This window comes from Kogia breviceps, chromosome 12 (assembly GCF_026419965.1).
Source record: "Kogia breviceps isolate mKogBre1 chromosome 12, mKogBre1 haplotype 1, whole genome shotgun sequence".
NCBI lineage: Eukaryota > Metazoa > Chordata > Mammalia > Artiodactyla > Physeteridae > Kogia > Kogia breviceps.
The window spans coordinates 42,149,115-42,433,987 of NC_081321.1; the positions used below are offsets into that span (position 1 = coordinate 42,149,115).

The 284,873-nt window shown below is 43.6% G+C and overlaps 10 protein-coding genes, 1 non-coding gene and 4 pseudogenes across 76 annotated transcripts; 10 read left to right on the forward strand and 5 right to left on the reverse strand.

Annotated features, from left to right (window-relative positions):
- The first annotated feature begins 1,103 nt into the window (after nt 1–1,103).
- On the forward strand, nt 1,104–42,018 carry SP1 (Sp1 transcription factor). The gene is made up of 6 exons (XM_059080667.2): nt 1,104–1,405; nt 2,482–2,639; nt 2,950–4,468; nt 36,612–36,780; nt 39,996–40,195; nt 41,466–42,018. The coding sequence occupies exons 1-6, from the start codon at nt 1,399–1,401 to the stop codon at nt 41,777–41,779; spliced, it is 2,367 nt and encodes a 788-aa protein (XP_058936650.1). The 5' UTR covers nt 1,104–1,398; the 3' UTR covers nt 41,780–42,018.
- On the forward strand, nt 40,231–40,932 carry LOC131766409 (actin-related protein 2/3 complex subunit 3 pseudogene; annotated as a pseudogene).
- Nucleotides 42,019–53,598: 11,580 nt separating the features above from the next.
- AMHR2 (anti-Mullerian hormone receptor type 2) lies at nt 53,599–59,350 on the forward strand. Its single transcript, XM_059080671.2, has 10 exons — nt 53,599–53,866; nt 54,101–54,292; nt 54,564–54,638; nt 54,796–54,926; nt 55,042–55,272; nt 57,033–57,147; nt 57,290–57,462; nt 57,652–57,799; nt 57,968–58,104; nt 59,002–59,350. Exons 1-10 carry the CDS (start codon nt 53,599–53,601, stop codon nt 59,209–59,211), a joined length of 1,680 nt encoding a protein of 559 aa, XP_058936654.2. The 3' UTR covers nt 59,212–59,350.
- A 7,211-nt stretch (nt 59,351–66,561) lies between these two features.
- On the forward strand, nt 66,562–67,584 carry LOC131766446 (3-hydroxyisobutyrate dehydrogenase, mitochondrial pseudogene; annotated as a pseudogene).
- Nucleotides 67,585–72,871: 5,287 nt separating this feature from the next.
- Nucleotides 72,872–76,507, forward strand: PRR13 (proline rich 13). 2 transcript variants are annotated; one of them, XM_059081252.2, is made up of 4 exons: nt 72,872–72,941; nt 73,561–73,599; nt 73,971–74,335; nt 75,830–76,507. In XM_059081252.2, exons 2-4 carry the CDS (start codon nt 73,581–73,583, stop codon nt 75,869–75,871), a joined length of 426 nt encoding a protein of 141 aa, XP_058937235.1. In that variant the 5' UTR covers nt 72,872–72,941; nt 73,561–73,580; the 3' UTR covers nt 75,872–76,507. The 2 variants fall into 2 exon arrangements, with proteins under 2 accessions (XP_058937235.1, XP_058937236.1); XM_059081253.2 differs by having other exon boundaries at nt 72,877–72,989.
- Nucleotides 76,508–81,762: 5,255 nt separating this feature from the next.
- PCBP2 (poly(rC) binding protein 2) lies at nt 81,763–104,543 on the forward strand. Of its 50 annotated transcripts, none has more exons than XM_059081799.2 (15): nt 81,802–82,247; nt 84,584–84,726; nt 85,296–85,319; nt 85,408–85,440; nt 86,314–86,430; nt 88,801–88,932; nt 90,102–90,230; nt 91,275–91,349; nt 93,183–93,275; nt 94,368–94,409; nt 95,662–95,734; nt 96,240–96,278; nt 97,213–97,265; nt 98,176–98,345; nt 104,335–104,543. In XM_059081799.2, exons 2-15 carry the CDS (start codon nt 84,658–84,660, stop codon nt 104,369–104,371), a joined length of 1,086 nt encoding a protein of 361 aa, XP_058937782.1. In that variant the 5' UTR covers nt 81,802–82,247; nt 84,584–84,657; the 3' UTR covers nt 104,372–104,543. The 50 variants fall into 50 exon arrangements, with proteins under 50 accessions (XP_066865521.1, XP_058937782.1, XP_066865530.1 ...); XM_059081798.2 differs by having other exon boundaries at nt 81,887–82,247; nt 97,210–97,265; XM_059081796.2 differs by having other exon boundaries at nt 81,919–82,247; nt 90,102–90,229; nt 91,262–91,349; nt 97,210–97,265.
- Nucleotides 86,852–86,958, forward strand: LOC131767583 (U6 spliceosomal RNA). Its single transcript, XR_009338782.1, has one exon. It is a non-coding gene; the product is annotated as a U6 spliceosomal RNA (small nuclear RNA).
- An 883-nt stretch (nt 104,544–105,426) lies between the features above and the next one.
- MAP3K12 (mitogen-activated protein kinase kinase kinase 12) lies at nt 105,427–120,711 on the reverse strand. Of its 7 annotated transcripts, none has more exons than XM_067009398.1 (16): nt 120,255–120,711; nt 112,793–112,841; nt 111,943–112,116; nt 111,635–111,843; nt 110,854–111,037; nt 110,496–110,687; nt 110,057–110,215; nt 109,729–109,887; nt 108,888–108,996; nt 108,532–108,641; nt 108,291–108,407; nt 108,030–108,167; nt 107,213–107,834; nt 106,942–107,012; nt 106,577–106,850; nt 105,427–106,172 (listed from the first exon to the last, which is right to left on the reverse strand). In XM_067009398.1, exons 3-16 carry the CDS (start codon nt 112,077–112,079, stop codon nt 106,074–106,076), a joined length of 2,580 nt encoding a protein of 859 aa, XP_066865499.1. In that variant the 5' UTR covers nt 112,080–112,116; nt 112,793–112,841; nt 120,255–120,711; the 3' UTR covers nt 105,427–106,073. The 7 variants fall into 7 exon arrangements, with proteins under 7 accessions (XP_066865499.1, XP_066865497.1, XP_066865498.1 ...); XM_067009396.1 differs by adding an exon at nt 113,317–113,444 and having other exon boundaries at nt 111,635–112,116; nt 120,255–120,280; XM_067009397.1 differs by lacking the exon at nt 112,793–112,841.
- Nucleotides 120,712–121,907: 1,196 nt separating this feature from the next.
- TARBP2 (TARBP2 subunit of RISC loading complex) lies at nt 121,908–127,255 on the forward strand. 5 transcript variants are annotated; one of them, XM_059081810.2, is made up of 9 exons: nt 121,908–122,331; nt 122,879–123,048; nt 123,864–123,966; nt 124,564–124,659; nt 125,208–125,280; nt 125,500–125,617; nt 125,906–126,033; nt 126,464–126,665; nt 126,822–127,255. In XM_059081810.2, the coding sequence occupies exons 1-9, from the start codon at nt 122,279–122,281 to the stop codon at nt 126,977–126,979; spliced, it is 1,101 nt and encodes a 366-aa protein (XP_058937793.1). In that variant the 5' UTR covers nt 121,908–122,278; the 3' UTR covers nt 126,980–127,255. The 5 variants fall into 5 exon arrangements, with proteins under 5 accessions (XP_058937793.1, XP_066865491.1, XP_058937797.1 ...); XM_059081812.2 differs by lacking the exon at nt 121,908–122,331 and adding an exon at nt 122,457–122,579; XM_067009390.1 differs by lacking the exon at nt 125,208–125,280 and having other exon boundaries at nt 121,968–122,331; nt 124,617–124,659.
- A 260-nt stretch (nt 127,256–127,515) lies between these two features.
- On the reverse strand, nt 127,516–131,282 carry NPFF (neuropeptide FF-amide peptide precursor). Its single transcript, XM_059081843.2, has 3 exons — nt 128,157–131,282; nt 127,805–127,926; nt 127,516–127,691 (listed from the first exon to the last, which is right to left on the reverse strand). The coding sequence occupies exons 1-3, from the start codon at nt 128,376–128,378 to the stop codon at nt 127,598–127,600; spliced, it is 438 nt and encodes a 145-aa protein (XP_058937826.1). The 5' UTR covers nt 128,379–131,282; the 3' UTR covers nt 127,516–127,597.
- Nucleotides 131,283–136,100: 4,818 nt separating this feature from the next.
- LOC131766946 (cyclic AMP-dependent transcription factor ATF-7) lies at nt 136,101–221,415 on the reverse strand. Of its 4 annotated transcripts, XM_059081781.2 has the most exons (13): nt 220,951–220,965; nt 216,562–216,639; nt 204,100–204,168; nt 159,070–159,166; nt 153,065–153,183; nt 149,830–149,967; nt 147,730–147,887; nt 146,370–146,469; nt 145,725–145,838; nt 144,987–145,139; nt 141,700–141,897; nt 140,035–140,143; nt 136,101–136,607 (listed from the first exon to the last, which is right to left on the reverse strand). In XM_059081781.2, exons 3-13 carry the CDS (start codon nt 204,145–204,147, stop codon nt 136,390–136,392), a joined length of 1,452 nt encoding a protein of 483 aa, XP_058937764.1. In that variant the 5' UTR covers nt 204,148–204,168; nt 216,562–216,639; nt 220,951–220,965; the 3' UTR covers nt 136,101–136,389. The 4 variants fall into 4 exon arrangements, with proteins under 4 accessions (XP_058937764.1, XP_058937761.1, XP_058937762.1 ...); XM_059081778.2 differs by lacking the exons at nt 216,562–216,639; nt 220,951–220,965 and adding an exon at nt 221,281–221,415; XM_059081779.2 differs by lacking the exon at nt 216,562–216,639 and having other exon boundaries at nt 220,951–221,000.
- On the forward strand, nt 153,677–155,703 carry LOC131766756 (potassium voltage-gated channel subfamily E member 3-like). Its single transcript, XM_059081441.2, has 2 exons — nt 153,677–153,706; nt 155,410–155,703. Exons 1-2 carry the CDS (start codon nt 153,677–153,679, stop codon nt 155,701–155,703), a joined length of 324 nt encoding a protein of 107 aa, XP_058937424.2.
- A 5,614-nt stretch (nt 221,416–227,029) lies between the features above and the next one.
- On the forward strand, nt 227,030–234,175 carry LOC136792343 (uncharacterized; annotated as a pseudogene).
- A 15,443-nt stretch (nt 234,176–249,618) lies between these two features.
- ATP5MC2 (ATP synthase membrane subunit c locus 2) lies at nt 249,619–255,939 on the reverse strand. Of its 3 annotated transcripts, none has more exons than XM_067009392.1 (6): nt 255,851–255,911; nt 253,539–253,711; nt 253,357–253,426; nt 252,039–252,116; nt 251,352–251,548; nt 249,619–249,891 (listed from the first exon to the last, which is right to left on the reverse strand). In XM_067009392.1, the coding sequence occupies exons 3-6, from the start codon at nt 253,393–253,395 to the stop codon at nt 249,777–249,779; spliced, it is 429 nt and encodes a 142-aa protein (XP_066865493.1). In that variant the 5' UTR covers nt 253,396–253,426; nt 253,539–253,711; nt 255,851–255,911; the 3' UTR covers nt 249,619–249,776. The 3 variants fall into 3 exon arrangements, with proteins under 3 accessions (XP_066865493.1, XP_066865494.1, XP_058937828.1); XM_067009393.1 differs by lacking the exon at nt 255,851–255,911 and adding an exon at nt 255,345–255,438; XM_059081845.2 differs by lacking the exon at nt 253,539–253,711 and having other exon boundaries at nt 255,851–255,939.
- Nucleotides 255,940–279,330: 23,391 nt separating this feature from the next.
- LOC131766965 (nucleolar protein 56 pseudogene) lies at nt 279,331–280,284 on the reverse strand (annotated as a pseudogene).
- Nucleotides 280,285–284,873: the final 4,589 nt, after the last annotated feature.

Sequence of the window (284,873 nt, forward strand, 5' to 3'; positions counted from 1 at the left end):
CGGGGGGAATTTAATAAAATGGCGTTTGCTGCAGTCACAAAGACGGTTCAAATTGGTCAGCACATTATTAACTGAATGTGTGAACACCCTCGCCAGATCTCGTTGCGCTTGTATCTACAGGGCTTACACCACATTCAGAGGCATCCGCTTGCCTGTCCGCCCACCCGGATGAGAGTGAGACTTGAGAAGTACTTTTTTTTTTTTTTTTTTTTTTTTTTTTTGTGGTACGCGGGCCTCTCACTGTTGTGGCCTCTCCTGTTGCGGAGCGCAGACTCGCAGGCTCAGTGGCCATGGCTCACGGGCCTAGCTGCTCCGCGGCATGTGGGATCTTCCTGGACCGGGGCACGAACCCGTCTCCCCTGCATCGGCAGGCGGACTCTCAACCACTGCGCCACCAGGGAAGCCCGAGAAGTACTTTTAAGAGCGGTTACATCAAGACTCAAACGAGCCCTGGTGTCAAGGCAGACCTACGTGCCGAGTAGCTCGGCCCTGACACTTGTTGAGCTGCACGGTTCCGCTGAAGCGTTGCTTCCTAATCACGGTGAAGACGTTCCCTGAGGAGAGCCAAAATGGCGACGGACTCCTCCTGGCACAGCCCTGTTCCCTCCCGGCTCTAGTAACGCCCATTGGTTACATTGGAGGCGGTGCCAGGCTTCCCCCGCCGCCTCATTGGACTGAATGACTGAGGGAGACGCCACTTCTCCTCTGCCCACTCCAGGTTCCTGACCTCAGAGCTCACGCGGCGTTCAATTGGCTTTTATTCACGTCAACTTGCGTCCTATCGTGTCTCTTTTCAGTGTTAATCCAATCATAACTTTCCTGGCTGCCCGCCTGATTTCTGACTGGTTTTGATCAGTTTCATCCTATCCCATTCCTGTCTACTTCTTACCTCCTCCCACCAGGACTTTGCCCAGGCACGTCTAGGGTTCTGGTTGGTTGTTCTTCTGTCATTCCAATGAAAGCTCTTCCTATCCCTACCTCTCAGGGAGCCCGCCTGGCAGTTGACTGGCTCCTTTTCAAGCCTATCACCTCTAGTTCCCGCCCACCTTCACTTCCTGCGTCTTTCATTGGCCTTTAAAACTGAGAGGGCGCTCTTTTTGGGCGGACACCTCGCACGCAACTTTGTCTTGCACGCCTTAAGAGTGCAAGCGAGTCTTACCATTGGGCAATCTACCCGTCTTTCTTCTGCAACGCCCTCCTTTCTCCCTCCCTCATTGGGCGGGGCAGCAGTGAAGGGGCGGGGCCTAGGCCAGGCTTGTGGCGCGCTGCTCCCTCCTCCTTACCCCCCCCCTCCCTGTCCGGTCCGGGTTCGCTTGCCTCGTCAGCGTCCGCGTTTTTCCTGGCCCCCCCCAACCCCCCCGGACAGGACCCCCTTGAGCTCGTCCCTCGGCTGCCACCATGAGCGGTAAGGATGAGTCCACTCCAAGCTTAGGGGTGGGAGGGGAGTGAGGGGGCGCGCGCGAGGGCCGACCGGGCGGTCCCCGCCGTAGGGGGGACGGGCGGGAGGCGGCGGCGGCGGCCTTGGTCCCGCCCGGGGCGGAGGGAAGGGAGGGAGAAGGGGCAGTGGCGGGGCCTCCGCGGAGGAGGGGGATGGGCCACCCGCCCCGGGGGAGGGGGCAGCGTGGCCTCGCCCGCCCCCTGCCCGCCCCGGCCACGGGGGACGGGCCTTACCCCCCACTACTCGGCCGCCCGCCTGAGGCTCCTCCTGCCGGGGGCTGGAGCCGCGGGGGCGGCCCGAGCAGTGCAGGCCCCGCCCGGGCCAACCGCCTCCCTGGTCCGCCCTCTGGTCGCCGCCGGCCCCAAGGCCCTCCCCCACCCCCCGGCCGTAGATTACCCCTCCCCCCCGCGAATTACCCCTCCCCCCCTACCGTCCCGCCCTTTCCACGCCCCTCACCCCGAAACCGCCCTTTCGCTCTAGGGCCCGCCCTGTAGCCGCCCCGAAACGCCTGATTTCTAACCCCTGGACCTCTTTAGCCCCTTACTAGTATTCACAGATGTTTCCTCACTCAAACTTTGTATCTGTTCTTTTCCCCTTTCTCTTCCTTTCCTTTTGTTACTTTTTACACTTGAATTTTTCTTTTTCTCTGTCTCCTTTGACCCTACTTTTAGCAAGCTTTCCATCCACCCACATGTTGTTTTGTGCCTTACCTATCCTTTTTTTCCCCAGGATACTTTTAAATTCTTTCAACATGCCCACCGACCTTCACATTTCCTATATCAAAAGCGCCTTTTCAGTGTTTTCTGAATTTAATTTTGTGCAAGGGAGAGCTGAGGTCCAGTTTTGGCACCACCTAGCCTAGTTCACATCCTACTGGTCCTACAACTGTTCCTTCTCTCCCAATCTTTTTTTTTTTTTCTTCTTAGTACCGGCGCCTTTCACCTTCCTGTTAGTCATTTCTGTTTCATCACAGCCTCCTTTACCCTTCCTCACTTTACCCTTTTCCTTTCTCCAACTTTAAGTTATTTTTAAATTCTTTTTAGACCAAGATCACTCCATGGATGAAATGACAGCTGTGGTGAAGATTGAAAAAGGAGTTGGTGGCAATAATGGGGGCAATGGTAATGGTGGTGGTGCCTTTTCTCAGGCTCGAAGCAGCAGCACAGGCAGTAGCAGCAGCGGTGGAGGAGGAGGAGGGCAGGTAAGTGATGATCTGGACAGAGTGGGGAAGGTGTTGAGGGGATGTAAATATTCGTAGATGATTGTCTTACTTTTCATAGGAAGATTTTTAAGAAAGGGCTGAACTTTTATTTATAGATAGGGAAGTAAGCACAGAGAGACAAGTAGCTTGGAGATCCCCCCAAATGAGAATTTCAGCAATATAGATAAGTCAGCTTTTTTTTTTTTTCTTCTTTGCACTGTTTTGCTGTTTATATTTTGTGTACTACCCCCTGGGCTGGCAGATGGGTGTCACTAAAGTAACTCCTTTCCTCTCCTTTATTTCTGGCCAGGAATCCCAGCCATCCCCTTTGGCCCTGCTGGCAGCAACTTGCAGCAGAATTGAGTCACCCAATGAAAACAGCAACAACTCCCAGGGCCCAAACCAGTCAGGGGGCACAGGTGAGCTTGACCTCACAGCCACACAACTTTCCCAGGGTGCCAATGGCTGGCAGATCATCTCTTCCTCCTCTGGGGCTACCCCTACCTCGAAGGAACAGAGTGGCAGCAGTACCAATGGCAACAATGGCAGTGAGTCTTCCAAGAATCGCACGGTCTCTGGTGGGCAGTATGTTGTGGCTGCCACCTCCAACCTACAGAACCAGCAAGTCCTGACAGGACTGCCTGGAGTGATGCCTAACATTCAGTATCAAGTAATCCCACAGTTCCAGACCGTTGATGGGCAACAGCTGCAATTTGCTGCCACTGGCGCCCAAGTGCAGCAGGATGGTTCAGGTCAGATACAGATCATACCAGGTGCAAACCAACAGATCATCACAAATCGAGGAAGTGGAGGCAACATCATTGCTGCTATGCCAAACCTACTCCAGCAGGCTGTCCCCCTCCAAGGCCTGGCTAATAATGTACTCTCAGGACAGACTCAGTATGTGACCAATGTACCAGTGGCCCTGAATGGGAATATTACCTTGCTACCTGTCAACAGCGTTTCTGCAGCTACTTTGACTCCTAGCTCTCAGGCAGTCACGATCAGCAGCTCTGGATCCCAGGAGAGTGGCTCACAGCCTGTCACCTCAGGGACTGCCATCAGTTCTGCCAGTTTGGTATCATCACAAGCCAGTTCCAGCTCCTTTTTCACCAATGCCAATAGCTACTCAACAACTACTACCACCAGCAACATGGGAATTATGAACTTTACCACCAGCGGATCAGCAGGGACCAACTCTCAAAGCCAGACACCACAGAGGGTCAGTGGGCTGCAGGGATCTGATGCTCTGAACATCCAGCAGAACCAGACATCTGGAGGCTCACTGCAAGCAAGTCAACAAAAAGAGGGAGAGCAAAACCAGCAGACGCAGCAACAACAACAACAAATTCTCATCCAGCCTCAACTAGTTCAAGGGGGACAGGCCCTCCAGGCCCTCCAAACAGCCCCACTGTCAGGGCAGACCTTTACAACTCAAGCTATCTCCCAGGAAACCCTCCAGAACCTTCAGCTTCAGGCAGTTCCAAACTCTGGCCCTATCATCATCCGGACACCAACAGTGGGGCCCAATGGACAGGTCAGTTGGCAGACTCTTCAGCTGCAGAACCTCCAAGTTCAGAACCCACAGGCCCAGACAATCACCTTGGCCCCAATGCAGGGTGTTTCCTTGGGGCAGACCAGCAGCAGCAGTACCACCCTTACACCTATTGCCTCAGCTGCCTCCATCCCTGCCGGCACAGTCACTGTGAATGCTGCTCAACTCTCCTCCATGCCTGGCCTCCAGACCATTAACCTCAGTGCATTGGGTGCTTCAGGAATCCAGGTGCACCAGCTTCCAAGCCTGCCCTTGGCTATAGCAAATGCCTCAGGTAAGACTTGAAATCTTTTGTATTTATCTCCAGAGCTACCTAGCATCCCAGCTGAAACTTGAGTCTAAAGAAGGGAGTAGAACCTTTTGAGGGTAACACTTTCTTGAGGGCAAGTCAATTAGAGAAATAGCAATGATTCTAAGTCATTTGGAACTGATTTAATGGAACCTTTTTTTTTTTTTCCTTAGTTAATCTGATGAGAAAGGAGTCCTTCTGGGCAATGTCCCTGGGGTCTCTGTACTTTCAGTGCCTTTGGTGCTACGGAGCAAGGGTCGGCAAACTTTTTCTGTAAAGGGCCAGACAGTAAATATTTTAGGCCTTGTGGGCCACATGTGGTTTCAGTTACATGTACTTTTTTGTTTGGTTTTTGCAACACTTAAAAAATATAAAACCATTCTTACCTTGAGGGCTTTATTTGGCCTGAGGGCTCACCCCTGCGGGATAGGAATTGATTATAAACTTAACCTATTTGTAGGGCAGTTATTAAATCATCAGATACTTCTCGTGAACTGTAAGCAAGGGAAAAGTGATGGATTCCAAAGGACTTTTCAACAAAATAAGTTCCCTGGTTAATCTTTAGTTAACCAGAAGAGTGTACCCTCTGAGCAAGCAAGGTTTAATTTTTTCAACTCCTACTTACCTTGAAAGTACTTGTGTGTATTTTTAATAAGCTTCATAGGTGATTCTTTTTTTAAAAAATTAATTTATTTTTTGTTTCTTAGGCTTCCTAGGTGATTCTGATACTTCCTAGATTAGAGAGCCACTTCCTAGTCTGCTTTGAAAGTAGTGTGTGGTTGAGAAGGGAGGGGCGAGAAAGGGAGTGGGGCCCAGAATGGAATTGGGGAGGTGGAGCTTAGAGGAGTTGGGAATAAGGAGAACTTTGAAGGGGAAAGAGTCGTCAGGGAAGAGGTATATATTGGAATGTATGTTGAATCAGTTGATGCTACTATTCAGTCATTTATTTTGAACTATGTTCACTAGTATTGGTTAATTTGAAATTTAAAACATTTATTTAAAAAGGTGAAAGTTAGTTTATTTAGAATTTATCATTTTAAATTCCATGGTGATGGAGCTAATCTTTAATAAAGCACATTAGGATACATACACATTTTTATATTCTGGTATGGTATATACAAGTTATGATCGGAAATAGTTTAATGCCACCAAACTTCTACTTCTGTTGGAATATGTGTGGGTTTATTAACTATTTATTTTTATTATAGAGTTCTCATTCCGTTTAGACTGGTTCTTATGTAACAGAGGATAACAAATAGGCAACCATATTTCCTGCCTCTTGCAGTTTAGGAAAATCTGTGCTGGGGAGGTCTGCTCAAGTTTCCTACTTTCTTACAGTCTTGTAGTGTGTTTAAAATTAGTACATTTTGAGCCTTTAACAGACAGTAATTTTCTTAGTGAATTGGAGATCTTGGAATAGAAGGAGCTGGAAGGGACCTGAGAAAATCATCTCATACAACTGCCTTATTTTCTAGATGAGTACTTTGAGATACTGGGAAGCACTTAAGTGATGAGACTACTTGCTGTTAGTTCTAGTCTGGGGCATTCATTACCTGTTAGTTTTAACTTGGGACATGAGAAATCCTTTAGACTGTTTAAAATGTTTCGGAAAAGATATTTTTATTACTTTGAAATTTAAGGCTCTAGAGCTGGCAAGTGTTTTATAGGCTAAAAATTATGGGAGTAGAAATGGGAAAAGTTTAATAAAAACTGAACCCAACAGCCTGGAAAATTAGACACTTTCTGGATAATCTACATTTGTGTGTTTGTTTGCTCTTAGGTTGTTGTATTCAGTAGTTTTGCTCTTCAAAGGAAAGCAAAACTGAGATTGTTCTAGTTAGTAATAATTTAGATCCTTGCAATTTTTAAACGGTTTATAGCTTCAGCTCTAAGGAACAGTTCTGAGACACTTTCATTGCTAAATCATGCTCTGGGGAAGTCTGCCATTTATTATGGCGTAAGATAGGACTACCGACCTAGCTGTTATTGATGGTCTCTGAACTCTAGAAAATGCATGCCTTTTTGTAAGGTAGCAGCAGTTTGACATTCACTAAGGAGAGAATGAGGCTCTGAAAGGCCGTTTTGTGAGAGTTGAGATTGCTTTATTAATAGTGGTTTCTGAAGATACATGTTTCTTCCTTTCTGGTTAGTCATACTTGTGCAACAATTTTTTCCCCTTCAATTGATCTGACTTCAGCCTTAACGAAAGATAATAAAGTCATTTCCTGGAAGCTTAGTGCTCCTTAGCTGTTGTGTGGCTGCTACAAAGTGTCTCATATATAGTTATTTCTGATATATGGTTTTTCTGGTATATAGTTATTTTATTAGAAAAACTCAACCTCTTGGCAGTATGATGTAGTGGAAAGAGCTTTGGATATGAAATCATGTTGTAAGATACAGAGAGGTAGGTAGATAGCATTCTGCAAAATGAGACATTATTATTACATGGTTGTGGAAGACTGCAGCTTAGTATGTTTACTTTTCTTTCTCTTTTTTTTTTTTTTTTTTGGCCACACTGCACAGCTTGTGGGATCCTAGTTACCTAACCAGGGATCTAAGGAACCCATTCCCACCCCACCCCCGGCAGTGGAGGCCATGAATCCCAACTACTGGACTGCCAGGGAATTCCCACATTTATTAGTTTTAAAAAGTAACGTTTAAAAATCTTCTAAGCTCTCATTTTGACTTTCACTATGTTTGTTTGCTTGAATATACAGGCAAAGGCACAAACTTAGAACCAAATAAGCCCGCTGTCTCTGTATTCCTGTTTTTCACAGCTCTGCCCCTGGTGGGTGGTAGTGAAGAAGGGACCACCCAGTAAACTGAGTTTAGTTTCCAGGCAGTGAAATGATCTATGGGCTCTTATTTTTTGTTGTTTTTTAGGTTAAAAGCTTTTTTTTTTTTTTTAATCAACACCCTTTCCCCTTTATCAGCACCCTTTTCCCTTTCATTTTGTAGTCATACGCTCATAGATTTTTTTTTTTTTTTTTTAAGCTTAAAGCTTCAGATTTTTTTCTCAGCCACTGCTAAATCCAGAAAACTCTTCCCCCCAGGTTGAGGAGGGGCCTGGTTTTGAAAGACTTAGTTTGGATGACTTTGTGGGAGTCCTGCCTAATAAAGAGTGCAGGGATGGGCTTTGGCAAGAGAAAAGAGCACATTTCCTTGATGGCTATAATTCACTCAAGAAGCAAATTTCAGGCACTAAAAATAAAAATTTCACATCTGCTCAGTTTTATCGGGGTCAGGAAAATGTCTCCTCTTAGAAGTTAAGTTGAATGCGATACCAGAGTTGGTTTGCCAAGTGTCGCTAAACTAGGGGTCAGATTGCTGAGACCTAATTTGTTAAGAGAGTTGTATTTTAGACTAGTTCATTTGAACATTAGTGATAAGTAGGTTTAGATGATTTAAATGTGTTCAAAATTAACATTCTAGTGCAAAAGGTCATACAAGAGAATTTTCTATTTTAAAATAATATACTTTTATCAAATATAAAATGTTTCTGCATCATTTGTTGTATCTAATATTATATTTGATTCTTAGTGTGATTTTTTAAGTGCTTTTTAAACAAGTTCAGTTCAAGTAGAAAAGGTCTCCTTTAAAACCTAGGTGCCTTGATTGATTTGAAAAGACTGAGAAGGCAGTCTTGAGACCTTTTCAATTGCTCCTATTTATTCATTCCAGTGGCTTTCTGTCAATGACGTCATTGTTAAATCCTGTTGCATTGTGTAATGTGGCCATTTTAGTTCTTAATTAAATAACGAGCACAAGGGTGCCTAGTGTTTCAGAAAAATTTAGTATCTGTTCTCATATCTCCCTTTCCCTTTAATTGTTCTACTTTGTAAAGTAGCATATAAATGTTGGCACTAAAAATTTAGTTCTGCTCATTCCTTGCTTCTGATTGTTTTGTTTTCCCTCCTTGAAAATGTTTTCAATGTAAGATGAACACATCTGTAGAAAAGCTTTATTGCATAACGCTTTGTAAGTTACTGACTGGGTGTCTGTAAACATTAATAGATAATAATTAGTTGAAATTTTTCAATTTGCTGTTCAATTGAAAAACAGGCATATTATTCATATTTCATACAGAAGGGATATCACAATAGTACTATCCCTTTCTGTAACGTTTAGCATACAGGCCCTAGTGTTCTGAAGCATTATTTAAAAGGTATATGCCACACTATGACTACATTGTTAATACTATTCTAGGTTTTAAGAATTGGGCCCCTTAAAAGACCCTGAAAAAGTTTCTGAAGAAAGTTTTTTTCTTCAGAGTTGGTTGCAAATCTGGGCTGTAATTTGGATTTATACTTTTCCGTCCAGTGTTTTTAAATTTTATTTATTTATTTAAAAAATATTTGTGCATTTATTTGGCTGCTCCAGGTCTTAGTTGCGGCATGCGGGACCTCTGTTGTGGTGTGCAGGATCTTTAGTTGCGGCATGTATGCGGGATCTAGTTCCCTGACCAGAGATCGAACTTGGGCCCCCTGCACTGGGAGCATGGAGTCTTAACCACTGGACCACCAGGGAAGTCCCTCACTCCAGTGTTTTAAACTCTGAGTGGCTTATGGAAACTGCATAGTATAACTTGTTTGACACGTTGGGCGTGCCTGTCTAATTTACTATGAATCCTTCTCACCCTATATCTGTGTGCAAAATAAATAATAATTTAATGATTTCAAAGAAGGGGTTAAAATATTAAATACCCAGGTCAAGACAAAGACATGCCCTTTACAAGAGAGAACTCAGTTAAAAATCTACATCTCTGAAGGAATTCCCTGGTGGACCAGTGGTTAGGACTCGGCTCTTTTCACTGCTATGGGCCTGGGTTCAGTCTCTGGTCGGGGAACTGAGATCCTGCAAGCCACACGGTGAGGCCAAAACAAAAGAAACACAAAACAAAAAATCTACATCTCTGAAAAAAAATTCTTAAGCAGTTTTCACAGGAAATCAAATATTTGCTGCAAATAATCTAAGTAAGGTTAAATGCTATTGAGATGGATCATTTCAGATTATTCCATATGTTCTTCATTAACTTTACCCTGTTTGGATTGCTTAGAAGGGGGGTGAGGATCCCCTCCAATTCCCTCCTTTTTTTTTTTTTTTTTTTTTTTAAATATATTTATTTGGTTGTGCTGGGTCTTAGTTGCAGCAGGCGGGCTCCTTAGCTGCAGTTCGTGGGCTCCTTAGTTGCGGCATGCATGTGACATCTAGTTCCCCAACCAGGGATCGAGCCCAGGCCCCCTGCATTGGGAGCATGGAATCTTATCCACTGTGCTACCAAGGAAGTCCCTCCAATACCCTCCTTTTGGAAACCTAAGGTGTAGAAAGATTCAGTGACTTGCCAAAGGTCACTGACAAAATATACAGAATGATAGAGGTCTTCTGACTTCAGATCAGTATCCTTTCCACTACACTACTACTTTCTCTTTTTTTAAAATAAACTTATTTGTTTACTTTTGGCTGCGTTGGGTCTTTGTTGCTGTGGGCTTTCTCTGGTTATGGTGACTGGGGGCTACTCTTCGTTGTGGTGCATGTGCTTCTCATTGCAGTGGCTTCTTGTTGCAGAGCATGGGCTTCAGTAGTTGTGGCTCATGGGCTGTAGAGCACAGGCTCAGTAGTTGTGGCACACAGGCTTAGTTGCTCTGCGGCATGTGGGATCTTCGCGGATCGGGGCACGAACCCGTGTCCGCTGCATCGGCAGGCGGACTCTCAACCACTGCTCCACCAGGGAAGCCCAGGTTATTTATTTTTAATTAAAAATGCTGTCATGGACTTCCCTGGTGGCACAGTGGTTGAGAATCCTCCTGCTAGTGCAGGGGACACAGTTCAAGCCCTGGTCCTGGAAGATCCCACATGCCGCGCAGCAACTAAGCCTGTGCACCACAACTACTGAGCCTGCACTCTAGAGCCTGCGAGACACAACTACTGAGCCCGCATGCCCAGAGCCCGTGCTCCGCAACAAGAGAAGCCACCGCAATGAGAAGCCCATGCACCACAATGAAGAGTAGTCCCCGCTTACCGCAACTAGAGAAAAGCCCATGCACAGCAACAAAGACCCAACGCAGCCAAAAATAAAATAAATAAATTTATTTTTAAAATAAATAAATAAAAATGCTGTCATGTCCTTTAATACTTAATTGTTTTTACTTTTACTTATAATTTTGGCTCAAGTTTTTTTTTTTTTTTTTTTTTTTTTTTTTTTTTTTTTGCGGTATGCGGGCCTCTCACTGTTGTGGCCTCTCCCATTGCGGAGCACAGGCTCCGGACGCGCAGGCGCAGCGGCCATGGCTCACGGGCCCAGTTGCTCCGCGGCATGTGGGATCTTCCCGGACCAGGGCACGAACCCGTGTCTCCTGCATCGGCAGGCGGATTCTCAACCACTGCGCCACCAGGGAAGCCCCTTGGCTCAAGTTTTTAAAAGAAGATGCATGGAAAGAGGAAAGAGATTTGTATATATATTGTGATGTACTTAATGATATTCTTGCTTGGTTGCTGTTAAATCCCTAGCACTTATGTAGTTTTAGGAAAAATTGATTAAAACCAAAAAAAATGAAAAGTAATATAGATATTTTAAAATAATTATTTTAAATTGTGGTTAAAACCACATAACATAAAATGTACCATCTTAACCTTTTTTTTTTTTTTTTTTGTGGTACGCGAGCCTCTCACTGTTGTGGCCTCTCCCGTTGCGGAGCACAGGCTCCGGACGCACAGGCTCCGGACACACAGTCTCAGCGGCCGTGGTGTGGCTCACGGGCCTAGCCGCTCCGCGGCATGTGGGATCTTCCCAGACCAGGGCATGAACCCGTGTCCCCTGCATCGGCAGGCGGACTCTCAACCACTGCACCACCAGGGAAGCCCCATCTTAACCATTTTTAAGTGTACGGTTCAGTGATATTAAGTATATTCACATTGTTATGCCACAGATCTCCAAAACTTTTTCATCTTACAAAACTGAAACACTATCTATACCTATTAAAATCCTATTTCCCCCTCTTCCCAGCCCCTTACAGCCATTATTCTACTTTGTATTTCTATGAATTTGACTACTTTAGATATCTCATGTAAGTGGAATCATAGGGTATTTGTCTTTTTGCGACAAGCTTATTTCATCTAGCATAATGTCTTGTAAGCTCATCCATATTGTAGCATGTGACAGGATTTCCTTCCTTTTTAATGCCGAATAATATTCCATTGTATGTATATACTGCATTTTCTTTATCCCTTCATCTGTGATGGCCATTTGGCTTTCTTCGACCTCTTTTTTTTTTTTTTTTTGCGTTACGCGGGCCTCTCACTGTTGTGGCCTTTCCCGTTGCGGAGCGCAGGCTCCAGACGCGCAGGCTCAGCGGCCATGGCTCACGGGCCCAGCCGCTCCACGGCCTGTGGGATCTTCTCGGACCGGGGCACGAACCCGTGTCCCCTGCATTGGCTGGCGGACTCTCAACCACTGCACCACCAGGGAGGCCCCTCTTCGACCTCTTGGCAATTGTGAATAGTGTGGCTATGAACTTGGGTGTGCAAATATCTCTGAGATCCTGCTTTCAGTTCTTTTGGATATATACCCAGAAGTAGGATTGCTGGATCATATGGTAATTCTAATTTTTTTTAATTTTTAAGTTTATTTATTTCTGTCCGTGCCGTTTGGCTTGCGGGGATCTCAGTTCTGCGACCAGTGATTGAACCTGGGCCCCGGCAGTGAAAGCGCCAAGTCCTAACCAGTGGAACGTGAGGGAACTCCCAAGTAATTGTTTTTAATTTTTTGAGGAAGTATATTTTGTAGCTTTGCTTTTAGCTTTTATAAACAAAGATTTTTAAAAACTACGTTTCCATACTATGTCTTCAGTTAGAACTACATTTTAAGCTTTTTTTGTCTGATTATAAGATTATTTCCAGATAAGATTATTTCCAGATTTCTTGTAAGATTATTTCCAGATTTCCTAATCTAATGGAGCAAGATCATTAATATAATATAGCTGATATCCAGCTGCTTTTGCAAGATCATTAATATAATATAGCTGATATCCAGCTGCTTTTACATTATTTAAATATGGGTATTTATAATGTAAGATGCTTAAAATGGAGCTCAAGGATTGAGATTTGAGACAGGAATTATTACTGTTTAGGATTGCACATGAAAAATTGTCATGATAGGGAATTCCCTGGCAGTCCAGTGGTTAGGACTCCAAGCTTCCATTGCAGGGGGCCACAGGTTTGATTGCTGGTCGGGGAACTAATATCCCAAGAGCTGTGCGGCACAGCAAAAAAAAGGAAAAAAATTGTCATGATATATAATGTAGTTTTTTTTTACTTTAATTTTATTATTTTTATTTTAATTTAATAAGTTTATTTTATTTATTTATTTTTGGCTGCATGGGGTCTGTTGCTGTGCGCGGGCTTTCTCTAGTTGTGGCGAGCGGGGGCTACTCTTCATTGCAGTGCGCAAGCTTCTCATTGCAGTGGTTTCTTTTGTTGAGGAGCACAGGCTCTAGGTGTGCAGGCTTAGTAGTTGTGGCTCGCGGGCTCTAGAGCACAGGCTTAGTAGTTGTGGCGCACGGGTTTAGTTGTTCCGTGGCATGTGGGATCTTCCCAAACCAGGGATCGAACCCGTGTCCCCTGCATTGGCAGGTGGATTCTTAACCACTGTGCCGCCAGGGAAGTCTTAATTTTATTATTATTATTATTGTTGTGTGTGTGTGTGTGTGTGTGTGTGTGTGTGTGTCTGTCTGTCTGTCTGTCTGTCTGTCTGTGGTACACGGGCCTCTCACTGCTGTGGCCTCTCCCGTTGCGGAGCACAGGCTCCGGACACACAGGCTCAGCGGCCATGGCTCACGGGCCCAGCTCCTCCACGGCATGTGGGATCTTCCCAGACCAGGGATTGAACCCGTGTCCCCTGCATTGGCAGGCGGACTCTCAACTACTGCGCCACCAGGGAAGCCCAAATTTTTTTAATATAGCAGGTACAATGTTGGTTTTTTTTTTTTTAAAGGGAAATTGGGGCTGGATTGTGAAGGGTCTTTTATTATGCATTTCTTTTTCATATTTATTTAATTTATTTATTATTTTTGGCTGTGTTGGGTCTTTGCTGCTACATGCAAGCTTTCTCTAGTTGCCCGAGCGGGGGCTAGTCTTCGTTGCCATGTGCAGGCTTCTCTTGTTGCAGAGCACGGGCTTAGGCACATGAGCTTCAGTAGTTGTGGCACGCAGGCTCTAGAGCGCGGGCTCGGTAGTTGTAGCACATTGGCTTAGTTGCTCCGCAGCATGTGGGATCTTCCTGGACCAGGGCTTGAACCTGTGTCCCCTGCATTAGCAGGTGGATTCTCAACCACTGCACCACCAGGGAAGTCCCCACATTGTACTATTTTTAACTGAAATGTGAAATTCAGATGCATCCAGACTTAAATTACTGATGGTTCTTTGATTTATTCCTGAAAACATTCTGATGAATAACTGACTTAAGTCTTAAAATTTTATTGCAATAACCAGAATGGAGACATTATAAAATATTATCATGTTACGTTATCTAGATGGGTTTTACCATAAAAATTTAAGAAATAGGCATTTAAACTTTAAGAAATAGGCACGGGCTTCCCTGGTGGCGCAGTGGTTGAGAGTCCGCCTGCTGATGCAGGGAACACGGGTTCGTGCTCCGGTCCGGGAGGATCCCACATGCCGCGGAGCGGCTGGGCCTGTGAGCCATGGCCGCTGAGCCTGGGCATCCGGAGCCTGTGCTCCGCAACGGGAGAGGCCACAACAGTGAGACGCCTGCATACCAAAAAAAAAAAAAAAAAAGAAAGAAATAGGCACATGTAATAGGGGTTACATGAAATAGGCACTTTCATTTCCCGTACTTCTTTTTTAGTATTGAAAATTTTTACTCCATGGACTGTTTTTTTTTTTGCCTGTTTGGTTTTAATCATAGCTTTGCTTGCAAAGGAGTTTGATGCTGTTTAAAAGTGGTACCACCCAAGAAATTGGTCCCTTTCCAAAAAGCTAAGCATCAAACTTACAACAAACTTTTCATTTTGTTTAGCTCCATAAAGCCTCAGTATTATAGATAGTATTGTCCAGAATGGTTCTCTTAATGAGAATGTTACTGAAGGACTACTAATGTTGCATCATCTGAAGACCCCCTCATAAAAGCAAGGTATCCCTGGACCACTGTAGTGGATGGTTTGGAGATACCTGGCATTGTGCTCAGCATGCTCTACAATATTTGTACCTAGAGGAAACAAAAATATAAAGGTTATGTTTGGAAAACATGAGCTTCTGTTCAGAAGTCCAGTTCTGAGGCTTTTCTAGTTCTGGTTCAAAACCACCATCAGGCCCATGCAGCTGCCTTCTGAAACCTGAAATGGAGGCTGAAAATGAAAGCTACTGCTGCACATGAATGGTTCTGTTTATAAATGAGTCATATTGTGTCATGTCTCCTGTTTTCTTATACCACCTCCACACCACCCCCATTTCTATTCCCAACCTCCCGTGAGATGTTGGTACTATGAACAAACACAGGCACTTGCTAAAGAGTACTGTTTTTTTTTTTTTTTTTTTTTTTTTCCTGTTTGCTATGCTGCTGTTAGGAGGGAAAATGAAATGACTCTTTGAAAGTACAATATAAAAATCCACAAAATTGGGCTTCCCTGGTGGCGCAGTGGTTGAGAATCTGCCTGCTAATACACGGGACATGGGTTCGAGCACTGATCTGGGAGGATCCCACATGCTGTGGAGCAACTAGGCCCGTGAGCCACAATTACTGAGCCTGCGCATCTGGAGCCTGTGCTCTGCAACAAGAGAGGCCGCGATAGTGAGAGGCCCGCGCACAGTGATGAAGAGTGGCCCCCGCTTGCCACAACTAGAGAAAGCCCTCGCACAGAAACGAAGACCCAGCACAGCAAAAATAAATAAACAAATTAATAAACTCCTATCCCCCCCAAAAAAAAAAATCCACAAAATTGTTGGGAGATTGGGAACAGTTGTTGGGAAAAGTTTTTCTCCTTGGTTAGTACTCTTCTGGATGGGAAGTTATAGATGACTGACTGTAAGTGGGATCATAAGCCAAAATACTGCGGTTTGTTTTTTGTTTTAAATACTGTTTTTGCAGATGAACAGGTCTCACATCCTGTGTAGTATAAGATTGAACAGTTTAGCTGGACAAAATAACTCCAACTCTGAAACTAGCAGTAATTGAAAATCCTTTGTGAAAGAAAAAGAAAGTTTGTCCTGAATGAGATACTCAGTATGGACAGGGGAGTGATACACTAGGATCCAAATCATAACTTTGCTTCTTACTGGCTATGTGACTTAGGGGAAGTTCTTCATCCTCTATGAGCTGAGGTTTCTTTATCTGTAAAAGAGAGTTAGTTAGTATTAATATTTACCCCCATGGGATTATTAAGATTAAATGAGGTAGAGAACATGGGAGAGCACATAATAGTTGCTCAACACATATTAATGCCCACCTCTCAATAAAAGTTCTGTCTTCCCATCCATTTAAAAGTAGGATTTTAGGGCTTCCCTGGTGGCACAGTGGTTGGGAGTCCGCCTGCTGATGCAGGGGACACGGGTTCATGCCTCAGTCTGGGAAAATCCCACATGCCGCAGAGCGGCTGGGCCTGCGCGTCCGGAGCCTGTGCTCCGCAACGGGAGAGGCCACAACAGTGAGAGGCCCGTGTACCACAAAAAAAAAAAAAAAAAAGAAGAAGTAGGATTTTAATCATTTAGTTGAAGGCAGCTCTTTTCAAGTTGTTGTGTCTAGACCTTCATGTTCTTTCTCACCCATTATGTTTCTTGTCCATTGGTGTAGTCATTGAACTACCGCAACTGCCAAAGGAAGTAAATTCCAACCAGTATGCTTTGTTCTTTCATAAACCATTATAATAAAAACAGTAGTTGACAGTAGAGGATTTTAGGATTACCCGTGGATTTTCTGTTTCTTCATCTCTCGTTGGCCTGGTTATGAACTTGGTGCAGACTGTTTGCTAGAAAAACATTCTCCTTGATGAACACTTTGTTGACACTTCATATAATGATAATTAGGTTTCTCAATTTCTGTTTCAATGAATCATTTTTCTGTCTCTATTTTCTTGAGTTGTTTGGTTTTCTGTACATTAAAACAATTTTATTTTTTTGCTTTTACTTTTCTAGAACTTGGTTTTACTCAATCACTGTTTTACTTCCTTTTGTAATCTCAACTAATTCCTGTCTCACCTATCTCACCCCCACCCCCCGAGAAAAAACTCAACACTTCAAAAATGATTGTGAAATAATTTAAGACATCTAGGCAGGTGTAAAGAATAATACAATGGATATTCTTTTACCCATATCCCAGGTCACAAAATGGTACATTATAAATATTATTAAAGCTCACAAGATTTGTCTGCCCTCCTAAAACTTTTTAAAATTGCTGCTTAACTGTGTGTTTTATCTAGTAATGGTTGTTTTGGTTGTGTGTGTAAACTCACTTGTTTTAATCTTTTGCAAAAGGAAAGTAAAAAATTGAGAAACTGGTTAGGTCTGAACGGACTTAAGTTAGTGATTTTGGAATTTCTTTTTTTTTTTTTTAAACATCTTTATTGGAGTATAATTGCTTTACAATGGTGTGTTAGTTTCTGCTTTATAACAAAGAGAATCAGTTATACATATACATATGTTCCCATATCTCTTCCCTCTTGCGGCTCCCTCCCTCCCACCCTCCCTATCCCACCCCTCTAGGTGGTTGCAAAGCACCGAGCTGATCTCCCTGTGCTATGAGCTGATCTCCCTGTGCTATGCGGCTGCTTCCCACTAGCTATCTGTTTTACGTTTGGTAGTGTATATATGTCCATGCCACTCTCTTACTTTGTCACAGCTTACCCTTTGGAATTTCTTGACTTCTGTTCATCTAAGAACAAGGATAATTATAGCTGCTCAGTTCTTTCTGGTGATGTAAATTCATAGATGTACAAATACATACAAACAAATATCTAAGACATTTGTTAGCTGCTCTTTGTACAATTTTAGGTATGTCGGTGTTTTAGATCTTAAATGCCTGAAGGGCAGGAACCACCTCTGTTTTTCTTTATACAGAGAATGTTTGGTACCATAAACATATGGGTGCAGAATAAATTATCTAAAGGGAGAACACTGGTTACGCACACTGCTATGTAAATTACAGTTTCAGTGTGGGAAATGGGAAAATTCAAAGCATTCACTTTATAAAGATCTATAGAGCTAAAATTAGAAAACTTACCTCTGAGGATAGGAAAAAAATTTTTTTATTTTTTTGGTCATGCTGTGTGGCTTATGAGGTCTCAGTTCCTGAGGGACTGAACCCAGGCTAAGGCAGTGAAAGCCCAGAATCCTAACCATTTAGGCCACCAGGTAACTCCCTAAATATATTTTTAAGTAACCTGTTTAAATGATATTGGTAAAAACATTAAACAATGCAAATAATACTGAAAGTAAAGTAAAAATTTATTGAACATTAACTATCCAAAGAAAATTACTGTTGAAATTTTGGTGATCATCCTTCCAGACATCTTTTTGTACCTTTGTGTACAATTTACAAAGAAGTCTGCATATTTTTTGAAGAAGAATCATACTATTGAAAATTCTCGGGAGGGTGACGCAAGAGGGAAGAGATATGTAAACATATGTATATGTATAACTGATTCACTTTGTTGTAAAGGAGAAACTAACACACTATTGTAAAACAGTTATACTCAAATAAAGATGTTAAAAAAACCCCACAAAATTCTCCATAATCTTATATTTACTGAATAGAATATCATAAACATATTTTCCATAAATAATAATAAATATACATCTGTATCATCATTTTAAATGATTGCATGGGAATTCCATAGTGTGTTTGTACTAGGATATGCTTAACCCTACTAATATACTTTTTTTCTAAAATTTCACTGTTATAAGTAATGCTCTGATGAATATTGTTGTTTATACTTCTTAGATTAAAATTTTGTAAGTGAGCAATTCTACTTCTAGGTATATTTCTAGGAGAAATGAAAACATACATCCACACAGAAACTTGTACACATATGTTTATAGCAGCACTATTTATAATAGCCAAAAGGTGGAAACAACTTAAATGTCCAATGAATAAACAAAAGTAGTATAGCCATTTGATGAAATATTATTCAGCCATAAAAAGAAATGAAGTAGTGATACATGCTACAATGTGAGTGAACCTGGAAAACATTCTGCTAAGTGAAAGAAGCCAGACAAAAAAAGGTCACATATTATATGATTCCATTTATATGAAATATCTAGAATAGGAAAATCCATAGACAGTGGTTGCCAGAAGATGGGATGAGGGGAGAATGGGGAGTGATTCCTTAATGGACAGAGGGGCTTTTCTAGGGTGATAGAAATTTTGAAAATAGAGGGAGGTGGTAGTTGCACAACATCGTGAATGCACTAAATGCCACTGAATTGTACATTATTATTATTATTATTTTAAAATCTATTTATTTATTTATGGCTGTGTTGGGTCTTCGTTGCTGCGCACAGGCTTTCTCTAGTTGCAGCATGCTGGGGCTTCTCATTGCGGTGGCTTCTCTTGTTGTGGAGCACAGGCTCTAGGCACGTGAGCTTCAGTAGTTGTGGCACGTGGGCTTTAGAGTGCAGGCTCAGTAGTAGTGGCGCATAGGCTTAGTTGCTCCACAGTATGTGGAGTCTTCCCAGACCAGGGATCGAACCCGTGTCCCCTGCATTGGCAGGTGGACTCTCAACCACTGCACCACCAGGGAAGTCCCTGAATTGTACACTTTTAAATAGGTAATTGTATGTTATGTTAATTTGATCTCAAAAATTTTTTTAAGCATTAGTGGGTCAAAGGTTTTATACATTTAATGTTTTGATATTTACAGCTAAACTGAATTTCAGAAAACTAACAATTTATACTCCCATTGATATCAATCTTTGCCAGTATGATGTGGGAGAAAAAGATTCTTGCTTTAATTAGTGTTGTCTGATTATTAGGGAGTTAAATATATTTTCATTTATTATTTACATTTGTTTTCTCTTGTGAGTTGCCTGTTTTAATTTTATTATTTTTCTGACACTTTGTTTTAATAACTCTTCCTTTATGAAAATTTTAATATTTTCCCTTATTACTACTTAAATTTTTTTTCCTAATTAGTCTCTTATTCTTTCAGATGAATTGGACATATTTTGTCAGGTTCCCCTAATAAATTCTTTTGGAATTTTTATTTTGATTGACTCATACTATACTTTATTTTCTTATTGATCCTACAAATTTCTTGCTAAGTTTAAGCTTCGTATTGTATAGTTTTCGTTGCTATTGCAAATAGGATCTTTTCTTCCATTTTATTTCTAACTGGCTCTTATTTGTATATAGGAAACCTATTGACTTACTGTGTGTTAATTTTTAAATGGCTGTATTACAATCTTATTGCTTTCAATAATTTTTAGTGACTTTTAGCTATTTTCCAGGGATACTGTCATGTCATCTACAAATAATTTTACCTACTCCTTTTAAATATTTGTACCTCATTTCATTCTTGTCTTTTTTTTTTTTTTTTTGTGGTACGCGGGCCTCTCACTGTTGTGGCCTCTCCTGTTGCGGAGCACAGGCTCCAGACGCGCAGGCTCACCAGCCATGGCTCACGGGCCCAGCCGCTCCGCGGCATGTGGGATCTTCCCAGACCAGGGCACGAACCCGTGTCTCCTGCATCTGCAGGCGGACTCTCAACCACTGCGCCACCAGCGAAGCCCCCATTCTTGTCTTTTTAAAGAAGAGTCACAATAGTAGGGATCCTTGTTTTATATTTCACTTTCAGAGGGGTGATTTTAAATTACTGTGTAATATTATATCAAGTTCTCTTTTGTCAGATACTCAGGCAGTTTCAAGATTTCCTGTATTTTAAATATAGAATATAATAGGACATATAGTATTCTTTCTTTCTTTCTTTCTTTCTTTCTTTCTTTCTTTCTTTCTTTATGGCTGCGTTGGGTCTTCATTGCTGCGCGTTGGCTTTTCTCTAGTTGCAGCTAGTGGGGGCTACTCTTCATTGTGGTGCACGGGCTTCTCATTGCACTTCTCTTGTGCGGAGCACGCGCTCTAGGCGCACGGGCTTCAGTAGTTGTGGCACGCAGGCTCAGTTGCTCTGCGGCATGTGGGATCTTCCAGGACCAGGGCTCAAAGCCATGACCCCTGCATTGGCAGGTGGATTCTTAACCACTGCACCACCAGGGAAGTCCAGTTTTCTCATTTTAAATCATTTTCTTAGAATAAGTCCTCAAGAGTATGTTAGTGGATTCATTTATTACATAATCAGTATTAAAAAAACAGAACAGAAAACTCAGAATATGTGAAATAAAATGTATACATCCAAATTATTCATTGCCATATTAAGCAAAAGTTGAAGGAAACCAGTTTAGGAAAAGGAATTCACAAATGCATAGATGAACATCTGTATATTTTCATGGAGTAGTATTTCCATCTTTTATTCTTTTGTCATACTGTCATTGACAGTTTAAAGCTGTGATGTGTTTCTGTAACACTAGATATAAATTGAGTATCTGCTTTTAGTATTTATCTAGTAAACTGGACAAATTAAGACAAGGGTAAGTCTAGTTCTCATATTAAAAAGTTACCTTGGAGTTTATGCTTGGGAAGTTTAAAGTGTCAGCTGTACTGTATCAGATTATATAATTGCACTGTGGGCATAAACTTAAGAGAAACTTAAGTTTCTCTTAAACTTAGAGAACCCTATCATTAAAAGATACCCAATATGTAAGTGCCTATTTACATTGTCACTTCAGGGATCTCAGGATGGTATGGCTCTGAAGAGTTACTTCTTTTTTTTTTTTTGGCCCAGCCGAGTGGCATGTGGGATCTTAGTTCCCCAACCAGGGATTGAACCTGCACCCCCTGCATTGGAAGCACAGAGTCTTAACCACTGGACCTCCAGGGAAGTCCCCTGAAGAGTTACTTCTTAATATTAATTCAGATTTTTATGCTTAATGTTACTGTATTATGATTACAAATATGTAAAGTTTGTGCAAATAAATAGTAATTGAGGGGAAGATGAAAAGGATAGTAATAATTTGTTGTGATGGTAGAATTTGGGATATTTTCACCCCCTTTTTGGTTTCCATTACTGTTAATAGTACTGTAAATATTTTTTAGACTCTTATTCACAGAACATGATAGATGGCTACTATTACTCATTTTTCTTCAGGCCCTACTAGAGAAATTAATTTGGTCTTATTAGTGCAAGCCTCTAGAATACTTGAGTTTGAGTTACTTATCTTTACTATGTACATCTCTGCTTTGCTTCAGCATTCTTTCATGCTTTATCATCAAACAGCATCTCCTTGTTTATACTTTATCTAGGAAATTTTCTGAAAACATGAAATTTTATCCACAGTTTCTTTATACTTTCAGAAGTACACTGTGTATTCAGAACAGTTATTTCCTTTTTTTTTTTTTTTTTTTTTTTTTTTTTTGTGGTACGCGGGCCTCTCACTGCTGTGGCCTCTCCCATTGCTGAGCACAGGCTTCGGACGCGCAGGCCCAGCGGCCATGGCCCACGGGCCCAGCGCCTCCGCGGCATGTGGGATCTTCGTGGACTGGGGCAGGCGGACTCTCAACCACTGCGCCACCAGGGAAGCCCCCAGAACAGTTATTTCTGCATTACTAATCAACCCCAAGCTATTTTTAATGGGAATTATGTATAATTTGAAGACTTCGATATGATGATCCTTTTTCAGTGGTAAATCCAGTGGTTAGAAACAAAATGTTAGATTACTGTGCATTTTATTCTTTGTTTTACAGTATTTTATTGCTGCTGTTTTTAACACTAATGATAGAATTTGGTGTTACAACTCGCCTAGGTCAATTCAAAAGAACATACTGTGGGTAGTAAGGGTACATGTGTAGATGAGAGGAAAAAAACATTAAAAGTCACATTTAGCCTTTTTATTTTCTTAATATATGGTGATTTATTGAATACCTCCTAAGTGCCAGGAACAATGCTAGGTATGCTGTATATTAATTTTTATTAGTTATCCAAGTATCCTTTTTGCCATTGAGGAAAGTAAGGCTCAGAGAGGTTCCTTGGCTAATAAGTGGTGAAACCAGGATTCATACCTAAGTTTGTCCAACTGCACCATTATAGTGCATTACAGTGTATGTAATCATCAGAGGCTCTCAGTAATTTAAAATGTCAGTTGAATATGAACAGTTCGAAAGTCAGTCAAGGGAATTCCCTTGCAGTCCAGTGGTTAGGATTGTGTTAATCTCTCCTTTAATCAGGGAAGTGATAGAGGCATGAAATAAGTCCAAAATTAATTTTTACCATTCTCCTATTTATTGTCACTTTCCTGTTCTTACTAAACCAAACGACTGTATTCTTTTTTTTTTAAAGGGTGTCTTTAAAAAATTTTTAAATTATTATTATTATTATTTTTAATAAAGTATTTTATTTTATTTATTTTTGGCTGTGTTGGGTCTGTTGCTGCGCATGGGCTTTCTCTGGTTGCGGCGAGTGGGGGCTACTCTTTGTTGCAGTGCGCGGGCTTCTCGTTGCGCTGGCTTCTAAGTGCATGGGCTCAATAGTTGTGTCTCGCGGGCTCTAGAGTGCAGGCTCAGAAGTTGTGGCACATGGGCTTAGTTGCTCTGTGGCATGTGGGATCCTCCCAGACCAGGGATCGAACCCGTGTCCCCTGCATTGGCAGGTGGACTCTCAACCACTGTGCCACCAGGGAAGCCCCATTATTTTTTAAATTTTTATTAAAATTTTTTTTTGGCTGGGCCATGTGATTTGCAGTATCTTAGTTTCCTGACCGGGAATTGAACCTGGGCTCTCAGCAGTAAGAGCACAGAGTCCTAACCACTGTACCACCAGAGAATTCCCAACTATATTCTCTTAAGCTTTATGCTCCTTCTCCACAGCTTTCCTCTGGTGTATATTATATATTTAAATGAATTTAAAATCATAACAGTCTGAATAATAATAGGTAATTATAGCTAGTTTGTGAGGGATGTTAAAGTGAGTCCCTTTCCCAGGAAATTATCACTATGGTGAGAGCTGGGGGATTTCGTAAGACAATTTTAGTTCATTTCTCTGTCTTGAAAAACAGTTTTCACTGTGGAATGATGTTGACAGAGATGGGAAGTAGGTGAAAGTCTTGGAATTTATAAGAATTTTGGTATGTTACTAATGATGATCAAATTTTCAAATCCTTAGTTTTGTTGGACATGAAAAATAAGGAAATGTGTACCTTTGGATTCACGATGGATAATGTAAAACCAGAGTGTTTAGTTAAGGAAACATTACCAAAACTGGGGAAAAAATGTAGTTTTGATGGAGACACATCTGAATTATAGTTCTTCAAATGGTCCCATTTAAAATTTGTGCATACACGGCACACCTTTCCCCTCTTTTTTTCTTCCTCCTAAACACTCTTCCCTGGGAGGGTGGGCTTTTAAAACACCTATCACTTAGTTACAGTGACACCTACTGGTGAGAGCCTTTGCAATCATTGTGCTGATTGCCCTGTACTTAAGGAAAACTGCAGTTTCTGCAATGTGAAGAACCAGTTTTTAAAAAACGCTGTAATGGAGATGGACATATGTACACTATTGATACTATGTATAAAATAGATAACTAATGAGAACCTACTGTATGGCACAAGGCACTCTACTCAGTGCTCTGCAGTGACCTAAATGGGAAGGAAATCCAAAAAAGAGGGGATATATGTATACATATAGCTTATTCACTTTGCTGTACAGTAGAAACTAACACAATATTGTAAAGCAACTATACTCCAATTTAAAAAAAAATTTCTACATTGATAGTTTCAGGTCCACTTAAAAAATAAATTTTTTTTTAAAAATAGGGACTTCCCTGGTGGTCCAGTGGCTAAGACTCCATGCTCCCAAAGCAGGGGCCCTGGGTTCAGTGTCTGGTCAGGGAACTAGGTCCCACATGCTGAAACTAAGAGTTCACATGCCGCAACTAAAAGATCCCAAATGTGGCAATGAAGATCCTGAGTGCCGCAACTAAAGACCCGGCGCAGCCAAATATATTGAAAAAAAAGACAACACTGTAAAACACTGTTAATATACCAAAAAGTGGGGAGATGCATAGGCTGATTTTTGTTTTCACTGTGTAGGTGTTTTTAATGATAAAAGTTGTATAATTACACTATAGAAAATAGGAGAAAGGGGAAAAACAAAACTAATAGCACTTCCCATTACAGTCACCAATTTGGTGTTTGCTCTACTTTATATAAATTTTAGTGTATGTATTGGCTTGGCCGCAAAGTTTGTCCGGGTTTTTCTGTAACATCCTATGGAAAAACCCAAACGAACTTTGTGGCCAACCCAGTGTTTCTTTAGCATAGCTTTTTTTCTTAGTATGCATGTAATGTGTTTCTTGGTTTGTTCGGTAATATAGCATAAGCATTTTGCCTAAATTGTTATACTTTAATTCATCATAAATTTTACTGACTGTCTAGTAGTCCATCAGGTTACTTGAACAGTTTATTTACATTTTAATTCATTTCTTCTATTGCTGTTGTAAATAATTTGATGAGTGTCTGTTCAAATGACGTTTTCCATAGTTGGATTTTTTTCAATGATGAGCATTTTTATGGACTCTGACCTTTCCCCAAATAAGTTATGTTTTTGCTTATTAGTGAGGCTGAATATTTTTCCTTCTGCTTGTTTATTATTTTTTATTTTTTGTTGCATTGGATCTTTGTTGCTGTGCGCAGGCTTTCTGTACTTGCAGCGAGCGGGGGCAACTGTTTGTTGCGGTGCGCAGGCTTCTCATTGCGGTGGCTTATCTTGTTGTGGAGCACAGGCTCTAGGTGTGCAGGCTTCAGTACTTGTGGCACACGGGCTCGGTAGTTGTGGCGCACAGGCTTAGTTGCTCTGTGTCATGTGGGATCTTCCTGGACCAGGGCTTGAACCCGTGTCCCCTGCATTGGCAGGCGGGTTCTTTTTTTTAAACTAATTTATTTATTTATTTTTGGCTGCATTGGGTTTCGTTGCTGTGCTGGCTTTCTCTAGTTGTGGCGAGCGGGGGCTACTCTTTGCTGCGGTGCATGAGCCTCTCATTGCGGTGGCTTGTCTTATTGCAGAAAAGCAGCTCTAGGCGCACGGGCTCCATAGTTGTGGTTCACGGGCTCTAGAGCGCAGGCTCAGTAGATCTCACATACCGTGGGCTTATTTGCTCTGGGACATGTGGGATCTTCCTGGACCAGGGCTCGAACCCATGTGCCCTGCATTGGCAGATGGATTCTTAATCACTGTGCCACCAGGGAAGTCCTCCTTATGCTTGTTTACAGATTATACCAGTTGATTTGTCTACTGGCATGATAATATTTTTAGGAACTTGCCTGAGCTCTTTTTTCTCAATAAAGAAATTCATTTGCTGAAAATAACTTCCTCAAGTTCTTACTGGCTTTTTCTAATACAGAAGCGTTTCATTTTTGTATGTCAAATGAATTGATCTTTTCTTTTGTGATTTGTTTAATGAATTCAAAAAATCATAACATAGATCTCTACGGTCTATGCATTATAAAAGTTTTTTTAAAAATAATTTATTTTTGGCTGCATTGGGTCTTCATTGCTGCACGCGGGCTTTTCTCTAGTTGCAGCGAGTGGGGGCTACTCTTTGTTGCGGAGCATGGGCTCTAGAGTGCAGGCTCCGTAGTTGTGGCGCACGGGCCTAGTTGCTCCACGGCACGTGGAATCTTCCTGGACTAGGGCTTGAACCCGAGTCCCCTGCATTGGCTGGCGGATTCTTAACCACTGTGCCACCAGGGAAGTCCCTAAAAGTTTGATAATTGTTTTCTTTTCATATTTAAATATGTATATGTGTGTGTATTTAACTCCGCTCCCTCCCTTTATTTTTCATCCTGTTTAATACGAAAAATATAAAGAAGTCAACCCATCATTTAAAGAAACCAATATTAGTGTTTTTAAATTTTTTTCCAGTCTTTCTTTCCAGACAGTTTTGTAAACATTGAACTTTATCTGCCCAGAATTATTTTTGAAGTGTGACATGGGTGTGATATTGTAACTTCAATATCTAAAGTTACTTTGAACATACGGTTTGTCTCTCAGCTTCCTGACATCCAGAGCAAAAAAGGCAGCTAGAGATACCTTTTTCTGTCTTGTGTTTTATCTCACTAGAGTTTGGGTCCTTGACTGTAGAACCTAAATTTAGTGTGTGGCACACAACAGAGGTGAAATAAAGATTTGTTGTATTAAAATAAATAAAAAATAAATATTTTCTGTCTCGCTATTCCTGTGGTACCCCCCTCATCCCTGACAGTGTAGGTTTTTTCTTTTCACTTTTCCCCTTTGAACCTTTTCTTTTTTCCTTCCTTCCTTCCTTTTTTAAAAAAGAACTTTTTGAACTATAGTTTGCTTTTTAAAACAGCTTTATTGAGCTATAATTCATATACTCTATAATTCACCCATTTAAAACGTACAGTTCAGGGCTTACCTGGTGGCACAGTGGTTGAGAGTCCGCCTGCCGATGTAGGGGACACAGGTTCGTGCTCTGGTCCAGGAAGATCCCACATTCTGCGGAGCGGCTGGGCCCGTGAGCCATGGCTGCTGAGCCTGCGCGTCCGGAGCCTGTGCTCCGCAACGGGAGAGACCACAACAGTGAGAGGTCCGCGTACCGCCAAAAAAAAAAAAAAAAACAACGTACAGTTCAGTGGATTTTAGTATATTCACAGAATTGTGCAACTACCACCACAATTCGAATTTAAGAACATTTTCATCACCCCAAAAAAGAAACACCACTTGACCCATTAGCTATCATGCCCCATTCTCATTCCTCATCCCCAGTCCAAGACAGTTACTAATCTACTTTCCATCTCTATGTACTTGCCAGTTCTGAATGTTTCTTATAAATGAAATTATACAATATATGGTCTTTTGGGATTGGCTTCTTTCATTTAGCATAATGTTTTCAAGGTTCATTCATGTTGTAGCATGTATCAGTACTTCATTCTTTTTTATTGCCATATAATATTTCATTGTGTGGCTATACCAAATTTTGTTTATCCATTCATCAGTTGATACACATTTGGGTTGTCTCTACTTTTTGGCTATTATGACTAATGCTGCTTTGAGCATTTGTGTACAAGTTTTTGTGTGGACATGTTTTTATATCTCTTGATTATATACCTAGGAGTGGGTTTACTGGGTTATTCAGTTTTTGTTTTTGGTTTTGTTTTTCTGGCTGCACAGCACAGATTGCAGATCTTAGTTCCCTGACCAGGGATCAAACCCCAGTTCCCTGCAGTGGAAGCATGGAGTTGTAACCACTGGACTGCCAGGGAATTCCCTGGGTTATTTAGTTTTAATGAGTCCCTTAGTCGGTATCTTCAAAAAATCTTTAAAAATGCTTGTTGCCTGTCTTTTGTTCATATCCCTGGCAGTCTTGCTCTTTTCATTTATATCCCAGAAACTTTGAAGTTCCCTGTATTCAGCCACTTAAATCCTGCTTTCTTTTAAATCCTAAATACTTTTTTATCCATGCCTTTCTCTTTACTGGAACCACTGCCCTACTTTAGACCTTTATTATTTCTCACCATTATCTAATGAAATAGCCCAGAATATTCCACTTTTTTCCTTCTAATAGTCCCCCTCCCAACTCTAATACTTCTCTTATTAGAGTGTTTTATTAGTACTTTAATATACAAATTATAGGACAGATATTATACTTGTTGATTTCATTTTGTGTCTTCCCAGTGAGATAATGAAGCTGGGAAGCTTTATAATGGCCAGGATTACATCTATCTCCAGAGCTTGATACAATATCTGGCACGTGTCCTTATTCCTAGAGGTATACTTGCTGGGTTAAGTGTTAGTCACATCTTAAAGACTTGGTCTGTATTGCCAACATGCCCTACACACACCGTGCTGTTTCCCTGACATATGCTTTTGTGCAGTTATGTTACTAGCAGTTGTATGAAAGTGCTTATCTCTCCATACTCTATCTACCATCAGCTTTTTAAAAAATCAGTCATTTAAATATCTGTCTTGCATCTAATAATGTCATCTGTTTTGAAGTTCATCTCTCCACCTACATCTTCTCCCTCTACTCCACCATCATCCCACACTCCACTACATTCCTTTATGCTGCTCATAGTCTTCCCTCTGCCTGGGATGCCCTTCCCTTGCCAATATTTTTCACTTGGCTAACTCCTATGCATTCTTTGAAGTTTGGCCCTAATCTCAGTTCCTTTAGAAAGCAAGCCTTCTCTGAAATTCCAGACTGGAGAAATTACCCTTTTCAGTTCTGGAACATCTTTTGAATGGCTTTTACTGTAATATTTATATCATTATTTTGAAATTGTCTGTTTCTCTCTTTAGTGAACTACAAGCTTTTCAACAGTGAGAACTATTTCTTTGAATCTTCAGAGCTTTGTATAGTACCTGGAGCCATAGACAGTAAATAATTGATAAACATTTCTACAGATTGCCTTTAGGGAATCTGGTGGTATAAGGCACTATAGGGATAAGCTCTTGAGTAAGTTTATATGTAGTAAAGCCTATAAGTTATACATGCATGTGTGTGTATAAAATATGTTGTGGTAATTTTAAAACAGGAAAGGTTCAATGTGTAATAGATAAGTTTAGAAGCAAGGTATATATATATATATATATATATATATATATATATATATGGATTTCTATAGGGCACAAGTTACTGATGAATTAGCAAGGGCTTGCATTCTGGAGCAGAAGGAAATAAATTTCTGCTGCCCATTCTCTATTCTATGTGGTTTAGTTTAATACAAAATTATCATCAGAGTTTTTTGTTACATGCTTACCCACTTACGGCATAGTTCTGGGAGTTGGACAGAGAAAATTAAAGACTCTCATCAGTTTGAGTCACACAAAATAGTGACACAAAATACTGGTAGAACATACTGAGATACAGACCGCAGTCAAGAAAAATTTGTATGCCCAATGTAGTCATGACTCACGTTAAGAAAACATAATTCCCTTTTTTGTGTGTGTGTGTAGTTAGGAAATGCATTTAGCTGTATGTACTAGAAAACCTATTGCAGTGGCTTGACCAGATAGGGGTTTATTGTTCTCATATAATATGAAATCTGGAGGTAGTGAGTCCAAAGTTGGTGTGGCATCCCCAGGTAACAGTAGGAACCCCTGCCACATTTACTTTTGCCTTAGTGTGGGACAATTGCCATGCTTGCAACTACTCCACAGTTGGTCATTGTGACCTCTTTCCAGACAGGATAAAGGAGGAAACAAGCCTAGTTGTTCCCAATTAAAGAGCTTTCCTGGGGCTTCCCTGGTGGCGCAGTGGTTGAGAAGTCCGCCTGCCGATGCAGGGGACACGGGTTCGTGCCCCGGTCCGAGAGGATCCCACATGCCGCGGAGTGGGTGGGCCTGTGAGCCATGGCCACTAAGCCTGCGCCGCGTCTGGAGCCTGTGCTCTGCAACGGGAGAGGCCACAACAGTGAGAGGCCCACGTACCGCAAAAAAAAAAAAAAGAATCCACCTGCCAATGCAGGGGACACGGGTTCGAGCCCTGATCCAGGAAGATCCCACATGCTGCGGAGCAACTAAGCCCGCAAGCCACGGCTACTGAGCCTGTGCTGTCGGGCCCGCAAGCCACAACTATTGAAGCCTGTGTGCCTAGAGCCCATGCTTTGCAACAAGAGAAGCCACTGCAAAGAGAAGCCCACGCACCGCAACGAAGAGTAGCCCCTGCTTGCCACAAATAGAGAAAGCCGGCGCACAGCAACAAAGACCCAATGCAGGCAAAAAAAATTAAATAAATAAATTTATTTTAAAAATTTTAAAATGTGCCTGGGGAAATCGACCCAGAATGGCCAACACTGAGACATAGTCTGTTAAAACTGGTGGACTTTAAAGAAAAACGACATTTGGGCATCCTAACAAAAAAAGACCTAATCATTTACAAATGAAGGAAAATGGATTTTCACTAGACTTTTTGATAGCATGTTTAGTGTTAGAATGTGATGGATTAACATTTAAGAAAATCAAGGAAATAAAACAACAACCAAGAATTTTCTGTTCAGACAAATAGACCTCCAAGTATAAAGATCACTAACATGTAAGAATAAAGGAAATAGTGTTCACATGATCTCTTCCTGTGGAATCTACTAGAGCTTCAAATAACTAAAATGACTAGAGGACCAGATTACGGTACCTGAATACTAATTTCCCATAAAAAGAAACGAGGAATACTTGAAGAAATAGCTGATTCTAGATCTAGAGCAGAAAGTTAATATCAAACGTGAGACATCTTGTCAAAGAACAAAGGAGCCAACTTGATGTCTCTGTGGCCATGTGCAGGATAGCTTGAGCATCAGTTAAGATAATAACTGCAGTGGATTGAAGCATCAAATATGTTTAAATCCATGAGTTCATATCAGTGCAAAAGAGACTGACTACAGGGAGGGGCTTAAGGGAACTACTTGAGGTGGTGGAAATATTCTGTATCGTGCTTTATTAGTGGTTACATTACTTACTGTATACATTTGTCTAAAGCATAGTTTCTCAACCTCAGCACTATTGACATTTTGATCCAGGTAATTATTTGGGGGGGGTGGTGGAGCAAAGCTGTCCTATGCATTGTAGAATATTTAGCAGCACTAGATGCCAAACATGAAAATCAAAAATGCCTATATTGTCAGATGTCTCCTGGGGAGTATAATGGTGCCAGTTTGAGAACCCTGGTCTATGCTTACTAAAAAGGTGAATTTTTATTGTATGTCAAGAAACTTGATTTTTAAGAAAAGGAAAGCTCATTAGTCACTTTTTAAGGAGTCTAGGAAACCAACTCATTATTTTAAAAACTAATAATTGACAGAATCAAGCATTTATCCTATCTCTTCTACATTAGACTGTACTTCAAGAGTAACCAAATAGTCAATATAGGGATGGATTTGTGGGTCATTTATATATATCACTCCCAGTTGTCAGTTTTTGTGCCATTAAAGGTTTGATTCTTCTATTCCTTTTTCTCTAATTTGCTACCTCTAATATACTTTGTTTGGACTGGGAAACTAGATTAATAAAATTATTATTGTTTAGAAATATAAAGGGGAATTCCCTGACAGTCCAGAGGTTAGGAATTTCACTGCTGAGGGCTTGGGTTCAATCCCTGGATCCCTATGTTTTGTGAATCATCTATTTCTGTTACTAGAGACTTTTTTTTTTTTTTTTTTTAAATGCAGCACCTGGTCTTAGTGCAACATGTGGGGTCTTAGTTGCAGCATGTGGGCTCTTAGTTGTGGAATGCGGGATCTAGTTCCCCGACCAGGGATCGAACCCGGGCCCCCAGCATTGGGAGCACAGAGTCTTACCCACTGGACCACCAGGGAAGTCCTTAGAGACGTTTTTATTTCTTGATTTGGGGCCATATTCTGGATACCCTGTTCCTCATGCATAAGTGGTGTTACCAATATTCTGTTTCAACATGGCTGAAAAGACACAAACACTTTGTGGTCTGAGATATGCTTCTTTGAATTAAATCTGTTGTGTAAATTAAATTGAAACATATTCAGAAAACCCAGTGTGTGTTTAATATAGGTATAGTTTTGTTTGTTTGTTTGTTTGTTTTTGCGGTACGCGGACCTCTCACTGTTGTGGCCTCTCCCATTGTGGAGCACAGACTCCAGAGGCGCAGGCTCAGCAGCCATGTCTCACGGGCCCAGCCGCTCCATGGCATGTGGGATCTTCCCGGACCGGGGCATGAACATGTGTCCTCTGCATCGGCAGGCGGACTCTCAACCACTGCGCCACCAGGGAAGCCGGTATAGTTTTAAAGTTGTAGTCTTACTGTATTAATACTTACTGAATTAAAGTTAAAGAAAACGGTGTTCCCAAAATCATTTCAGAAAGCAGATAAATAGGGAAGTGTATGGGAACCACCCTTCTGAAAATTATTGAGGAGGTTCTTATTTCATCTTATTTTAGTATTACCCAAGTTTTTTATCAGAGAAGAATAGGGTGTTTGACTTACCATGTGGTGGTCTTGAAAGTTCATGACTTAGCACACTTCTTCACTTTGAGGAAACTAAAAAAGTGTGTAACTGCCATAGCTATTTCAGAAACTGATGCTAGAGGCAACCACTGGGTTGGGCAAGACTGTCATTAAACTGTGCCTTTGGTTTACTAGTTATTTTAATCATGGAAAGGAAAATCTTTAATTTATTTCATTGCTTAACCAGTGCCACATTTTAAGATAAAACTGTTCTTTTTCTAAAACTGTTATTAAAAGAGGCAGGAAACAGATTTTGGTCTGATGTTGATGCTTTGTTGACATTTTATCCCTTCTTTCTGTTAAATGAAATTCAAAATTGTTCATTTTATCTAAGCCCATTCTCAGTTTTCTTATTTAAAAAAAATTTGAAATCATTGTGGGGGTCCAGGAGGATGTTAATTTTTGACTGTCCATTTCGTAAGAATTTGAAAAGAGGGTTAGAGATTTAGTTTTAGTAGTCCTGATATCTGAGTATTTCTTTGTGTCCCTATTTAGTGTATTATGCCTATCTTGAATATTATTCTTATGTTTCAATAAAATGGAGAAAGTTTGCCTCTTTCCAGTTGATTGGGACAAGGGAGAACTTTGAGGATTAATGGATTGCTTCTCAAATTTTAATGGAGTTAGGTTAGCTTGGAAAATAGATCAAAGAAGATGATCTGCTGATATGCACCACAGTTTTGTCTTATTTCTAAAGACCTATTATAGATAGCTGGATCTACAGTTTTATAAATTTCTCTTCTGAAGGTAATTTTTGGTAGGTAACCACTGGCAATACTAACTAGCATCCTGTTTGTCTGCTGAGCTATTTGGCTTATTTTAAAGGATAAATTCTCCATCCCCACTAGGGGGAGTTTCCACTCAGTTCTAAGGTGGAATGATTAAATGAAATACTGGTGTATCTTATTCCATGATTTCTCATTATGTTTTTTCCACAGATACTTTCGTAATAGTAATAGCTACAATGTATTGACTGTTTGCTATGTGACAGATACTATGCTAAGCGCCTTACATGTATTATTTCATTTGTTTTTCACAATAACTTTATGAGATTGTTAATATTTCATCCCAATTTTACTGATGGAGAAATTGATAACTAGAGAAGTTAACTTGATCACTGCCAGAAAAGCTAATCAAATCATAGTGTAGGGACTCTTATCTAGGGTCTGTCTTACTTCAAAACTTGTTCTTAACCTGTACTCCAGTACTTCCCAGTTTTGGTTCTGCCAGTATCATGAAAATCTCAAAATATTCAAATTAAATTTATTTTAATGCAATAAGCTGGTGCTTAGAAGTGGTAGAGTGAGAAAGAAAGTACAAAGAGAGCTGCTTATTAGGTATTATGACTCAAAATTACGTTGATGAGCTGAAAAGAGTTGAAATTAGGTACAGAAGTAAAGTCAAGAGCCTAGGTTTCTAGATGTTAAGTCTGACCTACCCCATTTATTTAGTTTCCTTTTTTATGAAATAGATAAAACAAAGCTGGCCATTTCAATACTCTCCATTTATTGGAATCTTAAATATGGATAGAGTCATTAACTTATTTACAAGGTGCTTTCATAGGTGAATGCTTATTGGTAGATTTGAAAGCTTGAAAAGAATGTTATGTATTCCTTTAAAACATTGCTTCTGTCTATTGGCCTAGAGCGGCGGTGTTTGAAAATGTCAAGTGTGACCCATTAGTAACTCATAAAATCAATATACTGGATCATGACCAGCATTAAGGGAAAAAAATTTAAATAGAGTCTAGAAAATTTCAGAATACCCTGCTTATCATAAGGGTAAGCATTTTTTGTGAAACTTGTTTCAGTTACATGTTTATGTACTAGGTCACAGTGTCATATATATATTTTTTAACTGAGGGTTGCAAGTTTAAAAAGTTTGAGAAACACTGGCCTGGAGCTTTGTAGCATTTATCTATTTTAATTTAACCAGGACAGAAATTATAGTGATTCAGACAGATTTATTTTTAATTTATTAAAAAAAATAATTTTAGTTATTTTTGGCTGCTTTGGACTGTTGCTACACGTGGGCTTTCTCTAGTTGCAGCATGCGGGGGCTGCTCTTCATTGTGGTGCTCGGGTTTCTCGTTGTGGTGGCTTCTCTTGTTGTAGAGCACAGGCTCTAGGCACGCGAGCTTCAGCAGTTGTGGCATGTGGGCTCAGTAGTTGTGGCTCACGGACTCTAGAGGGCAGGCTCAGTAACTGTGGCGCATGGGCTTAGTTGCACCACGGCATGTGGGATCTTTCCGGACCAGGGATTGAACCCGTGTCCCCTGCATTGGCAGGTGAATTCTTAACCACTGTGCCACCAGGGAAGTCCACAAATTTATCTTTAAAAGGAAATGACATCAAGTAACATAATAGATTGTACGCGCGATATTTTCTTCCTTTTTGTAGCATTCTGAAAAGCATCCAATCCCAAACTGAAACTTTCCTGGGGTGTATATCTAGCTACACAGAATTAACTTAGAGGACCTTCCGTGGCAGTTCAGTGGTTAAGACTGTGCTTCCACTGCAAGGGGCGTGGGTTCAATCCCTGGTTGGGAAACTAAGGTTCTGTCATGCTGCACAGCATGGCCAAAAGAAAAAAAAAAAAAAGAAGAATTAACTTTGACCTCAGCTATTTCCTTTTCTCTCTCTTTTTTTTTTTTTTTTTTTTTTGCGGTACGCAGGCCTCTCACTGTTGTGGCCTCTCCCGTTGTGGAGTGCAGGCTCCGGATGTGCAGGCTCAGTGGCCATGGCTCACGAGCCCAGCCGCTCTGCGGCATGTGTCATCTTCCCGGACCGGGGCACGAACCCGTGTCCCCTGCATTGGCAGGCAGACTATCAACCGCTGCACCACCAGGGAAGCCCTCCTTTTCTCTGTGTTAAAATTTATAATGTACATGTACTATTTCCTGCTGAATATTCAGCACAATTTTTTGTTCATTTTAGGAGGTTTCCTCTTTCCGGTTTTGTATGTTTTCTAGTTTGGAATCCCTTAAAGTCTTATTTTTAGTCACTTCCATTTGGTTGGTTCCATAGCACTTTAGTTCTGGGAATGAATAAGAGATTTGTTGTACATCTTTCTATAACAGTACAGAACTTTATCTCATTCTTTTTAACGTGTGTATAATAGTCCATTGCATAAGTTTATCATAATTTACTTAACTAGTTCCTCAGTGGTATACATTTTGATTTTTTCCAGTTTTTTGTTGTTATAAAGCTACAGAAAACATTACTGTCAGATATCTTTGTGTACTCATGAGTATATCGATAGGACATTGCTGATTCAAAGTGAAATTTCTTTGAAGATGTGCACTTAATTTTTTTTTTTTTTTTTTTTTTTTTTTTCGGTATGCGGGCCTCTCACTGTTGTGGCCTCTCCCGTTGCAGAGCACAGGCTCCGGATGCACAGACTCAGCGGCCATGGCTCACGGGCCCAGCCGCTCCGCGGCATGTGGGATCCTCCCAGACCAGGGCATGAACCCATGTCCCCTGCATCAGCAGGCGGACTCTCAACCACTGCGCCACCAGGGAAGCCCTTAGATTTTTTTTTTTTTTTTTTTTTTTTAGATTTTTAATATTGCCAAATTGACCTTCAAAAAGGTTGTACTGGGAATTCCCTGGTGGTCCAGTGGTTAGGACTCCGCACTTTCACTGCTGAGGGCACAGGTTCAATCCCTGGTTGGGGAACTAAAACCTTCAAGCTGCACGGCACAGCCCCCCCCCCAAAAAAAAAAAAAAAGTTTGTACTAATTTTTCGCCACCTGTATATAAAAATGCCTGTTTCCCTGTATCCTTGCCCATTCTGTGCATTATTAGAGTTTTAACTTTTTATAACCTGGTAGGTGAAAAATTACAAGTATATTATAAATAGAGTTGCGTTTTAAAAATTGAGTGAGAATGAGCATGTTTTCGTAGACTTATTGGCTCTTTGTCTCTTCAACTCTGATTCCTGAGATTTCAAGTATGGGCAGTATCAGTGAATGTGACTTCAAAGTTTTGAAGAAATGGTGCTGTAAAAGTGAAGTGTCACTGAGGTGCCTGCGGCTGTGATGAATTCCCCTACTTCCTACCTTGACCCTTTTACTCTCTTAATTTCAGGTGATCATGGAGCTCAGCTTGGCCTCCATGGGGCTGGTGGTGATGGAATACATGATGACCCAACAGGAGGAGAGGAAGGAGAGAACAGCCCAGATCCCCAACCCCAAGCTGGTCGGAGGACCCGGCGGGAAGCATGCACCTGCCCCTACTGTAAAGATAGTGAAGGAAGGTAAGTTGACTCAGCCAATCTCTTAAGAGTATAAAGAAGAAAAATTAATAGACTTGGAGGTAAAAAGAAAGGTTTTTTTTTTTTTAAGTTTTAAGTGTGGGCAGTGTTGCAAAGGAATCAGAGACAGTACAGTGCTTTTGATTAGATTATATATGGGGTCTTGGTTCCAGCTCTGATCCTTTTCAACTCTTTTTTTTAAAAAAATAAATTTATTTTTTAAATTTATTTATTTTTGGCTGTGTTGGGTCTTCGTTGCTGCACATGGGCTTTCTCTAGTTGTGGCGAGTGGGGTTTACTCTTTTTAACGGAGCACAGGCTCCGGACGTGCAGGCCCAGCGGCCATGGCTCACGGGCTTAGTTGCTCCGCGGCATGTGGGACCTTCCCGGACCAGGGCACGAACCCGTGTCTCCTGCATCGGCAGGCGGATTCTCAACCACTGCGCCACCAGGGAAGCCCCCGGGGTTTACTCTTTGTTGTGGTGCACAGGCTTCTCATTGCGGTGGCTTCTCTTGTTGAGGAGCATGGGCTCTAGGTGCACAGGCTTCAGTAGTAGTGGCTTGCGGGCTCTAGAGCACAGGCTCAGTAGTTGTGGTGCATGGGCTTAGTTGCTCCGCAGCATGTGGGGTCTTCCCAGACCAGGGCTCGAACCCATGTCCCCTGCATTGACAGGCGGATTCTTAACCACTGTTCCACCAGGGAAGTTCCCTAACAAGAGAGCTTATAAAACAGCCTGGCAAAGAAAAAGAAACATACCTACTGTAATGATTTTTTACAGTGGCTGTGTGAAAATCATGAGTTTTCCATATTCTTTTTTTCTCTCAAAATAAATAAAAATACTTATTCTGGGTAGAAAATTCTTCCATCAAGGAATCTAATATGTCCTACAGAACAGAATTCTGATGAATTTTCTCATTAGTGTACTTACTGGCTATTCAGTATTATCTCTGGAGAGTTCCAAGTTACTTTCTTTTTTTCAAGTCACTGATTTTGAAAGAATAGAAAGTCACATCGTTTTTTATAAATTTATTTATTTATTGGCTGCATTGGGTCTTTTTTTTTTTAAATAAGTTTATTTTATTTTTGGCTGCGTTGGGTCTTCGTTGCTGTGCGTGGGCTTTTTTCTAGTTGCGGCGAGAGGGGGCTACTCTTCGTTGTGGTGCGCAGGCTTCTCATCGCGGTGGCTTCTCTTGTGGCAGAGCACGGGTTCTAGACACGCAGTCTTCAGTTGTTGTGGCGCACAGGCTTAGTTGCTCCATGGCATGTGTGATCTTCCTGGACCAGGGCTCAGACCCATGTCCCCACAGGCAGATTCTTAACCACTGTGCCACCAGGGAAGCCCCTGCCTTGGGTCTTCATTGCTGCACAGGGCTTTCTCTAGTTGCGGCGAGCTGGGGCTACTCTTCGTTGTGGTGTGCAGGCTTCTCATTGCAGTGGCTTCTCTTGTTGTGGAGCACAGGCTCCAGGCGTGCAGGCTTCAGTAGTTGTGGCTCATGGGCTCTATAGTGCAGGCTCAGTAGTTGTGGCACACAGGCTTAGTTGCTCCGCGGCATGTGGGGTCTTCCTGGACCAGGACTCAAACCCGTGTCCCCTGCAATGGCAGGTGGATTCTTAACCACTGCACCATCAGGGAAGCCCAAAAGTCACATAGTTTTTTAAATGCCTTTGAAAAAAATCTGTTGAAGTTTTGTTCCATTAAAAATAAGCACCTAAATAAGAAATGTACCAAAATAAGAAATAAATTGAATTCTTTGTAGGTTACCCTATATTACAGGAAAAACCTGAATCAAAAGCACTTGAGTACAATAGAGTTTCCCTCTCACAAAGCTTAAAGTGGATTTAAGTTTTTGAAGGAAATTCTGTGATTTCTACCTAAGTATGATTTCATTTCTGTTATGGTTGGTTCCCTCCTCCCCCTGCCCCACTAATATGTGCTGTTAAAACCCAAGAAAAATCCCTCTTGGAAATCTCCCCAGTGCCCACTAATGGTTCACACATGGTACAAATTGGTTTGGCAAAAACATTTCAGAGCTGATTTCCTGAGAGGAGTTTAGGATTTGCTCCATATAGGGAATATTTTTTTTTACATACCTTGAATTAGTTAGGGTCCTTATTTGCCCTCTTTTAACTTTTATCCATTACCATTGTCCTTTTCCAGTGGAGTCTCTGATATTGCTCTGTCTTTTCAGTTTTTTTGTTTTTTTGTTTGTTTGTTAATTTTTGGCTGCCTTGGGTCTTGGTTGCTGTGCAGGCTTTCTCTAGTTGCGGTGAGCGGGGGCTACTCTTCATTGCGGTGCATGGGCTTCTCATAGCAGTGAATTCTCTTGTTGCGGAGCACGGGCTTCTCAGCACACGGGCTTCAGTAGTTGTGGCTTGTGGGCTGTAGAGCGCAGGCTCAGTAGTTGTGGCGCACGGGTTTAGTTCCTCCACGGCACGTGGGATCTTCCTGGACCAGGGCTCGAACCCGTGTCCCCTGCATTGGCAGGTGTATTCTTAACCAGTGTGCCACCAGGGAAACCCTCTTTTCAGCTTTTAATCTTTACTGTTTGGCTCTTGACCTTTATTCTAGGAGAAAAGTTCTCTAGTTGTAAAATATTATGTTTTCTTTAAAGTTCTCCACCAAGTGCTTAAATGGAGAGACGCTTTGTTCATTAAGTAAGTTCCCAGCCAAAAATATCACCATGCCACCATATTCACAGTAGTTCTCATGGAAATTGCTTGTATTGAGACTTAACTTCCAGAAAAATATAAGAAAATGCCTCTCACATGTCACAGGTCACCTTGAAAATGATTATCTATCTCTTCAAACATCAAACAACCGAATCAACTAAAGATTTATCTTCTTTTTTTTTTTTTTTTTTTTTTTTTTGGCGGTACGCGGGCCTCTCACTGTTGTGGCCTCTCCTGTTGCAGAGCACAGTCTCCAGACACACAGGCTCAACGGCCATGGCTCACGGGCCTAGCTGCTCCGCAGCATGCGGAATCTTCCCGGACCGTGGCACAAACCTGTGTCCCCTGCATCAGCAGGCGGACTCTCAACCACTGTGCCAACAGGGAAGCCCAAGATTTATCTTTTGATACTAAAGAGAGGCCTTTTTTTTTTTAAATAAAAGTTTGGATTAGTTTTGAGTGGATCCAGTAATTATGATGGATACTTTGTGTTTCTTTAATTTTTGTCTCTAGAATGAATGATGAATAGTTGTTTTCTCTCTTCCAGGGGCTCTGGGGATCCTGGCAAGAAGAAGCAGCACATTTGCCATATGCAAGGCTGTGGCAAAGTATATGGCAAAACCTCACACCTACGGGCACACTTGCGCTGGCATACAGGCGAGAGACCATTCATGTGTACCTGGTCATACTGTGGGAAGCGCTTCACACGTTCAGACGAGTTACAGAGGCACAAACGCACACACACAGGTGAGCAGGAACTTGGGGAAGGGAGAGGTAGTAATAGACCGGGATAAAAAGACACAAAATAGCTCCATGCTCTAACTGGATCCTCCTCATTGGGTTTGAAACCTGGGTGCCTCCAAGATGCCAGCTTACCACTCTTCCCTCATGGACCATGACACCACACTCATTGGAAACATGGCACTGTTGCCTATCAGAAGTCAGTTCAAAGGACCCACTCCTAGAGAGACAAAAGATACAGATATTGTGGATGAAGCTATCTATTACTTCAAGGCCAATGTCTTCTTCAAAAACTATGATATTAAGAATGAAGCGGATAGGATCTTGATATATATAACTCTCTACATTTCTGAGTGTCTAAAGAAACTCAGAAAATTGCAATTCTAAAAGCCAAGGCGAGAAAAAAATGTATACACTGGGAATCACTAATTTTCCTGTTCCTGAAGAGCCTGGTTTTCCACTTAATGCAATTTACACCAAACCTGCAAACAAACAGGAAGATGAAATGATGAGGGCCTACTTACAGCTGAGGCAAGAGACTGGACTGAGACTTTGTGAGGAAGTTTTTGACCCTCAGGATGATAAACCCAGCAAGTGGTGGACTCGCTTTGCAAAGAGACAGTTCATGAACAAGAGTCTTTCAGGACCTGGACAGTAAAGGGAGCCTTGGGCAGACACTGTCTCCACAGCTATGGGCAGCATTTACAGCAAGATATACACAGTTCTTTGCCTTTATTTTGTAAAGTTTTATACAGAGGAGAGAAGAGAGCATGTCTTTACTAAAAGAGCTCTTTATCAAGAATTTGGGGTTGGGGGGTGATTTGAAATTTCCACAGTATTAAGCTGATGCTTAATGAGTAATAATAAAGAAATTTCTAACATTTCAAGTCAAAAAAAGAAAAAGACACAAAATATATCTATGAAATAACTAAAATTTATGAGCAACTTAATGTTTGAAACTGAATGTATGGATCATGAATGGAATTGGAGTTAATTTGGAAAACTCTTAAGAAGGAAGGAGCTAGCTTTTGAGTGGGATTTTGAAGGTCCTGCCTTACTTTTCTGCTATACTCCTTCCTTTCTGAGTACTCCCCAGCCTTTACTTATTTTTTGTTCCCCCAAAAGGCAAAAGATAGTCACCAGGTTTTTCTTGTTTGTAATCACCTTCTAGACTAACTTTATTCTACCTTACATAGTTTGAAAGCAGTGAATTGGACAAGGTACCACTACTTCCTGAGATGTGAGTTTCTCATCTTCTTTCTCTTCCTTTACCTAGGTGAGAAGAAATTTGCCTGCCCTGAGTGTCCCAAGCGCTTCATGAGGAGTGACCACCTGTCAAAGCATATTAAGACCCACCAGAATAAGAAGGGAGGCCCAGGTGTAGCCCTAAGTGTGGGCACTTTGCCCCTGGACAGTGGGGCTGGTTCAGAAGGCAGCGGCACTGCCACCCCTTCAGCCCTCATTACCACCAACATGGTAGCCATGGAGGCCATCTGTCCAGAGGGTATTGCCCGTCTTGCCAACAGTGGCATCAACGTCATGCAGGTGGCAGATCTGCAGTCCATTAATATCAGTGGCAATGGCTTCTGAGATCAGGCACCCGGGGCCAGAGACATATGGGCCATACCCATCAACCCTGGGATGCAAGGTAGCATGGGTCCAAGAGACATGTGGGAGAGAGAGCCATGAGGCATTAAAAATGCATGGTGGTGGGAAGAATTGGGGGAGGGATACAAGAGAAGAGATGGGGTCCTGGTATCCACCTGTATCATCAGTACCTCCTTGAAGTGGGAAACATTAGTGAAAATTCTGTTGGTGCCACCCTTTGATGAGCATTTGTTTGACCCCAGTTTCTTAACACTTCTTACCCCAGCCTCCACTTCCTGCATTTCCCTTCTCAGCTCCCCCATGATGGATCCCCCCCGTTTCCTAAAGCCATCATGCCTTGATAAATATATATGATCATTGAAATACTTTTTAACAAAAAACAGATTCTATATTATATATATATATATATATATATAAAAGATATATAGAGATGCATTTGCAGGGGTTGGCTGGGAGGAGGAAGGAGACCATTCTGTGACCAAAATAACTTGGTCATTTTTTTTTTTATATTGCCTTATTTCCTTATGGCTGAGCCTTGTTGTGACACATCACGATTTTCTATAGATGTTGTCTTGGCTTCCCACCAGATTAAGCATTTATATGCTCTGCTTTTAGTTTATATATACATACATAATGTTTTCCTTTCTTAATTTTGTCTTTTAATTTGGGATCAGCTTCTTGCACTCCTTCCTTGACTCAACCATTTCTGTCTCCCCTTCTCTCACCTGATCACTTCATGCTTTGTTTTTGGTAGTGGTCCCTGGATGAGGCACTTCTGTCATTCTTTTAAAGTCCTTAGTCCCAGCAGCAGAATAGAGAAGCCTTGAAGCTCAGGCGAATGCTTGAGGTAGCTGTGAAGAGAGTGTTCAAAATACTACTGACGCAGGCACCCTCTTGGCGCTGGAGAGTCAAAGGCACCTCTCTCTTCATTAGCTGCTCTAAGCATCAAGAATCAGAAGTCCTTCTGTGGAATTGTACAAGAGACCCTTTGAAGGTTATAATCTGGGATCAGTTTATATAAACTGAAAAGATGGTCAAATAATAGGTAGGGACTTTCAATAGGTAAATGATGTGCTCAGAAGCGGAAGTGACTCAAGTAGTCCAGTTCAGAGGTTAGTGGATTATTTGGACCTTGTACAACTGTCTTCCAAGGTAGCTCTCAGCTTTGATGTGTGGGCTTCTGAGTTCACATTCTGAAAGGAAATACACTTCCTCTTTTGAACATCCCCAGTAGTTTCTTTCCCATTATGTTATTAAGGAGCATCAGCCAATGAACCTGTTCTGGGTTTCCATTCTGCAAAACTCCAGAGCATGGACCAGTGGCAAGGCAGTGGTTCTTTGATCTTTTCCCTTAACTCTTCCTTGGGTGGTTCCTAAGGGGAAAGGAAGCACACACCATCATGGGAATGATAGCCCAGAACAAAAAGAAATCTTGTCTTACCACTGTGGTTTATAGGAGAGATCAGGAAAAATCATCCTGCTTTCTCCGTGGCCTGATTGCTGAAGAGACTGATCCAAAAATTATAGCGGCAGGGAACTCTTAGTGCACTTGGCACTGAGATTTAAATGCAACCAGAGTTGTCCTCAAGGCCCAGCCATTAAAACATTGTCTCTCTCGACCTTCTGGTATCTTGTCAGAGAGCTTTTCACTGTGAGGAAGTGTGGAAATGGCTGTGTGTATGTGTGTAATCTGTTAGGTTGGGGATAGGTTTTCTGTTAGCCAATACTATAAGAGACCTGCAATAAAAAAATTACCCTAATCTGATAGAAAGTGAAGTGTTTGTGTATGACTGTGTGTGAATGTGTGTTTGTGCCTGTATATATCTACACGCAGATGAGAAATTAATATTTGAAATTGTTGGAAAATAAATTCAGATCAAATGCCTTTCAGGCCCATTACCTAGAAATCTATCTTAAAACCTGGGTATGTTCCTGAGGTCATTTCTTTGCTTTTGCTAAATTAGTTACAATTATGAATGGGGGATATTCTACTGCACTTTTAAAAGAAGAAACTATTTTTGTGTTTGAAAGTGAAACCAACATCCAGATCTATAGCAGAGTCCTAGTTCCTTTCATGAATCTATTTACCTTGACTACAAACAGATGATGCTATAATTCTACTATATATTTTATATAAAATCTATCCAAATTAGGGTTTGGGTAAGTTTGTGTTGTTGTTTAACCTGAAATACAATAACTTAATATTCTAAACAAAAGTTTACTCCATTTGATCTTTTCTCTGCAGACTTAATACTGTTTTTAACACAGGAAGTATTGCAAGGAACTTTTCCCCAGATCAAATTCTATTAATACTGAAGTAGAAGTTATCCATGCCCAGCCTCTTATCGCACCCTTTGTTCCCTCTGAAAGGCAGAACTCAGAACCTGTTATTTTATGTGTGTAATCATGTTCATAGGCATCTTCTGGAGGAAAGGGGCAGGATAACTCACTGAAGTGTGTAGTATTTCGCTAGAGCATTTCAAGGAATGGAATCTTCCCCAGTATGAAGTTACTAGATATAAACTAGCTTAATGATGCTGAAGCCTACAAGCTTTTAGAAGGTTATTTGATGTTTTTCTCTGGAATGGAATGCTGGTTTACCCTCAACTCCATTCATTAGCATGAGTGAATTTATATCCAGTTCTTTCCACTTGCCCTATTTCCTTCTCACCAAGGAAGCTCCGGATCCAGTGTCTCGTTTGGCCCTAAAACTGAAGCAGCTTCTGCTTTTGTCTCCCAGCAGCAGTAAATCACTGAGTCTTTTCCACAGGAAGTTAGGAGCCCACATTCCTTGAGTCAGGAGTTTATTGATGAAAGTCCCTTTCCCTGAACTTTTTGCCAGAAGAAATTAATGTAACTGACAGGCTATTCTAAATTTTTTTCAAGAGTTGCTTTTTTATTTAACTTTTCAATGACCAAACCTTGTGGGGTGGGGGGTGCCCAGAGAAGTGGTAATATTATTCCTTTGTCCATTCATGTTGCCCAGTCACATTTATCTGCTTATCATTTGACTGTCTGACTTTTTACCCAGAGCAGTAACAACCCACACCATCTTCCTTCAGGGACTTCCCAGCTGGCACCCTGTTTGTGGGTGCTATGCAGAATGCAATTTAACAGACATTTCTCAGAGTTCAGAATAGATAGAACTCTTGATCCCAGAAAGTATAGACTGAAGTGTGGGGTAAAGATTATGATTGGGGGAGGGTTAGAGACAAAGGCTGTAAATGACTATGGCTGATTGATTTTATTTCTACTATATACATATATATATTTTTTGCTTTTGTATATCCTATATAGGAAACTAAGCATTGTATTTTTTTAACAAATCTGAGAAAGCACTATGAACTGCAGATGTTTGACTTCAGAATATATTTTGTATTGTTAATATCTTCGCATTGTGTGAATACTGGAAGCTGCAGATCTTTGCTAGGACGCAATAAATTTATATACCTTTTGAGGGGTTCTTCTGAGGGTATTAATCAGGCCCCTCTTGTGCTTTGGGGGAGCCCTGGTGCTAGTTACTTAAAGTTTTCATTCAATTGTAAGTACCCTGATGCCTTTTGGACCTTGGGATCAGATCAAAGGAGTTCTGATCCAGGTACCAAGGAAATGAGGATAGTCTAGCTGCCTCAAGTGAGGGGCCCTTTGCATAACTCTCCTTTCCCCTATTCAAAGCTGAATAGCCTCTTGGAGTTGGGGGGAGAAATGTGAAATCTCAGAGTTTCATCTCCCTTAGAAGAGAGCCAGTAACTTATGTGCAAGGATGAAAGGTGGCAGCAGTAGCTTTGGGGAAAGGGAGGGAGGATATGGCACTTCTCCAATCCCGGAAAACATTGCTTTTGAAAACTGCTGATAAAGTATGGGTAGGTTATTACTTTTGTTTAGGAGCCTGTGTGCTCTCTGGTGCCTCTCTTGGCTCTACTCCTGGGGTACAGACCTCATCTAGGAGGATGAGCAGACCAGCTTTGAGGTTGACCTGTTTCTTTTCTTTGTCTGCCTTCCCTAAACACCAGCCCCCAGGAGGACATTAAGCAGCCTTAAGCTTAAATTCCTACTCCCTCTTCCAGATTTAGCTCACTTGCCTTAGATTGGAGTCTGGGAAAGGGAAAAAAATGGGAGTCCCTGGCTTTATTCCCCTCCTAGGTCTTCTCTAATTTGACTTCCCCAAACCCAAAAAGATTTCCTCCCCAATGTTCATTTGAGGGAAATGAGTATTTTGTCCCATTTTCCCCTTTCCTCATTATCAAACAACCCCAGCCTTCCATGTCCCTGCTGAGCAAGAAGAGGCATGGTGATTGTCCCTCAGCTCCCTTCTGTATCCGAAAAAGAGCATAACATAAGGGGCTGAGGCTGCCTGTGGTGAGGACCTTGTTGATACCTCTCCTGGGGTGTGTGTTTTCTCTTTCTCACCTTCAGGAATTACACTGTGCCTTCTCCACAGAGGAATGGGATTCTTTACCCAGACCCCCACTTTCCCAGCAGCTGCTCTTGAACAGTGTGCACAAGGGCAAGTCTTCATATTTCTGATCACCCCTTTCTCCCAGTGGCATCCCATAGCTTTCACCTAGAGTCTAGGGCGCAAAGATTTTGGGAAAACATGCTGAGGTTGACCTGAGGAGACCACGTCTACACACACCAATGGCAGCTGCTCCAGGGCCTGCTTCCTCTTCCCGAGTCTCTCCTCCTCTGGGAGGGAGGGGCAGTGCTCCAGTCTCTGGTGCCTAAAACAAGTTTATTTCTCTCTCTTAACACTGTCAATAACCAGTCTCCATACCACTGTTGCCTTTTTAAAATCTCTTAATAATCTCATGCTGTGTTTGTTGTTCGTTCCAATCCGGTTATCACTGGGGCTGTGTGGGGAAATAACTTTTAAATGCTCTCTCATCTTTCTTGCTCTTTTTTCCCCTTGATCTTGTGTATGTATGATGCTAATCTCTTGTCTTAGTTTCTTCCTGCTCTTTTGTATCTTCCTTTCTTGTCTCTCCCCCTACCTTTTGTCTCTGGGTGTTTGGGGGCTTTTTTTTTTTTTTTTTTTTTTTGCCTTTTTGTACAAAGATTAGTTCATTGTAGTCTGTAGCTCCTTTGTAAACCAATTAAAAAAGTTTTTTTAATAAAAAGCCATGTCTCTGGTGTGTTGAGAGGGTTGGGAATGGGGAGAATATAACTTCATATACTAAACCCAACAAAGATTTCCAGCTACACTGTTGTTACATACGTGTTAATCAGTGCAGTTGTCCTACACTTAACTCCCGGGTAAAGAGTTTCCTGACCAAATCAGTGTGCCACGACTACATAGAAATGTGGAGGACCCAGAGGAACAGAGGCAGGCCAAACTTTTTTTTTATTTAGCTTTTTATTCGAAATACTTTTAAGTTCAAAGGAAAGTTGCAAAGATGGTACAGAGGGTTTCTATATGCCCCTTCCCTAGTTTTCTCCATTGTTAATATTGTCATGGTACATTGTCAAAATTAAGGAACTGACACTGGTACATTACTTTAGCTAAATCCCAGGCTTTATGGGCTTCATCTGTTGGCCTTTTTCTGTTCCAGGGTCTATTGCAGGATACCACATTGCGTTTAGTTGATATGTCTCCCTAGTCTTCTCTGTGACAGTTTCTTAGTCTTCTCTTGTTCTTCATGACCTTGACAGTCTTTGGGATTACTGGCCATGTCCTGTAGAATATTCCCCAGTCTGAATTTGTCTGATTTTTTTCTCATTATTAGACTGAGCTTAGAGATTTTTTTAAAAAAATAATACCTGCACAGGTGAAATGCCCTTCTCATCACATCCTGTCAAGGAGTATTGATAACCATGTGACATTACTGATGATAAAACCTTCAACACCTGGTTAAGATAATGTTTGCTTGGTTTCTCCACTGTTTCTCTTTCCCCATTCTTTGGAAGTAAGTCTAGGCCACCCTTAATGGGGTTGGTGGAAATTAAGCTTCTGTGAGCAAACTGTCTTTTCTCCATTAATTTAAACTAGCATGTACTCATGTATATTTATTTTATAGGCAGGTGGTTATAATCCAGTTATACACTATTTTGATGGAATTGTCCCAGCTTTGGACATTGGGAGTGCTTTCAAGTTGACTTCTGTGTCTCCTTGATACGTCTACATCTGTTTATTTTTTTGAGCACTTTCGTACTTTCTGATACACAAGATACTTCAGGCTCATATTGTATTTTCCCTGCCCCCAGCCCTAGATCAGCAATTTCTCCAAGGAGCCTTTGTTCTTTTTATTGGAGAATGGTATTTAGAAACCAAGATCTAGCTCCAGCATATTTTACGTTCAGTCAGTACCAACCTGTGTCTAAAATGATCGAATCTGGATTATGGCCCCTTGAAACTGAAATTGAAGTTATTTTGACAGCCTTTCCCATTTCCCATCAGCCTATACGTTTACTTCCCTTCCTACCTATCTAAGAATCCTTGGCTGCTTGTTTATATATAGCTACCAGCATTCTTGATTATTTTTGGTCATTTGATTCCCTATGTCAGTTTTGTCAGTCACTCAGCCAGCCAGTTGATTTCCTTATGTAGCCATTAGCAATATAACATTTTAATATTTGACTTTATTGGAGGTTTTTTTTGGGGGGAGTGGTTTTTTTTTTGGCTTTGGAGCCTTAAGTGGGCCTTTAATAGTTGTGCCAGCTATTCAGTCAGTAAACATTTATTGAGCCCTTACTAAGTGCTAGGTTGAGGATAAAAAATGAAATAAGACAAGCTCTGCTATTAAGTACTTCATAGTCTGGTGAGTGAGACCATTAATTGCAAATTTCCCAATCCTGACCCCAGTTTTCAGCAGGTGATTTGCTTCCTATTTCATGAAACAAGCATCAATTTCCTCAAACTTTCCTCTCTTCTGTCTAACAAACGTCTAGGTACTCACCAGTGCCAGTTTACCTGCTTCTCCTGAGAGAAATATTTTTCCTTTGCAAGGCCAACCCTGCCACCTGTGCTCTCAACCTTGTTTTCTTTAACTTCTTTTTGTTCTTCGTTTCGATAGTATTTTCTCCTTTTATCTTCAGTCTCTCCTGGGTCCCCTTTTATCAGCCTATAAACATGTTAAAATCTGCCTCCCTGCTCCCCACCCCCCATTTTGAAAAACCTGTGCTTCCTCTTCAAGCTGCTGATCTGATTCTTAACATTTCCAAAGTTAGTGTAAGTAGTTTACATTTTTCTCTTTTATTCACCTCTCAGTCCACTTTGTTAAGCACCTATCGTTTACCAAATTTTTTCTTATCAATACCAGCGCCCTGGTTGCCTGCTCGGGTGGTCTTTCAGTCCTTAGCCTCTGAGACCTCTTGGCAACAGTGTGTGTCTTAGTGCTTTCTTCCCACTGAGTGTGAAACTGAGGCACTTCTGGTTTTCCTTCAACCTTTCTATTTTAGTCTTCTTCATAGCCACTTCTTCCTCTGTCCCTGAAATACTGCTGTTCCCCATCCTGGGTCCTTTCCTTACTCTTCACCCCTAAACAAGTTGCATCCATTCTTTATCTATTACATACATTTTGATGACTCCCAAATCAAAATGCCTCACTTTTCTCATCCTAGCAGCCTGCTTAGTGGACATTTTCATCTGGATGTCCCACAGATAACTCAAACTCAACATGTAAGAAAGGAAAATAATCCTTTGTTCCTCACCTCACTTAACAGTATTACGACTCCTTGATCACTTATGCTTGAAACCTCAAAATCATCTCTTTTTAAAAATATTTATTTATTTGACTGCATCGGGTCTTAGTTGTGGCATGCGGGGTCTTTCGTTGCAGCACTCGCGGGCTTCTTTCTAGTTGTGGCTCAAGGGTTCCAGAGCTTGCGCGCTCAGTAGTTGCAGCGTCCAGTCTTAGTTGCCCTGCAGCATTTGGGATCTTAATTCCCCCACCAGGGATCGAACCCGTGTCCCTTGCATTGGAAGGTAGATTCTTAACCACTGAACCACGAGGGAATTCACCTCAGAATCATCTTTTAATTCTGCCTTTCATCTATCAACATTCATTTGATTACCAATCCTGTCAATTACCAATACTGTGTATCTTGGTACTTCCCTGGTGGCGCGGTGGTTAAGAATCCGCTTGCCAATGCAGGGGACACAGGTTCGAGCCCTGGTCTGGGAAGATCCTAGATGCTGTGGGGCAACTAAGCCTGAGCACCACAACTGTTGAGCCTGTGCTCTAGAGCCCGTGAGCCACAACTTTTGAAGCCCACCTGCCTAGAGCCCGTGCTCCACAACAAGAGAAGCCACTGCAATGAGAAGCCCGTGCACTGCAACGAAAAGTAGCCCTCGCTCGCTGCAACTAGAGAAAAGCCCACATGCAGCAATGAAGACCCCAAGCAGCCAAAAATAAATAAATTTTTAAAAAATACAGTGTATCTCAATTTTTCCCCTCTTTTATTTATCTATTTTTTGGAGGGTGGGGGTTGTGGATTTTTTTCTTTGGTCTCACCAAGTGGCTTGCAGTATCTTAGTTTCTTGACCAGGGATCGAACCTGGGGCCCCCTGCAGTGGAAGCGTGGAGTCCTAACCACTGAACCTCCAGGGAATTCCCTTCCTCTTCTTTTTAAATTTCCATTGTCCTAGTACTCACCCTGGCTACTGCTTAGGTCTTGTAACTGATCTCCCTTCTTCTAGTCTCCCAGAGCCTCAGTCATCCATCTTCCACTTTGCCACCAGACCCCTGCGTAAAATCCTTTGCTTTTAGGAAAAGTCTACACTTTCCAATCTGGTCCCAGTCTATCTCTAGTCATGATTTTCTGCTTCATATCTCATACCCCTTTTTCCTGCTCAATCTCCCCCGCCCCCAACACACTACCATACACACTTTATGTTCATACCTTTATTCTTGCTGCCTTTATTTTTGCTGTTCCCTTGGCCTGTAATAATCAGCCTCCTTTTATTTGTTTTCAGTGTGTTTACCTTGAGACAATTTAAATATCGCTTTTGCTGTGAAACCTCTGGGCACCTTTCTTCCCTTGTCTTCTATGCCCTGAACAGAATTAGCTTGTTTGATCTTTCTGCTTGTATAGCTCCTTGTTCATACCCCTAGCTTGACATAGTTTTCTGGTTGCTTATTGATATATTTTCCTGCCTTTCTAGACTACGAGTTCCTGGAGGGCAGGAATCACATGTATCTTTGTAGGTCCAGCACTTAATGGAACACCTTTTAAGACTAGGACCTAATATTTTATAAATTGAACAAACAACTCACTTTAGCCTTGTCATCAGTGGGGTCAAAGGTGAATTATTGGGCCACTGCAGACTTTAATCAGGGGATCCTAATGAAGAGCTTTGTGTATGTGGAATCCAGGAAGGCTTTCTTCTATGCTGAAATTCTCTCTCAGGACCTTTCTAATCCCCCAGCTCTCAAATCCTTACTCCTTCTCTCACCACCTCAACTCTAAACTCTGACTGCCAGTTCCTGTAAACCTGACTGGAACGTTTCTGTCTTGAGAGTAGTTATCCAAGGCTTTGGGTGAGGAGACTCTGCCTTCCTGCCTGATCCTTATCTTGCTCTCTGGAGGAGAGTCTTCTGAGACACTCCTGACAGGAAAGTATTTCACCTTCATCTCATCCCCTCAGTCCCAGACTTACTGATCTGGGAGCTGGTGAAGGAAGATAGTTGTAACTAAGTACAACATTCCAACTCACTGGACTCCCCAAAGGACCCAGGTGGGGATGGGCAGCTATCCACCAGCCTCTAAGCCCTGGTCATTCCTCTAGCTGCTGCTTCACACTACTGGAGCTTTTACCCTCTCATGCAGCCTCCCCAGGAGAAAGGCTCCAGAATCAAAGAGTACTCAGGCCCTCAGCCTTGATCTAAGCCAGACCATTCCCTGAAAGGGTTTCCAGGCAGCCACCAGGGGAACAGAAGGTTAGGAAAACAGGGAACCAGTCTCCTCTGGCTCTAATTCTCATGGGAGGCAGCTGCTCTGTAGTTTCCCTTATTCTGAGCAGTAATCTGGTGGAGTTGGACACCTCCTGTCTCTCGACTGCAGCACAAGCTATAGACCTCTCTCCCTCCATCTCCACGCTGACATTCCCTCTACAAACCCTGTGCCCTCTCTTCACATTTTACAGTTCGTGCAGCTTAATAGATATTGGAGATGTACTATGGATATTAGTCATCAGAGGACGCCCTTTCTGCCCCTTCACTATGTCCCCGAGTTTCTCCTATGTCTGCTGACCTCTGGTGGTGATAGTTTGAACTGTATCTTTTTCTAGTTAGTGGCCTGCTCACAGGTATTGATGCACATTTTCTCAATCCATATTCAAATATTCAAATACTGTGTAAAATGGAAATATTTTTTTATTGCCGAATTTTGTATTTTCTTTCCGGCATCATGGCATAAGTGAAAAGAACAGGGCCTGGGCTTTAGAGTCAGACTTAACAAGGTCCAAATCCTAGTTGTGCTATTTCCTAGCAGAGCGACCTTGGGCAAGTTACCTAAATTCAGCTTTCTTACCTATAAAGTGAAAATAATAATAAATAGCTCAATGGGAGAATTAGATGAGATGATTGTAAAATTTATAGCCCTAGCTGTGCCCTAGCACGTAGGTGGTCAATAAAAGTTTGTTGCCTTTTCAATAATGGTGATGTGTTTAGTGTGTGACTCAATGTGATTTAAAAAAAATTTTGATGACATAAAATTTACCATCATACCTATTTTCAATGTGATTTTTTTAAAACTCAGTAATTTTTTAGAAATTAATTAATTAATTTATGGCTGTGTTGGGTCTTCGTTTCTGTGCAAGGGCTTTCTCTAGTTGTGGCACGCGGGGGCCACTCATCATCGCGGTGCGCAGGCCTCTCACTATCGCGCCCTCTCTTGTTGCGGAGCACAGTCTCCAGACATGCAGGCTCAGTAATTCTGGCTCACGGGCCCAGTTGCTCTGCGGCATGTGGGATCCTCCCAGACCAGGGCTCGAACCCATCTGCCTGCATTGGCAGGCAGATTCTCAACCACTGCGCCACCAGGGAAGCCCTCTGAGTGATTTTATACAACTGCTTTTCTGACTCGAGTTTGGAAAATGAAGTCAACTCTAGTATAGGCTGTGAAGCCTCTCTGTGCCCAGGGAACTACAGATCTGAGCCTGGAAAATAAGGGCTAGAAAGGCTCTTGGGCACAGCTGAATGGCTCTGAGCACTTGACCTCTCTTTGGTTTCCAGCCTGGGAAGGGCTGACAGGATCCAGCATTTTGTCCTAGGGTCAGCAAAGGACAGAGGTTTGAAATTAGGCATTGCTGGGTTCTCGGTGGGACCACTGAGGCCCCCTCCTCCCACTTTACAGAGAAAAGAGGAGGTGGCTGAAGAGAGGAAGACCGAGATTGGCTCTCTGCTCCTCCCTCTCTCTCTCTGCTTCTCCCCACACCCCATCCTCTCCCCCTCAGCAGCCATCTCCCCCACAGAGACTGGGAAGAGGGAGGGAGTGGAGTTGGGGACTGAAGGATCAGAAGCCCCACGGTGCCCTGCATCTGAAGGAAGCTCTGGCCAGGGGCAGCTGTGTTGGTTCATGCTCCCCTCCTCCCACTGCATGATGCTGGGGATTCTGGGGCTTTGGGCACTGCTTCCCACAGCTGTGCAAGGTAAGTGTCTACAGGGAGGAGCAGGATCCTTCCACCTACCCATTAAGGGAGGGGGCACTTGAAGCAGCAGCCACCCCTTTGGAGGAGTGGTGATGGGGTGGGCAAGTGAAGGTGATGGGTACAGCTATGGGTCCCCTTGGTGGGGGTCAGGTTCCAGGCCTCTGCTGACCGTTTCCTCCTGTGGCTTTACCAGGCTGGCCCTGGAATATAAAACATGTTTTGTCTCTCTTTGGCTGCTGTTTTTGCCCCTGCATTCACTCTCATCTTGAACCCTCCCCTCTCCTTACCCTGGGCCGCAGCACCCCCAGGCAGGCGGACCTGTGTGTTCTTTGAGGCCCCTGGAGTGCGGGGAAGCACCAAGAATCTGGGGAAGCTGCTAGATGCAGGACCAGGGCCCCCCAGGGTTATCCGCTGCCTCTACAGCCGCTGCTGCTTTGGGATCTGGAACCTGACCCAAGACCAGGCACAGGTGGAGATGCAAGGTGAATGGCAGGCGATAGCCAGTGGGGGAGAGAGGCATATCCTGGGTGGGGGGGTGGCAGCTGAGGAGAGGAGTAGAAAGGGAATGTGTGGAGGGAAAGAAAAGCCCTTAAGAGATGGAAGGGATGCCTCTGATAGAGAAGGGACCCCCTCCGTGTTCCCCGTTATGCTCACTCGTCGTACACTCTTTTTCTCTCTCTCGCCCCCTTTCTCTCCTCCCAATCCCACCCCATCAGGATGCCGAGACAGTGATGAGCCAGGCTGTGAGTCCCCCCACTGTGACCCAAGGCCCCGAGCCCATCCTAGTCCCAGCTTTACTCTCTTCACCTGCTCCTGTGGCACTGACTTCTGCAATGCCAATTACAGCCATCTGCCTCATCTGGGGAGCCCTGGGACACCTAGTTTCCAGGGTCCCAAGGCCATCCCAGGTAGCCACCCAGGATGCTGGAGCCAGGTGGGGGCTGGAGCCCAGGTTAGAATGAGAGGTAGAACCAGGGCCAATTCTCACCCTACCTCCCGTCCCAAGCTTCCCTCCTCCTGGCCTTGAGAAGTTGGTTGCCCTGGTGACTGGGAGATAAGGGGGCTTGTGACCAGGGTGGGGGCGGGTGGAGAAGCAACTTCTCTGAGGAGCGGGAGAGGAGCAGAGAGCACGATTTGGGGCAGGGCTCATCCAGCCTGCATTCTTGCTTTAACGTCCAGGCGAGTCCATCTGGATGGCACTGGTGCTGCTGGGGCTGCTCCTCCTCCTGCTGCTGCTGAGCAACATCGTCTTGGGTACTAATCTGCCCCACTCCTCCCTTGTGACCCCAACACACTGTCCCAGTTCTCTGACCCCTCTCCAGGCTCCTCTGACCCCCATCACTTCCCACAAAGCCCCCTTCCCAGTCTCCATACTCGTGCACCCCAGCCCTAAGGCTCTTCTCTGCCTCAGCCCTGCTACAACGGAAGGCCTGCCCAGTGCACGGTGGGCCAGAGCCAGGGCCAGAGCCCGAGCCGGAGCCACACTCAGGCAGGGACTGGAGTGCCGAGCTGCCCGAGCTGCCTGAGCTGTGCTTCTCCCAGGTGCCCGGGGAGGGTGGGCGGCGGACTCCTCTGGGCGCTCTCGGAGGGTGTGCTGGGGCGGAAGCCTGGCTCTGCTCCTAGCCGGAGCCCACATCCAGCACCATGTCCTCACCAGGTAATCCGGGAAGGAGGTCACGCAGTGGTGTGGGCCGGGCGGCTGCAAGACAAGCTGGTAGCCATCAAGGCATTCCCCCTGAGGGCTGTGGCCCAGTTCCAAGCTGAGAGAGCATTGTACGGGCTGCCAGGCCTACGGCATGACCACATTGTCCGCTTGATCGCCGCCAGCAGGGGCAGCCCTGGTCCCCTGCCCTGTGGGCCCCTGCTGGTACTGGAACTACACCCCAGGGTGAGTGCTGAGGAACGAAAATGTGTGTGTTTGCCTGTGTGTGGGAAGGTGTGTGTGGGGGGGGTGCTGGATGGCAGCGAGGCCCTGTCCACGCTTATTCTTTTGCTTTATTCTTATTCTTTTTTTTTTTTTTTTTTTTTTTTTTTTTTTCGGTATGCGGGCCTCTCACTGTTGTGGCCTCTCCCGTTGCGGAGCACAGGCTCCGGACGCGCAGGCCTAGCGGCCATGGCTCACGGGCCAAGCCTCTCCGCCACATGTGGGATCTTCCCGGACCGGGGCACGAACCCGTGTCTCCTGCATCGGCAGGCGGATTCTCAACCACTGCGCCACCAGGGAAGCCCGCTTTATTCTTATTCTTTACATTTTCATTAGAACATTTAATGTAGAACATTAAAAGTGACTTGTATTGTTTTTACCTTTTATTATTATCAGCAGTACTTGCTAACGTTTTTGACTTACATTGACAAGAAAAGGGAGAAATCAAAACAATTCATATTCCCAACCTCAAGGAAAACCATTGTTAAAGAATTACCTCCAGGCATTCAACTAATGTTTATGAACTATATGTCACACTTCCTCTGCTAAGAAAAACACACCCAGTCCCTGCCTTTCCAGATTTTATAGAGTAGTAGGGAAGCAGAAATGGATCAAGCAAACACAAAAAGCAGTGTAAAATGTCAAGAGTGTTAACTGCTGAAAGAAGAGGTATTGTGAGAGGGACTTCCCTGGTGGCACAGTGGGCAAGACTTTGTACTCCCAATACAGGGGACCTGGGTTCAATCCCTGGCCAGGGAACTAGATCCCACATGTGTGCTGCAAATAAGAGTTTTCATGCCACAGGTAAAAATCTCATGCCACAGCTAAGCAGCCCGTGAGACCAGGTATAAATAAATTTTTTTTAAAAAAAAGAAAAGGTACTATAAGAGAAGAATAAGGAGGATTATGAGCAAAAAGGATGAAGAGGAATCGGTAGGCAGGGGCCAGACCACACTGGCCTTGTGGGCCTGCTAAGGACATGGGACTTTATCAACACCTGTAGTTCCTTCACCTCTGAAATCTTGAATTCTGGAAAGTCCCTTCTTTGACCAATGTACCTCATTGCCTAGCTCAAAAATCACTGCTTTTAAAGTTTTGTTTGTTTGTTTACCTTTCCTGGCACACTGAAAGTGCTCAATAATGTTTGCAGAATGAGGGATTCTATTGCTCCTTTCCCTCCAATTGCCAGTTGCTCCCTGCCAGCTGCTCTCCTACCCAACGGCTCTCCCCATCCGTGCTCTGCTACAGGGTGACACCTCAGGCCAGGTGGTTCGCGAGGGTGCCCCGCCTAACCCGCTCTGCCTCTTCTGTTTCGGTCTTTACCCCAAGTCCTGTGAGGCAGTATGAGGTGGCTAAAGGTGAGTGATGCTGGAGTCAGACTGCTGAGGGTCAAGCTCTGCTACTCTCTTGCCCAGGGATTTCCAGCAAGCTCCTCATCTGTAAAACAGGAGTGACGGGAGTGCCCACCTCCCAGGGTTGTGGTGAGGGCTACAGGAAGCCTGGCACGCAGTAAGTGCTCGGGACACTTGAACTAGAGCTACTGTTTTTCCTGTCAATCCAACTGATGCACGTGCTCACTCCTCCACTGCCTGCTGCCTTGCCCTGGGTGTGTCGGTGTGTAAGTCTGCTGGGAGACGCAGGGGGATCCATCGGTCTCTGCTCCCTGGGGTGGATCAGCCACCTCCAGCTTTGTGTGTCCCTCTGTTCTCTCTGCTTCTCCCCAGGGCTCCCTGTGCCACTACTTGGCCCAGCACACCAGTGACTGGGGAAGTTCCCTGCGGATGGCACTGTCCCTGGCGCAGGGCCTGGCGTTTCTCCATGAGGAACGCTGGCAGGATGGTGGGTGAGCTGGGGGCAGGAAGCCGTGGGAGTCAGGAGCCACACCGCTGTTTCTGATTTTCCCTTAGCTTGGAGGGGAAGGATTGGGTCAAAAAGAGAAAAGAAGAAGATCCATGTCCCTTCAAACTGGCTTCTCCCACAGGCCAATATAAACCAGGTATCGCACACCGGGATCTGAGCAGCCAGAACGTGCTCATTCGGGACGATGGGTCATGCGCCATTGGAGACCTGGGCCTCGCCTTGGTGCTCCCTGGCCTCGCCCAGCCCCCAACCTGGGCTCCTACTCAACCCCGAGGCCCAGCTGCCATCATGGAGGTCAGTACTCTGGATAAGGGTGAGGCCCAGGATGCTGGTGGTGGTGCTGATGAAGATGTGACAACGGTGCAGCAGCACCTATAGCACGTGGGATGTTGCTGAGTCTAGTTGGGGGGTTGTTGCATGGACCATTGTGTGGTGAGGATTGCTGTGGTGATGACTGTTGGCCCTCCATGCCTTGCTGTCTAGGCTGGCACCCAGAGGTACATGGCACCGGAGCTCTTGGACAAGACTCTGGACCTACAGGACTGGGGCACGGCCCTCCGGCGAGCTGATGTTTACTCTCTGGCTCTGCTCCTGTGGGAGATCATGAGCCGCTGCCCAGATTTGCGACCTGGTAAGGATGGGTGTGACAGGGGCCTCACTCCCCCCATGCCCCACCTACCCCATTCCAGACCCACATACCTCCTGACCCAGGAGGCTCTTCCCTTCTCCCTCTTGGCCGTTCCGCAAGAAGGCACCCCCTCAGGCTAGCTGACACCTAGCCCCATGTGCCTTTTCCCAGACAGCAGACCACCACCCTTCCAACTGGCCTATGAGGCAGAACTGGGGAGCACCCCTACCACCTGTGAGCTGTGGACCTTCGCAGTGGAGGAGAGAAGGCGCCCTCACATCCCATCCACCTGGTGCTGCTTTGCCACAGTAAGAGGCCACAGGCTGGTGGGCTGGGGACCTGGAGAGTCCTGGCATGGGCTTCAATGACTTGTCCACCAGGACCAGCCCACCTACTCCTATCCCCTCTCGTCTCCCACCCTCCTGGCTCATGTTCAGCTGGAGCTAGGCAAACTTGCTCTGAACCTCAGTTCATCCCCTTCCACCGTAAGTCTCACACAGCCCATTCCTGAGACACACACCTTCCTCTTGCTCAGTCTTGCCTTGCCCGTCCCTCTTCTCTCCATCATCAGTTTGCCCTGTTCCTCAGTTCCTTCCTCCAGGAAGCCCTCCTTGGCTTTGCTTCTGCTCTGAGCTCTGCCCCCAAGATGGCTCCTCTCCTAGTACACTGGAGCCCAACATTTAATCCAATAATTCCTCATTCTGTCCTACACATTTGTGTTTCTGCCATGACCCAATAACAGCCAGAACTAAGTATGAAGGGTTAAAACAGTGGCCTAATAGTGAAATTTCAGGGTTTCTGAGGAAAATAGTTTCCTAACAGGAAGCCCATTCCTCTCCTACCTGATCTGAAGTTTCCATTGCACAAGTGTCTGTTGGGTTAGATAACAAAGGCCCAGGCATTGTTTGCAGAAGACCCTGATTGCCTGAGAGGAAGGAGAGTAATTTCCCATCAGCATGGTAAGCCATTAATTAACCTGAATTAGCTCCTCAGAGGAAAAGGTGGACTCTTTGGAGAGAACCTGTCTCATAGGGAACAAGATGCAAAGGGCTGGATTTCAGTGAAGGGGAGGAAGAAGGCTCCAGGAAGGATCAGAAGAAGAGTGTTGAGAACAGGGCCATGATAGATACCTTTTAACCCTGGGGCCACTTATGGGGCCACTGAGGATCCTGGGTTAAAGCCTGCCTCCTGGTCATTCTTCCCAGGACCCTGGTGGCCTGAGAGAGCTCCTGGAGGACTGCTGGGATGCAGACCCAGAAGCACGGCTGACAGCTGAGTGTGTACAGCAGCGCCTGGCTTCCCTGGCCCGTCCTCAGGAGGCCCACCCCTTCCCACAGGGCTGTCCACATGGCTGCCCACCTCTCTGCCCAGAAGACCGTCTGTCCACTCCTCCGCCCTGCCATTCTCCCTCGTAGGCCTCAGCTGAGTGTCTGCCAATTCAGTGTTCAGCAAGGCCCTTGTTCCAGAAATCCTCAACCTGCCTGTACCAGTTCTAATGTGTAAATATGCAGTTTATGTAGAGTCGGTGTACATGGAAACATAAATATGGTGATCAGATGACTGTCTGCTCTGCCTCGCCATGGCCTTTCCTACTTGCCAAATGCTTGGATGGATCCTTCCTTGGGTATCCAATCCACTGTTTCTGACCAGTGACTGGGGATGGTGGTGGTGTGTGCACAGGAAAGAGATAAAGTCAGCTTCCCTGACTCTATGTCCTGGTCCTGAGGCCTTCCTCCCTTCCAGGGATCCTGCACTCCTCCTGTCTCTCTCCTTTTCCTTCTCTTTCATAAGCCTTTATTTGGTGGGATCTCATACTGGCACTGGGAAAAGGATGAGAAAGATGAAATTGCTTTTCTGAAACTGCTCCGAGACCCACAGCTCATTTTGTTGGCCACCCATACAGTGTCCTGGGGCAGTATCCTCTCCTGAGGCTTGAGTGGGGAGGCCTCACAGAGCACAGGATGCTTGAGATGTGTCCTGAAGACCAGGAGTTTTCTAGGAGTCTTGGAGCGGTAAGGCATTCCTGGCCCAGTGAGCTGTACTGTCATGTGGTGCAGTAAGAAACTGCAAGGAGGACTTCCCTGGTGGCACAGGGGTTAAGAATCCACCTGCCAATGTGGGGGATAGGGGTTCAATCCCTGGTCCGGGAAGATCCCACATGCCGCAGAGCAACAAAGCCCGTGTGCCACAACTACTGAGCCTGCGCTCTGGAGCCTGCGAGCCACAACTATTTAGCCCGTGCACCACAACTACTGAAGCTCACGCTCCTAGAGCCAGTGCTCTGCAACAAAGAGAAACCACCGCACTGCAATGAAGAGTAGCCCCTGTTCGCTGCAACCAGAGAAAGCCCACGTGCAGCAACAAAGACCCAACGCAGCCAAAAAAAAAAATAAAAAAAGATCTTAAGGGAATTGAGGGAATGCAGGAAGAAAGGAAAAGCTATCAAGAAACAATAGTTCAGGGCTTCCCTGGTGGCGCAGTGGTTGAGAATCTGCCTGCCGATGCAGGGGACGTGGGTTCGTGCCCCGGTCCGGGAAGATCCCACATGCCGCGGAGCGGCTGGGCCCGTGAGCCATGGCCGCTGAGCCTGCGCATCCGGAGGCTGTGCTCTGCAACGGGAGAGGCCACAACAGTGAGAGGCCCGTGTACCACAAAAACAACAACAACAACAACAAAAAACAATAGTTCAGGGATAAAACAGTCCTAATTCCTCCTCAAGGGGTATACATAACAATCTGATACGTTCTGCAGGCTCCCACCAAGGTGGAGAGTGGAATGATGATCTTCACCTTTTCTGACACTCATGACTTCAATCAGCTAAAGCTTGGACTCTGTCAACCTTTGCCCCACTTCTATGCTGAATTTTCCTCTGCTCAAGCGCCTTAATGAATATGCATGTACCCTTAGCTTAAAAATTCCCCAATTTTGCTGTTCAGGGAAACACTGCTTTGGGACAGATTCCCAGTGTTCTCCTTACTTGATGCAAGCAATAAATCCTTCCTTCTTCTTACTTCTTCTTTGGCTTGGTTGTGTCTTTTGGCTTGACACCTACCAAGAGGTGAACCCAGTTTTCAGGTAACAAGAGGTCATTCTCTCAACCACTACACTGTACTAAGTGAACTGTCCTATCTAGGGTCAATGTCTCATCATGTAAACTTGAACCCCTCTTTTCCTGGTGACAGGAACTTTGCTCCTTCAGTTATCCCTTCTTTCTCCAGCAAAAGCATTTTTTCTCTCTACTGGATTATTCACATGAGTTTACAGACATGATTTAAACTCTCCCATCTTAAAAAGCCCTTCCCAGACTGCCCATCCTCTTTTTTTTTTTGCCCATTCTGTTATGATTACTGCTCCATTTCTCTGCTTCTTGTTTACCAACACTTCTTGGAAGAATTGCTTTTATTTACTGCCTCCACCTTCTCACGTTTCGTTGCAGGCAAAATTTCAGCCCTAGAATGTAATTAAAACCACTCTTAAAATGTTCACTGTTCTTGGGACTTCCCTGGTGGCACAATGGTTAAGAATCCACCTGCCAATGCAGGGAACACAGGTTCGATCCCTGGTCCGGGAAGACCCCACATGCTGTGGAGCAACTAAGCCCGCGAGCCACAACTACTGAGCCCACATGCCGCAGCTACTGAAGCCCACACACCTAGAGACTGCTCCACAACAGGAGAAGCCACCGTAGTGAGAAGCCCATGCACTGCAATGAAGAGTAGGCACCCGGGCTTCCCTGGTGGCGCAGTGGTTGGGAGTCCGCCTGCCGTTGCAGGGGACACGGGTTTGTGCCCCAGTCCAGGAGGATCCCACATGCTGGGCCCATGAGCCATGGCTGCTGAGCCTGTGCGTCCTGAGCCTGTGCTCCGCAACAGGAGAGGCCACAGCAGTGAGAGACCCGCGTACCCAAAAAAAAAGAGTAGTCCCCGATCGCGGCAACTAGAGAAAGCCCACTTGCAGCAACGAAGACCCAAAGCAGCCTAAATAAATAAATGAATAAATAAATTTATTTTAAAAAGTTCACTATTCATGCAAAATCCAATGGTCAGCTCTCAGTCTGCATCCTACATAATTTATCAGCAGCATTTGAACATTTGATAACTCCATCCTTGAATCTTTTCTTCACACTTTCCTCTGATTTTCCACTTCCTCACTGAAGAAGGGGAAAATCTGTATCCTTTCTGTATCCTTTGATCATCCCTCTTCTCTTACCAGTTTCTAAATATTGTCAGGCCTGAGGCCACAGGCTGGGCCCTCTTTTCTACTCTGGCTACCCCTTCTCCTTGGCTGAGCTTACCTGGCTCCTTGAATTAAAAAAAATTTTTATTTGTTAAAAATATTTATTTATTTATTTTTGGCTGCGTCGGGTCTTAGTTGTGGCATACGGGCTCTTTGTTGCGGTGCAAGGGCTTCCCTCTAGTTGTGGCACGTGGGCTCCAGAGCGCTTGGGCTCAGTAGTTGTGGCACACGGGCTCTCTAGTTGTGGTGCACAGGTTCTGTAGTTGTGGCACATGGGCTCCAGAGTGCATGGGCTCCAGAGCATGAAGGCTCTCTAGTTGTGGTGCATGGGCTCAGTAGTTGTGGCACAAGGGCTTAGTTGCCCTACAGCATGTGGGTTCTTAGTTCCCCGACCAGGGATTGAACCTGTGTCCCCTGCATTGGAAGGTGGATTCTTAACCACCGGACCACCAGGGAAGTCCCTATCTGGCTCCTTTATTTGTTTATTTATTTATTTATTTTTATTGAAGTATAATTGCTTTACAATGTTGTGTTAGTTTCTGCTGTACAATGAAGTGAATCAGCTTTATGTATACCTGTATCCCCTCCCTCTTGGACCTCCCTCCCACACCCCCCATCCCACCCATGTAGGTAATCACAGAGCACTGAGCTGAGCTTCCTGTGCGTTATAGCATGTTTCTGCTAGCTATTTTACTCATGGTAGTGTATATATGTCAATCCTAATCTCCTAATTTGTCCCACCCTCTCCTTTCCCTGCCGTGTACACATGTCCGTTCTCTATGTCTGCGTCTCTACTCCTGCCCTGCGAATAGGTTCATCTGTACCATTTTTTCTAGATTCCACATGTATGCATTAATATATGATATTTGTTTTTCTCTTTCTGGCTTACTGGCTCCTTTAGATACCTTGATAACTCTCGATTTTTTTCTCTTCAGACAAGACCTCTCCCTGAGCGCCAGACTGCCAAATCCAACTGCCTTCTTAACACTTCCACTTGGATATCTGATAGCCATCCTAAACTTAACTTTGTCCAAAAGTACTCACATCTGCTCCTCCCCCGTCTTATTTCAGTAAATGACACAATTATTTCCTAGTTGCTCAGTATTCTTGGGTTCATCCTTGATTTCTCTGTTTCTTTCACCTCTACCTCCAGTCCAAATCTGCTAAGCTCTACCTTAAAAAAAAATACCTGGTAAATCAACTATACTTCGATTAAAAAAAAAATACCCAGAATCTGACCCCTCCTGATCATCTCTACAACTTCCTTCCAAGCCACAACCATTCCTTCTTTGGAGTACAGTAGTAGCCTCCTAACTGGGTTCTCTGCTTCCACTTTAACCATTTCTCCCTATTTTGTTCTTTCACCACACAGTAGCCAGAATAATAATAATAATTACTATTATTTTACCATTTTAACCATTTTAAGCATATAGTACAGTGACAGTAATTTCACACTGTTGTGTAACTGTGATCATCATCCTCCAGAACATTTTCATCTTTCTAAACTTAAATTCTGTGCCTATTAAACAATAAATCTCCATTCCCCACTGCCTCCAGTCCCTGCTAATTACTTTCTGTCTCTATGAATTTGACTACTCTAGGTACTTCATATAAGTGGAATCATACAGCATTTGTCTTTTTGTGACTAGCTTAATTCACTCAGCATAATATCTTCAAGGTTCATCCATAGTGTAGCATGTGTCAGACTCTCCTTCCTTTTTAGGGCTGGATACTATTCCATTTTATGCATATGCCACATTTTGTTTATCCATTCATCTGTTGATGGACATTTGGGTTGTTTCCATCTTTGGGCTGTTATGAATAATGCTTCTATGAACATTGTTTTACAGAATGACTTTTTAAAAGTGAAAATCAGATCATGTCATTCCTCTGCTCATAACCCTCCAGAGGCTTCCATTCACACTTAGAATAAGATCTAAACTCTTTCCCATGGCTTACAAGGATCTGTAAATACTGGCACCACAGCTCCTCCCCTTATTTCAATTAATTTTTCTACATAGTACACATCACTATCTGATATTTTATTATATATTTATTTATATTCTGCCTCTCCCACCAAGTTATTACCTCGATGAAGGCAAGGATTTTTTTCTCTGTGTTTTCACTCTATCTCTAGTGCTTAGAACAGTACCTGGATAGCTTGAGAAATATTTGTTGAATGAATGAATGACACAAGCATAGTAAATCATTAATGATTTAATGAATCAGAGAAATGAGCTTTACAAGCATTATTTAAAAGCTTTTTAAATAATCTGCGTTTAGGGAATTCCCTGGTGGTCAAGTGGTTAGGACTCTGTGCTTCCACAGCAGGGGTCACGGGTTCGATCCCTGGTCAGGGAACTAAGATCCCACAAGATGCTTGGCATGGAAAAAAAAAAAATCTGAGTTTAAATCTAAGGAAGAATTTCCCAACTAGCAGGTAAGTGAAGAGAGGTATGGAGGATATTGGCAACCTATGAGAGTCCTGAAGGGAGATTAAAATCATCCTAGTCTGGGCTTCCCTGGTGGCGCACTGGTTGAGAGTCCACCTGCCGATGCAGAGGACACGGGTTCGTGCCCCAGTCCGGGAAGATCCCACATGCCACAGAGCAGCTAGGCCTGTGAGCCATGGCTGCTGAGCCTGTGCGTCTGGAGCCTGTGCTCCGCAACGGGAGAGGCCACAACAGTGAGAGACCCGCGTACCACACACACACACAAAAAAATCATCCTAGTCTAACAGTAAAAGTTCTTAATATTAACAAGAATCATGATAGTAATACATGGTAGCATATAGTAAGTACTTATTATGTGACAGACACATGATTATCTCATCACAACCCTATGAGGTAGGTACCATTGCCACTGTTTTACAAATGAGGGAATTGAGGTTAAATAACTTATTCAAGGTCACACAATAAGTGTCAAAGTCAGGATATGAATCCAGGTCTCTCTGACTAACTCCAGAACCACCTTTCTCTATTCCTTTGTCCATTTGTTCATTCATTCATTCACGTAGTTATTTATTTAACAGTGTACTCATTTATACCATCCTATGTACCAGGCACTGTGTGAACTGTTAAGTGTCCTTACTTTCAAGAAGCTTACAGTCTAATGTAGGAAGCTAACATTAAGTAATTACTGATTCATGTATATTTATAAACTGAGATAAGTGTACTAAAGGAAAGACAAGATTCTACTAGAGGCTACAACAAAAGAGTTTTACCTGACTAGGGTGTCAAGGAGGCTTCCCTGAAGAAGTGATCCTGGAGCTGAGAGCTGATGAATGAGCAGGATTTAATTAGGCAAAGTGGAGAGAGATGGGGAGAGCATTCCAGGCTGCAGGAGCAGCAAGTGCAAAGGCCCTCCTGCAAATGGAACCAAGACCTTCTGGAGGGATGAAAGAAGCCTAGGGGCTGAAGAGCAGAAAGCCAGGGGTGAGTAGTATGAGGAGACCAGCAAGGTAGCAGGGCCAGACCACTGCAGACATTGCAGTAATAAGATTTTGGGTATATTTTTGTTGAACAAGTTGGAGGAAACAGACACTCATATATTGCTGGTGAGAATGTAAATAATTATAACCTCTATGGAGGGTAATTCATCAATACCTATAAAAAAGTAAAAATATGTAAAATGACATATTTGTCAGGTTATTTGTTGCAGCATTGTTTTTAGTAGCAGAAGATTGAAAATAACACAAATATCTATTGACTCGTTAAATTGATTATGGTACATCATACAAAAGAATCAAATAGGGTTGTGAAAAAGACTGAAGACACACTGTGCTGGCTGGTATGGAAACATCTCCAAGATATATTAAGTGGGGGGAAAAGTTGCAAATTAAACTTTGCATAGTTTGCTGTTTGTATACTTAAAAGAGGGGATATAAATTTATATCAGTATTTGCTTGATTGTAATGAAGAAACTGTGGAAGTATATATAAGAAACCAGTTATGTGGTTGTGTGGACTATGTGGGTTGGGGGAGGCTGGGTAAAGGAGAATAAGAGTGGGAGGGAGACTTTTCACTTTATACTTCTTGGTCCTTTTTGGTTTTCAAAGCATGTGAACATATTACCTATTCAACAAAAATGAATACGTACATGTAAAAATACTTTCCACCTTTGTCTTAAGGATAATGCAAAGCCATTGAAGAATCTTAAGCAGTAGGGTGATGTCACAGTTGGCTTTAGAAAACAATTTCTGAGGTGAGAGAATGAATTAGAAGAGGGCCAGAGAAGATGCTGACCAGACATTTAATGAGACACCACTTCATACCCACTAGCATGGCTATGCTAATAAAGGCAGACAGCAACAAGTGCTGGTGTAGATGTGGGGTAATTGGAACACTTATACATTGCTGATGGGGATATGAAATGGTGTGGCTACTTTGGAAAGTAGTCTGGCAGTTCCTCAAAAAAGTTAAACCTACAATTACCATATTACCTAGCAATTCCTCTCTTAAGTAAATACCCAACAGGATTGAAAACATATGGTGGTTGCATGCGTCCCCACGCACCCTCACAGTCAATGGATGAGCCGGGGCAGCAAGGCAGCCTCCTTACAGCTCTGTGGAGGGCCTCGGGCCTCCCTACTGGAGCCGCTGGCAGGGGCCAGCCTTGCAGTGGTGTGTTCTAGGTCAATGGCTTCTAAGATTCCAGCTGGATTCACTGGACTAGGCAAATGGGGCATCCAATAGCAAAAAAATCTCATGAAACATGGCTATCCTCTTGTTATTTATGATGTGTTCCCTGATGCATGCAAAGAATTTCTCAATGCAGGTATACAGGTAGTGTCTTCCCCAGCAGATGTAGCCAAAAAAGCTGACGGAATTATTACAGTGTTGTCCACCAGTATCAATGCAATAGAAGCTTATTCTGGATCAAATGGAATTCCAAAAAAAGTGAAGAAAGGCTCACTATTAATAGACTCCAGTACTATTGATCCTACAGTTTCGAAAGAACTGGCCATCCTACAGTTTCGAAAGAACTGGCCAAAGAAGTTGAGAAAATGGGAGCAATTTTCATGGATGCCCCTGTTTCTGGTGGTGTGGGAGCTGCTCAGTCTGGGAACCTAATGTTTATGGTGGGAGGAGTCACAGATGAATTTGCTGCTGCCCAAGAGTTGCTGGGGTACAAGGGCTCCGATGTGGTGCATTGTGGGCAGGCTGTGAGGATCGGCTACAACACGCTGTTGGTATGGTATGATTGGAACTGCTGATGCTATGAATCTGGGAATCAGGTTGGGGCTTGACCCAAAACCTTTGGCTAAAATCCTATACGTGAGCTCAGGACAGCTTTGGTCAAGTGAGACTTATAATCCCGTACCTGGCATGATTGATGGAGTTCCCTTGCCTAATAATTATCAGGGTGGATTCAGAACAACACTCATGACTAAGGATCTGGGATTAGCACAAGACTCTGCGGTTAGCACAAAGAACCCAATCCTTCTGGGCAGTCAAGCCCATCATATCTACAGGATGATGTATGTGAAGGGCTACTCAGAGAAAGCCTGCTCATCCGTGTTCCAGTTTCTACGAGAGGAGGAGACATTCTGAGTTTGCCCTTTGGTGGTGGACACTGTTGGAAACCAGAGTCTATCTTGGAACCTCCTTATAGCTTGCTCCACAAGTAAATGGGTCTCTCTGCTTTTGATTGTCTTGGTCACAGTAAACCCTGGGATTTTTCACCCATTTTTAACTGCTTATTCTTTTGTTAAAATCTATTTAGCAAACATATAATATCTGAAAAATTTTTTTCTGTTAGCTACTGAAGGTCCCTCCTAACTAGCTGACTGACCTTTTTCAAAAATTTGATCGCTGAGCATCTTTAAATAGCTGCATATTTCAATCAGGATATTATTTACTCCAATTTACAAATAAAACCACATTTTTTAAAAACAGGATAAAACATATTTTAGGGGAACGAAAAGAAACTGGTGTGAAGAAAGGACTTATAGAAAGGGGAAGTATAGTGAATTACTACCTGTGTCCCTCAGAAAGTTTGTCCTTTTAACCAAGTGGTGGTATTCTTGCATTACTGAGGTTACTAATTTATTTTCTAGGAGTTGATAAAGCAAGAGAACGCCTTGCTGCATGTTATATAATTTGGACTCTGTTAAATTTATCTTGGTGTCCCTCTTGTAACAACTCCCAATACTCAGCAAACTTGTTTTTTTATATTTTTGTTTCCTTGTACATTCTTTGTTTTTTTTTTTTTTTTTTAGTAATTTTATTTATTTATTTATTTTTGGCTGTGTTGGTTTTTCGTTGCTGCGCGGGCTTTCTCTAGTTGCAGTGAGTGGGAGCTACTCTTCATTGCGGCGCCCGGGCTTCTCATTGCAGTGGCTTCTCTTGTTGCGGAGCACGGGATCTAGGCACACGGGCTTCAGTAGCTGTGGCTTGTGGGCTCTAGAGCACAGACTCAGTAGTTGTAGTGCGCGGGCTTAGTTGCTCTGCCGCATGTGAGATCTTCCCGGACCAGTGCTCGACGCCGTGTCCCCTAGCATTGGCCGGTGGATTCTTAACCGCTGCGCCACCAGGGCAGTCCTCCTTGTACATTCTTACTACATGTTTTTTGACGTCAGAGGAATGACATATTTAGAACTGTTTCAGAGCCAAGGATGATATATGTTTTAGATAATTATTACATTATTCTAAATATAACCATATAATTTTGAATTCAAATACATGTCTACGCTGATAATAAAAAAAACATATGATTATGCACAAACTTGTACATGAATGTTCATAGCAGTGATATATATAATAGGCAAAATGTAGAAACAATTCAAATGTCCATCAGCTGATGAATGTATAAACTAAATGTGGTATATCCAAACAGTGGCATATTCAGCATTTCCTTCATAAAAAAAGAATGGGGCTTCCCTGGTGGCGCAGTGGTTGAGAATCCGCCTGCCGATGCAGGAGACACGGGTTCGTGCCCTGGTCCGGGAAGATCCCACATGCCGCGGAGCAACTAAGCCCGTGAGCCATGGCCGCTAGGCCTGCGCGTCCGGAGCCTGTGCTCCGCAACGGGAGAGGCCACAACAGTGAGAGGCCCGCATACCGCAAAAAAAAAAAAAAAAAAAAAAAAGAATGAACTACCGATTCATACTACAACATGGATGAACCTTGAAATATTATGCAAAGTGAAAGAAGCCAGTCACGATAGGCCACATGTTGTACAATTTTCTGTTTGTATAATATATTTAAAATAGAATTTATAAATTGATTAGTGGTTGCTAAGGGCTTGGGCAGAATGGGGGAGAGGTAGGGAGAGGAATGAGGATTCACTACTAATGGGGTGTGGAATTATTTTAAGGGGGACAAAAAATGTTCTAAAATTAAATAATGGCAATGGTTGCACAAGCTCAGAATATGCTAAAAACTATTGAACTGTACCTTTTAAATGGGTGAATTGTATGGTATATGAACTATATTTCAATAAAGCTGCTTTAAAAAAAGAAATAGTTTTAAATCTTTAAATTCTAAGAGGCATCATGCCCATATAGACACATCAATAATTTCTTTCAAACTCAATGATCTTACAAGGAAGAAATAACTCAGATATAAATTGCATTAAAAACAAAAACAAAAAAAGTGCCAGTCCCAATTCATCTCAAATACTTAGCACAAACCTGATATAAAAATATATCAGTATATACTATGGTTATGTAAAACATAATATAGTATGTCAACGGTATTTCAATAAAATATATATAACAAAAAAATTTTAATTAAAAAATTAAAAATTGGGGGCTTCCCTGGTGGCACAGTGGTTGAGAGTCCGCCTGCTGATGCAGGGCACATGGGTTCGTGCCCTGGTCCTGGAGGATCCCACATGCCGCGGAGCGGCTGGGCCCGTGAGCCATGGCCGCTGAGCCTGCGTGTACGGAGCCTGTGCTCCGCAACGGGAGAGGCCACAACAGTGAGAGGCCTGTGTACCGCAAAAAAAAAAAAAAAAAAAAAAAAATTAAAAAAATTTAAAACTGGGACTTCACTGGTGGTCCAGTGGTTGACTCTGCCCTCAATGCAGAGGGCCTGGGTTCGTTCCCTGGTCAGGAAACTAGATCCCACATATCTCAACTAAGAGTCTACATGCTGCAACTAAGAGTTCACATGCCGCAACTAAAGATCCCACATGCTACAACAAAGATCCCGTGCACTGCAGCTAAGACCCAGAGCAGCCAAATAAATAAATAAATATCTAAAAAAATTAAAAATCTATAAAAAATTTTAGTTCAAGATGACAAACTCAGTATAAAATTTATCTTCAAATTTTTTGTAGCTCACAAATTTGGGATGTAATGTTTTCACTATGGTTGAGTTAAAAGTATTTAATTTCCATCATGTGTTATACTTTGACCCAGTTATTTGGAAGACTCATTTTTTTAAACTTCCAAATGTATGTTTATGTTGCTGAATGCTCACAAGCTCATGTGCCCGATGCACAGTGAAGCCAAACCAGAACATTGGAGTTTGGAGCAGAGAAAGGTTTATTGCAGGACCGAGCAAGGAGAACCAGTGGTTTGTGCTCAAAAAACCCAAATTTTTTGATGGTTTTTGGGGAGGAATTTTTATAAGCAAAGTTTGGGGCAAGGCCTGCAGGACATGTGACTTTCTTCTAATTGGTTGGTGGTGAGGTAACTGAGATGGTATTCCAGGAATCTTGTGCTCAGCTGGAATTTACCATCCTCCAACTGGGTGGGGGGTCTTAGTTTTCACAGAATAACTCAAAAATATATTGTTATGTATATCCCTTTGTTACAGACGAGGGTTCTTGGCCTCCCTAATCAATAGAAATTGATCAGAGGTCAGACGAGAAATTCAGGCAAGGCTTTACTGGGGCCCCTGCTACAGCAGGGGGGAGCAAGAACGTACAACAAGTTCCCTCGCTGGCTCGCTCCCTGAGGGGTGGGTGGTGAGCTTGTTCCTTATATGGGGTGAGGGTAGGGGTGTGTCCAGGGGTTGGGTTGGAGGGGCGGCTTAGGTGTTTTGCCCACCCCTTAGGTGGTGGTGTGTGCAGGGGCATGCGCAGTACCCTGCTTTTGCTGCAGGCTCTTCAAAAGTGGCAGTTGGGTGCTTCCCTGGTGGCGCAGTGGTTGAGAGTCCGCCTGCCGATGCAGTAGACACGGGTTCGTGCCCCGGTGCGGGAAGATCCCACATGCCGCGAAGCGGCTAGGCCTGTGAGCCATGGCTGCTGAGCCTGCGCGTCCGGAGCCTGTGCTCCGCAACGGGAGAGGCCACAACAGTGAGAGGCCAGTGTACCGCAAAAACAAACAAACAAAAAAAGTGGCAGTTAGATTTTTTTTTTTTTTTTTTTTGCGGTATGCGGGCCTCTCACTGTTGTGGCCTCTCCCATTGCGGAGCACAGGCTGCGGACGCGCAGGCTCAGCGGCCATGGCTCACGGGCCCAGCCGCTCCGCGGCATGTGGTATCTTCCCGGACCAGGGCACGAACCCGTGTCTCCTGCATCGGCAGGTGGATTCTCAACCACTGCGCCACCAGGGAAGCCCGCAGTTAGATTTTTGGTCTCTTTGTATCTTTTGTCCAGAATTTGCCCCAACTGTGCATGCACATTATTTTTAGTCCCGCACAGTCTCTTTGTATTTTGTTGCTCGAGGAGAGGTGCGTCCAAGGTGCAAAAACTGCAGCGCTGCAGCAGAGGGTCCCAGGTCCCAGCCTGTCTCACCTTCAGGAGAAACTAGGACCCTGCTTTACTGATGCACTATTGTTTTTTGACTGTTCATCCTTTGTTTCTGCATTCCCTCCCTTCCCTAATTACCAACTGTTCGAATCTGCCCTTTGGAATTCAGGGAAGGTCTAGGAGGCTAAATCCTTTTTCCTACAAACTAGAAAAGGGGAAACGGAAAGGCTTTTGAACCCATGAGGGCCCCACAGGGTCCTGCTTGGTTTCATTTGTATTTATATTTTACGTTGCAGTCAAAGAATACAGTATGTAATAATACACAGTTCTCTGAAATTTGAATTATATTAGTTGAGACCAATTTTTAAAAATGTTTTATGTATGTTTAAGAAGGATAAGTATTTTTAAATTTTGGGTGTATGGTTCTATATATATTCATTAAATCAAGCTTGTTTATTGTGTTATTAAAAAAATAGAGGCCATTGCTGCAATCCAGTTGAGAGATGATGGTAGGCTGGGAGCAGAGAAGATGGAGATAAGTGTAGGGATTCTAGATTTATTTGGGAAACAAAACGGACCCTTCCTGAAGTTGGAAGGAGATGCGGGATAAAGGTGCAGGAAAGAGAGAGCCATCAGGATGAACTTCTTGGTTTCTGGTTTATGCAATTTGACAGAAGGCGGAGGTATGCAATTGAGCTAGAGAATCCTAGGAGAGATCAGAAATCTCTGTATTTTCCCCAAGAATGTTTCCTTATTTCCTGTGGGGACTAAGAGGGAGGCGGCAATATTGAGGCTTGGGGTGAGGTTTAGCAGATTTAGAAGCTCTCCGCCCTTCCTTAAGCGCTCCGTATATATATAAGTCTGTATACCGCTTATCACAGTACATTCACATTACAAGGTGTGGCACCCACTGGACTAAGGGCTCAGAGGTCAAGGGTTGAGTTTCCCCGAGGCACTCAAGGACTTCGCCCAGAAACTGGCCCCGCCCTCTCCTAGCCCATTTCTCCTAGCCCCGCCCCCAGGAATTTCCGGCCCGCCCGCTCCTCTGTACCGTCGAGTCCTGAAGCGCCTGGCTCCGCCCCTACCGCAACCGCTCCCTCCTAGCCTAGAGTGATTGACGACTATGTTCTCCAATCGTAACGCCGAATGACCACATAGTACCAATCAGGCGGTAGCAGAGGCGGATGCTGAAGCTTAAGGTGGGAGGGTGACCAGGAAGTGAGAGTGGAGGCTGAAAAGAGGAGTCCGCCCAAGCAGTGGTGTAGAGGTGACGGGACGCCTGGATTTCTCAGTTTCCTTCTTTTTGCATTCCTGGGTGAGGGGATCCCTTCGCAGCTGGGAGCCAGGATCTCTATTTTCCTTTTTTAATGTGGGAGGGCGTTTGTCTAGCTATGTAAGCGTTTGAGGGTCTTTCCTGAGCCGCCTACCTCCTTTCGCCTCAAGGCAGGTCCTTCCCTTAGCCTGGGGTGGGGGTCCTGTCCCCCCTCACTCTTCTCCGGGAGCGGTTAAGTTGTTTAAGATCCCTTTGCAGCTTATGGGTGGCTAAAGTCTTCTGGACTCGGTCTCAGAAAGGCAGATGAGTGATGGGGATAGCGAGATTCGCGGAGTTTGCCCCTCTCCGGAGGACTTAGAAACCTCCAGCCGCGGCCAGAGCTACTGAAAGGTGTAGGGGCCCTGGGAGCTAGGTTCCTGTGGTTAGGGAACTAGGAATAGAATAGATGTTGGGGGCGAAGGAACGGGTGGAAAGAAACATTTCTTCTGTGGAGGTCGTGGTAGTTCTCTGAGAGACTGTTGAGGAGCGGGAGGCGTTGGAGTTGAGCTTGGTCTCTAAAACCCCTACCCATTTCTGGGCCGTCAGCTTCTTGCCTTCATTTGTTTCTTCTCAGGCTGGAGGAAATACCTGAACATGTGGAATCCCAATGCCGGTATGTGTTTGGGGGATCTCTTTTCTTGCTCCAACCCCTTTTCAGAAGGGCCACAACAGAAGGTTTCTGTGTCAGTTTCTCTTCCACCTCTCCCCTAACCCTCAAAAGCAAAGTCCTTAGTCCATAGCTGACCGATGCTCTCATTTTTCCCTAGAGTTAACTGTCTCCCTTTCTCCCCCGCCCTGACAGGGACGTTACCTTTTCTCTCTCTTATGTAAGTTTGTCTCCCCTACCCTCCATTTTCTTTCCTCACCTTTCCGTTTGCCTTTAACTATTCAGTGAGAAACGAAATCCTCTTCTTTTTGTTGTTGTTTGTTGTCAGAGGTTCTGGGCAGTTCTAATCTGAATTGATTCTTTGCTTCTTCCACCAGGGCAGCCAGGGCCATATCCACACCCCCCTAACGTCGGGTATCCTGGAGGTTGCAATCCTGCCCATCCACCACCTGCCACCCCTGCCTTTCCTCCAGGCCCCTTTCCCACTCCCCCAGGAGCACCCCAGGGGAATCCAGCCTTTCCCCCTGGTGGGCCCTGTCATCCTGTGCCACAACCAGGGTATCCGGGATGCCAACCCTCAGGTCCCTACCCACCTCCATACCCACCACCTGCCCCTGGCATGTGTCCTGTGAATCCATTGGCTCCTGGCATGGTAGGACCAGGAATGGTGATTGACAAGAAGATGCAAAAGAAAATGAGAAAAGCTCATAAAAAGAAGCAGAAACACCACAAACATGGCAAGGTCAGTGCCCTCTGGATCCTGGCTAGTAAGGGTGACCCCTCAGAGGGACTAGAGAGGCAGTGGGTGGGCAAGGAAGGAGGATTCGAAGTCTGAGGACGTGGGTCAGCGATTGTGTAAAGGATTCCCACTGGGAAGAATCTGATAATCTTGATAATCTTGAAAAGAATTTTAGGCTAATTAGGCCTTCTATCTGGGAGGGGCTAGGCTGAGCCTTAGAATGGATATCAGAATCAAAAGCCTTTCTAATTTGCCTTTCTCTTCCCTGAACTCCACCCCTCCCCACCCCATGTTTGTTTTGGCAGGTTGGACACACCCACTGAGGTGGTCAAATGTCAAGTAATAGAGTCAGTCCTTTGACAAAGCCAACTCTTATATAATAATTAACAGATAATAATCTGGCCCTAGTTCCTGGAGTTTCTTTCTCTCCTTCAGTATTCTCAGGGTGTTGTGTTAATTACATGGGCCTTATCATCCTACTGTCTGGCAGGGAAACAGGACAAGAGCAGTCAGTGAGTCTCAGCCTCAAATAAAATCCTGAGTTTCATGCTCAGCCCCAAGTCTAAGTATCCTGTATGCTCACTGCTGAAGGAAATCCTTGCTTTTGCTGTTTAAGGGACAGTCTGGTTCAAGACTCCTGACCTTCTTAGAAAGCAAAGGGCACTTGGGTGGAGATGTAGGGCACCAAAGAATGTCCCATGGAGTGATCAAAGTTCATCTGGGTCTGATGCCATCTCCTTTCCCCTTTTCCCCTTGCAGCATTCCAGAGGAGTGTTAATTAGCAAGGGTAAAAGTAGCTCTCAGGACAACTCTGGAAGGGTTGAACCAACCTCGATCTTGAGGAGGCCTTAATTTACATTTTTCTGCCTAGTATTTATTTGCCTTATGGCTTTGGGTGCTAATCCTATTTCTGGATCTTTGGTAGAAGTCTGAGGAGAAGGAAATGTGAGATTGAATGGAGAGACTCAAAACTGTTTTTTATGACAGTTGTTGATGGGAGTATGCATGTAAAGAACCTTGACTAGGACTTGCCCAGCTTTCTCCCGCCTTCCTCACTTTCTCCCAGTTGGGGCTTAGGAAGAAGTAGGGACAAATGCACACACAGCTGCTGATTCTACTCACTTTTCTTAGACTCATAGCCACTAGGAATGTCCATGCAGCTAATCATTATTATAAGGTAGCAGCTGTTTCCCTGCACTATACTATGCTTGTGCCTATAATTTATTCCTTGCCTAGGCATTGGCTTAGGTAAAGAAAATTGGAAATTTGCTCCAAATGCAGTAAATTCTGTGCAGTGATTTAGGATGGTTTCATCCATTCCTGTATGCTTACTACTGAAGGAAATCCTTGCTTTTGCTGTTTAAGGAACAGTCTGGTTCAAGACTCCTGACCTTAAAGGGCACTTGGGTGGAGGTGTAGGGCACCAGAGAATGTCCCATGGAGTGATCAAAGTTCATTTGGATCTGATGATATCTCCTTTCCCCTTTCCCCTTGCAGCATTCCTCCTCCTCCTCCTCTTCCAGCAGTGACTCTGACTGAATACAGGGCCTGGACCCTTCCCTCAAGTCTCTCCAGTTCTGCTCTCCCATCAAGCTTCAGATGCCATCTTGTACTGGGGGAAATTAGCCCTTGTGTCCCTCCCCCCACCACCCCTGCAATCTAAGCCTCACTCTGCTGTTCAACCCTAACTGGCTAGGGAAAATGGGAAAAGAATTGCCATGGGCTAGCAAAGGCCATCTTCCCACTGCTTGGATGGAACTTTTAGCTGGTGAATTTTGCAGGAGAACTATTTTTTGAAGATGGTGAGATTTGAGCTAAATGCTGCAGACAAGTCTGTAAAGATCTGTAAAATGTGATTTTTTTACTTTCTTTTGTAATACTCATGATTGGGGCGATGCTGTGGAAATTTAATTATGGAAAGGAAAAAACGACCTGTACCTTTCTTGTAATTGTAGCATGCTTGGATGATTTAGTGGCAAATAAACATTTCCCAGCAGGCCTTTTATTGACTGCACTCACTGCGAGGCTGCTGGGAAGTGGAGTCCATTTGGCTCATGAGCTCTGACTGCCATTTTGGAAACTAATCTCTACTCCTTAGCTCAATATGCTATCTCAGGTCCTCCTCTCACTCTCCAACTCTCAGTCCAAATAAAGCTGTTTCTCCTGGTCTCTGTTCACCTGTGCCATTACCGTGGTTGGGTCTAGCACATTTTACTACTTTTGCCTTCCACGGACCCTTTAAAGTGCATCAGTTTTATGGTAACGAACCAGAGCGTCATCAGGAAGACAGCATACTGTCCTTATATGTCTCTAGTGGGAGGATCCTTCAGAATTGGTTCAGGCTTAGTGGAATGAATTTTTACTGTCTTCCATTTGATGAATGGATATAGGTCTTTAGCATAAGTTTTCATATCTGCTACCAAGGTTCTCAACCCTGGCTGCCCATCAGCTATCAGAGAGTGATTTAGGGCTTTGCCTGGAAGACTCTTGATAAGGATGGGGTGGTACCCAGCAAATCAGGATTTTTAAAACACTGTGGGTGATTCTGATGTACAGCTAGAACTGAGGGCCACTGGTTTACCAAATGCCATACATGGTATTACACATCGGGTTCTCAAAGATCTGTTGAGTAGAGGAAAAAGACATCTAAGAGAACTAATTAATATAGATGCTATAAAATGCCAGAGAGATATAAACCTAAAAATAACTGGGAAGTGAAGGAGGAGTCAAAGATGACTTCACAGGAAAAGTGACATTTTACCTCTAGGGCCGTGAGTGGAGAAACATGAGTACACAAAAAAATGAAAGACTAGATCTACCAAGTGGATGGTGGAGAAGGGCTGGGAAAGGCATGTGCTTAGGTACAGGGTCTAAAGCTCCATAGCATGTTTGGGAATCACAGGTGTCCCAATGGAGCTAGATTAATTCCCTGGAAAAGTATTATTGAGGAAATACTGTGTTCCGGGTGTTGAGGTACAAAGATGAATAAGACAGTCCCTGCTCTTCATGGCCTGCAAGAGCTAAGGGAGCAGATAGATATGTGAATATGTGAATAGGTTATTATAATACAGTAAAAGGGACCACAACAGAGACAGGGATCAAGCAGTGGGGGAGCAAAGGAAGGAGTGACAGTGCCAGTAGGAAATGAGTGAGGTCCTGGCTGGGCCTCAGGATGCGTAGGAGGTTCCTAGTTGGTAAATAACATCAGCTAACACCAAGCATTTATCATGTGCCAGGCACTAAGTGCTGTACATTTATAACTGTGTTAATCTTCCCAGCAACTCTTTGAGGTAGGTACTCTGCTTCCATTTTGTGGAAGAAGAAAACTTCAGTCAGGATTTGAACTCAGGCAGTGTGGCTCCTGTGTCTATGCTTTTAACCCAGTGGATTTCATGCAGAAGAAGCAGTTTTGCAGAGGCACAGAGTTGTAAAAAGGCGTGGGATGAAAGTTCAGGAATTCCTGAGCCTGAGATACCATACAGGAGCCTGAAAGCAGGAAATGAGGCTCTAGATGGGTCTAGAGGAAGGAGTAGACTTGAGAGGTTTTACTGAGGTGGAACCCACAGGGCTTAGGGATTGAGTGTGGGGCTTGAACAGGGAAGGAGTGTTTTTAGTTGGCTGGATTGCATATACCACTTGTCCTTGGGGTGAGTTATATGAAATAAATGCTTAAAATAAATATATTAGAGCTAGCTTCTAGTTTTATTAGGAAATCCAAGACCAAGGCCTGTTTTCCAGTGTCCTGGATTTGGGGGCCATTCTAATGTTTTTTTCCCAATCATACTCTGTTGTCATTTACTCATCAGCTCTTCCTTTTAGAGGAGGAGAGGGAGATGTGGGCACAGGGGGATTGTGAGGTGAAAGAGAAACAGATGTTGACAAACAAACCACAAATTAAGGAGAGATAATGAGAAGGGGCTCAAGGGGGAAAACACAAAGAGAAACAAAGAAATTAGGGAGAAAACTCACTGACCTTACCCAGTTTTAACCATGGACAGCCCATTTCCCCTTCCTGGCTTTTCTAAGTCACATGCATAGCACCTTGCTGTTTTGATATTGTTGTTTCTCAGAAGTCTATTAACTTTTTGAAAGCTAAAAGTAATACATGTACTTGGGGAAAAATTGTAACATTTTTAATAGGATGTTCAGTGAAATGTAAGGCTCTCTTCTCATCGCAGATTTCCAGCTTCCTCCCCAAAGGCAACCATGATTACCAAATTCTTTTGTAAACTTCCAGAGATATTCTGAACATAGTTAAATATCCTTTTCCTTTCTATTTCTACCTTACATTGTTCCTATTGCCCCTACCCCGACTTTATATCAAATGGGAACATAGTACAGGCCCTCTTTTGGACCTAACATTTTCCCATTTAATTATCTATTTTGGAGTTGATTCCATATCTCTGTGTGTGTGTGTGTGTGTGTGTGTGTGTGTGTGTGTGTGTGTGTGTGTGTGTGTGTGTGTGTTTGTATAACATTGTTTTAACAGCATTTCATTCAACCAATCTTTTATTGCTGGAATTTTAGAATGTTTTCAACTTTGCTATACACTTAACTGCTGTGGGGAGCATTTTGGTACATATATCTTTGCCAGAGGTTGAAAAATTGGATGCTTACAGATATTTCTGGCAATGGACCTTTTTTTTTTTTTTTGAGGGACCACTCTCTGTGTTAATTATCAGACATTTTCAATAAAGTTTCAGATTTCAGGCTGGAAACTCTACCAATAGTGGGCCCACGTTTCTGAAGACAGAAATTCTGGCCCCTGAGTACTGGTCATTCCTTATAGATGGACCCTGTACTCTCCAGTCTTATCATCCTTTCAGCTTCCTGTTGCCTTTCTTTAGGCCAGTTACATTACTTGCCTGGCTCCCGAGAGCACTAGGTTGGTGTGCCCTGTTTTGTGCATCAGTATAAGACTCTAAAGATGGTGGTTCTCACATGTTTTTATCTTATGCCCAATGTCCATGAGAGGATCTGGGCTTCTGCCATTCTTTTCTTACTAGGAACTAAGTATAGTAAGATTTCCACACAATTAATTGAAAATGGGAAAGGATAGGAAACCCATTAGGTCTATTAATAAAATACAAATTGACACTGTAGCTTTGGGGACTGTTAAGTCATGGGATGAGTCTTCAGTTTGCTGTCTTTTCGGAATCATTTCCCTGTATCAGGTTGTTTTGCAGCTGTAGGCAAGTTCACTTGCTTGACTAATTTGGTTCCCCTTCTGAGAAGAATTTATTGATTCATAAAATTATCAAGTGTTGATATTGGATGCATCTTTTTCAAAGCTGGCTGCAACTGTTGGCCAGTCCCAACAGAAGCCATGTTATTGTTAGAGTTATGTTATTTTATCAACTTTTAATTTGATCTTTGTTTTGCCCCTGTTATTAGAGATCATTTCACAGATAGCCACTCACTTTCACCCCAGCTCTTAGAGTCCCTGGGGTGTTAATGACCCAACTGCAAAATCTTGAGGTTAATCTGACCTTCAGCCCAGGCCTCACAGTGAGCCTGCTCCTTGGTTTGCTTTTTTCTGGGTGTCCTAACATTTTCCTACCTCCTTTCCTCTCTGTCAGTATTTGCTCTGCCCCTTGCCTTTGCCAAATGACAGACTTCTTTTTATTTCTATCTCATATTGTTCCTAATGCCCACCCATCATTTGGAGGGTGGGAGGAGAGGCATTGGAGACCCCAAGGCTTATTTTCCACTTCAGAAAGCTATCTCTTTTCAGATAACTCCACTGAATTGGGCTTGCCCAATAATACTTGACTAATATTAAGGCCAGAACTGACACCTGAAGAACTCAAAACAAGGGTAAATAATAACCCTGTAGTAGCTGTCTCTTTCAATATCCTTCTTTTTATTTTGTTTTATTCCCTTCCAGGGCTCTTCTCTATTTTTTAAACAAAAGTTTTAATGTGGAAATTTACAGATATATACAGGAGTAGAGAAAGCAGTTTAATGAACTCCTATTTCCCATAACCTAGCTTCAATAATTATCAACACTTTGCCAATCTTGTTCCATTCCACATCATATTTTTTTCAATTTTTATTATGAAAATTATTATTATTTTTGGGGGGCACACCACGAGGCTTACAGGATCTTAGTTCCCCTACCAGGGATTGAACCCAGGCCACGGCAGTGAAAGTGCAGAGACCTAACCACTGGACCGCCAGGGAATTCCCTGAAAATTATTTTTTTAAAGTTTGAAGAACAGTACAATCATCACCCATAAACCTACCACCTACACTCAACAACTGTTAACATTTTACAAAATTTGCTTCATTTATATACCTATGTGAACCATTTGAAAGTCTGTTTCATACATCATGACCCTTCACCCTTAAATATTTCATCATGTACCTCTTAAAACAGCATTTCTCCTGCATAACCACAATTCCATTATCACACTTTAAGAAAACTAACAACACCTCCTAATATTTGCTAATATTCAGTTCATGTTTGAATTTCCTCAGTTGTCTCCAAAATGTCTTATATAGCTGTTTTTCTTCTTAAAAAAAAAAAAAAAGGATCCAAACAAGATCCACACATTATATTTGATTATCATTCTTTTAAATTTCTCCTCTTTCCCCTCCCCTTTCTTTTCGAAGAGAACAGCCTAGTTGTCTTGTAGAATGTCCTGGATTCTGGATTTGCTGATTATCTCCTTGATGTGTTTAACTTTTTCCTTTATCCCTTGTAAATTTCCTGTAAATTGCAAATTGGGTTTGAAGGCTTGATTATATTAAGATTAAACACTTGACAAGAATACTTAATAGATGATGCTATGTACTTATTGCATCTCACCAAGGACTATGTCAAAGTTGTACTATTAGTGATGCAAAGTTTGATCACTTGGGTAGGGTGGTGACTATATGATCTTTCGATTTAAAATTTTCGGGTTTCTTTCTTTTTTTTCAAATAGTCCATGTGAGATTTGGCACCAGGATAACATCCTGTTCCCTAACAAACTTTCCCTTAGAGTTTTGATGATTGATGGCACTTGCTTGAATCAATTATTTCATTTTGGGTTGGAGAATGAATGGTGATTTTCTAACTTTTTTATTTCTCTACATTCATTATATGGAACTCTTGAAAAAAGTTTTCCCTTATCGACTAGGGATGAACTACAGTTCTTCCTAAAAGAAAGGGTAGATGCTTAAATCTTTCCTTTTAATTACCAATTTTCAGAGTAAGTTGGTGTAAAAGTGACCTCCAAATTGGCAAATTAGCTTTTTTTCTCTTTCTGAGTATCACTATAGACTACTGGGTTTTCCCGGCTCTTGTTAGTCTCTCCTCACACATCCCATTTTCCCCTGTCTCCTTTATCCATGGCGACTGCCAACTCTCTCCGCACTTACGCCTGGGCTTTCCAACCAGCCCGCTAGGGGACACTAGTTTCCTCCCTACCCCCCCCCACGCTGCCGCTCTATCATGAACTTCGCCGTCTGCTACCAGTTGTCTCACTGGTGCCAGCGCTGTCCACGGAGCCGCTCTAGGCTGTTGGGAGGCCGTCCGTATTGCGTGGGGAGGGTTTGGACGACGCAGTCGCCTCGCCGGCCCCCGGGGCGGTTAGCGCTTCCGGGGTCGGAGGGTGCGCGGGGTTGAAAGCGGGCCGCTCCGCCCCGTCCCCCTCCCAGACCAGCAGAGGCAGCAGCCGGAGCAGCCGCAGCCTGCGCCCTCTCCCGCCCGCCCGCCCTCCGCCCGCCCGCCCGCCCTCCGCCGCCCTCCACCCGCCCCGGGGTCTCTTTCCCCCTTCCTCCTCCTCCTCCTCCACCCCCCCCTTCCTCCTCCGCCCGCCCGCGGGGCCCCCCTCGCCTTCCCGCCCGCCCCTATTGTTCCGCCCCCGGCCTCCCGCCCTTCCCCTTCCCGCCCGCTCCCCTTTTCCCCTCAGTCGCCTCGCGCCTGCAGGTAAGCTTCAAGATTCTCCCTCCGCCCGCGGCTATAGCTCTATTTCTATTCTTGCCATCTTTCTTAGCGGGCTCCGGTTCTCGTCACGAGCCCCGACCTCGCGTAGTCCCGCGTGAGCGCCTACCTCCTCACTCTGCTTGGCCGGCCATTCACGCGAGGCCCTGGCTCCGGCGAGGCCTACTAGGCCTCGCGAAAGGCCTTCCCCCTCCCCCCCTCCCCCCCCGCTTTTTCCCGGTGGCGGCTGCGCAGGAGTCAAGGAGGGCGCGCGCGCGGTAGGGGGGGCAGCGGTGGATTTGTTGGTTGAGGCGGGTGAGGGGAGGCGATGGCCGGCTTGCTGGCCGGGCGGGTGAGCGCGGCTCCCCGCGGGGGTCAGGCGCTGGCGCAGCCACACGAGGAGGCGCTACTAGTCCGGCTCCTCCCCCTGGATCGCAGCGCCCCCCCCCGACCGAACCGTTTATTTTTTTTTCTCCTCTTTTCTAGTGGAGGGATAGGGGGTGCATTTTTTGAGTGGAAAATGCTTGGATGACCAAGGGGAGGAGGGGGGCTGTGGAGTTAAAGAAAGGGTAGACGGGCTCCCAGTTACCGAGTTATGCAGGACGTTCTCTCGGGGTAACGAATTTTGAAATTGCAAAATGTTTGCCGCTGTAGACCCTGACCGAGCTATTTATAGGAGTAGGGGTAATGGACTGCAGGATTAACAGCTGGATTCCTGGGATTGGGTACACTGACGTTGACCTAGTCAGGAGAGAAATATGACAGGGATTTCTTGGATGATTTGGAGTTGGAAATGCACCCTTGTTCCTTACCTCAAGAAATGGCTTCAAATAGGTTTTCAATTTTCTTGCCCTTTCCAACTTGCATTTATTGTGGTATTTGTAACGTGCTTCCTATTATGTGAGTGGGGATAAGGAATTAAACTGCCAAATTTTTACCATGTCTTACTGAAAAAAGAAAGTTTTCCGCACAGACTTAACTCTGTCTCCCAATTTCCCCCCCACCCCCAGCACTATTGTTTTTCCTTGAGTGAAAAGTGTCGAATTCTGGGATTTTGCCGGCAATTAATTATATTCTGGAAATGGGGGAATGAAGCGCTTGGGGTATGCCTCAGTCACCTCAGTCACTCACTTGAGGTAGCCATAGGGCAGCTTGCCATATACAGAATGGTCTGGCAGCCACATAAACACTTTAAATATTTAGGATATGGGCTTTGTGTTAGAGCAAAGTTAAAACGGTGAGTGGTTTTGTGAAGGGGGAAGACTGGCTGTAGGAGAGAGATCGTTGATGTTGATTTGAAGGGATGGATACTAAAAATGTCACTGGAGAAATTTCACAACTTTGGGGAGAACCACTCTTATGGTCTAAAGAGGTGTTGTGGGCTAAGGTATATCCAAAAACATTCTTTCTACACGTAATCAATTATTGTAGAGCAGAAATGTTAGGAATATTGCTTTAGAGGATACGTGGGGAAAGGGCCTCAGTAGGAAAGGCTTGTTACTGCTGTTTAAAACAACTACGCAATAAATTTTTAGCAGTACCAGTTTTAATTTCGATTGTTTCCTTGGGAAGAAAATTTAAGATTTAATAGATTTGAGTGAAGACTTGAGTGGTAACAGAGGTTAACACAGAAGCAAGGAAAATTTTCAGATCTTGAGTGACTATCAAGTTAGGTTGGGAAAAGAGGATTCAGGCTGCACTTAATGTAGAGTCATTTCCCAAAGGGGAATATGGAACCCAGCCTGCAATAGAAGGCATTTCAGATGCCTTTTTCAATGAGGTTTTTGATTTAAATCTTTTAAAAATTATTTGTTGGTATCTGTTGACATTCAGAATTTTAATGTGAGATGCCTCTCAATTTCTTTACCTAGAAATTGCTGCCAGGAAGAACGTTTATATGTGTCCTCTCTAGCTTTCAACCCAAACTGCTTCCTAACAAGGAAGCAAAAGGTCATTGCCCTCAGTGTAGTTGGTTAGTTTGAGATTTGCTCTCATGATTTCCAGGTGTTTCTGTATTCTCTTGAAGCTTATTCTGCTGAAGGACAACTGGTGCACGTTCAGCAGTTCCCTTAGAACCATTGCCAATTGAAGGAATCTTTCACATCCTGAGAGTCAGCGGAAACCATACCGTTAATGAGAGCAGACTGGAAAGTTGCCTTCCATACTTTGTAACGGAACCTGAGCTGTTAATGCAGTTGTGCTGGATGTATATAAGCCTGCCAACTGATAGGCTGTCATTTAAGGAAAAGAGTTCATTAGATAACAATGGTAATGGTTAAAGTAACATTGGGAAATATTTCTGTTGTTTTCCTACTCTGATTTTCGTCATGTTTTCATTTCAGTTTTTGGCTTTCACCCCCACCAGTGACCAAAGACTTGACCACTCAAAGTCCAGCTCCTCAGAACACTGCTCGACATGGACACCGGTGTGATTGAAGGTGGATTAAATGTCACTCTCACCATCCGGCTACTTATGCATGGAAAGGTATGCACCAGCTTGGGAAATTGGGTCATAGTAACTGCTAGAGGAGGGGCCAGGAAGAGAGGGCATGGATCTCGGAGCTCATCAGATTAGCACTGTGGGGTGTCTGGCTTTAGCACTCTTCTCTAGCGGAGTAGATGAGAGTGTAGTGGGAAAATGGACAGACTTTACTAGGAAGCGCCACTGAGCAGGAAAGGCTTAACCAGAGGCTAGAGCCAAAGACTGTCTCATACCTGGATGATAAGATTTTTTTCGTGGATGTTGCTATAGCTTGTGATAGGTAGATTTCCCCTACCCAAACAATTTTGGGGTAACTTTAAGGTGGGGAGATGTATTTGGTATTTTTAAAAAGGATTTATATTAAACAAAGATAGCATTTAATTATTCCATTATTTCTTCACAGTTCTTTGATAACTTTCCTGATATTTTGAGCAAAGAAAATAATAAGCCTGTCCATGCCCTTTCCCAATAAATCTTAGTTTTTCCATTGCTTTGGACTGTTAAAAATTACTTTTTGTGATAATGAACACTTTAGATTTCCTCGTATTTGACACTAGTTTTCTCCATTGCAGGAAGTTGGCAGTATCATCGGGAAGGTAAGACATCACTTCAACTCTAATTACTGTTTAGTCAGTCTGCATTTAAATAGCAGTTGGAACTTACTCTTGACTTTTCCTCTTACAGAAAGGAGAATCAGTTAAGAAGATGCGTGAGGAGGTGAGTTATTGCGGATGGGGGGTTAAGGGACTGTTAACTTGGGAAGTAAAAAACCTTTAAAACAAAAGCAAAAAAAAATTTAATGAGAGATTAGAAGGGGGAATTTTTTTTTGGCCGTGCGGCATGTGGGATCTTAGTTCCTTGACCAGAGATCGAACCTGTGCCCACTGCAGTGAAAGTGCAGAGTCTTAACCACTGGACCGCCAGGGAAGTCCCAGAAGGGAGGAGATCTTTTTATCTCTCTCTCTCTCTCTTTTTTTTTTTTTAAGATTTATTTATTTTATTTTTGGCTGCGTTGGGTCTTCGTTGCAATGTGCTGGCCTCTCATTGCGGTGGCTTCTCTTGTTATGGAGCACAGGCCCCAGGCACGTGGGCCCCAGCAGCTGTGACACGCGGGCTCAGCGGTTCTGGCTCACCGGTTCCAGAGCCGCAGGCCCAGTAGTTGTGGCACACTGGCTCAGCTGCTCCACGGCATGTGGGATCCACCTGGACCAGGGCTCAAACCCGTGTCCCGTGGATTGGCAGGCAGATTCTTAACTACTGCGCCACCAGGGAAGCCCGAGGGGGAGATCTTAATAGGAGAAGCTGGTATTTTTCTGGTGCAGTTATTTGTAATGACAAATAGTATGCTGGGAAATGTAATTTGGGGAAGTCTCGGTTCATTCAAGACTTAAAGCAGCTTCTGTAGTTTATGTTTGAGGACAAATATGGAGCAGTTATTTGAAGTGATGTCGATATTGCCTTGTGTCAGGATCATGTATACAGGCAGCTTTTTGCCCATCTTATTTAGGAGGGATTATATATTTGTGTGTGTGTGTGTGTGTGTGTTCAGATCTTTTTGTCTCTTTAACCTTTTGGCTCTTTCCTATCCAGAGTGGTGCACGTATCAACATCTCAGAAGGGAATTGTCCTGAGAGGATTATCACTTTGGCTGGACCCACTAATGCCATCTTCAAAGCCTTTGCTATGATCATTGACAAACTGGAAGAGGTTTGTTGTTCCCTGCCCCTCATTCTTTAATTTTAAGTGCTTCTAGATAGTTTAATGATTTCTAAGGGCTTTTAAAATTCAAGGACAGACTAGATCATAAAACTCTGTAAATGGGTTCTTCACTCCCATTCATCATCCCCCAAATTGGACCATTTGTAATTAAAAAAAGATGTCGCTTTAATCGGTAGAAAAATACAGTTGGCCCTTGAACAACATGAATTTGGAGTGTGCAGGTCTACTTGTACTTGATATTTTTCCCAATAAATACTTATTACAGTAGTACAGAATATGTATTGTAGAACTACACAATCAGAGGTTGGTTGAATCTGGATGTAGAACTGCGGATAAGTTAAGTTATACATGGACTTCTGACTGGGGTGGGGGTGGGGTGTCGGCACCTCTAACCCCAACTGTAATTTGAGTGCTCACTTTGGCAACACATAAACTACAATTAGAATGATACAGAGAAGATTGGCGTGGCCTCTGTGTAAGGATGACACGCAAATTTGTGAAGCATTCCTTATTTTCCAGTTATAAAATAAGTAATGGGAGGTTAACTTTGTGTGGTGGCAAACGGTTACTGCACTTATTGTGGTGATCATCTTGTAATGTATTTAAATGTCAAATCACTATGTTGTACACCTGAAACTAAATAGTGTATCTTGACTATACTTGAATAAAATAAAACCCCAGAAAAACCCACAAATAGTTTGACTATTATCAGGGACTCTGTAAAAAAATGTGTGAAAAACCAGCATCTATTTCTTTTTTGCGGCACATGGGCCTCTCACTGTTGTGGCCTCTCTCACTGCGGAGCACAGGCTCCAGACGCGCAGGCTCAGAGGCCATGGCTCACGGGCCTAGCCACTCTGTGGCATGTGGGATCTTCCTGGACCAGGGCACGAACCTGTGTCCCCTGCATCAGCAGGCGGATTCTCAACCACTGCGCCACCAGGGAAGCCCCAGCATCTATTTCTTAACCAGCAGTTTTGAATGTATGCCACCACTGTGTTGGTAATTATGTCCCCTAATTTATAGTTGAGTGGACTAAATTAACCTGCTTTCGTTAGGAGCCCTTCTGAACACTAATATACTCCATAAATACAGGTATCTCCCAACCCTGGGTACAGTTATATATTAAGAAAAAAAAATCAATCTGGTAACTGTCAGAGCTATACTTGGAGGGAGGGAATGCGTTTTATAGATTATCAGAAGCAAAATATCAATACCAGAGATTTTTTGACTGAAGGAATTAACTGGTTGCAACCTTATAACGCCGAACAACCATTGCCCTAGGTCCAGTCTTCAGCTTCCTCCCACTTCTGCAGTAATAGTGCCAATCATGCAATTGATATTGCAGGCAGAGGAGAGCTTCAGGGCTGCTGCTTGATGCCTTAATAGTGCCTGAAATCTTAGCCTTACCAAGATCAGAAATGTTATCCTTTGACCTGCAAGACCCTGCTAATCCAGAGCTTGTAGCTTTAAAACAATTCAGAAAATCTAGGGACTTCCCTGGTGGTCCAGTGGCTAAGCTCCCAGCGCTGGGGGCCCGGGTTCGATCCCTGATCAGGGAACTAGATCCCACATGCTGCACCAAAGAGCCTGCATGCCACAACTAAGACCCAGTGCAGCCAAATAAATATTTTTTTAAAAAAATTCAGATAATCTATTCATACTTTTAACAAATAAGAAGCATGATCTTGACTTAAGGGGCTTATATTTGAGGAGTTCACAGGTCTAGCTACTACATAGAGATTAGGCTAAAACCATTTAATCCTCAGAAGGCTAAATTTAACTAGTTTAAAGCCATGACTTTCAGATGCAGCATATTGTAACGGGAAAGACTATGGGCCTTGGAACCAATACAGTCCTTTAGTTTAAAATTTACAGCTTTTTAGATGTGATTGGGGTAGGTACTCAGCCTCAATTTCATTATCTGTACAATGGTAATATTACCAAGAAATTAAGACAAGGATAAATGGAAGTACAGTATTTAATCTTTTTCTAAGAGAACAGAATTGGTTACTTGGATTTGGTTTGCATTGTTTTATCTGTTAATATTTAATTTTGTCTTCAATATTGTTCTGCTTTACTGAGAAAACTCTTTAATTTTCAAAGTAAGTTTTCTCTCTACCAAGAACACTTCCCCTGGTGTGAAGGAAAATATATTTAGGACTGAACCTGAGGACATTTGTAGGCCTTTTTATCTTTTCAGGAATAGGGTTTTGGGGGGAGGCAATATTTGAACCTTTGTTGGTGGAGATTGTGACATAATATGTCCCTTGTAAGGTTCTTTCATGGCAGTTGTGGGTTCCCAGGGATCTGTTTAAACTTTTATATTCTTCTGATGTTTTGACTAATTTCTTGTAGGACATCAGCAGCTCTATGACCAATAGCACAGCTGCCAGTAGACCCCCAGTCACCCTGAGGCTGGTGGTCCCTGCTAGTCAGTGTGGCTCTCTCATTGGGAAAGGTGGTTGCAAGATCAAGGAAATACGTGAGGTTGGTAACTTGCACTCATTTTCTTGTTGAAATGTAAATTATTCTAAATGTGCTTCTTCTATTAGCCTTTACTATGTCTAGGAAAAGTTTGTGTTTATTGAGATGAAGATTTTTATTAAAGTAATAGTCCTAGAAGACTGTAACTTGATTGATATATGTATATATATATATTTTATATTTCATATATTTTAACAATAAATCAGAAAAGTTAACCAGAATTTCCACCTATTGCCTAAGACCCATTGGCAGCTTTTCCATGAGACTACGTTATCTTTTTTTATGTTTAAAGAGCTTACAATTTGATCGATAATAATACCAAATATTTTTCTTGGCCAAATCGCTAAATAGCAAGGGGAAAATGAAGGTGTATCGGGATGTAGTTGTAATTCTCCCTTTTAAATTATGGAAGTTACATAAAATTATGGAAGCTTTTAATTATATCTGGGAGTTATTGAATTGGATGTTGGAATGAAATTTGAATGGCTCCTAAAGGAAAACGAATTGTACTTTTTGGGAGCCTTTTGTACATGCCATGTGAGCAGGGATTTTGATTTTGTTCATTGATGTATTCCAAGTACCTGGGGTGGTACCTGGCACATATAGCATGGGCTTGATATAAACATTTGTTAAATAAGAGAATGAAAGGTGGGTGTTATTTGTGGGTATTTTGTTTGATGGCCTACAGAGCTATCAGTAGCTGAGAGGAAACTGTCTAGAGGGACCTTTTTCTTGAGAGCAGGTTAAATTTAGGCTGTTATTCAGCCTTATTTTCAGCTTTCAGAGGCTAATTTATAACTGATTAAACAGTCTTTTTTTTTTTTTTCTGTTGTGGCCTCTCCCGTTGTGGAGCGCAGGCTCTGGACACGTAGGCTCAGCGGCCATGGCTCATGGGCCCAGCCGCTCCGCGGCATGTGGGATCCTCCCGGACCGAGGCGTGAACCCGTGTCCCCTGCATTGGCAGGTGGACTCTCAACCACTGAGCCACCAGGGAAGCCCAAACAGTCTTATCTGGAATAAGGGAAGAGTGAGTGGGAAGGGAGGATAAAAAGGGTAAGATAGGAGATGGGATAAGTGTCTACTGAGCTTTAGACTCTTAAGATTTCTGCTGGGAGATACTGAAGAGTATTAGCTGTTTTCTCTGATTTTTAAATTTTTTTTACCCCCCAAAGAGTACAGGGGCTCAGGTCCAGGTGGCAGGGGATATGCTCCCCAACTCAACTGAGCGGGCCATCACTATTGCTGGCATTCCGCAGTCCATCATTGAGTGTGTGAAACAGATCTGCGTGGTCATGTTGGAGGTAAGCCCTCAGGCTCATGCTGAGAATGGGGGGAGGGTGATTTAGGGAGACAGACTGATCTATATTTAGAAAGACTAGAATTAGGTGAGGCTGTTAGAAGCCTCCAGTGGGGGTGGGGAAGAGGTTCCCTGAGTTCATATTTTCCTTCCCCCTCCCAGCTTTGACTTTTCTTATAGTCCAAGCAAAAATAGAAACTAAGCAGTGGTGAACATTTGGTATACAGCAATTTTAGCAGAGTTGGTAGGGGAAGATTCACTACTAGGAATGAGTGGACAAAAGATGTATCTGGGTTCCTGAGAAGTTAAGTTAAATTGCCTTTCAGATTACAATATTTTCACTACATGCAACTTTGATATGTTCTTTAATTTCTGTGTTATGAGGCAGGATTATATTCAGAATGGTGTATATATTTAAGAAAATATATCCATAATGGTGTTTCTGAATGACTTATGAGGTGTTCTAGTGGATGCTATTCAATTAACAAGAATAGCAAAAATTAAGGGGAATTAAACCTTTTTAGAATTGCCATAGGGAGTTGGTCCCTTATTGGTGAGAAAAGAAAGAATTTTCAGGTAGAGTTTAGGAAAATATTGATTGAGCCTTTGAACTATTTATGGACAGTTCTGTATTATCCTAGGTGCAACGTTTGGGAGCTTTATTTCCTATTTTGGCTTTATTTCCTATTCAGGCCAAAATGTAGGATCTTAATTACTAACTTAAACGTACATATGTACACATACAGCTTTTTTCATGTTAATTAGACTTATTTGAACACATGGAAATAATGTCTAAATTATTACAGGGGAATCTGCCTAGATGAGAATTAGTGTGAGCTGTGTAGTCCACTGACCATCTTACTGCTTTAAAGGCAAATAACTGCAGATTATTTGAGATTAGATCTAGCCAGAGACAACATTGGTAGGTGAGGGAATGGAAATAATACAGTTTTTAATTTAAATGACCTGTGTGAGCTTAAGCCACACAGCTGAAGCAGCTTTGAAACCTTATCTCTTTTTGTTTTTTTCCCCTCTGACTCTCTCCCAGTCCCCCCCGAAGGGCGTGACCATCCCGTACCGGCCCAAGCCGTCCAGTTCTCCAGTCATCTTTGCAGGTGGTCAGGTAAGAAATTTTTTGTTGGTGGGCTAAGGTGAACAAGGATTATGTTTGAAGTGTCAACTTTGCCAGCAGCACACCAGGCCACTCTGCATGCTTGCTGAAACCTGTACTCTGGCCATAATTTGACCTGCTTTCAGTTTTATTTATTTTTTGTACTGGAGAAAGCTATGAATGCTATCTTTTTTAGTTTTTAGCAGGCAATGGGAGTTTTGTAGGCACTCGGAAGAGGTAATTTACTTAGTAATTTAAGGTGGGTTGGGTTAGAAGAGAGGGTTAAATTGCCTTGGTGTCACTACTTCTTTCCCTGCCCCACCCCATCCCATGTTTTTTCATGTGTGGGGTGTTCTTTAGAGGTCTGAATAAAGGTATCAAAGAGTTGGACCTCTGAAAGAGATTCTTGGATGGTGGTCTCAAATTGGGGTCCTGAAATTGAGTGTCCTACAAACTTCCCCTTCTCCCCACCTCACCTCCCCTACTCCTACCCCTTCACTCCCAAACTCCAGTGTGTTGTCCCCGGGCTCTTAACCTCATAAACACTGGTTTGAACCCACATGGCATAACACATCAGCTGGGGTAAGGGTTCAGTGTCTAAGAATAGAAGGGGGAGAGCATGTTGGGCTGTGTGGGGCTGTGACCTTTGGTGTTAGAGTAAGAACACCAAAGCACCCCTTTGGCCTCTCCTCCTTCACCCACCTAAACTCTGGATCCTTGGCACGTGGTTTATTCTGAATTTAGATTTTTATGATAAAGGGCACTGATTAGCACCATGGTTTTATGCTTTTTGGTTAGTATTTGAGGAGTAGGTAGGTTTTTAAAATATTGAGGTTCAGGCTGAAATAGTGATCTTCATTTTGGTAGCTGCCTAAACAAGTATAGTGCTCAAAGTGCCTTTTCCTACATGGGGCTGACCTGTTACAAGCACAGATACTCAACTATTTCCATCTTATATTTGAACTGGAGAAGCACTTAAAGTCCATCTCATTCATAGTCTATTGAGTTGTCATAAAACTGAACAAGTTTTGGGGGACTTAGTTTGTCTTGTAGTTCTGGAAGCTTTCACAAGAAATTAATCATATCACAGTTTAGTACCTTGCTTTTAACACTAGCCTTGTACAAACTGGTTTGGTCAAAGGGCTCCCCATGAGTCTGGATAGTTAGGCAGGATAACAGGCCCAGAGTCAGTGTAGCAAGGAGGTTTAGTTCTAGGAGTTTTCCCTTCTACCCTGGGACTACAAGTTCCTACTCTTCTGGATTCTTCCACTCCCACTGGGATTATCTAGAGTCCATGCTGCACAGCAGCAGTCCTCTCCATTTACAAGTCTTCCTTCATTTCCCTTTCCTTCCCTCCCCTTCCCACCCCCCCTTCTTACCTCTTTGCTTTCCTTCCCTCCCTCCCCTTTATTCAATTGACCACCCTCTAAAAACTTGCAGCTTCTTCTTCCATGAGTGGCCCTGTCTTGGATTATTCCCATGGGCCTTTTTAAATGGACCAGTTCATGCAGTGTCCACAGATGGACCTGTGTCTTTTGTTCCTCTGTGACAAAGTGGGCTCTGTAGGGGTTCAATTTAATCGCACACTGACCAGGAGCTGGCATCAGCTCTGTTGCCCCACCCCTTCATTCTGACTGAAAATAGCCCAATTGTGCAGTGTGAAATCTGCCACCATAGGTAACTTTTTTTTTTAATTCACTGATTGCAGCTCGTTTCAAATTGTGTTGTGAGCTCCTTTTTAAAGGAAAAGAAAAAATTAAACAACTTTTTTTGTGTGAATTTCATGCTGGTGACAAGGTGCCGGATTGACAGCCCTGGAGACTGAAATCCTCTATTTATCCACAGGACAGGTACAGCACAGGCAGCGACAGTGCGAGCTTTCCCCACACCACCCCGTCCATGTGCCTCAACCCTGACCTGGAGGGACCACCTCTAGAGGTGAGAGGGGATGTTCAGTCTCCAAGGCTCACTCAATCCTTCCGCCTCAGCCGAGACTGCCAACCACGCGGGGGGCCAGTGGCGCTGGTGATTTTTGTGCTGTGGACACCACCTGTCCACGGGGACCTGGACTGACCCCCCCCACCTCATTTCACACAGGCTGCGTAGCCCACCAGATGGTAACACCAACTCTCTTTTTTTTTTTCCTTTTTTTTTCTTTTTTTGTTCAACCCCTTTTCCCTGTCTCCTACTCCTCCTACCCCATTTTCACCTTCCCACCCCCACCTGGGTGCACTTTTGGGGGTACTGGCCACTGTGATGTGAGAAGCCTCACATCCTGTGAACCAGCTGCTCCTTCCTTCCCCTCCCTTCCTGATTCTCCTTGTCCCCCACCCCATTGCCCTGAAGACCCAGCTCCCTTTTTGGGAGGTTATGGTGTGGGGGGAGGAGGGTGTAGTGGGAGCTGCAAGTGCCTTTTATGGAGGGGAGGTGGGAGAAGGCAGGACTTAGAACACAGTGATTTTTTGTGTGTGTATGTTCCTGTGGTCAGCTCCCTAGTACTAGGGACCCAACTAGCTTCCAGTGCACTTAAGGTCTTTAGGCAGATGTAGAGAAAAATAAGATAGGAAAAGGGAAAAGGGAAGTGTTTCAAAACATGCCATGTAGGTTTGTGCAGATACAAATCATTCATGTCACCATGATTGGTAGAAGGGTTGGGGTGGCTGAGGAAAGACTGTTTTCCTTCTAGGCTATCTTGTACACAGGGAGAAGGAAGGGGGCTTGGGCAGTCGAGGCATTGTTTAATCCCACTTCCCACGTTTTCATTAAGAAACAGATGTGTTATTTTGTCTTTGATTGCAGGGAACATGGCTCCCTTTATAGGCATCCCGGAATAAGCCATCATATTAGGGTTTAAAGAAGGCCAACAGGTCTGACTGTGTTTATGAGATACCATCTACTGCCTCAACCCCTGGCCTCCCTATTCTCTAGTTCAACTCTGGCTTCCTGGCTAGTTGAAATCTGTCTTTTTCCCCCCACTGGGTGGCTGTCCGTGATTGGTTTTTAATAGGAACTGTTTTCCTCCTTTTGTAGGCCTATACCATTCAAGGACAGTATGCCATTCCACAGCCAGATGTAAGTTTTGTTTTCACTTCTTGTTTTGAAAAGTTCCTTCTCCCGTCCAAAATTGTCTCTTTTCTCCAAGTAGGCAGAAGTGAGTTGGGTCTTAAACATTTGCAGTATTGTTTTCCTCACAAGGTGAACTCCATATTTTGGCCCTTAAATAATCTTTAATCAGGACATAGTAGCACCTTGTTTTTGACATTTAATCCCTGGAAATTATAATCTGGCAGATTATTAGATTCTACTTTCTCCCATGTTCCAGGTTACTCTAAAAGAGAAATGTTCCACAGTATACTGTCATTTGTTATCCCAGGGCACAGTTTAAATTGACAGTGGGCTGTGCATCTCTGCATGGAGTCCTTTCCATGGCGGGGGATGGGGGGTGGGAGGTTGGCTTTGCCCTTGTGTACTCCTCAGTCTGAGGTGACAATTTAAAAAGCATCTGGAGGGGTGGGAAAAAGGGGCTTATTTATACAGGGAGGGATAGGAAGCTGAATATTTGGGAATTCAACTCAATAAAACCTTCTTTGTCACTAAAAACTCCAACTTAAAAAGTGCTGGTATTTAGACTTTAAGGGCATTTCTTTCTGCACTTATCTTCTGTCCTTACTAACTCTTTCAGGTGCTGAGCTTTAGATTTGGGAAGTTAAGATTGGCTCTTGGTTAGTGGTAGCCCCCAGGAGGGGAAGTAGACTTGAAGAGGGATGGGTTTACAACAGCCAGGACAGTTTATATAGACGAAGAAAAATAGCTGTAGAAATCATGGGGTGGGGGTGTGCTAAACCCAGTTTGGTTTCACCTTAATCTCTCTCCTCCTTGCAGTTTCCCTGCCCCCTCATCTCCTTCCCTCCTCCCAATACTGACAGAACCCTGCATGGTGTGTTTCCCCTAGCACCACTGCACAGTTTGTTTTCCTAGCCTGTCTGTGCTTGTCCCTGGGGCAACTGTTGCAATGGCTTGCAAACACCTTCATTAAATAGCCCACAAGGGGGATGGGTGTCAGGCGGGTGCTGCTGCTTGTCTTTTCACACACCCCAGATGCGCTCATTCTCTTTGTACTGATACCCTTTCTATTTCTAACCCTTACCTTCTTGTTGTGCCCATCCCCAGGATGGTGATACCAGCCCTGTATCTTACCCTCTGTCATAGTTTGAGTAGTAGCCAACTTTGGGGATCAGGAGCTCTGCATTTTCAAATTTGAATGTGCTTGAGCCCTGACTATTTTGCTCTTCTAATGCCAACCTCTTCTGTTTCCTTCCTGCAGTTGACCAAGCTGCACCAGTTGGCAATGCAACAGTCTCATTTTCCCATGACGCATGGCAACACCGGATTCAGTGGTATGGATACCTCAGTGTTTATTTCTGTAAGGTGTAGTACAAGACAGAGGCCAGCCCCAAGGTCTCAGTTTGACATCTGTTTAAAACAAACTTCATTACCCAGCATCCTGCTGGTTTAAACTTGCCTGTTTTCTATGGCTAAACCGAAGGAGGTAATGTGTTTGTTAACTTGGTTTTCATTTGGGGTGAGTTATTCTAAAAGAGAAAAAAGGTCCTGGAAGGTTTGGGGTGAGGTCTGGGGATGCTTGTCAGGCAAAGGGTAGGCTGATATTTCTTCTAACCCATCCTCACTGCTGCCCCTTTGATCTGATTGGCACCCCCTTTCTCTCCACCAGCTATTCATAGACCTGGGTAGAAACAATCCATTTGTGCCAAATTGTGTAGTGGTTTTGTTTTTGTTTTTGTTTTGTTTTTTTGGGCTTTTTTATATATATATATAAGGAATAACTTGTCCGATAGGGTTAGGATGAGACCACCAAACTCATTTTCACTTGTATCTTAACAGGCATTGAATCCAGCTCTCCAGAGGTGAAAGGCTATTGGGGTAATGATTAAAAAAAAAATCTGTAGTATTCTACTGTTATATTAACTGGTGGGAGTCTTGTTTCACTGCCCATGACATACCAGCAGAACATGCACATGGCAGAAGGGAGCTGAGAGAGCAAAGCGGGGGTGGGCCTGGTACCCATGAGGGTCCCTTGATGGATCTGGCCTACCCCCTTCTAAAAATGCTGAGTTTTAGCAGCCACAGCTGAGAGCAAGACTAGACTTGTGAGTTAGCCAGCTGGTCTGGTCTAGTCCAGGTGTCAAATGGGTATGGGTGTTTGCTGATAGGAGTTTTTTTTCTTTTTCTTTGGAAAACAAAACCCAGAACAAATTATTGAGCAAAAGACAGGGAATAAATCTGGAGAAATGAACTTCCCACACCTTACTGCCATCTCATTCTCACTGACCTTCAAGTGTAGGTTAGGGGTAAGGGTGTGTTAGGAGGGTGTTAATCTGATATAGGTATATTTAAAGCAACTCTGCATGTGTGCCAAAAGTCCATGGTACCCAGTAACAGGCATGATATTGGCGCTGGTGATAGCATCAGGTGAGATAAAATTGGAACACAACAGCAGGAAATCCAACCAGAAAAGGGGAGAAGTGCAGAAGTACTTGTTTAGATTTTGGTCCTGAGAATTGAGGATACCACATTCCCTTGCCCCTTGCTTCATCCCCTTACACCCTAATAGACTGGGCTTTGCAGGAAATGGCATGAAGTCAGCCTCTTCTGTGTGTACAGAGGAACCTTTCCAGCATTATTTCTACACCCCTCTCCCCCTCTTTCCTCCTTGGAGGCTTCCAAGTTAGTGATGAATCCCAACAGCCAATGCTGGGTTTCCAGTTCGTTTTCCTTCTGTTAGGTTAATGTACAAATCAGTGGGAGTTTGTATGCTGTGCATTGAACTTCTTTGCTCTTTTCTGTCTTTTAGCAGGTTTGGATGCATCTGCTCAGACTACTTCTCATGAACTCACCATTCCAAACGATGTAAGTATATGGTTGGGTTCCATGGGATGAAAATAAGAGAATTGGTTTTAAAGAATAGAGGTCTTTTCAATGGCATCATGCCACTCTTAAGAAAATGGGGTTGTAGACATCAAATTAAATTCTTAAAACTATATAAAATCTCAAGTAAAAACTGATGAAGGAAATTGGTGAGCCAGAAAGAACCTTTTTGTCTCAAATAGAAATTCTCATTTGCCTTTGATTCTTGCAGAACCTGAAGCATTATCCCTAATGCAGTGGTCTTTGGATGTTCTGTCTGTACTATCCAACATGGTAGTCACTAACCACGTGTAGCTGTTTGAATTGAGAATAATAAAATAATAAATTCAATTTCTCAGTCTTACTGGCCACACTTCATGTGTTTAGTTATCACGTTATTAGTGTCTACAGTATTGGACAGTGCAAATGTTGACCAATTTTTTCTTTTTCCCAAGGCAAAAGCATTAGAAATTAGCCAGAATTCTTGTCACTATAGTAAAGTAGGAATCATAGCAGGATGAGTTAAGGCATCTTTTTTGCAGAAAACAGAATATACTTTATCTTTATCCCTATCTCTGGTAAACTAGGTTTATCGTCATGTTTGGTCTGCTTTATTTTGTCTTTGGAGTTAGTACTCTGAGGAAATGAGCTAATGCTCCTAGGAGTCATTCAGCTTAGAGTTGGCTCTGACCTGTAGTGATCAGACAGAAGAATAGGGCAAGAGTTGAGATATAATCTATAACTCAGTTTTTAAAATCAGGAGTATGTGAGTAGAATGTGTAGGATGCAGATAGTAGTTTCTATTATCATGTTTGTGGACCCAAGCTATAGAAGCCTGAGGAGTGGGGTGGAATTCTTGGACCTAACCATGCAACTCTTAATTTGGTATGCCTTCTTGTTTTTCTCCCTTAAGTTGATTGGCTGCATAATCGGGCGTCAAGGCGCCAAAATCAATGAGATCCGTCAGATGTCTGGGGCGCAGATCAAAATTGCGAACCCAGTGGAAGGATCTACTGATAGGCAGGTTACCATCACTGGATCTGCTGCCAGCATTAGCCTGGCTCAATATCTAATCAATGTCAGGTAAGGGTTCCCTATCTTTTGTGTTATTCATGCCAGCACAAGTAATATATGTGTTGGGGGAAGTTACGCTGTAATGTAAAGTGTGGGATTCTTTGGGGGATGGAAATGGGAAGGGTAGAGATGGCAAAAGAAAAAGTTTAAAGTCTAGCTCTATTTTTCATTCATCCTTAGCGTAGCAGAAAAAGAAACCAGTTTGTAATAAGTTTGCATGGGGTTGGGGGACGGGGAATAGATTGTTTGCATTTGACTTTTTGATGGTTTTGGGAGTGGAAGGTATGGAGCATGTCTTCACCAGTAGGACTGCTCTGGCTGGAACACCGACTTCAAAACCAAATGTGGGCCTTGCTGTAGATGTCATATAGACTAATACTTCACTGGTTGGGTTTAGGCTCCAAAGCACCCTTAATTGAAATAAGGATAACGAAGTTATGTGACAGCAAGACAGCTTCTTGGAGGCAGTCATTACTGTTTATTCTGAAAACATCCATTTTTCTCAAGTTGCCAGTGTGTTCCATTGTTCAGAGCTTGTGGAAAAGGAGAGGTACAGGTATTGGATGTTTCGGAAATGCTTAGTATTTTCTTTTTCCCCCACAATCTCATCTCATCTCTTAATGACTTTCTGAGATTTTACTTTTTTTTAATCCAAACGTAGCTAATGTTAATACACATAGTTGTAGCAGGACTATTTACAGTCCAGTGGGCATCCTACAAGGCATTTATATTACTTGCTTTCTCAGCACATGTGCTTAAGTCATGTTCTTAATTGCTTACTAACATCTTAAACCAGTGTTAGCAGCTCATTCCCCAAGGAACTTAGCTATCCCTTTTATGTAGACTTTCATCTAGTTGTTATTTACCTCTGTCACAATTCTTTGGTCTCTGTTGTGCATAAAAATTTTATGGGTTCCTGAATCTAGTGCAAGGGAAAGGAATTCATAAGTATGGGATCTATTTTTTGCCATGCTTATGCAGATCATGTATTTATTCCATGGTCTTTTATGCCCTGGTTAAGAATTTATCAGTTCCCCAGTAGTGGTTCTGACTTTTGCCTATGTCTTTTCATGCCTTGAGGTATTTTCTAGTCTTTATGTAGAAAAGACTTTTCTGTGTCTAGATCTGCTTTCTTCTTCAGCTACCAAGATGTCAAATTCTTACTGTTCAGACTGAAATGGTAGTTATTAGCATGGAGGCTGTTTGCAAAGGTTTGTTTCCTTGTTTCTAATGGGGGTGGTGGGTTGTTAAGAGGCAAGAATCGTGTTCTTGGAAGCTGGAAACCAAGTGATTTTTCTTCTGCTTGGGTAGACCTACCCTGAATGTTGTCAGATAGTGCTTCCTCATAACCTGCTTGCCTGACCCCTGTCCTAGGTCAGTGGCTAAGTTGTAAGGAAGCAGTACTTGGTCCACCTTTGTTTCCTGATTTTAGTCACTCTTTTCAGGATCATCCTTTTTAATGAAACTGTCCAAGCTATGGATTTGGGTCAAAATTTTTAAAGCTTCATTTAACACCAAGCAAGGACTATGTGTACACGCAACTAACTCTTCACTTTCTCATATTGGCCCAGTTTGAACGCAGAAAGCAAGCTGGTTTTATTATGAATACTAGGCAAGAAAGGGTTCTCTTTTCAGTAATGGACCCTGAGCATTTCTACTGATTTTGGCACTTTTTTAATGGATTGCAACTGTCGTTGAATTTAGGTAAACAAAATGGAGTCTTGAGAGGAGCCTCACTGCCTTTGAAGAGTTAATCTTGAGCCGTAGGATGTCCAACAGACTTCAGCAAATGCCTGCAGTTCTGCCATAGACACATGCAGTCATTTGGGAGCTGCAGGTCATCACTGTGATTTAGAGCTTATTTTAGGAGTAGCAGTGGTATTAAACTGAACTTTTCAGCAGTGCTTGAAGTTTCTCTCTTCCAGTTTTCTAAGGTCTATATGAGAAGTATGGTCAGTTAAAAACAAAGCGTTTTTTTCTCTCCCGCCCCATCACCAGAAATGAGGCTATATTTTATCTGTGCTTCTGTTCTCAGCATTTTTCATTGAAAATGCTACAATCTTTGAAGTTTGAAATGAGTGACCTACTTTAGGCTCTTGTCCCTTTCCATCCTGATATATTTGGTTAGTTTGCTGTGGTGGTAGAAACAAATTTTAATATCAGTTAACAGAAAAAACAGTTCTGTGCATTAGTATCCCAAAGCTGCTCAGCTGATTGGTGGGTGAAACATTTGTTCTTGTTTGGAGGTGGATGGGTACTCTTTCATTTTCTGCTTGAAATCATTCTTTTCTGCCTTCTGGGTTGGATCAATGTGTCAGGTAATATGGAAGTGTGTGATTTTTCTCAGTCAGCATTTTCTTAACCATAGCAGTTTTAAATAGCATTGTGGAATGGAATTTGGCAAAGTATACATTTTTAGAGGGTGGGACACAGAATAAAAGACAGCTTGTCACAAGTTGATAATTAAGTCTTCCTAATTGGCAACCAGAGGCACTTATAACTGAAGCGGATTTTGTCCTGTACTTTTTCCCTTTTGTGGTCTTCCCTTCCACCCACCCTTTTTTTTTTTGTTCCTTTTTTTCCTCTGTTACAGTTTAGAAAACGCTAAACCCTCCTCCCAGGCAGCCTCCGTCACGATCCCTGATCACCTCAGCATCAACCTCTCTCAACCCTCCACCCCTTCTTCTTCTTCTTCCTCCTCCACCACCACCCCCTCGCTCGCCACAGCGGGGACCTCCGACGCACCCTCCAGCCTCCCCAACCCTCTTCCGACCGCCCCTTGTGTCTCCAGTCTGCTTGGCATGAAACCCATCCCTCTCCTGGCTCTAAATGTTGTGTCTGCTGCTAAGGGTGCCGGGGCTTCAGCTACCACCACCACCACCTCTGCCGTGCCATGTGTAACTAACAAACTGAAAAGCGAGAAACAGAGATTCTCTCCCTACTGATTGCGTATATCTTGGGGGCACCCCCTCAAGTATTTCTTGTTTTTGTTTTTGTTTTTGTTTTCCCTTTGTTAACATTGGTGAGAACCAAACTATTGTGAGCTTGTGACCGTTTCCTTTTTACTGTTTTGGGGGATAACAGGGTGGGGGCAGGGGCAATGGTAAACTGTTTAGGTTTAGGCCGTTTCTGCTTGAGTGCCTGTTTCAGAGTCTGACTTGTTGAATTCTTTATCTAGAGCCACAGTTCTTGCTCTTCTTTCTCATTCTGTTACTTTTTTGTAGCTTTATTCTGCCTTGCAATATAACAATGTTTTAGGCTCTGTGTTAATTAATAAAAGCTTCTCCATTAACCTTTTTTTTTTTTTTTCCATGGTTATCAGCCAGCCTTCTTGGCCAGATTTGTGTTTCTAGCTGTAATAAAGTTGCCACAGTAAGAACCTTAGTTGACTGTGCTGTGAAGGAAAGAAGTTATTTCTTTACTCAGAATGGGGAGGCAAGTTGGGAAAAGTCTAATAAAGTTTGCCGGCTTCTGTCTGCATTCCTCTGAACTAGTATTACCCCTCTCCCTGTGACATTGGATAAATCTTGAACAACCAGTGGGTGACATTGCCTCAAATTTGGCAGGATTCTGTCCAGTTAATCCTAAGTCAACCCTGATTACTCGACCAGGTCCCTTTACCCTTCTATTCCCCGCCTACCTTTGTCTCCCCACCAACCCCATCATAATGAGAGGATTAAAGACCTAGATTTGGAAGGGACCTTTAAGATCAACTGTTAACTCATTGATTCACTTTATCAGATTAAAGAAATAGAGGGTTTTGGAGAATTTAAATTTGCAGATCACATGAGTTGAGTAGTCAGGACTAGCAATTTGTGCTTTACATTTACTCAGTCTTCTAAGATTGTGCTTGATCTCCCTGAAGCCTCATTCTTTTTCATATCCCAAGATGTCTCCATAAAAGAGTAGAAATGCTGTAGGTAAAATGGTGGAAGGGCTCTGATAGTTTCCATTCAGCCTGAATGCATACTGCCAGGGTAATGAAAGTATGATGCTCTTCCCAGGACTTAGAAAACCAGTGTGGAGATTTCTTTCCTGGTGACCTTTTCCCATATCCCCTTTGGCTTACATTGTTTAAAAAACAAACAACAAAAAACCTAATTATATTGTAATATACTTCTGGTATAGTGATCCCTCAATCTCATATTGGGGCTGTGAATTAGTGTTACATGTCCCAAGTCTGCATGAAGGACTAGGGCAAATTTCATTGTCCAGATAGGGTTTTTCTTGTTGGTTGCTAGATGCTCCTTTATCATGTGGTCCAGCTTTCCTTAGTAAGCTCTTTTTATATCTTGCTGATACCATCTCCCCCAGAAACCTGGTTTTTATTTTATCTAGTTCTTGATTTTAGAAGGCCTCTTTACCTAATGAGTACTCCCTAAAGGATTGCTTGGAAGGAAGTCAGATGTTTTAAGGGCTGACCAAAATCACCACATCCAAAGGTACTTCTTGGTGCTCGATTTTCTTTAGTAGCTTACAGCTCCCCCATGTGGTCCTTCTATTCTGGAGTCCTTAACACAGTATTTCTGGTTGGGTTTTTCCTTCTCCTTGCTCTTCCTGCCACCCCCAATTCCTGCCCAGGCGGTGTATAAATTCTGGACTATTCTTTTTGAGTTCTTTTTGGTGCCAGAGTGCCACCACCTTCTTATGTGAACTTAGTTTTTTTAGGTCCTAGATCTAAACTGTTTGCAGCAGCTCCTTTCCTCAACCTTCAGTTCCCACTAAACTCTTTGATTCAGGGTCTGTTATTTACGTTGCTCTAAATCATCCCATTTTGAGGTTGGCAAGAATCTACCCCCTTTAAGAACTATTTTCCTTTATGCTGAGGTCACAATAGCATTTCTGACTTGAAACTAAATGCAGTTTGTAGTTGAAGGACCTATTTCCTGCCCTTCCCCCACCCCCTCTGCCCCTGCCTTCCTGGCCAGTTTTTGGATTTGCGTTATTCTGGAAGAGATGCACATGCTCTCTTGACACGAATGCCAGTAAATTTAAAATCTGTGTGAAATAAAGTTATAAACTCAGGGGCTTCCCTGCTGGTCCAGTGGTTAAGACTCCACGCTTCCACTGCAGGGGTGTGGGTTCGATCCCTGGTTGGGGAAGTTCTGCATGCCACGAGGTGCGGCCAAAAAAAAAAAAGTTATAAACCGAGACTGGGTCTTACACATTTAGTTGTGTTCAAAATGGGAGCCAAGTCCTGCTGGCTACGTAGTATCAGTGAAGCAGGCTGATCACCAAACATCCAAAGACCTTTCCTTCAAAGCCCAAAATTGGATTCCAGGACCTCAAATAGTCTATTTGAAACAGGCATTGTAGCCAGGTATATTTGGATGGAATATTTGGCTTAACAGGACCGTAAATTGGGGAGCTTCTAGAGTGAGCTAGGGAGTTGCTGAAAAATTGTTTTAACTTCCACTTAAAGTCTTGAAAACTAGGTCTAAAAACTATAGGTTGGGTATAATTCTTGACCCATACTTAACACTTGCTGCTCCCTCTTTAACACGCCTTAGTGTTTAAAACTCAAGCATCTCTTAATAGTAATAGTCTTCACATTGATGGAGAAACCTGGGACTGTTCTATCAGTAGCTTGGGAGAAGCTAAAATAAGCTGGGCAGTAAAGAAACAGTTTCTGTATATTGTGACCCTCTAAGGCTTTAGTGTGTGTGTGTGTGTGTGTGTGTGTGTGTGGTATATTTTCAGAGTGCTTAACATCTCCCACAAAGATTCTATAGAGCATAGTTTGAGGGATACCCACAGTTAATAACCAAGGTCCTCAATTTCCCTTGGTTGTGAGGTAATTTGCCTCAGGAAGCTTGGATTGCAGGGGGTATAGGACCATGGTACTGATTAATCCAAAGCCTTTAAAATGTCTCCCTTGATACTGAAGCAGATTATGTACTCCTTCACATCTCATCAGCCAGGCTAAAAGTTTTGGAGGTGAGGTACTGCTGGGCACTCAGAAAACTAACTTCGAGTTTTTTTTGTGTGTGTGTTACAGGCTTTCCTCGGAGACGGGTGGCATGGGGAGCAGCTAGAACAATGCAGATTCATCCATAATCCCTTTCTGCTGTTCACCACCACCCATGATCCATCTGTGTAGTTTCTGAACAGTCAGCGATTCCAGGTTTTAAATAGTTTGTAAATTTTCAGTTTCTACACACTTTATCATCCACTCGTGATTTTTTAATTAAAGCGTTTTAATTCCTTTCTCTGTTCAGCTGTGAATGCTGAGATCCATATTTAGTTTTATAAGCTTCTCCCTGTTTTTTTTTTTTGTTTTGTTTTGGGTTTTTTTTGTTTTTTTTTTTTTTGGCTCATGAAATTTTTTTGTTTGTCATGGAAATGTAAGAGTGGAATATTAATACATTTCAGTTTAGTTCTGTAATGTCAGGAATTTTTCAAAAAAATTAAAAGATGGACTGGAGCTTTTTCTTTGTGAATAGAAACTGGATGCCACAGTGATTTCATGTGGGTTTTGTTCCTGGTGTCTTGCTGTTATTTTTGCACCTTTTATCTGTCAAAGGACAAGGACCCTGCTTGGGTTTTGAATGTAAGCCTTTATTCCAGTGAAGATGTTTTCTTCTGTTTTACCACTCCCATCTTTTTCTGTAGCCCTTGAGCCTGCATTGCAGAGTGACCTTTAATTAGCTATAGCAAGCTGGCTGTGCCCTTGGTCCAAAAGATGGGGGGTTATATTTTCCTAAGATTTGTCTGCAAAGTGTAAGTAAGCACTTCCACTGGGTGGGTGGGGAAGGATGCACATGCATACACATGGAAGCAGCTGAATGTGTGTCTCACTGGGATTCATGTTGCTGGGAATGCCTATACTCTTGTCCAGACTAAAACTGCAGTCTCCTGTTTTTAAAAAGAATGGGTGTTTTATGGGTCCTACTAGAATCCTTTATAAAGACAGACCTCTTCCCATTTATGTAGATTTTACAAGGTTGGGGCTGTTAAGTGATGTTCAGTTTGTTAGTGAGAAAAGCATAACAGGAGGAAGTCACTCAGAGTCCTGATAACTCTGGAGCCCAAGGCTCCTACTTAACCATGCAGGCTACCCCATTCAGTCACCAAGAAAACCCTCAACAGCTTGCCTGCATGGAGTGGTTATATTTCAAGGTTTTTTCACAGGGGTTACAATATGACAGTCCCCACCCCAATCAGGCACCAAGATAAAAGCAGGGACTTAAAACAACACCCCAGTTCTTCAGCCTGAGCCATCACATGCTTTCACAATCTCCTGGCCTCCCCCTAGTCCCTAAGCCAGCGCTTGGGCAGAGAGATGGAGGGACAAAGAAATTACATTGCCACCTGAGAAACCTCAGAGGGGAGGACCCAGCCTTAGCCTCCCTCCTCCCAAGTGCAAAGTGTGTAAACAGAGTAAACGGAAAACAAAAAAGTGCAGTCAAAATGGCTCCCTTTCCTGCACCTCAGGGTTTGGGCAGAAAGAAGAGAGGAAACTAGGCAAGTTTGGCTTTTCTGTTGCCTCACCACTTGCTGAACGTATTGGAGTGAAGCAGGAAGGGGCCAGTTTGCCCTTACCCATATCTCTAGGGCAGTACTTGTCTTTCATTTCCACAGCTGCCAGTGTCCCTAGAGTTTATCAGGTGACTTGGTCAGGGGTCAGTCTCCCTTGAGCCAGACTTAGGCTGGGATAGCCCTGTCTTTTGTTGATTATGTAGCGCATATATATTACTTATATAAATATTTCTCTATGTACAAGGATAAGAGTGGCTTTCATGGAGGGAGGGAGGCTGGGGGCCGCAAGGCTTCACCACTGTTGGCATTTTCCAATTCAGTGCCGTCACAGTCTGAGTCCTCAGAGTTGGGAGGGCCCTGTGAAGAAGAGCAGAAAGGCAATGATGTGTGGCTCAGCATCTCTTGGCAAATAGATTGCTTCAGGATCCTTCACTGCGGTCTTTGTAGTTGCAGGTTTAGTGGTTTTACTGTCTCCACATTTCAGTTGCTCAGGCCATTCTCCAAGGCACAAGACTCCTAGTTTCAGGATTCCTCCCTGGCTGCAATTTATAGGTACCGTGCACACAACCTCGCTAGGTACTCTAGACCTCCCAAATTCTACCATGTGGATATTTGCTCTTTAGAACGGGAGGAAACAGCTTCAGATACAGTGACACAGGGGCTAAGTACCTATCTTTCTGGCCTCTGCATCTGTCTCCCCAGCGGCTCTCAAATGACTGGACATCTGCTCCCTGTCCAATACCTGGTTGGTTGTGACTCACCTGCTCCCCTCTGAGTAGGTTGTGGTGTGGGATGGGCAAGGAGCTGGGTTCCCGGCCAGTAACCACCTCTGAGGAAGGTGGGTCCAGTGGGATTTCTGAGCCCTGGGAGCACATGTCATCAGACCGCTCATCTGGCCGCTCATCAGTGTTCGTACTGCCAACTTCAGGTGTGCCACTGGGGGAAGGCTCACTAGCTGTGCCTTCCTCCCCATCTGATGGATTCTCTGAGCTGAAGGTAGATAGCGACTGGCGCATGTTCAGGCCCTGAGACCACCTGTATGTTGGGCAGACCAGGATTATAGCTTGACTACACCTTGCAGTTTAGAAAGCAAAGAATGTTATTACCTCCTGATTCCATCACTCACCTCTGGCTTGAGGTCAGCTCTCCTTCACTGTCCACCTCTCCTTCCTCTTCCTCTGATGAGATGCCACGTTTCTGCAGGAGAGATGAGCGGACTGTGGTCAAAGGGGGAAGAGGTCATCAAGGACCCAGGATAAGGAAACATGGTTATAAAGGGTTAAGTTGGGAATGGCTTAAGATCAAGAACCTAACATGGGAGGTAAATTAAGGACTTGCACCGCACCCCATGGGGAAGAAGGAAAAAGGAAGAGCTCAGGAACCATTCCATACTTTACCTGACTTCTGGTGACAGCAGCCCTGTACAGCAGTGCAGCTGGGGTCAAGTGCTGGGACCCAGCCCGGCTTCCTCCCCGTCCCGCCGTCCCTTCCCTTCCAGTTCCTAGCAGCCCTACACCGTCACCAGGCCCTACTGGTGGAGGTGGCTCCCCTTTGGCTCCCCCTGGAGAATCCGGGCTGGTGGAGCCGGGTGCCGAGCCCTCACTTGGCGGGGTGTCACCCCGGGCTGCAGGTGGTGAGCCAGGGTCCCCAGCTCCCCCTGTAGCCCCCCGGCCCCGGGCTCCCAGTGCTGCTGACAGCAGGTCGGGGGACGATGAAGACATCTTCCGGAGCAGGAGGTCATGGTGGAGCCCACGGAGGGCTGGAGGGCAGGCTTCCCAGGCTGAGGGTCCCCCTCCTAGCCCCACTGGGCTTCCTGGTCCCCCAGGTTCATGGGGTGGCACAACACGAAGCCCGGGCAGGTCCCCACAGCTGCCCTTGGCGCTGGCCTTGCGGTGACGGGTCTTGCCACGGCGACTCCGTCCTGGTGAGGGGGGGCCCTTGGCACACCCAGGAAGCCCCACCCCACTCAGGGCTGCATCTAGCTTGGGTAGCAAAGATTCAGTCTTGAGGATATCTGGCCTGGTGGGAGAGAGAAAGTGCAAGTTGGAGATTAACAAATTTATCACATGAAAGTACTCCATAGCCTCAGGCAGTACAAGGCACCTCTCTCCCATCTCAGTATCCGTCTTCCTGGCATCTTTGAGCCCTACTCCTGCCTCTTCAGCATCCCCCTTGCCATTCACAAGCGATGGCACTTGTAAACTCTGGTGCTACCTTTTGCTGTGGGGTGACAGCTTCTGTGGGACATTCCTCTTCTTGATGAGCTTCTCCATTGTGTTCCCGTGCAGGAGGCCTCGGGAAGGGTGTGACTTCAGCAGACCTGGGCACCTCCGCTCTAAAGCTTGCTCCCTCCTAAAGACAAAACACGTTAGCTGGGCATGGGACCAGGAATGGGGACCAAGGCTCAGTAGGATCTCCAAGTCAGGCACAGCTCCAGGAAGACGGGATTTGGTGTGTGAGGGTGTGCGTGATTACCTGAGTAGCTCCCGTTCCTTCAGCTCCAGCTGCAACATGAGGGCATTAAGTTCCATGTACAGGTTGTTGGCTCTCTCCAGCTTCCGCTCATAGTGTTCCCTGATGTCCAAGGCGTGTCTGAAATGGGCAGAAGGGTCCCCGAGCTGAGCTGGCTTCACCTGGTGCCATAATTTATCCCAGTCTCTGGGAACTGGTCTGCAGGGCCCTGCTATTGGTGAAATCACCTTCCCAAAACACACACCTGAGCTCCTCCCTCCTCCGCATCACCAGCTCTTCTTCTAGGCGGTGCAGACAGGTCCCTTCTGACTTAATTTTTTCAAAATGCAGCTTTACCTCTTCACGCCACTCTGCCTGGGGGTGGAGAGAAAATTAGGGGTGAGGAGACCTGTAGAAAGCCTTCGCAGGTGCCTGCACTGCTGCAGACTGTGTTGGAGCAGACAGGAGTGGGGCACAGGATCAACCAATACCAGGTCTCAGTCCTTCAAGAACTAATCTATCCATCCCCAGCCACCCTTCTTCCCAGCCTCCCCTCAAAGGACACCATTATCCCTGCAAAGAGAGGGAGCTAAGGTATTCGTTTTCCTCCCCACAGCACACCTGGGACTTAAAGTAAGTCTCCTGGGGTGTGGAGAGTACGTCGGCTGAGGCGATGTCCAGATGCAGCAGGATCTGTCGGAATGATGGACGATTTCGTGGTTTGCTGTTCCTGGAGGGAATGGAGTCGTGGGAGAGAAAGGAATTTCAGGGAGGTCCAGAAAGGAACTAGAGCATCCTTTCCCAAAGCATGTCCTGGAGAATCCAACTCTAGAATGTATTCTGTGACAAAATTCCCTGGTCAACTATCTAGGAAATGTTACAGGCCATCTGTTAGCGTATCAAAGTCCTGCAATAAGAAAACCTATTTAATCCTATTTTCCAACTTGTTTGCCAAAACAAACCTTTTTGAGTAACTCCATTAAAAGAAACACATTTGGGGAAATGCTTAACCAAAGATTAGAAATCTCCCACCTTCCTCCATGGTCTAGGTTCCAAACAAGGGTCCAGGGCCTCCCGCGTTCTAAGACAGTCTACTTGAGCCTTAACCAACCATGCTCATTGGCTGTGCTGGTCCTTCACAGGCGCTTCATAGCCACCCTCTATATCAGATATTGTTGTCTCCATTTTGCAGATAAGGAAACAGGTTCAGAGGGAACACTGCTTGCCCAAGGTCACACACAGTTTGTGCACCCCCTGGTCAGCCCAATTTCTCTCAGTTCTTTATCCTAGTCCCCTTGATACACACTCTGAATCCTGGGGTCTTTCTTGGAGAGCCATATTTGGGAGCTCTGTCCCACTTTCCCTGTTCAGGATTCTGGGCCTGAATGCTCGGGTCCTGGGTGCTGGCTGGCTAACCATCAGCCACCTCCCTTGCTTCCCAGCTTGGCCAGGTGGTCCTTACCAGCACTGGCGAAGCAGGATTTTGAAGCCGTCTGGGCAGCTGGAGGGCACGGGCAGATGGAGACTGTTGCTTCCCACACCCCAGATGATGGCTGAGGAATCTACGTCTTTGTAGGGGATCTCACCAGTCAGCAGTTCCCACAGCACCACACCAAAGGACCTAGGGATAAGAGGGTACGTCACTTGGTGGGGTCTTCCTCCAGAGGCCTTGCAGGTTACTGCAGGCTTGTCTCACTTCTCACTTGTACTCAGGCCCTGGAAGAACCCCCCCACCCCACCAGCTCTCATGCTGGCCGCCTGCTATTCTCAGTCCTCAGCCTGGCCCTCACCAGATGTCGACCTTCTCAGACACAGGCTCGTTGCGGATCACTTCAGGGGCCATCCAGGCTACTGTCCCTGCAAAGGACATCTTGGTACTCTTGTCACTCAGCTCCTTGGAAGTGCCAAAATCGGAGATCTTCACCACATCGTCGTACGTGATTAGCATGCTGGTAAAGAGTGTAGTCAGCTGGGGTCCGGGCCCCTCCACACACCTCATCTAGCTGCAGCAACTCTACCTTTCTGTTTTAAGTCATTTGGGACACCCAGAAACAGGGGGCTTACCACAGCCCTCTTGAGATAGGACTGTCACTTGGGAGGGGTTTCTGAGATGGCCACATGGACTTTAGGACAGGGTCTGAAAGCAGGGAGATGGTCACACTGACCTGGGTGGGGACACCTACAGGAGACTGTGCACAGTAGCTTCTCCCTGCTTGCTTCCTTACTCACTTGGGGGACTTGAGGTCTCGGTGGATAATCTTGTGCAGGTGCAGGTAGTTCATGCCGCCGGCAATGCCCATGGACCAGTCAACCAGCAAGGAGGGGGTGACAGGGCGGCCAGCCCGCAGCACCTCATACAGCTGGCCCTGAGCGCAGAACTCCATAAGGATGCAGTAGCAGGGAGCCTGGGTACACACGCCCCTGGGAGCCAAACACACTGGCATGAAGGGCTCAGCCAGCCCAGCATCCACTTGGTTCACACCTGGCACCCCCATTCCCACCCACGCCATTCTGGCACCCACTTCAGGAAGGGTGCGGTAGATCCCTGCCCTCAAAAGAGTACCCCGGCCCCTGCCCCAGACCTTACTTGAAGGTGATGATGTTAGGGTGCTTCAGTTTTCGCAGGTGCTTGATGTCAGTCTCCTTCAGGTCCCGTACCTTCTTCACAGCCACCTCCTCCCCATGGAAGCGCCCCAGGAAGACGGCGCCCTGGGCCCCTGAGCCCACCCACTGCAGGTCCAGGATTTCCTCAAAGGGGACCTCCCAAAGGTCTGTGGACAGGAGGCACAGTGCCACAGGCTCAGAGAGCCACACCTGGGGCCTTGGGGTGGTCAGGCTCAGGGAAAAGCATTGGGTTGGCTGAAATGACTCAAGGAGGGTAAGGCAGAAAAGTAGCTAAAATGGGCTGAGAAGATGAGGGGACAGGAAGGAAATGAAGGGGTGGTCTAAAAAGAAACTGGGGGGACTTCCCTGGTGTCACGGTGGTTAAGAATCTGCCTGCCAATGCAGGGAACACAGGTTCGAGCCCTGGTCCGGGAAGATCCCACATGCCACGGAGCACCTGGGCCCGTGCGCCACAACTACTGAAGCCCGCGTGCCTAGAGCCCGTGCTCCGCGACGAGAAGCCCGCTCGCCGCAACTAGAGAAAGCCCGCGCACAGCAACGAAGACCCAACGCAGCCCAAAATAAATAAATAAATTTTTTTTAAAAAAAAGAAAAGAAAAACTGGGGAGTCAGTGGCTGATGGACAAATAAGGGGCTGGGCTCTGGGGAGAGAAAAGGATCATCAGGCGACTTCGGTGGGGCTGTCCGAACGGATCTCAGGCTCAGGGAGACGGGGAGAGGGTCTCTTCGAGGACACAGCCTACCTTCCTGCTGCTGCTTGTGCTCCGTGGAATAGGCCTTCCCAATCATGGTCCAGACAGGGCGCAGGCAGCCGAAGAGGCCTTCCAGGAAGCCGCTGCCGCTCTGGCACTGTAGCCGCACCTCATCTGCTCGAACTCTGGACGCCCGACTCTCAGGGGACCCAGTGGCTCCCCCTGGGCCCCCAGCATCCTGCTCGTGCAGCTGCAGGACACTGTTGGCAAAAGGCTCAGGGGGCGGCTCTCCACCTGGGGAGGGGCTGGGCCCGCCCCCGCCCTGCCCCCCGAGCGGCACTACATCTCGGAGTACACACTGGGTAGGCGTCAGGTCCTTCTCGGGGGTGCAGTCGGAAGTGTCTGGGTCCAGCTTGCGCATGGACGCCTCGCTTAGGGTGGACACGAAACCCCCAAAGGAAGGGGAGGGTGTGCGGGTCTCATGGAGGCAGGCCATGGCCTCTGGGCCCTGGTGTAGTGGTGAGCGGTGGGCCCTGTGGGAAAAAGGAGGAGGGGCCGTCAAAGCCGCAGGTGCCCCAGCTCAGGAGGCTCGCCCTGGAGGCAGAGGCATGGGGTGGGGAGCTGGGCTCACAAGAACCTCCTGGAAGTAACACTTGAACCTCACCCTCAGGTACCTATCCCCCTCCAAGCTCCCCCTGAGATCCATCTTGGGAAACATAAGCTTCCTCTCAAGCATCTATTAATGACACAAGTCTTCCTTAGGTATACAGGCAACATACCTAAGTACCATTCTCAGGTAGATACAGGTAACAGCCCTGCTCAGGTACATACTGGTAAGGTACGTCCCAAACTCAAGTACGGTAATAGACTAGTTCCCTTCTCCCTATAAGATTACTGTAATTCACCTCTGGAGAACATATTTCTTTCACTTGAGGCTCACGTGCACACACGTGTCGTATAAGGGTCCTTCGGATATACACATTTTGAGTCTCAACCTTAGGCACACAACAGTAACACTCCTAAGCCTCCCTCACATTGAAGCACACACAGGTGACAATGCTAGGACTCAGTGCCGCTCAGGCACTCTCAGGTGACATTCCTGGGCCTCACACTCATGTACTTGATACATGATTCTGCTGAGAGTCTTATCCTAAGGCACATTCAGGGCTCACATCTGGGTCTCCCTCTTGGGTGCTCACACGTACACACCTGGGCCTCTCCGAGGTAAGTGACGGCTGTAACCAATCAGCTCCATTATCTGCCCAGCACAGAAGAGGGAAAAAGGCAGAACCGTCCAAGGAGGATGCAGAAGCTGTCAGGACAAGCTGTAGCCTGCTGCTTCATCCCCCTCAGCCCTCCCATCAGTCCCACTCCTCCCCCAGGGTTCAGTTAGAGAAGGCCCTGTCTCCTTGCCTCTTTCTCCATTGCCCTCTCCCCCACTCCCCAAACCAAGATCCAGCTTTCCAAACAATAGAGATTTGTCCCAGTTCGTAGCTGGGTTCTATCTATAAAGCAACCATTAAAAAAATCTGAATCCTAGCTTTGCTTCTGTCGCTTGCTGGCTGCGTGATCTCAGGCAAGCTGTAGTTGAGCCTCCATTTCTCCAAATGTACAAAGGGATAAACTAGCTATCACTCAGGCACAGCGAATTCTTCAACCTATACCAGTCTTGTCTGAAGCCTGACACCAGAAGTCATCTGGTCTCCCATTTCCCTCCACATCTAGTCAGTTACCAGATCATCCTGAGGTGTAGGGATTCTTGAGGCCAGCAGTCCTCTCTAACTATTCAGCATAGTAGGGTCCCTCCTTAACCACCTGCATCGGAGCCTCTGAATCACGACTGGAGAGGGGTGGCAGGAATCTACAATAAAAAGGGCTCACTGGGTGGGGAAGCACCTCTGATTGTCTCAGCTCTTGTAACTTGATTTCCAGGCCTCTCAAAGACCTTTTCATTGGGGGTGTGGGGGGTGGGGTTTGCCTGGATGAGTGTTTAACAAGCACCCCAGTTGATTCTTATTATGCCTGGCACATTTGAAAAGCCCTGACCCAGTGCCTTTCTAGTCTCTCTTCTCTAGTTCCATGTTACTGCCTTAATTCAGGCCTCATTAGCTGTGTCACCTGGCCCAGGACAACTGCCCCTTAAATGGTCTCCAAGTTATTCTAAGGCTCCCCCCCACCCCATTCTCCACCTAGCCTTTAGAAGGATCTTTCTAAAGCACAAATTGGCCAGCACCGCTCTTCTTCAAACCCTCTAGTAGCCCCCAGTTGGTCCTGCAGCCTCACCTCCATGCTCTTGGCCCCTCCCCAGCCTCGTCTCCCACTGCTGTTGGTACCCAGGCCATAATGGACAGAGCCTGTCACCAAGCTACATCAGGCGTTTGGGCCAGGGTACCTAATGAGAATGGCTAACACTTATGGAAAGCTTCCCATGCATGTTAGCCTCTGTTATACGTGCATTAGCTTATTTAATCCTAAAAGCTCTAAGTTAGGCATCCTCATGCCCATTTGACAGAGGTAGCAGAGGTCTTAAATAACCTGCCCAAGGTGCTGTTAGCTAGGAAGAGGCTCAAGCTCCGTGCTCAGCCTCGAAGGCGCTTCTCAAGCCCCATCTGTTGTCTTCCAAGTCTCACTTCATCCTGGAAGTCTTCTTCCCTGTCCCTGCTGCTCTGAGTTACTGTCCCTTCTGGGCTGGCACAGCCCCCTGTGCTTCCTCCATCATGGCTCCCATTATCCTGGAGACACAGTGCGGTCGAGCGTGCGTCCTGCTCCTCCGAGAGCCTGCACTCCTGAGAGTGACGATGTCGCACGGGATCCCAGGGCTTCGAACAGCACCCGGCGAGCAGGAAGGTGTCCAGTAAGGTGCAACCACTGCCCTACACACCCCAGAGGATCGTCCTATGGACCAGACGTACACTACGCATGCATTAGCTCCCTCACTCCTCGGAACCACCCAGGGAAGGAGGTATTATCATTGGTCCCTTTATATTCTTGAGAAAACTGAGGCTCAGAAAGCTGAAATCCCAGCCTCCGAATCCCCAACATATCCCTCAAGATAACCGCGGCTTCAAGAGGTGAGATGCACGTAGTAAGGCAAATGACAGGCCAAGCAACGTGCCAATTCGCCGGAGAACGTCCGTGGGAGGACCCGCGGGCTTTCGCCTGCGCCCCCCACGCCAGGCGTCCCTTCCGGACCACTGAGAACGAGGGCGCTCCGCCCGGGTGGGCCTGCAAGGAGGGCTGGCGGGACTGGGGCGCTGCGGCTGCTATAAGCCAGAGTGACGGCCGTTCGAGGCGGAGAGGAAGGGGTTACGGCCCCAGCGCCCCCTCCCGCTTCCCGACCTCCTTCCCGGCCGTCACGTGGCTTGGGGCTGGGGGCGGGGGCCCGGCAGCAGGAGGAGGGGGTCCGGGCGGGGAAGGGGAGGGGACGCAGAGGGTTGGGGGAAGCGCTGGGCGCTGCGGCGTAACCATGACGACTGGGCCCGAGGCGGCGCGTGAAGTCACCGGGACAAGATTAGCCCGGAGTCACGTGAGCGGCGATCGCGGGGGTGGGGCCCCGCCCGGGCCCCGCCCCTGACCCGGGCTGGCCCACGTGCTGGTTGCGGGCTGGCAGGAGGGGACCTCGGACCCCACCGGCCGGCCGCCTCTGCGTCCCCTCTTCCCCATGTCGACCCCCGTCCCCGCGTGCATTGGAGGGAGAGCCGGTGGTGGTGAAGAGAGGGGACTTGGGTTGACTTTGGGGGTGCGATGCCACAGAGAAAGCAGGAAATGGTGAGACAGGGAGACTGGACACGCGAAAGGGCGACAGGCACGGCCAGAGAAGGAGGGCCTACCTAGTTGAGAGAAAGACCGAACAGCGTGAAGCACAGGGAGAGACACTCCTAAGAAGGATGGACTGAAAAACTGATTTTGAAAAGCAGAGGACACTGAGTAAAAGGAGCTGAAAGGGGATTGAAAAACAGATCATCTGTGCCCTCCCCGATTCATTTCCTATTTAGAAGCTGAGCTCTGAGTAGGCACAACACCTGGCTTTTTAAAGGAATTTTTCAGCCTTCACCTGGTGTTTGGCAACCTGGAGCCTTAGGCATAGAGAGGGTGACACGCTCCGAGACACTTGCAGCCAAGCCTCCCTCCAGTTCCCCTGGCCTCCCCAGGGGCCCCTCCAGTAGCCAGGGCCAGCAGCTGGGGAGAGGGAGAGAAGCCATTTCACCTGTTTGTCTTTTCGGGTAGTGGAAGTAGCTGAAGAAATAGGAGATGGGACCGAAGGAAAGGGAGGGAACCCAGCCAAGCTCAGTCCACCCCTCCCTGTTCTCAGGCTAATGACAGCTCTTCCAGATTGACCTGAAGGAGTGTGTGTGTATTGGGGGTGGGGTGGGGGGGTGGGTGGAGCTGAGGCCCCAGGGGATTATAGTAAACTGGAGATTCTGCTCTCCCAACACACACTCTCTCTCTGTGTCCTTTATCTCTGACCTACCAGCTGTGTCCCACTGCCCCCCACCTGGGCCTTGGCGCCAGGGCTTTGCGGGGGTGGGGTGCGGGGTGTATATCATGGCTAGGAACCCCTGCCCCAGGCATTCGGTCACCCTGGGGGAGGGATGTCTCCCTGGCCATCAATTATGCAGAGCATGGGGGAAGGGCAGGGATGTGACAGGAGGGGGTGGATATCTGTCAGTCATTCTGTCAACCATATTTACCAAAAGGTCACTGTGCAGAACTCGGCTCCAGATTGGGTGAGGGGTGAGAGTGGTCCCTAAACTATGCATCTTCCAGGGGAAGCTGCTCTTTGGACACCCCAGGAAGCCCCAATTCAGTTTCAGCTACCAGGTTCTCTGGTTGCTGGTGGTTCCCTCCAGGCGGCTGGCTGTAGGGGTGGAGTGCGGGCAGGGAGTACCCCACACCCCTTTCATTCCTCCTCCCAGGTTCTCCTGCCTGAGATGCTGGAGGCCTGTGGCAAAGCAACCCATTAAATCGTTTCTCACTCCCTCCTGTTCTAACAGCAGAATCTCAATGCCAAGCTGCTTGTCTGGCTGTCTTGGGGGCTCAGTTGAGAGGCCAGGCCATCTGTTTAAGTCGTGGGCTCTCACACTGAGCACTCGCCACTGTCTTGGACCCTATTTTGCACTCAGGAAAGGAAGACTCCCCTTGTCTCCTGACTGGGGGTGGAGGGGATGTCTTCACACAGAAAGGAGACCCAAGACTTGGGAATGGTAGTTCCACCAATCCAGGCTTTGAGATCCTGAGAGAGTAAAGGACTCTAACCCCTCCTGGCCAAGGCTCCCAGCCACTCGGCTGCAGCCTGTTTTTGTTTTGCTTTTTACAGGATCCATGGTCCTGGCCCCAGGGTTGTTCTCAGATGGAAAGAACTACAGCTTTTCTGTTGTGCCCTCATAGGAGGGGGAATGCCTTCCCCTGAGAGCCTGGGCAAAACTGGAGATCACCCCTAACTCCAGGCCCCCAGCCTCACACAGGTCCAGCCCTGAGACCCCTAGCCGCCACTGCCTCTTCCTCCAGTAGGGTGGGCAGTGAAGGGGCTGGGAGAGAGGGGGCAGTACTGTTTAGGAAGAAAGAACCAGCTTTGGATTTGAAGAGATCAGAACTAAAACCTCATATTGCTGTGCATTAGTTCAAGAAACGTAATCCCTCCGAGACTCCCAACCCTACCTTATGGGATGGTGAGTGTTAAGTAAAATGATGTGGGGAATGCCATGAGCACAGTGCCGGGGCTCCCGGCTTTGTCTTTCTGGTTGGCTGGACACCAGGTCTTTCTCTGTGGATTCTGGAGAGGCCATTTCTTCTGTCTGACCAGAAGGGAGACCAGAACCTTCTACTTCCCCAAGACAAATCTTGATTTCATGTCCCAGGGGAACCAGGTCACAATGGCAATGGTGTGCTAGAGGCCCCTGTCCTTCCTCTGCAAATCCTTATATCCCACCTCCTCTGGACTGAGGGGGAAGGCCTAATTCCCTGTACACCGTCCTCACCCCCTGGCCATCGTGGCCCAGGATCACCCCACAGCCCTACCCGTTAAGGTTTGAGGGGAAGGCAAGAGTAGGAGCAAGGTATGATGGGTCACAGGGGTCCTGCTACTTAGTACCTCAGGTGCACCTGGAAGAATTTCAGCGTTATTTTAACAAATCGTTCCTGAGCCGGATGTGCATTTAAAAAGATCTGGAAGGATAGAAACCAATGTGTAACCATTTCTAAGTAGGTGGAATTGTGGGTATTTTTATTAAGAAATTTAAAAATCTATTTTAAACTGAAAAAGAAGAGATGAAAATTACAGAGTGCCTATATCCATTCCTGTCACCTAGCCTTGGACAGTGAGCTAGGGAAGGAGGGTGGATGGCCTGAGAAGCAGAGAGGCTTGCTTGATGTCCTGTCTCTGCTCTTGAGCAGCTGGGTGACCTGGAGTACGAGACTTCTTAACAAACCTCAGTTTCTTCATCTCTAAATGGGGACAGTGGTCAATAATTCACACAGTGGCAATGCAGGATATTATGTGGGTAATAACATAGGCTCTAGGTCAGATACACCTGGGTTCAAATCCTAAACTCTTTTGCCACATACTGATTTTTTGATTTTGAACAGATTACTTAACTTCTTTAAGTTTCAGTTTCCTCATCCCTAAAATAGAAATGATGATCATTCTGCCTCTCAGTATTGTTATAAGCAGTATTGAGATAATCCAAATAAAGTTCCTGGCCTGGTGCCTGACACACAGGAAGCTCCCTATAAACATTAGCACATGGAAAGCGCCTAACAAGCAGTAGTTGATTTTTATAAACGTGTGTCCTTTCCCTTCTTTCCGTTGTCTCCCTCTGCAAAGCAAGAGGCAGCAGAGATGGTATAGGTAGAAAGGGAGCTGGATAAACACAAGGGATAAAAAGGAGAGTGAAGAAAGAAGGAACCAAAGGAAAAGGGCTCTATCCTGGAGGATCCTCTTCTCCTCTGGAATAGCATGCCCCTGCTGCCTCATCACCTTTCCCCAACACAGCTGCCCCTAGTTCTCCTGGGAGCAAAGGAAGCAGACAGACTAGTGTCTGTAGCCAGCCCATCGTGAAGCCCCCGTGTCCCCTGCTGGCGTCATCTCCACACTATCCTTGTTCTGCCTCAACAGGGACTCCTGAAGGGGTTGATTCCCTAATCCCTTCTTTCTCCCAGACCAGCAGGGCTAGGTGGGACTGCACGTGATAAGCCATTGGGCAAGTCCAGGGTGGTGGGTACTAGAATTTAGGGTCCTCTTCCTGACAAAGCCAGAGTAGCACATCACCTCAGGGGGAAGGACCCAGAAACAGCAGTTTTTAGAGGGGTTTTGCCATCCTTAGCTGTAAGGACAACCAGAAAGTCCTGAGCCACTTCCTTACGTAAACTTCTTGCCTCCCCTGCCCATACTTGGGTTGAATTAGGGGATGGATATTTAGTGGTTCGTTTTCACATGTGCTGGGGTTAGTGTATCACACCATTGGTCTTCCCAGCATTGCCTCAGTCCCCACAGTGAGTGAGTAGATGGGTGGCAGGCTGGAGAGGGCAGAAGTTTTTTCCACCCTTAAGTGTGAGATAGGAGGGAGCAGGCCCTAAAGCTCAGAGGAACTTCAGTGCCTGTTTGGGAAGATGCAGGGCATACTCAGGCCCTTTCCTTCCTGAATCCCTCTTACTTGCCTTCCCTAGATATGACCCTCTGGCTGCAAAATCAGAGCTCCCACAGCCATGGAGTCCATTCTGTGAGTTGGAAGGGAAATTGTGTTTAGAGAGAGGCACTGACTGTGGCTTGAGATGATTCTGTGTTGGGGAGAGACCTCGTGTGCACCCCTTCCTGATTAAGGGCTGCTGACCCACTCTCCTCCCAAGAGGGAGCAGGTAAAGGAGCTAAAAGGTAGGACTTTTCCCTCAATTCTAAGGGATACCCCACTATTTCCTTCCACTGTCTATAGAGCCTCTGACACTTTCTCTTCCCTCCCCTTAGCCAAGGCCATGGTTATAGGAGTTTTAACTCTGTGGAAAGGATTCCTGCTTATTTTTAAGTCAAGGAGTTTGAGGAGTGTGTAGGGAAAAGGGAGGAGCTTCATGAAAGGCCTGGGCTGAGGAAATGGGTTAGGGGAGCCAGAGGAGATGGAGAGATTGAGGAGGGAGAAAGCCACATAAGAGTGGGGGAGGGGAGGATGACCATCACCTGGGCATCCAGGAACACGTGTTCTTGCCTATAATCCTCAGGTGCAGCCTGCTAAGTGTGTGTGTGTAGGGGGGAGGGGAGTGGGGGCACATGAGGCCTTGTCCTTCCTTTCCTGCCCTGAGGGGGCCCAAACTCTTCCTCCTCCTTCCCTCTCCCCCCTCCTGAGGGTGAGTGGGAGGAGAGGAGGATGTTCCCTTGCCCCCTGTCCTTTACGTCCGTCCCCCAATCATGCCCCCACCCCCACCCCACACACTCCTTTCCAGCTCTGGAGGCCCTTCGCCTCCAAGCTGGGCCGCGGCGTCCCTCCGCTCGGTTCCCCTCCTTCCCATCCCCACAGGCGTCGGGTCCAGGTCCCCAGTTCCTCCATCCCCACGGTCTCAGCATCCCCGCGCCACCCTCCCCGCACCCCGCCACATCTACCTCCCGACCCTCCCTCGGCACCCGGACCCCAGGACCCAGACCCATCCCTGCCCCCGACCCTCCACAACTCGGCCCGGCTCTCACCTCGGGGGCTCCGCGGCCGCAGCACAAAAGGCGGCGCTGCTGCAGCTCGGCTCCGGATGCTGCTCCCGCCTCCTCCTCCTTCTCCTCCTCCTTCCCTCCTCCCCCCGCTGCCCTCGACCGGACCAGGGGCGCTGTCACAGGCGATGCTCGTGCGGTGTCCGGGTGCACGCCCCAGCTTTCTCCCCCCACCCCCCGACCCCAAGCCCCGTCCTCACTCGGCTTGAACTCCCGCTCCTTCCAAGGCCCCCGCCCCGGGCCCCCCGGGACGGACACGCCCTGAACGGGGGATGCTGCGCTGGAGCCGCGGCCTCTTAAAGGAGCCTGCTGCTGCCATCAGGCTCGTTCCAGGCTCGTCCCTGGTCGTCCGGGCCCTGCACCTCCCTGCTGGCGGGGACCTGGAGCGATCCCACCCCCGGCCTTAGGCCGATTCCGTAGGAGCCCACTGTGCTGGTCTTATAAGCTCCCTCCTATACCCTGAGACAGCAGCCCCTCAGGTGGGACCCCCACCCCCTCCAGCACTCTAGCATCGTTCCCCCTGTCAAACGATCTTGCCTGTCTTCTTTCCCCTAATTGTCACAACTCCAGTTCCACCCAGCTGGAATCCACTCAGCTCAATGCCCCGTCCCCCTCCAGTGTTCCTGGATGACCCCTTGTTATTATTCCAAGATTCCTCCGGACCTCCACCCCCGCACAGAGAAGCCCATCTCTTCCCTGATCCATTCCCAGAACACTCATTAGAGTCAGACATTTTTCGTGATCTCTTTCTCTCCAAGGTCACAAGATTTTCCCTACATCTTTCAGGCCAGTGGCTGTGAGACCTTGGCGAAGAGGGAATGGAGCTCTGGGACCCCAAAATACGCATTCTGCTCCGCATACAGATTAGTCGATTAGTCTTAAGAGGCCAGAATCCTCTCGCTCTCTCTTTAGCTGAGAGACCCAAGACCCACGGCAGAGGGAATGAGACCACTATGTGCCTTAGTTCTACTAATCCTGTTGTCCCACTATAGCCTGATTCTCAGGCCCCAGAGCGGGGTCTCCTGGCGTAGGGGAACCAGCTACAGAAAGGTGTAGGGCCATTCTAAAAAGGCTTTGGAAAAGCGGAAACCAACAGGCTGCAGGGCAGAATTAAGGGGAAGGGAGGTGAAGGACAACCTAGGAAAAAAAAGCAGGTTCTGTGAGACGAAGGCCCGAAAGCCAGGGAGGGGCTTAGGCCAAAGGCTGAGCGAGAACTGAGACTGAGATGGGCTAGGATTTACAACTGCCGCGGTGCCCTGAGGGGCAGAGGATAGTACCCTCCAACGTCCAGGCAGGGCCCACCCTCCCAGAGTGCAGAGTCAGGAACCGACAGCAGCCTTGCACCTGGGCCAATCACAACCTTTTCTCAGAAAGAGGCGGGGTCAAGGGGGTTGACTCTTCCCTTGTCCCCGCCCCTCTAGGTGAAGTAACCAGTCGCAATCCTCCTAGAGCAAGAGAGCGCAGTCGGGAATAACCAATTACGCCGCGAAACTTTTCGTGCACGTTTGACCCTGCCCCTCCAGCTGCGACAAAGGTGGCGCGCAAGCTCCTGGGTTCTGTAGTTTTCAAGGGACCCGAAGGCCCCCAGTCTCGAGGTCGCCCTTACCGCCCCGCCCCTAAGACGCTTCCACCCGCTAGTACGCATGCCCAGAGCCCCAGCCCTGAGGCTAGGAGACGCGGAAGGAAGGAGGCGGGGCGATATTAAAAACAAAAAACAAAAAACAAAAAACCACCCTCAGCTCGGGAAGCGACGGTGGATGAGTCCGGTCCTCCCAGAAGGCGGTACTGCCCGCCTGGGCGAACCACGCGGAGGGTTGTGGGGCGGATAGCTCCCCTCCTGATGGAGACTCTTAGAGTCGGGTGGGCGGGGGACTCCATATCCCAGCATGCTCCGCGGCAGGCCCGACCGGCCGCGACTCGGGGCTTGGCCCCGGCCCTAGCTCTTCGGCGGTGTATTGGGGCGCGTGGAGGCTGCAGTCACGGTGGCGCCCGCGGGGACGGAGGAGGGAATGAGTGAAGAGGAGCAGGGCTCCGGCACTACCACGGGCTGCGGGCTGCCCAGGTGAGCCGCCTAGTACCGTTCCCTGCAGGGCGCATAACTTGGCACGGTGCGGAGGGAGTAGCGTCGCGGGCCCAGCATGCACCTGGCCTGAGGGTTGTTCCCGGCAAGCACTGGGGTAGTGGGCCGTGGTTCCCGGCATGCACCCCGGCAGTGGCCACAGCCTCCAGCTTTAGCTAGTTCGGGGTTGGCCCGGTTCCCAGACTGCACTGGGGCGCTGGGCTTTATGCCCCCGACATTCAGTGCATTTGGTGGGTACTGGGGTCCTGGCCTGCACTGTGTCAGGGGACATTCACTTTCAAACTGCACTGGGGTACAGGATCCCTCGCCTTAACTAAGATAAGGAACAGTGCTTTCCCCGCTTGCCCTGGGGCAGTGGACCCTGCTTTCCCAGCCTGCACCTCTACTCCACACTGAACCCAGCCGGTGGCTGCCTAAGGTCCCCTGGACCCTATGTCCCCCATAGTGTGCCTGGGTCTGATATGGCAGTGCTTGGCCAGGTGGGTGCAGAGAGGGGAGGTGTGATGAGGGTCTGTGCCCCTCCCCCCAGTATAGAGCAAATGCTGGCAGCCAACCCGGGCAAGACCCCGATCAGCCTTCTGCAGGAGTATGGGACCAGAATAGGGAAGACGCCCGTGTACGACCTTCTCAAAGCCGAGGGCCAAGCCCACCAGCCTAATTTCACCTTCCGGGTCACCGTTGGCGACACCAGCTGCACTGGTGAGGAAGGCTTGGGCAGCCTGGCTGGGGTGTGCATTCACAGGGCCCCATTGGCTTTATTGCTTGGAGTCTATTCACAGTCCTTTCTTCCAAGACCAGTGAGGGAAGGAGAGATTTCAGGGGGAAAAATCACTGACTGGATTAGGAGAACAGGTCTGTGAGGAGGTGGGTAGAACTCGGGAGAGTTAGAGGAACAAGCCGCGCTGCCACAGTGATCCGGCAGATTGTTGTCATCCTGGAGGAAGAAGTAAGAGGAGATAAATCGAAATCTCAGTGCAGTATTTGGGGGAGTGAGTGCCCGCTGTGCTGGACTCTGTTCCAGGTGCTTAATCAAATTCTTACCTTAAACCGTGGTCGAATCCAGTGATGTAGGTGGTAGTATCCTCATGTTGAATATGAGGAAACCGAAGCTCAGAGAGATTCAATGACTGGGGCAAGGTCACATGCCTAGTAGGTGACAGAGCCAGGTTTTGACTCTAGAGCCTGCACTCTTTCTATTTTTCCAGCCAGCTCTATTTATTGAGAGAAAAGAAAGTGCTTCCCAGAGGAAAGTAAGGCAGAGAAAGAACCTTCAGACAAAGTGTCTGGCCTCAGGAGGAGTTCTGCCCGGCATGGCTTGATTTGGGGAACTGGTGGAAAGATAAGGGCCCTTCATTCCACCAGTTAGCGTTAACACTTCCACTCTTGGGCAGGGGGAGGTTGGTGAGAGGGGACTTGGTTGACTCCTTCTGGCTGTGAGGAGAGAGGCTGTGGGATGCTGTTTTCTCTTCTGTCCTTCCAGTGACCTCCAGTATTGCCCACACCCCCTCTCTCAGGTCAGGGCCCCAGCAAGAAGGCAGCCAAGCACAAGGCAGCCGAGGTGGCCCTCAAACACCTCAAAGGGGGGAGCATGCTGGAGCCGGCCCTGGAGGACAGCAGGTGAGGGAGGAACAGCCGAGGCATCCTAGAGGCTCTGTCAGGAACCCAGGCCCCTGCACCAGCCCCTCTGCCCCGTAGGCTTGGCCTCGTGACACTGAACCACGCTGACTTGGCCTCTTCCTGAGAGCTTCCTCTGGAACATGAGCAGGATGCTGCCAGGGCTCCTGCTGCTGTGAAGGATTCTGGGGGGCAATGGCCAGCCCCAGTGAGGGGTTATGGCTGTGGTTTGGGGCCCAGGTTGGGGCCTGGGGAGGGGGAGGGGTGGAGGCTGAGGCTGGAGGGAGCTGCTCCCCAACATACTTCCCTCTCCAGCAAGATGTCATTCCCTCTTCCACACTCAGGTTGGTGTTTGTTGCTCCCATGGTTCTTGGGTAGAAAGAGATCCTCCTCCCACTTTTCCTAGTCTTTTTGATCAAGTGTTTGGCAGCAAAAGATCTCAGGAGGAATTGGTGGTTGAGCTTCCCTGAGTTTTTGTCTCTAGTGGGAAGAGCTTTTCTTAGGGGATGGGCAGGTCAGGAGGACCTGGGTCCCACACCCTTTATTCCCCACCCCCACCCCACGTGGGTGTGAATCAAAGGCCCCCTTCCCCTCGGGAAGTTCTTTTTCTCCCCTAGACTCTTCACTGCCTGAGGACGTGCCGGTTTTTACAGCTGCAGCGGCTGCTACTCCTGTTCCATCTGCTGTCCCAACCAGGTATCTTGTGTCTCCTGACTGCCTGAGGGGGGTGGGAAGGGTTCCTGGCTCCTGGCCCCCTAGCCCTTGAACCCAGGCTGGTCAGGCATGAGGAAGTCTGAGTGTAAACAGAGGATGGAATAGAGTTTGAAGAATTTGCACCAGCTGGTAAGCTCTTGGGATGGGAGGTAATTTCTAATTTTTCAGTAGCCACATGGATGATGTTAAAGATCTTGCAGGCCCCATTTTCTTCTGAGTTGGCCACATGATGGCCCTGTGTTTGAGTCCCATCAGGTGCTTCTGGGGACTGGATATACACCCCTCTCCACTGTCCTGGCGAGGTGATGGTCACGTGTTCCAGAAAATCGAAATGGGCCTGGGAGCTGGAGGAGAACTTGCTAGGGTGGGAGGGGCAAGAGAGCAGGCTTGACGTTTGGAGAGACAGCTGCCTGCCTGGCGGGGAGTAGGGAGATGGCAGTGGGGGAAACCAGAGCAGGGCTTAGGACTCATGGGCAGCCGCTGAAGGAACCAGCCTCCTCAGCTTTGGCCCTGGGCCCTTTTTCCTTCAGGAGCCCCCCCATGGAGGTGCAGCCCCCTGTCTCCCCTCAGCAGTCTGAGTGCAACCCCGTTGGTGCTTTGCAGGTGTGTCCCCATCCTCATTTCCCACGCATGCCTATCTTCCCTTGTACCAGGGGCCATGGGGGAAGCTGTTGTGGGGCTGTTACCTTGTTCTGAGGGCTTCTCCCACCCCTCCTTTATTCCTTCTTTAACTCCGAGTCTGAGGCTTCCAGGGTGGGAGGGGGAGAGGATGTGAGGACTCTTTTCTCACTGTCTTGTGTACCCTTGTTTCTCCCTTCCAAGGAGCTGGTGGTGCAGAAAGGCTGGCGGTTGCCTGAGTACACAGTGACCCAGGAGTCTGGGCCAGCCCACCGCAAAGAGTTTACCATGACCTGCCGGGTGGAGCGTTTCATTGAGATTGGTAACTGGGTAGAGGGGAGTTCCTGTAGCTACTGTCCATTCCCCAGCACCCCAGTCACAGCTACAGGCAGCTCCCAGCCTCTCTCTGCTTTCCCGGCGGAGAGTCCCAGCTTGGCTCCTTCTTCCTAGCTTTTTCCTTGCACCCTGTCCTGCCCTCCTCTTTTGGCCAGCTAGGTTCTCGGATGCATGGCAGGTCCTGAGCTCCTCTTTGCAGTTGATATCCCCTGAGTGGGTGGAAGCACTGGGTCTATTTGGAACCATAATTCAGCAACCCTCTTCCCCCATGCAGGCAGTGGCACTTCTAAAAAGCTGGCAAAGCGTAATGCAGCGGCCAAAATGCTGCTTCGAGTGCACACGGTGCCTCTGGATGCCCGGGAGGGGAATGAGGCAGAGCCTGATGACGATCACTTTTCCATTGTGAGTGCCTTGTGGGCCAGGCCCTGTGCTCCATCCTCCATGCCAGGGCAGGGCACTGGGGACTCAGGTCTGTGACTTGGAAGTGAGCCTCTCTCGGTCCCAGGGCTGCTTCTGCCCGTTTTCCTACCAGACCCAGGGTTTCTGGGGCCCCCTCTCAGCCTCAGCTGTAGGGCTGCATGGTGAGTGCGTTGGGGGAGGGAGCTGGCTCAGGGCAGGGGCCCTGTAGGCTTCTGTTACTGGAATGAGGAAGGCTGCCTGGCCATCCGGTCCACGGTCTAATAGTTCGAGGTGGTCACACAGGGACTGACTGGGGGAGGCAACAGGAGGAAGCGTTCTTTGGGCTTTTCTCCTCTTGGACATAGGATGTCTGTTACATGCCTGGGTCTCAGAGTCCCTGGCTGCATCCTTCTTCCTGTCCCCATCTTATCAGGGTGTGGGCTCCCGTCTAGATGGACTTCGGAACCGGGGCCCAGGCTGCACCTGGGATTCTCTGCGAAATTCGGTGGGAGAGAAGATCCTGTCCCTCCGCAGCTGCTCCGCAGGCTCCTTGGGCGCTCTGGGCCCCGCTTGCTGCGGCGTCCTCAGTGAGCTGTCTGAGGAGCAGGCCTTCCATGTCAGCTACCTGGATATTGGTATGGCTACTGGGGGGCCGGGCAGTGGTGGGACTGGACCAGAGCAAGTATGGATGGGAGTAAGGGTTCGGGAGGGCATGGCAATGACATGGACACCCCCTTCCCGGTGCTGCCTTCCTGCCTAGCACTGCCTCCCTCTTCTCTCTTGGTCTGCAGAGGAGTTGAGCCTCAGTGGGCTCTGCCAGTGCCTGGTGGAGCTATCCACACAGCCGGCCACCGTGTGTCACGGCTCTGCAACTACCAGGGAGGCAGCCCGAGGCGAGGCTGCGCGCCGTGCCCTGCAGTACCTCAAGATCATGGCGGGCAGCAAATAAAGCCCCGGCTGGACTCGTGGACATTCGTCCTTTGCTCCCTGCTCTTCCTGCCCCCGGCCCATGCATCTGCCCAGCTCTGGTACCCCCTGGAGGTGCCACCTCTACCTCTGACACAGACTGCCTGCCTGCAGGCTGAGGAGGGCACAGGGCCAGGAACCAGGGGCCTCAGCTGGCCCAGGTTCTGTCCTCATGTGACTGGTGATGATGAAGGGGAGTGAAATCGGGGGCTCTCCAGTAAGAGCCTCAAATAAATGTGCTGCTTTTTGGATTCTTAAACCCTGCTCTGTTTCCCTGAGTAGTCAGTGGCAGAGGTTAGCACCAGGTCACTTCCCCTGGTGTGCCTCCCCACTTTGCTCCCCACAGGTCCCCATGTTTGTCTTTCTGGTGGCAGGAGGTTGTGTGCACTGACCTCTGGGAACTCCATCGCCTGTTCCTGGAGAGCTTGGTTTGGCAGGGATGGAGGGGGCTGTGGTTCTTGTCTTGGGACTCCCTCCCGGCCCTTTCAAGTCTCATACAGACAGACACGCACAGTGATTCAGAAGCCAGACAGCTTTATTTGGGGGGACACGTGGCACTTTTGGGTGTGGGCCTTGCATGCAAACATCAAAGGATGGCATGTCACTTCTTCCCAAAGCGCTGAGGGGCAGCCAGGCTCCAGAATTGGGAGCTCAGCCCTTCGTTGCTCCAGGAGCCCCGGGTGTTTCTGCCAAACCTTAGGAGAGATCCATCCTCAGCTGTAGGCCCTTCCAGTGCCCCCCCTTCCCTGCTGCCCTCCCGCTCCTCTCACTCTGGCCCTTGCCTTGCCCGTGTCCCTCTTAGACTCACCTCTGGGGCTGAAACAGGAAGGCTGGACTCGGGCTGGGTCTCTGCATGGCCTGGAGCAGGGGGCGCAAGAGTGCCCCCGGGGTCTGGGCATCCTGCGGTGGGTGGGCTGCACCGTCTTCCTCCTGTGGTACAGGGGCATCCGGGAAGGAAGATGGGCTAAGGCCTTGGGCATTTAGGTCACGAGGGGAAGGGAGTGGCTTCCGGGGGCAAGTTGTAGGAGGCTAAGGAGTCATTTTCTCAGATGTGAGGACCCAGTGACCCTGGCAGCCAGAGAGAGTATTTGAACCTGGAGTACAATTCTCAAGCTGAGGTACAGGAAAATGGTGACAAGGGGGTGGGCATGCTGACTTACCGTGAAGCTCTGGTCTCCTTCATCCCGGCCCCCTGGTCCTTCAGCGCGGCCCCAGTCTGTTACTAACAGCAGCAGCAGCACTGCTGCCTGTCTGGAGTCCATGCTGCCATCTGCCTTCCTTTGGCCACACCCGCTTCTTATACCTGCTGTCCCCCTGTTCCTCACCCCCGACAGCAACCTGAGGGGGAATCTAGAGCAGGCAGTGGAAATGCACGGCTCCATTAAGAGCAGTCTGGGACAACCCCCCTTTCCTCTCGCCCCCGTGGGGTTTCGTGCTCTCAGCCTCCGGCCCCAGCCCCTAAGCCTGGAGTTATAGACTTTATTACATGCATAAATCCTGTCTCCAGAGCTCAAGAAGCATCGTTAATTGCAGATGCTTTGTCAGAGCCAGGCCCTGGGGGACCTTCAAGAACTCCCAATCTCTCAACAGGTTGGAGAGCTCCAACTGATCACCTCCTAACTTGTAGAATAAAAGCATAGAGAAAGTCCTGTCAGGCTAGGCATTATGTCCTGGGAAGGAAGGAGGGAAGAGCCAGGGTCAGAGTCAGCCAGGATGACCCCGTCTGGTGACTGGAGAGGCTGCAGGAAGGGCCATGCAGCCCATTCACGCCCATGTGTACGTGCCTGTTGGAGGGTCAAAAATGGGAGTCACTACTCTGAGATTTCCCTGTGGATAGAAAAGTGAGATACAGGTGTGAAAGTGGAGATTGCTTCAGATGTTTGTAGACAGACCCCCATCTTCACTCGCACTGTTTAGGACCTGCCTCACTTCAGCCTAGAGAGCAGTGCTTTGCAGATGAAGCACTGCTGCCACCCTGTGGTCACAGCTCTGCATTGCCAGGCCCGGCCATTTCCTTTTTCTGGAACAGAGTTTGTTGAAGGATAGGGTGGCTGGAGGTCCTAAAGCCCTGACCCCACAGGGTCCCAGAAAGGCAAGGGCAGGATACTTGGGTGTCCACCTCCCTCTAGTCACTCCAGCCTCTGCCTGGCTCTGGCTCTGACCTACTGGGGCAGCGTTCCTTCAAAGTCATCTGGTACAGTTTCCCTTCTGATCCTAGAGTCCCTTCCTCAGCAGTCCCACCAGTGTGGTTCTTGATGCTGGAGAGGTGCCATGACGTAAAGGGCCTGTGAATCAGACTTGGGCAAGATGCTTAGCTCTCTGTAAGAAGTTTCTTCACCTAAAACATGGCAACGTTAAAAGGAACCACTTCCTAAGGTGAGCATTATTTGAGATACTTTTTGTAACCCATGCAGCACAGGACCTGGCATAGAGCAGGCTTCCTCACAACGTTAGCTGTGATTATCCTGGGTCCTGGGGAACTTGCCATCTCCTCAGACAGTCCAGACAGAACCATCCTTGCAAGGAGCTGGCTTTCATCTCCCTGTGGCCTCCACCAGCGGTCCTGGTTTCCCTCATTCTCAGAGAACACCTCTCATCTTTCAATGTTACAAGCCTTTCCCATGATTGAAGACAGATTTCATTCTTCCTTCCTTCATTCTTTCACCTTTGTTCAAGGGGAAGCGTTCCCCCTTCTTTAAAGCGAGGCATCTAGAAACCAACTTATACTTAGGTAGATTAGATCAGGTTTTGATACTTCTATCAATGCAGCCTAAACTAGGGTGAACCTTTTTGTAAGCTTTGTCTCACCGCTGGTCCCGAGCACGGAACCTGACATTCATCATTACATCTTGTAGTTTCACCACTTCTTAAATGGGAGCATCAAGTCCATGAGGAGATGGTTCTTCTGTGGGAAATGGATCCTGCGCCATATCGAGGTCCTTGTCCATTCTTATCTGACCAAGTTCAGAGGAGCAAGGTGTGAGGGTAGGTGGGGTGCTGCAGAGCGGTTCCAGGGTCAGGGCCGCCGTTTTAATCCAGCTCTTGCACTTTGTTGTGTGCCTTGGGCAAGTGCCTCAAGCTAAACCTCGGGTCATCATCAGTATCATGAGGTAACTGCTCCTGTTATCAAGAGGTTTTGTGAACAGTAAATAACTTGATGAATGCAAAGCATCTAGCACTCCACCTAGCACATAGCAGGCACACAATAAATGTTTACCCTCTTATTTCTCTGGTCACCAGTTACAAGTGGATCTGAGCTGAGGCTGCATTCAGAAAGGGGCTGGTCTAGCTGCTTCCTGTGTCCTGGATGGAGGTGATGGGTCTCTCCTTTGGCTAGAAGTTGGAATGGGTTAATTCTTTTAACTTGGGAAACTGTCCTCCCTTCAGTCTCATCCCCACCTCCAAAACCTCTCAATCTTGGTTTTGGTATTTGGCTTTCAGCAACTTCCTTTACTGTTCTCTGGACTCTCATGTGCTCCTGACCACAATGAAGACCACCACTGCCTTTCCCGCTCCCCAGAAGAGACTGGAGCTCCCTGTCTGTCAATTATACCAAACACCAGCCACAAACAGCATGTAAATCTCCTCTCTCCTATTGGAAACCCCTCAGAGGTACCCAGCTATCTCCTGGTCAAGTTCTTCAGCCTGGTCACCCTCCTCACTTGTGGCATCAAGGAATACACAGATGCAAGAAATTAGTAATGACTGCCCCACACCTCCCCATAGTTCCTGAGCACTACCTGTTTTTCTTGTAAACTATCTTGCCTGTTTCTAAATAAACTCCACCTCTCATTTCCAGACTCCCCTCCTCCCCACACACATAGAACTCATAGAGCACTTCTCCTTCTGTCTGCATCTAAGTGTACTCCCCCAGGCATGCTGGAAACTTCTTGAGGGTAGGGCTTATTATTTTTTAATTGCGGGGGTGGGGGATATAACACTGAAAGGTTAAGAGGCCACTTGCCTTCCACCGCCCTCCGAGCCCCATCCACGCAAAGCACACAAGTTCTCTAGTGAGGGCTCCCATGATGCCAAGGGCCCTTGTCCCTAAGGGCAGTGCACAGATCTGAGCCTTCTGTTGTATTACGTAATTTATACAAACCACCCACCTCCTCTAGGCTGTGTCTTCCCCTGCATAAAAAGGAGGGATAAGAATGCCAGCTGTTTCTGTCCTAAGAAATGGGAGAGTGAAGATTGCAGACATGAAAGCCCAATGAATTCCCAGAAAGAATGGACAATGGGACTTGTAGATCAGAGTACTGAAACATCAGACGGAACAGTGCTTCTCTTGATAGTTTAATGTTATATTTGCAGCATAAATAAGGCACAATATATGTCAGGGCAAGGGAGGGGGGAGAAGGCATGGCTGGGGGATAACTGCTATGTGGCAAGGGGGAGGGAGGAGGGACGGTCAGGGAGAATAGAGCGAAGCCTCTGCCTCAGCCCTGTCCCAGGAGACTGTGAGAGCCTGCTCACAGGGATCATGCTGAAGGGCGTGGAGGGGAAAGGGAGAAGACAGTTTCATAACAAAACAGCCTGTAGCACTGCATCCTCCCACCTGTCAAAGTCCACCAGTGGGACTGGGGAAACCCAGACCCAGAGTCAAGTTCCTTGATGACATGGAGAGGTGTTGCTACATGTCAAGATATACAGATGAACAGAGATATAACCGTAAGTACACACAGCTTTTCAACAGATACCATGTCAGGAGGCTGTAGCCTCCACTGTTGGGGCTGAAGGCTCATCTCCCTGCCTGAAAGGTGTGTGTTGGGGGCGGGGTGAGTGGGAGAACAGGACAGCCGGTCCTTCCTGTAACAAAGAACATGGAGTGACCAGTCTGCAAGGGAATATGGGACAACTCCTGTCCAGACCCACGCAGGACAGGTTTTAGGAGTAAGCAGAGGAAGACAAACCTAGATTTTGAGATGAGTGACACTGTTGTTGTTTTAATGGGAGTGGAGGGAGGGACTGGAGGAAATGGAAAAACATGCTAGTGCTAAGGCAGAAGATGGTACTTAAAATATCCTTGATACCCTGTAAGAATTTCCCAGCTTGCCCCTAAGGCAATGGTTCTCAAACTTTAGTGTGTGTTAGAATCACTTTGAGTGCTTGTTAGAGCCCATCCCCAGAGTTTCTGATTCAGTATGTCTGGGATGGGGCCTGAATGTGCATTTCTAACAAGTTCCCAGATGACGGTCCTGCTGGTCCTGGACTACATTCTGAGAACCACTGCCCTAAGGGAAAGTCAATGAAACTAGTGCTCAAAGCCACTTCTTACAGCTAAATCCTCACTCACCAGTAGTTAATGCTGATGAGATAGCTCTGTGCTACCAGCCCCCATTAAAAAGAGAAACCCTAGCAGCTACAATACAAACCTGCATCTACAAAGGATGTAAGCTGCCTTAAGCCGCCCTACTCTCCCCAGCCTTTTCTCATTCCAGGGAAGAACTTTACCCCAAAGAGACACGAATGAACTGGTATGGAGGGTGGGAATGTTGGCTAGCAACCACCTACACTCATCCCTGCAGGGTCACCACCCTGGGATGGTGAGGATTTATGTCTGTGTGCACCTGCATGTGTGCAAACAGAAACAGAAATCAGTCTGTACTATGAAGGGAATGATTAGGGTTGTGGGAGGCTGAAGTAGGATGGGGGGGCCTCTAATCTGCCTTAGGATCCTCACCTGTCCTGCTCTTCCCTCCGCCCCGGTCAAACAAAAGTCTAAAGAAAGCAGAAAGAGCATATCAACAAAGGCATATGTGATACAGCTAGGAGGACTGGATTCTAAACAGACTGGTTATGACATTAAAAAAAAAAATAAAGAGTACATTTCCTTCCTGTGTATACAATGTACAATATTAATGAAAAATAATGATTTGGGGATGGGAAGGAAAGAAAAGGGAACTCTGTGGGAAAGAGCTGTCTTAGGGCTAGCACCTTTAAAGGAGCCTCTCAGTGTGAGCAAACAGGGGGGACTTAGGAACCAGAGGAGGAATATTTTGGTGTCTACTTGGTTCAGGCTATAGATGGGGTGTGGTTAGGGTTAAGCACCCTGTCTACCAGGATGGGTGGTGCTGGAGGGCAGTAAGTCGGCAAAGGAACTGGAACAACGGAACAGGCACAGGGAAGGCAGCAAAATGAGGTTCAGTTAGGCCACCTCCTCTTTTACTGCCACCAAGAGTGTATATAGTCTAGGACTTAGGGCCAAGGAGAGGAGCAAAGGCCGAAGGAAGCCAGATCTGGGTGTACGACCAACAGGGAAAGATGAAGTAAAGGAGGTTGTACTCTTTCTAGTCCTTCCTAATAGCATGGGAGCTTTCTCAGACTTTTCAACTCTAAGCAAGCTTTCTTTTAAGACAATGGGGCATTAAGTCTGTGGACCAGAAGACCTGGTTCTGGCCCCTTTCTCTATGGCCTTGGGTCTCTAGCTGCTGTGTCCTTGGAGTGAAGTGGGAGGCCTGAGTCCTGTGTTCACTTAGAAGAGTCCTAAGGCATCCACATTCCCAGTCCCTTTTAGACAGTGTCTTCCCTTAGGCCCCTAGAAAGGCCATGTTCCTTAAAAAGAGCTAAGTGACACCCTCCATGATGTTTGTTCTGGTCCAAAGGAGTCTGGAGGGCAAGGAGCAGGGGAGAGTGGCCACACAGCTGGCTGCAATAACAAGGTAAATGTCATTCCCCTTGACTATAGGAGAGACTTCAGGGCAAGCAATTGCTCTGCCTTCTTAGACTGAGGACCAACTAAAGAGCTGTCTGGGGTGGGGGAGGTCCTGTCGTGTTCCTTCCTCATTTCACTGCTGCTTTACTACTAAGGTTCTGCCAATGCCTCTCAGTTAGGTCCCCAATACTAACTTCCCACTGATGAAAATGAAATAAGGACGCAAGAGAATCAGACATGGGGATTAAGAAACTAAATAAGACCCTCTACATAAATTAGCCATCCTACACAGGGACAGACTGGCAGGACTCAAACTTCCTCCAAGGCCAAGCAGTGAGGCAGGGCATGTGTGCAGTGACCAACTGATTCTTAACTTGAAAAACACATGACTGAAGGGGGAAGAAAAACAGTCAAGGGTCTTATGAAGGCTCCTTAGGAGCCATAAACGCAGTCAAGCTTTAGGGCAAGGCTACAAGTGGGAAATAAAGATAACAAAAAATGAAACACAACTAAGGCAGGAGAAAATCCCAGGGAGCAGCCATCTAAAGGAAAAGTCCTGAGCACAAGTTATGGCTGTGAAGTTTTAAAGGCAAGTGGAGTCCCTGGAGGTGGTAACCTGCCTGTATCCTGACCATCTGCCGTGCCATTTGCTAGTCTGAGTCACCTCAGGGGCTGTTCCTGTTGGGTCCTGGGTGGGGAAGGATGAGAAAACCATGTTTTCTCTCCTTTCTCTTCACCAGGTGTGGCTTCTTCAACACCAGTTCTGAAAAGCAGGAGGAGAAATTAAAAACAAATGCAGTAGAACATGTCCTCTGACCGGCTCACCAATTTATCAGTCTGAGGAGATGGGAATCTTGTAGCTTAGAACATTTCCTCATTCCTCTATGATAGCCAATTCTGGAAGATAAAATAAGAAAGGAAGCTGGCAGTTACTCTGTATGCATGTATAAGATGGAGGTAGGAGAGAGAGAGAAAAGGACATTATTGGCTTGGGCAGATGGCAGAAAGTGGCTCTGGGACAATTGGAAGGGCTTCATACTGAAGGGCTATTAAAGCTGACCTATCTATCCACAGGCCTCTGGCTTTGGACTGCTTCCTATGGCCTTGGTAGAAATTGCATAGTTCAGAGCCAAAGGAAGATGAGGAGTCTGAATGGGGAAGAAAGAGGGACAAGAGGGATGAATTTCCACCCTGCAACACAACTTTTCAAAGTAAGAATGGCTGAGAGCAACAGTCACCAATTTCCCAGGCAGGTCAGACTCTTCAACAAGCAGGGCTCTTCTGCTGACATCAGTGCTCCACCTCCCCTTCCCGTGCCTCTCCCCATCCTAATTTATACTCAAGAAAACCCCCTCAGGACCTCGGCTATGATGCCTCAGGGTCCTAGGGCATAGACTATGGAGAAGCATTGCATTCAGGGGGCAGAGAGAAGAAAAGAGCTAAAGAAACGCTACAGAACCAGAGAGACCTAGTGGCTAGGCTCAGAGCCTAGTGAAAGAGAGCGAAGGTAGATCCAGTGAGGACCAGTTGTGAATATCAGAGCCTCACTCAGAAAAGATGACAGATGTGTGAGACTGAGAGATGGGGGGCGAGGGGAGGTGAGGGAGCACAAGAATCCCCTACAAGACAGCTTCCAGAGGGCTGCAGCAGAATAATTATAGAAGAGAGACAGAGGCAGGAATGCAGGCAGGGGGACGAAGAGGGAGAGGCAGGAGTAGAAAGATGACCAAAAGCAATAAGTATGCTTTGGCCAGTAAACTCTTGTAAAACATAGAAGAATCAATCTAGTAACTAGATGGAACAAGCTTTAAACTACATTGTTCCTGCCTGTCCTGATGATTAGAACTGAAGGAGGATGGAGTGGGGATGGGAAGGGAACCAGCCAGTCAGATCCTGGGCTCTTTCCCGTTTCACTACCAAGCAGTATCTAATAAGGCCACAAGATGAGGTTGCCACGGCTTAGTGGGAGGTGGAAAAGACCCCACCACTAGACTGGGAAAACTCAAGACATAAAATGAGGTACCCAAATAGCTCTGGAAATAAACGAGAAAGGACTAGACCGTTTGTGGTTTCATTTCTCTGTTTTTGTTTTGGTGGCAAGTAGGGAGAAGGACTAAAGTTTATGGAAGAGCTGGGAAATACTGCTACCTCATACATCAAAGGTAACCTAACATTCTCCATAAGTGAATGTTTTAACTAGAATTTATGGAGGGGGAAAAAGGGATAAATAAGCAGCTACTGGGAGACAAAGTCCTGAGTCCATGGGGTGGCTAGGGATGGGTCAGCCGTTGATATGCCATCAACTCTAGCTTCCCTCTACCTAGCAAGAAGTGGCATGCTGCTAAGAATCAAGAAGGTAATAGCCATGGCTTGGTGGAAAGAGAGGGAACTGAGAAACCGAAACCTAGAAGTACAAGGGTTAGTGTTAAAAGAGACAGGTACACGTGCATGGGCAGGGATGATTGTTCGGACCATCGGGAAAGGCCTTTGGCTGTGGGTACATCAGAAACTTCCCCCTTGGGGTATGATCTGTGTGGCTCTGGGGCTGGAAGGCTCCTAGTACAGGTGTCAACGTAAATGACCATGTGAGAAAAGCCCCACATCTGACCATTACTCACAACACACAATTTCCCCCCCATATTGCCATGTCCAAGGCAGATGGGAGAGGATAAGATGACATCTCTCTTGGCTCTCGGGCGGGCGAGCTCTGGCTGGGGACCTCTCCACCAGGGGAGGCATCATCTGCCCGCAGACTGAGACTGTGGGGTCATGATCACATGCGACTGTATGGGCATGCTCAGTTCTGTCCTTTGGCTGGCCATCTGAGTGAGGACTGAGGTGGCCACAGCTTCAGCTGCAGAGCGAACGCTGAGGCCATTGCTCGGGGCTGTTGCTGAGCTGTGCTGAATCACAGGGGCTGGAGAACCCGTTGGCTCTGAGCTTTCCTTGGGGCTTTCTGCCAGGAAGGAAGGCAAAAAGCAGAGAGCAAGTGGTTAGAAAACAGAATGGGGAAACAGGCAGAACTACCTTTTGCCATAATTCTAAAGGAGCCCAAAGGAAAATGAAGCCCATGTTTTTAGGGGGGAAAATTTCCCAGAATCTTGGCTACTAAGCCATTAAATGGGCTAGGAAACTGGAAGTTGTGAGAAGAGAAGCAAGCTAGGCCAAAATTAACCCATCTATCCCAATAAAGCAAACCCCCAACATGTTAATTACACTGCAGGGCTTCTAGGTCTCTGCACAGTTCATTACCCCTATTGGAACACACTTCCTCTTATTCATGTCTTTAAAGGTGATTTAAAATAGATCTCTTTTTAGCTATCCTCTCTTATTAATGCTCACAACATTGCAATCATTCTATTATTTTTAATATTCCTTTAGCATGTAGTTGCACCACAGGTAAACCTGATAAATATCAAGCTACAATCAAATCATGTTATGAATGACCAGTCCTTGGCCAAGGTTCAGTTAACACAACCAACTACAAAGAGGTCTGTCAGACGCTCCTGACTATTAACTAGCTAGGCATTAACGATTTAACACATTTACTTTGAGTTACGCCACTCCACCTAAAGTGACAATAACTTTTATTACTAAACACAAATGTCTGAGCTGCATACAAAGGTAACTCCATGTTGCTTAACAGTCAAGGAGTTTCGCTGAACATCACATAGCCTCTCTGGCTATTTAAACAGAGGTGTGTAGAATAAGGGCAAAATTTCAATACTTGGTTGTATTTCTGACCTCCTGATAAATGCCTGAGTCTTCTTTCAGGATTCAAATACTACCACCTCTGTGAAGCCTTCTTTGTTCCGCTCAGGAAATTAACTATTTCATCGTTTGTACTTTCAGAGCATACATTCATTTATTCATCAAATATTTACTGAATGTTGCCCATGTGCCAGGCATTAGGGTATATAAAGAATAGACAGGCTCCTTGTCCTCAGGAAGTCCCCAGTCTAGGGGCTCTTTGGGATATCTGTGCTTACCTGACCCATGGGTTGACATGTTTATCTCCTCATAACCCTATGAGTCTCTCAGAGATAGGAGAGTGTCTTGTTTGTCTTATGTCAGGTACCTACCACTATGTCCATACCACACAGTAGGAACTAAATACATATTTGCTGTAATGAATAAGTAATTTCAAAGATTGACTATGTCAGAGTTCTTGTAGGGACTGAATAGAAACCTTACTGTATATAGACTTAATACTGATAAATACTCAGTCCTTGTCATCCTTAGCCCATCAAAAGGATTGAAATAGTTGATCACTAAACTTCTTGAAACACTTTCTTATCTTGGCTTACAGAACACCACACTCAGCTACTCAGCTGGTTTTCCTCCTACCTGCTTGGCTACTCATTCTCAGTCTCTTGTGGGTCCCTTCTCATCTCTCTGACCTCTAAATATTGGAGTACCCAGGGCTCAGTCCTGGAACTTCTCTTTTTCTACCTATGTGCTCTCTTTGACAATAACATTTCATCCAGTTTCATGGCTTTAAAAACTATCCATATTCTGCTGACTCCCTAAGTTGTACCTTCAGCCTTTCCTCTGAACTGCAGACCCACACAACCAGCTGCCTGCTTGACAGCCCCACCTGCAAGCCTAAGAGGCTTCCAAACCTGAGCTCCCGATATACCACCCAATCCATTTCTTCGTACACTTTCCCCTATCTCAATCAATGGCAACTCCGTTCCTGCAGTCGCTCAGGCCAAAACCTTTGGTGCAATTTTTGATTTTCTTTTTCCTCACGTATACTGCCCCATCTGGCCGTCATCAAACCCTGTCACTCTAACTTCGAAATATATCCTGAATTAAATCCCTTCTCACCACTTTCACTACTGCCATCCAGTCCAAGTCTCCATCACCTCTTGCTCATATGATTGTGACAGCCCCACTAAGTGGACTGCCTGCTTCTGCCCATGCATTCCTCACTCTCTAACAGAGTGACCCTTTTCAAAGTAAGTCAGATCAGTCATGTCACGATTCTGCTGAAAACAAACCTCTAATGATCCCCAAAGTAGAGTAAAAGCTAAGGTCCTCACTATGACCAATGAGGCCCTAAAGGAAAATGCTTCCATTACCTCCCCTACCTCATCTCCAAATAGTCTCCATTCCCCATTCTCTCCAATCCAGCCACACTAGCCTCCTTGGAGTTCCTAGAATGTGCCAGACACGCTCCCACTTTGGGTCTTTGCATTTGCTGTTCCTCCTGCTTGCAGTACTTTTCTCCCATATTAATGCATGGCTAGCTCCCTCACTTCCTTAAGGTCTTTGGTCAAAAGACACCTCATCTAAAATTTCAACCCTGCTGCTAACATTTCATATTCCTCTTTCTTGTTTTATTTTTGTCTTCCAAGCATTTATTCTTATCTAACATACTATATATATTTTATCTATTTATCTAGTTTATTGTCTGTCTCACCTACTAAAATATAAGCCCCTCACGGCCAGGGACTTTAATCCAATCTATTTGGTTCCCTATTATGTCCTCAGCATGTAAAACAGTGCCTGGCACAGAACAGGCTCAATCAATATCTGCCTAACGAATGAATGTACCCTGAAGTACACATTAAAATTAAAATTAAAATAGAGATGTTTAAAATTGGTGATGTGGTTACTCTTTTTCACATCTCTGAAATGATAAAGACATTAGTGGAAAAATAATTCAATATATCAAAATTTGATAGCCAACATTTCTATGAATTTATTTAATTTGTAAAGGAAAATGATTTATTAGTTTTCACTGTCCATCTGTCCATAAGCAAATTATTCACAGTAATTTTAATTTCAGGATTGTGCTTATCCTGAGCATGACGTTGTGACCAGCTCTTCCTAGCACTATATTATTCGTGCTCACAGATTACAAACTGAAACCAACATTAGCCCATCATTAGAAAGATAAAATGTACCACCAAATCTCAATGCTTAACAAACCCCAATGTATCACCTTCTGTTATATCCTCGTGAGGCCAAGACAGTGGCTTTGGAATAAGAAGAGGTGGATGTGAATCTTGGCTCTGCCACTTCACCAACTGTGTAACTTCAGGTGAGTGACTAATCTCAGTGCAGTTTTCTCGTGTATAAACGCAGGTGATATCTATTTCATGAGAGAACTGGGAAGGTGGTTGAGTGCCTCACACAAAGTAGGTACCCAATACATATTGCTATCCTTTTTCTCCAACTACAATAGATAATTAGGATAACTATATTGTTCTCAAAATTTTTTTTTGACAGGACTGGTTGTTCCAGAAAGGCTGCTCACTCGTCAATCTGGGCCCCCAGAACATTCAGAATGGGGTTATAAAATTATAAAGAGTTGAGACACTCATTACATGCAGTGTACTGACTGATTGATCTTGCTTAGGTTGTGAGCCACTTACCTAAATAGCCTTGGGTCTTTTTCTGTAGTGCTGTGACTGGGCAGTCTTTATGAGCTAACAGCAGCTGTTTCAATTGAGCCACCTCATTGCGTAGTAATGTGACTTCATTCTGAGGAGGGAGGGAAGAAAAGAATATGAAGAAAATTTATGCTCCACTCTTGAACCCCCCGTAGCTATGCCCAAAGTGAGGACAGAATGCTGTCTGGATTTTCTCCCTCAGATCTGGGAAAGATCCAGCAAGCTTTAGATGGCCCAGGGCCAATACAGCCATGAATTCAATGACAGGAGCTGCTTAGAGTGATAGTAGGGATTTTAAATAGAAAAATTACTCCTATTTAGGACAGATACGATTACACCAAAATTAATAATGCATATGTCCTTTGATTAAGAAAGCTAACTTCCAGGAATCTATTTAACAGAGCTATCTACTCAAGTGCATACAATGTACACTGCAGCACTGCTGTTCTGGCAAAAAATTAGAAACATTATAAATATTCATACCTTATAACATAACTTACACTATAGAATGCTACACTGTGCAGCTGTTTACAAACACGAGGTAGGTCCTGTGTATACATGGCTAGATCTCCAGGAGACACTGTTTTATGTTACAACAGAGAGTCCCTCCCTGACTCCCCCACAAAAGCTAAAAATGAAAAAAATATTAGAAATACATACATGTCTGGTAGGTATACACCAAACTTATCTACAAGGAAGAGAATGAGACTAGGAAAGACATATTGAAGAGAGACTATTTTTAATCTGTACCTCTGTGTGTGTATGTATGTGTATATTATATATATGTTATATAAATATATTACCTTTGTAATGGAATATTTTAATAAATAATCAGAAGAAGGGAAAATAATATTCAAGAAAATATCTGGGGACTTCCCTGGTGGTTCAGTGGTTAAGAATCCACCTGCCAATGCAGGGGACATGGGTTCAAGCCCTGGTCTGGGAAGATCCCACATGCCACGCAGGAAGATCCCACATGCCGTGGAGCAGCTAAGCCCGTGCGCCACATTACTGAGCCCACACTCTAGAGCCCGCGAGCCACAACTACTGAGCCCGCATTCTGCAACTACGAAAGCCTGCGTGCCTAGAGCCCATGCTCTGCAACAGGAGAAGCCACTGCAATGAGAAGCCCGCACACCGAAGAGTAGTTCCCGCTCGCCGCAACTAGAGAAAGCCCGCCCCGCACACAGCAAAGAAGACCCAGCACAGCCAAAAATAAATAAATAAGAAAATATCTGTATTATAACCGTTCTATTTGTGTTTGCGTGGCTTTTTCTTTCCTTTCTTAAGCTGCATTACCTGGGCAAATACTTTCCCTTTGGTGTTCCACTACCCCTGTCAGATTCTACTGATGACTTAAAAAGAGCACCCTGGGGCGCTTAATCTAATTCCCTTCATCCAAACTGGTCTATGGATGACTCATTCTAGTAGCAGATTTGGGAGTAGTGGTGAGTGTCCTTTCCAGTCCCCGGGGAAGAGGTTTCAACTCTGATTGTTAAGACATTCTTCTGCATTCTCCCTGGCATATGTTCTGGATCTGTCTTAATTTAAAGAATTATCATCTTCTATTATATCGTCCCACTTTTTCCTGATTCAATCTCACTTTCCAGATTCAACAATCCTAATAATCACCCAGGACACACTCACACTCAGCTGAATGTTCTGAGACGTGAGTTCCTCAGCCTTCTTCTCTAGGGAGGACACCCACAGCTTCCGCTTTTGACGGCAGCGCGAGGCTGCGGCCCGGTTGCGCTCCAGAAAGCGCTGCCGCCGCTCGTCTGGATCTTCATCCACCGTGCGCCGACGTCGCCCTCCGGTACTAGGAGTGGGTTGGGCTGGTGAAACCTGTTGCCCAGAAGGAAGAGGAGTTACTTGAAGGGAATGTCAGTCCTTTCTAAACTAAATCTGACGTAAGCTCTGGCAAAGATCTGGTAAGAGTATGTACCAGTCTCTAACCACAGCAAGTCTCGTTACTATGTCCCTTAGCTTCTCTTCTGTAGTAGTTCCTCATTCTGCCTCCTGTTTTCTTTCAGTCTTCTCAGTTCCACACTCTGATTATTTCTGAGACAGACAGACAAAATGAAACTAGGATCACTTTTTGTTTCTTAACAGGAAATCTTGTAGGCAGGGAAATTATAATCAAGGGAGGTGTCAGGGGAAATTTTAGGGAGACTATGGAATAAAAAATCGGAGAATCACCTATCTGGTCAAGCAATATATACAAATAACTGTGTGCTACAAGTTTCAGAAAAGGAGAAAAGATTTTAGTATCAGTGAGATATGAGCTATCATGGAGATATATGAATTACTATATTCTTATTTTTTTGGCCACACCGCACAGCTTGCAGGATCTCAGTTCCCCGACCAGGGATTAAACCCGGGCCACAGAAGTGAAAGCCCAGAATCCTAACCACTAGGCCACCAGGGAACTCCCAATATATTCTTTTTATTTAAATCAGTTATTAATCATCCTCAGCAACGCCCCCGCTTCCTCCCTTGTTTGTTCTGTTTGTTTTTAAAGAGAAAAACATTTTTTAATCCTTTTACAAATTGGCGATTTAAGACTGTCTTTTTTTTTTTTTTTTTTTTTTTTTTTTTTTTTTTCGGTACGCGGGCCTCTCACTGTTGTGGCCTCTCCCATTGCGGAGCACAGGCTCCGGACGCGCAGGCTCAGTGGCCATGGCTCACGGGCCCAGCCGCTCCGCATGTGGGATCTTCCCGGACCAGGGCACGAACCCGCGTCCCCTGCATCGGCAGGCGGACTCTCAACCACTGCGCCACCAGGGAAGCCCCTGTCTTTTGTTTTTAAACTTTAGGCTGATGTCTCTTGTCTCTAAAGCACTTTTGAATCATCTTCCTTTTCTGTTAGCTGGTATGTATTCAAAGAAGATAGACCAATTTTATAACAGTCAAAATTAAAATATAGAAAGGTTAACCATCTGTATAAAAGAAACTATGTAATGTAAAACAATGCCAAAAATAAATTCTTCCTGAATCTGTTGCTATTAGAGAACATCAATATTGGTAGTTCCCAAATGCCAGAGCTCACATTAGTTGCACGAGAATAAGCATAAGCTTATAAGAAAACAGAATCTTATTTTACTTCAGGCCCTACTGAATCATGTTCTCCATTAACACAGATAATGAAGAGATCATTTTATTTATTCAGATTAATATTCTCTCTCCTAAAAGAAAAAAAGTGGAGAGGAAATTTCAAACTTATTTTAATGAGCTACAGGCCTTGGGGTCATTGCTTCTCACTGTACTAAGGGAAGTTTACACAAATTCTCCTGTGATTTTCAACTTTCTCTTTGTCCTGAGCTCACTGAAGCACATGTAAAGATTGGCGCTTGAGGAGGAGAATGGGGAAAAGGAAATGATGGGTTCCTATTCTCTCATAGACAACTCAACAAGACATGCAGGGAATGGAGGTAAAAGAACAGACCAAGAGAAAGACAGGAAGAATAAGGAGGAAAGGAATTAGTGGTAACTAAAAAATAAGTCATGTCATTTCCTCAAGAGGGGAAGCAGCACAACTTGGGCAAGGGGACTACTGCTTTACCATTTCCAGAAGGGACTGGCATTAGAATGGGTTACAGGAGGGTGGGCAGGCTTAGCTTCCAACAAGAAAACTCAGATGAAAGCTTTTGTTGTTGGCCAAGCTTTAAGGCAGTATATGGTCATTAAATGTTAGGACATGTGGTGGTAACTGATAAAGCAGGTGGTGACATCAGGAAAAGGGGATGGGCAAAAGATGTAACTCTAGAAACTGATCTCAGGTTGCTGTCACCTAACCAGTACAGACAATATGAAAACTGAGGCCTATTCAGTTTTCAAAGAAAATTAGTAAACTGAGGCCTTCTTGAAAAAAAGAGTTGGGCTTCTAACTGGGATCCCTCTGGCTTTTTTAAGACTTTAATTTCTCCTGATAAAAAGACATTCAATTGATAAGGAAAAAGTGTTTTTTGAGGGGGTGTGTATTTGTTTACTGAGCCATCTTAATACTGTGACATCACATTTTATTAATATATTGTTTTTCTTTTTTCTTTTTTTTTGGGCTGTGTTGGGTCTTCATTGCTACGTGCAGGCTTTCTTCAGTTGTGGCGAGCGGGGGCTACTCTTCGTTGCGGTGCGTGGGCTTCTCACTGCGGTGGCTTCTCTTATTGCGGAGCACGGGCTCTAGGCGTGAGGGCTTCAATAGCTGTGGCACGTGGGCCCTAGAGTGCGTGGGCTTCAGTGGTTGCAGCGCATGGGCTAAGTAGTTGCGGCACGCAGGCTCTAGGCGCACGTGCTTCAGTAGTCGTGGCATGCGGGCTCAGGGCTCAGTAGCTGTGGCTCGTGGGCTCTAGAGCGCAGGCTCAGTAGCTGTGGTGCACGGGCTTAGTTGCTCTGCGGCACGTGGGATCTTCCTGGACCAGGGCTCGAACCCGTGTCCCCTGCATTGGCAGGTGGATTCTTAACCACTGCATCACCAGGGAAGTCCCTAATATATTGTTATTATCTGATTTTTGCTATAAATCTAATCAGGTAAGTTTTTTTAGGCGGGTGGGGGATAAGACCTAAGATAGGAGAGACTAAGGGAACCTCTTTTGGTGTACAAAGTAGTTTGAAGTGAGGTTCTGTCACATTTTAGAGGGTTCTGCAGATACAGCATTCACATATAGAAATAACCAAAAAGCAGAAAACAAAAACTGAGACCTCCTCTGTGACACTTCTGCATTATCCAGTCTGTCTGCATTTAGTACAACCCAAGGATGGATAAAGAATAGTGCATTTTGCTACTTTCAAACTGTCAACAAGAACCAAAGTGCAGACAGATGGCCAGAATGCTGAAATCCACTCTTCTTTCATTTTCTTGCTCCTTGAAAAAACAGATATGACTTAAAGAGTAATGGTGACACAAGCTGGTTCCCCCATCCAAGGGTCTAACTGACCTGTGGCTGGGCAGGGGATGGGGCGTCAGGGTGCTGGATGAGGATCTGGCTTTGCTCTGGACGGGCTGTCACCATGGTGCTGGCAGTCCCCACCACCATTCCACAGCCACCATTGATTGAGGAGACTTGGTGGGTTAGGGTAGCTTTTAGTCTCTGTAGGAAAAGATAAGAAAAAATACCTTGTCAAGGGTGAGATTCTATCAAGGGTGAGAAGAGTGGGCTTAGATTTTATCACTGATGTTACAGACAACTAAATTTCCCACACTGATTTTCCCTTAACAGAGGGATGAAAAGAAAATGACAGGGAGAGGGAATGTGCACATGATCCCTAAAATACCTACTCTGTCCCCTCACTATCATCCTGGGCACAGTTGGAGGGCGGGGGTTGCTGAAGCTATAGAGTCCAGATGAAAGCTCTCTCCTGGAACCTGGCCAGGGGCTGGTTATTACACAGTTATCACCTCCTGGCCAGCTCTCCTGCCCACTCATCCACCCCTCCATCTGTCACCCTGGAACTGAAACAGCAAGAGTTCCATTCCAAACAATCTGTGCTGCTTCTTTTCACTGCCATGGTCTATGTACCAGGCTCTAAAGGTGGAAGAGAGGAGATAGGAGTCATGAATCAGGGTCTTTTCTTCTCCAGACCCCACAACTGGGTGGGTCTTTAGCTCTGCAAGCCCCAGAAGATACCACTTCTTTCAGAAGGGCCAGCATTGCCCCGGGCTGGGATGTACTCACCATCTTGGCTTCTGATGGCATAGGGTGGCCAGAGGGAGAAATGGAACCACTGCTGTTAACTGGTGGGCCAGGGATACCAGGAATGTTGGGCACCATAGACATGGGTCTGGCCAGCTGGATCAAGAGAAGGAAGAAAAACCAGAAGGGAACATAATGCTATTAGTGGGGCAACAGCTTCCCCAAATGAAGTGCTTTTGAGATTGGCACATTAGGGCCTGTTCTATGCAACCTGCCCATAGGGCATGCAGAAACAGCCTGGGAAATACCATCCCCCATGGAGCACCACAGGATAGGGGATCTACTCCTTCAGTGCTATGACAATTTCTATGGGAAAGGGTGAGGCTGTATCTTGAGGAAAGTGGTGGGCAATTTGTGAGGTACTTAGTGCCAAGTGAAATCAACCAATCAGCAGGCTGGTAAAATCAATTCTTAGACCAGGAGCCAATTGTCCAGATGAGCCTTTGTCTAGTGTTCCATAGTGCTGGATTGGCAGAGGTTAGTGAAGAGTATGGGCAGGCTGCCATGTTCAACTACTACAGACCCGAGCCCACGTTTCCCTGGGACTCATGTGTGTTTATGAGCATTCAGGTGGAAGGGAGGGGTTAATGTCTTGGTAGGGTTGGCTGCCCCAACTTCAGAGCTCACCGATATAACAGAAGGCATCTGTACCGGAGGCCCTGGCAGCACAGGCATGGTCTGTCCATTAGCAAGATGCATGACGAGAGGGAGGGAGCCAGTGGGAGACCTAGAGGAAATATGAAGTGAAATGCTCATAATACAGACCCTTTTGCCAATGATCCTCCTCCTATAATTACAGCAGATTTCCCAGTCTTTTCTAGTAGCGTTGTAAAATCTTGGCACCCTCATGAAGGTGGATAAAGCAGGGAATGCTACTTACCTTACCTTATAGATGGAGAGAAATCGCAAGATCTTTACACCTTGCAAATTAAATGCACCACTGAATTCAAGTGGGTGGGAAGCTAATCCTATTAAGAGTTTAGAACAATTAAATAAACATCCCTACCACTGGCATGTATAAATTCTGTCTTGCCTTAGGCAAGGAATACTTCGACCAAAGCTGCCATTCTGCAAAGCTGAATTATGTCATATGATAGCCAAATCTGAGTAAGTTCCTCCTGTTCCTTTCCACATTTTGCTCTACTCTGTCTAAGAAAGAAGCCATCCCTTTGTATTTTTCTTAGTGGGTCTAGAGAACAATAAACTTTAAGAGGCTGAAGCCTGACAACAACCTCTTAACCCGTGGGTACCTGGGGACAGGATCTTAAGTCATCCCATTAGGAAATCTGTATGGGCCATGCTGGGAGTGAAGACAAAATTAGGAATAGCAAAGACCAAGAACCCTAACTGGGACTGAGGGGAACAACCAGACTTAAAAAAGATGACTTGGGGCTTCCCTGGTGGCGCAGTGGTTGAGAATCCACCTGCCGATGCAGGGGACACGGGTTCATGCCCTGGTCTGGGAAGATCCCACATGCTGTGGAGCGGCTGGGCCCGTGAGCCATGGCCGCTGAGCCTGCGTGTCCGGAGCCTGTGCTCCACAATAGGAGAGGCCACAACAGTGAGAGGCCTGCGTACCGCAAAAAAAAAAAAAAAAAAAAAAAAAAAGATGACTTAATGGGTTTCAGCACCTCATTCAGTAGTGCCTCCATAAACATCCATAAGATTGAGGCCAAGAACTAAATATATACTTCCCTGTGTGACCTCCACCACTATAATGAACTTCCTAAAGTTCTAAGGATTCTTCTTTTAGATCGAAGAAGTATTAAACCTCCAAATTAAGGCAGTACACCCCCAAATAAATTCTTGCTTGTCTCCTAAAAAGGTAAAGAAGATTCTGTTTATGGGGTGAAAAATTCATGTTGAGAGACAATCTCAGTGACTTGTTTTCCTTGAATATTCAGAAACAGTCTCTATTTAATCAAATAATTTCACACAGAGGAAAGACATTCAGGCTTCACTGTTTCTCCCTGCTCTCTTTACTTACCCCAGTTGCCTGTTGGATGGTGGAGCCTGTGTGATGACGGAGGTTGGGGAAGGAAGGGTTGGGTGAAGTGGATCATAGCCCAAGTGGAGAGGCAGGGAGCCAGGGCGTACGATGGTAGGTGTGGGCGTAGAGATCACAACAGGCTTTGGAGCAACATCCTGGGGAGAAGACACCAACAGATCACAAAATGCTTTAAGGGACTGCTTATAGGGAAATACATAGCTGGTAAAATCTAGTATAAATTTATTGGAAAGAGCACTTGGACTACTCATGTAAATCATGACCTGATTCCATCGTGATCATGGACCCATACCTCACTCACTCATTCAGTAGGAATGCTGAGTTAAGACTTTTTGGCTATCTCCCTTTCAGGGATGATGGCTATATGAATGAGATGACAGTTGGCAGATCACCTGAAATTTCTGTAGAAGCACTAGAGTACCATATAAATTCTAAGGAGTGTTATAATTATTTTTGGCAGGGGACCATGCCGTGCAGCATGTGGGATCTTACTTCCCCAACCAGGGATCTGCAGTGGAAGCGTGGAGTCTTAAAACACTGGACCGGGGCTTCCCTGGTGGCGCAGTGGTTGAGAGTCCGCCTGCCGATGCAGGGGACATGGGTTTGTGCCCCGGGCTGGGAAGAGTCCACATGCCGCGGAGCGGGTGGGCTCAAGTAAATAAAATAAAACCCAACTATTAAAAAATATATATATAAAACACTGGACCGCCCGGGAAGTCCCAGGAGTGTTATAATTTTTCATGATCTAGATACTCTCATTCTAAACTTGATGCTCAAGTATCCACTGATCTCTAATGGGAAGACAGGTATAAGACTGGTGATAAGGCAACCCAACTGGTCTTAACCCAACATCTCCTATAGACCCCTTAAAAAAAGGGCTACGGGGCTTCCCTGGTGGCACAGCGGTTGAGAGTTCGCCTGCCGATGCAGGGTACATGGGTTTGTGCCCTGGTCCGGGAGGATCCCACATGCCGCAGAGCAGCTGGGCCCGTGAGCCATGGCTGCTGGGCCTGCGCGTCTGGAGCCTGTGCTCCACAACGCGAGAGGCCACAGAGGTGAGAGGCCTGTGTACCGCATTAAAAAAAAAAAAAAAAAAAAAGGGCTACGGAAGTTTGAATAATGATCATATTGTGATAAAACAAACTGCTTCCCACTATTAAGCTGTAAGGACCTTAGATTGCCAGTGGTTATAGTGGCCCTGAAAACATCTCTAAACAGCGTCTAGTACCTGGCTGCTGATGAAAAGAGGAGGGGGGGTACAGTTGTAATGTTTATGGAGAGGGTAGTTTTGAGATGTTAGCAAACCAGTTTTGGAGGGAGGTAAGATGAGGTACAGATGCTCTATCCACAGTGGATATTAAAATTAATAACCACTGGTAGCACAGTAGAGACTGGAAGGAGGTAGGATGGGGCTTCTGAGGTTATGATGAAATTATCAAGGTGTTGGTTACATAAGCTGTAAACTTTGTGAAAATTCAGTAAGCTGTATACTTACAATTTATGTGCTTTTCTGTATGTGTGTCATGTTTCAATAAATTTATAAAAAATACTTCACAAAAAGTTTCCTTTAAAAAAAATAATAATCAGAATCCTGATAGATACTTCCTTTGAATCACTAGAAAACGTCCCTCTGGGAAGACTTTTTTCTAAATTGTTTAATGTTCAATTTATGAATTATGTGATTTTTCTTTTCCACTTATCAACTGAAGTAGTACAACATACATAAAATATGTTAATCTAAAGGATAAAATAAAACTAAATGACTTTTTATATATGTAACAAGTCTTGCTGATGGACATTTGGACTGCTTCCAGTTTTTTGACTATTATGAATACAACTGCTATGAACTTTCTTATATACTTCTTTTGGTGGACATATGCACTAATTTCTCTTCCATACAGACTTAGAAGTGGAGTTGCTGGGTCAGAGAATAGGTGTAATTTATATAAATCTTCTAAACAATTAACATTTATTTAAATATAATCAATCCTCCTGTATCACACAATATTTATACAACTAACACATCAAAACTTCATCTATCAATTAATGTTTGAGATGACTCTTTAGGTAGAGTTTTACCTTCTCCTTGAGTGGTGGGGAGCAGGGGCTAGAGGCAGGACTGTCAGGTGGGGATGAGTCTACCTCCACTGGCTCTTCTTCTTTGATTTTGATGTCTGGTGTAGAAGGCAGAGACATGTCAAGGGGCCCAGAAGCAGCCTGTTAAAAGAGAGAAATGAGCAGAGTTCAACACCATGATTCCCTTCAAGTTAAAGCCTTATCTTCCCAGTTAAAAGATGAGGGAATATACTTCTAAGAAGTTCAGTCCTTGGTCAAAGCACCAAACTGAATGTCAAAGAAATGTGGAGCCCAGGTTTTATGTACAACTCTGGCCAAATCCTTTAACTTCTCAGGGCTTCTGTTTCCCTCCTATAAAATGAAGTTATATCTGCCTCACCATGGGTGAACACTTATAAAAATTCCGAAAGGGGAAAAAAAAAAGCAACCTTAAAATGCATATAAAGGCCCTGAAAGGAGAAAATAAAAGAAGATGTCATTTATCCATGCAAATACTATATTATTTTTCAGGAAAGTACGATTCCTGAATCCAGTGCCTTCCTATTCCCAACCAGCTCCACTGACTACTAGAGAGCTGTGAACAATTTTTCTGCCAATCAGAATGACTAGGTTACCCAATTATCAAAAGCAAACCAAATCAAATTGGCTATTAAAGTACTGTCAACAAGACAGGAAATATCTTTTCTGGGGAACTCCCCCTGCTTGATGGTGTTCTCACCCCGAAATCTGGTGCTAGAGGCTAGAAGTTAGGAAGATGGGGTTTTGGGGTAACAAAGAAAGGAGAGGTTGATCATTTGATCAGTGAAAGAAATTAGAACTTGGTCCTAGGAGCAGGACTGGAGAAAACCAGAAGGGAAAGAGTACTTTTCTGGCAGTGGTGCAATCAACTCACAGAACTGTGGAGCCATAAGTGGCTTTGAAGAGAACAATAAACCATCTGAGATGACCCTGATACTGTGCCACAATAGGAGAGCTGGCACTGCAGTTCAGTTTCATGACAAAGTGGGTTCTTTGTTCTATTCTTCCCATATCCTAGGCTTCTTGGTGAAAGAGGAGCTTGTTTTTAATTTATCCCTTGCTATCTTAATCACTAGAAATCTTGGTATTTGAGCAAACTGAAGATAATCTAATGTCTACTACATGGTAATGTAGTGGTAATGGTTCTTTCTCTCCAATCTGATAAGGATGAGCAACAGCAAAGATAGTTTCATTTCTGCCCTCATTTTTTCAACACAGATGTCAGGTCCAGTTGGGCTAATTCTCAGATCCCTGAAGTCAGAGGGTGGTAGGAAGGAGAGGCCTCTAAGTAAATACAATCACAAGTTTAAAATCTGCTAGAGGAATCTCCTAGAAAAGCTGCGGTTCAGAAAAGTTTGGGGCTCATTAAACACTCCTGGAGACAATTTTCCACTGAGCCTGTGCTTCTCATCAAGTAGACGTGAAGACCACCCCTGACCCAGCAGGGAGAAACACTGAGAGATGCCCAATGAGTAGAGGCCTAACTATGAATGGCTTCCTGTGTCAAGTGAGCTAAAATGGAAGTGGAAAAGACTTGGAGCCTTAAAAAGAGATTAATTTTCTTGAATTTGCCTATAGTGAGTTTGGTTTAAAATCCTTCACATCCTGGTGGAAACAATTTGACTGATTTCTTTGTTTGCGGGGAGGGAGAAATGACAGGGGGGATGAAGTAAGGAAACTGTAAAATAAAATTATACCACATAGGTTGAAGCAACTGATTGATGAGGGACCTGGGTCGCTGAAGAAAAAGAATGACAAGCAGACTGGGGCTAGTTCTGCTGTTTAAAAGGAGAACTACAAATATATGCCACGGTGTTTCCCCAATTTCTTTTAGTTTGCGGGAGATAGCATGAAATGAAGATCACAGAAAAGCTATGGAACTTGGAAGGACCCCCAGTGATAAGAAAACTTCATTCTTATAATTTAAGATGGATGAAAAAATCATGCACAAACTCTCTTGATTTACCTGCTATCTCCCTCTTAAGAGGGAAAGAGCTCATCCTGGAAATTTTTTGTTATGTTTTGGCTTTCCTATATTCTGATGGGATTCCATGCCTCACTGTACCATGCAATTATGTGAGGTACATGTGTTAATGTATATATGTTTTGAGATATACTGGAATTTTTTTCTGAATTATTATGGAACACAGACATGATTTTACGTAGTGACTAATAACCCAGAATTCTAATTCTAAAGTAAACTTTGACCTTCTCAATTTTCTTTTTTTCCAAAACCCCTTATTCCATGGGAATTATTTTTCTTTGACTCTGCTTCTTGAACTATTTCCTCTGATCTTCCACACTAAAGGATTCTCTAGGGATCTTGAATATAAAGGTTAAAATCAGATTCACAGCACCTCAGAATCTGAAGTGATTCCAATATTTTAATCCTCTCTACAATATCTATACTAAGGTGACTACATATAATTGAACACACTTTGTGATAGCTTCCTATCCTGGTCCTATTTCTACCCCTGGGGCACAGAGAATATTAAGTTTAACCCCTCTTTTACATGAAAGCTCTTCAACTAGCAATGTTTGAAGACTGCAATTTTGTTCCAATAAAATTTCTTTTCCAAGCAAAATGTCCTCAGTTTCTTTAAATGTTCCCAAAGTGACCTAATTTCTAGTTCTTTCACCATCCTGGTTGATCTCCTTTGAAAGACTTTAAGAACATCCTTCCTTAAGCTTAATGTCTTGAATATTACTAGAGAGCTACTTGAAGGTAAGAGCGATATGCACTGAAACAAAGAAGAGTTGAAATTCAATAAATGTTTATTGATTGGCTGATTGAATAAAACAGTCCAGGTGAGAAGTCTGATTAGCTCAGAAAAAAGTGGGATTTAGCAAAAAAGATGTTATCTAACAAAATCTGAGTAATTTATAATCTTTTTTAACATCTTCAACATATTTAGAACAAAAATAATTTAAAAATAGATTACTGAACAATGCTCCACTGGAAGGGCAAGAAGACTGATTTTTGATGAAAATCCAACACTTGTGCTGATCCATCATCAGAACCACCTGATGACCTGAATGGCTGACTAGGATCTGAGAGTACTATCTGGTTCTACAGAACCAAGCCCATAATTTTGTGCTTTAACCAATTAAGCAAATTAATTAATTATTAATTTGCTTAATTATTAATTATCCCAGGGCACAATGAAAGTTGCCTAGATCTGAACACTACGAGTTTTTCAGCAAAAGTCCCATCTCTTGCCTTTTTTTCATCCTCATCTGCAGCTTTCTTGAATTCATGTTCAAAGGAGCTAGCTAGTTCATTGAAGAGCCCCACCTCTTCACAGTTCTTCAGGAATCTAGTCGGAGTAGGAGTTTGATCTGTAGACATGAAAAGAAAAGGAACCTCTATTTTAGTTTTGACTTGAAATTAAAACTTGAGAGCACATAGAGAACACATTTTTATTCTTCTATTTGGAGAGAATCTCTGTGTTCAGGCAAATTTGCTTTAATGGAGCTCTAGTAAGTAAAGACTGGTGTTAGACCACCAGAGGGTGTCTGTGCTGTGTTGCCTCAAGGCCAGCAGAGGGAAGTCAGAACAATGTTTTTGTGTGACTATCTGTGTAGCCACCTTTGTCCCAGAGGCTGGTTTCAGCTCCCTCACCCCCAAACAAAACAAAACCGCCCACCCAGGTGGAGCTGTGAAACCTCCAGATAAGAAAATCAAGTACAGTTAAGTGACATTTTCTCTTTACACTTACTCCCTGCTAGGTCTGAAGTGAGTAGGTATACACAGATGGACGTTAAAATCTGATGAGGAGAAGAAACTGAGATCAGATGGTTGAGTCTACTTGCTAAAGCTACCAAGTAAGAAATGGTGCCTTGTCTTTCAGTTGTCACTGAGGTAAGGGTCTATTACCTTCTGAAGGCATTCCAGGCAAATCTAGGGTCTGGGGAACAAGACAGCAAGATCATGAGCTAGAAAAGGAAACTGCAAACAATAGAGCTCATTTCATAGAGACCTGGGCCTGAGAGCAAATTCGAGAAACCAGGATATTTGGATTTAGATTTGCCAGCCAAAATATCCTCTCAGAGGCTGCACAAATCTTTCCTCAGCACAGTGCCTCTGCCCTTGGGAAGAGGAAGTCTCTTGGTAAGCCATGGGAACTATTTAAGCGAACTGAATTTTAGATTTGAGCTTCTATCTCCCCACCCAGTTTTACTAGTTTTTCTCTCTTAGGTCAGTTGAATCTTGTTCCCTGGTCCTAACTCTATTATGATAGTTTTCCTTGACATACTAATCACCTCAGGGATTCATCTCATACTCCAAACCACTAAGCTGAATGACAGGGATAGAACAATGTTTAAATGATATTTTAAGGAGTGAGACCTGGGGCTAAAATCGCTCCTTCTAGCATAATCAACTGGGAATAGTCCAGTGGGATTTTCCATGGAAACAACATAATTTTTTTTTATTTAAACAAAACCTCTTCTGAATCAGAAGAGTGTTTGGAAAAATTACCACTACCTCCCAAAATAGTTTTAAAAGGTTCTCTGGCAGCTTTGGTTGGCCAATGATAAAGCCACTTTCCCTCCATCTCTGGGTGAGTGGAGGTAATATTCCCTTACGCTTAGAGAGTACTTCAGTAAGGGCACATAAAAAAGTCACGACTCAAGTGGAACAGGACGGGGCAGCTAAGGGCATGGCTATGGCAGAAGAGGGTCTTTTGGATCTCTGGTCTGAGTCTCATATAAACTTTTCCCATTCATGAACAAATAGCCAAACAGCCAGAAAATGTATAAGAAAACCCTTAGCCTGCTCTGATGATTCCAAAGAAATCAACAGGTGTTTACTGAATACATTCTGTGTTTTGGTGCTATAAGCAAACACTTGTGTGTATATTTGGGGGAGGGGGAGAGATAGGAGTATAGGAGTCTGGGCCAAATATAAGACATGGTTCTTGCCATAGAGAACTAAGAGTATGTTTTCTAGTTGAGGAAATCAATTTATATATATAGTATCATAGTATACAAAAAATAGGTGCCATGTACAGTAGAGAATAAAATTGTTATAGAAACTAAATAAAGACAAATTAATGACAGCAGTTAGGAAAGGTTTCAAGAAGCGGGACTTGAGCTGGGCCTTTAAAGAATGGCTTCAGATGGTAGAGAAGAGAGGAGATTAGGGAGATAAGAGGAGTAAGTCAGGTGAAGGCACAGAGAGAGGCAGGGTATGGGCACCAATATATAGATGAGGATAAAAAGGTATGTCTATGTCAACTTACATCCCATGTTAGGGATGTAATGCATCTAAAGTTGGGTGGGGCGCATAGTGGAGGGGGCGCAGGCGGTGCTGAGCACAGGCTCTGAGCAGAGGGGCTGGCGGAGTGCTGGCTGGTGCAGTGTGGGGCACCCGTGAGCCCAGGGCGAGGTGTCCAATGAACAGATGGTGCCCCCGGGAGCCTTGCCGACTGGCAGGACTACAGAATGGTACCCCTAAATGGAGAGAGATTACAGGGCTGATCAGAGAGGATGAGAAACAAGGAAGGCTTCTGAAGGAGAGCATCCTCCGATTCTTCCCGCACCTGAATCCCTGTTGCTACGAAGACCACCAATGGGACTGAGACCTGGTATGAAAGCCTGCACAGTGTGTTGAAGGCTCTAAATGCCACTCTTCACAGCAACTTGCTCTGCCAGCCAGGGTCAGACAACCTCACTGAGGAGAGGCAGGCCAGCCTACCTGGCCGTGATGACAACTCCTACATGTACATTCTCTTCGTCATGTTCCTATTTGCTGCCACTGTGGGCAGCCTCATCCTGGGATACACCCGCTCCTGCAAAGTGGATAAGCGCAATGACACCTATCATGTATATATCAAGAACCAGGTGTCTATGCTCTGATGCTAAGAGCCCGGGGATGGCAGAAGATTAAGATTCCTGAGGATTATCTTGTGGGGCCCCCAGAACTCAGCTATGTGTTACATCAGGCCTCAGAGTCCTAGTCTGTAAGATCAACAAGAAACAGTGCTAAGGGAGGTCATTATTGGGGTAGGAGGAGAGGATCTGGCAGAACTAGGCCTTGTGGATAAGGATTTTTTTTCCAGCAAAGATAGACTTTACAGACAGTGGGAGCCCCCTGAACAAATATATAAATGTGGCAGGAACTCTCTGGTGGTCCAGGGGTTAGGACTCTGTGCTCTTACTGCCAAGGGCCTGGGTTCAATCCCTGGTCGGGGAACTGAAATCCCACAAGCCATGCAGTGTGGCAAAATTAAAAAAATAAAATTAAAAAAAATACATATATATAAAAGTGGCAACAGATGATGACAAATGAGTGTTCTAGTGGTTGGAGTGTTGGGGGCTAGGGGTTAGAGGAAGTTGTAGCAAGGGAAATGAGACAGGAAAATGCCCTGAGGACACATTTTTTGATGTGTTATCTTCAATGACCTGAGAAGCAGTGATGATTATTCCATAACACAGACAGGAAATCTAAGTTATGTTACTTATTTATATTTTTTCACATTTTATGTTTTTCAGCCCATTTAACATTTGTGATTTTACCCCCTGTGAGGGAAGCGGAGCAAGTGCCATTCTGCCCATTTGGGCCAAAGCAGTGCCATGATTGGAACCCAGGTTCTCTGGTCTCCTTGCCTAGTGCTTTGCAAGGCAAAGCACTGTGTGTTACCTAGGAGTGGATCTAGGCCTGAAACTTATATAATTCTGGGGGGCCCTCCTTAAGAAAAAGAATTTTAAAATATCTTATTTTTGCAAGTACTACAAAAACATATCACCATGTTAATACATTATTAGGGCCCCTCCTAAGATCTTAAGGAGGACCACGTGAGTACAGGGCCCTGACTGTTAAGCCTCATTAGCTGCATGGTTCCTATGCCCCTCCAGCCATGCCCCAGTGTCCTTCCCAGACCCATCTCCAGTCCTGGGGACTTCACTACCTCTAAGGCAGCCTCTAACATTTTGAATTAATTCTGTGAGAAATTTTCTGATATCAAGTTGAAATCTACTTCTAGAAGATTATTATCACACCTAGAAGATTATCATATTAAAAGAGGCAGGTACCTGATTCAGTGGAAAGAGAAACAGCCCTGATTCTTCTACCAGTGTGGTGTATAAACTGGCTAGATACTTAAAAATAAATAAATAAAATAAAGTTGGGTGGACACCATGGGGATAGGTTATAGAAAGCCTGAAAACCCAAATATAAATAGCCTTAAAGTAAGAGAAAACAGGAAGATAATGACAGATTCTGAGCAGAGAAGAATTTCAGGAAGTCTGGCTTTTCGACAGAATGAAAGGTGGATTAGAATGAGAGACGAATCAAGGAGGCCGGCTAGGAGACTATGGAGGAATTCAAGCACAGTGGCAGTGGATGGCAGGAAGAACAGAAAAGAATAGAACAGTCAGAATTTGAAGAAAGAATAAAACACCTCAAGGTTTTGATAATACTGCTATCAGTGAATAACAAAGGAGAGGAATTGGTTTAGGGCAGGGGTCCCCAACCCAGGAAGTGAGAGAACGAAGCTTCATCTGCTGCTCACCATCACTCCCATTTTACCACCTGAACCCTCCCCCTATCCCCCCACTCCCACCCTGCCCACGGTCCTAGGAAAAACTGTCTTCCATGAAACCGGTTCCTGGTGCCAAAAAGGTTGGGGACCGCTGGTTTAGGGGACAAGGAGTTTCCTAATTGACAGTCATTGACATGAAGATTTGAATGACAGAAAGACAGCCAAGTAAGCATTCAATAAGGCATTGAAATACATGTGAGATAATGAGGTCTTAATTTAGAGATACGAGAATCACCAGACTAGATAGGATAGCTGAAGTGTGCAATGGGGCGAACACTCCAAAACAGAATGGGAAGAATAACAGGAAAACATTTTATCTCCTTGGGATTGTCCTGTATCAATTTCTCTCCCCACTGCTGGAGGGCGGCATAGGCCTTTCCATGCATTTGGAATAACCTCTCCAACTTGATAACCTTGACCCAAATTTAACTCTTTCATAAACTTCTCCAATCAATTTCACTTAATAATAATTCTCTTTTTGATATTGTTTGTATTATTCATTTATACTTGACTGCAAATACTAAAAATGTTTTTCATATATACATGCCCTGACAATAAACTTAAGTATGTGTTGCCTACATATATGTTTACGTCCTCTCCACTCTTTCCGAGGACCTCCCCCAGGCTTTCTTAAGCATCATCAATGACAATGTCCCCAACTCGAGTCTTTTTCCAGGAATTACAATCCACAAGCTCCAGCAAAGTGCATGGTGCAACAGTAGATACTCAACAAATACTTGCTGAATTAATAAGGAACAGGAGATCTGTAGTGCAAGCCCCTTTCTTCATGTACAGAAGTATGGTAGGAGGTTCTCTCTTTCCTTCTCTTTGTCTCAGGCAGCACTTTGGCTAGTAGTACTTAGAGAAATTGTGCCTTACCTGAGTTATTAACTGATATAATACAATAATCACCAACTAAATCCCCCACTGGTTAAACATTGGGGTAAGCTTGCTTTAACTCAGGCTAAATCAGAACCCCCTCATGGTATCAAAAGAAAAAGCTCATTTTGGTTTGTCTGTTTGTCTGGCTGAAAATGGCACAACAGAAATGCTGCACGGTTTGAGAGGAGTTGCTGAGAATGCTCCCTTGAGAATGGCATAGGTAAGCAAAACTATATCCAAAAAAACCAGTGAGAGGCTCCAGGTCACCCAAATTGGCCTAGAAGAGTCCCACTAAGTGTCTTGTTTGTCCTCAATGGTGTCTGGGTTCATAAAGGGAGGTTGAATTTACAAACTGACAATCTGCCTACTGGGGGTGGGGGGAAGACGACACTGACACCCAGTGGAAGAGAAGTAGCCAGGATAGGTCGGCTCTCTTGCTTTTTTTTTGTTCACCCCTTCACTGTGGGTAGGGAGAAATGTCAAAGGCATCTTTTGTCTGTAAATCTTCCAAAGTCCTAATAAAAAGAAGGCAAGGAGGGAATAGACTGAAAAAAAGCTAAGACAAAACCTCAACACACCCACCTCAAAAACCACAGAACCCAATCGTATTAAAAACTGAGAGTGGAGGACACAATAGAAACTTGGGAGCTTTTAGTGTTCCTTTTTCCTGATTAAATGCAGATCACATAAGGGCTCTTAATGGGAGAAGGGGAGTACAGCTCCCAGTACATCTGGTCCCTGGTATTAATCTTAACTGTCTGGTGATATCAAGGCACATGGCTTCTGGGGCAGCAAATACCTGCAATGATGACTGAGTCAGTTCGGGCTGGGCCAAATTTCAATGTCATCTCATGCTTGTGTTTATGAACTGCCAGGTGGTCCTCGTTTGTAAATCTCTGAAACGAAACAGAAACAGAGATGTGAAAAAAAAAATAAGCCATTAAGTGCCTTTTTAAAATGTCCTACCAAACATCCTGCAACAAGGTTGGTCCCTGGAAAGAGGGACTGGAGAAGGAATAGAAAGGAGGAAAAAATGGAAATGATGGAAAAGGAGAGAAGATGGATTAAAAAAGAGAAAATAGGGAAGGAGAAAACGAAGCACTAGAAATCTTGGAGGAGAGGGTAAAGGGAAGACCGTAGCACCAACTGCTCTGTAATATCAGGTCCAAACTAGAGAAATGGACAGATTGTTGGTGAAGTGGGATCCAGGAAGGAGGTTCCAAATGAAAAAAACATTAAGGCAAACTCGTAGCAAACAAGGGGAAAATAATTTTTAATAAAAATAATAAAGAAAGGAGAAGGGAAAGGCTGGGTACTAGTTGGCCATCACAAAAATAGGAAATTCAGAATGAAGCTCTCCACAGTGGGGCTGAATTGGACTGTTTATGAGCGGGCTAACAGGGAGATAAATTATGCAGGATTAGGAGAACCATTTAACTTCCTGGCCCCCACAGTGCTGCAGCAGGCGTCTGCCCAGATCTTTGGCTCAGGGTTTTAATGAGCCAGGATGGAGCTGTAGAGGACAGAGGCCCAACGGCCAGCAGTAATGGCAAACACCAGCCCCACTGGCCAAATGCTGTCTCCCTTAATCGGGCAGCCCGCCTGGGCTCCATCAGCCATAAAGGGGCCAGTGCAATGTTGTTGGCTATATAATGGTAGAATAAAAATGCAAGCAAAAAAATTTTGTTAGGGCAGGGAGAAGCCTGTGGCCAGGATGAGGGAAGGGAAAAAGGAGATGGTATAGAGATTTTATTTATTTAAGGGTTTGGGTGAAAGGACAATGAAAATATGAGGCTAGGTCTGCCTCAGTTTATGACTAAGTAAGACAGGGTTACTGGACAATAATTTATGCTCCCACCCCTTCTTCAGAAGGGGGAGGTGAAGGGAACAGATGAACAGCAGTAATTCAGAAGAATGATACACTCAAAATTTCCTCTGAGGCTGGCTGGCTAGTTCCTTCATTAAAACATGCCTGCAACACAGTAACAGCTTGGATGCTGCAGTTTTCCACAGCTCTTTCACCAGCCAGGCTCCAAAACATGGTGCTATTTGTCTTTTTGTTTCTAAAAATAATGATTGGTTAGTCCTCTCTTTTCACTTTCCTCATTAGATAGAGACACACTTCCCACCAAAACTATACCTTTAACCCTCTATCCACAGCTCTTCCTGACTGCAAACCAGACAGGAGTTGGTCCCATCCTAGAACCTATCCAGTCAAGAAAGCAACACTGAACTGTCTAAATTCCTTTATTTTATCTAAAAGTAGCTTTTCCCAAATTTGCTCTGAGCCCTATCATAACTAAAGCCAGCTTAATACCTAAAATCCTTCCAGGCTAGGCCTATAGGCCTGAAGGGTGAAGGAAAATTTCAATTAAAATATGAAGAATCAAAAAGTAAAACAGTCAAAAGAACACTGCCTTAGTGGTTTCCAATGGATCTAGGACAAAACCGAATAAAGTGTGGGGATATTTAGCCAAGAACTTTAGTTTTCTCTATCGCTGGTGAACCGTAGATATCAACTTTTTCAGTCACAGATTTTTCCTAAGGAAAGAAGGGTGGGGGTGGGAAAGCGGGGGGAACAGTCTGTTAACCATGGGTATATTTCTAGGTTAAATAAGTCACCATGGAGGGTCTGGGATTGCTGGGTATTCAGTAAAAGGAAATGAGCAGAACTAGTCTAAAAAGGAGGAAAAACCATCATTTCACAGGGATAAGCAGAGTAGTGGATTAGACGGGTATACGTTTTCAAAATGTAATGGTAGGGCTTCCCTGGTGGTGCAGTGGTTGAGAGTCAGCCTGCTGATGCAGGGGACACAGGTTCGTGCCCTGGTCCCGGAAGATACCACATGCCGCGGAGCGGCTGGGCCCGTGAGCCATGGCCGCTGAGCCTGCGCGTCCAGAGCCTGTGCTCTGCAACGGGAGAGTCCACAACAGTGAAAGGCCCGCGTACCGCAACAACAACAACAACAAAAAGTAATGGTAGTAACAGTCTTTTTTCAAAAATACGTTTATAGATAACTTCAAGGAAATTTCCTGTAGGCAGCTTTAAAAAATTGGCACAATGTTCCAGAATACAGAAGAATGACTTTCAAGCAAAAAAGTCCTTTTGTACTATAGGAAATATAGCTTACCCAAAACTGCTTGGAGGAAGATTTTATTTTAGAATTTATTTTATTTTATTTAACTTATTTATGCATTTTTGTTGGCTGTGTTAGGTCTTTGTTGCTGCACGTGGGCTTTCTCTCTAGTTGTGTGAGCGGGGGCTACTCTGTTGCGATGCGCAGGCTTCTCATTGCAGTGGCTTCTCTTGTTGTGGAGCATGGGCTCTAGGCGTGTGGGCTTCAGTAGTTGTGGCACATGGGCTTAGTAGTTGTGTCTCGCAGGCTGTAGAGCACAGGCTCAGTAGTTGTGGCAGACAGGCTTAGTTGCTCTGTGGCATGTGGGATCTTCCTGGACCAGGGCTCAAACCCGTGTCCCCTGCATTGGCAGGTGAATACTTAACTACTGCGCCACCAAGGAAGTCCCTTGGAGAAAGATTTTAAACCTCCAGGTTTCGCTCTGGTTAGGATTGTTTAATATTTTAAAAGGCAACTCCACTTCTTGTTACAACTTCTCTACACAGTCCTGGCTTGTTTGTCCTCTAGTTCTTGTTCCTATCTGCTGCACACACCCCACCCCCTTCCACACCACCCTATTCCCCTCTGAGCTCTTTATTTTTTCCAAATCAAAAGCTGGGATATGAAGAGGTCTGAAGGTGGCTGAAGGGATCTCCCACCTATCAGCATCTCAGAGGGTTTTGATAACTGTGAACATGTGTAGAAAAAAAAAATCACGTCTTTATTTTCACTAAACTCTAACTGAAATTTAGCATTCCTAATTCGTAATAGAAATTGCACATATTTTCATATCACATTAGTTATTATAGATATCTCAAAATAGCCTTTATACTCATCACTACTTCAAAATTATGATAGTCACTAGACCTACCACTAGAACTTATAGACAGCATTATGCTTAAAAAAGCACGTTACATTATCAAATATTTTTAAAACTTTTTTTTTTTTTTTTTGCGTTACGCGGGCCTCTCACTGTTGTGGCCTCTCCCGTTGTGGAGCACAGGTTCCAGACGCTCAGGCCCAGGGGCCATGGCTTACGGGCCCAGCCGCTCCGCAGCATGCGGACCAGAGCACGAACCCGTGTCCCCTGCATTGGCAGGCAGACTCTAAACCACTGCGCCACCAGGGAAGCCCTAAAAACATTTTAATAACTATATATCAAAATAATTGCTTCCTTTGTAATCCTATGTCTTTTATTTTATTGATTTAAAAATATTATTCTGAGAAGGGGTTCATAGGCTTCACCAAACTGCCATTGGGGGTTATGACACCACAAAAGTTAAGAATCTCTTCTGACTAAATCAGGTAGTATGCTTCAGAGGATGAGCCAAAAGGGCAGAATTTTAAGAAGCAGGGCACTGGCCTGGTCTCGGCTCCGGTCATCTCTCCCTGCTATTTCTAACACAATTCTTTGTTGTTGTTCTTGTTTTTGCGGTACGCGGGCCTCTCACTGTTGTGGCCTCTCCCGTTGCGGAGCACAGGCTCTAGACGCGCAGGCTCAGCGGCCATGGCTGTGGGATCCTCACGGACCGGGGCACGAGCCCGCGTCCCCTGCATCTGCAGGCGGACTCTCAACCACTGCGCCACCAGGGAAGCCCTTTTTTTTAAAAAAAAATCAAAGTGAATGTCACTCTGGCTATGATTTTCATTGTTCCTTATATTCTCTCTCGTTTATTAAGAGTTAACTCAAGAATTCTCTAGATCAATCTTGAACCACATGCTTAGGAAACCATCCCTCTAAAAGCAACTCCTCAATTAAAACATCTAAAATTATTAAGTGATAAAAATTTAACCTTATTAAAAAATAGATTAGGGGCTCCCAAAAGGATTTATTTCCTTTTTGAATTATTGCCCATTAAAAATCTAGCTCTCCCATTTGTTAATACCGTTCGTGGGTCTTGCTTTGTTCTTTGCTCTTACCTATGACTAAGGTTTCAGCAAACAGCCACTCAATTTAGGGAACATTCACTCTGGTTGTAGGGTAAATAATGATAATTATCAATAAACGTGTAGATATTCACCATCTCCAAGAAAACTGAGGGCTGATATTATTCAAAATGGGGGCTAAAGAATTTGTGTTACAGTGGATCAGGAAGGCATTTTATATGCCTTGGGAGAAGATTTGAGTATCAACACAAAGTTTAGAGCCTTATTTGCTCAAGTAAGTGAATCAGGACAGCTTCTTGGCATAAATGGGAGAAGGAAAGTATTATGTGTTATTATTATTATTATTTTTTTTTGCGGTACGTGGGCCTCTCACTGTTGTGGCCTCTCCCGTTGCGGAGCACAGGCTCCGGACGCGCAGGCTCAGCGGCCATGGCTCATGGACCCAGTCGCTCCGCGGCATGTGGGATCTCCCCGGACCAGGGCATGAACCCGTGTCCCCTGAATCGGCAGGCAGACTCTCAACCACTGCGCCACCAGGGAAGCCCTATGTGCTAATTTGCACCGTATCTATAGACCAAGATGATTTAGATTTGCCCTATCCAATACGGTAGCCACTAGTCGCATGTGGCTATTGAGCACTTGAAACGTGGCTAGTCTAAATTGATATGTACTGTACTAAATCAAAGACTTAGTACAAAAAAAGAAAAAGAGAATGTAAAATATCTCATTAATTTTATTTTGATTATATGTTGAAATGATATTTTGAATACACTGGGTTAAATAAAATGTATTATTAAAATTAATGTCACTTGTTTATTTTTGATTTTTAATGTTACTACTAGAAAATTTAAAATTAGATATGTAGCTTGCATTTTGTGATTTGCAATATATTTCTTTTGGATAGCTCCTACCTAGATAACATGCTCGAAGATCTAATGGGAATTTTAATCATGTGCCAAACTTGATTCTTTTTGGTTTTTTTTAAATTTATTTTTTGGTCGTGCCACGCAGCTTGTGGGATCTTAGTTCCCCGACCAGGGATTGAACCCAGGCCCTCGGCAGTGAAAGTGTGGAGTCCTAACCACTGTACCACCAGGGAATTCCCCAAACTTGATTTTTTCCCCGCAAACACATTTTTTCTAAATACAGTTTATAGTGGTTCTCAACAAGGGGCAACTCTGCCCCTGACATTTGGCAATGTTTGGAGAAATATTTGCTTGTCAACCTGGGGGATGTTACTGAACTCTAGAGGGTTGAGGCCTGGGGTGCTGATATATATCCTATAATGCACTGGCCAGCTCTCCAAAACAAAAAATTATCTGACCCAAAATGTCATTTGAGTCTCTGCTGAGAAACCCTGCTACAAGACAACAGGGAAAGAAAGAAACAAACAAACCAAAAAAAGGCTGTTTTTTAGTTTCCCTCGCCAAACTGACAACACATGTTTTTGGATCTGAAGCTTGGAAGGAAAAAAACACAGGCAGAAAACTCCCAACCTCATTTCATAAAATGGCTGATGTACTACTGATCTGCAAATACTTAGGATAGGGAAATTAGGAAGATGGAGACAGAAGGTACTGTAATTAGGAGAAAAGACTAAATGGAATTCTCATGCACTGCCTTGTTAGTAGCAAGGAGATAACACAGAAAAAGCAAATCAAAACAATTTTGGCTACTTCTGAATTTTACTCCCCAATGGAGGAAAAAAAAAAACAAGAAAGGAAATTTTCTTAGTTTAAGAAATGTTAAGAAGCATAAAATGGAATATCAGGACTATGAGGAAGTCTATCTGAAAAGTGGTATTAGTATTAAAATGGGTAGTGAAAGTACAGTTTTGATAAAAAGTTTCCATTTCTAGGAAGTTTCATTCTCACCCATCCTCCTGTGAAGAGAAACTGGAACCCTGGAACTTCCCTGGTGGTGCAGTGGTTGAGTCCTCCTGCCAATGCTGGGGACACAGGTTCGATCCTTGGTCCGGGAAGATCCCACATGCCACAGAGCAGCTAAGCTTGTGCGCCACAACTACTGAGCCTGTGCTCTAGAGCCCGCAAGTCGCAACTACTGAGCCTGTGCACCACAACTACTGAAGTCCACGTGCCTAGAGCCCGTGCTCACAACAAGAGACGCCACCGCAATGAGAAGCACACACACCACAATGATGAGTAGCCCCTGCTCGCCACAACCAGAGAGAAAAGCCCACACACAGCAATGAAGACCCAACGCAGCCAAATAATAAATAAATTAATTAATTAAAAAAAGAAAAGAAACTGGAATCCTACTAGCAAACTGACAAAATTAGCAGAGCTAAGTAAAAAGTTAGGAATGGCTTGAAGAACACGCATGGTGTGAACTGGAAATCAGGAATACATGTCAATGAACAAAGCCTTAAATTTTTTAAAAAATTTATTTAACTTATTTATTTTTGGCTGCGTTGGGTCTTCGTTGCTGTGCACGGGCTTTCTCGAGTTGTGGCAAGCGGGGGTTACTCTTTGTGTAGTGCGTGGGCTTCTCACTGCAGTAGCTTCTCTTGTTGTGGTGCAGAGGCTCTAGGTGTGCGGGCTTCAGTAGTTGTGGCACGAGGGCTCAGTAGTTGTGGCTCATGGGCTCTAGAGTGCAGCCTCAGTAGTTGTGCTGCACAGGCTTATTTGCTGTGCGACATGTGGGATCTTCCCGGACCAGGGCTCGAACCCGTGTCCCTTGCACTGGCAGGTAGATTCTTAACCACTGCACCACCAGGGAAGTCCCTGAAGCCTTAAATTTTTTAATTTTTAAAAAGTTGATGTATGGGGCTTCCCTGGTGGCGCAGTGGTTGAGAGTCCGCCTGCCGATGCCGGGGGCACGGGTTCGTGCCCCGGTCTGGAAAGATCCCAACATGCCACGGAGCAGCTAAGCACGTGAGCCATGGCCAATGAGCCTGCGCGTCTGGAGCCTGTGCTCCGCAACGGGAGAGGCCACAACAGTGAGAGGCCCGCGTACCGCAAAAAAAAAAAAAAAAAAGTTGATGTATAATGTATACAAACTGGTAAAAATCTCAAGTGTACAGCTCAATGAATTTTTATATAAGTACATGCTGGTGTAATTACAACCCAGATCGAGAGATGAAACATTTCGAGCACCCCAGAAGGCCCCCTCATAACCCACTTTTCTTAAGCTTTTGCGGTACGTGGGCCTCCCACTGCCATGGCCTCTCCCGTTGCGGAGCGCAGGCTCCAGACGCGCAGGCCCAGCGGCCATGGCTCACAGGCCCAGCCGCTCCGTGGCACGTGGGATCCCCCCGAACCGGGGCACGAATCCGCGTCCCCCGTATCGGCAGGCGGACTCTCAACCACTGTGCCCCCAGGGAAGCCCTCTTAAGCTTTTAAATGAAATAATTATATAAAACACTTAGTACCTGGCATACAGCATGTATTCAGTTAGTTCTCTCCTCTTTCCCCTTTTAAATCTCAAGGCAGACCGGTACTGCAGTAAAAATTAGTGTTTCTTTGTAAAATAATTCTAAATAAGTCAGTGCTTAGAGTTCTTTTCCTAATCCCGTTAAGACCAGTCTCCCAGAAGCTTTCTGAAACAGTAACACTAAACAGAATTGAAGAGAAGGCTCAGGGCAAATGAGAGCTCAGGCCAAACTAAAGCTAAATGTTTGTCTATTGACTCTGAGCCAAGCACAAGCATATGGGCATCAGAAATGTAGTAGTTTCAAGTAAATCCTTGGTAAAGTTTTGTGACTAATGAAATTTCTGTGCAGTATGCACTCAACCCCTAGCCAAATTCATTCCTGAAATGTTGTTTTTTGGCCACCACAGCTCCAGTTTCCATGTGGATTTGTCTCACATTTAAAAATGCTCTTATATCCTGACCTATGATTAATTCACGTCCCATTCCTTGTTTTAGAAGAGTAGGCTGGGGGAAGGAGACAAATCAGAACTCTTTAGTTATTAGGAAATGAGCCCTGAATGCCTAAACTGTCAGGGAACTGAGTTTATATTTATGATAGTCTGAAAGTCACTTACCCTGAAACCTAACTACTCTCTTCTCCAAAGTTTGTGGGTTTGGCAGCGCTTCATGGATAGAATAGCTTTCTTTTATTACAGTATCTACACTTGGGCATATTCTGATGAAAGAAAATAGTTTGAAAATGCGGGAGAAAACTGAGAACTATAGGTAGAAAGCTACAGAATATAGTGATATTGGTGCTGAGTAGGGTGGCAAGAATAGCTGACCTTTTTCTGAACACTATTTAATCACTTCAGCTGATCACATATCCTGAAAGAAGAAACTGGGAGATCGGCAACAGTCTTAATAAGGCTTCTCACCCTCACTGCAGAGCTTCTATTCCCAATGCATCATTTATATTTGGGAAAGCAGGAAAAGGGACTAAATACACACACCTCAATCCAACATAACTTTCGTTTGTACCTTAGTCAATCCTATGCTCCTGCTTTCTACTTCAAGATGCTGCTGTTTACAAAATGAGTCACACATCCTGCTTTGAATGCTTCATAGCTCTTGAATGAATCATTTCAAAGTACAGAATTTTTCAACAAATAAATACAACCACAGCAGCAGCAGCTCATAGGCTGCATGTGTGAGCAAGGTAATTTACAGAGGAAAAATAAGAACAGGAAACTTCTCAAAATATTCTAAGAGAAAATGTTGTCAGGGGAATGAAGGAGTATAAACTAAAGGGAGGGGGAAAAACCCACCAAATTGTACCTAAGGTAAATTTCTTTGTCTGTGGATTGAGGAATTTTCTGCTCAGGGAAGGCTGTTTGAGTGTCTTAGAAGATTCTGGCAGCTGACTAAATTAGTCCATTGTAAAAAGAAGGAATTTTTTTTTTTTTTTTTTAGCGGTATGCGGGCCTCTCACTGTTGTGGCCTCTCCCGTTGCGGAGCACAGGCTCCGGACGCGCAGGCCCAGCGGCCATGGCTCACGGGCTCAGCCGCTCCGCGGCATGTGGGATCTTCCCGGACCAGGGCATGAACCCGCGTCTCCTGCATCGGCAGGCGGATTCTCAACCACTGCGCCACCAGGGAAGCCCAAGAAGGAATTTTGAGAGGAGAGACATTATTTGATAGTTGGTCTAGCAAAGAAGCCATTTGATAGAATATATGCCCCTCAAGGGCAAGAATTCTCATACGTTTGCTCGTGGAAGTATTCCAAGCACTTAGAACAGCACCTGCACATGGTGGATGCTTAATAAACATTTGTTGAATAAATGCCAACTAGCATATCTCATTAAAGGGCTACAAAGCATCCCCAACTTTTAAAACTCTTATCCATGTATACAATGGTAGGAGTATTTTTATCATCAACATTCAAAAGGAGAGTTGATATTGTAAACACCAGCTCTTTCCTATGGAACTAAAGGTTGGGCCCAGTGAGGACCAAGAATACCCTAATGGGAGGAGCTTAGAGTAAGAAACAAATAGAATTTCAAAAATTAAGACAATAGGAAAAGGTCAAAATGGCAGCAAAGGGGATTTAAATCACTGGGAAGAATTTCTTGACTCGGAGGGTGAGGGGGCTGAAATCATTTCCAAAGGAGATTTTAAAGGAATGTAAAATCTATTAGTTTTCTGGTCCTCTTATATTTTTTGTAAATGAATTTTTAAAAAATAATTTAATATTTTATTTATTTATTTTTGGCTGTGTTGGGTCTTCCTTGCTGCGTGCAGCCTTTCTCTAGTTGTGGTGAGCAGGGGCTACTCTTCATGAGGTGCGCGGGCTTCTTATTGCAGTGGCTTCTCCTGTTGCAGAGCACGGGCTCTAGGAGTGTGGGCTTCAGTAGTTGCAGCACACAGGTTCAGTAGTTGTGGCTTGTGGACTCTATAGAGTGCTGGCTCAGAAGTTGTGGTACATGGGCTTAGTTGCTCTGTGGCATGTGGGATCTTCCCAGACCAGGGCTTGAAACCGTGTCCCCTGCACTGGCAGGCAGATTCTTAGCCACTGTGCCACCAGGGAAGTCCCTGGTCCTCTTGTATTTTTATAACTTTATTTTCTCCTATTCTTCCACTAACACTTTCTATCCAGGTCAGTCTCTACTGATCTGCAAAATCCACCTGTTTTCAATTTTGTGCCTCCACACAATCGCCCTATTCTCAGACATGCCTTCCTCTCTCCCCTCAGTTTATCCAAATACTACAACTTTCCAAGGCCCAGCTGAAATCCAATTGCTTTTTTTTTTTTTTTTTTTTTTTTTTTTTTTTGTGGTACGCGAGCCTCTCACTGTTGTGGCCTCTCCCGTTGCAGAGCACAGGCTCCGGGTGTGCAGGCTCAGCGGCCATGGCTCACGGGCCCAGCCGCTCCGCGGCATGTGGGACCTTCCCGGACCGGGGCACGAACCCGTGTCCCCTGCATCGGCAGGCGGACTCTCAACCACTGCGTCACCAGGGAAGCCCCCAATTGCTTTTTGAAAGCTTCTCTAATCTTCAGTAGTCTATCTTTCCTGAACTCGTATGGTACTCTGAACAATCTGCACCATATAATTTAGAATTCTAGTCTACATGGTCTCACAGTTTTATCCTTTAAAGTAAACTATAAACTACCAGAGGGTTAAAAATGTATCCTACACTTACTCTTTTTTTTTTTTTGGCCATGACACGTGGCTTTTGAAATCTTAGTTCCCCAACCAGGGATTGAATCTGGCCCTGGCAGTAATACCGCCGAGTCCTAACCACTGGACCGCCAAGGAGTTCCCCTACACTCATTCCTTACCTTCCCCACCAACCCCATATTGGGGCTTAACCCTGTGGAGAGCACACAATAGGCGCTCAATAAATTTCTTTTTAAGTGATCAGGTCAAGTTTTATATAGTATGAGAAACACTGTTGAAAAGCTTTATCACCTTTAGATTCTAAGACCTTTAACGGCACACTTTCAGAATGATCTGACCCCTTTCCATCCATTTCCAAAGTATATTTCATCATGCAAATAAGTGAGAATCAGTGTATCCTTCCCACTGTTTTGTTAGACACCAGATTCCCTTTATTACAGAAAGGCACTTAGGACACTTTCAGTAGACTGGAATTATATTGCTGTTTTATGAAAGGACACTGGTGCCGTGTCTCGTGGGTCAATTTACTTTCTTTGGGTATCTGAGTCCATTGCTGAATTTTATTACCAACTAAAATGCTCTGTGCAAAAAATGTCAATTCATCAACAGCAACCTTTTCCTTCTTCACTCCCCAAACCACTAGTGGTAATTTTAACCATATCCTTTTAAGCATTTTCTTTTAGATCTCAATTACTTGAATTTTATTGGGCAGAATATCAGTATCCCACAGGAGTCAAGCCATGTCAAGAACTGGATTCCTCTTTTTACAAAGTTTACCCTGGAGTATCTGACAAGAGGAAAAGGTATATTACAATCAAATCAACAAACCAGTTGGGGGTTGGGGAGTGGAAAAATGATATTCAAACCCACAGTCAACAATGAATTGCTGGATCCTCACTGTTAGGATCTGGGATTAACATTAATGCATTATTCCATAACATACAGACCAATGATGCAATTATTCCTCTAATTAGCAGAAGTTTTAAACTCAGCCACACCCAATCACTCATTTTATTTTCGTTCCTATTCCCTCCTCCTGTTTATGACAAATGTGAAAAATCATGAGCCCCATGGGTGCTATCTTTTGCCTAATAAATCACAGCAGAAAGGAAACAAGCTCCAAAGGTCATACAGGCCAACTCCAACCAGGGATTGGGCAGTGTAGAAAAGAGGGTGGCAAATATAATTTCTTGTCAGTTTAACTGAGGAAAATTAGGTATTTTAGTTTTATTTTATTTATGAATCTTGTTTATTATGGGATTGAGAAATATAATTTTACTTCAGGTTTCAATGTACTTAGAAAGTCCTGGTCATCTCAACTTCCATGGGATTCCCTAGTATCACAGGAAAGCAGTAAGTATAAATCGTTTCTCCTCCTCCTCTTGCTCTCTTTTTATTTTTTTATTGTGGTAAAATACACATAACATAAAATTTACCATATAAACCATTTTAAGTGTACAGTTCAGTGGTATTAAATACATTTATATTGTTGGCAACCATCACCACCATCCATCCCCCATAACTCTTTTTCTTTTTAAATTTATTTTTGGCTGTGTTGGGTCTTCATTGCTGCATGCGGGCTTTCTCTAGTTGCGGTGAGTGGGGGCTACTCTTCGTTGCAGTGCGTGGGCTTCTCACTGTGGTGGCTTCTCTTGTTGCAGAGCACAGGCTCTAGGTGCGTGGGCTTCAGTAGTTGTGGCACGTGGGCTCAGTAGTTGTGGCTTGCAGGCTCTAAAGCATAGGCTCTAAAGCATAGGCTCAGTAGTTGTGGCGCATGGGCTTAGCTGCTCCGCGGCATATGGAATCTTGATGGACCAGGGCTCGAACCCATGTCCCCTGAATTGGCAGGCAGATTCTCAACCACTGCACCACCAGGGAAGTCTCCAACTCTATCTTGTAGAACTGAAACTCTATACCCATTAAACAATAACTCCCCATTCTCCCCTCCCCCCATTCCCTGGCAACCACCATTATATTTTCTGTCCTTATGATTCTGACTACTCTAAGCACCTCATATGAGTGAAATCATACAGTATTTGTCTTTTTGTGACTTATTTCACTCAGCACATCTTCAAGGTTCCTCCACGTTGTAGCATATTGCAGAATTTCCTTCCTTTTTAAGGCTGCATGATAGCCCACTGTATGTATATTCCACATTTTGTTTGTTCATTTATCAGTAGATGGACACTTGGGTTACTTTTGCATTTTAGATATTGTGAATAATGCTATGAATACAGTTGTACAAGTATCTCTGCTTTCAGTTCTTTGGCGTATATACCCAAAAGTGGAATTGCTGGATCATATAGTAACCCTATTTTTAATTTTTTGAGGAACTCTCATACTGTTTTCCTCATTGGCTGTACCATCTTACATTCCCAACAACAGGGCAGAAGAGTTCCAATTTCTCCATATTCTTGCCAACATTAGTTATTATCTGTTTTTTTTTTTTTAAGTAACCATTCTAATGAGTGTGAAGTAGTATATCATTGTCATTTTGATTTGCATTTCCCTAATGATGAGTGATATTGAGCATTTTTTCATGTGCTGGTTGGCTACTTGTATATCTTCTTTGGAGAAATGTCTATTCAAAGTTTTCACCTATTTTTTTAAAAATTAATTATTTATTTTTGGCTGTGTTGGGTCTTCATTGCTGCGCATGAGCTTTCTCTAGTTGTATCGAGCAGGGGCTACTCTTCATTGCGGTGTGCAGGCTTCTCATTGCAGTGGCTTCTCTTGTACAGCATGGGGTCTAGGCACGTGGGCTTCAGTAGTTGTGGCACGTGGGCTCAGTAGTTGTGGCTCGTGGGCTCTAGAATGCAGGCTCAGTTGTTGTGGCGCATGGGCTTAGTTGCTCCGCAGCATGTGGGATCTTGCTGGACCAGGGCTCGAACCCATGTCCACTGCATTGGCAGGCGGATTCTTAACCACTGTGCCACCAGGGAAGTCCCTTGCCTATTTTTTTATCAGGTTGTTTTTTTGTTGTTGCTGAGTTTTAGAAATTCTCTATACATTCTGGGTATTAATCCCTTATCTAATATATGACTTTCAAACATATTCATCCATTCCGTAGGTTGCCTTTTTACTCGGTGGACATTGTCTTTAAATGTACAAAAATGTTTTAATTTTAATAAAATCCAACCTATTTCTTTTCTCTTACTGCTCCTCTGGTGTCATATCTAAGAAATCACTGTCAAATCCAATATCATGAAGCTTTTGTCCTATTTTTCTTCTATGAGTCTTATTTTTCTTCTAAGAGTCTTATACATAGTTGTTACATCTTCTTACTGCATTGAAACTTTTATTAATATATAATGTCCTTCTTTGTCTCTCGTAACCTATTTTGATCTAAAATCTATTTATTCTGGTATTAGTAGAGCCACCACTGTGCTCTTTTGGATATTATTTGCATGGAGCATCTTTTTTTCATCCATTTACTTAAAAATTTTTTATTTATTTATTTTTATTTTGGCTGCACTGGGTCTTAGTTGCAGCACGTGGGATCTTTGTCGCAGCACATGGACTTCTTAGTTGTGGCATGTGAACTCTTAGTTGTGGACTTCTTAGTTGTGCCATGAGAAGTCAGTTGTGGCATGCATACAGCATCTAGTTCCCTGACCAGGGATTGAACCTGGGCCCCCTGCATTGGGAGCACAAAGTCTTACCCACTGGACCATCAGGGAAGTTCCCATCCATTCACTTTCAACCTGTTTGTGTCTTTGGGTCTTAAGTGAGTCTCTTGTAGACAGCATACAGTTGGATCATATAGGGTTTTTTGTTTTGTTTTGTTTTTATTAAAGTGTAGTTGATTTACAATATTGCATTAGTTTCTGGTGTACAGCAAAGTGATTCAGTTATACATATATATTTTTTCACATTATTTTCAATGATAGGTTATTACAAGATATTGAATATTTTTCCTGTGTTATACAGTAAATCTTTATTGCTTATCTATTTTATATACAATAGTGTGTATCTGTTAATCCCATACTCCTAATTTACCCCCTATTTCCTTTGGTAACCATAAGTTTGTTTTATAGGTCTGTGAATCTATTTCTGTTTTATAAAGATTCATTTGCATTATTTTTTAGATTCCACATATAAGTGATATCATATAATATTTGTCTTTGTCTGGCTTATTTCACTTGGCATGATGTACTCTAGGTTCATCCATGTTGCTGCAAATGGCAATACTGCATTCTTTTTTGGATCATGTGTTTTTATCCATTCTGTCAATCTCTGTCTTTTGAGTGGAGAGTTTAACCCATTTACATTTGAAGTAATTGCTAATGAGGAGGAACTTACTTCTGTCATTGTGCTATTTGTCTTCCATATGTCTTATAGCTCTGTTGCCCCTCATTTCTTGCATTACTGTCTTCTTTTGTGTTGATTTTTTGTAGTGAAATGTCTAAATTTCTTTTTCATTTCCTTTTGTGTATATTCTACAACTATTTTCTTTGTGGTTACCATGGGGATTACATTTAATATACTAAAGTTTTAATACTCTAATTTGAATTTATACTAGCTTAACTTCAGTAACATACAAAACCCCCACTCCTTTACAGTTCTCTGCCTACCCCTTTCAGTTGCTGATGTCACAAAATTACAACTTTATACATTGAGGACGCCAAAACATAAATAATTTTTTAAAATGCATTAATCTCTTAAATTACATGAAAAACAATATTTGAAGTGACAAACCAAAGTTACAGTAATACTAGCTTTTACAATATAAATTTTTTTCCTTATATGTATTACTGTCTTAAATCATGTAGGAAACAAAAGGTACAATTACAAGTCATTCATTCTTACAGTAATAATATTAGCTTTATAATTGCCCATGTATTTACCTTTATTGAGATTCTTATTTTTCCCCACAGCTTTGAGTTACTGTCTAATATACTTTCATTTCACTTTTCAAGACTCCCTTGAGCATTTCTTGCAGGGCAGGTCTAGCAGTCACGAACTCCCTCAGCTTTTACCTCTCTGGGAATGTCTTAATTTCTCTCTCACTTTTGAAGGACAGTTTTGCTGGATATAGGATTCTTGGTTGACAGTTTTTTTCTTTTAGCACTTTGCATATGTTTGGTCAACTGTTTTCTGGCCTCCAAAGTTTCTGATCAGAAGTCTGCTTATAATCTTATTGATGATTCTTATATGTGATGATTCACTTCTCTCTTGCTGCTCTCAAGATTCTTTCTTTGTTTTTGGCCTTTGAAAGTTTGTTATAATGTGTTTTGGTATGGGTCTCTGAGTTCTTCTTCCTTGGAGTTTGAGTTTGTTTTTTAAAAAAAATTTTTTTTAATAGTCTTTATTGAATTTGTTACAATATTGCTTCTGTTTTATGTTTTGGTTTTTTGGCCCTGAGGCATGTGGGATCTTACTTAGCTCCCCGACCAGGGATTGAAACTGCACCCTCTGCATTGGAAAGCAAAGTCTTAACCACTGGACTGCCAGGGAAGGCCCCAGGAATATGAGCTTTTTGGATGTTTATAGTTATGTCTTTCACCAAATTTGGGAATTGTTCAGACATTATTTCCTCAATTCTTCTCTCTGCCCCGTCTCTTTCTCTATTCCCTCCCTCTCTCCTTCCCTCTACTTCTGGAACTCCCACAATGCATATATTTGTCTGCCTGATGGTATCCCACAGGTCCCTTAGGCTTTGCTTGCTTCTTGTTAGTATTCACTTTCTGTTCTTCATGCTTGATAATTTCCAAATGCCTATTTTTTCTTTTCTTTTTGTTTTTTTTTTTTTTTGGCCTCACTGCAAGGCTTGCAGGGTCTTACTTCCCCAACCAGGGATCAAACCCAGGCCCTGGCAGTGAAAGGACTGAGTCCTAACCACTGGACTGCCAGGGAATTCCCCAAACTCCTATTTTCAAGTTCACTGATTCTTTCTTCTGCCTGCTCAAATCTGCCTTTGAATCCCTCTAGTGAATCTTTCATTTCAGTAACTGAATTTTCAGCCCCAGAATTTCTTTGTAGGTTTTCTATCTCTTTATTGATATTTACGTTTTGTTCATACATTGTTTTCTTGACTTTCTCTACATCTTCCTTTAGTTCTTTGAGATTTAAGACAGGTGTTTTAAAGTCTTTGTCTAGCAGATCTGCCATGAGGTCTTTCACAGGGACAGTTTATGTTGATTTTTTTTTTATCCTTTGAATGGGCCATACTTTGCTGTTGCTTTGTACACCTTGTGGTTTTTTGTTGAACGCTAGTCATTTCAATCTAATAAAACAGCAACTCTGGAAATCAGATTATTTCCCCCTTCTGCAGAATTTGCTAATTTTTGATATTGTTTTTGTTTTTATGATTGTTGTAGGGTGTCTCTGTGCCAAGGATCAGCATGAGGTGTAAATTTAATGTCTTCTCAGGTCTTTTCTGACACTTTCCCTAGGCATGCACAGTCACTTCCTAATTTTCCCTATATATGTGGCTGATTTTGAATGTCCTAGACTTTAATGTCTGGCTTCCAAAAGGGGAAAAAAGTGAAAAATGAAGGGGAGAAAAAGGGCACAGGCCCTTTAAATCCCCTAGAAGTCACTTCAGCCAGAGAGGGAGGGGCCTGTAACAATGTGAAGAGGTTCAACATAATGGCTACCTGTTTACGCCTCTGTGATCAGAAGCAACAATCAGCACCCAGAGCCTAGATCTCTGCTACTTAGAGGAAAGGACGGACCTTTTTGACCATCCTAGCTCCCCCACATGCTGTGTGCAAACTGCTGGAGGAACACATGCACAGATGCCTGGCACTGGCTGAGGGTTTGGGGGATGGGTAGCTGCTACTGTGCTGAGCTGAAATTGACTGAAATGAACCACAATTTACCCTCCAATTCTTCCCCTAGAAGTTGCAAGCCTTCCACAGACTCCAAATTTCCAAAATAGTTATATCAGACAGATTCTGCCAGTGTAATTGTTGTCTATGTGGGGAAACAGATTCTTGATCCTTTCTACTCTGCCACCTTTCCCGAATCCCTCTCTCTCTTTTTGTTTTATTATTATTATTATTATTTTAACATCTTTATTGAAGTATAACTGTTTTACAATGGTGTGTTAGTTTCTGCTTTACAACAAAGTGAATCAGTGATACATATACATATGTTCCCATATCTCTTCCCTCTTGCGTCTCCCTCCCTCCCACCCTCCCTATCCCACCCCTCTAGGTGGTGACAAAGCACCTAGCTGATCTCCCTGTGCCATGCGGCTGCTTCCCACTAGCTATCCACCCTACGTTTGGTAGTGTATATATGTCCATTCCACTCTCTCACTTCGTCACAGCTTACCCTTCCCCCTCCCCATATCCTCAAGTCCATGCTCTAGAAGGTCTGTGTTTTATTCCCATCCTACCACTAATCTCTTCATGACATTTTTTTCCCTTAGATTCCATATATATGTGTTAGCATACGGTATTTGTTTTTCTCCTTCTGACTTACTTCACTCTGTATGACAGACTCCAGGTCTATCCACCTCACTACAAATAACTCAGTTTCATTTCTTTTTATGGCTGAGTAATATTCCATTGTATATATGTGCCACATCTTCTTTATCCATTCATCTGTTGATGGACACTTAGATTACTTCCATGTCCTGGCTATCGTAAATAGAGCTGCAATGAACATTTTGGTACATGACTCTTTTTGAATTATGGTTTTCTCAGGGTATATGCCCAGTAGTGGTATTGCGGGGTCATATTGGTAGTTCTATTTGTAGTTTTTTAAGGACCTCCTTGTTTTATTATTAAATTTATTTATGGCTGCATTGTGTCTTCATTGCTGCATGTGGGCTTTCTCTAGTTGCAGCGAGCAGGGGATACTCTCTGTGGTGCACGGATTTCTCGTTGCATTGGCTTCTCTTGTTGCAGGCACAGGCTCTAGGCCTGCAGGCTTCAGTAGTTGTGGCTCACGGGCTCTACAGCACAGGCTCAGTAGTTATGGTGCATGGGCTTAGCTGCTCTGCAGCATGTGGGATCTTCCCAGACCAGGGCTGGAAGCCGTGTCCCCTGCATTGGCAGGCAGACTCTCAACCACTGCGCCACCAGGGAAGTCTTCCCTCTCTCTTTTTAATACTATTTTCGTGTGACTTTTTTCAGTAAGGCCATAAACTAAATTCTGTGTCCAGTGGCTTTAAAACTGGAAATCCGTATGGCTTATCAGGCCTCTCTGGTCCTGAAATGACTGTTGTCAATTAATGCCTTGCATATTAGATTGCTTGGGGGAAGGTGGGGGGGTGGGGGTGGGGAACAGAAATGGAAGAGGTTTGGGAAAGACACTATTAGTTTCTAAACCCAACCCTCATTCCCAACCCTTCTCCCTTGCTTGCCTCCCATTATAAAGGCTGAAAAGCCAGATACTCATTTTTTCAGTTTCCCATGCAGCTAAGATTAAAGCCATCACACAGTTCAGGCCCATGAGACACAGAAATCCACTGGGGGTTGGGGAAGAAGACTGCACTTCTGGGATAGCATTTGCTTCCTTACAAAAGGGAAAGCTAGAAGAAGGAAATTCCTGGTGCTACTCCTTTTTTCTTCCTCATCCTCTAACAGTGAGGTAACACACTTGAGACTAAAAGGTAAAATAGCTAAAAATGGCAGAACAGAGAGGTAGAAAGTCCTCAATAACCTTGCTTAATTGCTCAGTCTTAATTCTTAGTCTTCTTGTGTTACAGGCGTTCATGAAGTTTTAAGCTACCGTTAGGTACTTGTAGCTGAAACCATTTCTCCTAACCAATTCATGATGGTTTTCAGGATATAGATTTTTCCTCATTTTCTATGTAAGGAACGTGGATATGGAATATGCAATAAAATCTCGTTCTATACCTTTAAGAATACTTATCAATTGGACCCTAATGTGGAATTCCATTTTCACATAGTATACCAAATAAATTATTCTATCTCATCATCAATTTTTGCCTCAGGGCTCCTTAAAAACAATAGTTATATAGTGTTTGAGTTGGTAAGGACAAAACAGTAGGAGAGGCACCCTATCATGCTGCTCTTGAAACTGAAGGAGTTAAAGATCACTCTTCACTAAGGTACGGAGTTTCAGGCAGAAGGACATCTTTTCTCATTCCTGGCTGCCCCTCTCCCTCAGTACCTCAGTAATTTTGGATGTTTGCTGTTTAGCCATTAGAGATATATTTTAGAATGTTGGCCACTGAATAGAAGTCTATAATAAAAGAACACAGGCAGGCAGGGGAAAAGAATGGAATCTATGCTGCCTAACAGTAACATTTATCCACATGCTCCTTGACTTTCATAGTGATCCAATATAGCAACATCAAATACTGGGGAAACTGCCCCTGCTAACCTCTCTAGCCTCACCTCTTGCTGCTCTCCACCAAAATTTACGCTCCAGCAACATAAAGCTATCTGCAGTTTCTCTGAACATGCTATGCTGTTTCATTCTTTTGTATCTGCTGTTCTCATGTGTGGAATGTTCTTCTCCACCTTCTCTGTCGGGCAAATTTCTATTTACCTTTCAAAACCAGTTAAAGCATCATTTCCTCCATGAAACCTTCCCTGATGTCTAATAGACCTCTCAATACTTGCAAATACTTATATTATTACATTTATCATATTACAAGTAATTACATTTTTATGTGTCTGCTTCCCCTATGAGACAATGAATCTGTTGATGTCTTATCCATCTTCTGTCACAGTATCTAGCATGGTGTCTAGCACATTGCAGATATTCAAATTTTTTAAATTAAGTTGAACCCACAAAAGCTAAAAAAGCTCTGAATGAATTGAGAAAATTATTCATGGACTAGTTTTTGGAAACGTGTCCCCAGGCTTACTCAAGTTTGGAGGTACCTGGAAAAATACACAACAGGAAATGCCTTGATTTTAACAATGGATCCTTTGTGTACACTAAGTCTCTCACTAGAGACATTTGTGAAAACCAATAGTCAATTTTTGATTGTGGTCTAAAATGATAACAAATTGCTCCATTTACATAGAACCCCCACTCCTCCACCTTTCCCCCATTATATCAGAATGGAGACAAACCAGCAGGTGGTAATGGGATGCTATTAACCAACATATCACATTACAACAGGCCCATCTGTTAGGAGAAGAGAGGAGAGAAAGGATAAATATAAAAACCATCAAGCATACCCATGGGTGTCAGGGAAGATCTAAGTAGACTCTGGTACTCCTAGTCCCTACTTCTTGGTAACAACTCACTATAGCAAATTGCTAATTTCAACCATAGTGTGGTAGGCCAATAACAGCTCCTATACTAGTTTGCTAGAGCTGAGAAGGTACCACAAACCTGGGGTCTTAAACAACAGAAATTTATTGTTTCATAATTCTGGAGGCCAGAGTTTGAAATCAAGGTGTCAGCAGGGTGGGTTCCCTCTGAAGGATGTGAAGGAGAATCTGTCCCATGTTTCTCTCCTAGCTTCTGGTGGTTTGCCAGCAATCTATGGTCTTCCTTGGCTTGTGGCAGCATAACTCCAATCTATTCCCTGGGTGTACATCTGTGTCCTGTTTCCTCTTTTTATAAGGAAACCAGTTATACTGGATTAGGGGCCTACCCTCCTCCAGTATGACCTCGTATCAACTAATTACGTCTATGATCCTATTTCCAAATAAGGTCACATTCTGAGGTACTTGACTAAGATTTCAACATGTAAATACAGGTGCACAATTCAACCCATAACAGTTCTCAAAGATATGCCCATGTTCTAATTCCTAGAACCTGTGAATGTTACCTTATATGATGACTAAATTAAGGGTTTTCAGATGAAGAGGTTATCCTAGACTATACAGTTGGGCCCTCAATGCCATCACAAGTATCCTTATAAGAGAGAGGCAAAGAAGAAGGTGATGTGAAGGCAGAATCAGAGATTGGAGTGATGTGGCCACAAGCCAAAAATTGTTGGAAGCCACCAGAAGCTGGAAGAGGTTAAGGAAAGGATTCTCCTGAGAGCCTCCAGAGGGAGCATGGCTCTGCCTGCACCTTGATTTCGGACTTCTGGCCTCCTGAACTGTGAGCATAACGAATATGGTAGATATTAAACCAACTATCAATAATCACTTTAAATGTCAATAGTCTAAATACACCAATTAAAAGAGATGATCAGAGTGGATCAAAAAACAAGACCCAACAATAAGCTGTTTATAGGAAACACACTTTAAATATAAAGACATGTATAGATTAAAAGTAAGGGGATGCAGAAAGATATGCCATGGTAACACTAATCAAAAGAAAGGGGAGTAGCTATATTAATTTCAGACAGAGCAGTCTTCAGAGCAAGGAAAGTCATCAGGGATAAAGAGATATTACATAATGATAAAGGGATAAATACTCCAAAAAGACAAAAAAAATCCTTAATATACATGTGCCTAACAAGAGAGTTTCACAATACATGAGACCCAAACTGATAGAACTGCTAGGAGAAATAGATGAATCCACTATTATAGTTGGAGACTTTGACACTCCTCTATCAGAAATGGACAGATCCAGCAGGCAGAAAATCAGTAAGGACATAGGTGAACTCAACAGCACCATCAATCAAATGAATATAATTGACATCTATAGAATACTTCATCTAAGAATAGCAGATTACACATTCTTCTCAAGTTCACATGGAAGGAACTTTCACTAAGACAGACCTCACTTGAGGCCATATAACACACCTTAACAAATTTAAGAGAATGGAAATCACACAATGTCTGCTCTCAGATGACAATGGACATAAAAAAGAAAAGCAAATTAAAGCCAAAGTAAGCAGAAGAAAATTAATAATAAAAATTATAACAGAAATCAATGAAATTAAAAACAGGAAATCAATAAAACCAAAACCTGATTCTTTGAAAAGATCAATAAAGTTGATAAACCTTTAGATAAGCTAACTAAGAAAAGAAAGAAAGGGAGTTCTCTGGTGGTCCAGTGGTAAAGAATCCACCTTACAGTGCAGGGGACGTGGGTTTGATCCCTGGTCAGGGAACTAAGATCCCACATGCCGTGGGGCAACTAAGCCTGTGCACCACAACTATTGAGCTCAGCGCCTCAACTAGAGAGCCTGCATGATGCCAACTACAGAGCCTGCGTGATGCAAACTACAGAGCCCATGCGCTGTGGAACCCGCACACCACAACAGAGCCCACACGCTCTGGAGCCTGTGCGCCACAACAAGAGAAGAGAAAACCCACACGCCACAACTAGAGAAGCCCACGTGCCACAACTAGAGAGAAGCCTGCGTGCTGCAATGAAAGATCCTGCATGCCTCAACAAAGATCCTGCATGCTGCAACTAAGACCCAATGCAGCCAAAAGAAAAAGAAATTAAGTACAACCTAATGAAATCTGAACATGTTATGAGACTATAGGGTAGGGAGAAACCAGCTTTATAAGAATTGGGGAAGTCATAATAAAGGAAAATAAAGATAATATTAAAAAAAAAGAAAAGAGAGAAGACACAAATTATTAGTATCAGATATGAAAGAGGGACACAACTCCAGATTACATGGATGTTAAAAGGATAATAAAGGACTATTATGAACAACTCTATGCCCACAAACTTGATAACCTAGATGAAATGGGCCAATTCCTTAAAAGACACAATCTGCTAAAACTCACACAAGAAGAAATGGACAATCTGAATAGGTCTATATCTACTAAATAAATTGACTCAATTAACAACCTTCCAAAACAGAAAGCACCAGGTCCAGATGGATCCACTGGTGAATTCTAGCAAACATTTAAGGAATAAATTATACCAATTCTCTACAATCTCCTCCAGAGGATAGAAGCAGAGAGAATACTTCCTAACTTACTCTGTGAGGCCAGCATTACTCTAATACCCAAACCAGAGAAAGACATTACAAGAAAAGATGACTACAGACCATTCTGTCATGAACATGGATGCAAAAATCCTCAACAAAATATTAGTAAATCAAATCCAACAATGTATAAAAAGAATTATAAACCACAACCAAGTGGGATTTATCTCAAGTATGCAAGGCTTGTTCAACATTCAAAAATTAATTAATGTAATCCATCACATCACAGGCTAAAGAAGAAAAATCACATGATCATATCAATAGGCAAAGAGAAAGCATTTGACAAAATCCTACACCCATTCATGATAAAAACTCTCAGCAAACTAAGAATATATGGGAACTTCATTAACTTGATAAAGAACACCTACAGTAAACATTATACTTAATGGTGAAAAACTCAAAGCTTTCCTGCTAAGATCAAGAACAAGGCAATGATGTCCCCCACTCTCACCATTCCTTTTCAGCACTGTACTGGATATCCTAGCTAATGAAATAAAATAAGAAAAGGAAATAAAAGTCATAGAGATTAGGAAGGAAGAAAGAAAACTGTTCGCAGATGACATGATCATCTATGTAGAAAATCCAAAAGAAACAACAAAAAACTCCCAGAATAAACAATTATAGCAAAGTTGCAGGATACAAGGTTAATATACAAATGTCAACTGTTTTACTATATACCAGCAATAAGCAAGTGGAATTTGAAATTAAAAACACGATGTCAGGCTTCCCTGGTGGCGCAGTGGTTGAGAGTCTGCTTGCCGATGCAGGGAACACGGGTTCGTACCCCAGTCTGGGAGGATCCCACATGCCACAGAGAAGCTAGATCTGTGAGCCATGGCCACTGAGCCTGTGTGTCTGGAGCCTGTGCTCCGCAATGGGAGAGGCCACAACAGTGAGAGGCCCGCGTACCACGAAAAAAAAAAACCAAAACCCCCACAATGCCATTTACATTAGTACCTCCGAAAATGAAATACTTAGGTATAAATCTAACAAAATACGTAAAAGATCTACATGAGGAAAATTATAAAACTCTGATGAGAGAAATCAAAGAACTAAATAAATGGGTATTTATTGTCAAGATGTCATTTCTTCCCAACTTGATCTACAGATTTAATGCAATCCCAATCAAAATCCCAGCAAGTTATTGTGGATGTTAACAAACTGATTCTAAAGTTTATATGGAGAGGCAAAAGACCCAGAATAGCCAACACAATACTGAAGAACAATGTTGATAGACTGACACTACCTAACTCCAAGATATACTATAAAGCTATAGGTAATCAAGACGATGTAGTATTGGTGAAAGAATAGATTAAAAGATCAATGGGACAGAGCAGAGAGTCCAGAAATAGATCCATATAAATATAGTCAACTGATTTTTAACAAAGGAGCAAAGGCACACATTCTTCTCAAGTGCACATGGAATATTCTCCAGGACAGACCACACGTTAGGCCACAAAACAAGTCTTAATAAATTTAAAATACTGAAATCATATCAAGCATCTTTTCTGACCACAGTGGTATGAAACTAGAAAACTGGAAAATTCACAAATATGTGGAAATGAGACATGCTGCTGAACAACCAATGGGTTAAAATGAAGAACTTGAAAGAGAAATAAAAAAAATACCTTGAGACAAATGAAAATGGAAATATAAGATATCAAAACTTATGGGATGTAGCAAAATCAGTTCTAAGAGGGAAGCTAAGAAAAATAAATACCTACCTCAAGAAACAAGAAAAATCTCAAATAAACAACTTAACTTTACAGTTCAAGGAACTAAAAAAGAACAACAAACGAGGCCCTAAGTTAGGAGAAGGAAAGAAATAACAAAGATCAGACCAGAAATAAATGAATTAGAGGGATGTCCTTGGTGGCGCAGTGGTTAAGAATCTGCCTGCCAATGCAGGGCACACAGGTTCGAGCCCTGGGTCGGGAAGATCTCACATGCCACAGAGCAACTAAGCCCGTGTGCCACAACTACTGAGCCTGTGCTCTAGAGCCCGCGAGCCACAACTACTGAGCCCGTGCGCCTAGAGCCCGTGCACCGCAACGAAAAGTAGCCCCCACTTGCCGCAACCAGAGAAAGCCTGCACACAGCAATGAAGACCCAATGCAGCCAAAAACAAACAAATAAACAAACAAACAAACAAATAAATATATATAAAAGAATTAGAGACTACAAAGACAAAAGAAAAGATCAATGAAACCAAGAATTGGTTCTTTGAAAAGATAAACAAAATTGACAAACCGCCAAGAAATCACCAAGAAAAAGAGGACAAAAACAAAAAAAAACAAGAAAAGCAAAAAACCAAAACAAACAAATAAACACCACAGAAATGAAAGAGACATTCCAACTGGTACCTCAGAAATACAAAGTATCATAAGAGACTACTACAAACAATTATAAGTCAACAAATTAGACAACCTAAAAGAAAAGGATAAATTCCTAAAAACATGCAACCTTCCAAGACTGAGTCATGAAGAAACAGAAAATATGAACAGACTGTTTACCAATAAGGAGACTGAATCAGTAATCAAAAACCTCCCAACAAACAAAAGTCCAGCACCAGATGGCTTCATTGGTGAATTCTACCAAACATTCAAAGAAGAATTAATACCAACCCTCAAACTTCCAAAAAATAAAAGAGGAGGGAATACTTCCAAACTCATTTTACAAGGCCAGCATTACCCTGATACCAAAACCAGTCAAGGACACCACAAGAAAAGAAAATTATGGGCCAATATCCCTGATAAACTTAGATGCAAAAATCCTCAACAAAATAGTAACAGAATTCAACAATACTTTAAAAAGATCATATACCATGATCAAGTGGGATTTATTCCAGGGATGCAAGGATAGTTCAACACCCAAATCATTCAGTGTGATACACCACATTTACCAAATGTAGGATAAAAAGCGTTTGATCATCTCACTAGATGCAGAAAAAGCATTTGACAAAATTCAACAACCATTATGATAAAAATTCTCAACAAAGTGAGTATAGAGGAACATACCTCAACATAATAAAGGCCATACATGGCAAGCCCACAGCTAACACCATACTGAACAATGAAAAGCTAAAAACTTTTCCTCTAAGAGGAACAAGACAAGAATGCCCACTCTTGCCACTTTTATTCAACATAGTACTGCAAGTCCTAGCCAGAACAATTAGGCAAGAAAAAGAAATAAAAGGCACCCAAATTGAAAAGGAAGAAGCAAACCTGTCATTATTTGCAGATGATACACAGAAAACCCAAAGACCATCAAAACATTCTTAAAACTAATAAGTGAATTCAGCAAGGTTTCAGGACACAAAATCTATACACAAAAAGTCTACTGCATTTCTATACACTAATAATGAACTATCATAAGGAGAAATTAAGAAAACAATCCCATTTATAATCACATCAAAAATAATAAAATACCTAGGAATAAATTTTACCACAAAGTGAAAGATCTGTACACTGAAAACTCTAAGACACTGACAAAAGAAACTGAAGAAGACACAAATAAATGGAAAGATAGTCATGCTCATGGACTGGAAGAATTAATATTGTTAAAATGCCCATACTACTCAAAGCAACATACAGGTTCAATGCAATCCCTATTAAAATCCAAATAGTATTTTTTCACAAAAAGAACAAACATTCCTAAAATTCACAAAAGACCCCGAATAGACAATGCAATCTTGAGAAAGAACAAAGCTGGAGCATCATGCGCCCTGATTTCAAACTATAGTACAAAGCTACAGTAATCAAAATAGTATGGTATTGGCAATAAACACACACACATATATCAATGAAAGAGAGCCCAAAATAAACCCCTGCATATATGGTTAATTAATTTATGACAAGACTATACAATGGGGGAAAGGACAGTCTCCTCCATAAATGGTGTTGGTAAAAACTGGACAACCACATGCAAAAGAATAAAACTGGACCACTATCTTGTACCACATACAAATATTAACTCAAAATGAATTTAAAACTTGAATGTAAGACCTGAAACCATAAAACTCTTTGGGAAAAAACACAGGCAGTAAGCTCCCTGACATCCATACTGGTGACTTTTTTTGGATCTGACATCAAAAGCGAAGGTAGCAAAAGCAAAAATAAACAAGTGGGACTATATCAAACTAAAAAGCTTCTGCACAACAAAGAAAATCATACACAGAATGAAAAGGCAACCTACTGAATAGGAGAAAGTATTTGCAAATCATATATCTGATAAGGGGTTAATATCCAAAATATATAAAGAACTCATACAACTGAAAAGCAAAAACCCACACAATTCAATTTAAAAATGTCAGAACATCTGAATAGATATTTTTCCAAAGAAGACATACAGATGGCCAACTGATACATGAAAAGATGTGGAACAACACTAATCTGTATCCATGGATACAGAGGGCCAGTCATATGTGGAATCTTAAAACAAAACCCCACCAAACTTACAGAGAACAAATTGGTGGTTACCAACAGTGGTGGGGGTTAAGGGGGTCAAATGCGTGAAGGGGGTCAAACGGTACAAACTTTCAGTTATAAAATAAATAAGTCATGGGGATGAAAGGTACAGCATGGTGACTATAGTTAATATATTACATATTTGAAAGTTGCTAAGAAAGTAATAAAAGTTCTCACCACAAGAAAAAAATTCTGGGACTTCCCTGGTGGTCCAGTGGCTAAGACTCCACGCTCCCAATGCAGGGGGCCCAGGTTTGATTCCTGGTCAGGGAACTGGATCCCACATGCCACAACTAAAGATCCTGCACATTGCAACGAAGATCCCACACACGGCAACGAAGATCCCACATGCTGCAACTAAGACCTGGCACAGCCAAATAAATAAATAAATAAATAAGAAAATAAATTCTGTAATTATGTATGGTGATGGATGTTAACTAGATTTACTGTGGTGATCATTTTACAATATATATAAATATCAAATCATTATGTTGCACACCTGAAACTAATATAATGTCATATGTCAATTATACCTCTTTTTTTTTTTTAAAGGAGCAAAAGCAATATAGTGAAGCAAAGATAATCTTTTCAACAAATAGTGCTGGGACAACTAGAAATCCATATGCAAAAAAGTGAATTTAGACACAGACTTTAAATCCTTTGCAAAAACTAACTCAAAATGGATCATAGACATACATGTGAAACACAAAACTATAAAACTCCCAGAAGATAACACAGGAAAAGACCCAGGTAATCTTGGGTTTGGCAATGACTTTAGAGACAACAACAAAGGCATAATCAATAAAAGAAATAATTGATAAGCTGGACTGCATTAAATAAAAACTTGTGTTCTGTGAAAGACAATGTCAAGAGAATGAGAAGGTAAGCCATAGCCTGGGAAAAAGTATTTGCAAAAGACACATTTGAGAAAGGACTGCTATCCAAAATACATAAAGAACTCTTAAAACTCAACAATAAGGAAAAAACACAATTAAAAAATAGGCCAAAGACCTTAACAGACATCTTGCCAAAGATATACAGATAGCACAAAAACATATAAAGAGATGCTGCACATCATATGTCATCACGGAAATGCAAATTAAAACGACATACCACTACTTATCTATTCTATTGGCCAAACTCTGGATCACTGATAACACCAAATGCTGACAAGGGTGTGAAGCAACAGGAACTTTAATTCATTGCCAGTGGGAATGAAAAAATGGTAGAGCCAATTTGGAAGACAATTTGGCAGTTTCTTACAAAAATAAACATATTCTTACCATATGATCTAGCAATCATGCTGTTTGATATTTATCCAAAGGAGCTGAAAATTTACGTCCACACAAAAACCTGCACATGGATTTTTATAGCAGCTTTATTCATAACTGCCAAAACTTGGAAGCAACCAAGATATCCTTCAGTAGGTAAATGGATAAATAAACTGTGGTATGTCCAGACAGTGGAATACTATTCAGTGCTAAAAAGAAATGAGGTATCAAGCCATGGAAAGACATGAAGGAACCTTAAATGCATGTTAAGTGAAAGATGGCAATCTGAAAAAGGCTACATACTGTATGATTCCAACTATATGGCTTTCTGGAAAAGGCATAGCTATGGACATAGTAAAACGATCAGTGGTTGCTAGGAGTGGGGGTGGGGGGAGGAAAGATGAATAGGTGGAGCACCGAGGATTTTTAGGGCAGTGAATATACTCTGTATGATATTATAACGATGACTGTATGTCATTATACATTTGTCCAAACCCATCAAATGTACAACACCAAGAGTGAACTCTAAGGTAAGCTGTGGACTTTGGGTGATTATGATGTATCATTGTAGGTTCATTAGTTGTAACAAATGTGCCACTCTGGGGGATGTTGATAATGGGAAATGCTATGTTTGTGTGAAGGCAGGGAGTATATAGGGAATCTCTGTATTGTCCTCTCAATTTTGCTGTGAATTTAAAACTGCTCTAAAAAAACAGTCTTAAAATTTTTTTGGAAAACCACTAAGTAAAAGTAAATAGATTGTTGCAAGTTAATTCTCATAGAGTGCTCAGAAAAAGAACCTGAAAAATTAAGCCTGAAGTAGAGTACTCATTGCTTATATTTCTATAAGACAGAAAAGCATGGTATAGCAGAAAAGTCCAGCTTCTAAACAAGAACTGTAGTCTCTTTGACGGAGTTCCAATCCAATTATGCCCTAGCCACTGATTTTTCTATCACCACTTCCCCTTTGTTTCAGAGACAGCATCCATGACCTTCTGTTCATGTGGTGGAGGAAAAAATTGCTTCCCAGAAAGGCTTTTAGCCCACTGCATTTTACTAGATAAAGAGAAAACAAAAAGCCATTGGACTCTGACAAGCTGATTCCTGTCTACAGAGGAGCAAAATGCCTCCCTCAGGACTACAAGGTACAATATGTTCAAACCTTTAACCACCGCTCTGCCATGAGCTGCTACATATGTGCACACAACTCTCTCTCCTCTGAGCAGTCACATGAATAACTGAAAGTACAAGCCTCCATAAGGCCCTGTCTGGCTGCAGCATCAAATGCATATAAGTAAAAGAATGCTGAAATAAAGTCTCCCCTTTTCACTTTTGCAATTATCTAGGTAAAAATTAAAAGGGAAGAAAAGGAAAGGCTGAAGAGGGAATAGCTAAACTGTTGAACCTAACATGGTACCTTAAAGAACATATTTAGACACCCAGACCCCTGAAAATTTTAGAGTAATTACTTTTATTGTTCCCTCCAAATACAGTCTAAGTGGACTACAGTCTGTTCCTTAATCCTAAGAAATGTCTGAAACTGAAATATAATAAAATGACAAATGTCTGAAGTTATAAACATTAACACAGTGAAAAAAAATTAATGCACACAGATTGCCACTGTGTAAAAAAAAATGATGCTAACTGAAGTGATAGATGTCTGTAATACTATCTGCCCACTCTGGCATTATACAGCTATCTCCACCTACACACCACAACAGATCTTTAAAATTACCTCAACAACTCTTTTCACTTGAGTCAAATAACTTATGGTAGTGAAAGATTTTTTTGTTTTTGTTGCTATTGTTGTTTTGGTTAGTAAGCTTGAGAAGAGAGACACAAAAATGAGGTAACTGAGGCTAGCATTAAAATGTAGGGCCTTTTTCTTTTCGTTTTTTTAAATAATCATCCATCCTATTAGGCTGTCACTGTCTACCTGATAACCTCTTAGGAGCCAAGCCTGTAGTTTCTATTTGATAAGTTGCTGCCCTGAATCACCTTTTCTTTGTACTTACAGTTTTTCAGAAACTCCTGGCAGAACACACACACACACACACACACACACACACACACACACACACACACACAACTAACTGGCTTGTCAGAGGCATCCAACAAAATAAACAAATGAGATCTTTGCACATCCAGAGTAATCATTTTGATAGCTTGTGACCTTGACCAATAAGGTATTCTTAGCTCTGAAGTCAAGAATTTGACTTCATGGTCAAAGGTAGGAAAGACAAGACTCTAGTCAGATACTTCCTACAGTTGAACACAGAGTTAGTTCCACATAGTCCACGGTTATATAATGAATCATTATTAGAATCAAGAAGGAAATGTATATTTTAAGCAACTTTCCAGTAAAGGATAAAGACATTCAGACAAACATACAAAGAATCCCTTTACTAAAAATGTCAACTATAAGACTCTCCAGGGACAGTAATGGAGGTTCCTCAAAAAGCTAATAATAGAACTACCATATGACCCAGCAATCCCACTACTGGGCATATACCCTGAGAAAACCATAATTCAAAAAGAGTCATGTACCACAATGTTCACTGTGGCTCTATTTACAATAGCCAAGACATGGAAGCAACCTAAGTGTCCATCAACAGATGAATGGATAAAGAAGATGTGGCACATATATACAGTGGAATATTACTCAGCCATAAAAAGAAACGAAACTGAGTTATTTGTAGTGAGGTGGATGGACCTAGAGACTGTCATACAGAGTGAAGTAAGTCAGAAAGAAAGACAAATACCGTATGCTAACACATAAAAATGGAACCTAAAAAAAAAAAAAAAAAGGTTCTGAAGAACCTAGGGGCAGGACAGGAATAAAGACGCAGACATAGAGAATGGACTTGAGGACACGGGGAGGGGGAAGGGTAAGCTCGGACAAAGTGAGAGAGTGGCATGGAAATATATACACTACCAAATGTAAAATAGATAGCTGGTGGGAAGCAGCCTCATAGCACAGGGAGATCAGCTTGATGTTTTGTGTCCACCTAGAGAGGTGGGATAGGTAGGGTGGGAGGGAGACGGGAGAGGGAGGAGATATGCGGATGTATGTATAACCGATTCACTTTGTTATACAGCAGAAACACACCATTGTAAAGCAATTATACTCCAATAAAGATGTTAAATAAATAAATAAATAAGACTCTCTGGGGGGCTTCCCTGGTGGCGCAGTGGTTAAGAACCTGCCTGCCAATGCAGGGGACACGGGTTCGATCCCTGGTCTGGGAAGATCCCACATACCGTGGAGCAGCTAAGCCCGTCCACCACAACTACTGAGCCTGCACTCTAGAGCCCACGAGCCACAACTACTGAGCCCATGTGCTGCAATTACTGAAGCCCGCATGCCTAGAGCCCGTGCTCTGCAACAAGAGAAGCCACCGCAATGAAAAGCCCGTGCACCACAACAAAGAGTAGCCCCCTCTGGCCGCAACTAGAGAAAGCCCACATGCAGCAACGAAGATCCAACACAGCCAAAACCAAATTAATTGATTAATTTAAAAAAATACTCTCCAATCTCTTTTGATCCTTTATGTGTACTTCTACATGTTTTTATCACAAATTATTTCACATAAATATTTCCATATATCTACTTAGCCATATATTTCCACTTCCAATCATAAATGAAATGTCTATCGCATCAACACACCACAGTTCGTAAGAGAAAAGGAAAGAGCAGATATATGAAAGTGCTATGAAGCCAAAGAAGGAAAGACTGTGAGATCTGAGTGAAGAAGAATTCTATTATTTAACAGTTAAGACCCTCCATGCAGTCATACCTCCAAAAAGTCAGAGAATAATTAACAAGTTATCAATCATTGGGCAGATCATGTATCACACTACACTAGTAACATACTCCGAATCATACCCTAATTCCACCTTAGTCACGTTTCCTCTTGTTACCAATCAGTATGGCAGCCACAATAACAAAAGCCCCACTGCTACATGGCACTACATAAAGCAAGACACCCAGATACGATCCTTTGCATTTGGGAGCTTACAGGCATAAAACTAAGAGGAGGAAGAAGGGAGTATGAGTGAGGAAGAAGGGAATATGAGTCAGGAAGTGACCCAGTCTAGAATTCAAAAAGATAACACCACAGTGTTTCTTTGGGCCTATTAGTGGAGAATGCTGAAGCTATGATTTTTAGGTCACGGTTTTCTAGCTCTGTCTACATTTCTGGTTGGTCAAGAATTAGTTTTCCTTCCCATCTTAAAATCATGCCCCTGCTACTAAACAGTGGTTGTTTACCTCACAAAGAGTTAGATACATCTCAGCAGCATTCCCAGGTACATAAAAAACATTATAGATTAATAAGGCTGAGGCAGTTGCAGAGATGGCTCTTTGTTTTAGTAAGAATTCTTATCTTTCTGTACAGGCAGAGCTCAGCTGTCGATCCAGCTCTCTCTGGTATGGCAGCCAGATGACTACCTACATCAGTAACAAACTATAGCTAGGACTTACTTAAATGACTGCATTTGGACCAGTGCAAAAAACCACTACTTATTCTTTTTTTTTTTCCCTGTGCTAGATGTGCATATTTACATGTGTACGGAGAAGAATAAGGAAGCAATTTATCCTAGTAGACGTGCTGGTCTGAAGTGTGCCTGGGTTTGTATTACAGCTCCATCACAAAGTATTGTATGACCTTGTACAAGTTATTTAACCTCTCTGAGACTTAGTTTTCTCATTTGTAAAAAGGAGATAATATTATACCCTCCCTCGGGATTTCTAGGGCTAAATAAAATAATATCTGTAAACTATTTCTGCACAGTATATAAGAGCTCAGTTAGCTTTAGTTATTATTGCTGTTGCTGCTGTTATTATTATTAGACATTGATAAAGTTAAATAATTTTCTTTGTTTTTGTTCTCTCCCATTTCCCCCATATGATCCCCATATAATTTTCCTATACATTATATAAACACAACATTTCCTCTAAGTTGTAGGTGTATGTATGCACATATAAGATGTTGGCCTGCACTAACTGATGTTAATCCTGAACATTATGCTATAGAGCCTACCCTAGGCTAGTGTTCATTTTTACCAGAGTCAATTCAGTTCAACAAGTAAGGAAATTAAATTAGTGCTGAGGCCAAGACTGGAAGATTCTCATATGTAGCCAAATCTAAAAGGTAAAGAGCCAATATTTCTATGAAAAGAGATCTTACCCAATGCCAGGGAGTTAACATTCTAAGTAGATGGGAAACTTGAATCCTAGAACTAAAGAAATAGTCACTCCCTTTCCCCCATATATATATATATATATATATATATATATATATATATATATATATTTTTTTTTTTTTTTTTTTTTTTTTTTTTTTCGGTACGCAGGCCTCTCACTGTGTGGCCTCTCCCGTTGCAGAGCACGGGCTCCGGACGCGCAGGCTCAGCAGCCATGGCTCACGGGCCCAGCCGCTCTGCGGCACGTGGGATCCTCCCGGACCGGGTTACGAACCCGTGTCCCCTGCATCGGCAGGCGGACTCTCAACCACTGCGCCACCAGGGAAGCCCCCCCATATTTTATCAATCTAAAATTTCCATGGGAATTCCCTAGTGGTCCAGTGGTTAGGACTCCATGCTTTCACTGCCACGGGCACGGGTTCAATCCCTGGTTGGGGAACTAACGTCCCACAAGCCGCGCGGCACGGCCAAAAAATAGTAATAATAAGTAAAATAAAATAAAGTAAAATTTCCAAACCAGGACAAGGAGGAAATGTCTCTTTCTATCCAAAGAGAATTAAGTTGTTTCTAGTGTTTACTGGTGCCCTTCTTAAATTATACTTCTCAGGAATTCCCTGGTGGTCCAGTGGTTAGGACTCAGCACTTTCACTGCAGGGGCCAAGGTTCAATCCCTGGTCAGGGAACTAAGATTCCATAAGCCGTGCAGCGTGGCCAAAAAAAAAAAAAAAAAAAAAAAAAGATTTATACTTCTCAACTAGCGTCTAGCAGAAGGAAGTTGAGATACCCCAAACGAACATAACAAGTAAATCTGTTTATCTTTGACATCCTCATAAGTCGTCATGTCTCTTTTGCTTAGGGGCCATTCAACCTAAGCCAGTTCTCATCTACTAACCCCTAAACCCAAATAAAAACTTTATGTAGCCAATATTACATCTGTGGTTAAACTAATTTATACTAAAGTGTGAATGATAGCTCCCATACTTTTCTAATAACATTAACTTACATGAATCTTTAATTAATGTAGAAGTACATTATTTAAATGTACTTCTACATTTAAACAGAAGTAAATAAATCAGTTTATTTACACTGATTTTTTCAATCACATATAAGGCTGTCAATGGGAGAGAAGGAGAGGAGACTTTCTTGTACTCGACTTCAACAAAGAAAAAGGGATCACAGGCTTTACTTCCTCTCACCTTGACCAGCCCTAATACCTTGACTCCCCAGAAACAGTCCATTCAGTGTTCATCCTGTCCTTGTTCCCAATACCTAGAACCAGTAAAACTGTCTCCAGGCAAGCCAAATCCTTTAACATCAGAGAGACTCCAGTAGAGAAAAAAGGCTGGCCACATAAATCTCCCTAGATTTGATTCTTGTACCTTTAGAGAGACCTCAGAGCTGTGACCTCACATCTTAATTTTCTCTCCCCCATTCTCCAACTATTCCCCATCACATGGTTATCTGCTCATGACTTTAAAAAAATTAAAGAAATGCATGATTCTAACTATATGACATTCCGGAAAAGGCAAAACTATGAAGACAGTAAAAAGATCTGTGGTTACCAGGGGCTGAGGTGGGGTGGGGGATGGATAGGTGGAGCAACTGGGGATTTTTAGGGCAGTGAAACTGTTCTGTATGACATGGTAATGGAGGATACATGTTATACATTTGTCAAAACGCACAGAACGTACAACACAAAGAGTGAACCCTTATGTAAACTATGGACTTTAGTTAATACTAATGTATCAATATTAGCTCATCAGTTGTAACAAATCTACCACACTAATACAAGATGTGGCAGGTTGGAGGTACAACAAGTTGGGGGTAAGATGGGAACTCTTGGACTTTCAATTTGTTAATATAAAACTGCTCTAAAAAAATAAAGTCTATTAATCTTTTTTAATTAGAGGAAACACTGGTTAATAATCCCCACCAGGAACAATGGCTAATAAGCCAAGAAAAGCAGTACAAGAGGAAAGCAAAAAGTAAAAAATTAAGACTATAAGACTTGATCTCAAACTGGAGAGAATGATAACTAAAGACAAGGAAAGAGACTTGAGGAAATGAAAGAAAGACAACTCTCGCAGCATTTTTATAGTGACTAGTGTGCAAAACACTAAAGTAAATGTTATCTCCCTCAGAGAAAAAGAGAAGCCAAGCTCATATGGGGCACTGAGATACTCAGCAGAAAAATCACCACCATTAAGCCTCTGGCATACTTACGAGTGTCACCCTGATGCCTCTCCCTGTGGCTAAGAAATCAGAGCTTGTCATTGTAACCAAGTCTGCAACCTGTGCTGGTGCCAATCTGTATAGTAGATTGAGGTATTTTTCAGAAAAATCAAGGGGTAATTGCCCAGTATCGAAAGAAGATCTGACCCTTGAGAGGAGAAAAGAGGCGTTCCTTTTGCCATTGGATGATCCTCTCTGGAATAACATAAATGGCTCTTAGAGAGATTATATATCTGATAAGCAGAGCTGCAACTCTGACAGCCAATCTGCTGAATGCCGAACAGAGCACTCAGCTTTCTACAATGACTCAAAGGACAAGGTAAAGCTGCAGATTTATTCTGCTGACTTTCCTTGCAGAGCTAGTCAAGTTTTTCAAAGGCAAAAAGGAAGAACTCTTTCCTTCCAACCCAGGGAATTGCAAATTCCACCTGGGATCTAAAGACAGAACTATGTTTGCTCCAAATCTGACATCATCGATGTGAACAAGGAGGTTTAAAAGCTGGAATGATGGCTGGCAATTTTAGTCTTTAGAGCAGAAGCTGGTTCAGCTCTTCAATCTGCCAGCAGAATCAGCAGCCACACGGGGCACATGGTGTGCCAGACTGGGAATGGGCTAATTTCACAAAATTCATTCTCATTCTCTCTGTACTTTCATATGACAATTGCAAATAGTCCAGATTCTTACCAAAGCACAATCTTAGGTAGCGATATTTCACTGCACAAAGAAATTTAAAAGTAAAAACACAAAGGTACCATTATAAAGAGATAAATCCCAAAGCTTCCACCTTTACTCCATGATGCTTTCTTTCCTCCTTGAAATCCTTTCCTTAACCTGTTAATTTTATGAGAAGACTTAAAAAGCAAAATTTGTCTACAATAAACTATAAATAGCAGCATTTCTGCCTCACAATTTGTATGTCACTTCTTCAAGGTGAGATTTTGAACGAGAAAAGCTTCCTATACATCCTAACTCGAATGTAACAGCCACATGCTATGATTTATAGGACAGTCCATCTGTGTTTAAATAGATTCAACTGTCAACAGACAACAGAAAAACTAGGCTTGAGAGTTAAAAGATACCCAATTTGTTTAAAACCTTTTTTTATGTTATCTTATGATAAACAAAGACTGAAAAACACTAACATTTAGACGGAGTCAGTTTTATTTTTATTTTTAAAAACATGCATTACTGTACTGAGCAAGTACCCTGGAATAGGTACCGGAGGAAGGGGATTAATAATAACAAAATATAGCACAGAAAATTATAAGCAGGCTAAACCAGAATATTATTTTTCCCCCAAAACAAAATACCCCTTTTTAGAAAAATGAAGGACAAAAAAGTTTTGCTCTGTAAATAATACTATCAAACAATTATATGTCTTAAATTTTTAGACATAACCCAAAGTCTAAAATATAGCTAACTGAAATTTACCTAAGTGTTTACTAACACTTGCAACTGTAACCCTTTTAAAGGGGTACCATCTAGTTATAAAGACAATTAAGACTGAAACCTGTCTCTGACCAAACTCCAGCTGAAGGTGCTTTTCTTGTATTATAAAGTCCAATTTAAAAGGGGCATTTTGTTTTATTTAAATCACTAGCATATGGTTAAAAAACTTAACTTTGCCCCATTACATCCTTTGAGCAGAACATTTAAGTTCTCTTTCTTCTCCTATGAAAGAGCATCCAGAGAGCGTATCTTGCACCTTGTTCATAATGCACAATTTATCGGCGTTTCGGTTCCTTTCTAAATGGCCGGGAGGGAAGAAGAGCTCCATAGCCACTGTGTGTGGTTAGTAATGGCGCTTTTACTTGTCACTGTACAAAGCCTGTTAAATATTTACAACACAGCAATATCTAGTCCTAAACACCCAGTTGTGAGTTTGAATTTTTTTAGAAATAAATCTATGACAAGTTTTCCCCAGCAAAACGCCAGAAGACTCTCCTAACAGCTTCAAGAGACCCAGCGGGTCCAGAGGAGCAGTTATAGGCCATCTGGTGATTACTTATTATTATTTATACAGCAGTGTAGATGTACACACAGATGTGTTATGAATCCACATACAGAGTAGGCCTTAACAAGGGCTTCAGACAAAACGCGACTGCTGAGCAAGTCAATCTGCATTAAAGAAACATGCTAACCAGACAGAGGGAGCACACTGGCCGTGCTTCAATTTGCCGCAGTAGCTGGAAGAGTTTTTGATAAAAGAACGAAGAATCCTATATAATGATGACAATATCTTGTAAGTTAACAACCTAGTTATATGTACATGGTTTTGCAAGGGTGGCAAAAGAGGGATTAATGAAGGACAGGCTCTCATATCCAGAAGGCGGTTTATAAACTCAGCAGTTTGTAAAAGAAGGGACTAGGAAAGAGGCCTTTCTCCTGATTTAGGATGAACTGAGATACAAAGACAGAGGATTTTTTTTTCTACCAGGAATGTTCTGAGAACAGTTTCTGGGCTCCCATTCCAAATATTAAGTCATATCCAAGGAAAACAAGAGTGAGTAACTGAAAATTTTCACCTTAATTTCTTGGGTATAGCTCCAATTAGGTTCATACGGCCTTTTTTTTTTTTTAGGCAGACTGGAGCTGGGATGCTTTTAATCTACTATGCTCTTAGTAACATAATAATAAATATAACACAAAAAACTAAAATAACCAACTGCTTGTTTCTAAGAGTAAATGTCAAGAGTGCCAGATCTGACATTAAAAAAACTTGGGTTTAATTCCTTGCTCTTAACATGTCTACATTTTTCATCCCAGTCCCAGTTTTTTTCTTTACTATGCATAACAGTGGTCTACTGCTATTACAAGATTACATAAAACTGCAGCATACTTAAAATGGACTGAAAGTTATTTCAAAATCAACACATATTATTACAAAAAACAAGGTTAGCATTTGGCCTAATTGTGTATAAGGCAGTGTATTTTCAGCTGCCTGACAGCATGCAGGCACTCTTACCAGATGGGAACTGGATTAATTATTGAATGAAATATGAATTATTAAATAAAAATTTGAATTTTTTTAAAACTCTTGGCAGGGGGTGAGAAAGAAAGGCTTATTTGTTTGCCTGAAATTGTTTTCACCTGTCGAAGCATGTAAAGATAGCACATATCACAGCACATATCACCACAAGTGGTGTTTATGTACCAGAGCCATTTTTTCCTATGTTATTCTCCAATTCAAGATGCTCCCCTAACATAAAGAATTAGTAATCAGCACCAGCCATTCTTCCTTGCTTTTCTTTTGTGCCAATGCCAGTTAATAGGAAAACTTGCCAAACGGACAGAACTAACAATCCAGAGTCCCACAGTACCAGTAGAGCCTATTTCATGGGGAGGGCTGGGATAACAGGAATAATCTCTATAGATTTGTGTTACATAGGCAATAAAATATACACCTTTGCAGCATGCCAGCATTTAACCAATCATAGAAGCTATTTGTTGCCTCATATATTACAAAGCAATAGAGATTTAAGGGATAATGTTCATGGAGGCAGAGGATACGAAGCAATAAACAGCACTGGAGGTTGGTTAAATGCCAAGTGAAGCCAGGACTACAGCACCATAAACATTATTCCTATTATACGACAAGATAAGGATGTAAAGAAGCTGCCCTCCATCCCACCACAACTAGGGCTCTACTGCTACCCTGGCCTTCGGAAGGGCAAGCAGGCTCCAGAGGTCTATGAACTAGTTATACGTGTCATGTCTCAGAAAGATATGAACAGAACCTCAACCTGTACCTAAATGTTCTCTGGGAGAAGAAAAGATCTGGTAGTAGATATCCTCTGCGGGGGTAGGGTGGGGATAGAATAACAGCACCTCAGCATCACAATGGGTAGAGAAACAATCAAAGGATTTTCCCTTAAAAGGACAGAGTCCACACAGTGGTTATGACAGAAACCTTTCTCAAAAATGGCTAATAATGGGATGATACTATCCATGAATAGAATCTTCTCAGAGGAAATGTGCTCCTGTTCTTAAGGAAATAGACATTCTAAGTAATAAGCTTATACAACCAGCTTCTGCTCAAGGACTTGATGGTGGTAACCAGAAGGACTACTTAAATCTGCATAATTCATACTGCAAACCAGCATCAAGTGCCTGAAAGGGAGGTACAGGAATATGCAAATTGTTGACTCCTGGTAATAAAAATTGGACAAGGAATTCCCTAGCAGTCCAGTGGTTAGGACTTCGAGCTTCCACTGCAGGGGGCATGGGTTCGATCCCTGGTTGGGGAACTAAGATCCCACAAGCAGTGCGGTGTGGCCAAAAAAAAAAAAAAAAAAGGTACAAATTTCCAATAAAACATTTTAAGGGAATTCCCTGGTGGTCCAATTGTTAGGACTCCATGCTGTCACTGCTGAGGCCCCGGGTTCAATCCCTGGTCACAGAACTAAAATCCCACAAGCCTAGAGGTATGACAAAATGAAACAAAACAAAAACAAAGGACAAAAAGCATCCAAAAGGTACGTTATTGAACTGTATCCACATGAAGTAACATCTCAAATTCAAGATTACTGACACACAGTAATTTTTCCTGCTTCCACATGCAACAGAACTTTATAATCTACCTCCAAGTAAAAGTGCCCCCCAAAGCATTAAACACTTACAAGACTTCCTAGGTTCAGCACCAAACTGTATTTCTAATATTTTAATAACACAGAGGCAAAGCTATTTTATAGTTACAATGTTTTTAAAATAGATGCTATCTTATAAACATTTCTAAAACCCATACAACTCAAATCCAACCAGCCCTTAACCGCAGGGTATCTGGGGCTCTGATGCCTTAACAACACTAACCCATTCTCCAGAGGCAGCTCTATTAACTATTCCTGCTACCACATTCTGTAAAGAAATATTAGCAGGAATATTACTTTCCCTGAGTTGCTCTTCATGAGGGTGATGAGGCCTCAAGAGAAACAGAGACTCAACAGGAGAATAGGAATAAGTGAGCTCAAAAAACTCTATCACCTGTCTTTTCAGATAAGAATGCAAAGAACACAAACTTCAGCAGCCATCTTTTTAAAAAAAGTACATGTAGCATATTTAGAACTCAGCTGTGTCACATCAGACTTACTGTTGGGAAGTGGATCATGAACAGAATCCAAAAATAACAGCCATTAAAGACCTAGCAACCAAAACATGTTTACGTATCCATTGAAAGCCCGGTGGTTTTGATTATATGGTGGAGAGCATAATCCACTAGTCTATTTTAGGTGAATTTTCCTTTCACCTCCCCTTAATATTAAGGCATAAGATAATTTCTGAATTTAAGGGTACACAGGGTAAAATCTGGGCAGAGAACAGATATTTAAATAATACAAGATTCTTACAGCTTTTTTTTTTTTTTTTTTTTTTGTGGTACGCAGGCCTCTCACTGTTGTGGCCTCTCCCGTTGCGGAGCACAGGCTCCAGACGTGCTGGCTCAGCGGCCATGGCTCACGAGCCCAGTCGCTGTGGGATCTTCCCGGACCTGGGCTCGAACTTGTGTCCCCTGCATCGGCAAGCAGACTCTCAACCACTGTGCCACCAGGGAAGCCCTACAGCTTTTGTTGGTTGGTTTTTTTATGGATCAGTCTCTTGAATTATAATTTGCTTTCATTCCTTCTTCCTCTAACTGGTAGAAGCCACTGATTTTTGAGACTTCTATGGCTGCTGAGTTCTAAACACGCCTTGCAAAAATGATCATGGTCCTTATTACCCCTCCTGGGACTTACATAGCCTTTTTATTATTCTACCATTTCTGAAGTAATCAATGAATCAGTGACAACTGATTATAAATAGGCTTGAAGGCCTCAAGGTGGCTCCAGAATGAAACCATTTTCAAGGTAATAAGGAAGTTGGGACGACAGGCCAAGGGTAGTTCACTTTACCAAATTTATCTTCTCTGTCAGATTTTCACTATTTCATATAACATAAAGCAATCATAGTAAATCTTGTAGAGATCCCACTCTAGAGGTATTTGTTACTAGATATTGGGAGAAACCTGAAAGGAGACTAAATATAACGAAAGAACTATAATCTCGGGACTTCCTTGATGGCACAGTGGATAAGACTCCGCATTCCCAATGCAGGGGGCCTGGGTTTGATCCCTGGTCAGGGAACTAGATCCCACATGCATGCCACAACTAAGAGTTCGCATGCCACAAGTAAGGAGCCCACCTGCAGCAACTAAGACCCAGTGCAACCAAATAAATAAACAAGTAAATAAATATTAAAAGAACTACAATCTCACCTGACCATAAAGTTTTCACAGGGAAAGCAGGTAAAAGGATGAATCATGCTACCTCAAAGCTTTAAGTTGTTGCTTTTTATCCTTTTTTATATGAAACAGGTAACTTGAATCCAAAAGAAGGTAGCAATCTCCCTCAGTTCCACACTCGCTGAGGAAAAAAAAGCCTCAGGATCTATGCCAGAGGTTATAATGAATCCTAATGACCAAAATACCAACAAATACCAGAAATGGGAGGGAAAAGCAGGGGAAGGAAAAGGCTTATGGTAAACAGAACCCGACAATACAAGAAGGACCCAAAGTAAAAATCCCTGTTTTCCTACCTCTAGTCCAAAATAATGCAAAACAAAAACAAAGAAACAAACACAAAGCCCTTCTGGGATCTCACAAATCTCAGTGAAAACTACTTTTTTCTGATGAGACAGCCTGAAGAAACCCTACTGATATATTTTCTTTCTCAGAAAGCTTAAGAGATGCTTTTCCTATGTATTCCTTTATTTTTACCATCCATTTTTATTTATTTAAATCCTTGTCTGGGTAGTCTTAAGCATACAATACATAAGAGGGGCACTGAGCAGCTTAAACAATAAGTGAAGAAAAATAAATCTTTTCACCAAAAGTGCAGATTTTTTAAAGTAAGTGATATAAGTAAAAAGGGTACCGGATAACTATTATGGGAGTCACAGTAAGTACTATAATCAACAAATTCACACACAAAAATTTGGAGGAATCAGATTCAGGTATGTACTCCCATAAAGCTGTCTGAAAAGTAAAACAAATTTACTCTATTTTCCCAAGTGGCTTCTATTGTAAAAAATATATATATCCACACATACACACATCCACATACATCCATATACATATAAACCACATGAGGAAAACATGCAGTCAACAAACAATGCAGTTGAAAACTTTGACAAGGAAGGAAATAAACCCTACAATACTAAATATTTCAGAATACATTGGCTTTTTTAGTCTTTTATGAAATTTTCAGCATTTACTGGAATTTGGAGTCATCCTTCTGCCCATTCCTTGTCACCAACCCCATTTGATTCTCAAATTCCAATTCTTAGGAATCTCTGGAACTTAACTCTCTTCTTTTTATACTTCTCTAAGTATTTACAATGTTTAATAGAACTAGTCTGCAACCTCACATACTACCAGTAAGTGTCACTGGACAGTCACATGACATATTCCTAAATGAAAAGAAATTCAACCCTTCAGGCTCCATAAAATCAACTCTTGAAGGCAAATAAAACTCTCTTGAATAAAACTTTCTTTGTATTCCTTTCTTCATCCTTTGTGGAACATGGTAGAATGGGAGGATCTAGGAATAAGTGTTAAGAAGGTACACAATGAAAAAAAAATAAAAGGAAAAAAGGTAGTTTCAACAAAATTATTTAAAAAGTACATGATGAAAAATATTTGACACAATGTATACGCATACAAACAATAACATGGCAGCTAACACACAGAACAAGGCATTTAATGGTGTCAGACAGGGAAAATGGCTGAGAAAACTTGTAGCTGATACATTGCTGTGAGATCTCGGATTCTATGTTGGATTTGTCCTTCCTAGACAGGTATTTGACTTAGCTGCTAACAATGATTTTCTTGATCAACAGTCAAAAGAAACTTTTTTTTTCTTATTTAAAAAATCCAAAATAGACTGGCAAATTGAGGTTCACAATGAATGGGTGCATTTTCAGCTTCCTATCCAAATATGTTGAGCAGACTTTTATATCCATGAAGGTTGAAGAAAAGATATTTCTAAACTTGCTTTGTATTTAAATAAATAGCTTTAGAAAGGAGGCAAGACCAACATGTATTCCTCAACACTGTGTGTTGTGAAACAAACACCAGTAGAATAACAATATGAAAGAGAGCAAGACAGATTTCATTACGGTAGAGTGCCTACATTTCCTCATAACTTGGATTTACACACTACAAATCCTCTGATCTGATTACCTCCAGTGATCACGTAAAACACTGGCTTTAAACTCTTTGCCTTAGTGATAAAACAGCCACTTTGATTCACAACGAGACATTCACAATAAAGTATATTGTAAACGTACCTGTCCACAGCCCGGGGCATTGCACACAAACGGTCTGTCGTCTCCCATATTTCATATAGCAGAGCGGAGCTGAGGAGGGGGAGGTAGGGGGAAAAGTTATGTTAAATACGTTGGAGTTTAAAAAAAAAAAAAGTGCTTCAAAAATATCAAGCCTAGAAACAGGTGTTCCAAGAATGCCGTCTATCAAAGCTGTAAACACAGGCTACTTTGGGGAGACCCATTAGACAGGTGGCATATGATCTACTGTGTCTCAGTTGAAACTTTTAATTAGAAAAATTTAAACCTAAAGAGTCAAGGAATTTCAAGGCTTTTACTAGATTTTTCCCTCTTTCTGCTACAGTATATAACACACTTCTCCAGTCTGCTGAATTACAACCAGTGCAGTTCCCTATGTCAATAAATCCACTGAACGCTCAATGCGGAAGCCATATTTCTGAACTAGAGAAGACCAAAATTTGTCATTTAATTAATTAAGGGATTATAGGAGGGGTGCTCCATTTTACAGGGCCATAATCTGGCTCCCTGGTGTATAAACAATGAGACTGTTGGCAAGGGCCGTTTATCCCAGATTATTGCCAAAGAAAACAAAGCACCCATCCTATTGGGCTACATGGGAAATGATTTTCATTAATAAAAAAATAAAAATAAAACCCTTCTCTCCCCACAGGGAGCCTCCTTCTCCCCCCACCAATCGTCGGTGGCAAATGGAGAAATATCGGTGCCCTTCCCCCCTGATTCTATTTATGGCTAGGTTTTTTAAAGCAGCAATAAAACAAATGTCGACTCTTTGGGGGTTTACTGGGTGAATATGTTCCGGCTGTTTGTGCTGCTCTCGGCCAGAGTTCTTGGGCTGCTCTGCTGCAGCCAACAGATGTGTGCTGCTGCAGGGGATAAAAGAAATGGCACTAAAAGGCATCACCATCCATCCTCTCCGTTTCTCTGAAGAATTTAACAGGGTTTATACTGTTGTTTTTTTTAAATTATTGAAGCTAAACTTTTGAAATGTTGATCAAAATTCTTTGTCAAAGAACAATAACTCCAAATGAATGTGTTGGGGAAATTTCTCATATCCCAACTAGGAATAAAAATAGAGGTGGAGATGGATAAGGATTAGAAATGCAAATCATGGTAAAAATATTCCTAAAAGATATAGAGTATTTTGAAAGAGTGAAAGAGAAAAAAAGGGGAGGGTCACAAAAATAGTCTTTATTAAAAAAACTCCTAAAGGACATTTTTAAACATCCTTCTACAAGAGAGAAAACTGTATGAAAGAATACAAACAAGGGAAGATCAAAGAGGAAGAACTACAATTTGAATATGCGTAGAAATGACTTCAGAACTATAACCAAGTTTCGAATTTTCATCTTGGAGATAAACCAAAATGTCAGGTTAACCTCAGTCAGATCTACATCAAAATAAATATTAAAGTGCTAGACCAAATCTGGCAATCAGAAAACCATGACTAAAACTCAGAGGGCAGTGGTAACATCTCTCCTACTCTCTTAAGACTCACTCTAGAGTTGGAAACCTGTATTTCTGGTAGTCTGATCAGTAATTCCACAACTAATAGCTGTTTAAAATTGTGGGGTGCCCCATAAAATACAAAGGGCTTCTTAGCAATCCTTCATTGTGATAGGAACACGGTCTGACTATGAAGGAAACTGATGCTGCAGCACTGCTGTAATGGAAGAGAGCCTGTATGTACATAGGTGTACACAGATTTATATCACATTTAGCCAGGATAAATTGCTTCAATAAATTCTGTTCCTGGGAGAGGCCAGCTCAAGCTGATGATTGGTACTGGGAAAATGAGAGCTTTATTCTTCACACAGCCCCAGGACAAGGGGGTCTTCTGGTTTGTTTGTTCATTTGTTTTAAATACACTTCCTAGAACTACAACATAGTGCAAAAAATAAATACAAATATACAACAGTAAATAAATGCAAAGACCAATGCCATTATGGCTGAAAACTCAGAACATTTCTGGAAAGCAACTGATCTCTGGAAAAATTCCTAACAACTGCTGCGCTGGAGATAATTTTACTTCCTAGTCCCAGGACCTGCTTTCCTAATAAAATCACTAAATGAGAATTTTATTTCAACAAGATCCTCTAACCTATTTTCAATCAGGAAGTAAACTACAAGGGATAGAGCAGATGTAACATAAGCAGGCAGGATTCCTTATTTTTACCTTAGTTACGTTTTTTGAGGCTAAGTTTTCTCAGTTTTCTACCGATTTAGAGGAGGAAAAGGGCTTTGGCTGAGAAGTGGGGCAGCACTGGTATAGGAAGTGATTAAATAAATTCTGGAATGGTTTTCCTCAAGCCACAGAATTCAAAATTTAACTTGGTTTTGCACAATCACATCACAATTTATGACTTCCAAATTTTATTTCATTGCATCCTTACTAGGAAATAGAGATGAAAATTCAAGACTTTCTAAAAGCAGAAAAAAAGGCAAAAATAAGTTTTGGGGGAAGAGAATTAAAATGTAACAGAAGCAAGCATTTTCATGGCTCTTAAATATTCAAATATGACGGTCACCAACTAGGATTTCCTGCTTCCTTCCGATTTTGCTGGCTTTTGTTTTGCCATTTTCACTAAAGAGAGATCACAATGGGAGGAAGAAGGCCCTCTTTCTTAAATACCTACAATTCTTCTTTTTTTTTTTTTTTTTTGGCCCCAACCGCGTGGCACGTGGGATCTTAGTTCCCAACCGGGACTGAACCCACGCCCCCTGAGTTGGAAGCATGGAGTCTTAACCACTGGACCGCCAGGGAAGTCCCCCTACAATTATTCTTCAATCATTCCCCCAATCTCTTGCTCCTTTTCATTTCCATCATTCTTGCTTTTAACTTTAAAGTGATGTCTTTTTAAAAAATGAAATATTTAACAATAATGATTTGTCTCCCCACTTAAAAAGAATTTCCAGTTAACATCCTTCTAAAAATTTCTTTCATTCCCAGTCTGCTGTATCAATTGCTACATATAAAGATTGCCATTGCTTACTTCTATTTGATACTTAAAACTAACCTCTGATAATGAGAGGTCAAACTGATGCCTCCTCAAAAACAAATAGCAACACATTTCTGTAGTATAAAGACTGAGACAAAAGATGAAATCTTGAATAATGATACTGCCATTCACTAGAATTTAACTCACAGCCCATTTTTAACTGTACTGCTTGACAGGTAGATCACGTCTCCAGGCATGGCACTCAAGTCTGTCATCTGTTTCTCAATCTATTCTTCAGGATGAAACTCAAGCATTCTTTAGAACTAAGCAATAAATGACAAGACAGGGGATACACATATTTAGAGACATTTCCAAAAGAAAGTGAAATGCTCTCAGTGGTGATCTTAGAACAGGAAAACACAGATGCATAAAAAGGCTGTCCTAGGGGCCAAGGAAAAGGCTCATGTGCTCAGAATGCATGAATGATAAAAACTGGTATTCACTTAAAAGAGAGAAAGTTATCTGAATGCTGGCAGAAAAGTGAAGAAAATCCAAGGTTTAGAGAATGATTCTAATAATTGGGGTAATTTCATAGAATCTTTCTTAAATAGTTTTGTCAGAGCCAGAAGTATATCCTAAAATGGTCAATGTGCAAATAAGAAAACGGATTCTCTGATCCTGTGTGTATACATATGTATATCTATCTTTTTCTTTTTTTTAATGGAATGAGGATGGAGCCTGCCACTGAGGTCTACAAAAAGTCAGTTCTCTGGACCTGGCTGTAATATAATTATTTCTTTAGTAACCAACTGATGTTATTAAGATGGCCCAACTTAAGGTAAGGAATAAAAGCCATGTACCAATACAAACACACCCAAGGGCCTGTTTGCAGGTTTCTAATAACAAAAAGCAGATATTGCTAAGTATAAAAAATGAGAAAGGCATATACACCATAAATATCAAAGATTCATGAAAATCTAGAAGGGGTTCAAACCAGCTATCATTTATTCATTCAAAAGCATTACTAAGGAACTACTAAGTGCCAGGCAAAGCGGCCACAAAAATAAAGACAATAGTCTTTTGCAAAAAAAGAATCTTTCTCTCATCTGTGTCAAAGAAAACCAGAGCTGGACAGTAGTTAAAGCAGTAAAAAATGGATTTTGTTCAGGACTATTGCAATAGTGGCTAAGAGATCTCAGTATATAAACCAGGCTCAGTGTTGAATACACCACGGGCAAGTGGGAATTAACAGCCAAGGACCAGGGTGGAGTTCAGTGACTAGAAAATTACTAAGAGGAAACATAAGGGGTAAAGGGGATTCTGGTTAAACTAACCTAACAAGATTCTTGCTGAAGACAGGCCAGGGTGATGAGACATCACCTGAGGGATGGCAGAGGATGAAGAACCTCATCAGATATGAGAGAGAACAGATACTGAGGGTGGGGGGCTCTTGCTAAACTGACTTAGCAGGGTTCTTGCTGAAATTCAGTTTTACAATGAAGTACACAGATAAGCCTAAAAGAAGGTTCAGGAGCCTGACTAAAGTTTGGTCGGGCAAAGAATACTTGTCATCTGGCATGAAAGATGCCAAGTAAGTGGTAAGAATGATGGCTTAATTTACAAGTTCAGTTAGTCATAGGTTGATCAGTATACGTATTAGATCCCTTACTATTTCTCCTATTCTTTATGGTCATTTATCAAATTATTTTACTAGCAATTCCAGAGTATATACGAGCACAAAAAAGATGGTTAAGTCTTGGTAAAAGATCTGACAAGGAAGACGTAGGAAACTAATAACTACAATTTACCTTTGGAATCAAAAAGTAAATTTAATCATTTAAAAAATTCATTAATTCAGGGACTTCCCTGTTGGTCCAGTGGTTAAGAATCCGCCTTCCAATGCAGGGGAAGTGGGTTTGATCCCTGGTCAGGGAAATGAGATCCCACATGCCGCGGGGCAGCTAAGCCTGTGTACCGCAACTACTGCGCCCACACACCTCAACTAGAGAGCCCATGTGCAGCAAACTATAGAGCCCATGCACTCTGGAGCCCATACACAACAACTACTGAGCCCGTGCACCACAACCAGAGAGCCTGCACACCGCAATAAAGAGCCCGCAAGCCGCAACTAAGACCTGACGCAGCCAAAACTAAATATATTTTTTAAATTCATTAATTCACTGAACACTTTATTCAGCTCCTACCATATACTCTAGGCCCCAAAATTCAACAATGAATGAGACACACAAGATATCTGCCCTCATAGTGCTTACTTACAGTCTACAAAGAAGAGACAAACACAAAGAAGTTAATAAACAAAATCATTTTAGATTAATAGCAGATAATTGCTATGAAAGAAATGAAATGGTGATGCGTTAGTAACTAGAAGTGGACTACTTCAGCTTCATGAATAAAAAGGAAATGGCTGTATTATCTGTGACCAAAAGGTGAATGGGGAAGAATATAGAGTCCAGTTAAAAACTTCTGGAAGCCTTTCCTTTCATAACACAGTTGATGTTCAATAAATATTTACTGATTTAATCTGAAGTAGATATTCAAGTATACTTTGCTGAAATTTTACACTTATCTTTCCAAGTTTTGAAGAAAGCTGCTGGGTCCACAAAACAACCACTATGCAGGTATTTATGCATTTAAAGCTATATGTATTTAAGACATATTTTAAATACATATTTACAACTACTTTGTGCCTAAGGTACTTTATGTGACTACACCCAACCAATTCTATGCTTTTCCTATCATACAAATAACATAAAAGAAGCTCTACAGTTTTTGGTTAGACTGTTAAAAATGGGGAGGGGGGAGGTATTTGTCAAGTTAATTGACACTTAACTGACCCTTGAAAACAAAATCTAGACCAGAGCTCTTAGGTATATTTTCAAGTATAAAAGAATGCTTGCCAATCAAGGATGCAGCAGAGAGGGCACCTTAATATGGGACTTTTGGGAGTACATATATGGACAATCTTTTTGGAAAGCAATCTGGCAATGTTTATATTAAGTGTCTTAAAACATTTTACACCCTTTGAACAAATCATTCTTCTTTCAGGACTTTATTCTGAGGCTAAAACCAGAAACATGGACCATTTATATATGAAAATGTTCATCACAGTCATATTTATAACAAAAAAGGAAAAGGAATTAAATGTTTAAAAAGAGTAGATAAATATAAATTAAGATACTGTCTTACAATAGATATATTTAAGTTGTTAATAATAACGTTTCTGAAAGCTATTTAATAACGTGAGAAAATGCTATACATTAAGTGGGGAAAAAAGCAGGATACAAAATTGCATATGCACCATAATTCCAAATCTATAAAAAAGCAAACAAAATAATAAGCATAGAACAAGATGAGGGAATTAACGACAAATGTTAATAATGGTTATCTCTGGATAATGGTATTCCAGATGATTTTATTTCCCTCTTTCTACCTTCAGTATTTTCCAAAGTCTCTACAATGATCACAGATTGCTTTTAATAAATCAAAAACTTTATAATTTAATAATAAAAAGAATACTGATCTGCATGACTTCAAAAAAACATGTCTGAGTTTTTAAAAAAAAAGGTCCATATCTGCCAGACTATTCCTTTTTTTTTAAGATTTTTTTTTTTTTTTAATGTGGACCATTCTTAAAGTCTTCATTGAATTTGTTACAATATTGCTTTTGTTTTATGTTTTGGTCTTTTGGCTGCGAGGCATATGGGATCTTAGCTCCCCAAGCAGGGATTGAACCTGCACCCACTGCATTGGAAGGTGAAGTCTTAACCACTGGACCACCAGGTAAGTCCCTCTGCTAGACTACTCTAAAGCACTAAACAGTATAGTATTTAAAAATTATACAAAGTTGTTCACTCTCTACTACAAAGCAACAAAACCATAGAACCAACTGACAAAGTTCAAAATGAACTACCAAAAAAATCTTTCTAAAAATGTAAGCTAACAGCATCAAATAGAAATAGACATGGTGGAAACTTAGATCGATACACAGGGTAAATCAAGCATTTCAAGATAATTCCTTCTTAGTTACCCTCAAGGACCCGTTTTCAGAATCCACGAATGCTGCCTAACAACAAGTAGTACTTATATTAAACACTTAGAAATTGCCCCAACTGTCCAACACAAAGGGAATAAAGAGAGTTGAAACCAAGCTTAGCAGGTACTGAATGCCTTTCAGTGAGCTACAAATATGCTAAAAAATTTAGACCAGCACCCAAACAGATCTCTACAGGCCCCATTCCCCTATGATATTCAAAAGAAAAAAATTATATACAAACAGTCCTCTTCCAAAACCATAACTCTGGATACCAAGTTTCAGACTCTTAGATAATTTAGCTGCTGCTAAGCAAAGAGTACAAACACTGAAGCTCTTCACCACAGCAGCCTCAACATTTTACTCTCCATAAGATACTCTGTGCTCCTGTGACTTGCATTACATCTAGAACACTGACTTTAGGAAAAGATTCCAATAAACCTATGAACAGTGAGACTATAATTAAGGTATGTCAACCCGAGAAAACAAAGAAGACTCATGTTTTACTAGGCAGTAGATTATTTAGGAATTGAAATTTCTGTTCATAAATTCTGGTTCATTTTCCACTGTAGTATTTAGCATAACAACAGTTTAACACATTATTTCATTAGTAGGTAAACCAAATGCCCCAAAAGGATTACATAAAAAGCATATATAAGTTTATAACCTTTAACTAATTAGCCTTTGTAAAGCACTTTGCTAACAGATTGGAAAACTGAGGTAGAGAGTTAAAATAAAATGCAAAAGATGAGCCAAGAGGTTGAGGTTGGACTGAACCCTAGTTACCTGTTCTCACACACCCCAAAGAAGATATAAAAATGGACATTGTATCTTTTTATAACACCTGAAAGTTGTATGACAACTTGCATATTGTATGACTACTTCTAAGTGAATCATGTATTTCCAAGTTTACACACAATAGGTGTTTCTCATATGTTTATTATATAAATGAATGTCCAGAAACATGAACTTGAGGGACTATAATTTCTTGGAGCATTATTTTTGTCTAGGAAATTTAAATAATGTTGATAATTTGAACATTAAATATATTTTATTATAATTGGGCTTCCCTGGTGGTGCAGTGATTAAGAATCCGCCTGCCTGCAGGGGACATGGATTTGAGCCCTGGTCCGGGAAGATCCCACATGCCACGGAGCAACTAAGCCTGTGCGCTACTACTGAGCCTCCACTCTAGAGCCTGTGAGCCACAACTACTGAAGCCCGTGTGCCTAGAGCCCATGCTGCGCAACAAGAGAAGCCACCGCAATGAGAAGCCTGCTCGCCGCAACTAAAGAAAGACCACTTGCAGCAACGAAGACCGAACACAGACAAAAAATAAAAATAAGTAAATTTTCTAAAGTATATTTTATTATAATAATTTTTAAACTCATAATCCAGTTATAGTATACATCAAGGATTGGCAAACTCCAGCCCATGGGCCAAATCTAGCCTGCCACTTGTTTTTATATGGCCCACAAGCTAAGAATTTTTTTTTTTTTTTTTTTTTTTTTTTTTTTTTTTTTGCGGTACGCGGGCCTCCCACTGTTGTGGCCTCTCCCGTTGCGGAGCACAGGCTCCGGACGCGCAGGCTCAGCGGCCATGACTCACAGGCCTAGCCGCTCCGCGGCACGTGGGATCTTCCCGGGTCGGGGCACGAACCCGTGTCCCCTGCATCAGCAGGCGGACTCTCAACCACTGCGCCACCAGGGAAGCCCTTTACATTTTTAAATGGTTGAAAAAATGCAAAGGAAGAAAATTTTGTGACATGTGAAAACTATATGAAATTCAAATTTTAGTGTTTAAAGTTTTATGGGAACACAGCCCTGCTTATTCTTTGCATGTTGTCTGTGGCTAGCTACTTCTGTGCTACAATGCTGGAGTTGTAGTTACAACAAGAGACCTCATGCCTGCAAAGCACATATTTACCATCTGGCCTTACTTTGCCAACTCCTGGTATTTATGATAACTATTATTAATTAAAATAGAAGGTTAAGATATCCCAATTATGACAAATGTCAGAGTGACTGTTAATTAAGGACTTTTATTATGTGACTATTCAAGTACTAATTTCTTTTTATCTGACTTCTCAAAATTTAGAAATTAGGTTTTCTTAAAACATGATTAATTAATCTACCTCCATAGTTCTCAATCTTTAGCATATTCATTTGGCTCTGTGTAAAAATACAGATTCCCAGGTCTCCTGGATTCTCTTGGCTTTGGGGCCCAAGAATCTACACTTTAAAAAACACCCTTGGTAATTCTGATGAAAATGGTCAGTAACCCACCCTTTGAGAAGCACTAAAATGGCTGGATATTCCTCCCATATGGTAAACAACTGTATTTTTTCAAGTTTGGTACCATAAGACATCAGTTCTCAAAGTGGGCTCCAGGGATTCCTACAGATCCTTGAGACCCTTTCAGAGAGTTCATGGGTGTTCAAATCATACAAGGGTAAAAGATCTATTTAACGGGAAACATAGGCCAATTCATTTTAATGTAACAGAGTATTAAAAGTTCACAGATGTGGTATCAGATTCTACACAATAGCTAACCTTTAAGAAACTATCACTTTTCAGATTTTGACATAGTATCAAAGAAGAAAGATTATCTACAATTATCCGAAAAGAATCTTTCCTTTTCCTATTACATATCTGTGTAAGCACAGGTTTTCTTCATATACTTCAACCAAAACAACATATTGTAACAGACTGAATGCAGAAGCAGATATGAGAATACAGCTGTTTTTTATTAGCCAGACATTTGATGTTCTTCCCCCAATTTTTTTAAAACTATAGATACAGTTATTTATGTTATTCTAAAATAAGCAAATAAATATTTTAAAAATTTCTCCATTTAAATTTTTAATATACTAAATATTAATAGATATAACCACGATAAGCAAAAGCTCTCTGGAGTTCTCAATAATTTTTAAGAGTATAGAGGGGTGGGTACTGAGACTAAAAGCAGTTTGAGACCCACAGTTTGAGAAATAAACAGTAGAGTGCCCTAAATTGATCAAAGAGAAAGTTAAAATTAATTTCTGGATTTCAGGCTCAGGCATGCAGGGACAGGTTTCAAAGAAAGGAGCCGGCTTAAATAGACGAAATAGTTTTGCAGCAAATGACTGAAAACAGATGGGAGTGAGAATTAGGCTGAATCATAAGTTAGGCAACACATGGCCAAAGCTTAGAACCTATATGGAAACAGCTTCATACAGGCAACTACTAGACTAGAACTTTCTCTCCAGGCTTTTGGAGGATTCAAGGAACTATTCTGAGCTATTCTCAGAAAGGCTAATAAAGCAAAAACAAAGAAGCAACAACTTGCTAAAGTGACATCAGGAAGCTGAGTTAGAAATAACTAGAGAACATTATACTTATCTATGTTTGGCCTCAATATGATTTTAGAAGTAAAAAAATTCCTGGAAACTGGTAGGCTGTCAAAAATATAGTGCTGTGTTTTGGTTTTCTGTGTACTCATTTTCAGATGAAGTGAAACAGCAAAGCAATAGCAATCAACCCCAAAACACTGATCTTTAAGGATAAATTTTAAACCTTCATGGACTTAATTTAAATAGGCTACAAACAACAACAAACCTGATAGACTTTAACATTAAACCCCAGTTTGGTCCCAGATAGGAAATAGCTACAATATCCCACAACGATAATCATGGAGACTCTTAGAAATTCTCAAGAAAAACATCTATTTTCTAAGACTGTCCACATACTGGCAACACAGCAACCTATCTGGGGTATTCCAATGTTCAGACTTTCAAAAGTCCCTAGCATAGATATGTAAAATATTAGCAAACTACTGCTTGACCAAAACTTAAAAAAAAAAAAATTTTTTTTAAATGGTGCTACGAAAGACATGTTAGTACCAGAAATATCAGAAAAACCATGTTAAATAAAACTAGGATGGTGTTACTCAAGTTTGATAAAGCTTAAATAAACATAACTGGCCAGAAACTTGGTGCCAACACAAATCATTTACAGCAAACGTATGTTATATTCAATTAGTCATCCTGTTTTTATAATAAAGTCAGGCATATTGCTATTTCAAAAAGAATGATTATGCTCTATTTTTTACTTTTCTACTACATGGTAAATTTTAAGCCCCAAATAAAATGTGGCCAATTTAGAACATAAATCTCCTCTGTCCACTATGTCAGAAAGAAGCACTATATCAGATAAGAAGATATTAGTAAGTAATTCCACTCAAAGAAAACAAGTTGGGTTTTGTGAGAAGGTGAGGCGATGGCAGAACAAAACTATTCCCACGAAGGCCCCAGCCGCAGCTCACAAAGTAACTTTTCAAGCTAAATCTTGGCTCTTGTTAGACTTTCACAAATTGATATTTATTAAGGATAAATGCAGTATTGAATTAGAGAAACTTTTTGCACAGTCAAGTTTCAAATATATGAGAACATTCAGGATTAAACTCACCAAAAGATGAAAAGAAGCTAACAAAGTCATGAGTTTGTAATGAGTTCTGTTCTCCTTCATGATACTACTGTTGTAGCTCACCATTGGTTTAGTTGGGAATCTTTCCTAGATGTCTGCTTACAAAGTTTTAAAACTAGGTAGTAAATATGTCTTTTCATAAAACCTTTCCTGGGCTTCCCTGGTGGCACAGTGGTTAAGAATCTGCCTGCCAATGCAGGGGACATGGGTTTGAGCCCTGGTCCAGGAAGATCCCACATGCTCCAGAGCAACTAAGCCCATGCACCACAACTACCGAGCCTGCACTCTAGAGCCCACGAGCCACGACTACTGAGCCTGTGTGCCACAACTACTGAAGCTCACGTGCCTAGAGCCCGTGCTCTGCAACAAGAGAAGCCACCGCAATGAGAAGCCCGTGCACCGCAATAAAGAGTAGCCCCTGCTCGCCGCAACTCGAGAAAGCCTGCACGCAGCAAGACCCAACATAGCCAAAATTAATAAATTTATATATTAAAAAAAAACTTTCCTGAATTTTAACATTCATCCTTCCTCTCCAAGGAAGCCATGCAGTGTGTTTACTTTCAAAACTGAACTGAATTTTGCTTCACTGTATACAGGCAGTGAGAAAATTATTCAGATTTCTTTTTTTTAACGTTTCTCAACAAAAGGACAAACAAGAGAAGGAAAGGAAACAAAATACTATGACTTAACAGAAAGAAAAAAAAAACCAACCACATTCTTTCAACACAGTGTCCACCAGGGAAACTCTGAAGAGAAAAATGTCATGATAAAATATTTTAAGACATAAAATGACCCCAATGCAAAATATTTGTTGTTGTTCATTTCTTTTGTGCTTAGCTCAAAGGAATTATTATTTCTTGTCATTTATGTTCCTTACTTTTTGTTTATCCATTCCCACTGGGTCAGTAGAACCATTTCAATTTCATTTTCTTTACATTCTATTTTTCTTCCTGATTTTTCAATAGTAAGTTCCTTGATCTAAGCCTCTACTTACGAATGTTTAGACTGGAAAGGACCTTGAGGGGTCATCAAGTCCATCCTTCTGCTTTCCAGGAGAATTCAAAACTACAATCTTAGATGGATGAGAATGTGTCAAAAGAAAATGTACAAACATTTCCATTCACAATTTGCAATTTTCTAAAAATGAAAGTAAAAATTAAAACCCCAAAAGAGGAAGGGGCTTTAAAACTGCATTTATCAGCTAAAATTGCTCAAACATAATTCAACTATCAGGCTAAAATTAACACACAGGAAAGTTGTTGGCAGCCAACATAAAGTCTTTAGTCCCTAGAGATGTCTTCTGATGTTTTATCTTATTTGTAAGCAACATTTTACCTTAAGCACATAGCATGACAATCTTAGATCACCACACCAATAAACTATAATTATAAATAGCAATTATATATATATATATATATATATATATATATATATATATAAGTTAGGTCTAAACTGGAGATGTCAATGTTTTGGGGAAACTACAATACAACTGTAATATGGGCAATAGTTTCTTTGATATGTAACTTTAAATGTTCAGGGAATGATGTTTCTTACTAAAGGAGTTTCCAAAACAGAATTTCATCTCATGACAAAAAACATACAACTATGAGGAAACACTGTTAAATCATTCTAGAATTTTTTTTTTTTTTTTTTTAAAGAAAGCAGGACCAGAGGTCTTGGAAATGGGGAAAAAAATAATACTTAGAAAAAACAGGGGCCAGGGAAGGTAGAGTCCAGACACTATATTCTGATGAAATATTGTTTCCCAGGAAGATTATAAAATGAATTATTAAATAAATGGCTGGGCTTCCCTGGTGGCGCAGTGGTTGAGAGTCTGCCTGCTGATGCAGGGGACACGGGTTCGTGCCCCGGTCCGGGAAGATCCCACATGCCACGGAGCGGCTGGGCCCGTGAGCCATGGCCGCTGAGCCTGTGCGTCCGGAGCCTGTGCTCCGCAAAGGGAGAGGCCACAGCAGTGAGAGGCCCGCGCAACGAAAAATAAATAAGTAAATAAATAAATTTAAAATAAAAGGCTAAATAACATTATCAAGCTAAAATAAACCCAAATTAACAAGATGACAATTACAGGGATAAACACAAATTCCTCAATTAAAATTAAAAAATTAATTATATAAATTAATGTGATCTTAGGCTTTAAGAACAGAGGTATTGAGTGCAGTGAAAAAAGAGGCCCTACTCTCCCCTATACTTTGTATTGATCAGATTATACCTGAAATGTTATATTCAGATCCAGATAAGAAACCCTAAAAACTCAGGCAACTAAGTTGATAAGGAGACTGAACTTTATTAAAAATGTCACTTAAGGAATGGTTGGGGCTTCCCTGGTGGCACAGTGGTTGAGAGTCCGCCTGCCGATGCAGGGGACACGGCTTCGTGCCCCGGTCCGGGAAGATCCCACATGCCGCGGAGCGGCTAGGCCAGTGAGCCACGGCCACTGAGCCTGCGCTCCGCACCGGGAGAGGCCACAACAGTGAGAGGCTCGCGTACCGCAAAAAAAAAAAAAAATTGTTGAAAGAACGTGGGATATCTGCCCTAACAGAACATAACTGTCATCAAATATTTGAAGGGGTACCATGTTGACAAGGAATTAGGTTTATTTATTGTAGCTTCAGATGGCAGGAGTAAAGCGCTTCACAATGTAAAGAATGTTCTAAAAAGTAGAGCTCCAATAACGGAACAGGGTATCTATGAAGTAGGGACCTCTTCCTTACAGCATTCAGAAGTTAAAAGACCACCCACCAGACATTCCAAAATGATGCATTTTCACATTTCATGAATATATCGATACTTGATCCTAAAATAAGCCTATTAGGGAAAGGCAACATTCAAAATGAGAAGCTTAAAAATTGTTTTATTTGACTTGTTTCTAGAGATGGAAGACTTTTTTCATGAACTCTAAAAAAGAAATAATGCTTTTTCTTTTTTAATGAATGCTGTGTTTGTTTTTCTTAAAGAAACAACATATGCATCTTAACTTTAGTACCTTTATCAAGGGATAAGAAGCAACTGTATGCCAGCCTGCCAACTAGTTGCAAGAAGAGAGCTGTTTTTATTAGACATTTACATGGCAATGCTATTTGCTCCACCTAAAACTTCCTTCCAAAAAGGCTCCTCCTTATCATACGTGGAGAGGAGGCTGCTGTAACACTGACTCCTTCCTACTGCAGCCTAGAAAAACTCACTCTTGACATGTACAAAACAATAACTTGTGGGAACTTCAGAGCAGCTGTGTTCAGGCAGAGCCAGGGACTTAGAGCAGCAGTTTGAGAGTAGGTTGAAAAAACAAATTTCATTTTGGGTTGGAAGCGGGGAGAGGAAAGATAAAGGAGATATACAGTAACAGTCTCTATTAACATTTAAAAGCCATGGTAAACAAAAATGCTTAAAAGTTACAACACTGAAACTATCACAGGATGCAACCTTTGATCCACAAGTTTAAAAATGAGCAGTGTTTATCGATAATTCTCTAGCTTTCTGCTAGGTGTTAACACTGAGGTAGTGCCCAAGTCAAAGCCATCACAAATTCTGGGATGGAAGAATAAAACAAGGAACTTTGCTCTCTCATTGGATATTTTTTTGTGCTGCTGCCAGGCAAACTGTGAAAATGTCTGAATATCCAATAGCAATGCTCTCAATGTGAAATACTGGAACCCAATTAAGTATTTAATGCTAAAAGGTCAGTAATTAATTGGTCTCAATGTGCTGTAGGGGTAACCTCCTGGCCAGGAGGACAAATGGCTGCTGAAAACCAAAGGTTAATACAAAGCAACATACTCTGGTTTCTCCTCATGTAACACCTTTACCGGTATATTTCAGATGTCATTTTGCTTCCAAAAGTAAGAGGAAAAGAAATGTAAAAGACAAATCTATGCGATAGCAAATAAGTTATTAATTGGCTGTATTAGCTCATTATTAAATAATACACAACTATCAAACAAAGGGCAAAGATTTGTCTCTTTTTTGTACAAAATTAAGAACTGGTAAGACTACTTAGCATAGCTGCCAAACTTTTCTTTAGCTTCCTTTCTCACAGACGTGCTACATTTCGCAATAGTCTCCACTTACCTTATATCCTCCATGTTTAAGTACAAATTGTGTTTGATTTCCCCAACCCTTGCCCCCAAGATATCAATATTATGACATATATTTAGCTTCTGAATTGGAACACAAAGGAAGAAACTGAAAATTTTTCACTTTCCTGAAATACGTGCCCATTTTATTTACACCATTTAAAAAAACATAAGCTAACTAAAACTAACTGCAAACATTCATTTAGCAACTCTTCAAGAATACGAGTGGGTAAGAAACACATTTAACAAAACAAACCAGTTTAGTACATTTTTCTGTGCTTAGAATACCTATAAAGACCTATGTCTCTGCAAGAATTACTTATACTACTGAGAAGTTTTTAAACGTAGGAATCAAGTGAGCTTGTGGAGAAAACTCTGCACATCCCTACAAACCTACACTTACTATGACACAACCCTCAAAGATACTAAAACACCCTCTGATAAGTAGAAAAAAAACTTTTAAAGTTAGGAAAGCAGCAACGCGGGAATATGGGGAGGAGGTGCCCTGGGTAGTAAACACCCCAGTCACAGAACATAACAAGCAATTCAGAGCAAAGTATAACTCCCGATGGAGCTCCAACTTGGCCGCTTAAGTCCCAAGCCCCCATCCCTGTGTTGAGGAAGAGATGAAGTGCAGGAACAGGAAGAAAGAGAGAAAGGAAATCTGAGCAGAAGTGATGAAAGTGTTCTATTTTTCTCCTTCTCTACCCCTATCCCAACTTTCTTGCAGGCTGGTCACCAGACTGGGTGCCATATCCACCAAAAGCCCTAAATCCATTTCCCAGGCTTCTTCTGATACCTAGGCTAAACACCTGTACATATCAGCCGTCTCCTAACCAAACACCTCCCTTACCCTTCTGGATTCCCCCATACCCTTCCCAAAGTGATATCTCTTGGCCACTAAGCCCACCCCTATTAAGTCTTCCTAAACTCATTCACTTAATTTTCTCCATATCCATACTTTCTCTCTGATATCATGTCCCTGGTACTCTTTTTTATAATTCAATTGAAATGCCATGCTCTCACTTCCACTTACTCCTCCCTATCTTCCCAGCAAAACCAAATGCCATGTTTTCACCTACTCATCCCCACCTCCTGCCTATTACCCATGACTCTTCCAATGCCAAGCCTCTAACCCCACTCTTTGAAGAAGCTCTGGGTCTTCAACCAGTTTAGTACCCCTCCCCTTTCTCCATTCCACCCCATTCCAGGCTCCACTAACTAGACTTCCATTCCCTCAGGAATCAACTCCCCTCTCCTTGCCACGCCCTGTGCCCCCCGGGGCTACTTACCCCAAGTTCTCCCCACACTTCAGGCCTCTGGCCCCGCCTTCCCCCAAAGGAAGGAGGCGGGAGGAAGGAGAGAAGAGGGGCGGCACTCCGCAAGGTAAAGATGACCTCCCATTAGTGCTCGTCACCGCCAATCGTAACTTCCTTCTCTCTTATTGGTCGGCTTTGGTCCATGCCCCACCCTCTTCCTCAGACAGGGCCCAGCCACCGCCTCAGCGCCCCCGTCCAACACACACTGGGAGGGGAGACCCCGGTCTGGGACACTGGGACTGGCCAGAGTTGACGGGAAGACTCCCGTCAGATCATGGACTAGTTAATGTTATCTGGACTCACCCGCTGGTAGCTCCGTCGCCTCCCACCCGGCCGCGCTCGGTCCCACAATCTGATTCCAGCTCCTTCTTTCCCCCCTAAGCGGAGCAGATACTTTTCTCTCGTCCGTCCAGGCGCGCTCACTTATCGCGAGATATGGAGAGCAGTTGGAGGAAGGGCGAGATCCGCAGGGCCTGAGTGGGAAAGGGGGCGAGGGGCGGGGCTCCGGAAAAAGAAGGGGCTGGACTTTCGGTGGGCAGGCCTAGGGAGGGAGGCTGTAAGAGTTTCTAATCGCTGGTCGCACGTGTTCGGCTGATGAGTTTAAGGGGAAAAAAAGGAAAAGAAGGAAAGGGACTCTTTACAGGTGCCTGTAGTAATGGAGATCCAAACGGTTCTCATACTAGAGAATTAGATTATCTCAAAGTAGCGCACTTTAAAAACGAGACAAGGTTGTGCCTCAATAAAACTTTTTTAAAAAAGAGCAGGGGAGGGCTTCCCTGGTGGCGCAGTGGTTGAGAATCCGCCTGCCGGTGCAGGGGACACGGGTTCGTGCCTCGGTCCGGGAAGATCCCACATGCCGCGGAGCGACTGGGCTCGTGAGCCATGGCGGCTGAGCCTGCGCGTCCGGAGCCTGTGCTCTGCAACGGGAGAGGCCACGGCAGTGAGAGGCCCGCGTACCACACACACACACACACACACACAACAACAACAACAGAAGAGCGGGGGAGGGGAATTCCCTGGGAATTCCAGTGGTTAGGACTCCGCGCTTCTACTGCAGGGGGCACGGGTTGGATCACTGGTCCCGGAACTAAGATTCCTCAAGCCGAGCGGCCCCGCCAGAAAACTTTTTTTTTAATTAAAAAGGTGGGGGGGGGGGGGAACCGAGACAGCTACATAAGATGATTCAGTGTTCCAAACAGTTGAATACTTGCATTTTCTTCTTTGCACTTACAGTAGCATCACTGGCCGTACTGTATATGGGGGTGGGGTGTGGTAAAAGTTCAACCGCAGGAACTGGCGACTTTTTTAAAAATGTGTAGGTTGTTTCTATTGTCCTCCAGAGTTATCACTTCCTTAATGGCAAAGTAGTTTGAAATACCCTTAGCCCTAGAACTGAAGTGCATGTATTCGGAAAAGCGAGCTCCCAACTCTCATTTTCTTTGAGTATCTTTACAGTGGGGCCAGCAATCCCATTTTACTCAGAGTTGTAATGATCAAATGAAATAATATGTGTGAAACTTATTTGGAATTAAAAAGCACTATATTTATTACTCAGCAAGTATTTTAACAAATACTTTGGACATACTACGTGCAAAGAACTGTTCTAGGCATGGGGAGAAGAGTAGACAGACCAGGTCCCTGCTCTGGTAGAATTTATGTTTTAGTGGGAAGGGGGAGACAGTTAATAAACACAAATATTATATTTCAGTTAGTGAAGAGTGCTGCAGGGTAATGAGACAGAAAGTGACCAAGAGTAGGGAAGCAACTTTACTCCTGGTGCTGAGAGGCCCCTTTGAAGGAATAAGGTTTGAACTGTGAGAAGGAGACAGCCTTGGGAAGATTTTGGGTGAAACATCAAATGCAAAGACTGAATTTTAAATTTTCTCATATGGTTACGAAGGTGGTAAATTTTATGTTATGTGGTTTTTATCACAACTAAGAAAAACTTTAAAAATGTTATTGTAATTATAAGGAGAGTTGACTAAAAATATTACCTATGGAATTGCTTTTGTCTCAAGTAACTTCCTTTTGCAGCTTTATATTACTCTGCTTTCTGAACTTCCTGCCTAGGATCTCATCTATCCTCATAGCCTCTGAAAGGTAGAAAGAATCCAGGTGATTTCTCCCCAGGTAACAAAGGTGAAACAGAAACATACAATCACTTATGTTCTTGTGAAGTGAATTGAGAAAAGTTGAGAGGAGTCTTGGCTTCCAATCTACTCTCCCCTAAAACACTTCCTACTTAAAAGAATACAATGATAGAAACAGACCTCAATATATATGGGAGATTTGTATATAACAGAGGTGGCATTACAAATCAGAGAAGCAGGGATTCCACACATTGTGTTAGACCAATTGACTATTACTCTATACATACAAAATAATAACTATAATAGACAATGTTTATAGGTCTTACTATGTTCCAGGCACCATTCTAAGTGTATTATATGCATTAATTCATTTTTTCCCAAATGTATATCTCCAATCCATATCTCTCCCCTGAACTGCAGACATATCTCCAGATGCCTACTTAACAGATCCACCTGGATGTCTGACTGGTATTTCAAACTTACCATGTCCAAAACAAATTCTTCCCTTCTCACCCACATGTGCCCCTTCCTTAATCTTCCCTATCTTAGTAAAAGTTACCTTCATAGTTCCAGCTGTATTTTTTTATCATGATATAATTCACATACCATGATATTCATCTTTTTTTTTTTTTTGGCTGCACCGCACGTCTTGTGGGATCTCAGTTCCCTGACCAGGGATTGAACCCGGGCCATGGCAGTGAAAGCACTGAGTCCTAACCACTAGACCACTAGGGAACTCCCCAAATTCATCTTTTTAAAGTGTACATGTAAATCAACTATACTTCAATAATAAATAAAAATAAAGTGTACAATTAAGTGATTTTTAGTATATTCACAAAGTTATGCAACTATCACCAATATTTAATTCCAGAACATTTTCATCACCCCCAAAGAAACCCCATATTCACTAGCAGTCACTCCCAATCTACCCCCACCAAACCCTGGCAACCACAAGTCTACTTTCTGTCTTTGTGGATTTGCCTATTATAGATATTTTATATAAATGGAATAATATATGTGGCCTTTTGTGGCTTCTTTCACTTACCATAATGTTCAAGGTTCATGTTGTAACATGTATCAATCAGTACTTTATTCCTTTCATGGCTGAATAATATTCTAGAATGAATATACCAATTTTTGTTTATCCATTCATCAGTTGATGGACATTTGGGTTATTCCCACTTTCGGGCTGTTAGGAATAATGTGACTATGAATATCCATTTACAAATTTGTTTATTGTTTTGTTTATTTTTTAAATTAATTTTTATTGGAGTATGGTTGTTTTACAATGTTATGTTAGCCTCTACTGCACAACAAAAAGAATGAGCCATACACATACAGATATGCCCTCCTATTTAGGTTACCACAACACATTAGGTAGAGTTCCCTGTGCTATACAGTATGTTCCCATGGGTTGTCTATTTTATACATAGTATCAATAATGTATATGTGTCAATCCCAGTCTCTCAATTCCTCCCATCCCATCCCTTTCCCCCTTAGTATCCATACATTTGTTCTCTATGTCTGTGTCTCTATTTCTTTTTTTTATATATAAATTTATTTTATTTTATTTATTTTTGGCTGCATTGGGTCTTCGTTGCTGTGCATGGGCTTTCTCCAGTTGTGGCAAGTGGGGGCCACTCTTTGTTGCTGTGCATGGGCTTCTCATTGCGGTGGCTTCTCTTGTTGAGGAGCATGGGCTCTAGGTGCACAGGCTTCAGTAGTTGTGGCACGCGGACTCAGTAGTTGTTGGCTCATGGGTTCTAGAGCACAGGCTCAGCAGTTGTGGTGCACAGGCTCAGTTGCTCTGTGGCATTTGGGATCCTCCCGGACCAGGGATCAAACCTGTGTCCCCTGCATTGGCAGGCAGATTCTTAACCACTGCACCACCAGGGAAGCCCTGTCTCTCTATTTTTGCTTTGCTATATATCTATACCATTTTTCTAGATTCCACATATATGCATTATTATACAATATTTGCTTTTCTCTTTCTGACTTACTTCACTCTGTATGACACTCTCTAGGTCCATCCACATCTCTAAAAATGACCCAATTTCATTCCTTTTTATGGCTGAGTAATATTCCATTGTATATATGTACCACATCTTTATCCATTCCTCTGTTGGTGGACATTTAGGTTGCTTCCACGTCCTGGCTAATGTAAATAGTGCTGCTATGAACATTGGGGTGAATGTGTTTTTTTCAGTTATGGTTTTCTCTGGGTATGTGCCCAGCAGTGGGATTTCTGGGTCATATGGTAGTTCTACTTTTAGTTTTTTAAGGAACCTCCATACTGTTTTCCATAGTGGCTGAATCAATTTACATTCCCACCTACAAGTTTTTACATAGACATTGTTTTCAATTCTCATGATGTATACTGAAGAATGGACTTGCTGAGTCATATGGTAAATCTACGTTTAACTTTTTGAGAAACTGCCAAACTGTTTTCTGAAGCAGTTGCATTATTTTACTTTTACCAGCAATATATGAAGGTCCCAATTTCTCCACATCCTCACACCAACACTTTTATTGCCCATCTTTCTGATTCTAGCCATCCTAGTGGATGTGAAATGGTATCTCATTGTAGTTTTTTTTTTTTTTTTTTTTTTGCGGTATGCGGGCCTCTCACTGTTGTGGCCTCTCCCATTGCGGAGCACAGGCTCCGGACGCGCAGGCCCAGCGGCCATGGCTCACGGGCTTAGTTGCTCCGCGGCATGTGGGATCTTCCCGGACCAGGGCACGAACCCGAGTCTCCTGCACCGGCAGGCGGATTCTCAGCCGCTGCGCCACCAGGGAAGCCCTCATTGTAGTTTTGATTTACATTTCCCTGATGCCTAGTAATGTTGAACATCGCTTCAGTAGCCATTTATATGTCTTCTTTGGAGAAATGTTTATTCAAGTCCTTTACCCATTTTGTAATTGGGTTATTTATTTATAACTATCTAGTTTGCATGAATACCAACTTAATTTCAATAGCATACAAAAGCTTTGCTCTTACATAGCTTTATTTCCTTTCTCCTTTGCGCTGTTATAATAATTTCTATATTTTCATGGATATTCTCTATTTGTGCTGTTATTGTCATGCAAATTACATCTATCCACATTGTATGGAGGTAGGAGATAGATAGGGCCTAGGCTGAACAGCTGCAACTGGTTTCCCTAGGCTGAGCAGTTGTAGCTGGTCTCCTGCTGATGCTTCAAGATGGGATACCAGTGGGAGCATTGGGCCCTGATTGGGTGCATTCTTGTAGATTTCCTGGCCCAACACATGCTCAGAGAAGGCCCTCAGCCTAGGGGAAGGACAAAAGGAGGGGGAAGATACCAGATGGAATCCATCTTGGCTGAGAGATGGGCAAGCACACCAGGACCAAATATGGAGATGATTGGCCAGAGACAACCCAGAAAACTGCCCCCATATAAGCAATCTAAGCCACTCCTATGGTGCATAGTTCACTCCAAGTCCACCCATGTGTTTATCCACATGTACTATGCTACTAATAAACACTTTTATCTTTTTCACAATCTTGGTCTCTTTGCTGAATTCTTTCTTAAAAGAAGGCAAGAACTGAGGTCCTTCTTCCAGCTTTTCACCGCTGGAGTCAATATGACCATCAGAATAGATTTATGATGATTGTTTTACACAATTATCTTTCAAATACTATAGGAGAGAAAGAGTTAAAACAAAAATTACATTTATACTGTCTTTTACATTATAGTTACCTACGTAGTTACCTTTATTGGTATTCTTTATTTCTTCATGGGGATTAGAGTTACTGTTTAGTGACCTTTCACTTCAGTCTAAAGGACTCCCTTTAGTATTTCTTGTAGGACAGGCATGCTAGTGATGAATTCTCATTTTTCTTTATTTGGGTATGTCAATTTCTCATTCAATTTTTTTGAAGGATAGCTTTGCTGGGTATAAAAGTTTTGTTTGACAGTCTTTTTCTTCTAGTATTTTGAACATGTCCCCCTACTACCTCTGGCTTCCATGGTTTCTGATGAGAAATTGTATTGAGGATCCCTTGTATGTGGTAAGTCACTCCTCTCTTGCTGCTTTCAAGATTCACTCCTTTTTATTTTTTAATATTTATTTATTTACTTACTTACTTTGGCCATGCCAGGTCTTAGTTGAGGCACACGGGACCTTTAGTTGTGGCATGCAGGATCTTTTAGTTGTGGCATGCAGGCTCATAGTTGTGGCATGCAGGCTTCTTCGTTGAGGCATGCAGATTTCTTAGTTGTGGCATGCGGACTTCTTAGTTTCAGCATGCAAACTCTTAGTTGTGGCATGCATGCGGGATCTAGTTCCCTGACCAGGATTGAACCTGGGCTGCCTGCATTGGGAGCATGGAGTCTTACCCACTGGACCACCAGGGAAGTCCCTTAAGATTCACTCTTAGGGACTTCTCTGGTGGTCCAATGGTTAAGAATTGGCCTTCCAATACAGGGGATGTGTGTTCAACACCTGGTTGGGGAACGAAGATCCCGCATGCTGTGGGGCAACTAAGCCCACGTGTTCTAGAGCCTGAGCACCATAACTAGAGAGCCTACATGCCACAACTACTGAGCCCACACACTGCAATGAAAAGATCCCACATGCTGCAACTAAGACCTGATGCAGCCAAATAAATAAATAAATAAATATTTTTAAAAAAGATTCACTCTTAATTTTTGTCTTTTGACAATGTGGTTATGATGTGTGTAAGTATGGATCTGTTTGAACTTCTCCTTCTTGGAATCTGTTGAATTCTTGGATTTGTAGATTAAGATTTTTCATCAAATTTGGGAAGTTTTTGGTCATCACTTCTTCAAATATTTTTTCTGTAACTTTCCTCTTCTCTTCTCCTGTGGTACACTTATTAGCATATCACGGGTCATTTTTCTTCATTCTTTTTTCTTATTACTCAGACTGAATCATTTCAATTGACCTGCCTTCAAATTCACTGTTTCTCTCTTCTGTTTGCTCAAATCTGCTGTTGAGCACTTCTAGTGAATTTTTCATTTTCATTATTGCATTTTTAAATACCAGAATTTCTATTTGGTTCTTTAAAAAATAATTTCTATGTTTTCATTGATATTCTCTGTTTGGTCAGACATTCTCTTTCATTTAGTTCTATACACATGGTTTCTTTTAGTTCTTTGAATATATTTTATTTATCTATTTTTAATTGAGGTAACATTGGTTTATAACATTATATAAGTTTCATGTGTACAACATTATATTTTGACTTCTTTATACACTGCAGCATGCTCACCACCAAAAGTTTTAGTTTCCAACGGTCACCATAGAGTTGACCCCCTTTACCCATTTTGCCCTCCCTCCCCCCACCCCCACGTCTATTAACCACTACTCTGTTCTCTATATCTATATGTTTGCTTTTGTTTGGTTTATTCATTTATTTTGTTTTGTTTTGTTTTTTATATTTCACATATGAGTGAAATCATATGGTATTTGTCTTTCACCATCTGTCTTATTTTACTGAGTAAAATCATATGGTATTTGTCTTTCACCATCTGTCTTATTTTACTTAGCATAATACCCTCAAGGTTCATTCATGTTGTTGCATTTGTCAGATTTCATCTTTTTTTAAGGCTGAGTAGTGTTCCGCTGTGTGTGTGTGAGTATGTGTGTGTGTGTATATCACATGTTCTTTATCTGTTTTTTGAATATATTTAAAACAGCTGATTGAAAGCCTTTGTCTAATAAGTCCATTATCTGATCTTTCTCAAAGACAGTTTCTATTGACTACTTTTTTAATTTGTATGATCTGTATTTTCTTGTTTCTTTCAATATCTCATAATTTTATGTTGAACACTGGACATTTAAAATAGTATAATGTGGCAACAATAAAAATCAGATTGTTCCCCTCACCTGAGGTCTCTTTTGATGCTGTTTCATGTTGTTGGTGGTGTTTATTTGGTGGCTTTTCTGAAATAATGCTACAAATTCTGTATTCTTTGTCATGTATCCTCTGAGATCTCTGCAGAGTTAGCCTAACAGTCAGGTAATTAGTTGACAGAGATTTTCTTAAATGCCTGGAACCAATATGTCTTTGCCAAGGGACTCTGAATTCATATTGGGGTATGTCTTCAACACTCAGACAGGCAGTTCACAACTCTGCCTTAGGCTTCACTTCCTGCTTATGCAGAGCCTCAAGTTTCATCAATGGTGAGAGTTTAAGTGCTTCTAAGTTCTTCCCTGACCACGCACCCAGCCTTATGAATATGCATGGCCTTCTAGACTCCCAGGAACATGTCAGAACATTCCAAAGCCCCAGTGGACATTGTAATCCCCATATTTTCCTTTTATATTTTTTGGTCAGCCTATTTTTTTTACCCTAACTGCTATCTACAACCATATCAGCTGCAATGTTGAAAAATTGCCTCTTATTATTTTAAACAAATGCCTCCAGGGAAAAGGCTGTTTGCATGAAGCAAGCTCTGAGTCAGATCAAATAAAGATAGCCTGGAGTGGATCTTCTAGGGAACCACCAGATAGGTCAAATAACGACAATTCTCTGAGATGAGGCTTTAAAGGAGCTCCAACTGCATTCTGCCCCCTCCATGGGCCTAAAGGGCTGCTGGTTTTCACCATGATTGCAGGACTTTTGTTTTCAAGGTTACCATGGAGCTGGAAAGAGGGGAAGATGGGAATAGGACAAATTAAAATGCCACATAATTCACTGTTCTTACTGAGATTCAGCCATTTTTCTTGCATAAACACTCCCTTTGTTGTTGCAAACCTTTGGTTAATTTCCAAAGTTTTAAAAAAGCTGATCCTGCCAATTATGCCAGTGTTCTCATTGCTTTTATGGAAGAGTAGATTTTTGGAGGTTCTTAATCCACCATTTTTGCTGATGTCATTTCTTCCAATTGTTTTTCAGCCAAATCCTTTAGAGTCATCCTTGATGACTTTCTCAAACATCCTATATCAGCAAATCCTGTAAAGGCAGAAAATCCTCTACTTTCAAAATATATCCAGGATCCCACCACTCATCACCACCTTCTTCTGTCTTCTCACTCATTGTTTTCCAACAACACCACCTCCTCACTTTTCCTTAGACTGCCAAGCATGAGCCTGCATTTTTCTACCAGGTATGCACATTCCCTTACTTCCTTCAAATCATTGCTCAAATGACTTCTCCTCAGAAATGCTCCCTGACCACTGTACACCTCATACCCCACCACTCTATCCTCCTCATCTTGCTTCATTTTTTCTTAGCACTTACCTGACATATTATGTTTAATAATATTTATTATTTGTCTGCTCCCATTAGGATGTAAGCTCATAAAGTTAGAGGCTTCGTTACTGAGTTTATTGTTGTATCTTTAGTGCCTAGAACAGTACCTGGCTCACGTTGGCAATCAATAAATTCTGGTTGAAAGTATGTCATTATCTTTCATTTGCTCCACCAGATCCACTCTCCCCCTTCTTCCCAGTATCTAGTATGGACATCAGTGGACTCCTGTGCCCTCTGGCTTCAGCCCATGCAGAACCCCAGTATGAGTTTGGAGAAGGAAGGACAGCGAAGTCAGAGTATTTATTCCACAGGCTCTTCCCTGCCAAATTGCCTCAGATTTACCCTATCCTTAGATCTAAGATCACTATGTTTCCAATAACCACTACCTACCGTATTCCTCCCTTTTGGCCTCAGTGTTATAACAGCTTCTTTGCTGTTACTACCCTCAGGATATTGTAATACCCCTTAAGGTTCCCCTTTACCTATCCATATCTCTATAAATAAACCCATCTCATATAATCCTAATTTAAGATGTTTCTTTGGGTCCCTGCCTCATACAGATGAATAATCCTAAGAACAACTCTATGAAGTAGACATTATTACCATCCCCATTTTATGGATGAGAACTCTGAGGCCCAGAAAGATTAAGAAACTTGCCCAAGATTACATAGCTAGTAGGTAACAGAGCCAGAATTTCCTTTAGAAAAAAACGTGGAAGAATATTTTTATGACATGATAGGGAAGGAATCCTAAACAAAACTAAAAAAGCATACCCATAAAAGAGAAGACTAAAAAAACTTAAATTCTCTATATCAAAAGATACCATAAACAAAGTGAAGAGATAAATCACCAAATAAAAGATATTTGCACTCCACACAAAGGATTAGCATATAGAACATATATAGAACTCCTAGAAATTAATTTTTTTAAAAGCATAAACAGGGGCTTCTCTGGTGGCGCAGTGGTTAAGAATCCACCTGCCACCACAGGGGACACGGGTTCAAGCCCTGGTCCGGGAAGATCCCACATGCCACAGAGCAACTAAGCCCGTGCGCCACAACTACTGAAGCCCGCCCGCCCAGAGCCCGTGCTCCGCAACAAGAGAAGCAACCGCAATGAAAAGCCCGCACACCACAACAAAGAGTAGCCCCCGCTCTCAGCAACTAGAGAAAATCCGCGTGCAGCAGTGAAGACCCAATAAATGAATAAATAAATAAATTTATTTTTAAAAAAGCATAAACAACACAGTAGAAAAATAGGCTGGGCAAAGGATAAGAAGGTGGTCACTCCAATTGTAGCTGCAGTAGAAGATGTAGTTTCATTGCCTGAGCAAATTAATATGTGCCCTGTAGCTACTATGCAGCTACTGATCTGGCAAATACCTTTTTCTCTAACCCTGTCAACAGGGCCTGCCAGAAGCTCTTTGCTTTAAGCTGGCAAGGCCAGTGATACACCTTCACTATGCTACGTCAGGGGTATATCAACTCTCCAGCCCTATGTAATAATTTAGTTTGCAGGGATCTTTTTGTTTTAAATTAATTTATTTATTTTAGGCTGCGTTGAGTCTTCGTTTTTACGCACGGGCTTTCTCTAGTTGAGGGAGCAGGGGCTACTCTTTGTTGCAGTGTGCGGGCTTTTCATTGCAGTGGCTTCTCTTGTTGCGGAGCACTTGGCTCTAGGCATGTGGGCTTCAGTAGTTGTGGCTCACGGGTTCTAGAGCGCAGGCTCAGTAGTTGTGGCTCCCGGGCTTTGTTACTTCGCGGAATGTGGGATCTTCCTGGACCAGGGCTCGAACCTGTGTCCCCTGCATTGGCAGGCAGATTCTTAACCACTGTGCCACCAGAGAAGTCCAGTTTGCAGGGATCTTGATTGTCATTCGTTTCCATAAGATATCACAGTGGTTCATTACATCAGTGACATGATGCTTATTTGGCCTAGTGAGCAGCAGGTAGCAACTACACTAGACCAGTTGGTAAGACATTTGCATGCCAGAGGATAGGAAATAAATCTGACAATTCAGGGGTCTTCTACTTCAGTGAAATTTCTAGGGGTCCAGTGGTATGGGGCATATCAAGATATCCCTGCCAAGGTGAAGGATAAAATGTTGCATCTGGCCCCTCCTACAGCAAACAAACAGGAACAGTGCCTAGTGGGCCTCTTTGAATTTTGGAGGCAACATATTCCTCCTTTGGGTGTGTTCCATTGGCCCATTTACCAAATGACTCAGAAAGCTGCTAGTTTGGAGGGGGGGCAAGAGAAGGCTCTGCAACAGGTCTTGTACAAGCTGCTCTCCTACTTGGCCACATGATCCAGCAGATCCAATGGTGCTTGAAAGTGTCAGTGGCAGATATGCTCTTGGGAGCTTTTAGCAGGCTTCTTTTGGTGAATTGTAGCATAGGACCTTAGAATTTTGGAGGAAAGCCCTGCAGATTATGACTCTCCTTTTGAGAAACAGCTCTTGGTCTGCAACTGGGCCTTACTAGAGACTGAATCCTTAACAGTGAGCAATGAAGTTACCATGCAACCTCAGCTGCCCATCATCATGAACTGGATGTTATCTGGCCCACTAAGTCATAAAGTTGTTTGTGCACAGGAGTACTCTATCATCAAACGGAAGTAGTACATATGAGATCGGGCTTGAGCAGGCCCTGAAGGCACAGTAAGTTATGTGAAGATGTGGCCCGAATGCCCATGATCCCCACTCCTGCTACACTGCCATTTCTCTCCCAGCCTGAACCTATGGCCTCATGCAGAGTACCCTGTGATCACTTGACAAAGGAAGAGACTTAGGCCTCGTTTACAGATAGTTCTGCATGATGTTCAGGTACCACGCTGCAGTAGACAGTTGCAGCACTACAGCCCCTTTCTGGGACATTGCTGAAGGACACTGGTGAAGGGAAACCTCCCAGTGGGCAGAACTCCAAGCAGTGCACCTGGTTGTTCACTTTGCTTGGAAGGAGAAATGGCCAGGCATGTGATTATATACTAATTTATGGGCTGTGGTTAATGGTTTGGCTGGATGGTCAGAGGCTCAGAAGGAAAATGAGTGGAAAATTGGGGACAAGGAAATTTGGAGAAGAAGTATGTATACAGGGAATTCCTTGGCAGTCCAGTGGTTAGAACTCAGCGCTTTCACTTCCGTGGACCCAATTTCGATCCTTGGTCAGGAACTAAAGATCCTGAAAGCTGCGCAGCTTAAAAAATTAAAAAAGAAAAAGAGAAAAGAAGTACGTAAACAGACTTCTCTGAATGGGCAGAAAAAGTGAAAATATTTGTGTATCTTGTGAAGGCTCACCAAAGGATGACCTCAGCAGAGGAGGATTTTAATAATTCTGTGGATACCAGAGAGCCTCTTTCCTCAGCTGCTCCTGTAATCACTCAATGGGCTTGTGAACAAAGTGGCCACGGTGGCAGGGATGGAGGTTATGCATGGGTTCAGCAACATGGACTTCCATTCACCAAAGCCAACGTGACTACAGCCACTGCAGAGAGCCCATTGTGGCACCATTCCTGAGGGTGATCAGCCAGTTACCTGGTGGCTGGTTGATTACACTGGACCACTTTCATCATGGAAGGGGCAGCATTTTGTTCTTACTGGAATAGACACTTACTCTGGTTATGAACGTTCCTTCCCTGCCCACGATGCTTCTGCCCAAACTATCATTCATGGACTTACAGAATGCCTAATCCACTGTCATGGGATTCCACACATTATTGCTTCTGATCAAGGAACTCATTTCACAGCAACAGAAGTGCAGCAGTTGGGCTCATGCTCATGGAATTCATTGGTCTTACCATGTTCCCTACCATCTGAAAGCAGCTGGTTTGATAGAACACTTGAACGATTTTTTGGAGACCCACTTATAGTCTGGTAGGTGGCAATATCTGATTATTTTTGCTAATGTATAAGTACAATTGATTTTTGCATGTTGATCTTGTATCCTATGACCTTGCTAAACTCTTAAGTATAGTGGCTTTTTGGTAGATTCCATAGGATTTTCTATATAAGTAACATGTTACCTATGCAAAAGGACAGTTTACTTCTTCCTTTCTAAAATATATGCTTTTCTTTCTTTATGCACTGACTAGAATCTTGAATACAATGTTGAATATAAGTGGTGAGAGCAGACACCTCTTTAATTCTCAGTGCATTTCTTTTTTTGTTGTTTGTTTTTTGGTTTTTGTGGTACGCGGGCCTCTCACTGTTGTGACCTCTCCCATTGCGGAGCACAGGCTCTGGACGCGCAGGCTCAGCGGCCATGGCTCACGGGCCCAGCCGCTGCGCGGCATGTGGGATCTTCCCGGACCAGGGCACGAACCCGTGCCGCCTGCATCGGCGGGCGGATTCTCAACCACTGCGCCACCAGGGAAGCCCTCTCAGTGCATTTCTATGTTTCGAATGATTTACACTTAAAAATTTTTAATTCATGTCAAAATTAAAGGAAAAATGCAAGAGTAGTACAAATAGGGACTTCCCTGGCAGTCCAGTGGTTAAGACTCTGCGCTTCCACTGCAGAGGGTGCTGGTTCAATCCCTCGTTGGGGAATGAAGATTCCGCATGCTGTGCAGTGCGGCCAAAAATTAAAAAAAAAAAAAAAAAAAAAAAGAAGAGTACAAATAACTTTTTCCCCCTGAACAATTTTACAAAAGGAAAACCATTTACCATCAGCTCTGAATACTTTAGTGTATGATTTGTACCAAGTAGAGCATTCTCCTACACAACCACAAGAGAGCCATCAGAATCAGGAAATTGATATTTGATACACTACTACCATATAACCCACAGACCCTGTTCAAATTTTGCCAGTTGTCCAAAACATATCCCTCAGTGCAAAAGGATCCAGCTGAGGGTCACATGTTGCATTTAGTTGTCATATTGCTTTATTCTCCCTCAGTATGGAACTTGTCTTGGTCTCTTTTTGATTTTCATGACCTTGACATTTCTGAAGATTACAGGCCAGTTTTTTGTAGAATGTTCCTCAATCAGGTATGTCTGATATTTCCTCATGATTCGATTCAGATTATGCATTTTTGTCAGGAATTACTATGGAAGTGATGCTGTTCTAATTGCACTCTATCAGCTTGTATATTATTTTGATTTGTCCCATTAATGGTAATGCTAGTAACATTCATCCCTTGATTATGGTGATGTCTTCCAGGTTTGTCCACTGTAAGGTTATTCTTTTTCTTTTTGTAATTAATGAGTATTTTGTGGGAAAGTACTTTGAGAGTATGGAAGTATCGTACTCCTCATCAAATTTTCACCCATTTGGTTTAGCATTTGTTGATGTTTTGTGGCTTAATTATTACCGATGGCTTCTAAATGGTATTTTCTAATCCCATCATTCCTTCTACATTAATTAGTTGTCCTTTACTGAGAAAACCTTTTTCTTCTTCCCACTTATTTATTTAAATTTAAAAATTTTATTTATTTAGTTTTGGCTGCGTTGGGTCTTCGTTGCTGTGCGCAGGCTTTCTCTAGTTGTGGCGAGCGGGGGCTACTCTTCGTTGCGGTGCATGGGCTTCTCATTGTGGTGGCTTCTCTTGTTGCAGAGCACAGGCTCTAGGCACACGGGCTTCAGTAGTTGTGGCTTGTGGGCTCTAAAGCACAGGCTCAGTAGTTGTGACGCACAGGCTTAGTTGCTCCGCAGCATGTGGGATCTTCCCGGACCAGGGCTTGAACCCGTGTCCCCTGCATTGGCAGGCAGATTCTTCCCTGCCACCAGGGAAGCCCCCCACTTATTTACTAATTATTACAATGAGAAATGATTCATAGATTCCTGTTTTATTCAGTGGATTATAATCTTTTATTGTTATTATTTAGTTTGATGTTCAAATTGTCACAGATTTGGCCAGTGGGAGCCCCTTCAAGCTTTTTTTTTTTAATTGGAGTATAGTTGGTTTAAAGCTGTCTTTTATATCCTTTTGAAATGATGTCTCCATCAGTTTTGGGAAGTATAATTGACTTACAATATTGTATTAGAGGTGTACAACACAGTGATTTGATATTTTTATACATTATAAAATGATCACCATGATAAGTCTAGTTACCTCTGTCACCATACAGAGTTATTACAGTATTATTGACTGTATTCCCTATGCTGTACACTACATCCATGACCTATTTTATAAGTGACATGTCCCCATCGTTATTTGAGCATTCCACACTTTGTCCTGGCACAACCATATATTTGAGGTTCATCTTGTACTTTCCCCTCCCCAGCCCCTGAATCAGCCCTTTTCCCATGAAGCAATGGTTCTTTTCATTGGAGAATTGCTATTTACAAACCATAGACCAATGCTATTGGGTGTCACTATTCCCAGGTCCTCTCAGTGAACCGAAGTGGGGGAAAATGTGTTTATGTGTATATATATCTATATCTATATATTATAGATATAGATATAGATATATATACATTTTACCCTGATACCGCTAATTCTAACCTAATGTTACAGGGTTCATTCTGATTTTCTTGTTTTCCACAGTTGAGACCCTTATCTGGCAGAAGAAACCTGGCTCCCTTTATATTCCATATATTTATTTATTTGACCAATCCCACTTGTATATAGCCAGTCTTCTGTTGCTGTTGCTTCCCACCACTCCTCCTACCATGAATGCTTGCTTGAGCTCCAACACCCCATGCCAGGCTCCCAAAATGGATTCCACACATGGAATCAGAACCCTCTTTACCCTCCTCAGGCTCTAACATACCACAATGGTATGGGCCACAGATGCTGCTCATCTAACTGGACTCCTACATTCCCCACATAATGCCTTTTAGACTGAATTATTCAGGAAGGAAGGAAGAAGACAGGAAGGAAAGGAAGAAGATAGGCAGGCTTATAATTACTTTTTAATTAAGGAGAAAAAAAAGCCTCAAATCATTTTGATTCCTAATTGTCATTCACAGGAGCATTGTTGGCTACTCTTTTACTTGTGGCCAAAAGAAAATCAGGTTTCATTATTAAACTGCATATGGTTCATCTGTGTCCATGATATTTTTAATGATTTACATAGCTATACCCCAAAGAACCATGTTTAAGGTAATTAGATATACAAATTTCAGAGACAAAATAGAATAGTTGGATCCAAGAGAGCTACCAGAGACTCAGTATTACTCTTTCATCTTTGACCAAGCTCTGAAGTACAGGCTCCTAGATGGAGAATATGCCTCAGACACTTATAGATAAGCCACACCCTGCAACTTTTGTTATACTGAGTCAGTTTTAAGATTTAAGAGTTATCTTAGATGGGAGATGCCAGATCTGGACCTATAATGGATGATAAATATTTCACACTGATTCAGGAAGGCAGCAGTGCAAAAGAGCATGGGCTCTGAAGCCAGACATCCTGGGTTCCAATCTGCCCTATCATATTTACCAATAGCGGGACCTTGCAAAAACTTCTCAGCCTCTTTAGGCCTCAATATCTTCATCTCTAAAATGGAGATTCTACTTCATAGGGTTGTTTAAGCAGATTAAGCAATACCCTTAAAACAGTGTCTGGCACTAGAGGTGGATTTGCCTTGAAACTAAAGACATTTAAGTTTTAGGGAATCTCACTTGCACAGGCTACCTCCAAGGCCCTGTACTTAATTTTATATTTGTAATTATTTTTCTTTTTCTTAAAAAGAATCCCCAAATTGTATAAACTTCAGGCCTTACCCAACTGGGTCTGCTCCTGTCTGGCACATAGTAAGTACTTGGTAAATGTAAATTTTTATCAGTTACATCTAATATTAAGAGTGGTCCTTGGGCTTCCCTGGTGGCGCAGTGGTTGAGAGTCCGCCTGCCGATGCACGGGACACGGGTTCGTGCCCCGGTCCAGGAAGATCCCACATGCCGCAGAGTGGCTAGGCCCGTGAGTCATAGCCGCTGAGCCTGCGCGTCGGGAGCCTGCACTCCACAAAGGAAGAGGCCACAGCAGAGGGAGGCCTGCGTACCGCAAAAAAAAAAAAAAAAAAAAAAAAAGAGTGGTCCTTTATGGTGTTTTTGTTTTCAATTTTGTGTGTGTGTATTTTTATTTTTGTTTTTGCTTTTAAGTTACCCTGCCTTGTAGAAAAACAAACTAGAAGATAAGGCATAATGTAGGATATTTCTTCATTCATTCATCCACTAAAAAATATTTATTGAGTGGCTACTATGTCAAAGGTGCTCACAGTCTTGTGGCCAAGACCAACATATACATAAATAATTACAATATGAATAGTAAGTGCTATAATAAGTATATATACAGACACAAAGAGGAAGGCACAAAACTTGGGCTTTTTTTTTTTTTTTTTTTAATTTATTTATTTATTTTTGCGGTACGCGGGCCTCTCACCGTTGTGGCCTCTCCTGCTGCGGAGCACAGGCTCCGGACGCGCAGGCTCAGCGGCCACGGCTCACGGGCCCAGCCGCTCCGCGGCACGTGGGATCTTCCCGGACCGGGGCGCGAACCCGTGTCCCCTGCATCGGCAGGCGAACTCTCAACCACTGCGCCACCAGGGAAGCCCCAAAACTTGGGCTTTTGACTGAAATGTTTTAGTGGATAAATATGAGATTTGGAGGGTGGAGGATTATTCAGTTTGAAGAAACAACATATTCAAAGGCCTTAATTCCTTCACTGAATAAATATTTATCAAGGATCTGCATTATGGCAGGTACTATTCTGGATGCTGAGGATACAGCAGTAAATGAGTCAGGCAAGAGCTAGGCTTTCATAGGGCTTACACTCTAGTAGTAGGGGCACTAAATAGGGTAATGCGATAGAGTGTTACACAGTGTATTAGTGCGAGTCCATTCTAAACTGAATGTAAAATAAGGCCTTTCTGAGGATGAAACATTTGAGGAGAGGCTTGAGTGACAAGGAGTCAGACATGAGAAGATGGGGGGCAGGGAGGGGCACTCAAATGCAAGAACTGCTGGTAGCAAAGCACCTAGAATAGCCAAAACAATTTTGAAAAAGAAAACACTGTTAGAGGACTCACACAACCCGATTTCAAGACTTACTATAGAGTTACAATAATCAAGACAGTGTGGTTTTGGTGTAAGGACAGACATTTATATCAGTGGAAGAGAAAAAAGAATCTAGAAATAAGCTTAACTGCATATGGTCAATTGAATTTTAACAAAGGTGCCAAGTTAATTCAATGGAGAAAAGACAGTCTTTTTTTTTTTTTTTTTTTGTGGTACGCGGGCCTCTCACTGTTGTGGTCTCTCCCATTGTGGAGCACAGGCTCCGGACGCGCAGGCTCAGCGGCCATGGCTCACGGGCCCAGCCGCTCTGCGGCATGTGGGATCTTCCTGGCCCGGGACACGAACCCGTGTCCCCTGCATCGGCAGGTGGATTCTCAACCACTGCGCCACCAGGGAAGCCCAAGACAGTCTTTTCAAAAAGTAGTGCTGAAACAATTAGGCATCTGTATGTAAAAACAGAACTACAACTCATACCTTGCACCACATAAAAAAAGTCAGCTTGAAATGGATGATAGACCTAAATATAAAACCCAAAACTGTAAAACTTCTATAAGAAAATATAAGTGAAAGTCTTCATAATTTTGGGTTAAGCAAAGATTTCTTAGCTAGGACACAAAAAACACAAACCATAAAAACAAATTGATAAATTTGGACTTCATCAAAATTAAAAACTTGTCTTCAAAAGATCCTGTTTACAAAATGAAAAGAACAGCCATGGCCTGGGAGAAAATGTATGAAAAACACATACCTGATAAAGGACTGGTATCCAGATTACAAAAAGAACTCTCACAACTCAGAAGAAAACAAACAACCTAATTTTTAAAATGGGCAAAAGGTTTGAACAGGCATTTCACCAAATAAATATATAAAAAGATGCTGAACATCATTAGACCTTATGGAAATGCAAATTAAACCACAGTGCCATATCACCACATACCCACTAAAATGGCTAAAATTTAAAACATAGATAATACAAAGAGTTGGGGAGGATGAGGACAACTGGAACTCTCATACACTGCTGACGGCAGTATAAAATGATATACCCCCTTTGGAAAACAATTTGGCAGTTTCTTATAAAGTTATACATACACTTAGCACATAACCCAGAAATCCCACTCCTGGGTATTTACCCAAGAGAAATAAAAACATATGCCCACGCAAAGACTTCTACATGAATGCTTGTGGCAGCTTTATTGTAATAGCTCAAAACTGGAAATTACCTAAATGTCTATCAACTGGTGAATAGACATATAAATTATAGTATACAGCTACATAATGAAATACTACTCAGCAGTAAAAAGGAATAATACATGCAACAACATGGATGAATGTCAAAAGAATTATGTGAAGTGAAAGCAGGCAGACACAAAACCTTACATATTGCATGATACCATTTAGTGGCATTCTGGAAAAGACAAAACTACAGGGACAAGAATCAAATCAGTGGTTGCTAGGGGCCGTGGTGATGGTAGAGGAGGGGACTGACTACAAAGGGGCAACAGAAAACTTGTTTGGGGTCATAGAAATGTGCTATATCTCAATTGCAATGATTATATTACTATATACATTGACAAAATTCAAGATATTGTACATTTTAAAATGGTGAACTTTACTGTATGTAAATTATTCCTCAATAAGCCTGAATTAAAAATTCACCACTGGTAACAAGTATGGTTTTAAAATGTATCCACAAAACAAAAAAAAAAAAAAAAAAAAGAAATAAAAATGTATCCACAAATTCTACACGTGATCTTAGCCAAAAGGATGAGAAGTGATTATCTACAAATCCTTTGACACTCCTCACTTCAAAAGATGGAGCCTAATTTCATTCCCCTTTAGTGTAGGCTGGACTGACTTAGTGACACACTGCTAATAAACAGAGTATGGCAGAAGTGATGGTGTGTGACTGCTGAGAATAGGCCATAAAAGGCATTGCAGCTTTCTCCTTGTTCTCTCTCGGATCACTCACTTTGGGGGAAGTCAGGCACCACATTGTAAGGACCTTCACTAGCCTTATGGAGAGGCCCACATGATAAGACCTCTTGCCAACAACCGTTTGGGTGAGACATCTTGGAATTGGATCCCTGAGCCCCAATCAGTGTGTCAACAGGGGCTGCAGCCCCAGCCAACATCTTGTCTGCAACCTCATGAGAAATCCTGAGCCAAAACCAACTAGGTAAGCCAGTCCTGAATTCCTGACTCACAGAAACTGTCAGATAATAAATATTTGTTGTTTTAAGCCAGTAAGTCTGGGGTAATTTGCTACACAATTATAGATAGCTAACATATTGAGATGAGAGGAGTAATCTGAGGTGAAGTTGGAGAGGTAGGTAGAGACCAGATCTTGTAAAGACCTAACAGGCATTGTGAGGACTTCAGATTTGATTCTAAGTCTAATGGTAAGCCATTGGTGGTTTCATTCAGAAGAAAAACAAGCACAATTTCACCTTCAGTAATCATTTCACTATGGAGTGGTCAAGAATGGATGCAGGGAGACCAGTTAGGAGGCCATTTTGGCAGTACAGGTAAGAGATGATGGTGGCTGAGACTAGGGTGGTGACAGTGGAGATGGACGTATAGAGTGAAGGAAGTAGAGGAAACAAGGATGAGCCTACAGTTTTTTTTTGTTTGAATAGTTGAAATGAAGATAACTGTAAAAGGGACATATTGGGAGAAGTGATGGATGAAATCAAGGCCTGAAGGAGTGTATAAGCATAATGTGTTTGAGAAACTGCAAATAGGTCGGTATGGTTGGAGTTTATGGTGATTGGATAGGAAGAGAGTGGTGAGAAAGTAGGCTAAAAAGACAGGCATGAAAGAAAGACCCTGTTTATCACCATAAAATGTCTGACTTTATCCAGTTAGTCTGGGAGCCACTAAAAGATTTTTTAAGTAGGAGAATGATTGATCAAATTCACATTTTAGAAAGATAACTAGCAGCAGCAATACAGACTTTGGATTGAAGATGAGAGATACTGGAAACCAGAAGACATTATGAGTAACTTTCTGATTTTTCGGAGACAGCATAGTACAGTTGAAAGAACATACAGGGCTTTGGAATCAGATGGACCCAAGTTTAAATCTTGGCATAGCAAGTTACCATCTATTATGGGTTGTATTGTGTCCCCCTCCAACTTCAGATGTTGGAAGTCCTAACCCCCCAGTACCCCAGAGGTGACCTTATTTGGAAATATTGCAGATATAATTAGTTAAGATGTAATTAGTTAAGATAAGGTCATACTGGAGTATGGTAGGTTAATCCAATATGCCTGGTAGCCTTATAAAAAGGGGAAGTTTGGTCATAGACATGCAAACAAGGACAATGCCATCTGAATATGAAGGCATAGATCTACAAGTCAAGGAATGCCAAAAATTACCAGCAAGCCACTAGAAGCTAGGGGAAAGGTATGGAACAGATTCTGCCTCATAGCCCTCAGAAGGAACAAACTCTGCTGACACCTTGATCTTGGACTTTTAGCCTTCAGAACTGTGAGATAATAAATTCCTGTTAAGCCACTCAATTGGTGGTACTTTGTTATGGCAGCCCTAGTAAAGGAATAAACAATCTGTGTGACTTGGACAAATTGCTTTATCTTGCTAATCCCTAGTATCCTAATCTGTAAAATGGGGATAATTATGTCTACCTAATAAGGTGGTCACGAGGATGAAATGAAATGGCATTTGCAAAACACCTGGCACTGCATAAATATTATTTTACATTTGTGAGACACTAATGCTACAAGGAAAATGGGACATTTTTGAACATTTTTGGAAAGATTGACTACAACTGAGTCATGTGCAATACAACTTAAAGGAATAGGATGGACAAAATGATCTTGGAATCCTTATTTCCTGTGGGATTCCTTAGAGAGTAGCCCCGGGATTGTCTTGCAGTCTGTGAAAATGCAGCTTCTTTTGGGATAGAACACTAGTACAAGAACCAAAAGCACTCTCCAAGGCAGGAAGGTTGAGGCTAACGAACACCCTGTGGTGTGGTAAAGTTGGGAAGGGAAGGAGGTGAACAAAGCTAGAGAAGAATGGGCCAGATGCCTTAGGCCTCCAGGTTTCCCAGCACACTTCCTTAGGTAAAAAGATTTAGGCTGGGGGTTGTCCTCTCCTCAGCTCCATGTGGGAAACCCAACAGAGGCCTCTCACCGGTCTCTGGAACGCCTAGTCTTTTCAAGCAGGGAGTCCATTGCCAAAGCAAACAATCCCAGCTCTACGATTGTGCTCTGGCTGGGGTAGGGGAGAACAAAGCTCCCTTTCTTTGCTTCCCCAACTCTATGGCTCCAGCCAAAGGCACTGTTTACACAATCTTCTCTGGTGAAGAATTTGTTCCTTTTCTCTCTAGGTTACAGCTGGAAAAGATTGACTCCCTCCTTGCCTGTTCCTTTTTCCCAGACCCCTGGACAAGAAGCGTCCAATACCTGAAGTCTCCCACTCTCAGAAAAGATGTCAGCACACTTAGGAGTAACTCCAGGCCCTTTTGTGATGTGACAGAGACCCTCAGATTTAGCGGCAGAAAGCCTGTCTGGCTGGGAAAGGGAGGCTGGCTGGAGCTATCAGGAGCCTCCCTTGTCTCCATTCCAACTCTGTTTATTCCTCCCTCTCTCACTCCCCAGGGATTCCGAGGCTTTCCCAGGTCCATATCTAGGAGTGAATCAAATAATCAAAATCCAGGGCAGATCTGGGTTTCTTCTTTAAAAGGATGAAAACAGTGTTTTCTAGTGGGAAATGTTTTCTGTAGTCTTTAGTTCACTAACTCCAGCAGCACATATGTTTCCCTCCAGCCCCAAAAACAAAAGCAAGAAGGAGAAAAGGAAGCCCCAGAGTGGTAGAGTCTAATTTTAGCACTGGCAGAGAGTCCCAGTGTTAAGTTACTCCTGGTAAATTGTAACTAAGAAATAGAAGAGATAGAGACAATTTACAAGATCTAGGTCTCCAGCAAGAAGTTTTTTTTTTTAAGAAGTTTTAAAATCGACTTTCATTTATTTCTATGACATCTCCAGGAGGCACATCTCAAGGAAATGTGCCTCTCATTTCACACAGGGAGGAAATTGAAGCACAAGAATTAACCAAAAGTGACTTGAACCCAGGATTCTGGGACTTTCAATTTGGTCAACTCCATAAGCCAAGTTGCTTTCTGAAAATTTTATGGGTCTTTGCACTGTACAAATGTTCCCTGAGCTAAATCCCCACTGGCTATCCTCCTGTTGTTAAGGGAGTTATGGGCTAGGTGTTTATTACCCTTTGCAGCTATGTTTTGGAAACTTAAAGTCCTTGCTCCAGCTGTTGGGAGATGTGGATGGAAAGGCCTTAGGGGTGCAAAGGGGATGCAAGTCTGTTAGGCTCAGGTATCAATCACCCTTACACATACACAAACACCATCACCCCCCCACCTCACCCTGCCACCAACCACCCTCCCCAGTGAGACCTGCAGAGTTGGTTTCTGAAAAAGCAGCTACACAGTTCCTGGAAGGCTCTAATCCACAATAGTTAAAAATATCCATTTGGGGCCAGAGCTGAGCCAACTAAGCTGACCCTACCCAGAAACTCAGGAAATTACACAGCAGTGGGTAAAATGAACACAAGGGTAGGCAAATGCTACCTATCCGCAAGATAACAACAGGGATGATAATTATAAGAAAAACAGATCCATCTCCTTCACTGAGAGATCTAAAAAACTGTCCAGATTTGCTTTCCCCTCTCCTTCAATGATATCCTGGCCCCCACACCTTGTGGTGTGGCATAATGCAAGGAGCTCTGGTCATGGGTTTCTATTCTGTTCTATCTAGAACTAAGTCATGATTCTTGAACAGGAGTCTTAGTTTTCTCATTTGTTAAAACGAGAAAAAGATATCTACTCCACACAAATGAAATAGCTATAGTAAAAATAGCTATAGGCATACAGTTTTTGTTTAAAGGCCTTTCCTGGACTTCCCTGGTGGTCCAGTGGTTAAGACTCCCCGCTTCCACCCCAGGGGGCACAGGTTCGATCCCTGCTCGGGGAACTAGGATCCTGCACGCCACACAGCCTTGCCAGAAAATTAAATAAATAAATAAAATAAAGGTCTTTCCTTATTTAGCCTTCCTGAGCTAGATTAGAGTCAACACAGTTAGGAGGCAGAGGGTCAGATAAGTCAACTTTAGAGTTTCCTTTCAGTGCAAGATTCAGATGAAACTTCACTCCTTTTGCAGACTGGAAGATTGCACCTGTGTTAGCTTTCTATTGCTACATAACAAACTACACAAACTTAGTGGTTTAAAACAAATTCCATTTATTATCTTACTGTTCTGTAGATCATAAAATCCACGCAGGCTTGATTCCATTTTCTGTTTAGGGTCTCACAAATCCAAAGTCAAGGAAGGTGTTGACTGGTCTGGGCTCTTATCTAGAGGTTCTAAGGAAGAGCCCACTTCCAAGCTTATTCAGGCTGTTGGCAGAATTCAGTTCCTTCCAGTTGTGGGACTGAGGTCGTATTTCCTTGCTGGCTGTTGGTTAGGGGATCAATTTCAGCTCTTAGAGGCCACTTTCCAATCATTGCATACCATCCCCTCCAACTTCAAAGCTAGCAATAGTGCATTGAATCTTTTCTTCAAATGTCTCTGACTTCTGCCACCAGTCTGAGAAAGCTCTTTGCTTTTAAGGGCCCATGTGATTAGATCAGGCCCATGCAGATAATTTCCCTATTGTAGTCAACTGTGCCATATATAACATAACCACAGGTGCAATAGCTCATCAAATTCACAGGTTAGGGATTAGAGCATAACATTTTTAGGGGATCATTTAAGAAATTCTGCCTGCCACAGCACTTATTCAAAAGATGAAATGATCTCTTTTGGGGTAGGGGGGAGCAAAGAAGGAAGTGGGAATAGACTATCACTAACTAATCGTTTATACCAATAAGAGAAGCCAAGCGTTTGAGATGAGAGAGTCCTGACCCCATCCCTGGTATTCTATCCATTATATCTTCTGCCACCTCTTGTGTGGCTACTTTGGTCACAATGTCCTAACATAGTGCCTTGAGGTAAATGCTCTATAATAGAGACATGTTAAGGAATGCTTGGGGACTAAAAAAAAAAATCTTCCCATGTTTTAGTTTTTCCTCATTAAACGGTGTGAACACAAAGCTGTCCAAAGCTGTCCAAGAGTGTGTCCTAAGAATACATGTTGGAAAATGCGTATTTTTATTTATTTATTTATTTTTGCGGTACATTGGGCCTCTCACTGTTGTGGCCTCTCCCGTTGCGGAGCACAGGCTCCGGACGCGCAGGCTCAGCAGCCATGGCTCACAGGCCTAGCCGCTCCGCGGCATGTGGGATCTTCCCGGACCGGGGCATGAATCCGTGTCCCCTGCATCGGCAGGCGGACTCTCAACCACTACGCCACCAGGGAAGCCCGCGTATTTTTAGATATGGCTCAACTAAGTCAAAATTTCATTGCTCAAAACTTGCAGGACCAGGATAATATTCCCTGTACTTCTCTTCCATTTTCTATTTCAGAATTCAACATGAATATTCCTTCACCTGATTTCTCTTCAATGGAGGTAAGACACAGAGCAGCCTCTAGGTTCCTGGACACCAACTTAAGCTAAAGCACCAGGGCTGTTCCTGAGCAGCTTTTTCATCCTGATGACCTAAGACCTCAAACTAATAAATCTATCCTGAAAGGGAGGCTGGAACAGGGTTCCTCATTACTGCTGTTTAGCATGTAGATGATTTTCAAACGACATGATTTTCTTCTAATTAGGATGACTAATTGAAGAAATTGAGGAGTAAGAAGAGGGAACCAACTATATGGGAAGAGAACCTAAAAAAGAGTTGGATATATGTACATTAGTAAAATTGATTCACTTTGCTGTATGCCTGCAACTAACAAAACATAGTAAATCAACTATACTCCAATAAAAATTAAAAAAAAAAAAAAAAAAGAGGGAACAAAGACTCTCTGCCTTCAGCATCCCTGGGTCTTTTCCTCCAGATGCTTTATGGCCAGACTTGCCAACCATAAAAGAGGGAGAAACTGTGTATAAAATACCTGTAAAAGGCTCTGAGCGTCACGGAGAATGGAAAGCAAATTATAATCAATATACATTGAACTTTCATGGCACCATCCTTTCCAAATACCCAAGGTACCTCTGTGTGCATGCACATAATTCCTGGGATGAGAATTATTATCCCTATTTAATAGATGGGGAGAAACTGAGGTCCTAGAGTTATTGGTTAGTGATCTGACCACCATCACAATGGCCAGTAGAAGAGATTAAACTAACATCTCCTAATTTCAAATCATGTGATCTTTTTGAAACTACAAGAATAGAAAGCTTTCATTCCATGTTATCAAAATTGGAAAGACCTTCAGAAAATTTGCTCTTGGATCCTCTCTACTAAAACATAGCACTCCTCTACCCCAAGTTGTTGGCAACTTGGATTGCTAATAAATATCTCTTGGGACCTGAAACTAAGAGGATCCAGGTTGCCTTGACTCCTGAAGAAATTTGCTTCCAAGCTTCTTGCAGCACCATCTCATCATTTGCCTCAGAGAGAACAAGAACACATGGGACACTAGGTGTGCTCTCTCCAAGCACCTGAGTTGTTAAGGAGTCAGCTAGATTCAATCCCAAAGAAAGGGCCAAGGAGAAAAAGCACAGATAACTCTGCTCTGATGACTTGGTAAGGGGACTGGCAAGAGGCTCCTACCAGAGGTTCAAACTTAAATGAACAAAACAAAGACGGCTATTCCTCATCCCCGAATATGTAGGTATCTTCCACCTACTCGTGTCTGGAGGAGCTGTTCTTGTGAGGTCCACCTAGAGCCCCAAAGTCCAGCATATAGTTATTTGGGAATAGTATAGCAATCTAGAAGCGAATTGTGTATAAGACCCCATTCAACCCTTGATCACAACAGCAAAAGGGCAAGAGTGAATGATTTGGGGTGACCTGCTTCCTGAGCATCAGTTTACTCTGAGGTGAATTCTCTGCCCTGGGCTTTAATTTTAGTCACTGACTGAACCAAAAGAAAATCTGTTGTGGTCATCTACATTATCATGAAATGACTTTAATTTATACCCAACTTCAAGCATATGTAAGATAAGGCTTATTTAAAGTTTAGCCTTTAGAAAATAATACTACTTTAGTTTATACTAACCCGACTGTCCAAAGTCCCTCTTGAGGCATTTTTAAGGAAAAAGGTTTATCTTTGTTTATTCTCCTCTTTCTTGCTTGCTTGGGAAAACAATGGTCACCAGCAACACTGGAAGAGTCCCACAAGACCAAAAGTGTGGTAGTCTTACACCCTGGGCTATGAGACATGACCCTTGCTCTAGCTCCAGCTCTGCTAGTAAATGTTCCCAGGAGAATCCTTTGATCTCTCAGAGTCTGTTCCCTTGCTTGTGAAGTGAGGTGGTTGGTTCAGATGATTAAAAATTTGACCAAGATACTGCTGTGTCATGCTACATACTTCTAGGGATACAAGATGAATATGACATAGTCCCTGCCTCAAGAAGCTAACAATCTAACTTGGAAGATAAGGCACACATATGTGCACACATGTATACATAAACCCACAAGTTATCATACACAGTAAGCATTATAAAGGATGCAACATGCTCTACAGCCCTTTATATGGGTTAATGCTCATTTGACTGAAAGTGGATGGAAACCAGATGAAAGCTTCATGGAAGAAGAGGTAGCATTTAAGCTGTCTTTCAGGATAACAGGGAGTTTGAAAAAGAGGAAAGTGACCAAAGATTCAGGGAAAGAAAGCAGAGATGGACAAAGGGCAAGGCCTGTAGATATGTAAGGACAGTAAAGCAGGGAAAGTATTTGAAAAATGACAAATAGTCCACTTTGGGTAGAGTGTTTGGGAATAATAAAAAATAAAGCTGAGAAAGTTGAGTCAGACTGTTTTTGAATTGGTAAATGACAAAACCAGTCCTATGCTTAAGGAGGATTAACCTGACAGTGGTTGGCAGAAGTAAATGCTAGAGGGTAGAGATGGGAGGCAGATGGGAGGCAGAAGGCCAGCCAATTAAGAGGTTATTGCAATAGACCAGGTGAGTGGCAATGAGGACCTCAGCCAGGAAAGTGGCAGTGGAAACAGAGAGCCCATTAGTCAAAATTTTAAACCAGCACTGTAAGTTGCTACTGACCCAGTTCTCAAAGGTAACATGCCATCCCAGGTGAAAATTATTAAAAAGGAGCACTAATTTGAATAAAGCTTTCCCAACGTAGAGAATGAAGAATAAGTGAGCCCAGACCCATGTTGAGCTTAGAACCATCACCAACCTCCAGGCCTTATACTTTCACCAAGGCATTCAGCCAACTGCAGAAAAGAAATATACACAGGAGACTCAAGAAACATCTTTTTAATACAGTATCTATTTGTCTTCCTTCTGTCAAACCCTGAGCCAACCCCTTCCCCCAGGCTGCTTGGGGAGGTACACGAAAAGGAACATACAGGGCAGACAAGACATGGGAGAAAGAACTACGGGAGGTGGAAACGGCTCCTTCACATGGCGAAGAGGATGAGAAAGGCCACCATCAGGCAAAAGAGTCCCATGGCTTCTGAGAGGGCAAAGCCCAGAATGGCGTAGGAGAATAGCTGTTGCTTCAGAGAAGGGTTCCTGGGAGAAGGGGAGGAGAAAAGACTGAATCTCTAGTCCGCACAAAGAAAAGGACAAACATTAAAGGTAGGCTCAGGGAGAATCCATCTCAAGCTAACATCTTATGTAATGAGATGACAACATTATGCCCCAATTCTTGTTCTGATACATCAAGGGCTCTACAGAGATGAATAAGGGGAGTGGACAATCCAAAATTCTGTTAACATAGCCCAGGTACAAACATTACTGCCTCTATTGGATCACCCACATCTTTCTCATAACTTAAGATTCCTGTGTCTGGACACAACTATCCAGGGCTCAACCAGAATGGAAGAGGTATCTGGAGTGGCAGGGCCTATCAGACCAGTGTTTCCAAACTGTAAGCAGCAGAACCCCAAAATACGAAATGTATAAATCTAAAGTGTAATTGTAAAAAAAGTGGGGTATTTGAAAGTCTTGTTTGATTGGTTTCCCCTTCGTTCTCTAAGACAGTCTCTGGGGTATACCCTCAGAACCCTAGGGCTTTATGTAACACAACTAGAAAAACACTGTTCTTGTGGACAACGGAGCCAGAGGGACAAATAACTTCTCTCATTTCAAAATAGTCAAAAGATTTTGGGCTACAAATGGTCTTTGAGGTTTAGATATATGCTTAAAAAATGGCATAGAGGACTCCCAACTTTGAAAGTCAATATATAATTTCTATTTCCCTTACTCTGTCACCTCTGGAAACCTTGATGGATAAGCTAAAGCAACACCAGCTTTTAATAGAATTGTGGACATAGAAGTTTCTTATTTCATACAAATCCTAAAAAATAACCTTATTTCCCCAAGGACATTAAGAGGACTTGCAGGTCTCTAGAGGATTAATTTAGTTCTAACAGTGAGTTGCCCAGAGTTGGTGGGGACCAAATAGTCCCAAGTGTCAGGGAGCCATGGGGCTGGATGCAGAGGCAGTTTTCCCAGGAGTGATGGGGGAATTCCCAGGGATGGGGACAAATGGCAATGAAGCCACTATGCTGACTGAAGCTCTAGACTGGGGGGAGGGTGGGGGAACGGGATGGGGACGATACTTTTTCTGTAAAGGGCCAGATAGCAAATATTTTAGGCTTTGTGGGTCACGTATGGTCTCTGTTACCTTTTTTATTTTCATGACCCTTTAAAAATGTAAAACCCTTCTTAGCTCAGCTGTACAAAACCAGGCTGTGGCCCAGATATGGACATCCTGCCTTAGATTGCTGACTCCTACTCTAAACCAAAGCTGTCCAATAGAACTTTCCAAAATGGTAGCTACTGGTCACATGTGGCTACTGAGCTACATTAAAAGTTACAAAATTTAAGTTTGTGTACTTTTAGTTAATTAAAATTTACATTCAAATAGGTAGCTAGTGGCTACTGTATAGGATAGTGCAGCTCTAGAACCCCGTCTCTGCCCAGACCTTTGGAAACATATCAGAGAGCCAATAGTGGGCCCATCTTACCTGGCATAACCAATGATGAGGCTCCCAAACACAGTCCCAATTCCAGCCCCAGAGCCAGCCACCCCAACTGTGGCAGCCCCAGCTCCAATGAACTTGGCGGCTGTGTCAATGTCCCTTGAAATGGCACTGGTTTGGAAACTGCGGCTAGGAATAAGTGAGGTGGTCAGGGGACGTGGGGCTGCCAAGCTGCTGTGGCTCTGTGAAGAAGTAGGTAGAAAGTTTTTAGGAAACCCTTTTTTTGCTTTGGAAACTTTTGTACCATTTAAGCCCTTTATGCTATCAAATCCCACTGCTTCTCCCCCATACAGAAAATCTTTTAACTCCCTGGAAAACTCCCTAAAATGCTGCCAAGCAGAACTTTTAAATGCAAGAGGTGGACGTCAAATACCTTCAAGATTCAAGTATGGTCTAGAAATGTAAGACTGAAGCCCTAGCCTGTTCTTGATGCCTTGAGGAGATCATCTTCCTGGGACTAAATGCTCCCAACTCAAGTCAGTACCCTAAGTCAAGTCATGGCAGTTATCAGCAGCACACATGGACATGTGCTGCCAGAGGCAGAAGCTGGAACATTAGGGTACCATATATGGAGTCCTCAGCACTCCCCCTACTGGTTCTGTCAGGTAACCCTCCCCACCCAACTCCCACCCCTCCCCCTCCCCCACAGGCCCAATTCCACTTATAACGAACCTCATCTGTCAGTGTCTCTGGTCGTTTCAGCACCACTGCAGACAGTGATCGGTTCAATAGTGGAGAGGTTCTCCTGATCTAGTGGGAATAACACAAGGCCAAGAAAGTCAAGGAAGGCTGTGGAGAGGAGTTTTAGAACCACCCCAAATTGTTACTCAGATGCCCCATTCATTCGCTAGAACTTAACTCAGAATCTCAAAAAAGAATCTGGAATTATTCTTTTACTTTTAAGCAAATTCTAGATTCAAGAACTGCACCATTTCTCTTGTGTCCTAGGCTTCTCCACTGATTTAAGGGAAGAAAGTCTACTTCCTTTTGGAAGGAATTACCTACCCTTGCTATTCCCTTTTACAGGCCTTGAGAAATTTAAGCCTCAGAAGCATTTACTTAGCTCAGCAAGAAATCTATACATAGGCTGGTAATGGCCAGCCCATTAGAAGGAAGCCAATGACTGGAACATCCTTCCCTGAACACACCCTTCTGGAAAATAGGCACAAAAATCCATGCTGAAAATTTACCCCATCCTGGTAGCCTTTTCTGACTAACTCCAAGCCAGTGTCTCCAAAGCAGACAACATGGTGGTTTACAGCCAGGGATTTAGTCAAATATAACTAGATTCAAATCTTATCTCTATATCAGCTGTGTGATCTTAGGACAAGTCACTTAAATCTAAGTCTGTTTTCTCATCTCAAATGGGAATAACATATCTCAGGCTTGATTTGAGGAGTAAATAAAATTATGTATACAAACTGGTAAACTCAGTGCCAGGCACAGTAAGTGCTCAATAAATAATACCTACTAAAAGCATCACTCCTTTTCACTTACAAGTGAATGAACCAATTGCCTCCACTATCTAATAATTTGTAATTTCTTCCATGCTGGTGCTTCTGAGTCAAATATTTTCCCAATGTGTATTTTAGCTTCCCACCCAAATTTAAGCTTCCAGAAGGAACTCCTAGCTATGGCTCTCTGACACTCAGGACAAGATCCTGTACACAGTGCATACTCAGTCCAACTTAGGCAATTTAACTCATGTTTACCATTTCTGGTGGGGTTCCAGTTTACAAGAACACAGAGCTTCAGGATAGGAATAACCTGATCTTAGCCTAGGTTCTCATTTATACTCTTCTTCTAATACAGTTGGATGAGAAGAATTAACTGGCCTTCATGGGACACGAGGTGGGGAATGCCTAGGAAGCATTCATTCTCTCCTGTCAGGCTAGCACAGCAAAGGGCCCAGTTGTGAAGAACAAGGTCTGAGAAGGAAAAGGCAAGATGCCTCTCCTTAAAAACTTTCCTGCAAAAGGAAGGTACTCACCAAGGAGGAGGTGGAGATGAACTTGGTGCAAGCGTACATTTTCAGGGGCTGAAGGGCCGTGGCCGGAGAGCTGCAATTACAGAAGCAGCATTGTCAATATTGTCCTTGCTTACCAAAGGACATCCTTATTAGCAGAAAAGGTGCTCTGAAAAATTTAAATGGCCCAAAGAACAGTGACTGACCTCAAGTCTCAGCAGAGATGGAATTAGAACCCTGAAGTCAGGATTTCCTCCACACAGCTTCTAAGATTTCCTTATAATCAAGTGACTTCTCCTGGTCTGAACAAGCCCCTTGGTCCCAGCTTTAAGACCTGTTATCCCAGACTTCCCTGGTGGCACAGTAGTTAAGAATTCTCCTGCCAATGCAGAAGACATGGGTTCGAGAAGATCTCACACGCCGAAGAGCAACTAAGCTCGTGTGCTAAGCAACTAAGCCCTACTGAGCCTGTGCTCTTCAGCCCGCGAGCCACAACTACTGAAGCCCGCGCACCTAGAGCCCATGCTCCGCAACACAGAAGCCACTGCAATGAGAAGCCCGTGCACCACAACAAAGAGTAGCACCTGCTCGCCACAACTAGACAAAGCCTGCACGCCCCAGCGAGGACCCAATGCAGCCAAAAATAAATAAATTAATTAAAAGAGAGCGAGAGAAAGAAAAAAGACCCGTAGTCTCATGCTGGGGTTGTCAGATGAATTTCCCCAGCATCTTTTGCCTACTTTTCCCTCAGTCTCTTACTGAAAAGAAACTCTTCTCAAGGCTTCATTGCTTGGGCCTAAAAATGTTGCCCTTAAAAGACTCTTGGGGGAATTCCCTGGCGGTCCAGTAGTCAGGACTCTGAGCTTCCACTGCAGGCGGCACGGGTTCAATTGCTGGTCAGGGAACTAAGATCCCGCATGCCATGAGTTGCGGCCAAAAAAAAAAAAAAAAAAAAAAACACTAAAAAATGCATACTCTTGGGTCCCACCTTAGATTTTCCAGGTCAAGATCTCTGGAATAAGGCCCAAGTACCCTCTATTTCAATGAAGCTTCTCAAATGATTCTTAGGTACATAGCATGTTCTTAAAACCAGCCTTGAAACTATGGTAGTGGTACCGCCAGGACCTGAACTCTTCTTACTCTTAATGCTTTCTAATACGCTACAGGTTGAAACACTCAGTGATTACACAGGCCTGTTAAATGACAATTCCTTGAATGAGCTGGACTAATACTTTCCCAGATTACACTTCTGAATGCAGAATCTTAGTTACTTTTAGATTAATGGATGTCTTCAACTCTTGTCCTGTCTAGAACTCTGATTTCTGCCCATACCCTAACTCTAACCCAATTGTGCTGCCAGACTATGCAGGTTTTCTTGGGTCAAAAATCCAGAATTTTATAGCTTTAAAAAAAGGAGGACTGTTTTTTTCCCAAGGCAACAAGACCTCAATATCATCATTTGTAAAATGTAGTTCTTAGGCGGATTAAATGAAATAACATACGGAAACTGCCTGATGTGGCACTGAAGGGAGCCTGCATGAAGTGGCGAGCCCTCCGCTAGCCACCTAACCTTGGCCAAGTCACACTTGTTAACCAATATCACCTTGGGCAACAGCACTACCCAGATTCATGGGTTTCTTCCTCAGTATAGATGGGCCAAGGAGTTACAGGGCTGCTACTTAACCGTTCCCTTTCTTAACCTTCTTTTCCTCTCAAGGGCTGAATCCGGGGACTCTCGGTAAACCCTTGACAGGAAAGCTGGCCGGTTGGTACTACCCCATGCTGGCCCCACCCCTTTTTAGGCCTCCTGCCTCTAACGGAAAACCTCACTGTCAGCCCACGACTTGTGCTTTTCCCAACTTGACCGCAGTGGAAGGAAAAGAACGCGCTAAGAGACAATCAGTGGTTCCAAAGAAACCGGCCTCTTTTCTGCTATAGCTCTCCCAGGCCACAGTCTGAATAGAGGGAGTGTTTTGGCTGTTTTGTTCATTTCTACCACTTTCAAGGTTTACTTTTTAAATCGAGAGGTGCTGACTAGAGGGGGTGGTGTCTTGAGAAGATCCACAATCTCCACTGTTCGGCACCTGAGGTCCTGGGGCCAAAAGTCTGGAGGTTTCAGAATAAGAAATGCACAAGTCAGGATGTGAAAAGAAAGCAGAGATAGGAGGGGAGAGTTTGGGGATTGGGACAGCTCTGAAAGGGCAAGAGAATGAGAAAAGAGCGTTTGTAAAGGATGAGTCCGGACAGGTGAAATGAGCACTCTGGGATTTGACTTTCGCCAGCTCCAAGGCACGTTCCCCCAACCCACGAGACATCCAAGATGGCGCCAGGCCCGCACGGTTGGAGGTCACCGGCACGCGGAAGGGGCAGCCCTAAGGCACGGGGATACGGAGGGTAAGGGAGGGCGTGAGGACCCGGGTGGGAGCATGCAAGGTAAGGCTCTCAGAGCATTGGCGCGAGGTGAGGCGCCCCGCGCGCCTGCGCGGCGCAAGGCGGGAGCGAGGGCCCAAGGCCTTACCTGCTCCCGGGGCCGAGAAGACAAGAGAGAGGCGGGGAGAGGGCGGGAATAGCGAAAGGAAAGCTCTGCTCATGCGCGGCCCGGACCAACGAGTCGCTCTGCCAAGGATAGAGTGATTGCAAAGTTGTGGGTCGGCCCAGGCGCCACAGCGCCGCCTGCCAGCTCTGTGGCGACATTCGGCCAGTCATTCCACCTGGCGTTTGAGAGGAGAAACTGCAGGCTGAGCCGACCGTGTGCAGAAATGAGGGCACTCTGCAGTGTAAGCCGATCCGTAACGTGGCCTGCGGTTTGCTCTGAACGGTATTTGGGATCTTGGATTTGCTTCCCTTTTTCAAGCATGCGCAGTCACATTAAAAAAACAAAAAACAAAACACAAACAAATAAACAAAACTACCCAGAATTTCAGTGTTAAATAGCATGCAATCAAGACTGGGGCTCAGTGTTCAAAATGTATCAGGAAGGAAAATGAAGTCACGGGATTCCTGCCTTCTGTTGCCGCGGACCCTGGCTTTATGGATGGTAAACCCGTTCAACGGGCGAATAGTCAGCAAAATGCCCCAGCTGCCTCTAGTGGCTTCGCCTTTATTTCCCTCTCCTTTCTTATTCTAGTGATCAGCTAGGAGAAAACCAGCATCAGCGAACCAGAAGATACGGGCTAAAGATGATTAGGACTCAAGTGCCCTGACCCTAAGCCTTCTTTCCTGAGTCATGAGACAGTCAAGGAATAATGGGCATCAGTGACTTGAGGTGAGGTTGCGAGATCACGCCAAGCATGCCTGTGCCTCCGCCCAGGTTTTATTTACACGAGTTGAGATAAGCAGCCCCCCCAGTAGGTGCTCTTATGGAGGCCCCTCGGCTTCTCCCTCGTGTCCTTTTGCTTGTCCTTTCCCCAATGGAAGGAAGTAGGGTGCTTCCTGGCCCTCACCTCTTATTCTTGGCTGCTTTATCTCCCACATAGGGTCTGACCGGCCCCTTTGGAGAGAGGTCGGTACCCACATCCCCTCATGTCCAGACCTCGGCCGTCCAGGCATCGTGTTTGAACGCAGCACAAGAAAGACGGGGAAAGCTCACCAAACCCCCATAAAAAATAAAAAATAAAAAGAAGGCCGTGGCTGTAAATAAAGCCAAATCCGCCACCCTCTGAGGGGCCGTTTGTCCTCCCCTCCTTGGCCCCGTCCTTCCCACCGCCCCCTCCCGGCACCCGGGCCCCGCGGCGCCCCGGCCCCGAGCTCCTCCATTTAATCGGATTTGGGAGAAGGGGAGGATAAATCACGGCAGCAGCTTTACGGTCCCGGAGGAGAGGCGAGCCGCAGCCAGGCACACCCCGGCCGGCGATAAAAACCACCGCTGAAAGCCCACGGAGCAATTTCCCGGGACCCCGAGCGACGCCATTACAGGAATGTAATTTTGCCCGGATGAGGCCCCGAGTTTAATTATCCTCGCGGAGGAATTTCAATGCGGCCAATCCATCTTGAAGGCGGGCGGCAGAGGGATTTATATGGGCCTGTTATTTCACACCGATCCTCCATCTGCATTTTTATGGCCCTGAACTCCTGAAAGGGAGGGGAAGGAGTGGGGAGAAATCGGAGAAGCAGGCGAGGAGAGACGGGTGGGAGACTTCCCGCCTTTCCTAAATCCACGATCCCAGGCCGATGAGGATTCTCACTGGTTCCTCTGAAATGCCCAGATCTCCCTCCAGTTCCAGTTGTTGAGTTGGGGTGGGGTTGGGGGTAGGTGAGGAATGGACTTGGGATCCTTGGGAATCAATCAACAGGTATTTACCAAGTACCAAGCGGTGCCAGGCACAGGGTAAGATGCTCAGACGAGAACGGGAAGACAGACTAGCAAGAATATCTCCTCAAGTCCCCAGACACCCCCACCCCGCCCACACTGAATTCCTTTTAGCTCTCGGCTTCATATCCTCCGAGGCAAAAAGTCCACAGTTCTTAAGAGACACCACCACCAACCGGTTGTTGCAGCTGTTTATTGCTACAATTTAGACCACGCTCAGATATCGCTAACAATCCAAAGGAGAATTGGAGAAGGGGCCCGTGGCACAGTCGGCAATGTTTATTTCTCCCTTACCTCCTTGCAGTGGTGGGCTCTGGATTCACATACCTGGTTTCCCAAATCGCTGTGTGACCTTGGGCAAGCTGTTTAATCCCTCTCTATCGATCTTCTTTTATGTAAGTTGGGAATAATAATACTGCCTACTCTGCAGCAAATATTGGGATAATATACGTGAAGCTTTTAGCAGGGGGCTTGGAACTCAGTAAGAGTTCAATAAATGCTAGTAATAGTAATAATAATACTAGTTTTTTGGTTGGTAGTAGTAGTAGTGTTATAGTTGGGAGCATTGCAGCTCAATTCTGCTCTGCTCCCTAGAGACCTTATTGCAAGCTTCTTGCAATGATAGCTCCTGAAAGAGACTCAACTATCACTTACTGAACTTTTTTACCTACGTAAATCACACAAAGGAAGTTATTTGACAGGTTAGTGGGTGGAGATCTGTGGAGAGGGCTGAGAATCCTGGGGACTATTGCTACCAGGTTCGAAAATAGAAATTAAATCGGTAGGCATGAGACTACAAAAAGTGGTTGGAGGTATGTGTGGAGGGGTGAATTTGAAGACAACAAAATATGATCCAAGAGAGCGTTAGCTAAGGGTCTAGGGATCTTCTTAACTAAGGGCTTGGGAAAGGGTCCTTCCTTCACTTCACTGAGGGAAAACTGGGGTCCAGGAAGGAAAGGGTGTGGAGCCAGAACTATCCTTTCCAATCAATCCCTTTCTTTTCCTACCAGACCATGTAACAAGGTTGGCCTGATTGGCCAGTTGTTCTAATGACTGTTAGTGGCAGATTCTGACTGGGTAGCAGCCTCCCTGCACGGTGATGAAGAAATGAGATTGATCTTTTCTTTCTTAGGATTGGTTAACAACCCTTGGGGGGGCAGAGACTCATTTTAATTGACTGGATAGGCTAGGAGGGAGGTCCAGCACCTCTCATGTAGAAATTCTGAGAGTTCTTTTCCACAGAGGTCACCAAGAAAGAGTCTTGATTGGCTTATGCATGTTTGTCTTTGGACTGGAAGCACGATAGCTTAGAGAAGAAAAATCAAGAGAATCATGCAGGCATGCTACAGTTCTATTTGAAACCCAAACAGAGAGAGGGATTCACAGAGAAACAGAAGAGTGATAAAAAGAGGGAGACTAGGACACAGAGAAAAGAAAGAAAAAAATCGCCAGAGAGAAGAGGAAGGATTTGAATAATTTGTTTTTCATTCCTGATGGTTTAAGAGGAGGCTACTTTGTGACGCATTTTGCTAGATGCACACGTTGCCAGATGCACAGAAAGAACAGCTGTCTTGGCACGGAAAGAACAGCTGTCTTGGAGGCAGGAGACTAGGAATCTGGTCCCAGCCCTCCTACTAACTAGCTGAGTAACTATGCAAGTTACTTCATCTCTCAAAGTTTCAGTGTCCTCATTTGGAAAAATGAGGGGGAGAAGTAGGTGATCCCTAAGTTTCCATCCAATATTAACTTTCTAGCATTCTCTTTCTGACAGTCAGTTTTGTACAAGTTGAAGTGGTAACTTTGCACTGCCAGTAAGGACTATTCTTGGGTCCGGTGCTCCTCTATTTATTTGTACTTGTTAATTTCAAGCTTCTGGGGCTGGTGGGCACTGACTGAAGGATTTTTCTACTTTCTCTTGCTAAATCAGTTCCCCAGGACAGCATAACAGTGAGCCATCAGTAAGCCTTCCTACTCCTGGAGAAAGAAAACAGTAGATGGAGGAAGAAAAAGGGTCATTAGTATACAGGATTGCAAGAGAGGCATCAGTGGGAGGGTTGGTGACAAAAGGATGGCCAAACAAGTTTTTGCTGGGAAGAACCTCGACAAAACAGAAAATAAAAGTCATTGTGATATGTTGTGAAGAGCTAAGGACAGCAAGTTAGAGACCTGAATCTAGATTTGGGACTGTTCTTTTTTTTTGAAAATTTTTATTTATTTATTTATTATTTTTGGCTGCGTTGGGTCACTGTTGCTGTGCGTGTGCTTCTCTAGTTGTGGTGAGCAGGGACTACTCTTCATTGTGGTGCGCGGGCTTCTCATTGCCGTGGCTTCTCTTGTTGCGGAGCGTGGGCTCTAGGCACACGGGCTTCAGTAGTTGTGGCTCGCCGGCTCTAGAGCGAGAAGATGTTAGGGGTAGGAGTTTATTAATTAATTAATTTATTTTTGCTATGTTGGGTCATCGTTTCTGTGCGAGGGCTTTCTCTAGTTGTGGCAAGCGGGGGCCACTCTTCATCGCGGTGCACAGGCCTCTCACTGTCGCGGCCTCTCTTGTTGCGGAGCACAGGCTCCAGATGCGCAGGCTCAGTAGTTGTGGATCACGGGCCTAGTTGCTCCGCGGCATGTGGGATCCCCCAGACCAGGGCTCGAACCCGTGTCCCCTGCATTAGCAGGCAGATTCTCAACCACTGAGCCACCAGGGAAGCCCTATTCTTAATTAATTATGTGATTGAAAAAAATCACTTCACCTCTCCGGACTTCAGTTTTCTCAACTGCAACTTGTAGGAAAAGACTAGATGATTACTGAATTGTCTTTCAGCTTTAAATATAAATGACATAGATCTATTCTTCCTGGTTTGCCCTTGTCTCCTGTGACTTCAAGTAATCAACCAATATTAACTGAGCATCTACTGTACTATGTGTGAGGTATTGTACTACATATTGTGAAAGGGAATAAAAAAGGAGAAAGGACAATCCCTTGTCTTTATAAATTTGTAATCAGTAGGAAAGACATATACATATATAACTATAATATGCAGCAAGATTTAATAGGTTATATGGGTTACAGGAGTTGAGGAAGCAGTATGACTTCCAGCTAGAATGATCCAGGGGGCACCATGATTAAAAAGTTGGTTTTTTTCTTCTGTTAAAAAAAAACTGGGGGCTTCCCTGGTGGCGCAGTGGTTGAGAGTCTGCCTGCCGATGCAGGCGACACGGGTTCGTGCCCCGGTCTGGGAGGATCCCACATGCCGCAGAGCAGCTGGGCCCGTGAGCCATGGCCGCTGGGCCTGCGTGTCCGGAGCCTGCACTCCGCAACAGGAGAGGCCACAACAGTGAGAGGCCCGCATTAAAAAAAAAAAAAAGCATTCTTTTATGAATCACATAAAGGAATGCAATTAATGCATATCATTTATTTAACAGATATTTTTGGAGATCCTACTACGTGTCAGGTGCTATTCTGGGTGCTGGAAACACAGATGTGAATAAAATAAGACAAAAATCCTTGCCTCCTCAGAGCTGACATTTTATATAAATTATGAAGCATAATAATAAAATGGACATCCATTACGCAACCCCCAGTTTAAGAAAAGAAAAAAATTACTAATACTACTGAGGGGGGACTTCCCTGGTTGTCCAGTGGTTAAGAATCTGCCTTCCAATGCAGGGGATGAGGCTTCGATCACTGGTCGGGGAACTAAGATCCCACATGACGCAGGGCAACTAAGCCTGCACACTCAAGAGCGCAGGCCACAACTAGAGGGAAGCCTGCGAGCCACAGCGACAAACCCGTGTGTGGCAACTAAGACCTGACACAGCCGAAAAAAAAAAAAAAAAACAAAAAAACCACCGAAGGGCCCCACATGCAACTCTCCTATAGTAATCCTGAATTTTATGTTTATCATTTCAAGATTTTTCCTCAGATTTTTACCATATTGCTTATTTTGGTCTTTTTTTACTACCATTCTAAAAGTGATATAATATTGTTTGTATAATTCTTTACTTGCTCATTTCACTCAACATTATGTTTCTAAGATTCATTCAAGCTTATGTAGGTAGCTATAGTTTATTCATTTTCATTGATGTATAATAGCCCACCAATTTGTTGATTAATTCCCCTGTTAATGAGTATTTAGGATTGTTTCCAGCTTTTTACCATTACAAACAATGCTGCTCAGAGCATTTCTCCTGGTATACATAAGCAAGAGTTTCTTCAGGGTACATATATATGAATTGCTGGGTTGCAGCATATGAATTTTTCAACTTTTCTGGATAATGGCAAATTATTTTCCAATATAAGAGTTTATAAGAGTTTTGGTTGCTACCCTATCCTTACCAGCTTTGGCATTTAGTCAATCTGTTGGGTGTAAAATGGTAGTTTGAATTTATATTTAATTATATTTGCCTGATTATTCTCAAGGTTGAGCATCTTTTCATATATATATTGGCCACTCATGCTTCTTCTTCTGTGAAGTGCCTATTCATGTATGTCTTTTGCCTATTTTCCTATTGGGTAATTTGTCATGTCCCTATGGATTTTAAGGAATTGACAAATATATATAGCCTAGTTTTGATTCTTTGTCAGTGGCAGCTATCTACTTCCAGTTTTTAGAGGGGTTGGGATTTTAGTAGAGGCTTAAAGGATGGATGATTTCAGTTCCAGCTCAGACTCTTCAATTAGTTGGATTAATTAATTCTTAATTAATTCATCAAATATTTATTGAATGTCTAGCCAGACATCATGCTAGACTCTGAGAATACAAACATATCCCACATTTGCTCATCCCTTAACCACTTCCAAGATCTAGCTGGGTCCAAGTCACTGACATCTCCTGCTGGACCACTACAATGGCCTCCTAGCTGTTCTACCTATTCCAGTTTAGTTTTGCCAAGGTCTGCTCTCCACCCAATAAGTAGCTAAAGTGATCTTTTAAAATGTAGATCAGATCATGCAACTTAAAACCTCCCAATGGTTTTCCAGTTCTCATAGAAAAAAATTCCAGGGTTGAGCTACATGAGGCTCCTGTTGATCCTCAGTCACACCAAACTTTTCCCACTCAGGACCTTTGCTGTTTCCTCTGCCTGGATCATTCTTCTCCCAGATCATGCTCACTCTTTCATTTCATCTAGGTCTCATCTCAAATATCACCTCCTTAGAGAGGCCTTTCCTGACCACCTGATCTAAATAGCCACCACTTTCCCTTCTTTATCTCATTATCCTCCTTCATTTTTCTTTTTAGCACTATCATAGCTTTATTGGTATTTCTTATTGCTTTTTTTCCCCACTAGAAGATAAGCTCCACTAGTGCAGAGACCTTGTCACCACGGTATCCTCAGCATTTAGAAAAGCTCCTGGCACATAATAGACTCTCAATAGAAATTTTGTGAATGATTGAACAGTGAATCAGATAGAGTCCTTGCCCTTTAAAGGCAAATAATTTCAACACAATGCAATAGTGTTATAAGATGGGTAAGCACTGGTTGCTGTGGGAACGAATAGGAAGGGCATGTATCCCAGTCCTGAGAACTAGTAGTCACGGAAGGCTTCCAGGAAGAGGTGACATTTACAATAAACTTAAAGGACCTGTATAGGAAGGGAATGGAAGGATGTTCCATAGAGAAGGAGCAGTAAGTACCAAGCTTGAAGAGAGGGATAAAGTGGTCTCTTCCACAAAGGGCAAGTAATTCACTGCGGTCAGAATGAACAGTTGTGGGTGCAGCAGGGTGAAGAGACTGGTGGTTAGTGGCTAGATCCTGAAGGATCTTGAGCATCAAACTAAGGAGTCTGGATTTTATCCAGAAAGCAGCCAGGAGCCATTTAACCAGGAGAATGAGAAGCTCAGATTTGCACTTTTTTTTTGTTTCCCCAGCAGGGGATGTGCTGAGAAATGAGTTTGAACTCTCCAAATGCTTTCACAAATGCAGGGGTCAGACTCTGGGTCATGAACATTCTTCCTAGTTTTACTTATTTATTTTTTAATATCAGATTTGCATTTTAGAAAGATCATTGTAGGTCTACTGTGGAGAATGGATGAGAGGGGGTAGGATTGGGGGTATGGAGCACCATAAGCGGCTGTCGTCAGAATCCAGGTGGGAGATGGTGGTGGCCTGAGCTCTGAGGTGATAGCGGTGATGGGGAGAAGTAGCAGAGCTCAAGAGGTTTAGAAGGAAGAACCAATGGGCCTCAGTGATTGTTGTGGGGGATGAAGGAGAAGAGAGCGGTGAAGATGGTGCTCAGTTCTCTGGCCTGGGTCACTGAGTGGTGCCATTCCCTGGTTGGAAAAGGGTCAGAGGTTAGAGTGAGATGAGCAGCCCCACCCCTAATATTCGTGGGGCCCAAGGCAAGATAGAAAAATATAGCTTACATACCAAATGTCTAAATATGTACAAGTTACAAATCAAAGCTAACAAACTGTTATATAAAACGTGTTCTACCCTGTTATCTTGACAAATATATCAATATCAGCTGGGAGATTTATATTTAGAATCCTGGGACTCTTCCAGCCCCAAGTCTGACCCTCAGATTCTCTTGCCATTCCTGGCTCTGTCCCACTACCTGAGGGGCCTCATACCAAAGAGCGTGCTTGGGGCAGCCTCACATTTAAACTCCACACCAACAGGGCTGATGGTGTGCTCTCTGGCAGCTCCTTCTGTACTTTCAGGAAATCGGACCCCAGGAAGAGGTCCTGGAAGTGGGCTTGACGCTGCTTGGCAGCACCTTCTGGTAACTGGAGCATGGTCTAGGAGCGGGGAGGCATGAGCTCTAGGCAGGCACATCCCTTGGCCTTGAGTTATCCTCCCTCTGCAGAAGGAAGAGACCCTCTAAAACAGGTGCCCAGGGTAGAGGTCCCTCTTGCCAGGTCTAAGGACATGGACTCTGAAATCAGATAGACTGGGTTCAATCCCTATTCTGATATTTATTTACTCTTCTTTGAACCTGGGCAAACTCTCTGAGCCTGTTTGCTTTCTTGTAAAACGGCAATAATAATATCTACCTCGTAAGGTTATTGTGAGAATTAAATCAGCTAATATGTGCACAGCACCTGCTATTTATTTTTATTATTATTTTTAAAATTTATTCTTGGCTGCACTGGATCTTTGTTGCTGTGCACGGGCTTTCTCTAGTCGTGGCGAGCAGGGGCTACTCCTCGTTGCAGTGCGCAGGCTTCTAATTGCGGTGGCTTCTCTTGTTGTGGAGCACCAGCTCTAGGCACGCGGGCTTCAGTAGTTGTGGTACACGGGCTGCTCAGTAGTTGTGGCTTGGGGGCTGTAGAGCACAGGCTCAGTAGTTGTGACACACAGGCTTAGTTGCCCTGCGGCAAGTGGCATCATCCCGGACCAGGCCTCGAACCCGTGTCCCCTACATTGGCAGGGGGATTCTTAACCACTGGCCCACCAGGGAAGTCCAAGCACCTGGTATTTAATAACCACTGCTCAGTTTACATTGTTTTTCTTCCCACTCACCACTGTGTTTCCCTCAAAGTAACCATGGAGGCTGGGGAAAAATATGAAGTTTGTTTCAGGTAAATTTTTCTGGGAGGAGTGGGTCCAGGAAAAAATGAGTTTATAAAGGAAACAGTAATAATCTAGGCAGCAGTAATCCCAGCGCAGGCTGGGGCCATATGGAAGAAAGAGGGAGAGTAAATTGTCTTGTATGCAGATGAATGAGAAATGGTAATAGCGTAATTGCTTTTACAATATGTTTGTTTTGCTGAGGGTAGCAGCTGGTTACTGTTTTGATTCTTGGTTTTCAGGTTAAGATAGGGGAAGAAGGTGTGAATAATCTAAAAGAATAGAAAATCCAAACATGATTTCCTGGGGACCAGGAACATGGTCAAAGAAACACATGGTTGCAAACACAGATGGATTCTGTCTTGCAAACAGAGACTGGCCCTGTTATTAAGCTGATCTTGTATTGTTGCTTAACATGTATAGATTCTTACCACATGCTGTCACTCTTGCTACTCCTGCAACTGGAATGCCCTTTCTCTTCTTCTCAGTCATTCCAAATTCTACTCTTTATTTCATGCTCACTCCTTCCATGGTAAGCATCCTTGCCCACAACCCTCCCCAGTTCTTCTGAGCTCTTCCTAGTCTATATCACCCAGAACTTATTCATGGTCTTAACATGTTTACTGTCTCATATTGTTCTCTTATCTTTTTAAAAATTTTTTAAAAAATTTATTTATTTTTGGCTGCGTTGGGTCTTCGTTGCTGTGCACGGGCTTTCTTTAGCTGTGGTGAGCTGGGGCTATTCTTCATTGCAGTGCATGGGCTTCTCATCACGGTGGCTCCTCTTGTTGCAGAGCATGGGCTCTAGGCCCGCGGGCTTCAGTAGTTTGTGGCACGTGGGCTCAGTAGTTGTGGCTCGCGGGCTCTAGAGCACAGGCTCAGTAGTTGTGGAGCACAGGCTTAGTTGCTTCGTGGCATGTGGGATCTTCCTGGACCAGGGCTGGAACCTGTGTCCCCTGCACTGGCAGGCAGATTCTTAACCACTGGGCCACCAGGGAAGTCCCATCCTTTTTAAATTTAAAAAAAAATTCATTTATTTATTATTTTGGTGGAGCGGCATGTGGGATCTTAGTTCCTTGACCAGGGATCAAACCTGCGCCCCCTACAGTGAAAGCATGGAGCCTTAACCACTGGACCGCCAGCAAAGTCCTGTTCTCTTATCCTTTTATGTATGCAAGTCTTGTCTCCCCAATGAGAGTTTAAGCTTATTAAGGGAAGGAACTACATTTCTATTTCTCTTCCATTTCCCATAGTGTCTATATATTCATTTAATATACATTTACTGAGTTCCCAAGTGCCTGAACTGGGGTTCAGGTACTGGGGATACAAAAATGAAATATATGTGTGTGTATATATATATATATATATATATATATATATATATATATATATATATACACACACACACATATATATATATATATATATATATATATGTATATCTTCTCTTCACTAGTGGAGCTAGTAATGGACTCATGGTTTGATAACTGCCTACAGAAGTGTTGAGCATATAATGGTACCTCAATAGAGGTTTGATGGATTGATGAACCATGCTGCTTTTCAACTAGGCATTCAATGAATGAATGAATGAATGAATGAAATAACTGGATGACAATCCCCTGATGCAGCTGTTCCAGGTGTACTCCTACTATATGAACCTAGTTCTAGCAGATGTAAAGGTGTGGGACTTGTTTGAGGGGAGAAATGTTCTTTAGAGTCATCAAAACAGAGAGCCTAGTCTTTTCAAGGCAGTGTTCACTCCTTCCCTTAAGGCCTGGTGATTAAACCACAAAACATTTTACAGGCATTGGTGAATACCTTTTGCCAATTTGTCTCATTCACATTGTGAGTTATGAGAACTGTGTCCATTTATCATGGTAAAAAACAGCTATTATTGAATACTTATTATGTGCTGGATGTTTTGCTGATTTCTTTACATGAATTATCTAAATCCTAACAACAACCCTATGAAGTAGGTATGATGATTGTCCCACTTTACAGAAGAGGAAACTCAGGCACAGCTAGGAAGCAGGAAAGACAGAACTTGAATCCAGGAAGTCTGATTCCACACTGTGCTGTCTACATAATGAATTGGGAGAGTGGAGGGCTGAGTTCTTGAGCCAGTCCTGCTATTTGCTTGCTGTGTGACCTGCAGAAATCCTCTCAACTCTCTGGTCCTCGGCCCCTTCTGATCACCAGTCTTAAAGCCTCTTCTTTTGAATTCAAGTCCTCTGGTCTTTCCTCCACCCTCAGTTGCCTAAATCTGGTGGTAATCCCCTGGATCTCATCTTTCATCTCCTTGTATCTCCTCTGATGCAGTAGTATCAGAGGCAGCTTGTGCTACTGTGTCATTCATAAGAGGAGTATCCTTTTTGAGGAGTTATATATGAAGACCTTAATGGCTTCATGAATGTCTTGGCTGATGGGGAGTATGGAGAGATCTGCAGAAGGACCCCTGAACCCAACTTCTTCCTGTGACTCTATCCCTCAACTCCTAGTTAAATAAAAATATTTCCCAGTATACAGGATGCTTGTTATCATGGGTCCATTCAGAGCACATAAACAAAGCCAGGCACTGATCAAAAGGCAGATTCATTTCTGAGTATAGAGCTTGATCAACACAGGCAAGAGACTGAGACCAGGTAACATGAAAGAGCAGACATGAGTGGATTTGAAAGTTCGACTTCTCTGAGGAGCCTCCACACAGAAACTGAAGCTGCCCAAATCCTCCATTTTGTCCCTTCATAGATGGAATTTTTCTTCCCTTGTATGCAGACAAGGGATGATAATTATCTGAACAAGTGTGCCTGGTTGGCTGGCAATAGTCAGTGTTTTAAATTGGTATGCTTAAATAAAAATTGCTGTACCCCTGTACAGGGTTTGCTGTACCCCTCATGTTATTTGACGCAGCTCGCTCTCCTTAGTCTCCCTTGTCTGTGTATCAAGGGTAGCTGTGTGTTCTGTTCTCCCCAGGGCAGCCTCTGGCTGGGGTGCCTGCTAGTGTCCTTTCCTAGAACTTCTTTAATACCAGGCGACCTGGCAGGATGACCTTTATGTCCCTACCCTCACACCTTCCCCAGCCTCATATTTCCTCTTGTCATTTTCCAGACTCATTTGCATGGTTCTACTGTATGCATGTTTTTCAACCTTCTTCTCCAGCCCTGCATAAAATTCTACAGAGACCAGGGAGAAAAATCTACTAAAGACCTCTCTCTCTCTGTCTCTCTCTCTCTCTCTCTCACACACACACACACACACACACACACACACACACACACACACACACACGAGTGGCAGGCAGACTTCTCTTCTGACCTTACCATGCCCCCAAATATCAAATCAGCTTTTACGTCAGGACTTGGGAGCTGCAGTGTGGTGCTAGATGCAAAAGAAAGTTCCAAAACGTATGGGAGAAGGTTTGCTGGAAAATGACTTGGTAAAAACCTGACAATCTTACCAGGAGCATCCTGCAGGTCGATGAATACTAATGAAGCTATGACCATCACCGATTGATGATGAACAGCTTCATTTGAAATGACAGGGGTCGCTGTCTGCCTATTGAAAGAGACCAGTTTGCCATGAAGTTCCTAAGGTGTAAACATGTCTGGCTAGTGCCACGAGATTTACTTGTCTGTTGTATGAAAAACTGGTGATCAGGAAAAGCTCTTCATTTTATGGACACGGAAAGAAAACAAAACTCAAGACAGATTATTTATTTTTTTAATTTTGAAATTGCATTTGTAAATAGATTTCTGAGCCGACATCGAATCTAGATTAATGCATCCATAAGATTCAAGCCATTTCTGTTTAATCATGTCACTGCCCTAGAGTCATAACCTGTTAGCCAGTATATTATTGATACTTTCTAGCTCTTAAACTGTTTTTAATTGAAAATTCTTTTTCAGTTATACAGTCATGTAATTAAATAATTCTGAGTGAATGTTTAAAACAAAAAATCAAATCAAGATTACTCCCAGACTTCCCTGGTGGCTCAGTGGTTAAGAATCCGCCTGCCAATGCAGGGGACACGGGTTTGAGGCCTGGTCCGGGAAGATCCCACATGCCGCGGAGCAACTAAGCCCGTGTGCCACAACTACTGAGCCTTTGCTCTAGAGCCCGTGAGCCACAACTACTGAGTCCACGTGCCACAACTTCTGAAGCCTGTGCGCCCAGATCCCGTGCTCCACAAGAGAAGCCACTGCAATGAGAAGCCCGCACACCGCAATGAAGAGTAGTCTCTACTCGCTGCAACTAGAGAAAGCCCGCAGGCAGCAACGGAGACCCAACTCAGCCAACAATAAATAAATAAATAAATAGATAGATAGATAAATAGATAAATAAATAAATAAGGAAAGAAATTGAGTTATTTGTAGTGAGGCAGTTGGATGTCATACAGAGTGAAGTGAGTCAGAAAGAAAAACATATACCGTATGCTAACACATATGTATGGAATTTAGAAAATTGGTACTGATGAACCTAGTGGCAGGGCAGGAATAAAGATGCAGACATTGAGAACGGACTTGAGGACATGGGGTGGGGGGAAGGGGAAGCTGGGACGAAGTGAGAGAGTAGCACTGACATATATATACGACAAAATAGATAGCTAGTGGGAAGATGCTGCATAGCACAGGGAGATCAGCTCCGTGCTTTGTGACAACATAGATGGGTGGGATAGGGAGGGTAGGAAGGAGGCTCAAGAGGGAGGGGATATGGTGATATATGTATGCATATAGCTGATTCACTTTGTTGTACAGCAGAAACTAACACAACATTATAAAGCAATTATACTCCAATAAAGATGTATAAAAAAAAAAAGAAAAGGATGTCTTGGTACCTGTCTTTTTGGGAACCCCGAGTCTTTGGGGAGGGGGATCTTTGGGTCAGACGGGGTGAACCAGAGGAGGGAACAGTTAAACTTTGTTTATAAACTAACATAACAAACAATGACAAACGAATTCACTGCAGGGACACCCACAGCTTCAGATGGAGAACAGAACTGGGAAAGGAGTGATGGCACAAGGGCAGAATTGAGAAAATTTGAGAAAGCTTCTTGGAGGGAGCGGTGTGTGGCCAGGTGGGCTGGGAACGGTAGCTGAGGATAACGCACAGCCCAGCTGCCTTTCCCGGGGTCTCCTCCTCGCTAGCTGGGTGACTTGCTCTCTGGGCAGGACCGGCTCTCCGCGTCCCTCCACCACCTGACCCCGCCGGCTCTCGCCTCCTCCCTTGCCATCCCCGGGCCCTTTCTTCCACATCCACTCCTCCTAGCTCCCCCTCGATAATCTCCTGACATCTCTTCAAATCCAATTATAGAATTAATTGACGTGCTAACCAAGAGGCAAACAGAAAGGGGCGGCAAACACCGGGCGGCTCAGGTTTATCCTCCGGCCTCCACAGGCCCCGGCCGGGCGAGATTTACTGGGCCTCGAACACGGCGACAGTTCAAAGCTTTGATTAATCATGTTTTTCTCCCGGCCCCATAATTTAGTTGCTCTTTTTCCCTCCCAGACTTTTTTTTTTTATCAGTGTAAACAGAGACGGAGTCCTCATCAGCTTCAATTACAAATATTAAGCCCCCGGACAGCAATTTGACAGAGAGAGGCCAGCCCCCACTCCGTCCCGCCCCCCTAAATCATCCCGGAATTAACATCACAATCGGCGGCTGGCGCGCGTTCAGATTTAAATGGTGGCATATTGCTCGCGGATGGTCTAGTTCAGACCAGCGGGTTCGCAGCTCCAGGCGGCAGCCCCCGCCTCTCACTCCGCCGCTCCCCTCCTGCCTCCGGGGTGTTTGTGACTCAGGAACCGAGGGAGGCTCCGGCGCCCTGTCTCCAGCAGCGGAGGCTGCAGGCGGGGGTGCGCCGGCGGGGGGGGCAAGCCGGCTGGTGAGAAGGGTAGGGTGTGTGTGGGGGGTGCGAGTCAGGCACAGGGAGAGGAGCTACAGACGTGGGGTGGCGGGGAGAAGGGCAGAGGCTGGTGAATTTGGCTTGGGGGGGGCGGGAGAACGGGTTTTATGCAAATGAGATGCAAATGTAGGCGCGGAAGCTGCGGGTTTGGGAATGCCACGATATAGCCCCTATATGGCCGCCTTGACCCTTCGCAGGGTCTGCAGGGCACCCTTGGGTCGTGGTGGAGTGGCCAGGAGGTAGAGAAATCTCTTGCTCTTTGAGGCTTGCGGTATGAAAGAAGAAATCTTGGGACAAGATTTCTCTGTTTCCTGAGCATGTTAGAGAAAACTGGTCTTAAACTACAGCCGGGAGGCTTGAAGATAGGCCTCAGAAAGGACTTCCTTAGTGGGAAGACCAAGCGTGAGACTGGAATACCTCCTGAAGATTTTTTGGATTAGAAGACCTTCGAAGCAGCCAGATTTCTCTGAAGGCGTTTTGGGGAAACTATTTGGCTCTGTACCACTGTGGAGGAGAAAAGGGAGAGTCATTTCCCTGACCCCATTAATCCTTTAAGAATGAAGGAGCTCAGGAAGAAAAATGACAATCCAAGAGTGTAGGTTTCCAGATATTTTCATATCCACCTGTCTCTCCGGTCTTGCCCGCACCGATCTCCAAGACCTCATTTCTGCCTAGCAACATCACAACCAATCAAGATGCAATTAGGCTTGGCAGCGCGGCTCATTCTTAACTGGGAATGGCTGCTCACAGTATGCGCATCCCAAGTTTTCATTGGCTGACGGCCACCTGTATGGAAATGAGAATTACAAGGGACTCAGCCGCTTCTGTGCGACGTGGACCTGTGGCTTAATGCACCGAAACTTGCAAGCTCAGAGCCGGAACTCCTGGGCTTCTTCCCCCAAAGAGTTATCTCAGACTTTTCCGTCGGCGCCTCTGCCTGAGGCCTAGTCTGAAAGAAATTCGACGAAATAACGCAAAAAATAAGGCAAATTTGTATGCTTTTTGTGTCTGCTTTGCCTTCTCTCGGTTCAATGTCAAGATTTGGCCCCTTCCGTCCAATGCCACGACAGTTCTTGCCCCTTTCTCTCTTCCACGTCCATCCAAGGGGAAGCTTCTTTCCGTGTGGAGTCCCTCAGTCCCTGCCTCCTGTTGCCTCAAATCCTCCCTTTGGGCTCAGCTCCTCCAAATTCCCAATTGCCCCCTTCCTCCCATTCAGGATCCAGGCATCTCACAGCAATCTAAAGCCCAGTTTAGGAGGGAGTTAGAGGGGTGGAATATTGCCCCCCCCCCCCAAAACCCCCTCCATCCTCGCTCCCCATCCATTTTCTCCGAGGGAGCCGAGTTTGACAGCGAATTCATTCCGAGCGGGGAGGGTGATTTATTCTTCAAATATACCGACAAGTGCGGGCATGATGGAGACCATTAAAATGTTGGGAGATTGTTTTTATGATTGAAGTCTGTATTACTCCAACCATAAAGAAAGAGAGCAAGGAGTCATTAGCATTTTCATGATGGTGTATTTCTGCTTGTCTCCGCGCCATCACTCATCTTTACTGCCCGTCCCTTTGCTCTCGCTCTGCTACAACGAGGAGAGACTGCAGCCTGAGTTGGGGTTGGGGGTGGGGGAAGGTGGGGGCCAGAGATCCCCCGCCGCTCTGCCCTTCACGCCAAATCCTCACCCTCCCTGGGACACAGATCATGGGGTGAGAGGCCGAACGCAGACGATGATGTGCCTCAGCTTTCTCCTGCCGCAGGCGCTTTCTGCCCCTTGACTGCCCCTGCTGGGGGTCCCGTCCAAATGGTGCTTGGAGATCTGGGCAGACCTGGTTTGGGAAAGGGGGAATACCCCTTCCTTTCTTTGGCTCTTCCCTTCCTGGCCTACACACCATTTCGAGCTTTCCAGGGTTATCCACATAGGGATAAAGTCAGGAATTCCTGGCTGAGTGCCGTGGGCTGGAGACATCAGAGTAGGAGAGGACAGAGGGAGGAGACGCCAAGTCCCTGGGTTTGGAGGCTGTGTTGGGAAGAAGTTGGGAGCCTGGACCTTTGGGCTCTGTCTCTGCTACTCCCTCTTTAGAGTTTAAGCCTCCTGTGACCACCCCAATTCCCCTGCTCCTGCTCTCCTAATTCCTTAAGTCCTTGATTCTTTCTACCCAATCATTTATAAGACTCTCCAGTACTCCAAGGAACAATTTCATAACCTCCATGAAAATAATGGAGCTCAAAATAATCATTGCCAAGGTAGGAGTTCAGAGAAAGTTGGTTATGGGTGAAACAGTGTCTCTAGGTGCCCAAGGATTGTTAGAATCACCTGTCCTGACCCTTGGCTCTGGATAAGACTCTTAACATAAAGAAACATTCATTCTAGGTTGGACACAACCTGCCTGCATATCCTGTTGACCCAAATTGTGTGGTGGTGCTTGAGCGAGAGTTGGTTGGGATAAAGGCTAGTTAAAGGGTGGTGGGAAAATGGAAGTGTTAGCTCACAAGACATTAACAGTGATAATAACGATTAGTGGACCACCTTCCTGTTGGTCCAGTGCTTTCTCATGGATGTCTCACAATAAACTGAAAGGTAGGTTTTATGACTGCCATTTCATAGATGAGGAAACCAAGGATCAGGTGACTGTGTGTGGGGTACTCAAGATCACTTAGCTAGTGAACAGGAGAATCAAGATCTGAACCCTGGGCTGTCTTCATTAACTGATACTGCCTGAGAAGGTGTTCAAGGTCTCTAAAGTGGAGGCCGATATGACTGATTGCCCTGTATACGTCATCTGAGTTCATAAGAAGGTGGAGAAGACATTCTAGTAAGTGTTAAATATTTTGGGAGAAATCTTAGTAGGAATATTCTTCCCTCGGCCACCACAGCTGGGTAGTTGGATAGTAGTGAGCATTGCTGGGATTAACCCTTCTCTCATTCAGGGAACATTTATTGAGCACCTAGTATGTGTCATCTTCTGACTGACCACACCCTCCCCTTTCACAGGCCTCCCCACCCTTTTGAGATGGGTATCTAATAGGGCTCTGTGGTCCTGGGCAGAGGTAGAGCCCCAGGCAGCTGGGCAGAGGTGAAGCAAAGGGGGGTGCGGAGGTGAGAGCCCCCACTGCAGCCTGCACAGTGCCCAGAGGCGGCTGCAGCAGTGGCCCCAGATTTACAGCTGGCTTGGTGCTGATGCCATAAAAGCAAACGATCCTTCTCTGTACTAATTTCTGTATAATTAGATCTCTCCTGGCATGGAAAGTGGGGAGTGGGGGTGGCTAGAAGGGGAGGGGTGCCAAGGACTCTTCACAGAGGTGGGAGGAGGGTCTGTGGGACACACATGGCTTCATGTGGCACAGGGATGGGCTCAGGGACCTGCATGCACTGTGACAAAGATGGAAAACGCAATCATGCACGTGGAAGGCAAGGAGGCAGATGACTCCTGATGTGACAACACCCTTGTACCCAGGATAGGGACAAAGCTGGGATCCTGCACAAAGATCCTGAAGCCAGAAGAATAACTCCTGGCTAGTCTGTGTACACACAGGAGGAACTGAAATCCTCGGAGGAGCTGCACAGACTCCCCCACATGCAGCTAGATACTAAAATCTCACGGAGAGGCCTGAACAGTAAAAAAATTTGTGCAGACCCATCACATTTACAAAACAATATACACACACATTTACCTGCACGAAAGCAGATACACACTTCTCTTAAATGCAAAACTTATAGCATCTGCATTAAATAGGAACTCAACAAATGTCTGTTTCCTCCTCCACCCCCATCTACTGCTTGCCCGCCTATTAGAGGCAGAAAACTAAAAGATGAAAAAAGCCTTTTTTAAAAAAGCGAGATTCTCTTTAAGATACTTGAAGATGGATCCTAGTAAGCCAAGAAAGAAAGAAAAAAAGAATTAGAGGAATGTGGGGATGGTTAAAGAGGGAACAATCCTGGAATCTTCCCTTTCCTCGGGAAGAACAAAGTCTCAAACCGGAAAAGCATATAGTTGTTAGTATTACTATCCCCCCATCCCACCCCATGGTGACAAACAATGGCCATGGGTATGGCAGTAATGTCGTTCGGAACAACACTTCTACCGAGCTAAGTATTCATTATGCACTGCAGTGTATTTGTGGAGGCACCTCAAAGGGCCTCTTATCCAATCTCCTTCTGCAGCCCAGATTTCTTTCACAGTAAGCCTGCCAGGGCATCAGCCAGCTTCTGCTTCAATACTTCTGCTGAAAAGGAGCTCTTTACTTCATAAGCAGTTTGCCCCTGTCACTGGACCGCTGTAATGGTTAGACTGTTCTGTGGTAGAATTGAAATCCGTCTTCTTTTAAATTTCAGAATATACTATTTCTAACTGCCTGTTATTTTGAGTTATTCTAATATTTTAAGACCAGTTCAATCTAAGCGTTAATCATACCCCCACCACAGCAATAACAATTAGATACCCACTGGAAAATCAGGAGATTCTGATCTCCACAGATGACTGTCATGTACTTATCTTAAGCCCTTGTTCTAATGGGCAATTCCTGATTAACCTGAGTAATGAAAATGTATCACAATAAAGAAAGATTTGTCATGCCTTGTTATCACTTCATAAGGCTGTCCTTCTAGATACCTGCCATAACATCAGGATATTTCTATCCCAATAAAACATGATCATGATGTGCTTGGCTAATAAAAAGGAAAAAAGACACGTATTAAAATATGTTTAAAATGATTTGCATGAGTGATGTAAATATAAACCACCACCATTATCATTGTCAACATCATCCTCAGCTTATTTGCCTTTTGAAATCCCTGCCCGACCTTGGGGGGTGGGAGGTAAAGGAAGAGAGAGGCAGAAAATTAACATCTATTAAATGCTTCCCATTGCCAGGCACTGTGCTAAACACTCACAATAACCCTGTAAGATAGGTATTCTTATGACCTTAAAGGTGAGGGAATTGGGCTCAAAGAAGTTAAGTAACTTGTCTGAGGTCAGACTGCTAGTACAGGGGATCAGGATTTTTAACCCAGGTAAGTCTGCTTCCAAAGCCCACACTTTCCCCCCTAAACTCAGACAGGTTAACTTTACTTTGATGCAAGCAGAGCCTCACTGAGTGGATTTATACACTGACATGATGTTGGTGAGGAGTATGTTGGGCTCAAAGACCTCATCCTTCCCGGTCTGGGCTCCCTGCAGGGGAACCAGGGGTTCAGAGCCTGAATATTATGGCCTTTGTGCCCGGTCACATTACTGTCATCACCCAGGGGTGCCCATATATAATTATGGGTGGTGCTACAGGCACCATCACTGCTGTACAATGACATGCTCACAAAACTCACTGTCACATTTAACCCATGCTGGGACTCACATAGGCTGGCTGTTCCTTCCCTTCTCCCAGTCGGTGGAGCATGCAGCCAGCAGGGGTCGCCGGCACACCAGGAATTACCACTTGCTGGGCCAGTCTCCTCCTGCCCTAACAGGACAGAATATTCCTCCTCCTCTGCTCTTCTCCTAAAATCTCTCTCTGATCCCTCCCCTTTCCTGCTTTCCCTTTCTAGCCCCCCTCCCCTTCCCCAGGCCCTGTAGCTTCTTATCAGTGAGCTGGATAGTTGCCCCTTATGCAGCACCTAAACTGCCCAATCCCAGCCTAGACCAGGGACCAGGGATTCAGGCTGTCATCCTGCTTTAGTGATACCAGGGAGCTGGTAAGGAGCTTGGAGTGCCCAACCTTCTGGTTCACCCTTGGCCAATTAAGATTCTCCCTCCTCTCAGTGCCTTCCCAACACCCTGTCGTGACCATTCTTTTATTGTCCCAACGATCGTGTAAGGATATGTCGCAAACATCCTCAGACTCCCAGGGTCCTTTAGCTCCCTCATCTTGGGAGAACCTAAGAATGAAGGAGGAGGCAAATCTCTGGTGGAGTGGGTGATCTGTGGCCTGTGGTTTTGGATGAGAAACCACGATTTGGGGTGTACAGCAGAGGGGCCCATGTACCCTGGCTCACAACAGAAAGAGGGGCCAGGTGTCTGCTCCCTGCAGGAAAGCTGTGGCTGCCTTCTGGGAGTGACATCTCTGCTCTTTTCTGCCCCTCCCCTCCCCTGGTGTAGCAGCAGCGCCCCAGCTTTTCCATGCCCCCTTCTCTCTGCAGCCCGCTTCCCGCAACTTCTGGAGCCCAGTGATTGGCGGCTGCCTGCTGCAGGGCCGGCTGGGTTTATAGCTTTGCAGCAGCTGGGGAGAAAGCGAGGCCAGAGACAGAAAATGGAAACCAACCAAGAAATTGAGAATGATGAAAGAGTAAAAGAGAGGGAGACCGAGACAGAGGCAGAAGGACCTCGAGAATAACAGATACCCCAAATCAACATGATGAGAGGGATTAAAGCAGAGATGGACCCAAAGAAAATTATAGAGATGCTGATAAAAGAGGGAAAAAATGTAAGAAGGATGGGGTGAAAAGGAAAAGAAAAGCAGACAGGAAAATATTTGGATAAGTCCTGAGAGTAGGGATGTGCAGGGCTTTCCAGGGGGACAGGAATTGCTGGTAATATGTAGAGGGTGGAGTAGACTTCTAAGGACTCCCAGAAATTCTGATACAGAAGAGGCCAGAGGATCTTGCAGTTCTCCTCACACCTGTGCTCCCATTCATCCATTTTAGCCTTTTCCATGTTCACATGGAAATTTAGAGGTTATTACAAAAATGGAATTTTAGAGGTTATTACAAAAATGTCCTCCTTAAGAATGATCCATGCATGATCTAGTGTGGAAGGATCTTGTCCCATTTTCCATGAAATGAATGGGAAAACTGAGGTCTGGGATTTGGGAAGGATTGAGCTACATTTTTTTTGTTTTAAGATTTTTTTGATGTGGACCATTTTTTTAAAAAAAGTCTTTATTGAATTTGTTACAATATTGCTTCTGTTTTATGTTTTGGTTTTTTGGCCACAAGGCATGTGGGATCTTAGCTCCCCAAACAGGGATCAAACCTGCACCCCCTTCACTAGAAGGCGAAGTCTTAACCACTGGACTGCCAAGGAAGTCCCTAGAGCTACACTTTGTTGCACATAAATTAACTTGCAAGGTTGTTGGCTGTCTTGTCATGGCACCTTGATTGGTGCATACCACATTTACCTTATGTTATAGTAATTTCTCTGTATATCCTTTTGGCTAATATATAAATAGGCTCTTTAATAGCAAGATCTGTGTCTGCCCTTCTTTGTGGCTCCCATAGTGCCTTGTTCTTGTTTACTAAGCGAAACAATGAACGGCCCCTAGAGATGTATAAGCAGAGGTTGGATGAATATCAATGAGGGGTGGAGTCCAGGGAATTGATGCACTGAATGAGAAGTTGGAGATATATCTCTAAGCACCTTTTTGGTTTTGAGGTTCTATCAGCCCATATATAAGAACCTGAGTTGGCTGTTTCTTTTCCTAGTTCTCCAGATATGCAGGGGTAAGACAGACACAAAGTGGAAAACCCCAAATTCCAAAGTAACTACTGCAGGTGGAGCTCTGTACAAGGCATTTTACACATCTGATCTCATATAATCATCACATTAACTGTTCCAGGTAGGCGTTATCCACATTTCGCAGATGAGGGCTCAGGAGGTGAGGTGTTTTGCTCCAGGTCACATGGTTAGGAACTATGACAAATTAAGTCTAGAGATCTCTAAAGCCGGTGATTGTCACAACAGCATGTTTCTACCAGTTTGAGAGATTTCCAAGGTTTCAGAAAGGCAAAGAATGAGTTGAGAAATGGGGAAAACAGGGAGAAGACATGGCTTCTAAATTTAGGGTTGGGAGAGAGATTCGGAACTCTAAGCTGGGGAAAAAAAATCCACTTTTATGAGAGTTAGAACAGGACATTTCTGCTCTTACTGATTATCTTACCTGATTATCAACAGACCTGGAGAAGGAGGGACAGGGACAGAGAAACCCAGAGGTCGGGTATTGAGCACTGGAATCTCTTGCCATAGGTTCTGGCATTGGGAGCTTGAGACATATGGGTGCCTATAGAATGCAGTCTTGGGAATTTCAGGCATTTCTCTTTCTGCTAGGAGGGTTGTTGGGAGTCTAGGGATGTCCAGGTTGTGGGTGTCCTATTCAGTGTTAGTGCTGTGCAGTAGAAATTCTTTTTTTTTTCCTAATAGAAGAATGTCTTTTTATTTATTTATTTATTTTATTGATTTATTTTGGCTGTGTTGGGTCTTTTAAAATTTTTTAAATTTTAAAAAATTTTTATTGGGCTATAGGGGGTGGGTTGGGAAATATCTCTGTAAGTTATGCCCTACTAGGGAAATGTCCATTCTAATTTTCCTGGGATAGCTTTCAGAGCTTTTTCTTTTTCTTGGAGCTGTTGCTCTTGCTGGCAGCAGCCTCTTCAGGTCCACTGCTGCAAGGCTCCTCCTTGGAAGAGAATTTCCTCTTTTTCTTGGGGACCTTCTTGTTTCCTGACTCTTCAGTGTCACTATCTGGTTCCTCTTTGAGGAAAGATTTCTTCCTCTTGGTAAGACTTCCACTGCCAGCTGTCTCTTCAAGATCACTACTAACCAGCTCCTCCTTGGAAAAAGATTTCTTTTTTGGGGGGCTTGGAAGAGACAGATGGGTGTTCCATTCCATTCTCCCGAGGAGCCTCCTGGGGCTTTTGCTTTTGCTTCTTTTTGGGTCTTGCACTTGTCTCCTCACATTCCTCCGGGGTCCTATTGCTGTTTTCTGAAGATGCCAGGGCAATCGCAGCCAGCCTTTTCTTTTCCTTCTTCAAGCGTTTCTTCTCCTGTTTCTCCAGCTTCCTAGTAATCGCAAGAGCCGCTTCCTCTGCCTGAACCATTGCCTCCTTCATAACACCCAGATTCTTTCATGGAATCTCTCCAGTCTCATAGGACAGCTGCTCCTCAACTTTTTCTCAAAGCTTCTCCCCAAATACACTGGTAGGTACCTCAGAGAAGCAATCAGTTCGTGAGGCAATACTGCATTTGTTTGTCAGGTATCAGGAGATGCAGCCTTTGTTCTTGGCAGCTGCTTGGGCAATGAAGGTAGAGTGGAAAATGAGTCCATATTTTGGAGTGTTACCCCTTGTCTTCAGGGCTCTGGAAAGTTGGTCCCTGTGCTGGGCCCATTGAATCACTCAGACACCAGGACTGGCCATCACTGCGTCAGGTCTTAGTTGTGGCAAGTGGGATCATTTTTGTTGCAGCACATGGGCTTCTCTCTAGTTGAGGCGCTCAGGCTCAGTAGTTGTGGCGCATGGGCTTAGTTGCCTTGCAGCATGCGGGATCTTCGTTCCCCGACCAGGGATCGAACCTGCGTCCACTGCGTTAGAAGGCGGATTCTTTACCACTGGACCACCACGGAAGGCCCTGTGCAGTAGAAATTTAATATGGGTCACATACATAAAGTCTTCTAGTAGCCACATTTAAAAAAGAACTAGGTGAAACTAACTTTAATAATATATTTTATTTAACCCAATATATCTAAAATATTATATCCCTTCAACATGCAATCAATATAACATTATTTTAATTTTTTTTTTTGGTGTTAAGTCTGAAATTTGTTATGCAGTTTGCAGTTGACAAATCTCAATCTGTACTAGCCACATTTCTAGTGTTTAGTAGTGGGGAATTCCCTGGTGGTCCAGTGGTTAGGACTCTGCACTTCCACTGCAGAGGACATGTGTTCGATCCCTGGTCAGGGAACTAAGATCCCGAATGCCACAAGGCCAAAAAAAAAAAAAAAAAAAAAAAAAAAAAAAAAAAAATCAAGTGTTCAGTAGTGGCATGTGGTGGTGGTCAGCATAGTGGAGTGCAGACTTAGAGCATGCCTCGAGCCTGGTTGGTCACGGGCAGCAGGATCTTTGCTGTTAGATCCAGACATCTTGGTTCCCACCCTTGATTCTTCTTACACCTTGACTTAGGAGTCCTTGTTCTTCTATGAGTATGGAGACATATTCCCAATTCCCACGGGTCAGAAGAATTGTGTATCTATTGCAGGGTATTTATTGCAGGCTCTGTGAAGTCCAGCTGCACAATAACTTCCACCTGCAACACTCTCCTTAAGCACCTCTTGCTGAGCTGCCAGTGACCTCCTGGCTGCTAAACCAGCCGTTTCCAGGGACACTTTCCCTGGCTTCTCTGCTACACCTGCCGCCACTGGCCTTTCTCCTTGACTCATCTGTCCCCAGTTGCCTCCTATCCCTCTGATAGATCCTTCTATCTTCTCCGTGACTCGGCACTCTCCATCCTCCCCTTCCATGTTGATGGTCTCCTGGGTGCTGTCCTGGGTCCTCTTGTCTCTTACTCTACATGCAGGGAGACCTGGGTAATCTATCTTCACTTGTATCACCTTTATTTACAAGGATCTTAAGTCTCTATCTCCAGCTCTAAACCCTCCTGAGCTCCGGACTTAAATATCTATCCAGCTGTCTACTGGAGTTTTCTCCTTTGAACGATCCCAAAGACATTGGGAATTCAACAAGACAGAACGGCACGAATCATCTTTTCCCTCAATGTACGATTTCTCCATTTGTATTATTAATTTGGTGAATGGCATCACTGGTTATCTGGTCATTGAAACCAGAAACCTGGGATCAACAGGACTCCTTCTGTTCAATTCCCTTATCTGATTATCAAGTCCCATTAATTCTGCATCCTGAAGAATTCTGCTTCTTCTCCTCTTGACACTACTTAAGTTCAGTGCTCACTGTTTTTGTTTTTTTGTTTGTTTTTTTGGCCTTGCCATGCGGTTTGCAGGATCTTAGTTCTCTGACCAGGGATTGAACCCGGGCCAGGGAAAGTGCCAAGTCCTACCATTGGACTGCCAGAGAATTCCCTAGTTCAGTGCTCACTGTCCTGGCCTGGGTTATTACAGTGGGTTCCTAACTGGTTTCTTTGAACTTTCATGATCCGGCAATAGAGTGTAAGCTCCTTGAGGGCAGGCATTCCTATCTGTTCATGCAGATTCCCAGTGCCTAGGACAGCACCTGGCACATAGTGGGCATTCAGTGAGTATTTGTTGAGGAAATGTATGAGTAAAGGTCTGGTGTCCGTCGTTCCAGCCTCACTTCCCACATCGTGTCTGATCCTCACTCAGCAGCCCTGAGCGCTGAGATTTCTGAGCGAGTTAGGTCTTTGCCGTCTTGTCCTGTCTGTCTGCACATGCTGGGCTCCCATGTACACACTGTTTAAGACTCAGCCCCCATATCGTCACCCACGGGAAGCTTTGTCTCCCGAGTCTTGGTTAATTAAGTACCTGTTCTCTGTGGTCCCACAGCATACTGTGCATATCTCTAAAGTAGCACTTACCTTGTTTTCTTCTATTTGTTGGTTTATGTTGACTGTGAGCTCTTTGAGGGCAGGGTTTTTGACTGTTCCATCTCTAGTCCCAGCAACTGACCCATAAAAAACACTCCATAAAGTTTTTTTGAATGAATGCATGAAATCTCTTTTTTTCTGTAAAGATTTTATTTTTCAGTTTTTTAAAATGTAGAGTATTTTGCTCATTTTCTTTTTCTTTTTTTTTTCTATTTTAAAATTAGTTTTTATTGGAATATAGTTGCTTGCATGGAATCTCTGTATCCCAACTGACCTCACATCTTGTTCTTTCAGGACACACAGGGCACTTCAAAGGTACTGGTAATGTTTTTAAAGCTGGTTAGTAAGTCCAATAATGTGCACTTTATTATTCTTTATTTCTTGTATATGGACATATATATCTTCTTTTGTATGTATGGAGGGGTTTTTTTTGTTGTTGTTGTTGTTTTTTGAGGTACGCGGGCCTCTCACTGCTGTGGCCTCTCCCATTGCGGAGCACAGGCTCCGGACGCGCAGGCTCAACAGCCATGGCCCACAGGCCCAGCTGCTCCGCGGCATGTGGGATCTTCCCGGACCGGGGCACAAACCTGTGTCCCCTGCATCGGCAGGCGGACTCTCAACCACTGCACCACCAGAGAAGCCCGTATGGAGTATTTATTAAAATAACTTAAAAAAATATTTTTGGAGGACTGGCCCTATGTGCCAGTTTCTGTACTGGACTTCAGGGACAAGAGATGTACAAACACAGAACCTACCCCCAAGCTGCTTATAGTCGAGAGAGAAGAAAAACTTGTGAACATGATATAGTGAGTTTTTACAAAGTGCTATCTGTAGTATCACAGAGGATAATGGGGGAAATCACAAAAGGCTTCACGGAGGAGTTATCTTTTGAGCTGAGGCGAAAGCATGTGTTCAGAGGCATGCAAGAGCAGTGCCTATTTCTGTGGAGTGCTTGTGTAAAACTGGACTCCAGGGTTCCTTAGGGTAGGATGGGAAATGGAAAGGCAGGTTGGTGAAGACCCCGACGGGCACACTGAATGATCTGCACATCGCATTCCTGTAGGTAATAGGCAGCCATTGTGGTTCTGTAAGTGGGGAGTGATATCTGGATTCATTCATCTCTCACCAAATACTGACACCTGAGTTCCTATCTGCTGCTACTTGGTCTGAGCCCATTCAGGTCCATCACTTTCTGCAAGAATACTGGGAAGCAGAGGGAGAGAGATGATCCCTTACAGGAGGGATACAGTAGTAGCAAGGCTGAGTTGCCAAATACTGCATGGTGAGGAGAAAGAACTCTGGTTGGAACCCAGCTGTCTTCCCTCCCTGCCCATGCAGTCAGTTACTCTCCCCTGAGCTCCCTGTGTTGGGGCCATGCACTGGACCCTGGGGTAGACAAATCGTAAGTGACGAAGAGAAATGGCTCTACGTTTCTGGGGAACTCCTAGTCTGAAGGTGCCAACTGCCCACCTGAAGACATACAAAGGGCAGAGAAAGGAGGGACTGGAAACTCTAGATACCCAGGTTAAGGGGTCCATTGAGGGACTGGGGGACATTGTGGAGGAGGGGAGTGTGGAACAGGTTTGGGAAAGTGAGGCAGAACTGGGCTGGGAGGAAAGGAAAGAGGTGAAAATGACCCATGCAGTTTTGGAGGTGGGAAAGAACAAAACTTATGCTGCAGTCGTTGTAAGTTCTTTTAGTCTGGCAGTGTCTGTGTCAATGGCCTTGTGCAGCTACCCATGTGGCTCCTGCCGGTGTCTGTGCGGCTTTGCAGGGGCTGTGGGTTGGCAGTAAGGCCCTGGGTCCCTCTTTCTGTCGCCCTTCCTCCTCTTCTGTGCTATAGGGGGGGCACCCTTCTAGAAGCAGGATGTCTGGGTTCTAGATTCTTCCCTCCCCAACCTCCCCCAGACATAAATCACAAGCGATTTCATTAAATGCACCTCCTCCTGGGGATGTTGGCTCATAATTCCTCTCTGATTAACCCCCACTACCCCGGCAAGTTTACAGGCCAAGTGAGAGAAGGGATAAGGGAGAGGGAAAAAGGAGGGATGGGGGGAATCCCAGGCCGGTGATGGATGCCTCTGTCAGCCCAGCTCGTATTTATTAATAGTCTTAATACGGGAAGCAATAAAGGAAGAGAGGGATTCTATTAATTAAATCATTGTTATAATTAACTTTCATTAAAGTAGGATCAATAAAGAGGAGTTGAGATGGAGAGAGGAGAGATCCATTATCTCTAATTTCCTTGGAAGGGATTCAGGGAACGAGATGGGGTTGCTAGGAGACAGCAACGTGAGGGAAGAAGGAAGGATGTAAGATGTCACCCAGGTGAGGCTGGAAGGGGGGTGGGCAGGAGGGTTTCAGGTGGATGGAGAGAGGGAATGGTGGGGGTGGCCCACCCACAGGCCCTGAAGGGAATGGGGGTAGCTGAGAAGGGAGCTATTGGGATGGAAACCAGGGGGCTGTAGGCACGGTTAATGCCAGGCATTGCTGAGAGTCTTGGTGAGCACGTGGGTCCTTAATACACGCTTTGTGATGCTGTGT

Coding starts and splice junctions, on each gene's coding strand:
- NPFF (XM_059081843.2), bottom strand. CDS start 128,378: ATGGAGCCGTGCATTTCCACTGCCTGCTCTAGATTCCCCCTCAGGTTG. Junction 127,927..128,156: donor AAGGAGACCAGAGCTTCACG/GTAAGTCAGCAT, acceptor CCTGTACCACAG/GAGGAAGACGGTGCAGCCCA. Junction 127,692..127,804: donor TTCCTGTTTCAGCCCCAGAG/GTGAGTCTAAGA, acceptor ATCTCTCCTAAG/GTTTGGCAGAAACACCCGGG.
- LOC131766946 (XM_059081778.2), bottom strand. CDS start 204,147: ATGGGAGACGACAGACCGTTTGTGTGCAATGCCCCGGGCTGTGGACAG. Junction 159,167..204,099: donor ATGCCCCGGGCTGTGGACAG/GTACGTTTACAA, acceptor GTTTCGTTTCAG/AGATTTACAAACGAGGACCA. Junction 145,839..146,369: donor AGATGCCTTCTGTTATATCG/GTGAGCTCTGAA, acceptor CTCTTGATCCAG/CTGGCCAGACCCATGTCTAT.
- ATP5MC2 (XM_059081845.2), bottom strand. CDS start 253,395: ATGTACGCTTGCACCAAGTTCATCTCCACCTCCTCCTTG. Junction 252,117..253,356: donor TCATCTCCACCTCCTCCTTG/GTGAGTACCTTC, acceptor TATTCCCACTAG/ATCAGGAGAACCTCTCCACT. Junction 249,892..251,351: donor CTCATCATTGGTTATGCCAG/GTAAGATGGGCC, acceptor CCCTTCTCCCAG/GAACCCTTCTCTGAAGCAAC.
- PCBP2 (XM_059081783.2), top strand. CDS start 84,658: ATGGACACCGGTGTGATTGAAGGTGGATTAAATGTCACTCTCACCATC. Junction 94,410..95,661: donor ATGCCATTCCACAGCCAGAT/GTAAGTTTTGTT, acceptor TCCTTCCTGCAG/TTGACCAAGCTGCACCAGTT. Junction 95,735..96,239: donor TGGCAACACCGGATTCAGTG/GTATGGATACCT, acceptor GTATCTTAACAG/GCATTGAATCCAGCTCTCCA.
- MAP3K12 (XM_067009394.1), bottom strand. Junction 108,408..108,531: donor CGGAGGAGGGAGGAGCTCAG/GTGTGTGTTTTG, acceptor TGCCCATTTCAG/ACACGCCTTGGACATCAGGG. Junction 106,851..106,941: donor GAGCTGACCTCAAGCCAGAG/GTGAGTGATGGA, acceptor CCCAACATACAG/GTGGTCTCAGGGCCTGAACA.
- TARBP2 (XM_059081810.2), top strand. CDS start 122,279: ATGAGTGAAGAGGAGCAGGGCTCCGGCACTACCACGGGCTGCGGGCTG. Junction 122,332..122,878: donor ACGGGCTGCGGGCTGCCCAG/GTGAGCCGCCTA, acceptor CCCTCCCCCCAG/TATAGAGCAAATGCTGGCAG. Junction 124,660..125,207: donor CCATCTGCTGTCCCAACCAG/GTATCTTGTGTC, acceptor TTTTTCCTTCAG/GAGCCCCCCCATGGAGGTGC.
- LOC131766756 (XM_059081441.2), top strand. CDS start 153,677: ATGGTGCCTTGTCTTTCAGTTGTCACTGAG. Junction 153,707..155,409: donor GTCTTTCAGTTGTCACTGAG/GTAAGGGTCTAT, acceptor GTTGCTACGAAG/ACCACCAATGGGACTGAGAC.
- SP1 (XM_059080667.2), top strand. Junction 36,781..39,995: donor TGTAAAGATAGTGAAGGAAG/GTAAGTTGACTC, acceptor TCTCTCTTCCAG/GGGCTCTGGGGATCCTGGCA. Junction 40,196..41,465: donor GCACAAACGCACACACACAG/GTGAGCAGGAAC, acceptor TCCTTTACCTAG/GTGAGAAGAAATTTGCCTGC.
- PRR13 (XM_059081252.2), top strand. Junction 74,336..75,829: donor AACACCACAAACATGGCAAG/GTCAGTGCCCTC, acceptor TTCCCCTTGCAG/CATTCCTCCTCCTCCTCCTC.
- AMHR2 (XM_059080671.2), top strand. CDS start 53,599: ATGTTTTGTCTCTCTTTGGCTGCTGTTTTTGCCCCTGCATTCACTCTC. Junction 54,639..54,795: donor GCTGAGCAACATCGTCTTGG/GTACTAATCTGC, acceptor TCTCTGCCTCAG/CCCTGCTACAACGGAAGGCC. Junction 58,105..59,001: donor CCTGGTGCTGCTTTGCCACA/GTAAGAGGCCAC, acceptor CATTCTTCCCAG/GACCCTGGTGGCCTGAGAGA.